The sequence below is a fragment of the Stegostoma tigrinum genome, chromosome 3 (assembly GCF_030684315.1).
Source record: "Stegostoma tigrinum isolate sSteTig4 chromosome 3, sSteTig4.hap1, whole genome shotgun sequence".
NCBI lineage: Eukaryota > Metazoa > Chordata > Chondrichthyes > Orectolobiformes > Stegostomatidae > Stegostoma > Stegostoma tigrinum.
In genome coordinates, this window is record NC_081356.1 from 79,752,114 (window position 1) to 80,040,471 (window position 288,358).

General features: G+C 40.9%; 3 protein-coding genes across 9 annotated transcripts; 1 reads left to right on the forward strand and 2 right to left on the reverse strand.

Moving 5' to 3' along the window:
- Positions 1-11,772: 11,772 nt before the first annotated feature.
- On the forward strand, positions 11,773-47,010 carry stard4 (StAR-related lipid transfer (START) domain containing 4). 4 transcript variants are annotated; one of them, XM_048525539.2, is made up of 7 exons: positions 11,773-11,885; positions 12,181-12,244; positions 18,331-18,445; positions 20,022-20,071; positions 29,238-29,364; positions 44,091-44,208; positions 46,501-47,010. In XM_048525539.2, exons 3-7 carry the CDS (start codon positions 18,341-18,343, stop codon positions 46,725-46,727), a joined length of 627 nt encoding a protein of 208 aa, XP_048381496.1. In that variant the 5' UTR covers positions 11,773-11,885; positions 12,181-12,244; positions 18,331-18,340; the 3' UTR covers positions 46,728-47,010. The 4 variants fall into 4 exon arrangements, with proteins under 4 accessions (XP_048381496.1, XP_048381513.1, XP_048381479.1 ...); XM_048525522.2 differs by lacking the exon at positions 11,773-11,885 and adding an exon at positions 11,892-12,092; XM_048525549.2 differs by lacking the exon at positions 11,773-11,885 and adding an exon at positions 11,892-12,079.
- A 12,618-nt stretch (positions 47,011-59,628) lies between these two features.
- LOC125451335 (calcium/calmodulin-dependent protein kinase type IV-like) lies at positions 59,629-165,042 on the reverse strand. Of its 3 annotated transcripts, none has more exons than XM_048528352.2 (11): positions 164,660-165,042; positions 125,347-125,425; positions 107,492-107,554; positions 104,449-104,531; positions 96,421-96,493; positions 85,037-85,127; positions 80,713-80,787; positions 75,871-75,946; positions 75,469-75,595; positions 64,361-64,513; positions 59,629-61,525 (listed from the first exon to the last, which is right to left on the reverse strand). In XM_048528352.2, the coding sequence occupies exons 1-11, from the start codon at positions 164,773-164,775 to the stop codon at positions 61,139-61,141; spliced, it is 1,323 nt and encodes a 440-aa protein (XP_048384309.1). In that variant the 5' UTR covers positions 164,776-165,042; the 3' UTR covers positions 59,629-61,138. The 3 variants fall into 3 exon arrangements, with proteins under 3 accessions (XP_048384309.1, XP_048384310.1, XP_048384311.1); XM_048528353.2 differs by lacking the exon at positions 164,660-165,042 and adding an exon at positions 136,417-136,511; XM_048528354.2 differs by lacking the exons at positions 96,421-96,493; positions 104,449-104,531; positions 107,492-107,554 and having other exon boundaries at positions 164,660-165,039.
- Positions 165,043-185,307: 20,265 nt separating this feature from the next.
- wdr36 (WD repeat domain 36) lies at positions 185,308-273,860 on the reverse strand. Of its 2 annotated transcripts, XM_048527856.2 has the most exons (23): positions 273,604-273,860; positions 265,717-265,744; positions 262,642-262,742; positions 258,807-258,924; positions 255,802-255,934; positions 254,076-254,130; positions 251,058-251,190; positions 250,446-250,621; positions 241,902-242,022; positions 236,779-236,844; positions 227,488-227,571; positions 226,056-226,210; positions 218,316-218,430; positions 216,291-216,456; positions 214,275-214,383; positions 208,783-208,862; positions 206,669-206,776; positions 204,892-204,989; positions 204,456-204,601; positions 203,878-203,997; positions 203,162-203,243; positions 197,859-198,046; positions 185,308-185,820 (listed from the first exon to the last, which is right to left on the reverse strand). In XM_048527856.2, the coding sequence occupies exons 1-23, from the start codon at positions 273,751-273,753 to the stop codon at positions 185,671-185,673; spliced, it is 2,682 nt and encodes an 893-aa protein (XP_048383813.2). In that variant the 5' UTR covers positions 273,754-273,860; the 3' UTR covers positions 185,308-185,670. The 2 variants fall into 2 exon arrangements, with proteins under 2 accessions (XP_048383813.2, XP_059500681.1); XM_059644698.1 differs by lacking the exons at positions 185,308-185,820; positions 197,859-198,046 and adding an exon at positions 200,836-200,938.
- Positions 273,861-288,358: the final 14,498 nt, after the last annotated feature.

A 288,358-nucleotide genomic window follows, 5' to 3' on the forward strand; every position in this document is an offset into this window, starting at 1 on the left:
ATATCAAAGCAAATGTTGTACAGTTATAAACTTGATTTTGTGTGTTTATTCTTGCACAGTCTTCACAGCAAAACATTTAACAAGTCTTACTTTGATCAACGAGTGAGCAAGACTAGAAAACTGTCATCACTTTCAACAAGATATATAACTGAATCAGTTTGAAATAATGCATGATAATGCTGCGTTCTTAACATAGATATTTAACAGTAATTTATTTTCCTGACTAGATTTATATAAAAAGAACATAAATGAAGTTATCACACCATGTCAATTCTTACAGTAACTGTATTCAATCTATTTTCCCTTTCTGATAAATTGGATTGGTCCAAGGTTATGAATCTGCAAAGATAAGAACAGTAGCATAGTGGTTCTATTGCTAGATTAGAATCAGAGTCATAGAGCATGGTTCAACTTGTACAAGCTGACTCAGTTTCCCCAAACTAAACTAGTCCCATTTGCCTGTGTTTGGTCCATATTCCTCTAAACCTTTCCTATTCATCTACACGTACAAATATCTTTTAAATGCTGTAACTGTACCTACATCTACTTCCTCTGGCAGTTCATTCCACATACAAACCACCCCATGTGCAAAATTTGCCTCTCAGATCCCTTTTAAAGTCTGTCTCCGCTCACCTTAAAATTATGCCCTCGAATTTTTAAGTCCCCAACCTCAAAGGAAAAGATCTTTGCAATTCACCTTATTTATGCCTCTCATGATTTTATAAACCTCTGTAAGGTCAGCCCTTAACTCTTACACTCCAGCGGGAAAAAACTTCCCTCTCCAATTTAACAATATCCTTCCTATAGCAGGGCGACCAGAAATGTACACAGTACTCTAGCCCCATGATATGATAGCAGTTGGGAAATTTAAATTCAACTAATCAAATAAAATAGGAATACAATGATATTACCAGAAATGGTGCCCATGAAACAAGTGGATCAAATTTTACTGGTCTATTTATCTGGTCTGGCCAATACGTAACAATAAAGTTGACACTTTAAATTCAAGTAAGCCATTCAGTTGTATCAAATTGCTATGCAAAAGTCCTTAAAAATAAAAATCGAACAGACTTCTCAGAAATGACCTATGCATTAAGCACAACAAAGGCATAACCCTTCCTGCTGACCTGTGAAATCCTTATCTCTAACATCTGGGGACTTATGGAAAAATAGGGAACAATAACAGTGATGTCATACTAATGGAATAGACACCGCCAACCATGTCCTAGATCCAATCTTTGTCACGATTCTTGAGTATGCCTTGTCCCGCTGGCTGGACAGATCCCACCGATATGATGGTACGATAATATACAGTTGTGTGCAATTGTTCTGAGAATACTCAACCGATCAATTTCCTTCATAGCAAGGATGTTACTTGGTAGGATTCAAAGCTGACTTCTCTTAGCCCCCCTGAAATTTGATTCCCACAAAGTCATTCAGCATGGGGACAATCATAGGTGAAGAAGTTTCCTGTTGAATATCGCCTACTGCCTTCCTTTGGCAGCAGAATTCAAATTTTTTGCTGATTATGCTTGGAAACGCACTAAGGGTAGCAGGGGCACAGACTGCTCTGACTGGGTGATTTGAATGTTCATCATCTAGAATGGCTTAGTAGTTACATTAACAGCTTAGTTGCCCTACAAAAGGACGTGCTACACCAGGGCTGCAATAGGTGGTGTAGTCCAGTAATGTCACTAGTCTCTCAAATCTAGAATCTCAGGTAATATTCTGGGAACATGGGTTTGAATCCCACCATGGCAGATAACGAAATTTGAATTCAATAAAAGAAACATCTGAAAGTTGAAAAATTGATTGCCTAATAATGACCATGTAACTACTGTTGATTGGCATCAAAAAGGTCTATTTGGTTCATTAATGTCCTTAAGAATGACAGATTTTCTTTCTAGCCTGGTCTGGCCGGCATGTGACTCCAGAAACACAAATATGTCTTACTCTTAACTGCCTGCTGGGCAATTAGGGATGGAAAATTCAAGTTGGCCCAGCCAGCAACACGCTTGTGGATACTGCAGATGCCTCTGACCATGACTGTATTGATAGGAGGGTTCACTTCAGAATTCTCATAGAGATAGTATCTGGAGTTCATATTGATGACATCTTTCATCATGTTGTACTACCCCTTCCCCGTGCTAGCTATTTGTTGCTGCAGGTTATTAGTAGCATCAGAATTATATTAAGCCACCCTCCGCATCGTTCATTCTATCATGTCCTCTTTATCTAGGAGGAAATCAATGCTGTTTCAATTATGAATTTAGAATAACATGCTACAAACACCATTAGATATGCATAAAATTTAGATGCCAATCTTGCAAAGCTGCAACACAGAACAATGTAAAGTTAAACAGAAGCAAAGTCAACCAAAATGTTGCAGTCATGAAATAGTGATGGAAGACTAAACAACCAACAAGAGTAGAAGATTCCAAAAACAATCCTAACTTCAAAGATGGGGGAAATCCAGGTAACTGAAAAACATGCAACTGAAGATTTAGCAATTACTTTCAACTAGAAGTGTCATGTGAGTGATCTATATTGGTTACCTTCTGATTACAGATGCTAGATTTCAGCCAATATGAGCAAATGAATGGGCCCCAATCAACACTCACCTGCATTTCTGTGGATACACTACTGAAGTAACCACTTTCCTACACAAATCATAATATTAGTTGTAGAGTTATACAGCACTGAAAACAGATCCTTTGGGCCTACTAGTCCATGCCGAGCATAATCCCAAACTAAACTAGTCCCACATGCCTGCTCCTGGCCCATACCTGTCCAAACCTTTCCTATTTGTTCCAGGTACAGTTAAGACAGCTGGCAGGAGATAATGTTGCAGCTGTTGCAGTTGGTGTTGGTGGGCACAGTCGTGATCTCTAGTAATCACATTAATAAAAAGTTTCCAGCTTGAGGATCATCTTCAAGATGATAAGCTGGATTCTGAGCTTTGGACACTGCAGCAGAGAGAAATGACCCGATACATTGTTCCAATAGATTGGGTACTTGCAATTCCAAGACAGACAAGATGAGGATCTGAACATGTCAGATAGACATGGGGACATCAAACTACAGCACTGGAGGAGCAAGTTTCCACTTTGTTGTGTAGCTGGATAAGTCTGTCACATGCCGCTTCTGCAGCTTTCCTGAACGTTTTCCTGTGTTGCAGCTATACTCCGTTAGTGCTTTATTTTAAGTGTGTCTGATGCTGCACCTGGCAAAACTCCCTCATATCTGAATTGAACCAGGTTGATTCCCTGGCCTAAAAACAGAAAATCCTGAAGCAACTGAGCAAGTCTTTAAGAATGTGTGGAGAGAGAAACAGAGTAAATATTGGGTCCGATATGACTCTTCTTCAGAACTACTGAATGGCTCCAAAGAATAGTAATTGGGCCCAAAGTATTAACATTATTTCTCTCTCCACAGATGCTGCCAGACTAAGATTCTCCAGCAATTTTTGTTTTTTGTAAAAAATTTCAGTTTTTCAGCATCTACAGTATTTTGCTTTTATTTGATTCCGTGGCTTGAGGTTAATGGCAGAGTGACATATATGGTAGGTCATGAATTAATAGGTGATAGTCGAATATAGTTCTGATACTGTTGATGGCCCACCATACCTCATGAGCTGCTAGATTTGTTCTGAGACTTCAGACACCTTGCATTGTGTCATAGGACACTGCCATCATGCTAAATGCGGTGAATCAAGAAAGAGATCTTATTGTATGGCACAGCAATCTTGATGACTTAGTCTTCTCCTGCTCCTGTTTTGTATGTCATTTTGTTCAGTTTGTGCCGCCAGAACTACTTAGCTTCAGGCCTCAATACAGTCTTGGTCCCAACATGGACAAAAAAAAATTCAAATCCAGATGTTAATTAAGAATAACTTCATCTTAACACAGGACTTCATTGACAATATTTCTCAAGGCAGAGTACTACTACAACTATCTTCAGCTGCTGAATCAATGACTTTTCATCCATCTTATATCAGAAGTGGAGATATTTGCTGATGACTGCACAATGTTCAGTTCCACTTACAATCCCACGGTTCAAGCAGTCCGTGGCCATATACAAGAGGGCCTTGTTTAGATTTAGGCTTTAGCTGCAATAGCAAGTGACATTCAGGCAAAACAAGTAGCAAGAAATGAACAACTGGAACAAGAGAAAAATCTAGTCATCTCTCCTTGACATTCAACAGCATTGCTACTGCTGAATGCCCCACTATCAATACCCCAAAGGTTGCTACTGACAAAAACCTATAACTGGACCAGCCATTTAAATGCCAATTTCTGCAGAATAATAAAAAAAAACATATTATCCAAATGGTGAGAAATTGTTAAGCTCCTAGATGCCTTCACATACAACACCAGTAGGTAGAGAGTTCCAGGATGTTGGCCTGTAATATTGAAGGAACAGCAATATATTTCCAAGTCAGGATGGTGAGTGACTGGAGTGAACTTTCAGGTTGCGGTGTTCACTTGGATTTGCTGTTCTTGTCCTTCTAAGCGGCAGTGGTCATGGGTTGATAGCTGTCATCTAATTTACATAGGGCACTGGTGCAACTACAACTGGAGTACAGCGACCTAAAATACACCTTCTCCCACCTACCCTCCTGCAAAAATTCCAACCGCTATTCCCAATTCCTCCGCCCCGCCGTATCTGCTCCCAGGATGAGGCATTCCACTCCCGCACATCCCAGATGTCCACGTTCTTTAACGACCGCAACTGCCCCCCAGCAGTGGTCGAGAACGCCCTTGACCACGTCTCCCACATTTCCCGTAACACATCCCTCACACCCCGCCCCGCCACAACTGCCCTAAGAGGATCCCCCTCATTCTCACACACCACCCCACCAACCTCCAGATACAACGCATCATCCTCCGACACTTCCGCCATTTACAATCCGACCCCACCACCCAAGACATTTTTCCATTCCCACCCTTGTCTGCCTTCCGGAGAGACCACTCTCTCCGTGACTCCCTTGTCCACTCCACACTCCCCTCCAACCCCACCACACCCGGCACCTTCCCCTGCAACCACAGGAAGTGCTACACTTGCCCCCACACCTCCTCTCTCACCCCCATCCTAGGCCCCAAGATGACTTTCCATATTAAGCAGATATTCACCTGCACATCTGCCAATGTGGTATAGTGTATCCACTGTACCCAGTGTGGCTTCCTCTACATTGGGGAAACCAAGCGGAGGCTTGGGGACTGCTTTGCAGAACACCTCTGCTCGGTTCGCAATAAACAACTGCACCTCCCAGTCGCGAACCGTTTTAATTCCCCCTCCCATTCCTTAGACGACATGTCCATCACGGGCCTCCTGCAGTGCCACAATGATGCCACCCAAAGGTTGCAGGAACAGCATCTCATATTCCGCTTGGGAACCCTGCAGCCCAATGGTAACAATGTGGGCTTCACAAGCTTCAAAATCTCCGCTTCCCCCACTGCATCCCAAAACCAGTCCAGCTTGTCCCCTCCCCCCACTGCATCCCAAAACCAGCCCAGCTTGTCCCCGCCTCCCTAACCTGTTCTTCCTCTCACCTATCCCCTCCTCCCACCTCAAGCCGCACCTCCATTTCCTACCTATTAACCTCATCCCGCTTCCTTGACCTGTCCGTCCTCCCTGGACTGACCTATCCCCTCCCTACCTCTCCACCTAGACTCTCCTCTTCTTTTCTCTCCATCTTCGGTCCACCTCCCCAAAAATAGCTCTGATGAAGGGTCAAGGCCCGAAACGTCAGCTTTTGTGCTCCTGAGATGCTGCTTGGCCTGCTGTGTTCATCCCGCTTCACACTTTGTTATCTTGGAGTTCTGTTATAGTTGGGTCTCATTATTTAAGGAAGGATGTAAATGTGTTGGAAGCAGTTTGGGGAAGGTCTCCCAGGCTAATACCTGAAATAGGTATGTTGCTTTATGAGGAAATGTGAGACAGGTTAGGCACATATTTGGTGGAATTCATAAGAGATAAAATTGTGTAAAATACCAAGGAGTTTTCACATGGCTGTTGGAGGAAAACTGTTTCCACTTGTGGGAGAACTTAGTATTTGAGCTCACTGTTCAAAAAGGGTTATCAATGTAGACAGAAATTAGGACAAATTTTTAGAAATAAGTCTTTAAATTTTTTATTCCCTCCACAATGTGGTGGAAGTAGGCCTAAGCATTTTCTTAAGGCAGATGTAGATAGATTTTGATAAGCAATGGTGTGAAAGGTCATCAGGGTAGAGTAAGGAATGTGAGATAATGAGATTTTGTTGAATGGCACAGCAGGCTTCAGGAGCTGACTGACCTACTGTTCATTCTAACTTGTAAGATCGTATGATCTCCACCACATGGATTACACCAATTTTTTGAGGGGAATTAGGAATGGGCAATAAATGCAGGCTTTCCTAATGGCAACCATTTCCATGAATGAATTTTAAAAAAGCAGTTCCATAACAACATCCTTGCTATTAATGTCTGGTGTAATACATGATTTGCTGATTTTCATCTACTGACATCCCTTAATTACACACCAGATTTCTCATTAACCAAAAGTGAGAACGCTATCTTTGCTAAAAATGTTATCTTAGAACTGCCAGTTCCAATAAGTAATTAGTTAGAAGTATTCATAGAAATGTAGAAAATGGGAGGAGTATGAGACCATTCAGCTCTTTGATTCCATTCTGCAATTCAATATGATCCTGAGCAAAGGACAGAGATTAGAAGCTGTAGGTTTAAGTTCCTAGGGCCTGATGCTCTGCATCCCAGAGTACTTCGTGAAGTGGCTTCAGAAACAGCAGACACATTAGTGATAATTTTCCAACATTCTATAGAATTTGGAAGAATTCCAATGGACTGAAGGATAGCTAATATAACTCCACTTTCTAAAAAAGGACAGAGAGAAAACAAAAAAAAAGAGAATTATAGGCTGGTTAGTCTGACATTGGCAGTGTGGAAAAGGCTGGAGTGAATTATTAAGGAAGTACTTGGATAGCAGTGATAGAATCAGTCCAAGTTAGCATGGATTCACTAAAGGGAATTCATGCTTGATAAATCTTCTGGAATTTTGTGAGGATGTGACCAGTAGAGTGGACAAGGAGTATCTTCCCAATTCAATAAAATGCTGGAAAATTATCACTAATGTGTCTGCTATTTCTAGGGCCACTTCACAAAATATTCTGGGATGCAGAGCATCAGGCCCTAGGAACCTAAACCTACAGCTTTTAAGCTCTGTCCTTCACTCAGGATCATATTGAATTGCAGAACGGAATAAAGAGCTGAATGGCCTCATATTTCTCCCCCACCTCCAACATTTTCTACATTTCTATGGTGGCATAGTGGCTCAATGGCGAGCACTGCAACCTTACAGTGCTAGGGGCCCAGGTTCGATTTCAGCCTCGGGTAACTGTCTGTGCGGAGTTTGCACATTCTCCCCGTGTCTGCGTGGATTTCCTCCGGGTGCTCCGGTTTCCTCCCACAGTCCAAAGATGTGCAGGCTAGGTGGATCGGCTGTGCCAAATTGCCCTTGGCATTCAGGGGTGTGAGAGTTCTAGGGGTATGGGTCTGGGTGGGATGCTTCAAGGGGCAGTGTGGACTTGTTGGGCCGAAGGGCCTGTTGCCACACTAGCACATCTAATCTAATCTAAATAACTACTTACTGGAACTGGCAGTTCTAAGATAGCATTCTCACTTTGGTTAATGAGAATTCTGGTGTGTAGTTAAAGGATGTCAGTAGATGAAAAAAAAAAATCAGCAAATCATGTGTATCTGGATTTTCAAAAGGCTTTTGACAAAGTTCAACAGATTAGGAAGGAAAATTAAAGCTCATGATATCAGAGGTAAATGTATTGACTCGGGTAGAGAATTGGTTGGCAGACAGGAAGCAGAGGGTTGGAATAAATGGGTCCTTTTCATGGTAGCACGCAGTGACAAGTGGGGTACTGCAGGATTTAGTGCTGGGACACCAGCGGTTCTCAATAAATGTTAACAATTTGGAAAAAGGAATTGAATGCAATATCTCCAAATTTGCAAATGACATTAAGCTGGGTAAGAGGAGGCTAAGGGGCTGGAAGGCGATTTGGACAGGATCTGAGTAAAGGAGTATGCGTGTTCTGCTACAGTCATACAGGACCTTGGTGAAGCCACAGTTTGAGTACTGTGTGCAGTTTTGATCTTTCAGTCTGAGGAAGAACATTTTCACTACAGGGACTTGAGCGAAGGTTCACCAGATTGATTCCCGGGATGGCAGGACTGACGTGTGAAGGAAGATTGCATTGATTGGGCTTGTACCCAAGAAGAATGAGGGGGTGGGGGAATCTCATAGAAAGACTAAATCGTGACGGAACTAGACAAGCTAGATGCAGGAAGATTTTTCCCAGATTTTGGGTAAGTCCAAAACTAGGGGCTACTGTCTAAGAACAAGGGGTAAGCCATTCAGGGCTGAGACGAGGAAGAATTTCTTCACTCAGTTGTGAACCTGTGGAATTCTCTCCCACAGAAAACCGATGGGTTTGTTAGATATATTAAAAGGAGCTGGACATGGTGGTACAAGGCTCGAAGGGCCAACTGGTCTACTCCTCTTGTTTTCTTTGCTTCTACAGTCACCCTTTAAAAAAACTCAATCAAATTTGAGAGATACAAATTTCCCATGCAAAAAGTCATGTCAACTATCCTAAGTGAATCCTTGCCTCTCCAAATGCCTGTTGATCCTGTCTCTCAGAATCCCCTCTAACAACCTAACCACCACAGACGTTAGGCTCACTGGTCTATAGCTCCCAAGCATTTCTCCTGCAGCATTTCCTAAATAATGGCACTCTAATCTTCAGGCTCTTCACCTGTGGCTGTCAATGATAAAAATATCTCCACTGGGTGCCCGGCCATTTCTTCTCTAACCTCCTACAAAGGGATACACTTCAGTTCTAGGTCACCTAGGTGCACCACAAACAAGGGACCCAGGCCCACACCTGTAGTACACTACTGGACACAGTCTTCCAGTCATATAAACAACCCTTGACCATTGGCCTCTGTTACCTGCAACTAAGCAATTTTGGATCTAATGTACCAAATCACTTGGCTTCTTACCTTCTGGACCAGTTTTTGGTATGAGGCCTTATCAAAAGCTTTACCAAAATCATGTAGGCTTCACCCACTACATTGCCCTGATTCATAGGGATGAGGCCTCAATTTTTTAAACAAACTGCATAAATGATTTGAATGAAGATATTGAAGGTAGGTAGCTAAATTTGCTGAGGCACAAATTTAGGTAGGAAAGTGAGTTGTGAAGAGGTCATAAGGATCTTACTAAATAATATAGATAAGTTGAGTGAATGAGCTTTATTTGGCAAATGAAGTACAATATGGGAGTGTGTAAAACTGTCAGTTATCAGAAAGAATAAAAAAGTATTATCTAAATGGTGACAGCTTGCAGAGCTCTGAGATGCAGAGACCTGGGTCGCCAAGCACCTGAATCAGAGAAGACTAATATGCAGGAGGAAATTACTGCAGATTCTGGAATCTGTACTGAAAACAACAAATGCTGGAGATCACAGCAAGTCAGACAGCATCCACAGAGAGAGAACAAGCTAATGTTTTGAGTGTGAATGACTCTTCAGAGCTCAAATGAAGAGCCATCTAGACTCAATGTTATTTTGCTGTCTCTGCATGGATGGTGTCTGACCCACTGATCTCCAGCATTTGTTTTCAGTCAAGACAAGCATGCAGTTACAACAAGTAGCCAAAACAAAAACTAATGGGATGTTACAGTTTATTGCAAGAGGACGTGAATGCAAGAATACAAGATTATGCTTCAGATATAGAGCACATTGACAGACTGTATCTGCATTATTGTATAGCAATAATCACCATACTTACTGAACTATATTTATGGGTTAGAAGCAGTTCAGAGAAGGTTTCTTAAACTAATGTCAGGAATGAGAAGACAAAAGGCTACACAAGCTAGCGCTTTGGAGTTCAGAAGAATGAGAGGCAACATAAAAGATCCTGAATTGACTTAACTTGAATGTTGAAAGGGTGTTTCCTCTCAGGAGAATCTAGAACTTGGGAGTAATAGTTTAAAAAAACTAAGGGGTCACTCATTCAAAACAGATTGAGGAAACATTTTCCTCAGAGAGTTGTGTCTCTTTGGAATTCCCTTCAAAAGGCAATGGATTTGGAAAATTAAAAAGTTTTAAAGCAGAAATAGGTAGACTATTAATTACCATGGGGATGAAAGATTATCAGGAATATGCAGGAATACCAAATTTCAGTTTGAACCAAAATCAGCCATGATCTACTTGGATAGCAGGCCTGAACAGTCAAGTGGCCTATTCCTGTTCTCATATATCTAGTCAACTCTTTGCAAAGCTCAAATCAAACCAGCCTGACACGATGTGCCTTTATAATAAAATGTGAGGCTGGATGAACACAGCAGGACAAGCAGCATCTCAGGAGCACAAAAGCTGACGTTTCGGGCCTAGACCCTTCATCAGAGAGGGGGATGGGGAGAGGGAACTGGAATAAATAGGGAGACAGGGGGAGGCGGACCGAAGATGGAGAGTAAAGAAGATAGGTGGAGAGAGTGTAGGTGGGGAGGTAGGGAGGGGATAGGTCAGTCCAGGGAAGACGGACAGGTCAAGGAGGTGGGATGAGGTTAGTAGGTAGCTGGGGGTGCGGCTTGGTGTGGGAGGAAGGGATGGGTGAGAGGAAGAACCGGTTAGGGAGGCAGAGACAGGTTGGACTGGTTTTGGGATGCAGTGGGTGGAGGGGAAGAGCTGGGCTGGTTGTGTGGTGCAGTGGGGGGAGGGGATGAACTGGGCTGGTTTAGGGATGCAGTAGGGGAAGGGGAGATGTGCCTTTATCTTGCGTTGAAGTAGTAATGCTCCCAAACCTGAGCCAAGATATCAGTGTTCAAGTCCAACCTGCTCCAGAAGCATATAACAACATTTCTGAGCAGGCTCATTACAAAATACGTGCAAGGCGTCTACAGAATGGGACAAGTGTACAGCTGGATGAACACAGCAGGCCAAGCAGCAGAGGCGCAGGAAAACTGAAGTTTCGGGTCTGGACCCTTCTTCAAAAATGGGGAACGGGAGGGGGATTCTGAAATAAAAAGAGAGAGAGAGCGAGAGAGAGACGGGTGGAGATGGATAAAGGAGCAGACAGGTGGACAGGAGACAGTCAGTCAAGGAGGCGGGGATGGAGCCAGTAAAGGTGTAGGTGGGGAGTTAGGGAGGAGATTGGTCAGTCCAGGGTTCTGTCTCTTCTACAGAATGGGACTTGGCTACGCAGGTAGGCTTTAAAAAAAAGAGCCGAAGGGCCCCGTTCCATGCTGTAAAACGAAATGAATTCTATGAAGAAATACTGAAAATATTGTCGATTATCAACGTTCAAAAAAAAACCCTCTTAAAAGGAGCATCGGGGCAAATAATACTCAAAAACCTGGTTGTTTCCCTCTACATGTCACCAGATCCTCGAAAGTCACTTTGAACTAGTAACAATACCTTTCTAAGAGTAGGCAAGAAGCAGTTAAGACCACCACCCTCTAAAAAATTAGCGTCCCTGACCTCAGCTGACACTGGACCAAACCATCCGACCGCCTCTTGGCCAATCAACACGCGCTAAGCCCGATTGTCATGACGCCAATTTTGTAGGCCGATCTTGTCCCCGCCTTATTCGCGTACGTCTCGTGGCGCAGGCGTCATGTGGTACCTCCCACAGGAGCTCCGGCCGACGGCAAGGTCAATCCCCGCCTCTGTCGCGTGTCCATTGGTGCATATCTGCATGACGTCACCGGAAGGCTGAACGCCGCCTCTGATTGAACATAGGAGCCGTCAATCCAACAGATACCGGGAACGGCTCGAGCAATGCGGTGAAAACATTGAGGGAAGTGAATAAACGGTGAGTGATGATGAACGGACGCTTGCTGTTTGGTCTCTAGTACCGAGAAGTGTGTGAATGATATTCACAAGAACAAGGCCATCTGAACTCGGTAATCGGTGATGGTGGCAGAATTGGTTGATGGTCGTGGTACCCAGTGCAGGTGCCCGGTGATTGGTTCCTGCATCCGGTGATCGTGTCTGCACACATTGATGGTATTTGTACCGGGTAGAGTTTCGTCTGGATTCTTATAAATTGTGTTATTTTGAGTGAGGCACTTTAGCGCTGACTGATATCAAATTGATTTGTTTTGTAGGTAAACGGCTCGTGAGATTCTCTCAACAGAGTTTTGTGACTGATTCTTGTCGACTATTAAAAAGGTATTGTTACTAGTTTAAAGTGACTTTGGAGGATCTGGTGATATGCAGAGTGAAGCAATGAGGTCGGTGCGCTCGAAAAGTAGAATACTGCATACGCAGGACATCTGAAATAAAAATAGAACAAAGTGGAAGTACCCAGGAGAGTACTGAATACAAAGCTGAACTGAGTTGACCATTCGGGTCGATGACATTTTATCAGAGCTGCAGTAGAGGTGTAATAGGTTTTGTGCTGGAGTGGGAGAGACAAAAGGAGAGTTTGTGATGGCGGTGGGGGCCGGGGAGATTGAGTGACAGACGGTCAGTCTTACAGGGCGATGAAAAATGTGATGGGACTGGAAAATAAAGAAATATACATCTCGTGCGGGCGTGCTGCTGTCTGTCAATGAAAATTAGATAAAAACTGAATCGTGCAAAGGAAGCAAAAACGTGTTTAAAGTACATGGTCAACTTGTTGGACAGTTTTCTGCCCAGATGGCGGAAAAGCTCTTGATCCAAAGATGACCTTCCTTTTTGATACAATGAGTTTCAGTGGATCAGTGCTACAGACTAATAACAGAAATGTGAGTTTTGAGAGCAAGGTGGAGAATTAAAATGACAGGCCATCGTAGAAGCTCGGGGTCATGCTTGAAAACTGAATAGAAGTTTTTGGCAAAGAGATCACCCGGAAAACCATAAAATGTAAGAGTAAGTAGGTCATTCAGCCCATCCAGTCTACTGTGACATTCTGTGAGATTATGCTTGATCTGATCAACCTCAACTCCATGATCATGCTTTTAACATATAACCCTTGATTTCCTTACTGATTAAAAAGCTATCTGCCTTGGCCTTGCATATACTTAATGATCCAGTCTCACTATCCACTGCATGCAGTAAAAAGTATTACAGATTCACTACCCTGTGAGAGATGAAATTCCTACTTAAATTCCTCCTGTTTTAAATATGTCACCCTTTATTCCAAAATTATGCCCTGTGATCCTAGACTCTCCCACAAAAGGAAACAAACTTTCTGCATCTACCCTGACCAGTCCACCAAGAGTATGATATGCTTCAATAAGGCCTCCTCTCATTCTTTGAAATTCTAATGAATACAAGCCTAACATACTCAACATTTCCTCGTAAGACAGTCCCTCCAACCTGGGATCAGCTGAGTGAAACTTCTCTTGACTGCCTGCAATGCCAGCATGTTGTTCCTTAGATATTAATACTTATTACAGTATTCCAGGCTGCAATATGACTAGTGTCCTGTATAATTTTCACAAAAGTACTTATTTTTGTACTCCATTCCCACTGAAATAAAGGCCAGTATTCCATTTGCTTTATCTATGCACTGAACTTGGATGTTAGCTTTTAATTGTTAGAAATTGACCTTGCCTTTGACTCTGCCCCAGCCATCCAGCTAAACCTTTATCCTTTACATCTCCTGAAATTTTAACCTCCGTTTCTCTCTCCACAATGACTGCCTTACCTAAGTATTTCCAGCATCTGTTTTCATTTTAGTTTGATGCAATACTTGTGCTTCAGTGGTTATTGGTGACAATTTGTCTGTAAGCATCAGAATCTCATCATGCACTTGCTCGTTATTCATTTCTCTGTTTGCTTCCATTTCGTCATTCAATTTTTCCAGTCCCAAGAGCTTAGTTTTTGCTTCCTTGTCGACTTTCCCCAGTAAGGACTCAATCCATGACTCTGTGTTTGCTGATCATCAAGACCTGACATAAGACCCAATAAAAACTGAAAGAACTGGGCATGCTGTAAATCAGGCACAAAAACAGAAGTTGCTGGAAAACCTCAGCAGATCCGGCACCATCTGTGAAGAAAATATCAGAGTTAACACTTCGGGTCCGGTGACCCTTCCTCAGGGTCAATAGGACACCTATGAGTTCACCTATCTCTGGACTAGTAGCAGAAGCAGTGATGCAGAGACTCGAAAGCGCGGCACGGCCCTTCCACAGAGCTAACCCAAACTATGGATCCGATACGTGGACAACACTCCTGTCATCATCAAATGGTCTAAACTAGGAGAAACACACCAACTTGTAAACAACATTTTCACCTACATCAGACTCATCAAAGAAGCAAAGAACAAACAGTTCCCATTCCTGGACGTGATCATAGAACGCAGGGCCGACGAGGACTTTCTGACCAAAGTACACAGAAAGGCCATGCGCACGGATCACATCCTAAATTTCAAATATTACCACCTCTCACCCAGAAACAAAGTTGCATAAATACACTGTTCAAAAGAGCCACAACACACTGCAGCAACCCTGACCTACGCCAAAATGAAGAAGAATACCTCCGCCAAGTATTTAGAGACTACGGATCCCCAAACATCTGGATCCAACAATGCATGTCACACAAACAACAACAGGAAGATACAGCATGCCCCGACACACTTGTCACATTGCCATACATCAACAGCGTATCTGAACTGACCATAAGACTCCTATGGCCATTGAGCATCAGAGTAGCACACAAACCTACATCAAACCTGTGCTAACTGCTAACAAGAGCCAAAGACCCCTTACCCACTATAGGCAGAACCAATGTAAGGTTCCATGCAAGCACTGTGACAAACATTACGTTGGACAGAAAGGAAGGAAACTGGCTGCGAGAATACGTGAACACCAACCAGCAACAAAAAGACACAACCAATGCTCACTTGTCTCCATACACACCGTCAAGGAGAACCACCAGTTCAATTGAGACAATGTCAGGATCCTAGGACAAGCCAAACAGAGACAAGCACAGGATTTTCTAGAGACCTGATTCTCCACCAAGAAGGCCATTGGTAAAAACGTAGAATTAGACTCTGTATACACACCACTGCAAAGAAAAACTGGAAGTGATCAACTCCAACTGACCCCAGAGATTGAATAACAAGCAGAAAAGCACAACAACATTTCATTGGAGGCTGCACTGATGTTACCCAGCGGGGTAATGAAATGCCTGCAAATAAATGAACCAGCTCAGTGAGCAAACCAATCACAGCATCCACAACCTGAGCTACAAATCTACTCGAGAACCTTTTGAAGGAACATATAATGGAACAAGTAAAGAAATAAAAGTTAAACTGAATACTGGAATTTGTCAGAGCTGTGTCTTTTACAGGCAGTTTTGGCATTGACTGCGCATGAAGCTGAAACGTAAGGATAAGAGGACACCAAGAAGTGGTAGTTTTTGGGATACATGGGTAATGTTGACATTTTTGCTGGAACCTTGACACATGCCGTCATGATGACTGAAAAGCTAATGGAAAGAAGTGAGGTTTTCACATCAATTTTCCAGACATAATGTAGTTTATGTATCTTCCCTTATTTTATGATTTTTTTTGCTTGAGCCATGTTAAAAGCTCCAAATTCAAGGAAACAACTGCTCCATAATTGTTGATATGTTCTTCCAATTCAAAATGATTACTAAACCTCAAATTGTTGCAAAACTTCGATGACTGGTGCCCTTTTACAGCTAATTAAATCTGCAAAACCAGGCTTACTACTATCTACGGAATTGTCCCTTCTGTCATTGTTTCTACTTTGATTAAGGGATTGGAGTTGGATAATGTCTTTGTAGCTAGTTACTGATCACAGTTACGGTCCATAATCAGCTTACCAAGAATGGGGCAAAAGCATCAATAGTGTGTGAGAGATTTCAACCTCCAGTTAAGCAAACAGGATTTGGTTGAACCTACCCTGGTGACCTGATCACTGGGGCTCAGGTGTAAAGGTAGAGTACTGCAAAAGTATGGTCCTTCATCCTGGTTCCTCAGAAGTTAACTGAAATTTACCTAATTATTTGGATTTAAACATCATCTCCAATTTAATTCTAATTGCTCCCCAATTGAAAATTATTTCCATCGGCTCAAGGGAGCTGATTTTCTGTAAATTGGTCTGAAAGATTTATTGTAATGGTACTATTTCAAAAAGAAGCTTGGGCTGAAGTTGTTTGTGGTATGTTTTCATTTGTACTCATGGTAAACTTACTCTATTTTGGAAAACCATAGATACTCCTGGGAGAAACCTTACGTGGATACTGAAATGATTACTTTAATAACAAACTCATAACTTAGGGACAATACATTCAAAGCCTGTAATACTCAGCTGCTTGTGATCTAGTCTTAGTTAAATATTAATTTAAAATATTTTTGCTTGTATATTTTACCTGTCTAGGGTAGGAGCATAAATTATAATTTCCAACTTTGAATAATAACAATTTGATGTACGAATTCTAATGTTAATGAGATCCTTTTAATTATTTAATTTTAAATTATATTTCAAGTATCTGTTCTGCTGAATAACAAGAAGGTCAAATTGATCAAAAGTCTTGCCAGATGGAATATAATGTGGGAAAATGTGAGGTTATACATTTTGGCAGGAAGAATAGAGGAGCTGAATATTACTCAAATGGAGCACGGGGATTTGGGATCATCATGTATGAAACACAAAAGGCTAACATCCAGATTCATCAGTTAATAAGGAAGGCAAATGGTCTTTATTTCAAAGAGAATAGACTATAAAAATAGGAAAGTCTTGCTAAAACTATATAAGGCAGTAGTCATAACATACCTGAAATATTATTGGGAAGGATAAAATTGCCCTGACATTTATTTTTACCAGCTCAAAGTAGCTGATTTTTCTGTAAAGTTGTCTGCAATATTAGTTATAATCATGTCAAGATTCTGAAAAGAAGCTTAGGCTGTGGTTGTTTGTGGTATGTTTCTTTTGTACTCATAGTAAACCTATTTTATTTTGGAAACTGTCATAAATTTCTGTAGTCAACAGGGAACCTTGTTGGTATGAATACGGAATATTCCATTGCTGCTGTGAGGAAACTTCTTAAAGGAGCAGTAGTGTCTCTCAGATTTCATCATGCCTTCCACTGAGCGCCATGACCGAGACCAAGACAATTGCAAGAAGGAGCTGCTATAATCCATGTTAATAGGGCACATAAAAACATTTAGCACTGCTTTCTGGGGCTCTCCACCGCTTTCTTCATAATAGAACCATTGGGAATTGCAGAAAAACTAGGCTGGCAGTATAAATACAATGGCTATAAGAGCAGATCAGAGGCTAAGAATCCGGCAATGCATTACTCATCTCCTGACTCCCCAGAGCCTATCCACTATTTACAAGTCACAAGTCTGGAATGTGAAGTTATGCTTCCCACTTCCCTTGATGAATGCAGTCCAGCAACAGTCCAGAAGCTTGGCACCATCCAGGACGCACCATCCTGCTTGATTAGCACCAAATCCATAAAAAATCAATCTCTCCACCACACTAATTAGGAACAATATGTATCATCTACAAGATGTACTGCAGAAGTTTACCAAAGCTCCTTAGGGAGCACTTTCCCACTCCCTATCATCTAGTAAAACAAAAGCTGCAGATTCATCGGACCACCATCACCTGCATGTTCTCCAAGCCACTCACCTTCCTGACTTGGAAATATATTGCTGTTCCTTCAGTGTTGCTGGATCAAAATCCTGGAATTCTCTCCCTACAGATATTGTCTGTCTACCTACAGCACATGGACTGCAGTGGTTAAAAAAGGCAGCTGATCACAACCTTTTCCCTTTCTTAAGGGAAACCAGGGACAAGCAAGCAGCGACACTCACATCCCACAAGTGGATTAAAAAAATTGCTGTAGGATAAGAGGAAGAGAACTCTTCTGGGAACTTGGGGTCTTTGACTCCCCTGGTTTTCAAATGGTGTGGAACAACCAGTGGCAGGCTTGATGGAGTGAGATTGGAATGAGATCTGGGGGGAAGGAAATTGCTCATCATAATACAGAAGCAATGATAATCTCCACTGCCAAAATTTTTCATAACCCACTACCCATTGAAATTGTTTAGGAAAATTCTCATTTTCCAGTCAAACTTTTTTTGTAGTTACATCCCTGTAATCAAGGCCAAAAGTTCTTCGGTATGCAGTAGTAATTAGTTAGTGTTCTGTAAGTAAGTTGAGAGTTTGGGCTGAGTTTGACACTTTGCAATAAACACATCTCACAAATATCATCAAAAAATTCAGCTAAAACAGTTCAACTTGTCCGTGGAAATTGCCTGATTTGTTTCCCATCTTTTAATCTTGCAGTTTACTAGAAATGGAAACTTTACTTGATGCACAAAAACTGGCTACAGAAGTTGAAAGCACTCTTATTAAATATTACTGCAGTGGTGACAGTGAATGGAGAGTTGGAAAGAAAACAGTAAGTATTTCATGCACTGATCAATAATAGTTATGCTAACATATACTATGTCCCAAATAATTTACTGCCTTTTCACTTTTGAGACCTTTGCAGTTTCTACTTTTTACCAATATGTTTCATTCTGCATTTACAAGGTTAGTATTTGCCTATGTGCCTGTGTGTGGATGATGGGAACATTTGTACGGTGTGATTTAATTTTCTAACTTTTATCTTTATTTTCCCTTAAGAGGGTCTCCATGATAGAACTTACTCTCGCCACGTACAATCATGCTGCAGCTACTGACACTGCCTTATCACAGCCATTCATTGACTTGACAGTAGACCTGATGGTTCCATTCATACCAGTAAAGTGGTGTTTTTTGATTCTCTTTCTAATCAATTTACTAAGGTTAGCAAAGATCATTGCCTGATGATTCAGTTTTGCTGTCAATGGAAATTATTTATCTATATACACTGTTTAGAATTTTAAATGTCTGTCAAATTTAATGTTCCACTTCTCAGTTTGAGAATAAAGTTTTCGTCCATCTAGCTATTCCTCACAACTGAGTTTCCATTAGAATCAGAGATAATGGGAACTGCAGATGCTGGAGAATCCGAGATAATAAAGTGTGGAGCTGGATGAACACAGCAGGCCAAGCAGCATCTTAGGAGCACAAAAGCTGACATTTCGGGCCTAGACCCTTCATCAGAAAAGGGCGATGGGGAGAGGGTTCTGAAATAAATAGGCATAGAGGGAGAGGTGGATCGAAGATGGATAGAGGAGTTGCAGTGGGAGAGAGCTCCCCTGAGGTTTGTCCGGAGGTAAGAGGGTAACTACTTCTGATTAGGCATCCCTGGATGAGGCTTTTTTTAGAACACTTTCACAAAGAATGTTATACACTTCTTATAATGGGAAATCCCAAATTTCATGCCCACTTCAGAAATGGCTTTGACAGCAAATTGTATAGTAACCTTTGATCTTTGCCTTTGTATTTAATCCTACTCTTTACATTTAACAAACCAAATTTACTTTAAAGCATTTTTCAGTCTTTAAGCACGAGCTGTTTACCTTTCAGAAAGCATGTCATCTAGTCATGGTCATGTTGCTGTTTGTGGGAATTTGCTGCATGTAAATTGCTGCAATTCCTACATTAACATGTTCATCAGACTTCAAAAGTACTTCATCGGGTGGAAAACACTTTGGGATATCTGGTGATTGTGAAAGAGAGATGTAAAAGCAAATCTTTCTACGAATTTGTATCTACCAGCCCTTTCAATTGCACAGTGCTGTAGGTTGAGGCCATTTTGGTGCTACTCCTCCTTGTTTGAGACCATTAACAACTTTGTCTCAGTTCAGGTTTCTTTTACTTATTCATGTGCACCTTTAGTTTGAATTCTCGGTGTGATGCCCAAAATAAATTGGAAAATGTGACCCTCCTTTGTTTTTCAGTATCGCCTTTTCATTTCCAGGTGATGGTTTGGCAACTCTGGAGCATTTTGAAAGCTGCTACATTACTACAAGCTTTAAATGATAATGAATAATGTATTTTTAATGCTTTATTTCACATTACGAATGATTCATTTCTTATCTTCACAGAAAGACGTAATTGTTTGGAGGAAACCTTCAGAAAAATTTGGAGGATTTCTGTAAGTATTTTTAAAAATACTGACAGCTAAAACGTAAAACAAAATATAAAGAAAGAGCAAGAAGGGATTTAGTAAGTATTAAATGAGTTTGGCAAACCAAATACAGAGAAATAGCAAGTTCAAGAGACACTTTCATTAACATTGCACCTTTCACAAATTTGGGATTTCCCTAATTTCATTGCAACCAGTGAAATACTTGTGAAATGTAGTAACTATTGGAATTGTGAATTAGGAAACAAAAGGATTCTGAAAAAGAGGTGGGATCATTTAGAGATGATGAGATGGGCAAAATGTGAGATGGCTAATGAATATTTTACATTAGTTTTTACGGATGAAAATGAAATTGGGCTTTTCAAAGAAATGGAAGATCTATTGCCAGAGATAAATATTCAAAGAATTTTTCTTTTAAAATGTACTCTGACTAAACTAGTAAAGCTACCAGATCCTAATGGTAAACATTCTAAAATATTGAAGGAAGTTACAGAGCAGATAAAGTGAGTGGAAATAGTAACATTGTAGTTATTTTGTGGCGAAGTGACACAAGCCTGGACTAATGCTTAGGATCATGAATTTGAATCCCACCATATCAGGTTGAGAACTTAAATATAATTGATTAAATATGTGTGGATTAAAAATTAGTGTCCATAATGGCGACTATACAACAAAGAGATTGTCCTAAAACTTTGAGATAACAAGGTGTAGAGCTGGATGAACACAGCAGGCCAAGCAGCATCAGAGGAGCAGGAAAGCTGACGTTTTGGGCCTAGACCCTTCTTCAGAAATGATGGAGGGGAAAGGGCTCTGAAATAAATAGGGAGAGGGGGAGGTGGATAGAAGGTGCGAAGGATAGTGCAAACTAAACAACTGCACGTCCCAGTGTGAACCATTTCAACTCCCCCTCCCATTCCTCAGACAACATGACCATCCTGGGCCTCCTACAGTGCCACAACGATGCCACCCGAAGGTTGCAAGAACAGCACTTCATATTTCACTTGGGAACCTTGCAGCCCAATGGTATCAATGTGGACTTCACAAACTTCAAAATCTCTCCTCCCACAACCGCATCCCAAAACCAACCCAGCTTGTCCCTGCCTCCCTAACCTGCCCTTCCTCCCACCTATCCCCTCATCCCACCCCCTTGACCTGTATGTCCTCTCTGGACTGACCTATCCCCTCCCTAACTCCCTACCTACACTCACCTTTACTGGCTCCATCCCTGCATCTTTGACCTGTCTGTCTCCTCTCCACCTATCTTTTCCTTTATCCATCTTCTATCTGCCTCCCCCTCTCTTCCTATTTATTTCAGAACCCCCTTCTCCTCCCCCATTTCTGAAGAAGGGTCTGGGCCCGAAAGGTCAGCTTTTTTGCTCCTCTGATGCTGCTTGGCCAGCTGTGTTCATCCGACTCCACACCTTGTTAACTCAGATTCTCCAGCATCTGCAATTCCTACTATCTCTATCCTAAAGCTTTGTCCGGTTCACCAATATACTTCAAGAAAAGAAATCTGTTCTTACCTGGCCCACATTACCCCAGGCCCATGGCAATATTATTGACTCTTAACTGCCCTATCTCCAAGATGCACTGCATAAATTTGGCAAAGATCCTTACACAGCACCTTCCAAACCTGTGCCCACTTCCATCTTGAAGGACAAGAACAGCAAATACATGGGAACACTACCATCACCTGTTTGCTCCCCTTCACACTACATGCCATTCTGACTTGGAAATATATCTCCAGTCCTTCATTGCAACTTTGTCAAAATATGGGAATTCCGTCACTGACAGCATTGTGAGTCTACCCATAGCATATGGCCTGTAGTAGTTCAAGACGTCAGCTGTCACCAGTTGATTAACTCCACAGGATGTCACGATAAAGCTGAAGTCTCTAGATACTACACAGGCAATGGACCCAGCCAACATTCTGGCAATTGTACTTAAGACTTGTGCTCATGACTAGCTGTGCCCCTAGACAAGCTGTTCCAGCACTGCCATAACGCTGGAATCTATTCACTGTGGAAAATTGCAAAGAACTGCACACAAACTTGCAAAAGACAGTGTAATTTCAACCTGGCCAATTACTGCTCTATCAATCTTTTCTTGATTATCAGCAGAGTGGTGGAAATGGTAGTCAATAGTGCTATCAAGTGGTACTTGCAAAGTAATAAACTGTTCACTGACACTTAGTTTAGGTTCTGCCAGGGTCACTCATTACTGACTTCATGACAGCTTTCAGACACATGGACAGAAGAGCTGAACTTCAGAGGTGAGGTGAGAGTGAATGACCTTGACATCAAGGCAGCATTTAACAAAGTGTGGCATCAAGAAGTCCTAGCAAAACTGGAATTGAGAAAATTATATGGTTGCAATCATAACATAGTACAAAGGATGTTGGCTGGGTTTGTTGGAGGTTGATTATTTCAGCCCAAGGACATCACTGCAGGTGTTCCTCAGAGTAGTATCCTAGACTCAGTCATCTTCACTTGTTTTGTCAATAATCTTTCCTCCATCATGAGGTCAAAAGTATAATTGAACAATGTTCAGCAACATTCATGACTCCTCAGTTACTGAAGCCATCTGTGTCCATATGCAGTAAACCCGAAAACATCCAGATTTGTACTGACAATTAACATTAAGTCACACAAGTGACAGAGTGACCATCTCCAGCAAGAGAGATTCAGGTTCCTAGGAGTAAATGTCATGAACGATGTATCCTGGTCCGTCCATGTCAAAGTTACAATCAAGAAAGCACACCAACAAATCTATTTTCTCAGAAGGCTAATAAAATTCGGCATGTCCACAGTGGCTGTTACTAATTCTTATAGATTCACCATAGAAAGTATCCTATCTGGAAGTACCAGAGTTTGGTATGGCAACTGCCTTGCCAAAAACCACAAAAAATTACAGAGAGTTATGTACTTAGCCCAGCCCATCACGAAAACCAGCCTTCCTTCTACTGATACCATCTACATTCCCTGCTGCCTCAGGAAAGCAGCCAACATTATCAAAGACCCTTCCCATCCTGGTTACACTCTGCTCCACCCTCTTCCATCAGGCAGAAGTTACAGAAGTTTGAAAACACGTGCCTACAAATTTAAGAACAGTTACTTCCCCTCTGTTATCAGACTTAAGAACTGACCTCTCATATTAGAGTTGATCTTTCTCTGCACCTTCTCTGTAGCTGTGACACCATATTCTGCGTTCTGTTCTATTCTGCATTCTGTTCTATTACCGTGAGGTACTTATGTAAGGTATGATTTGTCTGGTTAGCGTGCAAAACTGTACTTTTCACTGTATTTGGGTACACGTGACAGTAGTGAATCAAATCAGACGGAACACACTACAGACACTCTGCATAGGTGGTGAAGATTGTGAATTTTGAATGTGAAGAATACAGTGTTAATCAACCAAGCTGGATGGTGACAAGCTTCGAGTGTTTTTGGAGCTGCATACATCCAGAGAAATTGAAAGTGTTCCATCACACTTATGAATTTTGCCTTGTAGATGGATTATAGGCATTGGGGCGATAGGAGGCAAGTTAGTTGGTGCCGAATTCCTAGCTTCTGATCTATTCTTGGAGCTTCAGTGCTGACATAGTTGGCTCAGTTCAGTTCCTGGTCAATGGTAACCCTCATGATATTGATATTGAGGAATTCAGCGATGATAATGCCAGTGAGCATCAACGAGTGATGGTTAGATTCTCTCCTCCACCTGATTACCATTGATACAGAGAGGGGCATGTCCTCCATTCTGCTTACTGAACTCGACGACTAACTCTTTATTTTGTTGACATTGAGGGAGAGATTGTTGACTTTACACCATTCAACAAAGCTGTCTATTTCTTTCCTGTACTCTGACTAGTTTGAGATCTGCCTCGCTACAGTGGTTTCATCAGCAAATTTGTAAGTGAGGTTAGAGCTGAATTTGACAACACAGTTGTGAGTGTATAAGGAATATAGTAAAGGGCTGAGTACATAGGGGCACTGGTGTTGAGGATTATTGTGGAGGAGAGGAGAGGAGGTGTTTTCGCCTATCCTTACTGATTACAATCTGCAGGTCAGGAAGTTGAGGTTCCAGTTGCAGAGGTGGGAGCAGACCCCTAGGTCTCAGAGTTTGGAGGTGAGTTTTGTTAGATCTATGGTGTTGAAGATGGAGCTAAAGTCAAGAAATGGGAGCCTGACATAGGTGTCCTTATTATCCAGATGTTCCAGGGGTGAATGTAGGGCCAGGGAGATGGTGTCTACAATGGACCTATTGTGACAGCAGGTGAAATATAGTGGGTCAAGGCAATCTGGGAGGCTGGAGTTGATGTGTGCCATTACTACCCTGTCAATGCACCTCCTAATGATGGATGTCAGAGCCACCAGGCAGTAGTCATAAAGGCATGCTGCCTAATTTTTCTTTGGCACTGGGATGATAATGGCCTTCTTGAAGCAGGTGGGAAAATCACATCGTAGCATGGAGACATTAAGATGTCTGCAAATACTCCCATCATCTGGTCCGTGCAGAACCCGAGTACACTGTCGGGGACCCCATTTGGACCAGTCGCTTTCCATGGGTTCACCCTGAAGAAGGCCGATCTGACATCTGCAGTGGTAACTGTGGGTACAGGGGCACCCGAGGCTGTCGGGGCAAGTGACATCATTTCACTGACCTTCTGTTCTGAATGAGCACAGAATGCATCAAGCTCCTCAGGGAGGGATACATTGTTGTCAGCGGTTCTAATCAACTTTGCTTTGTAGCTTGTTATATTGTGTAAGCCTTGCCACAGTCAATATGTGATCCTGTGGTTAATCTGGGACTCTAGTTTGGACAGTACCAGACCAAGGTGTCCCTGATGGCTTTGCAAAGATCGTACCTTGATTTCCTGTATAGATTAGTGTCACCCGACTTAATCACCTCAGACCTGGACTTCAGTACTTCTGATTTATCCATGGTTTCTAGTTGGGGAACTAACTTCTTTGGCAGCAGTCCTCTACACATTTACTGATAAAGTCTGTGATGGTAGTGGCATAGTCACTTAGATTGGCTGTTGAGTTCTTGAATATGGACCAGTCCACTGACTTCAAGCAGTCATTGTACCCTGCAGTAATTCACTAGGTTCCTCTGACAAGACATTCCAAACCTGTGACATCAACCAGCCAGAAGGACATGGTCAGCAGATTCAAGGGAACACCATCACTTGCAGGTTACTGTCCAAGCCACACACCATCTTGACATAGAACTCCGTTACTGCTCCTTCACTGTGCCAATGTCCTGGAATTCCCTTCCTATTCAGTACTGTGGATATTCCTACACATCAAGAACTGCAGTGTTTTAAAAAGGCACCTTGACACCACTTTTGTCAGGACATTTAAGGATGTGCAATAAGTGCTGGCCTAGACAGTGAAATCACATCCCATGAATGAACATAAGGAATTGATAGATTCGGAGATGGTGGAAGCTGTGGATTGGGTAAAAATTGATGGAATGTACTGGAAAGGCTGGATGTTCTTAGAGTGACTTAGTTGTCTGATCTGGATCGTTTCCATCCCTGTTTGCTAAGGAAAGTAGATATGGAGAAAATAGAAGCACCGTTTCATCACCTGAGGAGTTGTGAAAACTATTGAATACTGTAGAGCCGTCTTCCAGCCTTCCCAAAGTATAGTTGAGGTATCAGGAAATTGGAAAATAGCAATACCTTTGTTCAAGAATGGATCTGAAGACATTCTAAATAACCATAGGCCAATCAGTTTAACATCATAGGTGATAAGATAGATAAGACTTTAGAAACAGCATTCAGTGGTAAAAAGAATCAATGGGAATTTGATGAGGTATGTGTTGAAACCACATTGCAGAGCAGCAGCCTGAGAGCTTCAAAATAACATGAAAGGAGATTGAGAGCTTTAAAACTATGCTAGAGAACAATGGACTGAGTCCTTGAATTCTGCATGAGAGGGCAGTGATCTCTGAGCTATAAAGACAGTGAGAGGGGAATGGTCCAAGAGATTCAAAACAGAATGAGAAGGGAATGGTCCTAGAGATTCAAAGCGGAACAAGAGGGGGTGATCAAGAGATTCAAAGCAGCAAGAGAAGGGAGAGGTTTCGAAACTGGGGTTGGGGCTCAGACAATGAGTTGACCACATTCAAAGAAATAAATGAAGTGATGTCTCAGGAACACAGATAAATAACTGGTGGTGACTGAGTTGCCCATTTATCAATTTAAAATTTTTTGGTTAATTTATCTGATATAGTGAAGTGTTATGAAGTTTTAGTGCAGTTTACAGCGAGTAATAAGCTTATTGGGAGTTGTAGGCTTTATTGTAAATTAACTAAATCAGAAATAATGTATCTATCACAAAATAAAGATGGCAGGGGATGGGGAATTATTGTAACTGAAAGATGTGGATGCTGGTATAATCCACCGCAATTATGTATCAGTTTGTCTCTGCAGCAAGTTGAGCTCAGTGCATGAACTGGAGGCCAAGCTGCAAACACTAGGACATATCAGGGAGGAGGAAAGTTATCTCAGTGTTTTGTACCAGGATGCAGTCCACATTAGAGGATGGTGTCTTCTGACTTGGTTGGTGATCAGGGCTTGGGGATTGTGGATACAGCTGAGGCAGTTAAGAGGACACAGTGTCCAGGAGCCTCAACCTCTATAATTGTCCATCAGGCTTGAGGTTCTTTTAGCTTGTCTGGATGAGAGTGTTAGCTGCACGTGAGTAAGCTTACTGACCACAGCACTGTGATTCAGGAAGTCAGTCAAGTGGGGACAGCAAAAAAAAAAGTTGTGTTGGTAGTGAACATTATAGTGAGAGAAATTTGTACTGTTTTCTGATGCAAAAGAGCCAGAGTCCAAATGGCTGTCATGCCTGTTGGTTTGGGACATGTGCCTGGGCTAGAAAGGAACTGACATAGGCTGGGGTGCATCCTGGCCCACATAGGTTTCAATGACAGAGGCAGAAGAAAGGATGTACTGCATAGTCAGTATGAGTCACAAATTTAAGAAGCAGAACCTCAAGGGTAACAATCTCTGGATTATTATTTGAGCTACATGAAAATTGGTATTGGAGAAATAAGATGATAAAAATGAATTCATGGCTCACTGGTTAAAAATTATGAGAGAGAAGAAGGTTCTAGTCTGTGATCTACTGACACCAGTACAGGACCAAATAAGGGCTATACCATTTAAACAGGCTGCACCTACAGTCTACTCTGGAACCGTGTTGACTAGTATTCCAACAAGACACAGAACTAGGGAGGTAGACAAGATTTTAAATTAAATCGTGGGGTCAGGGGCTCAAATCTGGACGAATGTGTTTCGATAAGAACTGACCTTGCAAAATAGAAAGTTATTAATATGGGAAATGATAAGGGAGAATAACGAAAGAAATCTAAGAGTAAATCAGCTAATAAGATTAGAAATTACAAAAGTAACAAATGGCCAAAATTAAAGGCTCTATACCTGAATTCCCATAGCTTTGAAAGCAATTTAACCAATAAAATAGGATTAATTATTGACCTCATAGTGAAAACACCCCTGGGTAGTAGCAACCATATAATTGAATTTTACAGACAGTTTAAATGTGGGCCCAAGACTAATATTCTGAATTTAATCAACGGCAATTATGAGGACACAAAAGCAGATGTTGTGAAAGTGGACTGTCAGTTTAAGAGACAGGTCAAAGAAATGCACTGGCAAACACTTAAGGGAATATTTCAGAAAGAAAAGAATAGATCCATTCATTCCCACAAATAATAGAAGTTCAAAGGAATGGATCTCCCATCTGTAGTTAACTAAAAAAAGTCAGTGATAGTAACAAACTCAAAGTGACATATAATTATGCAACGAAAGGTGGCAGATAATGCAGAATATAAAAACAGCAGACAATTACAAGAAGATGAAGGGGATTAAATTTAAAGTATGAGAGAATGTTAGCCAAATATATAAAATCAGGTCAAAATAATTTCTTCAGATACTTAAGAAAGAAAATAATCCCATAGAAAATGAATCTGTGAAATTACTAATGGAAGATGAAGAAATAGCAAGCAAACTGATCAGATAGTTTGTGTCAGTTTTCACTAGACAAGATTCAAATAGCATCCCAGTAATAGCTGTACTATTGTTTGTTTTAAATCTGAGATGGATAAATTTTTGTTATGTAAGGATATTAAAGGACAGGGGCCAAAGGCAGGTTATGAAGTGAAACTACAGATCAACCTTGATCTCACTGAATGGTGGAACAGGCTTAAGGGACTGAATGGTTTACTCTTCTTCCAAGATGAATTTTTGATAACCAAGGGAAAGAACGATTATCATGGGTTTACAGGAGTGTAGAGTTGAGGTTAAAATCAGATTATCCATGATCTTATTGAATGGCAGAGCAGGCTCGAAGAGCCAAGTGGTCTATTCAAGTTCCTTGTTTGTGTATTCGATTGTGCGAATAGAAATAAGCATGAGCTGACAGCCATTCCAGAAACTTGGCTGCAGGATGACATACATCAATACTCTTATCTGATGGGGATTCAGGGATGCAAGGTGCAAAATCAGCTTCAGGTAAAACTAGTCGGAAATTACCATTCACATATTAATTGCTTAGCTTCTCTAAAGTCCTATAAAAGTCACTTCCCCTTAGAGGACAATTGGGCAAATATTCTAGTGTTTGCTGCACAGGACGTCCAAAGCTTTGGATACATGCCCAGAAAGTATCCTGTATTTGATTTACAGATTTTTAGAGGTAGTTTGTTATGGATCACAAGAGATGTATTACCAAAAGTAAGGAACATGTTATTAACGGGAATGAAGCTGAGTGGTTAGACAGCTTTTGGCTTTCAGAACAAAAGTGAAATGGAGTAATAAGTGGAATATTTTCAGGATCGCAAGATGTGTGATTGGTCCTGGGACCTCTTGTTATTAATTTATACCAGTGATTTGAGCATCGGTATAAAATCAGTAAAATCAAAGTTTAACATTAATTTAGAAGGGGCCATGGTAAACTACGAGGAAGAATGCAGGAGATTACATGAGGTAGAAGTTTTATGAGGAGATAAGAATAATTATACTGGTTTAAAACATAATTCCTGTGGGAATAAGCATCATAATCCTTCCTTTTTGAGAAAGATTTGCATTTTCATATAAAAGAACATATGCATAGCTTCTAACAAGACAATTGAATTTAAATTCCAGGTACAAAACTCAAGGGATTGTAAAGGAACTTCCAAACAGGATAGTGGATTACATTCGCCCTGGCCAATATAGGTTACTTTGGGACAGTCTAATGACCTCGTTGGACATTATTGGTGAATTTGAACAGGTAAGTTGATTCACAGAATAGTGACAAGCATTCCTGTATTTTTTAACCCATTTGCCTACTGAATTCCTTACAAGATATTCCCCTGAAATCTTGCACAAAGTGGAAGTCGCACTTTATTAGATTATACTGTTCTTTTTGTTCTAAACAGTCTAGGTTTCATATATTCTTTTGTTCTCTCCCATGTTTCTGTTTGAAGTTGTTAGCTTTTCAGGCACATTTTCCTAACTTGAGGACAGGCTGTTCTCCTAATAAATGAAATTGCAGTTTTATTTAATAGACATTTTCAGGATACAGATAGAGGAGCTTTATCTCTGAGTAGAAGTCAGTTATCATGTAGTTAACAAGATTTTGTCCTTCAGTTCATTATTAATGGATTGCTAATTCATAAGCCAAAAGTTGTTTGACTGCATCTGATAGATGTTACAACTCATTGGGGTAGTGCGTGAGAAATCCAGCCCTACTTTCCCCATAGGCATCACCAAAAGTTAAAAATTTTATGAAATATGTGAAATTCCCCGACTTATCTGACTTTCAGAACCAACTGATAAGAAGCATGGACCAGGTAAACCCACCAGGTCAACCGACCAGATTTTTGAAATTTCCTTTAAATCTACCAGTGGTGTCTCTGCCACTTCATTTGCTATTTCCAGTGCCATTTCTTAAACGCAGTACAGAACCTCATGTTTTCCTTCACCTGTATTCCAATTTAATCCAACCCTGACCAAGAGCTGTAACAAACACTGTTATGCCTCACTGAAATTTAGCACTGAAAACTGAGCCCTGATTGTCTCAGAGTGGTCTACAAAAGTTAAAGGTTTTAAACAGCATGTAATATTTCACAATTTACCTGGATCCTGGAACTCCCTTCCTGACAAGATTGTGGATCCACCTACACCAAATGTGCTTCAAGAAGGCAGCTCAGCATCACTTTCTCAAGGGCATTTAGGAATGAGCAATGAATGTTGAGCCAATCAGGGATGCACACATCCTCTGATGAATAAAAAAAAAGCTTCCACCGCAAGTGTGTACTGACGTGGAAGTTTAGACTGAAATTTTGCAAGCCATAATGGCTACAGATTATATTCTACTCAAGAGCTTGCAGAAAATCACAGCAAATCAACAATCTGTTCTCCTAACAAATAACTGGGATTATTGTAGCACTGTCTAGGGTAGTGGCAGTGGCTTCACAGAACATAAACCTGTTATCCTGTCTCAGTGGACAGCATTTGACCTCCCAATCTGCCACTGCCTTTGCTATTTCTGTCAGCAAGTGCCAGGTAGAGAAATAATAGATCCTGATGCATCTCCTTTTTGCAAGTCTTTTATTTGTCCCCCTTTTATTGTCTGTCTCAATCATTCTTGTTGAGCTGCAAGGTTAAAAGAGGTGCCGGTTGAAGCCTTTTGCTTCAGAATGGCAGTGCTGGTGTTAGATCAGTGTTGTTCAGTGACTGATGTTATGGTCTGTCTACTTCGCATATTTCCAGGAAACATTACATGTATGCCACTAAGTTTTATCAACATGGTACCTGCAACACTTTGCATTAGAAGTACGTGCATGGGCTGTGAACTCAATTTTGGAATTTTAAAGAAACCTGTAATACCCAAAAAAAAGTCCAATCTCGTCCTCAGCATCCAGTCCTTCCTGTTTGTGAATTTTGTCAAATGCAACTTTGGTGTCAGAGTTTCCTGTTGCATTGACTACAAAAGCTGAATGTACTTTTGTGAAATTATGAAGGGCTTTCTGCAGATGCATGGTTTTTTCTGTTTAAAATATTAATAATACATAGTTGGACATGAAAGTAAGATATGTGTCTAACAGGTCATATAAATTCAGTATCATCTTCAAATCTGAAAACAAGCCATATTTAAGAAAAAAATGCCACTTTAACTCTGAACTTTTACTCATAATTGTTCAGATTATTTATATTGCTTCCTACAATTAGTGTCTTGTAGCACTGCCAAGAATTTTTTTATTTCATTCTTATGAACTGCTTTACCATGTCTTGTCTGCTGCATTTTTGTTTCTGTCAAGTGCCTCATAGGTCCCATAATTCTGTAATAGTCCAGCGCTTCTACAGGAGATGAGAGCATAACTTTGGTCAGACTACATTACCCAGAGTGAATAATTGATTAAGTGGATTTACATTCTTGCAGTAAGTCAATAAGATCTTGTATGCTGGATCTATGTCCTAGAGTAGAGCAGGCAGTGGGTGTCCCAAATTCAGAGGAGTCATTGTGATGATGTGCTTACACACAATCCGTGAGGCAGCAACTTGAAATGGAGGGAGGCAGTGCTTACAGTAAGAGCAAAGATTGAAGCTGCAAGTTGAGTCAAAGCTTCTTGAAGGCATATGACCTAGTATTTTGCATTTGTGAAACTCCGTCTCCTCAGAACTGCTTCTCCACCTGAGGTGCTGCAGAATGCAGCTAGGATTTCAGACTTAGAGCTGCTCGATGTTGCTCTCCGCTTCAACTCATAAACCTTCTACCACCTATAACCACTGTGATGAAATTGCATAGCAGCATGAGGGCAGGCAAGGGCACGAAGGGACTGCGCAGAAGTAACTAATTTAATGTTTGTATGTAATGTGGAATGATTTAATTTCTGAATTTGGTTAGGAATTGTTGTCATGGTGGCTTTTATTTTTGCATTGCAGGCAATTGAATGTTATGATAGGTTGTGGGACTGTTGGTACAGGGTAATTGGAGAACTGCTGTTACAGCTACTGGTCACCTGGTTAACCCTGCCTAGTAAAATCAAGGGGTTAGTTAAGTTCCCTCCTGTATTCTTTTTCCTTTTCCTCTTCCTTGTATACCTGCTTCTGAGGTACTTGTCTTACAGCTGGTGGCAAAGTCAGTAAAACTTGAGCAACTGCCATGGCACTTCCTGAAGACATTGGCAACATAGAAAACACGGAACGCTTGTAGAATTAAAGCAATTGCCATAAGTAATCAGCCAAGAACCAGCTGTTGATGATCTTTTTAAAGATTATCAATTGGAAGTGAACTTTCCTTTGGCTTCAGTTGAGCAAATTAAGAGAGAGTGTTGGCTCAGGTTTTGAGCTCTGAAATGGCACTGCTGACCTCATTTAATGTTGCACACTGAATCAAGAGTGAATACCTTGTCACCACTGTAGTATTTTGACCAAGTTCACCAGTAGGCTTTGGAATAATAAGTAGCAAGTGACAATTGTGCCATACTTGTGCCAACCTCTGACCATCGCCAGCAAAAATCAAAGCACTTCCAATTACATTCAGTGGAATTATATTTTCATATTTCTCACTATGCTTATCTAGGTGGCGTCCCTATTGACTAGAAATTCAATGAGACCTGCACATAGATAGTATGGTAATGAAAGCAGGTCAGAGGCTGGGTAGTCTACAATACAAAGGTCGCCTTCAGACTTCACAGTACTGTTTCGCTATCAATAAAGCATTCGCCAGGATTGTGATGGAATACCTTCCATTTCCCATGAAATTCAGTGCATTCTGGATAACTAATCCACCATTATAAAATATTCCTTTATCATTTTTGCACAGTAGCTCTCAGGCATACCAGCTACAAGATGCATTGCAGCAACTGCAAGGCTTCTTCTATCTCATCTCGCAAATCTTTAATCTCCTCCACCTAGTAGGAGCTAGGACACATGGGAGCACCATTACCTTCAGATCTTCTACCAAAATATGCTTTGCTGAGGCATTTATCACCATTTCTTTATCATTATTGGGTCAAATTCCTGGAAATTCCTCCTGAAGAGAACTGTAGGGAGCGTGTTTATCTCACAGACTTATATAGTTCAGGTTACTATCTGTCAATAAAAGCAGAGGGTGGACAATAAGTGTTGACCTCGCCTGAATGTCAAACCTGAATTCTTTAAAAATATGTTCTACATTGGCCTATCAACATGCATTATTCTTAATCTTCAGGTCAGTTTCCTGCACTGAATGAACTTGATCTTGCCCAAAGTTTTCCAGAAAATGTCCGAATTTTCAGCAAGTCCTGATTACTCATTGCCGTTGTACTGTTGAATCAGTAATGTTATTGTAGTGGTTGTAACAAATCAGCCAGGTGGACCTCATAGAATATGAGTTCCCTGATTGGGGAAGTTAATCTGGTCCAATCAGGGAGCCTTGGCTGACAGATAAGCACAGGAGTGTGGGACATACTGTTCACCATGAGAGTTTGGCTCTGACAGAGTTGGATCATTGTCAAGGACTCTTCACACGAAAATAAAGGGTGACTTGGTGACAGGATATCAGCCTTTATAGAGTTATTTCAGTAGCAAAGAGAGAAAAGCATGCTCCTGAAGAAATTTGCTCGCAACAGTCATCTTTGAGTTGGGGTCACCATATCTGGCATCATGCCACTATTCGAAAACAAGAGGAATCAGTATTGGAAGATAATAAAATGTGAGGCTGGATGAACACAGCAGGCCAAGCAGCATCTCAGGAGCACAAAAGCTGATGTATCGGGCCGAGACCCTTCATCAGAGAGGGGGATGGGGAGAGGGAACTGGAATAAATAGGGAGAGAGGGGGAGGCGGACCGAAGATGGAGAGTAAAGAAGATAGGTGGAGAGAGTATAGGTGGGGAGGTAGGGAGGGGATAGGTCAGTCCAGGGAAGACGGACAGGTCAAGGAGGTGGGATGAGGTTAGTAGGTAGCTGGGGGTGTGGCTTGGGGTGGGAGGAAGGGATGCGTGAGAGGAAGAACCGGTTAGGGAGGCAGAGACAGGTTAGACTGGTTTTGGGATGCAGTGGGTGGGGGGGAAGAGCTGGGCTGGTTGTGTGGTGCAGTGGGGGGAGGGGACGAACTGGGCTGGTTTAGGGATGCAGTAGGGGAAGGGGAGATTTTGAAACTGGTGAAGTCCACATTGATACCATATGGCTGCAGGGTTCCCAGGCGGAATATGAGTTGCTGTTCCTGCAACCTTCGGGTGGCATCATTGTGGCAGTGCAGGAGGCCCATGATGGACATGTCATCTAGAGAATGGGAGGGGGAGTGGAAATGGTTTGCGACTGGGAGGTGCAGTTGTTTGTTGCAAACTGAGCGGAGGTGTTCTGCAAAGCGGTCCCCAAGCCTCTGCTTGGTTTCCCCAATGTAGAGGAAGCCGCACCGGGTACAGTGGATGCCGTATACCACATTGGCAGATGTGCAGGTGAACCTCTGCTTAATGTGGAATGTCATCTTGGGGCCTGGGATAGGGGTGAGGGAGGAGGTGTGGGGACAAGTGTAGCATTTCCTGCGGTTGCAGGGGAAGGTGCCGGGTGTGGTGGGGTTGGAGGGCAGTGTGGAGCGAACAAGGGCGTCACGGAGAGAGTGGTCTCTCCGGAAAGCAGGCAGGGGAGGGGATGGAAAAATGTCTTGGGTGGTGGGGTCGGATTGTAAATGGCGGAAGTGTCGGAGGATGATGCGTTGTATCCGGAGGTTGGTAGGGTGGTGTGTGAGAACGAGGGGGATCCTCTTAGGGCGGTTGCGGCGGGGGCGGGGTGTGAGGGATGTGTTGCGGGAAATACGGGAGACGCGGTCAAGGGCGTTCTCGATCACTGTGGGGGGAAAGTTGCGGTCCTTAAAGAACTTGGACATCTGGGATGTGCGGGAGTGGAATGTCTTATCGTGGGAGCAGATGCAGCGGAGGCGGAGGAATTGGGAATAGGGGATGGAATTTTTGCAGGCGGGTGGGTGGGTGGAGGTGTATTCTAGGTAGCTGTGTGAGTCGGTGGGCTTGAAATGGACATCAGTTACAAGCTGGTTGCCTGAGATGGAGACTGAGAGGTCCAGGAAGGTGAGGGATGTGCTGGAGATGGCCCAGGTGAACTGAAGGTTGGGGTGGAAGGTGTTGGTGAAGTGGATGAACTGTTCGAGCTCCTCTGGGGAGCAAGAGGCGGCGCCGATACAGTCATCAATGTACCGGAGGAAGAGGTGGGGTTTGGGGCCTGTGTAGGTGCGGAAGAGGGACTGTTCCACGTAACCTACAAAGAGGCAGGCATAGCTGGGGCCCATGCGGGTGCCCATGGCCACCCCCTTAGTCTGTAGGAAGTAGGAGGAGTCAAAAGAGAAGTTGTTGAGTGTGAGGACGAGTTCAGCTGGGCGGATGAGAGTGTCGGTGGAGGGGGACTGGTCGGGCCTGCGGGACAGGAAGAAGCGGAGGGCCTTGAGGCCATCTCCATGCGGAATGCAGGTGTACAGGGACTGGATGTCCATGGTGAATATGAGGTGTTGGGGGCCAGGGAATTGGAAGTCCTGGAGGAGGTGGAGGGCGTGGGTGGTGTCACGGACGTAGGTGGGGAGTTCCTGGACCAAAGGGGAGAAAATGGAGTCCAGATAGGTGGAGATGAGTTCGGTGGGGCAGGAGCAGGCTGAGACGATGGGTTGACCAGGGCATGCAGGTTTGTGGATTTTGGGAAGGAGATAGAAACGGGCCATGCGGGGTTGGGGAACAATGAGGTTGGAGGCTGTGGGTGGGAGGTCCCCTGAGGTGATGAGGTCGTGAATGGTGTTGGAGATGATGGTTTGGTGTTCGGGTGTGGGGTCATGATCGAGGAGGCGGTAGGAGGTGGTGTCGGAGAGTTGGCGTCTGGCCTCGGCGATGTAGAGGTCAGTGCGCCATACTACCACTGCGCCACCCTTGTCTGCGGGTTTGATGGTGAGGTTGGGGTTGGAGCGGAGGGCTGCCCGTTCTGCGGGGGAGAGGTTGGAGTGGGTGAGAGGGGCGGAGAGGTTGAGGCGGTTAATGTCTCGACGGCAGTTGGAGATGAAGAGGTCGAGGGAGGGTAGAAGGCCTGGGGGTGGTGTCCAGGAGGAGGACTTGTGTTGGAAGCGGGTGAAGGGGTCAGTGGAAGGAGGGTTAGGTTCCCGGTTGAAGAAGTAGGCATGGAGGCGAAGACGGCAGAAAAACTGCTCTATGTCCAACCGTGACTGGTATTCGTTGATGTGTGGTTGTAGGGGGACAAAGGTGAGCCCCTTGCTAAGGACTGACCGTTCGTCCTCAGTCAGTGGGAGGTCTGGGGGGATGGTGAAGATTCGGCAGGGCTCAGTGTGGCTGTCTCCTCTGGGTTTGCTGGCTGTGGAGGTTGTGGGCGGAGCGATGAGGTCGTCGGCCGTGGGTGGGGTTCCATCGGCCGTGGGTGGGGTTCCATCGGCCGTGGGTGGGGTTCCGTCGGCCGTGGGCGGGGTTCCATCGGCGTCGGCCGTGGGCGGGGTTTCGCCAGCTTCGGCCGTGGGCGGATGTGTTGGCATTTTTTACTGGGTTAAAATGACTGGCAGAGGCTCATGACTTTGGTTTAACCCTTCATGAGATGCTGAGAGACCATTTGGTGTGTGATTAATGATGTAATCATTCAAAAGAGCCTACAGGTGAAGCCCAACTGGACTTCTAACAGACACTACAACTGTCTTTATCAATAGAACATGAGTCAAGTGGAGCATATGAGTTGCTAGGTATTTCGACAGAAATGGACATACTCACCAGTCCTACTGAGCTTGGGGAACATCATTTGAATGCAATTATGTAACCTCACATCCTGAACAGAGGGACTCTAGATCAGCCTACATCTAGACCACAAAACAAAGCCAAAAGGTTAAAATTTTCTTCAGGATCTGGGTTGACAAGCGATTGTGATTGCTGCAGGTGTGTAGACTCGAGACAGCAAAAGAGTCCCACTAGATCTAAATTCAAAAGAACCAATCAAAATAAATGTCTGGTTAAATGGTCACCATGTTCTAATGGAGATTGTTTCAGTGATCATGGAATCAGTCTTTAACAAAATTTACTCTGGACTCCAGACTCTTTGGTTGCACATGACTTCAACTAGACTGAGAAGCTACAGCATGAAACCTTTATCAATTAAGGGTACAACCTTGATTCTAGTCACATATGAGAAGCAGCTGGTTAAATTACCACGAATTTTAGTAAAAGGCTCGGCCCAAGCTTGATGGGACAAAATTGGTTGAGAAAGGTTGATTCAACATTTTTCATTTAGAAAATGGCTGCCTGAGTGAAGTCGTAATTAAATACTCGGACACTTTTCAGGAAGGTCTAGGAATTATCAAAGGAGCCAAAGCCAGCTTGCACATTAACCAGGAAGCAATTCTGAGATTCTGCAAAGGTTGCCCAGTACCATTTGCCTTATGGGCAAAAATTGAGGCAGAAATCAGAAGGCTGGAAAATGAAAGAATCATCAAACCAGTCCAGTTTGCAGAATGGACAGCACCTGTCACACCGTTTGTGAAGCCTGATGGATGGATTTACCTTTCTGGGGATTTTAAATAAATGGTAAACCACTTTCTGCAGCTGAACAAATGCCCAATCCCTCACATAGAGGATTTATATGAAAGCTGGAAGGGGGCCTGTCCTTCACAAAGTTGAAGAGGACCCCTGCATATTTGCAGTTGCGGTTAGACATATGCTACAATTAATACCCAGAAGGATTTGTACCAATATGAGACTGCCAATTGGAGTACCTTTAGCCTGCGCAATGTATTAGCAGACACTGGAGAATATTTTACAAGTTCCACCCAGGTCGCCATTAATGTAGGTGACGTGCTCATACCAGGGAAGGCCAATAAGGAGTACTTAGAGAACTTGAACATAGTCCTTAGATGTTTCTCTAAGGTGGGCAGGGTAAAATATGTGTTCCAGGCACCCCATGTGACCTACCTGGGCTACAGAGTTTAAAAGACCAGGTTACACCCGTTAGAAGAAGAAGTGAGGGTGATCAAAGGTGCTCTGGCTCCCACATCTTTATCAGAGCTTAGGTCTTTCCTTGGGCTGGTGAGCTTTAATGGGTAGTTTATACATAACCTGGACTCCATCCTGGCACCTTTGCATGAACTCTTAAAAAAGGTCAGCCTTGAAAATGGTCATGTAGCCAAGCCGTAGCTTTCAGGGAAGTAAAGAAACAGCTATCATCCTCTAAGGTGTTGGCACACTGTGATCCCAAGCGAGATCTTGTATTGACCTATGATGCTTCCCTGTACGGCATCAGGCTAGTATTAGCTCATAGGTGGTCCAATGGAGAGGAATGTCCAGTATTGCATACACCCAGGACTTTGGCTAATGCAGAGTGTAAATACACTCCGATAGAGAAGGAGGGTTTGGCAGTCATATTTGGAGTCAGCAAGTTCCACCAATACCTTTTATGGATGTAAATTTGTAACAGTAATGGACCCCTGCCATGTCTACTTCAAGAGGACAAGGCAGTGCTGCCCATAGCTTCAGGCTGAATTCAGAAGTGGATACTAGTACTAAGTGCATATAATTACAAGTTGGAACATTGCCTGGAGGCCAGGTAGTAAATGCAAATACACCATGCAGATACACCGCCGGTAGTACTGTCACTGAAGGAGTCCGTAATGGTATCAAATTTTCTGGACACACTTCCAGTCACAGTTGACAATACCAGACTTTGGATGCAGAAAGATCTGATCCTGCAAAACTGAAACAGCTGATGGTGATGGGGAAACCAAAGGCCATCAAAATGAGAAATGCAACTTTTTTGTACCTGTAAAGACAAGACCATAGTAGAGGATGGCAAATGTGGAGCAACAATGATTATCCCAAGCAAAGATTGCTGCCAGATACTGGCTGAACTCCACCAGGGTCATCCAGGCGTTTCCAAAATGAAAATGTTGGCGAGAAGTTATGCTTGATGGCCAGGATTGGATGCTAACATAGCCATGTTGGTGGGGCAATGGCCAGAGTGCTAACAAGGAAAAAAATTACTGCCAGCAGCTCCCTCACATTCTTGGGAATGACTTGGTAAACCCAGGGCTTGGTTACATGTTGACTATGCAGGCCCTTTTGTGGGTTCAATATTCTTAGTCATTGTGGACCCTTGCTGTAGGTGGCTGGATGTACATAAAATCATTTGTCAAATATGGAGGCAACAATAGGAAAACTGTATCAGAGATAATAGGAACTGCAGATGCTGGAGAATCCGAGATAACAAGGTGTAGAGCTGGATGAACACAGCAGGCCAAGCAGCATCTTAGGAGCAGGACCGCTTAGCCTGCTTTGCTCATCCAGCTCTACACCTTGTTATCTGTAATAGGAAAACTGCATGCATCTTTTGTGATTATTATAGCCTCGTAGAAGTGTTGGTCACAGATAATGGGCCATTGTTTACCAGCAAGAAATTTGAGTATTTCCTAAAGTCAAATGGTACTTGACATAAAAGAACAAGAAAAGCTCCATATCATCTGTCATCCAATGGTCTGGCAGAAAAAACAGTCCAAACTTTGAAAGCAGGTTTAAGGAAACATCCGGTGCGGCTTCCTCTACATTGGGGAAACCAAGCGGAGGCTTGGGGACCGCTTTGCAGAACACCTCCACTCAGTTCGCAACAAACAACTGCACCTCCCAGTCGCAAACCATTTCCACTCCCCCTCCCATTCTCTTGATGACATGTCCATCATGGGCCTCCTGCACTGCCACAATGATGCCACCCGAAGGTTGCAGGAACAGCAACTCATATTCCGCCTGGGAACCCTGCAGCCATATGGTATCAATGTGGACTTCACCAGTTTCAAAATCTCCCCTTCCCCTACTGCATCCCCAAACCAGCCCAGTGCATCCCCTCCCTCCACTGCACCACACAACCAGCCCAGCTCTTCCCCCCCACCCACTGCATCCCAAAACCAGTCCAACCTGTCTCTGCCTCCCTAACTGGTTCTTCCTCTCACCCATCCCTTCCTCCCACCCCAAGCCGCACCCCCAGCTACCTACTAACCTCATCCCACCTCCTTGACCTGTCCATCTTCCCTGGACTGACCTATCCCCTCCCTACCTCCCCACCTACACCCTCTCCACCTATCTTCTTTACTCTCCATCTTCGGTCCGCCTCCCCCTCTCTCCCTATTTATTCCAGTTCCCTCCCCCCATCCCCCTCTCTGATGAAGGGTCTAGGCCCGAAACGTCAGCTTTTGTGCTCCTGAGATGCTGCTTGGCCTGCTGTGTTCATCCAGCCTCACATTTTATTATCTTGGAATCTCCAGCATCTGCAGTTCCCATTATCTCTTAAGGAAACATCCTACAGCTTCACTAGATACCAAACTGTCCTGATTCCTATTGATTACAGGACGACTCCTCATGCAATTACAGACATAGCTCTAGAAGAGTTATTAATGGAGAGAGGACTTTGCACCAAGTTAAATCCGATCTTCATGGATCTTGGGGGGATGGTGAAATGGCATCTGGAATGTTGATGCCAGACACAAGACTGTGCTAGCTGAGAACGATAATTTACTTCAGGGAAAAAGTATGATGTAGGAACTACAGGAATGGCCCTTCATGGAGAATAGGCATGGTTAACATGAGGTCAGTTCCAGTGACGTATAAAGTTTGGGTGCTGCGATGATCTTGAACAAGCATGTGAACCATATGAAAGCTTCAAATTTGCAAATGCTGTGGGACTAAAACATGTGTAGCTCATTTACTGCCTATAGGTCTCACTCTCTGTCACACATTGAAGATACTTCTGTATATGAGATAGACACAACAGATGTTGCTGCCTCGACACCTTTTCCACCTGAAGAAGAGAATTAATTTCTTTCAAGACACACTGGGTGCAGTGGAGGAGCTACAGTGCATTACATGCTCCCCGTATCAGAGGCAGAGTTGGAGGAACCTAACCCAGTGCTAAAACATACCAGTAGTAGCTGAAAAAAAATCTGCCTATGTCTTTGGACTCAGAGAGGGAGGGATGTAGTAATTGTAACGAGATCAGTAGGTGGACCAAGTTCCCTGATTGGGGGTGTTAATATGGTCCAATCAGGGAGCCCTAGCTGACTGATAAAGAACAGGAATGCTAGAGGTTTGGCTCACTGAGAGCTGGATCAGTGTCAGGGACTTGTCATGTGTAAATAAAGGATGACTTGGTGACAGGATACTGGCCTCTGTGGAGTTATTTTAGTAATGATAAAAACATTTCACAGTTTAGAAAACAATGGAAGTGGTAAATATTGTAGTAAAGAAACAAAATATTTGGCTTGAGTGCATGTGAAAGGCAGAATAAAAACATTCAGAACACTTCACCCATGGAAGACTATACTTGTGTAAAGAGAGGACAACAAGGGTTCAGGATACTGATTTTTGAAATAGAAGGCTTGACCTGGAATGAAAGATTAAATTGACTGGGTGCTTATTTTCTGGAGTTTCAAAGAATGACAAATGATCTCATTCAAAAATACAAAATAGAGTGAAGAGCTGGATGAACAAAGCAGGCCAAGCAGCATCAGAGGAGCAGGAAAGCTGACATTTCGGATCTAGACCCATCTTCAGAAATGAAGATTTTCTGAAGAAGTGTCTAGGCCCAAAACATCAGCTTTCCTGCTCCTCTGATGCTGCTTGGCCATCTGTGTTCGTCCAGCTCTACACCTTGTTATCTCAAATTCTCCAGCATCTGCAGTTCTTACTATCTCCAAATATACAAAATGTTTAGTGTTTGAAGTATGGGCAGGATATTTCGCCTGGCTGAGAAGTATAGGATGAGGGTACACTGTCTCAGAATAAGGGGCAGGCCATTTAGGACTGAAATTTGGAGGCATTTCTTTACTTGGAGGCAGTGAATCTTTTGATTTTTTTTATGCCCTAGAGACTTGAGTAAGTTCAAGACGCAGATTATTTAAGATTCCTATATATTTAAAATATCAAAGGATGCAAAAATTTCTTATAAGATGGAAGATCAGCCATGGTCTCATTAATGGAGGATAAGATTCACTTGGGCCTTAAGGGCTGAATGCTCTTATTTCCCATATTTATCTTTCAATTAGGCAACTACAGCCTTCTGGACTCAACATTAAGTTTAGCAATTTCAGGCCTGTTTCCTCATTTATGTTTCTGTCGTTTTTGAGTGTCCAGGCCATCTTGTTTTTCAGGTTTTTGCTTCTTGACTGTATTTTGCAATCTGAAGTATCTTGCTTTTGTATTTGTACTGTGTCTCATCTGCACTTTACAGCCCACCTGAAATAACTGGAACAATCTTTATATGCTAAGCATACAGTCTTGTCCTCCATGGTAACCTATCAGAAATTAGTACATCTGTTCATGTTGTAAACAAAGCATTCCACAAAGTGTGTCTTGGGATCCAAAAGAAAGGACAAGCATAAGTGCTTCACTTAACTCTCCTATTATGGACTGTGACTCAAAAAAAAAGTTAATTTTTGTCGGTGGAAAGTGACACGGAGCAGCACTGATGGCAGAAATAACTGAATCAAAAATGATTAAATTCAGGTGTAAGAGAGGGGTGGTAGCAGCCATGGAAAGGAAGGTGAGAATCAGAAAAGGTTTCTTAATTCGATAAGTTAACTGTGAAGGAGCAAGAAGGAGATGAACAAAAAAACCAGAAAAAAAAACAAAAATAATACTGTCTGGTCTCCTTTCCCTGTTTTGAAGGCTAGGCTATGGGCTTCTGTTGAATTGGTCCATCTATCAGCAAAGCACTGTAGTAGTTTGCCAATGTCGTCTGCAGGATTGGTGACCAGGCAACTTGCCCACTTTAACGACCTGCCAGAAGATAGTGGAAGCATTTACAAACTGTTATAATCAGCCTGTTTGACACCTCACTAGCGTACCTTCTATGCCAGGTTTTGTTGACCATATGACTTGAACCTGGCCTGGACTACTTTACTGTTATGCACAGCACCTCTATCATAGAGAATGAATACTCCATAGAATTATTGTCAATGTCACAGTGATGTGGAAGACAGATTTACTTTATTTTGTAAGATTTTCTTGAATTATTATTTTTCATTTCTTGTGTGGTATGCCTTTGACACAGTTGTCTGCTCCATCCTCCTCCAGTGCCACTGCACTATCTGGTACTGGATGTCAGATAAACAGCCTGATAATTGAGAAATAGTGAAGGAGTCAACTAAGGTCAACATTAATGTGAGAGAGGAAACAGAAGATAGTATGGGTGATTCCTGATTAAGACTAGATAGAAAAGTATAGAACCAGGTGAGTGCATTACTACCTTGATAAAATTGCTTAGTTTTAGCCCTGCCTCAGCTCACTTGCTGCTAAAACTCCTACCCATGCTGTTGGTATGTCTAAGTTAATTATTCCAAAGTTATTCTGGCCAGGTATCCTTATTCCACCCTAAACAAATTTTAGTTCATCCCAAACTTTGCCTCCTAGCTTACACCAACTCCTTTTCATCCATCATCCTCAAGATCACAGACCTACACTGGTTCTTGGTCTAGCAATACTCAATTTTAAAATGTACATCCTTGTTTCCAGAACTCCTACATGGCCTTGCACCTCCCTCTCTGTGATTTTCAGCAGCCTTAAAATGAACTAGATCTTTGTGCTTCCCCAGTCTGGCCTCTGATATAACAGATTTGAAGTGCTCCACACTGCTGTTTTTCAACTGTCAAGATGCTAAGTTCTGTCATTCTCTCTTAATGTCTCCACCATTCGACCCAATGATTTTTTAAATGTCTACCTATTTGACCAAACCTTTGGCCATCTGTCCTAATGCCTCCTTCCATCTGTCAAATTTTCTGGGTAATATTTGTCAAATGCCTTTGAACATTTTACTATGTTAAACGTGCAACTTGCTGTTTGTACAGAATGGTGTAAAATGAAAAAAAAACTTATTAAATATGTTGTGAGGCTGGATGAACACAGCAGTTCATCCAGCCTCACATTTTATTATCTTGGAATTCTCCAGCATCTGCAGTTCCCATTATCTCTTATTAAATATGTTAACTTTTTCCCTTTTACAGCAGGGCTGCTGTTTGATGCATTACACTACAGCAGGACAGTTGTGGAATCTCATTGCACCAAGAGAGTTTATCGACTTCTCATATACCACAGATTACCAGAACGGACTACTGTCTTGTGGTAAGTATATGTAGCTGTGTTTACAACGTTCTCATTTCTGCTTTTCCTTCAAGGAACATGGGTCTTGTGCCTGATTTCAATTCATTCAGATTTGGATTCTGAAATGTGTGAAATTGTGGATGGAAAGCGATCATAAAGCAATCTAGAGCTTTACGAAGTCGATGGTAGTACAACTGAATCTGTTGGAGAGACTCCATAAGGCAAACAGCATCGAGATTCATTTTCACTAATATCAAATTAGTAGAAAACGCTGCTTACAGATGAATTTTCTCATGCGGGTGTTTAGTTTTTGATCCTCAGATGCTGATTCTCTATTTCACACATTCGTAGCTGAGTTGTTTCAAGTTTCTTGCCGGTAGATGGAAAAGAGAACATTTTGATTCTGGTACCTTGAACACTGAATGCTACAACTTCAAAGACCAGGAATAATTACTCAATAAGTTAATTCTACAAACTGCGCATTTCACATAGCACAATTGCTATTACCGATGTATGCTCCCTGTGATAAGGCTTTATGTAAAGCTGCACATTAGTAAAATTTTCTTTATGCAAACAGATGAGCGCACAAATTAGGAGCAGGGGTTGACCATTCAAACCTGTTCCACCATTCAATAAGATCAGAGTTGATCTGTTTGTGGCCTCAGCTTTACACTCCCACCTGTTTCTGAAAACCCTCTAACTCCTGTGTTTATCAAGAATGATCTACTTTACCTTTAAAATATTCAATGACCCAGCTATCACTGCTCTTTACGGAAAGTAGTTGAAAGTGTCACAATCCCTGCAAGAAATAAAAATCTCATTTTACGTTTTAAATGGAAGACCCCACATTTCTAAACTATATCCCCTAATTAAAGTCTCTCCCATAGAGGTGAGTGCTGAAAAGTGGGATCCCCTTGTCAGATTCTCTCAGGATCTTCTATGTCTCAATAAAATCACCATTTTATGCTTCTAAACTCCAATAAGTATAGACTCAGCTGGTCCAATCTTTTATCATAAGATAATAAATAACTCTGTTTCTCACTCCCCAAGTACTGTCAGACTTGCTGAGCTTCTCTCTCTCATATTTCCTGTTTTTCTTTCAGATTTCCAGTATCTGCAGTATTTTGCTTTGATAATCAGTCCAAGGGAAACTAGGGATGGGCACCAAACGCTGATTCAGCAAACAATGCCCACAGCCCACACAAGTATAAAAGATCACTTGTTATACTTGTATAATAACTTGTTGTGATTCGTATACCAGAATACCTATATCTCTTTGCATCTCAGATTTCTGCAATCTCTGTCACTCCATCTTTTCAAAACAAAAGCTGCTTTTCTATTTTTTTGCCAGTATGAGCAAGTTCATTTTCTATTATACTCCATCTTCCAAATGTTTGCCTGCTCACATAAGGTGTCTGCAAAGAATATAAAAACATCAAGAACTGTGGATGCTGTAAATCAGGAACAAAAATAGAAGTTGCTGGAAAAGCTAAGCAGGTCTGGCAGCATCTGTGAAGAGTAATCAGAGTTAACATTTCAGGTCCAGTGACCCTTCCTCAGAACTGTGCTGCCAGACCTGCTCAGCTTTTCCAGCAATTTCTGTTTTGTCTTGCTGCAAAGGATATAGATTATTACCTCTTCACAACTTACTTTCCTACAATCATTGTGTCTTCAGCAAATTTAGCAACCATACATCTGGTACCTTCAAGTCATTGATATAAATTGCAAGTAGTTGCAGTACTCCACTCATCATATCTTGCCAAACCAAAAATGACCCAATTATGCATAGTTTCTGCTTCCTGTTGGCTAAATGATCCTCTATCCACTCAACAACATGAGCTTGCTCTTGCACAGTGAACTTTGGAATGGAACTTTGTCAAATGCCTTTGGAAATTCTGAGTACAGTATGTCCAAAGGTCTTTCATCATCTTTCCTAACTTGTTTCTTCCGCAAAAAAAACTCTAGCCACTATTTCAACTTGATTTACTTTCCAGAGAACTGACACTAATTGACACTGTCTAATTACGTTAAGATTTTCAATGTCTCCTGCCATATCTTCCTCAATAAGATTCCAGAATTTTCCAACGCAGCTTATGTGGGCCTACCTGATACTTGTAACTGAAATAGTGTTTTTTTTAAAATATCATTAAAAGCAAAATTTTAGCATTATTTCCTAGCTGTGTGACTTTATGGTAAGCGGAATGTTTTCAGTACATTATGATAGTCTTGAAAAGGCATTTAATTATTTTGGAAAGTAATGTTCTGAAATGTCAAATTGTATTAATTGACAATCTTTTTGATAACTCAACACAGGAGTCAGTGTTGAATATGGGAAGGAACAAACTAATTTTGTTCGTGGATTTAATCACCCATGTGGATGGTTTTGCATTCCTTTGAAGAATGAACCTGACTGCAGCCTCTTGACTGGCTTTATTCAGACTGATTTACGAGGAATGCTGCCTCAGGCTGCAGTGGACTCTGCAATGTCAAATTCATTAGTCAACTTCTACAATGAACTCCGGAATGCTTTGAAAACTTAGATTTAAATGAAAATAATAATTATTTTTGTATATAATTTCTTGACATAAATTCCTTTGTACTGTGCTGCAGAGCTCAGTTGATAAGTGCAATATGTGGCCATACTTAGTATTTCAGCATTTAATGTACTTTTTTAATGTGTAAAAGCAATATTACAATATCAATTATAATGAGATTAGTAACTTTTTAGATATTCAATTTAAATTCTGATCATCATGATGTACTTAATATATTTCAACTTACATTATTTGAAATTCAAAGAGTAAAATATTGTAATTCAACAAATTAGGAAAATCTGTTTGAACTGAAGGCCAAAAATTTCAAATGCAAAAGCACCTATATTTTTGACATTGCAAGTGCCAGCTTGTCTTCAAAATATCCACAACACGAATACAAACTTCTAGTGCTGGTTGTAGCAGACATCCTTTTAACCAGGGTCTTACTGTGCACATGGAGAGAAGGTCCACAGAAATTAGGCAGGATTGGCAAATCATGATATCAGTCAGCATGTAACGCTGATTTACTGTCAGCAAAATAATTTTGAGCTCAACAGTCCAGCTAACATCCTATATTATCCTCACATACTAGAATACTTTCAGTAGCAGAAAAGACCTCCCCTCAGCATTATTTAAATCAATCAACAACTTTCAAATGGTTTGCTGATTAATTCCCACTAGCTCCTAATGTGATTATAAACATTTTTTGGTGGCTTACGGAGTTAAGAGAAACTGCCGAACATAAGGAATGTTGTGCTGTCTGTTGCAGAACTTTGTTCTACCATAAAGGAATTTGCACCATTTACTTTCACACATGAATGTAGATCTTGCAATGCCCTTGACCTATAGCATAATGGAAAATAAGCTGAAGCAGCACAAAACAGGGATGAAAAGTCTCTTGGTAAGATACTGTATTTGGGGCAAGTGTTCAGGGAAGGGGGCTGCGCAGGGGCTTGGTGGTTAGCCTTGCTGTCTCTCAGTGCCAGGGACCCAGGTTCAATCCCAACCTCAGGTGACTATCTGTGAGGAGTTTGCATGTTCTTCCCTACATCTGCATGGGTCTCACCCAGGTGCTGCAGTTTCCTCCCACAGACCAAAGGTTAGGTGGATTGGCTATGTTAAATTGTCTGTAATGTCCATGGATGTGCAGGCTAGGTGCAGATTTATGGGACAGGGCTAGTGGGCAAAGTTTAGGTGGGATGCTGTTTGGAAAGTCAGAGCAGACTCATTGGCTGAACAGCTGCTCTTCATACTGTAGGAGATGAAGTGAACTTGTGAAGTATTAGGTATGAATATCGGTTGATGGATAATATAGGTAGGTGAATGATTCAATTTTCGGCATTGAGAGGCTCATGAAGGCATTTGAAGATGTATTTATTAATCATAGTCATAGTAGTAAGATCACCAAACATCTTGAATCATTGTTTCTGGGTCCTAAGAGCTTGACTCTTGCTACAGTTTACCACAGTCACCTGCTTCCAATATTTTCTGTATGTGAGATAACAAGGTGTGGAGCTGGGTGAACACAGCAGGCCAAGCAGCATCTTAAGAGCAGGAAAGGGCCTAGACATTTCATCAGAAATGGGGGAGGGGAAGAGGGTTCTGAAATAAATAGGGAGAGAGGGTTGGCGGATTGAAGATAGAGAAGAAGATAGGTGAATAGGAGACAGACAAGTTAAAGAGGTGGGGATGGAGCCAGTAAAGGTGAGTGTGGGTGAGGAGGTAGGGAGGAGATAGGTCAGTCCAGGGAGGACGCACAGGACACGAGGGTGGGATGAGGTTAGTAGGTAGGAAATGGGAGTGAGGTGGGAGGAGGGGATAGGTGAGAGGAAGAACAGGTTAGGGAGGCAGGGACAAGCTGGGCTGGTTTTGGGATGCAGTGGTGGGGAGCATAGATTTTGAAGCTTGTGAAATCCATATTGATACCATTGGGCTGCAGGGTTCCTAAGCGGAATATGAGTTGCTGTTCCTGCAACTTCGGGTGGCATCGCTGTGGCACTGCAGGAGGCCCAGAATGGACATGCCGTCTGAGGAATGGGAGGGGGAGTTGAAATGGTTCGCGACTGGGAGGTGCAGCTGTTTATTGTGAACCGAGCGTAGGTGTTCTGCAAAGCGGTCCCCAAGCCTCTGCTTGGGGCCTGGGATGGGGGTGAGGGAGGAGGTGTGGGGGCAGCTTTAGCACTTCCTGTGGTTGCAGGGTAACGTGCCGGGTGTGGTGGGGCTGGAGGGGAGTGTGGAGTGGACAAGGGAGTCACGGAGAGAGTGGACCCTCTGGAAACCAGACAAGGGTGGGGAGGGAAAAATATCTCTGGCGGTGGGGTCAGATTGTGGATGGCGGAAGTGTCGGAGGATGATGTGTCGGATCCAGAAGTTGGTGGAGAGGTATATGAGGACGAGGGGAGTTTCTCTTGGTTGTTATTGCAGGGACGGGGTGTGAGGGATGAGTTGCGGGAAAATGCGGGAGACATGGTCGAGGGCATTCTTGACCACTGCAGGGGTGGGGGGCGGAAGTTGCAGTCCTTGGAAAATGAGGACATCTCAGTAAGGGGCTCACCTTTGACCCCCTACACCCACACATCAACGAATACCAGTCACGTTTGGACATCGAGCAGTTTTTCCGCCGCCTCCGTCTCCCCGCTTACTTCTTTAACCGTGAGCCTAACCCTCCCTATGCTGACCCCTTCTCCTGCCTCCAACACAAGCCCTCCTCCTGGACACCAGCCAAGGCCTCTCCGCTCCCTCAACCTCTTCATCTCCAACTGCTGTCGAGATAGCAATCACCTCAACGTCTCCACCCCTCTCACCCAGTCCAACCTCTCCCCTGCAGAACGTGCAGCCCTCCACTTCCTCCACTCCAATCCCAACCTCACCATAAAACCCACGGACAAGGGAGGCGCAATTGTAGTATGGCGCACTGACCTCTACATTGCTGAGACCAGACACCAACTCTCCGACACCACCTCCTACAGCCCCCTGGATCATGATTCTACCCCCCAAGCATCAAACCATCATCTCCCAAACCATCCACAACTTCATCACCTCAGATGACCTCCCACCCACAGCATCCAACCTCGTCATTCCCCAACCCCGCACCGCCTGCTTCTATCTCCTTCCCAAATCCACAAACTTGCCTGCTCTGGTCGACCCATCGTATCTGCCTGCTCCTGCCCCACCAAACTCATCTCCACTTATCTGGACTCCGTTTGCTCCCCCTTGGTCCAGGAACTCCCTACCTACATCCGTGACATGACCCACGCCCTCCACCGCCTCCAGAACTTCCAATTCCCTGGTCCCCACCACCTCATTTTTACTGTGAATGTCCAGTCCCTATACACTTGTATTCCTCATGCAGATGGCCTAAAGGTCCTCCACTTCCTCCTGTCCCAGAGACCTCACCAGTCCCCCTCCACTGACACCCTCGTCCACTTAGCCGAACTCGTCCTTGCCCTCAACAACTTCTCTTTCAATTCCTCCCACTTCCTTCAGACAAAGGGGGTGGCCATAGGCATGGGCTCAAGCTATGCCTGCCTCTTTGTAGGTTATGTGGGACAGTCCCTCTTTCGCACCTAAACTGGCCCTAAACCCCACCTCTTCCTCCGTTACATCGATGACTGTATTGCCGCTGCCTCGTGCTCCCAAGAGGAGCTCGAACAGTTCATCCACTTCACCAACACCTTCCACCCCAACCTTATGTTCACCTGGACCTCTTTGTCTCCATCTCGGGCAACGACCCCGAAACCAATTATCCATTTCAAGCCCACCGACTCCCACAGCTACCTAGAATACACCTCCTCCCACCCACCTTCCTACAAAAATGCTATTCCCTATTGCCAATTCCTTCGGCTCCGCCGCATCTGCTCCCAGGATGAGGCATTCCACTCCCGTACATCCCAGATGTCCTCATTTTACAAGGACCCCCACACCTCCTCCCTCACCCCCATCCCAGGCGCCAAGAAGACATTCCACATCAAGCAGAGGTTCACTTGCACATCCGCTAATGTGGTATACTGCATCTGCTGTACCCGTTGTGGCCTCCTGTACATCGGGGAAACCAAGCGGAGGCTTGGGGACCGATTTACAGAACACCCTATGCTCGGTTGACAATAAACAGCTGCACCTCCCAGTCGCGTTTCAACTCCCCCTCCCATCCCTTAGATGACATGTCCATCCTGGGCCTCCTGCAGTGCCAAAACGATGCCACCCGAAGGCTGCAGGAACAGCAACTGATATTCTGCTTGGGAACCCTGCAGCCCAATGGTATCAATGTGGACTTCACAAGCTTCAACACCTCCCCTCCCCCCACTGCATCCCAAAACCAGCCCAGCTCATCCCCACCTCCCTAACTTGTTCTTCCTCTCACCTATCCCATCCTCCCACCTCAAGCGGCACCCCCATTTCCTACCTACGAACCTCATCCCGACCCGTCCGTCCTCCCTGAACTGTCCTATCTCCTACCTACCTCCTCAATACACTCACATTTACTGGCTCCATCCCCGCCTCTTTAACTTGTCTGTCTCCTCTCCACCTATCTTCATCTCTATCCATCTTCAATCCGCCAACCCTCTCTCCCTATTTATTTCAGATCCCCCTTCCCCTCCCCCCTCTCTGATGAAGGGTCTAGGCTCAAAACGTCAGCTTTCCTGCTCCTAAGATGCTGCTTGGCCTGCTGTGTTCATCCAGCCTCACACTTTGTTGTCTCGGATTTTCCAGCATCTGCAGTTCCCATTATCTTCTGAATGTTGTCTGGAGGGTCTCCTGAGAGATGACATTACTGCTCCACTACACCTCCTTGACCAAGGCCTCCAGTGTACTATTCAAAAGTCTTGGAGCTGCTATCTACTGTTGTCCTTGTCTACCTACATCAAATGAACTGCAGTGGTTTAAGAAGGCAGCTCACCACCATCTGAAGGGCAACCAGGAATCGGCAATAAATGCTAGTGTCGACAGTGATGTCCACATCCACTTAATGAATAAAAAGAACTTGAGTCCAAATCAGAAAGAAAATTACAAGCCTGAAAGAATTTTCTACATACTTGATGCCCAAATATTAATGATAAAGAGCACTTTGTTAGATATCCAGACAGCTGTTATTACTGAAATGTTATTACATTGTCATCTTACAACAGTCCACAACAAAATACTTTTAATGAAAACCAGCAGAATAGTACATTTTCTCTCACTTTTCTATCAGATTTCATACATTATAATCAACCATTGTCATGCATAGCATTATAAAACACAATATATCTTTATGTGAAACTATTTCATCCTGATCCAATGGTATTAAGTAATTATGTACTGTAAGAAGAAAACTTTTCTTGAATTTTTACTCCATTTTAAGAAATGGTTAGCAGTGATGAATCTAATCAGACATTCTGGTAGATATACTGGAAAAAAAATTAATAGGGACCACTTGACATATCCTTCCCTCATCTCAACTTGTTAAGCATTCATTTGGAATTTGTTAATCAGTTATCAGTATAGGAGTGAATGATGGATAAATTTGGCCTGTTGAACTCTGATATTAGCATTTGCAGTGCGTCCACTAAAGCTATGCACAAGCTAATGAATTAATTAATTTGCATTTTCTTGCTTGACCTAAGATTAAACTCAAACATTAAAGCCACAACATATAAATTATTTATTAATTTTGTGGTCAAAATTTGCAGCACTTAAATTTAGACATTGAACATCCAGTTACTTAATAATTAGGGGCGAATGACAGACCAAATGAATAGTGGGGTTGATAAAGGCTTATCTGTTATTTTTCGGTCAACCAGTGTCAACAGGTTTGCTTGCAATTTACCCTAGGTACCAATACCTAATCAGAAGTTATGGGTTATGGTAATGGGTAGGAAAGTCAATCTGAGGAGTATTGGACCAGCCATGATCGTCATGAATGTTGGAGCAGGCTCGAGGCCGAATGGCCTACTTCTGTTTTTTTTTTGTTGTGATTTTATTGCTATAATTGGTGAGATTAATTTACAGTTAGACTAGAGGTAACTCTGTAAGTGATCTAATAAATAGGTTAAAGTCTAGGGCCTAGAAATCCAATCAGTATGGAGTCTACTGCCTCTTCTTGGAAAGCAATTGTTTGCTGGCCTTTTTCTGTGAGGTTTATGTGGCATTGCAGCAGAATTGGGATATGCAGCGGCTTTGAATCTATGATATTAGAAAGCAACTATTACACAAATATTACACAGCTGCTGTGATGTCAGGATTCTAGTTTAGGACCACACAGCTGCTGACCACAAATCCGTGCATTTCTCATCAAAGATTACGAATGGTGTTGAAAGATAAAATTGGGACTTGCGCCAAATCAAAGCCATTTCACAAATTATTGTTCAGTGCCTTGTGGTCTGCAATAGGACCAAGGTAATGAACAGAGAAGGTAAATGGGGGTGGGGGGGTACTGAAGTTCTGTGAGGAGGAAGCATATTTGGGGAGAGACAAAGAAGGATATATCCTGGATCCCATGTAAGTGGATGGAATATGCACGAGCAAATTAAGAGAGGTTTCTTTCCATTTCAACAACTCCATCTCAGCATGGACACAACACTGGCCAACATCGCATTCATTTCACAATTTCCGCTTGCGCAACATTCCACGATAAGAATCAATTAAAAAAAACCTTCACAAAATACCTTCAATCAGCAACTCATCAAATTATTCAAACTTCAATGGACAATTCATTTTCATGCGTTCATTCATTGCCTGTCTAATAGATGTCTTGCATGTCCATATACTCCTATGTAGACAATAAAATGTGGGGCTGGATGAACACAGCAGGCCCAGCAGCATCTCAGGAGCACAAAAGCTGACGTTTCGGGCCTAGACCCTTCATCATGAAGACTGATGCAAAATATCATGATGAAGGGTCTAGGCCCGAAACGTCAGCTTTTGTGCTCCTGAGATGCTGCTGGGCCTGCTGTGTTCATCCAGCCTCACATTTTATTATCTTGGATTCTCCAGCATCTGCAGTTCCCATTATCACTACTCCTATGTAGAGCTATCTCAATAATTGCAGAATAGCTGATGGAAGGGATGTTCACCGTGAATGAAGTTGCAAGAAAATACCATGTACTTTAGGTTATATCGTCCCAGAATTGGTAACCACAGTCTGAGCTGGCTGGTCAAGGAGAACTAGAAAGGATGTTGGCAAGAGTGGCAGCTGTGGAAAATGAATGCAGTATCCTTGAGAGATGACAGAGGGTTTGTTTCTCCAGGGTAACAATGCCAGTCTCATGAGGTGGCACATCAGCATCCCAATAATCTACTGGATGGACCGCATATATTTTTGTGCAATGAAATCAACATTCAAGTGGCATCAGTCTGAGTCTACATGGTAGTAACTATCTGAGTTTGCACTGCACCACTGAGACATTTGGCCAGATTTTAAATGGCTCTGCAGAGTGTGCTTTGGGCAAGGGAACATGTAAAATAAAAAAAGCCATCAATTTCTACCCACATCTTTAGCGACTATGGTGATAGTTGGGTGGATGCCAAAATAGGCAGATGCCTGCCAGAGTTGATTCTAAGGGAAGCCCAGCAAGGAAGATGGTGGAGCAACAATGGCAAGTGTTTCTGGGGGTAATTTGGGAGGCACAGCAGAAATCCAACCCAAGGAAGAAGAAACATACTAAGGGGAGGTTGAGGCATCCATGGCTGAGTCAGAGATAGCATTAAATTGAAAGCATATAACGTGGTGAAGATTATTAGGAAGCCTGAAGATTGGGAAACCTGTAAAAACGAGCAAAGGGCAAATTTTAAAAAAAGCAATAGGCAGGGTGAAAATGAAATATGAGGGTAAACGAGCTAGTAATATAAGAAAACGGAGTTTTTTTAGATATATATAAATAAAAGAGGCAACTGTTGAAATTGCACTGCTGGAAAATGAGAATAGAGTAGTAGAAGGGAACAAAGAAATGGTGGAGGAATTGAACAGATATTTTGCATCAGTCTTCATGGTCCAAGACAGAAAAGTATACCAGAACTTTCAAGAGAATTGTGGACAGAAGTGAATTTAGTGGCAGTCACTAAGAAGAAAATGCTAGGCAAATGAAGGTGGATAAATCACTTGGACCAGATGGACTGCACCGACAATTCTGAAGGGGAAAGCTGAGATGATTGTGGAGATATTGAATGTGGTCTTTCAGAAATCACTGGAGTCAGGGTGGGTCTTAGATGACTGGAAAATGGCTAATGTAACATTCCTGTTTAAGAAGGGAGGGAGGCAGTAGATGGGAAATTATAGGCATGTTAGTCTGACATTCATCGTTGGTAAGATTTTAGAGTCCCATCATTAAGGAAGAGATTGTGGAGTGCTTGGAAGTGCATGGTAAACCAGGGCTGAATCAGCATGGCTTCATCAAGGGGAGGTCATGCCTGACAAATCTGTTAGAATTCTTCGAGGAGGTAACAAGCAAGCTAGACAAAAGAGACCCAATGTACGTGATCTATTTAAGTTTCCACAAGGCTTTTGACAAGGTGACACACAGGACACTGCAAAATAGGATAAGAAATCATGGTATTAGGGGCAAGGTACTGGCATGGATAGATGATTGTTTGGCTGGCAGAAGGCACAGTGGAGACAATAGGAACTTTTTCAGGATGGTAGCTGGTTACTAGTGGAGTTTCACAGGGTCAGTGTTGGGACCACACCCATTCATGTTATACATTAACGATCTGGACAAAGGAACTGACAGCATTGTTGCTAAATTTGCAGGTGTCTCACTGATAGCTAGGGGGAAAGGTAATATTGAGAAAGCAGGGAGGCTGCAGAAAGACTTGGATAAAGGAGATTAGGCAAATAAGTGGCAGAGAGAAATTGTAAGAATATGCATTTCGATGCGAAGAATAGCGAGATAGACTATTTTGTAAGTGGGGATAGGATTTGGAAATCTGAGGCACAACGAGACATAGGAGTCCTACTTAAGGATTCTGTCAAGACTAACATGTGGGTACAGTTGTCAAATACAAAGGCAAATGCAATGTTATCATTCATTTCAAGAGGGCTAGAATACATGAGCAGAGATGTGCTGCTGAGTCTGTAAACAGCACTGGTCAGATTGCATTTGGAATATTATGAGCAATTTAGGGCCCTGCATCTAAGGAATGCTGGCATTGGACGGAGCCCAAAGGTTCACAAGAATGATCCTGGGGATGAAGGGTTTGTCATATGAGGAATGATTGAGCCTTCTGGATCTGTACTTGATGGCATTTAGAAGGATGGGGTCATGGGGAATCTCATTGAAACTTACAGAATGCTGAGGGACCTGGTTACAGTGGACATGGAGAGGATGTTTCCACTAGTAGGAGAGACTGGGTCTGTGGACACAGCCTCAGAGTCAAGGATTACCCTTTTGAAATGAGATGTGCATGAATTTCTTCAGCCGGAGTGTGGTTAATATGTGGAACTCGTTGCTGTAAAGGCTGGGGAGTGCAAGTCATTGAGTGTATTTAAGACAGGGACAAATGGGTTCTTGGTTAGCAAAAGGAGAAGACAGAAGAATGGGTTGAGAAACATTGCAGCCATGATCAAATGGTGGAGCAGACTCAATCGGCTCTATGGCCTAATTCTGCTCCTATATCTTATGGTCTAACATTATTGTACCTGCATGGTCAAGCCTTTTTTCAAATAAGATTTTTAAAAGATGGGCAGTACTAACTTTGGAGAGTATCTTTTGCACTTCAGACTCCTTCCTCCATAACTGAACTTTAAAACTCACTCCTTTGCTACCCCACCGACCCAATCCCCAACCCCAACTCCCAACCCTTTTCCTAGGATGTACAAGCACTCATGGCCTAATGCTCCAACATACCTTGGTTCTGGGATCCATTGGCACATGCATCCTGGGGCTGGATGCAATTCTGGCAGCATCCACTCCCAAGCTTTGGTGTCACCGGGATTGGGAATATTGGAGCTGTCGACCAGTGTGGGACTTCCTCCGAGTTAAGCATTTGTTAAGTGTGACTGCAGTGCATTTTCTTCAGATATCAAAGAAAACAAGTGAAACGCTCACTAGCCAGCCAATTAACCATTTCCCTGTGAAACCACACTTTTCCAGCAACAGTCCAGAAGAAATACAAGATAGCTCTCTCTGTTTTCTTGTGCTTTTTTGAAGCTTCTGAAGTTCTGAAACTCTCACCAGTTATTCACTTGTTACTTTTTATTACTAATCCATCAGTTACTCAGACTGGACCACCTCTCTGACAGCACTAATTAAATTCCAAAGCCTGTACTCTGTGCCTAGCCACACAAGATAAGCATCTCTTTGCTGCTGACTTCGTGTATTTTGCAAAACCACCCGAATTTTACTTGCTGAAATTCTACAGAGAATTTAACACTGCTGGCTAGAATAAAACTAGGTCAAACTAGCAAAAAACCAAAAGAACTGTAGATGCTATAAATCAGGAACAAAACAGAAGTTGCTGGAAAACCTCAGCGGGTTTGGCAGCATCTGTGAAGAGAAAATCAGAGTTAATGTTTTCTGGTCCGATGGCCTTTCCTCAGAACGGTTCTGAGGAAGGGTCACCAGACCCGAAAACATTAACTCTGATTTTCTCTTCACAGATGCTGCCAAACCTGCTGAGGTTTTCCAGCAACTTCTGTTTTTGTTAGGTCAGCCTAGCTCCTGATTAACAAATTGTAACTGCCTCTCCAGTTGGGAACTTATTCACCTCTAAGACTGAAATAAAGATTAACAGTAAATTGTAGTTAAATGTGAACTGCAAATTAGACTAATTGCCTTGCCAAATTTCCAAGCTAACACCCTGAATAGCTGCATGCAGTAACAGGCTGTTATTTGTGTCCTGTTGAATAGCTCCAGTGTTGACCATAGAGCTTGCACGTGTCTTCATCTTCTTTGCCCTTTTAAATACCATCAGTTAAAATTAAAAATGGAAAATCTTAATCGCACCAGAGATAAGAATGTTGTGCACCCATCTAGAGTAGCTCCTTTTTAAGAAAATAGTCTTTCTTCAGACCGACCATTGCTGGCAAGGCCAACATTTATTAGGGTCATAGACATGTACACCATGGAAACAGACCCTTTCCTCCAGCCTGTCCATGCCCCAAACAGATAGCCTAAATTAATCTAGTCCGATTTGCCAACATTTGACCCTTACCCCTCCAAACCCTTCCTATTCCTATTCCTATCAGATGCCTTTTAAATGATGTAAGTGTAACAGCCTCCACCACTTCCTCTGGTAGTTCATTCCATACACGTATAATCCTATGCATGAAAATGTTGCCCCGTAGGTCCCTTTTAAATCTTTCTCCTCTCACCTTAAACCTATGCCCTCTGGTTTTGGAAACCCCCTACCTTGCAGAAAAGACCTTGACTATTCACCCTATCTATGCCCTTCATGATTTTATAAACCTCTATAAGGTCACCCCTTAGCCTCTGACATTCCACAGAACATGATCCCAGCCTATTCGGCCTCTCCTTATGGCTCAAACTCTCCAAACCTGGAAATAGTTTTGTAAGTTTTTTCTGAACCCATTCAACTTTAACATCCTTCCTATAACAAGGAGGCCAGAACTGAACACAGTATTCTAAAAGTGGCCCAACCAATGTCCTGCACAGCCACAACATGACCTCCCAACTGCTTTATCAATGCACTGACCAATAAAAGCAAGCACACCAAATGCCTTCTTCACTATCCTGTCTATCTGCTACTCCGCTTTACCCAATATCAATTATGTTAGGGTGGCGGTCAGCTGCCTTTTTAACAATTGCAGTCCATCTGGTGCAGCACTTACAGTACTTTTTCGTAGAGTGTTCCAAGATTTTCATTTAGTTGCAATGAAGGACCTGGATATATTTCTAAATTAGACTGGTGTGTGCTTGGAGGGGCATCTTCAGGTGCTGTAGTTCCCATACACCTACTGCCCTTGTTCTTCCAGCTGATAGAGGTCACAGGTTTGAAAGGTGCTATCATGGGAGCCTTAGTGAATTTCTGCGTGTGTCATGTAAATGATTCACACCATTGTTATACTGCATCAATAGTTAAGATATATAAAATTGAAGGTGGTGGATTGGGTGCCAAGCCTAAGAACAATGTACTTGTTCCTACCCTACATAGTCTGCAGTAGTCCATGCCAATTCATTAGACCTTTAATGTCACTATGCAACCAGATACAGAGGTCTAGACTCTCCATTTTGGCCACATTCACGAGGGTAGTACCTGAGGATCTCCTGATCACTGCAATAATCTCTCACCTGCTCTCTTTGTCCCTATCTTTTTTGCCAAAGCGCACTACTAATACATCAAGCTTTTCATCCTCTCTGTCTGCCCTGGTGATTAGTCTGCAAGAATTTATACTATTGCAATAATTTTTTTTACCTTTAAAAGCTGTTTACAGTTAAGAAGAACAGACTGTGTGTACCACATGGTCCACAAACCCCACCGCTGGGCCTCCTGCTGTGCACAGACCTTGCTGTGCTGGAAACATTGACATGCAGCTAGTATTGAAGGCACATGAGCTCTTACTACAATCATGTAGATAAGGTGGTTTCATAAATTTTACTTCTTTGATACAAATGGACATGCACAAATTTCAATTTGCACCCAAAAATCAGGGAAACTTAATTTCTCTTCTTCTTCAATGGAATATCCAGCTTTCACAATGACTTTTTATTGTTAGGTGAAATAATTTTGAATTTTCCAACTTCTTCCAATGATCAAAAATATCCACCATAAAATATTGAAAAATATAATTCTATTAAGTGTCTCATTTAATGCTGGAATTGCTTTGGAAATGTTCTACAGGTAGAGGTTTTTGTAAAGGTCATTTTATCACAAAACCCTTGAGTTAAAACTATTATGTGATGTCACGAAGCTTTTAGTATGAACAGAAACAATTTTCCCAAATTGTGAAACAAAAATCAAATAACAGGCATGATCTCAGGCAGTACATTTAATCATTAACATAACTCTTGAATGCAACACTTTGACCACGAATAGAAATACAAATAAACTTTGTGATTGGAACTGGGTAGGAAAAACTGTTCTTGATTTTTTTAACCATGTATTATATAGTGTACCTATTCTGCATGCCAGTATGTTAAAAAATATTCTAGCATTTTATTCTGCGTAGCATGCATTACAAATACTGAACAAGACACTCAACAGATTTTGTATTCAGAAGAATATGACGAATATATTTCCAGTTTGATTCCATTCACATTAATAATTCTGAGAAAGTGAAAAAGCAAAATATCAATACGATCTGAAAACACAAAGATTATCACCCATTAAATAAATATAGAAAAATATCCCACACAACACTTACATTTGTGTGTGGCCTGTCGCAAGTGAGTTATGCTATTTTTATTAGTTTAATGTAATTTCCAGTATTAACATTAGGAAACCACTTTGTCCAATTAGCAGTTTGGTCTTTTGACAGCTATAGAACTCATAGAACCCCTACAGTGTGGAAACAGGACCTTTGGCCCAATAAGTCCACACTGACCCTCAAAGCATCCCACCCAGAGCCATCCCACTATAACCTACCTAATCTACACATCCCTGAACACTATGGACAATTTAGCATGGCCAATCCACCCAGCCTGCACATCTTTGGACTGTTGGAGGAAACTGGAACACCCAGAGGAAACCCATGCAAACTCCACACAGCCTGAGGGTGGAACCAAACCCCAGTCCCTGGCGTTGTGAAGCAGCAGTGCTAACCACTGAGCCACGATGCCACCAACTTTTTCCATTGTAAACCATCAGTAAACTACCAGTGCTTCTGTTCTTTTACATTATACGCATTGTTGATATGGAATGATGCACTGTATTATTCAAATTAAACAGTTTAAATAGCTCAAACGTCCTTAAAGTTTTCTCTTTAAATGTCTATGGATGAGAAAAGCTATAGCGCTAAACTATAACTAAAATGGTTTTAAACTATTTTAAATCTTAATAAGAAAAATAAATAGCGAATGCAACAGTGAAGAAATTAATTTAATGAATACTGTACTGATTGGCATCAGCACAACTTTATACGTAAATAGAAAATAGACAAATTTAAATGAAATCATCAAGCTAATAAGGGACTAAAATTCAGCTGCAAGTTTATGCAACTTAACTAACCTTTTGGACTATACAAGCCATTCAGGCTTCAGACTATATAAGCCATTCAAACTGCTGAAGCAAATTGCATACAAGAAAATATTGTGGAACTTCCATCATTACAAGCCTGTACACCAATTAACAGCCGTCATTAAATCAACACAAAAGCCACACCACTGGCATCTCATGCACAGCGTACAGTTTAAAGAACTGGAGCAGTAAAACTGCTTTTTTTAAAAACCTACACTCAAAGATAAATTGTAATGTTGGTTTTGCTTCTTTCTATGATAACATTTCTGTGAAGGACTGTACACAATTCCCAGTTCACGTACATCACCCTATTCATCAACCTTTTCTATATCATCAGGGAACTCCTGTTCTTGGAGTGTTTCTTTTGGCCTTTCCTGTGATTCTAACATGGTGACAGCATCAGGGCTGACATCACCAGTGTCAATATCAGCACTGACATCACTGCTGGCATCACCAGTGTTGGTATGAGCGATGACATCTTTACTGGCATCACCAGCATCAGCAGGACTATCATGACCAGTGTTTTGATTCACTTCATCTTCCACTGTTCTATGTAAGTCTTGAAAATTTTCATTTTCCATTCCTTCGTTCTGCTGGTAAGATGAGCCATTGGGATCAGCGCTGCTACTTTCAATGTTGTTCTGGCTATTTGTATTTCCAAGGCGACCAGATGCTACCACAGCTTTTACAGCAGCCTGTTGAGCAGAAAACATTCATTCCTTTTGAGGTACTGTAAAACTACACATTAAATATGTAATACAAGCTGACGCAGCAATCACTGGAATGTTCTTCCACCACATTTGACAAACTAATGTGTAAAAATGGGAAACTGATTTAGCATTTATGCTTGACACCTGAAATAAGAAAAAATATTCAGCTGGAAATACATGATCAGGCAGAATCTGTGCAGAGAGAAATCAAGTTGATGTCTGGGATTTTCACAGGCCTGTGGGCTCGGAAACTGGTGTGGCAAGCTTTGAAAGTTGTTACACCAGAAGACATCTCAAGATCCTGATGCCTTTGGAATGGTTTTGAATTTTGAAGGGCTGGTGGAAAGGGGAGAAGGGATATTAGGAACAAGCTTTAAAGAGAGTGCTAAGACGTTAGTCACTTATTTCTAAACATAATTTTAATAGTTTTATCCAGTAACTGAATTTAACTCCTTTATTCAAAAAGGGAGTCAGTACACAGGAAATTGCAGGCCAGTTAGCTTAACATCTGTCATAGAATATCTGTCAGAGGTTATTGTTAAAAATGTTGTAGACAGGTACCTGGATAACCTCAAGTTAAGGTCAACATGGTTTTGTTTGAACAAACACCTTTGTACAATCTAGTGGTGTTTACTGAGTAGGTAACAGCTGTTGAGGATAAAATATGAACATGAAAGTATTTCCAGAAGGCATCCAGTTAAATAACACATCAAAGGTTATGACTGAAAGTAAATGCTCAAGGTGTATGCCCTAGCATATTAGCATGGACAGGAGATTTGCTAGCTAACAGAAAGCAGAGAATCGGTAGAAATGGGTCTTTTTCATGTTGACAAGATGTATTGAATGGTGTGCTTCAGGGAGATTATGCTTCAATCATATAGGACACTGGTAAGACCACATCTGTAGTACTGTGCACAGTACTTGTCAGCTTAACAAAGGAAAGTTGTAACTGCCTTGTAGATGGTTCATTAAAAAATAACAAGACTAATACGTGGAATGAGCAGGTTGTCTTACGGGAAAACATTGAACAGATCAGACTTGTGTCTGCCGGAGTTTCGCACAGCAAGAGGCAACTTGACTGAAACACAAAAAATTGAGGGGTCTTGAAAGGATAGATTACGGGAGAATCTAGAACTAGGAGTCGTTGTTCAAAGATCAAGGTGTACTCATTTACAACAGAGATTAGTTTTTTATTCTCTTTGAAAGTTTTGAACTTTGGAATTCCCTTGCTGTAAAGGAAGTGGAGGCAGAGCATTTGCATGTTTTTAAGTCAGAGAAATACAGATTCTTTTTAAGTAAGGGGTGAGACATTACCAGGGTAGTCGGGCAGATGGATTTGAGATGACAATCAAATTAGCTATGACCTTATTAAATGGTGAAGTGGGCTTGAGGGGCTGAATGGCCTACAGACGACCTCATTCCACCTCTCAGTCGTTCCCTGGTGCTGCCTGCTTTAATAGGTAGGGCAGCAGCAGCCTCCAAGATAACTTTTGCCACCCTTTGTTGTTGGTTTCAGGTAGGTAGCACTTGCTGCTTGAAGCTGCTCAACAACTATGATTGGACTAGTCTCCTATCAATTAGATTATACAAATGATGAGAGTAATGCAGCTTCAGTGCAGGTTTGTGCTGGAGAAGTGGGTTTAACATCTCAGCTTAATAATTAAAAGGCCATTGAAAGTAATAATTACTTATTTTTTCTCTTTGTAAATATTATGAACTAACAAACCAGGAGTACAAGTAGGCCATTTGGCTTCTTGAACCTGCTCCACCATTTACTAAGATAATCGCTAATCTGATTACATTTCCATCTACCCCAGATTACATTTCATTCCATTGCTTATCAAAAATACATTTACCTCCACCTTTAAAATGTTTAAAAACTCTGCTTCCACAGTTTTTCCAGTAAGTGTTCCAAAAACTCACAACCCGCCGAGGAAAAAAAGGTTTCCTCACCTGTCTCTTAAATGGACTAACCATTGTTTTAAATAGTGGTAGATTCTCCTACATAGGTAAACATTCTTTCAACATGTACCATGTCAATCAATTCAGGATCTTAAAAGAATGACTACAGCTGACTACAGCTATTTCGGGCTGACGCTTAATTAGTATATGGGCTAATTTTGGTACAACTCCCTACATATTGATAAGGAGGTCTTTGCAGGGTCAATGGGACAGTTTTCTGTTGTCATATCTAGTGTCTTGGTTGATGTTAAATGATCCATCCAGTTTGCTTTCTTTCTTTAGACTTTATAGCAACTGATGCAACTAAGTGCGTTTCAGCCATTTCAGAGGGAGTTAAGAGTCGTCCATATCGCTGAGAGTCTGGAAATAGATGGTAGATCACACTATTTATCTTCTGAATCTTGTCAACAACTTATGCTTTGTACAATATCATTACAACATATTTGGTCATTTAACTTCTTGTTGTTTGTGTGTCCTTGTTGTATGCAAATTTTAATGCAATTTTTTGTACATTACAACAGTGCATGCAATTCAAAATGTATCATTGTTTGTGAGTCTTTTTTGGGAGATTCTAAGGACAATGCAAATGTGAGCTCTTTCATAAAAGCCAATTTGATTTTTTTACATTAGGTTTTGATATCAAGTTAATTAATATACATCAGAAATAGGATGGAAACAGCCACTTCAAGACCGCTCCAGATACCACTTCCACAAACTTTCTATTCCTAGGTTTCATCTCATGTTCCAATTGGATTCTTGAGATTTCCAGTTTCAGCAGACATTATTTCAAGGTTACAGATGATACAAAACTGAGAAATGTAGGATGAAATTTATCTTTTATGATATATTGATTCTTACTTTTAGTTTGCGACGAGCATTGAATTCCAGAAGTTTCTTTTGTGCATTATCCATGTGTATGAAATTTGCAGCTTTTCCTATTACCCAGGGGTGTTGCAGGGCCTGATAGGTAGTTAGACGTTTCTTAGGGTCCAAAAGAATCAATTTTCTAACCTGAAAACAAGTTTTGACGCAGAACACAAAACATTTTCAGTCATCAACCAACTGTTGCAATCAAAAACTAGAAAATGTCTCCAGTACTTCAACCCATACATTATGTAGTCTTCCTTTTCAGTCAGATGTTATATACCATCAGACCAAAAATGTTAAATGAAGGACAAAGGTAATGGCCAAGCATTAAAGTGGCAATTCCCAGGGGAATAACTTAATATTGAGTTTCATATAATTAATTATTTTCAGACAACCTTCCTGAAGATTTTGATGCCCCAATTTTGTTTTAAACATGCCTAGCTGAAAAGTCAATCCCCTTTGTACATACACCACCAGACTGAAAAGTGCATTACAGAAGGTGAGATAAATGAGAAAGTACTGATTAGGTAATATGTTTAAACAGCTTGAAGACTATAGGAAGAAAGAAATGTTGAGAAAAATTAAAACGTTTTGAGATCTTGGGAATTTGTGAGCTATCTTGAAATGCTGCAGTCCTTGGGTTATGAGGACACCCATAGTGTTGAAGAAAGGATTTTGACCCAGTGAAGGAATGACAATATAGTTCCAAGACAGTTTGATGGGTGAATCGGAGGGAATTTGCAGGTGATGGTATTCACATGCATCTCTTGCCCTTGCCCTTCTAAGATACAGGTCACAGATTTGGAAGGTGTTGCCGAAGGAGCATGCGTGAGTTGCTGCAGCAGATTTTGTAATCAATGTGTATTGCTGGTAAAGGAAGTATGCCAAGGATTCCAGAATTATTATGGTCCGCTGGATGCTTCACACCGCAGTGACTGCAGAGAGGACTGGAGGTAGTGCAAGAGGATGCTGGACTGCATCTGGCATCCTTGGTCAAACATCCTGATGAGCTTTCGGAGCCTGTAGACATTTTCTTCTCATAATGTTCTTCTGAAATTGACAATCTTTCCATCTCAATCCGTCCAACTACCTTCTTGTAGTCATCCAGTCAGCAATCATATTCAAGCCTTTCCACATTGAAGCTGACCCCTTCACCTGAAACTGGCCAGGATCACTTGGAGTTACAGCAAAACAAAGACGATTTCACTGAACAGTACACATAAGCAATTCTTTCATTTGACATAAAACATTTATGAAAATGTAATACTACAATAAGCACCCAAATGAATCCCTTCGTGGTATTAAACCTCTTTCCTTTTATGTTTTCTATTACTTCTATGTGATGCTACTCGTGTGAATTCAGGAAAGGTAGAGGCAGGCTGCTTGATTGCTTGCTGTGATCCATAACATGCCTCTGGTCAGCACCCTCTGTATTCTGGACTGCATGCTGGTCTGTTCAAGACTGCACCTATGGGTCAGAGGGTGGTGGGTGGGGAGTAGAAGCTGAGAAGTAGGGGCAGTAAGAGAAGAGTCTCCTTTCTTATTGTTTTCTATCACAGCCTATTTGCACTTCCTGCTAGCCAAGAGTAGAAGTGCACTTAGAGGCACAACAGTGTAGCATTCTGCTGTCAAGTTGTTCTGTAAACTTACCAGGGTGTGCAGGATACTGGTGTAAACCAGCACACTTTCAGTGACCTACTGTTTCTGATTCTCCAGGAGATTGACAAATCTTAAAACAGAGACGGTAATCAGTACAAATGCTTGAGACAACATGACACATATATTAGATTTGGATTCTTTCATAATTTCCACGTTAGTATGTATGGTCTCTGGGAATACTACAGAAGTACACACATCTCCTGTTGTTCCACAAGTACCCCTTTTTTGATGATGACTCAGGCATGGCATGTGTCCAGCTGAGCAGAACTTTGAATGTTCTCTGTCCTCCAACAGGCACTCTCCACTGCTTTATCTCTGTTCCAGCTTCTGCCCCTGCTCACATGTACTGTGCTCCTTAAGATGTGCTACCCTACTTATCTGTGTTGGTGTACCCACAGAGGTATCTGTACCTGCAGTGGTGGAGCTCACACAGGAGTCATGTGCTGATGGTTCCTCTGAGAACTCACTGGCCTCCCCCTCTGTCAGGATCATCATTGCACCTGTGGGAGAGCAGAAATGGGAATTAAAACTTAAAATAATAGTAGTAATAACATAACTTATTTTCCCACTTATCTTTTCAACATCAGCAATTTGTGCACAATTCAATTTGCACTTTCATTCAAGTTATTAAAACATATTGTAAATAGTCGAGACCTATGATCCCTATGGCACCCCACCAGTTACATTTTGCCAACCTGAAAATGACCTACTTGTCTCAATTCTGTAACATTTCATACTAGTGCTGACAGAAGGAGAATCAGGGTTCCAAGTTAGCATTGTACAAATCACAAGAATAAGGACAGTGTATTGGTCTTATAATTTAACATGAGTAACAATGAAGCTTCAAGCAGCAATGTATCATTTAGTGCCATTACCAGGTTTCTGATGGATATCCCATCTCCCTATCAGTATCATGCCACCCTGCTGATCACTAATCCTTCCTCCACTGCAGTCAGTGTGGCCATTGCTGCAGTCCACCACTCATTCGCGACATCTCCTTGGAATTGTAGGCTCTCTTTTACAGTGAGAAAGGACAGAGTTATGAGTGTGAGAAGTGAACTTCTCTCTACGAATTGAAGTTGAACATTTGAGGAGGGCATATGCGAGGAATGTGTATGAGAGGACAGTAGGACAAGAGTAAATTTTAATGTTGTCTGTTGAAATGAAGATTTGAGGATGAAGTTGGTGTGTATGCCTTGCATATGCTAAGAAAATAAATCAGTCAGAGGAATGCCATGCTGGATAAGGTTAGTGGAATGAGACAGTAGAAGCTTTCAACTGAATGGTCTACACTACTCACCCTGCTAGGTGTGGCACCAGGCCCTGAGCACGACACTCTTACTGGTCACCACCTCTGCCATTTTTCTGTTCAGGGAAGCTGTGTGCCCACCTGCTGCTGGCATCTTGGAAGTTGACTTCTTCTCTGGTACTGACTGTGTGCATCATGACCTCCAAGGATGAGTTTGAGGAATGAGGCGACATGTGGAAGGGGGAGGGCATTTTTCCACAGCTTGACATCGCATATCAATCCTGCAGCTGTTTTCTTCTTCCCATAATTCAGAGTTCAAACAGTGAAAGATATAGGAAGATCGTGTGGGCACAATAAGTCCATCAAGAGATGGCTAGACTATTTTGGGTATGTCAAGATCAAGGTATTGTAGAATTAGCAACCAGTGGAGGTCAGTGATGATATAGCTGATGAGTGAAAAGAATATACTGAAGGGCAAGTCCTAGATTACTGGAGTTTCTGTAGGATGATGTTAAAAAGGACAATGAGATCATTAAACGTTCTCATGTTGTCAAAGGTTATCAAGCATTTTAGAGGCGGTGGGGTGAGCGGAGGACAGGTATAAACATGATTGTCAAAGCGAAAATGGGCTATGGCAATGGTGGATTGGGCATGGGGTTTGAAGTTCAGATCAGCTCAGAATTAAATAGGCACTAATATTGCTCATTAGCGGGGCCTACCCTGAGCAAACAACTAAGCAGTGAGGTGTATTTAGGGTCTAAATGTCAATATTACTGACCAGAGTTGAATGGGATAGCAGTGTTCTTGTCAATGATAAGTCAGACAGCACAGTCACAGTTGCAGATTTGAGGGTGGTGGCAGAGAAGTAGAGTTTAATACAGTAAACATGTAAATAGACACTAAACAATACTTAGAAATAGTGTTTCCATGAGACAGTATGCATATAAAGTAGCGTGCTGAAGGATAAACTACAGGCCATACAAAACGAAGTGTATAAAGTACTTGTTCATAAAGATAAAGTTAGTGTATAATGATATTGTTTTTAATAATTTATCCTTGGGAATGTAGGCGTTGCTAGGTGGGCAACATTTATTGACCAACCTAATTGCCCAGAGAGTGATTAAAAGTAAATCACATTGCTGTAGGCCTGGAGTCACATGTAGGGCAGAGCAGGCATTAGTGAACCAAACTGGTTTTTACAGCAATCAACAGTGATTACACGGTTGCAATTAAACTAGCGTTTTTGATCATCCCAGATTTTGACTGAACTCAAATTTCACTAACAGCAATGATGGGATTTGAGCCTGTGCCCCAAAAATATTACTAGACCAATGGCATAATCAGCTCCCTTTGGATTGCTGGAGCTATAAAGCAATGGTATGAAAGGTGCAAATGGAACCAGGTAAAGAAGCACAGTGGAGAAAGATTTGACAGTCATCTATAAATATTCTTGCAAAGTTGTTGAGGACAGAGAAGACATTAAAGGTGAAATTATCGCTGGTGGCTCATCCTCGCTTTTGTGAGAGGAATGGAAGCCAGGCTGAAAAGAACTGAGAGGTGATGTTCGAACACAACATTTTCTCCCAGTCTCTTCCAAGATGAATGTTTTGAAATAACTCTTAGTGCTGGATTTTCAAAGTTTGAAATAATGTAATTGACATTTTGAAGAGACTATTAATGGAGCTTGTTCTTCTAAGATGCCCCTACCTCCCCAATACATTTTGGGATTTAAAAACTTTGCTAGTTTCACAAATGTGCTTTGTTTCACTACCAAATCTCTGAATTAGATTTTCTGAAGTTTTATTTTAAATCTACGCAAAGCTCTGGCAGCCACAGAGTCTACAGCATGGAAACGGACCATTTGTCCAACTTGCACATGCCGACTGGGTTTCTCAAACTAAACTAGTCCCACTTGCCTGTGTTTGGCCAATATCCCTCTAAAGCTTTCCTATTCACATACCTGTCTTTTAGACGATGTGACAGTACCTGCATCTACCACTTCCTCTGGCAGTTCATTCCACACATGAACTACTCTCTGTGTGAATGTGTTGCCACAGGTCCCTTTTAAATCTTTCACTTCCATCTTAAAATTATGCCATCTGGTTTTGAACACCCCTATCCTACGGAAAAAACCTTTGCTATTCACCTTATCTACGCCCCTCATGATTTTATAAGTCTCTAAGGTCACCCCTCAAACTCCTATACTCGAGGGATAAATGTTCAGCCTATACAACATCTCCTTATAACTCAAAATATCCAGTTCTGGTAATACCCTTTTGAATCTTTTCTGTACCCTTTCCAATTTAATAATATCCTTCCTATAACAGTGTGACCACCTGAACTGCCAGTTATCTCTGGTGCTAAATTACCATCTGTCAAAGCAGAAAATATCCTTAAATGGCAAATAAGCAGAATTATCACATTCTTACCATCAAAATATGTAAATAGTGACCTCCTTCTTGGTTTTCGTCAAACAGCACATCATCCTGTCCAACGCTACAGAGGATTGAATAGTTTTCTTTCTAAAACACATAATTTCTTGGCACAGTAGATGTGTGACAGTGTGACAAGTTCATCCTTAAAACAAGTTAAAATTGCACAATTCAGAATTCAACAAACATTGGTTCTTAAATAGTTCTTCCTCTTTCAAGTGGCTTGCAGGATATGTTTCATATGTACCTGAAAGATTGTGAAGAATACAGACTTGAAAAAGAGAGTTCTCTCTAACAAGCACCGTGATCGCACAAACAGATGTTCTCTACTTGAAAAGCATAGGTTTTTAGAAAAATCAATCTAGTTTTCCAGTTCAGAGATATTATTACACACCTATGAAGCAGGTAGAACATAGACTTGGGCCTCTTGGTCCAGAGGTAGGAGCACGACCGCAGTGCCACAAGAGAGCCTATTTTTACTTAAATGACTCCCAACTCCTTCTTCACAATTAGTTAATAGTCTCAACTGTGTCACAGAAGGCAAGAACAGATTAAAGACCATGGCACTTCTCCACGTCACCTCGATTGCTTAAATACAGGTGACTTTTGAACCTGGGAACAGGATGCTCACATGCTCAACAGAGATGGCACATGAGTCTCAAGGAAAATTTTAAAAGGGCATTGATACTCGAGGACAAAAAGTAATTAAGTAGCATTTGAGATTGCATTCAAATCTGCATGTATTAGTATTTAGGCCAGATATATTCCAAGCAAAACATATGGGTGTTACTACCTTACGTCTCACTTCCAGTCATTATTCGTTATACAGTCATAGAGTCATAGCGATGTACAGCATGGAAACAGACCCTTTGGTACAACTCGTCCATGCTGAGCAGATATCCTAAGTTAATCTAGTCCTATTTGCCAGCATTTGGCCCACATTCTCTTTAAACCATTCCTATTCATTTACCCATTCAATGACATTTAAAAAAGTTGCAATTGAACCAGACTCCACCACTTCCTCTGGTAGCTCATTCCAGACGTCGCACTGCAAAACATAACTTTACTTCTTTGAGATTCTTTAATTAAATAGAAACCCTCAAATCTATCAGGCATACCTAGTCCAAGATCCACAGCATAGACTGTTTGAAGTATCCAATAATCACTTGTGATTTGTGCCACAGAATTACATCAATGCCTGAAATTATTTGGTCTTAATTTCATTTCTTAAAACAATGGATTGTGGAATTAATGCACAACCATGGGCTTACAGTATTGCTGATCAGAATTTTCTTTGTTATTGTTAGATATGTGTCCTCAATTAAGCTAAACGTGGAATATTACTGTACAACGCTATGACTGTATTCTTTTGACCCACTTGTCAAACTGCTACTCATGCACGTACCAAAGGAGGAGTCTGTCTGTATTTCCAAAAGCTGTGCATTTTTATGTCTTTGTTCACTACAAACACAAGCTTACTCTATCCCCTTCCTAATCCAATGCCCACTCTACCCCTGGGAAAAGGGTACACCTCTGGAACAGGTAGGATTTGAATGCTAGCCTTCTAGCTCAGAGGCAGAAACACTAATGTGTCAGACAGACTTCGAGCACATGATCCTCCTTTTATACTTTCTAAGTAAGCTGTTCAAAGATGTAATTACATACCTCCCCAGCAAATGGGATTTAAACCCAGATCTCCTTGCTCAGAGGTAGGTGTAGGCAATGGCCTAGTAGCATTATCGCTAGATCACTAATCCAGAAATTTAGCTGATGTTTGGGGGACCCAAGCTGGAATTCCATCATGGCAGATGGTGGAATTTGAATTCATTTTTAAAAATCTGGAATTAAGAATCTACTGATGACCATGAAACCATTGTTGATCGTCGGCTAAACCCATCTGATTCACTAATGCCGTTCAGGTGAGGAAATTTGCTATCCTCGTCTGGTCTGGTCTATATGTGACTTCAGACCCACAGCAATGTGGCTGACTTTCAATTGCCTTTTGAAACAGCATTGCAAGCCATTCAATTGTACTGATTGCTACAAAGTCTCAAAGGAATTGGACCAGATAGATCACTTGGCAAAAACCTAGGCACCAAAACAGCCCTGTCAACCCTTCAAAGTCCTCCTTACTAATTCCTAGGGGCTACTGCCAAAATTGGGAGAGCTGTCTCACAGACAAGTCAAGGAACATACTCATGGTATCATACCTTATAGACAATATCCCAGACCCCACCATCACCATTTCTGGATATGTCCTGTCCCACAGGTAGGACAGACCCAGCACAGGGGGCAGGACAGTGGTATACAGTCAGGAGGGAGTTGCCCTGGGAGTCCTTGACATTGACTCCAGAACGCATTAAGTCTTGTGGCTTCAGGTTAAACATGGGCAAGGAAACTTCCTGCTGATTACCACATACCATCCTCCCTCAGTTGATGAATTGGTACATTGTGGATGGCAAGGGCACAGTACAAAATGTACTCTGGATGGGGGATTTCAATGCCCACAACCAAGCTCAGCAGCAGTGCTATAGGTCGAGTTGGTTTTATCCTAAAAGTCAGAGCTGCTAGGCTGGGTCTGTGGCTCGTGGTGAGGGAACCAACAAGAGGCAAAAACATACTTGACCTCATCCTTACCAATCTACCAGCTGCAGATCAATGTGTCCATGACAGTATCAGTAACAGTGACCACTGCACAGTCCTTACGGAGACAAAGTCCTGCCATTACACCGAGAATAACCTCCGTGTTGTGTGACAGTATCACCATACTAAACAGGACAGACTTTGAACAGATCTAGCAACTCACGACTGGGCATCCATGAGGCAATGTGGGCCATCAACAGCAGCAGAACTGCACTCCAGCATAATCTGTAACCTCATTGCCCACATTGCCCCCAGTCAACCACTACCATCAAGATAGGGGATCAACCCTGAATCAACTGAGTGCAGGAGGGCATGCCAGGAGCAGTACCAGACAAACCTGAAGATGAGGAGTCAACCTGGTGAAACCACTAAACAGGGTTACTGGCATGCCAAACAAGCAGCGAGTGATAGACAGAGCTAAACAATCCCATAATCAACAGATCAGATTTAAGCTCTGCAGTCCTGTCACATCCATTCATGAATGGTGGTGGTCAATGAAAGAGCACATTTTTTTTATTTTTCTAATCAATTTGTTCAGAAATGATATTACACACTTCTGGAGCGAGTGGGACTCCCAGTCCAGGGGTAGGGACACTACCACTGTTCCCCAAGAGGGCCCTGAAAGAGTGCCTATCACCATATCAACATCTTGACTGTAGTCACCTGCTGAGGAACGTGTGCTTGCTGTGAACAATCCAGCAAAAACATCTCGCCTGCAAACAGAAAGCATCTTACCCTCCCTTCTGTGTGTGCAGAAATAAGAGGAAATCTCTAGCAGCTAGCTATTCTCCCTCACCTTTCTCGCATGATGTGTTGTCTTTGCAAATCCCCTGTTCAAATGAAATGTGGTAATGCACTTTCAAAAACACTGACAGGGCGAATCCTTAACCAGTAAATCAAAGACTGAGAATCAGTGTACGTACAAGCTTGTGTCATTGACAAAGAGTCAGAAGGAATCACATGGAACCAAAGAGAACAACTCTTCAATCTCTAATCTGGACAGTATTTTCCAGACTGGCTTTTTTTCCCCCTCTTCTATATCCATAGTGTTTGTGTCGCATTTTGTCTCTTTATAGGTCTGTTTGAATGTGTATGGGTGTTTTAAAAGGGTGTAGAGTTTAAGTTATAGAGTTACAAACTGGCAATTGATATTTCTTTTTGGACTTTGGTTTATACAATTTCCTCGGATTAAGTAGTTACCTGTAAATGAAGACAGCTCAGGGATGCATATTATTTTAACCTGAACTAGACAGCTAGGAAGAATTGGACGATTTTGAGGAACTGTGTATTTGTTTGATAATGCACTATGCCCAGAGAGTTATGACACTATTATCAGGGGCCAGTTTAGCTCAGTTAGCTAGACGGTTAGGTTGTGAAGTAGTGTGATGCGAACAGGTGGGGTCAATTCCTGTATCAGGTGCGCAGGTACATAAAAGCAGGACAAATACAATCCAACCAATTATTGACACATCAGTCAACTTTCAATAATCAGTAAAGTGATGGAAGGTGTCACCAACAGTGTTATCAAGCAGCACCTGCTCAGCAATAACCTGCTCAGTGACACCCAGTTTGAGTTCCGCTTGGGCCACCCGTCTCCTGACCTCATTAAGGTTTTGGTTCAAACATGGACAAACAGCTGAATTCTAGAGGTGAGGCAAGAATGACGGCCCTCGATTTCAAGGCAGCATTCGACTGGGTGTGACATCAAGCAGCCCTAGCAAAAATGGAATAATGGGTCGAGGGGGCAAACTCTCCAGTAGATGAAGTCATACCTAGCATATAGGACGATGGTTGTGGTTGCTGGCTGTCAGTCATCTCAGTTCCACAACATGTCTGCAGGAGTTCCTCAGGGTAGTGTCCTAAGCACAACCGTCTTCAGCTGCTTCATCAATGACCTTCCTTCCTTCCCAAGGTCAGAAGTGGGGATGTTTGCTGATGATTACACAATGTTCAACACCATTCATGGCTCTTCAGATACTGAAGTAGTCCATGTTCAAATGCAACAAGATGTAAACAATGTCCAGGCTTGGGGTGACAAGTAACAAATAACATTCATAGCACACAAATGCCATGTTATGACCATCACCAGTAGGAGGCAATCTAACTACTGCCCCTTCAATGGTGTTACCATCACTGAATCCCCCACCATTAATATCCTAGGGGTTACTATTGACCAGGAACTCAACTGGACTCACTGCATAAACACAGTGGCTACAGCTGGTCAGAGGCTAGCAATACTGTGGCGAGTATCTCACTTCCTGCCTCCCCAAAACCTGTCCACCATCTACAATGCACAAGTCAGGAGTGTGATGGAACACTCCCCACTTGCCTGATTGGGAGCAGCTCCAACAACACTCAAGGAGCTTGATACCATTCAGGACAAAGCAGCCCACATGATTGGCAAAATATCCACAAGCAACCACTCCCTCCTTCACTGGCGCCAGAGCAGCAGTGTGTACAATCTAGAAGATGCACTGCAGAAATTTAAAGACCTTCAGACAGTACCTTTCAAATCCACAACCACTTCCATCTAGAGGACATGGGCCTCATATAGATGGGAACTCCTCTACCTGGAAGTTCCCCTCCAAGCCACTTATCCTGATTTGGAAATATATTGCCATTCCTTCACTGTTGTTGGGTCAAAATCCAGGAATTCCCTGCCTAATGACATTGTAGGTCAACTCACATGAAGTAAATTGTAGTGGCTCAAGAACGCAGCTCACCACCATCTTTTGAAGGGCAACTAGGGATGGGCAATAAATGCTGGCCCAGCCAGTGATGACAATATCCAACAAATGAATGAATAAAAAGTACCTCTGCACTCGACCTAGCCAATACTAGCTCTTGAATTAGAAGAAAATATGCTCATTTTTTAAAATAAACAACCTGTTCAAAGATGTTATCACACATTTGTAGAGCAGTTGGGACTTAAACCCAAGCATCTCAGTGGAGGGGTGAGGTCACTGCCACTTTACCACAAGACGGCCCCCAAACAAATGCTGAAATGGAAAGAAACTGTTTATTAAAACAGCCCATGTTCTAATGAGAATAAGCTGCTCCCTATCAACTCGAGAATGTCTCTGAGCAGAATCTTTTACAATATTGTCACCACTTACCAAATCCTTTGCATTAAGTGAGACCTCATCCCACCAGGGGGAGACAAAGTCATAGTCACAGTTCAGGATCCTCTTGTACATGTATTGATCTCCTCTCTCATCATAGAATGGTTCAAAGCCACACAGTCTGACAAGAAAACAAAAAATTGTCAAAGGACAGTTGTCCTGCGTGTTGCTAAGCTATTAGAATAAAAACAGCATAGAATCTTAGAATGTTTGCAGTTTCCTTTAATTTGCTGGTATTTTGCATCATGGCGTTTGCATCAGACGTTGCTACAGTACTAAATTCCTGCTGCTGAAGTACATAAATTAATCTTTCAATTAAATCGTTATATTCAACTAATAGAACAGATGATGTCATGGAATAATAAAATGTTCAATGTTACTTTTGCAGATTCTTACAATATGTAGGTGATGACTCCCACTGACCACATGTCAACTTCTGGTCCATAGGCACAGCCTCGTAAAATTTCAGGGGCTAGATGAAAATAACAAATTAAAGTGAGGCTTACAAAAGGCAAGCAAACACCCAGCGTAATACCAAAACAATCCTATTTAGCAAATTTTTGTATAAAAATGCAATGCAAAATTTTGGGAACAATAAGCAAATTCCCATCCAAATTATATACTTTCTAACATGGATGTATATAGCTGCTGTTTCTTTGTCACCGGTCAGAGTTCTGCAATTTTCCCAAAAATTTTCGACTCAAAGATTTTAGAGTAGATATGTAGCTCGGGTTGTGGATGTTGTGGTTGGTTGGCTCGCTGAGCTGGTTTGTGGTTTTTCCACAGATATTTCAATAGCCTGTTGGGTAACATCACAAGTGCAGCATCCAATGAAGCGTTGTTGTGTTTTCCCGCCTGTTATTTGAACTCTGGTGTCGGTCGGGCTGGATTGCCTCACTTCCGGTTTTCCTTCACCGTGGGGTGTTAATGGGGTTGAGCTCTATATGTTTGTTGATGGCTTTCTTAGCAGACTACCAGGCTTCTAGGAATTCCCGTGCTTGTCTCTGCTTTGTTTGTCCCAGGATCTTGGTGTTGTCCCAGTCGAATCGGTGGTTCTCCTTATCCATGTGGATAGAGATGAGTGAGTATTGATCGTGACATTTTGCAACCAAATGACATTCGTGTATCCTTGTGGTTAATTTCCTTCCCGTTTGTCACAGTCTCTGCAGGAAATCTTGTATATGACATTGATCTTGACCACTGTGGGCAGTGGGTCTTTGGTTCTGGTGAGCAGTTGTCGTCGGGTTGATGTGCACAATGTCATACATAAGGAAATTAACAACACGGGCACACAAACATCAGTGTTGGCCAGGATATTTCCCTTCCCTAGATGCCCTTGAGAAGATGGTGGTGAGCTGCGTTCTTGAACTGTTGCAATTCATGTGCTGAAGGTAGACTCACAATGCCCTCAGGTAGGGAATTTCAGGATTTTGACCCAGTGAAACTGAAGGACGGTGATATATTTCCAAGTCAGGATTTTGCGTGGCTTGGAGGGGAAATTGGAGGGTGGTATTCCCATGCATCTGGTGCCTTTGTCCTTTAGACGGTAGTCATTAAGTCACACAGCACAGAAACAGTGCCTTCAGTCCAACCTGTCCATACCAATCAGGTTTCCCAAACTCAATACTTCTGCATTCGGCCCATGTTCCTCTAAACTTTTCTCATTCATGTATCTGTCCAATTGTCTTTAAATGTTATGTCTGTACTCATCTCTACCGCTTCCTATGGCAGCTCGTTCCATGTATGCACCACTCCGTGTGTGAAAAAGCTGACCCTAGAGTCCTTTTTAAATCTTTCTACTCTCATCTTAAACCTAATTTAAACCCTCTAGATTTGGACACTGCCCCCTCAGGAAAAGAACTTGGCTTTTCACCTTATCTATGCTCCTCATAATGTTATAAACGTCTATAAGGTCACCCCCTAGCTTCCTATGCTCCAGGGAAAAAATACTCTCAGCCGATCCACCACTCCTTAGAACTCGAACCTGATAATATCCTTGTAAATCTTTTTTGCTCCCTGTTCCAGGACAACCAGAATTGTATGCAGTACTCGAAATGTGGCCTTACCAATGTCGTGTACAGCCATAACGCAATGTTCCAACTCCTGGACTCAATGTTCTGACCAGTGAAGGCAAGTGTACCGAACACCTTCTTCTCCAATGTCTACCTGTGGTGCCATTTTCAAAAAACTATTATCTGCATCCCTAGATCTCTCTGTTCAACATTCCCCAGGGCTCTACCATCAACTGTGTAAGTCCTGCCCTGGTTTGTCATACTGAAACACAATACCTCTCATTATCTAATTTAAATGCCAATGGCCATTCCTTGGCCGTGTTGATCAAGACCTTGTTGTACTCTTAGCTGACCTTCTTCACTGTCCACTATACCACCAATTTTGTGTCATCTGCAAACTTACTAACTATGCCTCCTATATTCTCATCCAAACCATTTATATAAATGGTAAACAAGTGGACCCACTGATCATAGGCCTCCAGACTGAACAACAACCCATTACCACCACCCTCTGCCTCCTACCATCAAGCCAATTTTGCATCCAATCTAGCTCTCCCTGTAAGCCATGTGATATAACCCTACTAACCAACCTACCATGTGGAACCTTGTCAAAGGCCTTGTTAAAGTCCATGTAGACAAAGTCTACTACTCTGCCTTCATCTATTGTCTTGGTCACATTGTCAGAAAACTAAATCAAGTTTGAGAGACTCAATTTCCCAAGCACAAAGCCTTGCTGACCACCCCTAATCAGTCCTTGCTTTTCCAAATGCATGTAGATCTGTCTCTCAGAATTCCCTCCAACAACCTACCCATGTTAAAGATTTTTTTGAGAAGATTTGCCGCTCAAGTTGTGGATGAGGTTGTTGACTTGCTCGCCGAGCCAGTGTGTTTGATTGCAGACCTTTCGTCACCATGCTGGGTAACATCATCAGTGAGGCTCCGCTGAAGAGGTAGTGTTCTGTCCCACTTGTTATTTATATGCTCAGTTTGCCAACCACCCCAAGCCAACCAAGGCATGTAAATATCAAGTAGGTCAGAACACCAACCTACCCACTAGGTTCCCTGGTCTCTAGTTCCCAGGCTTTTCCTTGCAGTCCTCCTTAAATAAGGACACAATATTAGCCACCCTCCAGTTTTCGGGCACTTTATTCTTGGCTGTTGATGATACAAATATCCCTGTTAGGACACCAAAATGTCCTGGTATACACTTGATCAGATCATGGAGATTTATCCACCTTTATATGTTTTAAGACCTCCAGGTCCTTCCTCTTCTGTAATGCGGTCTCTTTTCAAAAACACAATATTTATTTTCCTGGGTTCCCTAGTTCCATACGATTTTCTCTATGATAAAGCTGAAACAGAATATTCATTTAGATCCTCAGTCATGTCATGTGGGTCCACACTCGGATAGCTTCCTTGATCTTTAAGGGGCCCTATTCTCTCCCTAGTTACTCTTTGCCCTTAATATCCTCATAGAATCTCTTTGGATATCCTTAACATCATCTGCCAAAGCTCTCTCATGTCCTCTTTGTATTCTCTTGGTTGCCCTCTTAAGTGTACTCCTACACCCATTATACTCCTCAAGGGATTCACTTGATCCCAACTGTCTATATCACACATATGCCTCCTTCTTTTTCTTGACTACAGCCTCATTATCTCTAGTCATCCAGTGTTCCCTACTCCTGCCAGCCTTGCCCTTCACAGGAGCAGGAACATGCTGTACTTGAAATCTCACTTTTGAAAGCCTTCCACTTTACCTGTGAACAGCCTCCACCAGTCAACTTTTGAAAGTTCCTGTCTAATATCATCAAAATTGGCTTATTTCCCAAGAGGAGATTGAGCTATGCCCCTTCTCTAGTAGGGCTATCTATGTTGAGAAAGTTTTCTTGAATACACTTAACAAATTCCTGCCATCCAAGCCCTTAACATTATGGCAGCCCCAGTCTATGTTTGGAAAGATAAAATCTCCTACTATTACAACCTTATTATTCTTACAGCCATCTGAGATGTCTCTACATAATTGCTCCTCAATTTCCTGCTGACTAATGGGGGGGGGGGGGGGTGGTTCCATAATTAATCCTATCAAAGTGATCACACCTTTCTTATTTCTAATTTCCAACCATATCGCTTCACTAGATGATTCCCCCAGGAATATCCTCTCTAAGTACTACCGTGATGTTTTCCCTAATCCAAAACACTACTCCCCCTCCTCTCTTGCTCCCCTTCTACCCTTCCTATAGCACATACATCCCGGAACATTGAGCTACTCCTCCTGTCCTTCCTTAAGTCATATTTCTGTAATAGCTACAATATCACATTCCCACATTCCCACTATTGCACTCAGTTCATCTGCCTTACTTGTCAGGCTTCTTGCATTGAAATAAACGCATCTTATTTTATCAGTCTTCACTTGTCCTCTGTTGTGCTCTTGCCTGCCTTGTCCATTTATCTCACAGTCTTTAACTTCTGTACCAGCTTCAACCTTCTCTCTTGCCTCACTCTGTCTTAGAGTTCCAGCCCCTGGCCAGAGCAGTTCTCCACCAGGATTTAGGTTCCCCTCCAGTTCTGGTGCAACCTGTCCCTCTTGTAGAGGTCACTTCCGCCCCAGAAGAGATTCCAATGATGCAAAAATCCGCAGCCCTGCACACACCCCCCACCCCCTCAGCCACGCATTCCACTGTCCTATCCTCCTATTCATACTCACACTAGCAGATGGCATCAGGGGTAATTCAGAGATTACTATCCTCGAGGTGCTGCTTTTTATCGTTCTGCCTAACTCTCTACATTCACTCTGCAGGACCTCATCCCTTTTTCTATCAAAGTCATTGGTACCAATCTGTATAACAATCTCTGACCACTCATGCTCCCCTTTGCAAATCTGCTGCAAACACTCCAAAATGCCCTTGGCCCTAGTACCAGAGAGGCAACACATCATCCTGAAGTGTTTTTATGTTAAGAAATGCAGTGCATCTTACAGCTACTGCTACAGAGCATCAGCTGTGGAGGGAGTGGATGCTTGTGAATTTAGTGCCAATCATGCAGGCTATTTTGTCCTGGATGGCATCAAGCTTCTTGAATATTGTTAGAGCTGTACTCAGGCAAGTGGAAGAGTCAGGAGGGGAGTTACTTGAGACCGGATTCCTAGCCTCTGGCCTGCTCTTGTAGCCACAGTATTTATATGACTAGCTTCAGTTTCTGGGATACATAAACAGCTTTTGGAAGTTACCACAGTATCCTGGTGTTCCACATATAGTCTTCATGGTCACTTGATCTTCTGTAATTTTGGAAAGTCCAAAGTCAGCTGAAAAAAAGGGAAAAAGACTGACTATTTTATCTTCCTTATCAATTTTTTTTCCTCTGGAAAGATTAAAGATGAACTTTATGAAATTGTTTCCAAAAAGAGTTCTGAATGTTAAGTGTCTGGGGCATTCAATTATTAAGGCCTTTCCTTCCTATAGCTGCAGTAATGGGATGAGTTCAAGCATGGGTTGATACATACATCTGTCAAACAACTGTTCATTGAGATTTGTCAGTTTTCCTTAGAAATACATTTAAAAAAACTAACTCAGTTCAGCTCTTTTAATATATAAATAGCCTTTGTACAATGGCACAGTGTCTAGGATAAACTTGGAAATTAACATGTATGTGTTAAATTTAAACAAATAATGGACTTGAATAATTAAACATTAGTCTGTTTGAATTGCAAAGTCCAAAGTGGGCAGTAATTGGGATCTGGGTACAATTCAAATCAATAATGTAATCAAGGTGTTCAGCAGACACAACGAAGTTCCAGAGAACTGGGTGATTTTTTTACCTGTTACCTCAACCCAAGATTTTACAATACCAAAGTAATTGATAATAGGTTACCTGTAATCTTTTACTTTAAGTAATTTTATTTTAATCATAACATTTTATTTAGACTTGTTAAATCATGTTTAACAGCAGTCATCAATAAAGCTGCAGAGGGTTGAAACTGCAATAAATTACATTCAAAGCTAAATTCACATAATATTGGTGATCTGCCAGCATGTGTCATTCCTACACAGGTAGATTATCTGATTGATGAATTCAATTCCTCTACAATTGATAAAGAGCTAAGAGGAATAGGACTTATGAATCACCCTTCATGGAGAGCCTAGACCATACATTTGTGCTGGAATGTCTTTGGGAAGGGAATACACTTCAGAGGTGGGCACTGCAGGAGATCTGGAAAGCCTTATCTCCCCTTCCAACTCCAGTTTGACTTATCTCATGCTCTCTTTCTCTTTTCGTAACATAGATATTTCTATGATGCTGAGTACAAGAGTTGGCAGGTCAAGTTACAGTTGTATAAGACCTTGGTTTGGCCACATTTAGAGTACTGCGTACAGTTCTGGGTCACCACGTTACCAGAAGGATGTGGATTATTTGGAGAGGGTACAGCGGACGTTCACCAGGATGTTGCCTGGTATGGAGGGCGCTAGCTATGAAGAAAGGTTGAGTAGATTAGGATTATTTTCATTAGAAAGACGGATATTGAGGGGAGACCTGATTGAGGTCTACAAAATCATGACGGGCATAGACAAGGTGGATAGCAAGAAGCTTTTTCCGAGAGTGGGGGACTCAATTACTAGGGGTCATGATTTCAAAGTGAGAGGAGGAAAGTTTATGGGAGATATGTGTGGAAAGTTCTTTATGCAGAGGCTGGTGGGTGCCTGGAACGCATTGCCAGCGGAGGTGGTAGATGTAGACACGATAGTGTCTTTTAAGATGTATCTGGACAGGTACATGGATGGGCAGGGAGCAAAGGGATACAGGCCCTTAGAAAATAGATGACAGGTCTAGACAGAGGATCTTGATCAGCACAGGCTTGGAGGGCCGAAGGGCCTGCTCCTGTGCTGTAATTTTCTTTGTTCTTAAAAGTCCAAAACATCAAAGTCACATTTGATCGGATTAGATTCAGGCACGAATTAAACAATAAATGGTAGAACCCTTAGGAGCACTGACATACAGAGGGATATTGGCGTATAGGTCCACACATCTCTGAGAGTGGCAAAACAGGTGGATAAGGTGATCAAGAAGGCATACAGCATGCTTGCCTTCATTGGCTGGGACAATTTAAAAGTTGTCAAGTTAAGTTACAGCTGTATAAAACTTTAGTTAGGCCACATTTGGAATACTGCATGCAGTTATGGTCACCACACTACCAGAAGGACGTGAATGCTTTGAAGAGGTTGCAGTGAAAGTTTACCAGGATCTTGCCTGATCTGGAGGGTTTTAGTTATGAGGAGAGGCTAGATAAACTCGAATTGTTGTCACTAGAAAGATGGAGGCTGAGGGGCAACCTGATAAGAGGGGAGAAGTGTGGGGAAAATTTTTCACACAATAGGTAGTGGGTGCCTGGAATGTACTGGTAGTCAAAGTGAAGGAAGCAGGCACATTAGCAAAGTTTAAGGCATATCTTGATAAACTCACGAATAGGAGGTGAACAGAAGAATAAAAACCATGAATGGGCAATGAGTAGCGAGTCTAAATCAGGCTTGGTGGGCTGAAGAGCCTTTTCCTGTGCTGTATTTTATTTCTGTACAAACATCCTCATTCCTTAACAATAGCAGAGCCCAGCACATCAACGTAAAAAATGAGTTTCAGCCAATTCATATCATATAAAATAATGAAGACACTAGATGCAGTAAAGGCTCTGGGACTTGACAATAATCTGGTTATAGCACTGAAAACTTACGGAACTAGCTACATGCCTGGTGAGTTGTTCCTGCTCAATGACAATACCAGCATCTACCCACAAACCTGGGAAATTGCCTCAGTGTGTACTGTCCTCAAAAAGGACAAATTTGATCTGGTCAATTTTCAGCTCATTAGTCTATTCGCAGTCATCAACAGGGTTTTGTTGATGTCATTGATAGTGCTGTAATGTCGCACTTACTGAGCAATAACCTGCTCAACAAATGTTGGTTCAGTTCTGTCAGCTTCAGATTTCATTACAACCTTGGTCTAAATATAGAGAAAACAGCTGAATTCAAGAGGAGACGTGAGGATGAGTTCCATTGTCATCAAGGCAGTATTCATCCAACTGCGGCCTCAAAGAGCTAATGGGAATTACATAGGAGTCATATCTTGCAGAAAAGAAAGCTAATCATCTCCGTCTGATGCCACCGGTGAGGACTTCCTCAAAATAGTGTTCTGGATCCAACCATCTTCAGCTGGTTCAATGATTTTTACTCCATTATAAGGTCAGAAGTAGGGAATGGTTGCTGATGATTGCATTGTTTCAACATCAATCATGTCGTCTCGAATATTGAAGTTGTCCACAGCCACATGCAACAAGGCTTGGACAATGTTCATGTTGGACTGCAAAGTGCCAAATTCACGCCACTCAAGTGCTCGATCATGAACAATTACAACAAGACCTAATCTAACCATCTCCCACTGTTAACATTCTCGAGTTTGCCATTGACCAGAAAGTAAAGTGGGCCAGACTATAAACAAAAGGTCAGTCTTGCAATTCTGTGGGGCATAACTTACTTTTTGTTATCTTAATGGCTGTTCACCATTTACTAGCAATGTAATGAAATGCTTTTCTCCATTTGTCTGAATAGTTGCAGCTAATGGAATTTATCTGAAGAAGCAGACACACCTGCAAAAGTCCTGTGTGGGGTTCAGGAATAGCAGCAGCAAGGTTAAAAGAAGCAGTGAGAGGAGACAGATCCCAGAAACAGACAGACCAGTGCCAGAACTCTTGTGGAACTTAGAAAATGTGGCAGTGAAGTTAAGAAGAGAAGCAAGTGCAGAAGAGTCCCAAAAACAGACAGACAGGGTCGATGCTGTATGGCATTCAGGAGAAGTGGCAGTGAGGTCAAATGGAACATTGAGCATAGACAGATCCCAGAAAAAGGCAGTTAAAACAAGTCAACAAAATCCAAGCGTGAAACCACAAGACAGCAGGTAGGTAATTGGTGGGTATTTGTCTTGTTTTGTGTAACTGAATATTGATTTGAGACCCTGAGTTCAACTTGAAAACTTTATGCAGCTAGTTAACATTTTAAAACTTAAAACTAAATTTCTTCATTTGATAGTGTTAAGAGGTTCTGATGGCTTGTTTGACACAAACAAGGATGAGATTTTCCTAGTCTATACTTTCTGCTTTCTAATTGCTGGGTTAAATGTTGCACTTGAACCAGAATTGAGATACACTTGCCACACTTCTCCTATTTGGGTAAATACAAAAGAAATTTGTTGATCATTTCTGATACGATTGTAACAGACTCTACTAATTTATGTTTTTCTAAAGAAAATTCAACTAACACCCACTTTAAAACATTTGTTAAGTGATTAAATATTACACATTTTTCATATTTTTGAACTGAATGTGGAGTGTTCTTTCAATGTATTTAAATTGGCAACCACATTATACGATAGTACTTTTCTGTACTTAATAGCTTAGTAATTTTCGTTGCAAAAAGGAAAAGCAGCAAGACAATTTTTGACCAAAAATGTCATTTGGCTTTTAGGGTTTCATGCAATTGTAGAGTGTGATAACTATGTAAACAACTCACCTATTTTTAACAATGCATCTGGAGAGGGAGAAGCATAGAGAAGATTTTCAGGTTTGAGATCACGATGAACGATTCCATTTTCATGCAGATACTAAACAAGAAAGAAAGGAATACACAAGAAAATGAGTACAGTTACTAACAGCTTAGACATGACTCTCCATTACTACCATGAGGACTACAATGGTGTGGTTTCATATTTGATTGTAACTCCCGAGCAACTATTAAACTAACCTCATACTTCCTTTATATACTCCCAAGTATACCTCCCCAGACCACTTACACCCCCAAGCCCTATTTGACAACCTCACTCTTCCCCTGGAACGCAACACCCCTTCTCTGCTTTGGACCCCAGAGTCCTCTTCATCTACTCCAGACCTGTTGCTCCTTCATACATTCCATGCATACTCCCCTTACCCTGCTCTACACCTGTCCTCTTGACCCACTCCACACAGTCTTTCTGTGTTGCACAAAAAGAAATTGCAGCTTTTTAAAAAATTCTTGAATGGGACACAGGCATCATTGAAAAGGCCAGCATTTATTGCTGTTCCCAAACACCCTTGAACTGAATGGTCATTTTGGAGGTACATGCATGTAGGTGAGGATAGCAGATTTCCTTCCCTGAAGGGCATTAGTGAACCATATCAGTTTTCACAACAACTATAAGCTAAATGGTCACCATTAGGTTACCTTTTAATTACAGATTTTATTGAATTCAAATATTATCATCTACCATGTTAGGACTTGAGCCCATGTCCCGAGAACATTATCCTGAATAACTGGCCCAGTGACATTACCATTGCACTACAGTCTTCCCTAAAATAGAGGGGACTATCTTTGCCATGAAATAAACAGTGAACAGATGAAGAGAAGGAACATGAGGTGGAAGAGGAGGAACTGAAAACGGGGAGACAAGTAACTCTCTGTTTGGGCTGTATCTGAAGAAAATGTCCAAATATGAGACGAGTAACCTCCAGCTCAATTTCCTATTTGCTAATTGTTACATGCCTTACCTTCCCTCTGTCACTAGCCATCATATTGTCTGCTTGGCTACAATATAGAACTATAATCCACCGCAAAATAAGTATTCCAAAACACATTTATTAATGAAATCTTACTCTTTGTAAACATATGTCAACTTTGAATATTTCCTTAATGCTTGTCTTTGGCTGTCGTAGTGATCCTACTTAGTACTATGGCTATTCCATGGTTGGTAGAAGGTTTCTGGAGGTGATGGAGGATAAGCTTTGAAGGTTAAGCAGTTGTGTGGCAGGAAGGCCTGACAGCAGACTGCACCACTACAGCATGACAGACAACAGGGGCACTGGTGGAGAGGTGAAGGTGGGGGAATGAGTATCGTCTCTATGAAAGAGGACTGCAGCCTGGAACCAATGCCATTCACCCAAAGTGGTGCTTCATCAGTCCTGCAATTTGTAGGAAGACAACAGGCTACAGTACGAGTGGAAATTCTTGTCTGTCCAATGATTTGTTATTGACTACACTTTGGAGATACCTTAATAGTGTACCTTTTACAGAAGCATACAATCAGACAACAGCTTCCCAATTTTTATGTTTAACTGCAGACATTGGGGCTCCAGTTGTTGCTGTCAGTTTCATTTGACAGTTTTACCATCACTACCACCACAAAATGCTGATCATTACATGCATTAGTGTTTGACAGCTTTAACATCGTCACTATGATCATCACCATACTTTATTTTCCAATTAGACAAAAAATTCAATCTCTATGATTTTTGGTGTTTCAGATTCAGATTCAGCCTTTCACATCTGAGAATTTGACAAAGTACGAAACAATTCAAACTGAACATCTCGTGAGCTAACCAAGACAATGCAAAAGTAGAACTGACTATTTGACAAGCCGGTTTGTCTTTAAAGCAGAATTTTTGAGTTCAATCGTTTGAACATGTTGCTTCTTTAACCAGAAATCAATGGTCACATAGGAAGAAATGTGATGCCATTATTTCAGATGAAACTAATTTTTACATCAGTTGCACCTCCAGAGAGAGATCAATCAGATTGCACTCCATAATCTGTCAAGTTGTCCCCAGAAAATCAATACTCTTGAGATTGCAAGCCTAATTAATGCCAAGCATTCCACTAGTGTATTACATGGGTTGATTAGAAAACCAACTCATAAGTATTAGACTAGCACAGAGTCAAAAAGAAACATTTTGCAAAAATACACATTAAAATTATACATATTAATATAAAATACACAGGGATTTTCATTACCTCAGATATGTACAGGAATTAATGACTTTAACCAATAAACTAGCTATAAGACTGACACCGTCTACTTCCTAAAGTCTATTTCAATGTTACACGAGGCTGAAAGGCAAAGGTATGACTGGATGATCACCAATAGATCCTTCACCTATCAGGGCAACAGGCTATCACTGCAAAAACAGCAATCTGCCTGACCTTGACAGGAATGCTGTCAATCCTATAAAATTCTTCAACTGTCTACAGCAAGTTAATCATTTCTAGAGAACCGTGTTATCAACAGTGATAGTCCCAGTGATAATTAATATAAAGCAATAAGAAGTCAATGTGAAATAATTTAAGAAACAATTTGAAGGCTTGACAGAAGGTTTGAAAGTTTTTCATGGCTGCCAAATGGCCCGCAGTCCCCTGGCTGAGTTACATGTTTATTTGTGGCTTGCAATTCAGAAGAGAGTGTGAAAGGCAGAATTGAGTTATGCGAATGATGGGCTGAGTTTACCAGAAATCAGCTAAATTTCATTTTTGGTGCGTTTCCTGAAGCTTTTCTCTCTGCAAGCCAGAGATGTTTTTCTCACAGTATCATCCCAAATTCACCTCATTAACAATGCACCATGCCCCCGTGGCGTCCTGCTTATTCTATTCTCCCACTTGTTGAAGGTGCAAATTCTTGCTACAGCCAGCATATCTCGGAATTCCTGGAACCAGTGCCATCTTTGAACCCCAGCACTGACTGCCCAGAGGTGGTCTTCAGCACACACACAGTGCGACAGCAACCACAAACCAATACTTGTCAGGGCACAGAAGTAGCATGGCTGACAGGTTCTCACAGATCCCACTGCATATTTTGACATACATAACTGTTTAAGCATCAGTCCATTTAGCTTACCTGTCCTTAGCCACATCTCATCTTACATCCCTAAGTCAGCGCTATTTTTTTCTAACCAACTCCTAGTGTAACCCAGCAGTTTTTCTTTGATCAATGTGAAACCATCTCACACAGGAAAACCTTTAAAAAGTTTCAAAGCAGTCATTTTTATTCACCAACAGCAAAAACAAATGGAAAAAAAACAGAAGCTTCTCAGAACAGAAACAACTTGCTTGCCTTTCATACAGCAATAATTTTACAGTTGATGAATGATCACTCCTCAGAGCTCTCATCCGCTGGAAGTGGGTGACAACGAAGTCCTATCTGGCTTGTAAAACCTGACGTTGCTGCATCTATTATGCATAATATTATGTCCCTCCTACTTCAATCGCTGTTTGTCATCATTATTCCCCTCAGAACCTCTTTGCCCTGTCAATATAATGTATGTATAATATATTACATCCTGGGCCTGTAATAAATCAGCTATGTTGCAAAGCCTAGTGCCTAGGCTGCAGTACTAATCTCGTCATGAGATGGACCAATGTGATCTGGCATAAATGGCATCAGTAATAGTCTTGATACATTTGTGAGTGGATGACTGAAAGATGTCTGACAGGCTCCAATGGCTCCTTAGAAGAAGTCTGTTGCATATAGATATTTAATGCAGTTTTCAGCTTGACAGCCACTGGGATAGAATGGCCACTCCTTCACATCACAGTCCCATTCCAGCAGCTGGTACAGTTCTCTGTCAATGTTCCAGAAAATCTTCAGTGTGAGATAACCCTCTGCCTCACTTATCAGGTGGAAATGGCATTGATGAAAATAGACTCTGGCTCTTCTGCACCCCCTCAGAAAATCTTCAGTTGTGACCTCTTCATGTGGAGGCTGTTCAGCAGTCATTGGAAGATGCAGCTGCTCCTGGTCTTGGTAGCACATCTGTTCCACATCCATTTCCCTGTGTTTTGTTTCAGTGCAGCAACACCAATGATAAATCCATGCCACACATGGTTCATCAATAATCCATCAGACACACTTGTACTGAGTCTGTGGGGGAAGCATAAAAAGTACAGCAAGTGCTTAGTAATGTGAGCAGTCAGCTTTTGCATCACTCACAAATGAAGGTTTAACAAAGACCTCCATACAGAGGGACACACACAGGACTCTGATTCGGAGGGCCAGGGAATTCCTCTACATGGTGCTTTGACATAGAGACTTTAGTTTGATGAATGAAGCTCCAGTTAAGTCGCAAAGAAACAGCAGGAGTTTGTAAATGTTGCATGAATACTGATATCTTTTGTTCCTGGCTTCATGTTATCATGTTTTTTTTTCCCTTATTCGTTCATGGGATGAGGGCATTGCTGGCTAAGCGGCACTTACTTCCCATTCCTAATTGCCCAGTAGGTAGTTCAGAGTCAACCACGTCACTGTTGGATGGCAGTTTCCTTCCTTAAAGGACATTAATGAAGCAGGTGGGTTTTTCCAACAATTGACAATGGATTCACAGTCATCATTGAACTATTAATTCCAAATTTTTAAAAAAAATTTATTGAATTCCAATTCCACAATGTACCATGGTGGTATTCAAACCCAGGTCCCCAGAACACTATCTGATCTCTGGATTAACAATCCAGTGACAATACCACTAGGCCATCGCTTCCCCTGAAGAATACTTAACAATTGTTGAGAGGAATCATTTTTCAGCTCTTGTACAGCCTATCAGGTTTGCTAGCTTTGCACAAATGCCCCTTCAACTGGAAATGGTAAAAGACAAGATTAATTCTGAACAACATTTGCTCTCCACACAGTCGGACACTGCATACATTTCACAATCACATGCTCTGACCACAGATTATAACATGTTCTCTGCAAATGTATCATTAATGTAACTGCCCCTTGAAGAGGCTCCCATCACTCAGAAATAAATTGCGTTTGTTGGGACAGAAAAAAAAAACATTGATTTTGCCCACATGATGTCGTCCAGTCATTTTCCATTTGCAGTTTGCATTCAGGAGTCTAGTGAATTTGGCAATGTAGTATGCACTTGCCAGAGTGAGTCACAGGGTCAGCCTGGGAATCAAGGGGCCTCTGTGAACCTCCATATCCTTATCTTCCTGATACTCCTGCTCAGGTAGTGCTGAGCTGCTTATTAACAAGCCAAAATCTTTGGGGTGGTAAGGGCACCAATTGTAGGAAGGGAGTTCGAGGCTGCTGGCCCAATAAAAGGCTGGAAATGGAAATATCGTTCCAAATCACAATGGTGTGTGGCATGGAAATGAACTTATAGGTGTCAATATTCCCTCATTTCTGCTGCTCTTCTTCTTTGAAAAGTGGATTTGTAAGATATTGTCTAAGAAGCATCATTATTGAATTACTATCGTGTATCTTGTATATGATACGTACTGCTGCCACTGTGCACTGGTGATGGTGGAAGTGAGTGCTGAGGGCAGTGAATGGGGTGTCAATCAAATTAGCTGCTTTATGACTTGGATGAGGGGATTGAAGGATGGGTCAGCAAGTTTGCAGACGACACGAAGGTTGGAGGTGTCATTGACAGTATAGAGGGCTGTTGTAGGCTGCAGCGGGACATTGACAGGATGCAGAGATGGGCTGAGAGGTGGCAGATGGAGTTCAACCTGGATAAATGCGAGGTGATGCATTTTGGAAGGTTGAATTTGAAAGCTGAGTACAGGATTAAGGATAGGATTCTTGGCAGTGTGGAGGAACAGAGGGATCTTGGTGTGCAGATATATAGATCCCTTAAAATGGCCACCCAAGTGGACAGGGTTGTTAAGAAAGCGTATGGTGTTTTGGCTTTCATTAACAGGGGGATTGAGTTTAAGAGTAGTGAGATCTTGTTGCAGCTCTATAAAACTTTGGTTAGACCGCACTTGGAATACTGCGTCCAGTTCTGGTCGCCCTATTATAGGAAAGATGTGGATGCTTTGGAGAGGGTTCAGAGGAGGTTTACCAGGATGCTACCTGGACTGGGGGGCTTATCTTATGAAGAGAGGTTGACTGAGCTCGGACTCTTTTCATTGGAGAAAAGGAGGAAGAGAGGGGACCTAACTGAGGTATACAAGATAATGAGAGGCATAGATAGAGTTGATAGCCAGAGACTATTTCCCAGGGCAGAAAAGGCTAACACGAGGGGTCATAGTTTTAAGCTGGTTGGAGGAAAGTATAGAGGGGATGTCAGAGGCTGGTTCTTTACACAGAGAGTTGTGAGAGCATGGAATGCGTTGCCAGCAGTTGTGGAAGCAAGGTCATTGAGGACATTTAAGAGACTGCTGGACATGTATATGGTCACAGAAATTTGTGGGTGCATACATGAGGATCAATGGTCGGCACAACATCGTGGGCTGAAGGGCCTGTTCTGTGCTGTACTGTTCTATGTTCTACGTTCTGGACAGTGTTGAGTCACTTGAGTGTTGTTGGGACAGTCATACCCAGGGTGTTCACAGTGGGGAGAATTCAGTAATGGTAATATCATTGAAAGTCAAGAGATGATGGTTAGATACTCACCATTACCTGGTACTTGCATGGCATGTGTTACTTGCTATTTCTGAGTCCAAGCCCGTATGATGTCCAGGTCTTGTTGCAATATGGGCCTAGAGTGCTTCAATACCTGAATGGTTCTGAACACTGTGCAATTATCAGTGAAGATCCCTTCTCGTGACCTTATGAAGCAGCTGAAGTTAACTGGGCTTTGGACAGTATTCTGGGGAACTTTTCCAGTGAAGTCCTAGGATTGAGATGATTGACTTCCAGCAACAAACATCTATAGTCATTTGTACCATGTATGACTCTAACCAGCAGAATGTTTTCCTCCAAATTCCCACTGAATCCAGTTTTGCTAGGGTCCCCCAATGTTGCAATTGGTTGAATGCTGTCTTGATGTTGTGGACAGTCACTCACATTTCACTTCTTGAATTCAGCTTTTGTGGACCAAGACTATGTTGAGGTCAAGAGCCAAGTTGCACTACAGAGCATCCATGAGTAGGTTGTTCCGTCGCAAGTGCTGCTTGATAGCACTGTCAATATCACCTTCCATCACTTTCTGATGTTTAAAAATAGACTGACGGGACAGTGATTTGGCTGAGTTGGATTCATCTTGCTTTTTGTGACCTAGGAATACCTGAGCGACTTGCCACATCACTGGGGAGATACCAGTGTTGTTGTTTTTCTGGAACAACTCTGTCTTTATTTCAGATCCCCAAATTTGCAGTTGTTTGTTTTGATTTTGTCAGGTGCATTGGCTTACTACGTTTTTAGTTTTTAAAAATGACAGATGGGCTTCCTATTTCAGTGCTAGTGGTGTCCTGAAGGGATGAGTTAGTTAAGAGGTAAAACGTTAGCCACATAGTCAGTAATAAACAAACTAACAAAGTATGTGGGAACTAATAAAGGCACATCACCACACGGTCGAGGTTTGTATCTCGCAAAAACCTTGGCTGCGGAACAAACAATGCCTACAAGGAAACAAAGCTAATATGGGACATGTGAACATTGAAGTGTAGGAATTATAGCTCTAATTGTAATATGCTTGTTGTGATTTGTAAAAAGCTTAAAGGAGTTCTGTAATTCAGTACAATGAGCTTTGACCCAATGTTTACTCTTCTCTCCATGCATTCATGAAATAAATGTTCATTAAGTGCTCTCCTCAATTCCTCTATCAATGTTTGCAAACCACCATCAATATGCTGGCTTTTACACAAATGTGAGCTGGCAGCAGTCCTGCTTTCCAAATGTTAAATCCAATCCCTCAATTAATGTTGAGCAGAAAGACAGGAGCAGAAAATACAAATGTTTGAGTCCTTTCCATTATTCAATCAGGTCACAGATAATGTGTATATATTTGTTTTGATTCCACATCCTTTAAAACACTTACCTAACAAAAATGTATGAATTCAAAGGTTGAAGTTTTCAACTGACTTTATGCCAATAGGTTCTCTTTTTGTGAAAATGGTATCCTATCGTTATGCCTGAATGGCACAGCACTTTTAAGTTCAGTCCTTCCTCTTATGACTCGCCAAACAGAGAAGAGTTTATCTCTATGTATGTCAATTATATTACTGTTCAAACGTCTATATTTAAGAAACTACAAGTCTGCTTTACATCATCTGTTCTTACAACACAACCCTTTCAGTATTTCTAGAAGCTGAAGTAGATTACAATGCCTCTAATTCAAGAAAGTGAAATTAAAAGCAGGATTGTATGGATACTGAAGTGTTCTCAACTGAGCCTCAAATGGGGTTAGGGCAGATCAACTGGCTGGAGACCCACATTTCCTACATCTAATTGCAGACAATTTGGCAGTGAACAAGAGGGTAGCAGGAAGGTAGGTCAAGACTTTTTAGGGGTAACGTATGCAAACCCACCGGGGGAATCGTATGATTCCACCATTATTAAAAGCAAAGCTGATTTGACTATTATAACAAAGTGTGAAGCTGGATGAACACAGCAGGCCAAGCAGCATCTCAGGAGCACAAAAGCTGACGTTTCAGGCCTAGACCCTTCAGATGAATACACTGTGATACTCAATAAAAACTGAAAGAACTGTGGATACTGTAAATCAGGAGCAAAAACAGAAGTTGCTGGAAAAGCTCAGCAGGTCTGGCATCATCTATGAAGAAAAAAATCAGATTTAACGTTTCGGGTCTGAGGAAGGGTCAACAGACCTGAAACATTAACTCTGATCTTTTCTTCACAGATCCTGCTGTACTTGCTGAGCTTTTCCAGCAACTTCTGCTTTTTGTTCAATACAGTCTGAAGCTGGAGGAACTCAGCAGGTCAGGCAGTATCAGGAGTGAGAAAGTTGATATTTTGGGTTTATACGCTTTCTCAGGAAGGGTATAAACCCGAATCGTCGTCTTGCCTGCTCCTTTGATGCTGCCCAACCTGCTGTGTTCCTCCAACTCCACACTAGTAAAGGATAGTGAGTGTACTCCGTAGCTGGGATATTACTGGGGTACTTAAAGCTCTGGGAGGTTGACAGTGTATCATGGGACGGTAAAGGCTGGTATTGTAATTGGAAGAATGAGAAGTCAATTATCAATGGAGGCCTCCTGTAAAGACTGTTTAAAAGTTCAGAATTAAAACTTTGGCTACAACTGCCAGGCTATACTTATGAAAGGGGGAATCATATCACAAAAAGCCTGAAGCAGCAGCTGTGTTTCTCTAGCATTCACGGTAACATGTTGTGAGCCAGAATTGAAGGAGGTATTGTTGGCCCCATTGGTCTGTTAGGCCCAGAGATAGATGTAGAGAAAGCGAACAAACTGGCTGTGACTTTCCATTCTTCTGTAGATTCCAGGAGCCAGAGCAATGTATACAAGTTTGTTGATTATACAAAGCCAGATGGGAAAGTAAGCTGTGAGGGTGACATGAAGAACTGTATTTTCTTGACTCCAATTGGGCTGGAACAGAAGTCAGGTAGGATAGAAGAGGAAAGGAAAACAAAATGTCCTGCTGATGTCACAGCCAAATGTCCTGGCCCTGCTTTGACCCTACCCAACTTTCCCAAGGGAAAGCGGAGAACACAGACTTCCAAATTCACCTTTAGCTATTGTGAAACAAACGTGCATATTTGTGAGCTTCTAACAATTCCATCTCCTGAAACTTTTCTAATATTGCCAGAGGCTATATACCAGCTACAAGGAGGTGAAGACCATGTCTTTGGCATATCCTAGTAGCTGGTACAGTTTAAACAGCTAGGTAGAAGTGCCTTTCATAAGTTTAAGAGTTTATCTCTTTGAAGTTAAAGTTGCAGGACCCCATCGCTGATCTGGAGTGAAGGTAGGGTGAAGAATTTTGCCAGTTTAGAGAGTTGTCACTCATTTGGAATCTTATGACAACTGGAGCAGTGAGCAAGGCTGTTTGAAATCAGAATCCAGACTGCAGAAGAGGAGACTGAGAATAGGCAGGTACAGTAATAGCGTTTCTACCTCTGGGCCGGGAGACAAAGATTCAAATCCTACCTTGTCCAGAGGCTTGTAAAAACATCTCCAAACAGGTTGATTAAAAATATTTACAAACATGATTGATACATTGATGGGGAAAGGGAATGCAAGAGCCATAGCTAATTATTTGTTTTCTTTCCCTACTTAATGATATTACTGTAGGTATTTTCATTCATGACAGTTGGTGAAAGCAACTTGCAGCAAGCCTGACTTCTCACTATCTCTGGGGATAATGAAACACCATCACATCATTTTTACACACATTCCACAGCACAGATATTTACTTAGGCTTACACTTTCATGGTGAGGTTCAGGGTCACAACCTGGTGAGCACATCACAGACACAGCCCTGCAGCTGATGGGGAATATGACAACCAAGGCTCCTGATTGTTGGACACCAGCAACTTGCTTCTGGAAACTGTCATAAGAAACCTCATGGAAATGGGGTTGGGAACATCTGGCAGAGATACTAGAGACCACATGTGGCTTTCCCCATGGAGAAATCAGTGACTGCCATGAACAGCCAAGCATAGCAGAACTCTCAGGGGCCACCAAATGTGCATTCTGACCTGCATTCCATCAGTCTAACCTTGAGCTTTATATAGCAGTGGCTAGGTGAGAAGGAGATAAGGCACGTCAATCATCATTTAGGCAACCTTTCCCCTCCTAGAGTCAAAGAGGTACCATTGTGTACTAATGTGTGTCATATGCTGTCTAGGGGCATCAACTCAGGGTGTCCCAAGGATGTACAGCTGCTCCTCTTCCCCTTTGCTGGTGTCCACATTGCCTCAAGCAGGTTAAGCCAGGCACCAGTCGCTATGTGAAAAAAAACAGATCTGTGATATGCTTATGTTGTTCAGCAAAAACGTCCAACCTTAGACCGAGAGTTCGAGTCCATGCTGAGGCAGGGGACTTCAATCCATTCTGAGGCTGAGAGTTTGAGTCCATGCCAAGGCCATGAGTCTATGCTTTTACCCTAGATATTGCCAATTCTGCACGAGTATGGGTGGTAAAATGAAAAGAAACAAAATTGCAAAGAGAGAGAGAGAAAAAGAAAGAAAACAGACAGAGCAGACGAGCTTCAGCTGTGGAATCCTACTTTGCCACTATCTTAGAGAAGAGATAGTCAGAATCTATATAAATATATGACAGATATCATATATATGATCAATCAAACAGTAAAATGAGTTTCCAGCTTATCATTAAAGCAGGAAATCCAATGGATAAATTGGATAAGGGGATTAAGATCTTCATTGAGATTTTCACTTTGAAACTGTGTAATATTAAACATTAGCTTGAATGATTGCAATAATACTTACTGCAACAGCCTCCAGAATTTGGTTGACAGCATTTGCAGCATCTTTTTCACTGTAATATCCATTTTCAACAATCCTACAGTTTGAAAAGTAAAGTATGTTATTAAAGGCAAAGTAATGAGTGCTTTTATGTCAGTGTGATGTGGTATTCATGAAAAATTATTAGATTTTAATAATGCCAGGACTCTTAATGCTACTGCAATATGCACAATAGTGTTGAGGGAATTACCCGTTTAGAATGATCACATAACTTATTAATAATCTCAATGTTTCGCTTTAAGGCTTTACACAAGGATTTTTGATAAATATTTAATAATTAAATACGTAGAATGCCTTTTCATCTCAAGCGGTCCATGTCAATGTTTATGTCCCACAATAAGGTCCTCTCTTTGTCAAATGCAAACAGCACAATCTTTTATTCTTCTCTCCCAAATGTTTATTGAGACACCCTTATCATACATCAATGATAATTTCTTCAAGTAGTCCTGATGGTTGGTACAGTGACTTCATATTTAACAATTATCATGGACTTGAGTTTGAAGGCTTAGGGTCATTTGGGCAGTGGAAAATTGTTTTATAAGGTCTTTAGTCATATGTCTTGTGACAATTGAAATGTCTATGGATGTTGTTTATATCTTCCAGAAGGCATTTAATAAAATCCCACATGACAGACTGTTGGCTAAGATAGGAGCCCATGGAACTGAGAGTAAATTCCAGACATGACTAGGAAATTGGTTGAGTGGCAGGTGACAGAAAGTAGGAATTATGCGTGGGTACTCGAATTGGCGGAATGTGAGCAATGGCATCCCACAAGGATCTGCATTAAGATTGTAATTGTTCATTATTTATTAATGGCTTTGATAATAGCATAGAAAGTCTTATATTCAAATTTGCTGATGGCACGAAATTAGGCAGCATTGTAGACAGTGTAGATGATAAAATTACAAAGGGGTATTGACGGACTAGGCAAATGGGCAAAATTGTGGCAGATGGAGTTCAATGGAAGCTACTGTGAGGATATCCATTTTGAATGGAAAAAGGATAGATCAGGGTACTTTCTAGATGATACGAAGTTAAATATAGTGGATGTCCAAAGAGACTTGGGGTTCAAGTGCAAAGATCTTTAAAATGTTATGAACGGGTGTAGAAAATAATCATGAAATATAATTGCCAAAACTTTGAATGTATTCAACATGCAGCTAGTAATAGCACTTGGAAGAATGGGATCAAAGGTTATGGGGTGAAAACAGGATTAGTCCATTGAGTTGGACAATCAGCCATGATTGTGATGAATGGCGGAGCAGGCTCAAAGAACCAAACGGCCTCCTCCTGCTCCTATCTTCCATGTTTCTTCTATATCTTCTAATGGAATGCTGACCTTTACATCTAGAGGACAAGAGTCACCAGGTGCAGAAGTTATGCTACAGTTATATAAAATTCTGGTTGGACCCCATTTAGAGTACTGTGAGCAGATTTGGGCATTACACCTTTGGAAGAATAGATTAGCTTTGGAGGGAGCAAATTGTAGGGTTACAAGAATGATAACAGCCCCTGAAGTCCAGCTACGACAAACGATTATACAAATTAGATCTGCTTTCTCTACAATTTAGCAGGTTATGTAGCGACCTATCTTCAAGACATTAACCGGAAGATACAGGGTAGAAAACGATAAACTAAACTATTTCCACTGATTGGAGATTCTAGAACTAGGGAGTATAGTCTGAGAGTTAGGGCCAGAAAATTCAGGATTTCTAGAGCACAGAACTCTCCATCTATAGAAACAAAGCAGGATTTAAGCTCAATATGGGAGAAACAGTCTCAGTGACCGAGATGAAAGCTCTTCTAGCCCTCGAAAGTGTGACTGTACAGCCTGGGGATTCTCCACTGGGAGTCTGAGGCTGCAGGATTGCAACACTCCAATAGAAGGGTAAGTAATTCACACATTCTTCACATCCTTCTGAATCACCATTACTCTTGGTTGTGCAAGGAAGTGTTTACAGCTCCAGTGTTAGACAAAATTCCACTGGATCCAGATTGTTTTGACGCAGCTCTGATGAACAGCATTCCACATGAGTAGCCACCTGCTACCCTTCAAGGAACAGGAGTGCAGGCCAGATTACCACTAAACACAGCAAACAGTCATAACAGAGGATTCTGGAGTTTTCAATTCTCTTTGAGGTGACAGTGGAGAAGGTGGCTGCTAAGACAAAATGAATCATGGTAGCCAGTCAGATTAAGAAATTCTGTTGCTTACACAATTTTTCAAGGTGAGCTTCTGGTGGTCATTGCTAAGATGCAACATAAGTAGCACAATCCTGATGCAATGCAGGAATATTCAAGGAAAACAGGAACACTGAAAAAAAATCCCATTGCTCAGCAACCTGCCTATGCATCTACAACCAATGAGGAACCACCAGAAACAACATCCAACTCCACTCCAGGTGCGTCCAAATAAGTCAAGGTTTGAGATGCAAATAAGCTGACAAAAAATAGGAAAACAGGCTCTTTAGGAGTAGACAGATGGAGGTGACAGAGGCAGCCACAATTATACCAAAGGATCCCACAGAAGAGGTCATTCCACAGACCAATTTCACCTAGGAGTGATTATATATGCACCACTAAGTATGTTGGAGGAGGTCCCACAATTGTCTTTTGTCAAACAACTAATACCTCTGCCAGTGCATACTCAAGTCAGCCAAAAGAAGCCCAGCCATATTTGGCTGAGTAACAAGTGGGGGAACAGGACAAACAGTTTGTCCCACCAGCAAGATCAGCACCAAAACAGTCCACGATGGTACATCACCCCAAAGAAGAAAAAGCCAATGTACATTTCACTTTTAATAAGGAAGCACACACGCAGCACCAGTCCTACCCTTCCTCTAGGAGGACAGAAATCAATGTCGACTTTAAAGTCTCACCAAAAGAAACTTGGGGGAGAGGGATGTGAAAACATATCATTAATTGAAAAAGGTATGTAAACATGTTAATAACAGAAATAAAAGTGAAAATGTTAATGATGGGAAAGAGTAAACATTCGGGAACAGGATGAATGTTTAGGTGAGGAGGTTTGGGTAGTATATAGCAGCAGCTGACAGCCAAAGACATAACACGAAATTATGTCACATTACAGGACATTGACTGTAGAAGGAGAGATAATGGGAACTGCAGACGCTAGAGAATCCAAGATCTCAAAGTATGGAGCTGGGTGAACACAGCAGGCCAAGCAGCATCTTAGGAGCACAAAAGCTGATGTTTCGGGCCTGGACCCTTCATCAGAAAAGCGGGATGGCATCAGACAAACAATCAGTCCTCAGCAAGGGGCTCACCTTTGTCCCTCTCCACCCAGACAGCAACGAATACCAGTCACATTTGGACATCGAGCAGTTTTTCCACCACCTCCGCCTCCACGCTTATGTCTCTAACCGTGAGCCTAACCCTCCCTCCACAGACCCCTTTACCCGCCTCCAACACAAATCCTCCTCCTGGACACTACCCCCAGGCCTCCTACCCTCCCTCGACTTCTTCATCTCGATGTGCTGTCGAGATATCAACTGCCTCAACCTCTCCACCCCTCTCATCCAATCCAACCTCTCCCCTGCAGAAAATGTGCAGCCCTCCGCTCCAATCCCAACCTCACCATCAAACCCGCAGACAAGGGAGGCGCAGTTGTAGTATGGCACACTAACCTTTACATTGCTGAGGCCAGACGCCAACTCTCCGACACTCCTACTACCGCCCCCGGATCATGACCCCACCCCCGAGCACCAAACCATCATCTCCCAAACCATTCACAACCTCATCACCTCAGGTGACCTCCCACCCACAGCCTCCAACCTCATCGTTCCCCAACCCCGCACCGCCCGCTTCTATCTCGTTCTCAAAATCCACAAACCAGCCTGCCCTGGGCGACCCATTGTCTCCGCCCGCTCCTGCCCCACCGAACTCATCTCCACCTATATGGATTCTATTTTCTCCTCCTTCGTCCAGGAACTCCCTACCTACGTTTGCAACACCACCCATGCCTTCTACCTCTTCCAGAACTTCCAATTCACCGGTCCCCAACACCTCATTTTCACCATGGACATCCAGTCCCTATACACCTGCAATCTCCATGCAGATGGCCTAAAGGCCCTCCGGTTCTTCCTGTCCTGCAGATCCGACCATCATCCGCCTAACCGATCTTGTCCTCACCCTCAACAACTTCTCTTTTGATTCCTCCCACTTCCTACAGACAAAGGGGGTGGCCATAGGTATCCACATGGGCCCAAGCTATGCCTGCCTCTGTAGGTTATGTGGAACAGTCCCTCTTCCGCACCTACACTGGCCCTAAATCCCACCTCTTTCTCCGTTACATTGATGACTGTATCGGCGCCACCTGTGCTCCCAAGACAAGCTCGAACTGTTCATCCACTTCACCGACACCTTCCACCCCAACCTTAAGTTCACCTGGACCATCTCCAACACATCCTTCACCTTCCTGGACCTCTCTGTCTCTATCTCAGGCAACCACCTATAAACCGATGTCCATTTCAAGCCCACAGCTACCTGGAGTACACCTCCTCCCACCCACCTTCCTGCAAAAATTCCATCCCCTAGTCCCAATTCCTTCGCCTCTGTCGCATCTGCTCCCATGATGAGGCATTCCACTCCTGCACATCCCAGATGGCCCGTTTTTCAAGGACTGCAACATCCCTTCCACGGTGGTCAAAAACCCCCTCGACCGTGTCTCCCATATTTCCCGCAACTCATCCCTCGAACCCCGCCCCCGCAATAACCGCCAAAAGAGAATCCCCCTCGTCTTCACGTACGACCCTACCAACCTCCGGATACAACGCATCATCCTCCGACACTTCTGCCATCTACAATCCGAATCCACCACGAAAGACATTTTTCTACCCCACACTTGTCTGCCTTCCAGAGAGGCCACTCTCTCCACAACTCCCTTGTCCGCTCCACACTCCCCGCCAACCTCACCACTCCCGGCACTTACCCCTGCAACCACAGGAAATGCTACACTTGCCCCCACACCTCCTCCCTCACCCCTATCCCAGGCCCCAAGATGACTTTCCACATCAAGCAGATGTTCACCTGCACATCTGCCAATGTAGTATACTGCATCTGCTGTACCTACTGTGGCTTCCTCTAGATTGGGGAAACCAAGTGGTGGCTTGGGGACCGCTTCGCAGAACACCTATGCTTGGTTCGCAATAAACAACTGCACCTCCCAGTCACAGCCATTTTAACTCCCCCTCCCATTCTACAGACGACATGTCCATCCTGGGCCTCCTGAAGTGCCATAATGATGCCACCTGTAGGTTGCAGGAACAGCAACTCATATTCCGCTTGGGAACCCTGCAGCCCAATGGTATCACTGTGGATTTCACAAGCTTCAAAATCTCCGCTCCCCCCACTGCTTCCCAAAACCAGCCCAGCTCGTCCCCGCCTCCCTAATCTGTTCTTCCTCTCACCTATCCCCTCCTCCCACCTCAAGCCGCACCTCCTTTTCCTACCTACTAACCTCATCCTGCCCCCTTGACCTGTCCGTCCTTCCCAGACTGACCTATTCCCTCCCTACCTGCTCACCTACACTCTCCTCTCCACCTATCTTCTCCTCTATCCATCCTTGGTCCACCTCCCCCTCTCTCCCTATTTATTTCAGAATTGTCTCCCCATCCACCCTTTTCTGATGAAGGGTCTAGGCCCGAAATGTCAGCTTTTGTGCTCCTAAGATGCTGCTTGGCCTGCTATGTTCATCCAGCTCCACACTTTGTTATCTCTTGACTGTAGAATGAATTGTGCCAAGAGAGACAAGATATTTTCCTCTCTGTACATGATTCAATAAAAAAATCTGATCACTAAGACCTCCTGTAAACCTATTCTATGAACATTTACAGCACCCTCTCTAACAGGTTTTATGGTGAGGGTGAATTTAATCTGGTGGCTCATTAGCAGGTATCTGCTTCTTTTCTTCTTCTGGCTCCAATTAAGTTCAAGGTAGGAAGACCCACTGGGCATATCATTCATGATGCAGGAAACCTGAAAAGTAAATCTTGCTAGGATTATGATACTGAACTCTTTGATACTCTAACCTACCCTTGCTTCAATCCCCTTCTCCCTTGGAACCCTCACCCTCCGACACACCTTCACTCATCTGGGTAACTGCCTGTGTCTACTGGCATTTCTGGGCCTTGGACGATGTAGTACCAGCAGCAGCCCAATTTCCTTGTTGGTGGCAGTCAAAAAACTGTCAGCATTTGACTGGCTAATGGCTCTCCAAAGCCTTGGTCACAAGGTCCCACTTCTACCCAAAAGTTTCATTCAGTTTCTAAAACTCTCTGGACTTTGCCCCTGTTGCTATCTCTGAAATATTCTCCAAGATTTCAGATACCTGTGCTCATCCAATTGCGCTCTCTTTGGCACACTCAATTTTAAGTGCTCTGGCACAGGTGGGTATACCTTCAGCTGTCCGGGCTCCAAGTTCTAGAATTATTCCACGATATACTTTTGCCTCTCTCTCTTTCTTTCTTTTCTCCATGAAGACACTCCTTCCAACCTAGTTCTTTAACCAAGCTTTTGGCTGTCTTCTCTAATATTGCCTTCTGTAGCTTGATGTAAACATTTTGATTTTATAGTATTACTATGAGGCACCCTGGGTCATTTTATTGTGTTCAATGTAAGTTGTTGTTGTTGATAGTAGCATCTATATTCCACAACACAAAATTATTATATTTATCCACCAAGTTATTATCTATGACTTAATTACTTTGTCTGAGTTATAACTAAAAGGACTGAGTAGTGGCAGTGCTCCCAAAAGGGTTGTGAAGTCTAAAATGAAAAGACAAAAATTACTTATTTTGCATAAGCCACTTGTTAGGCCACAACAATGCTACAAGAACTGGAGCCAAATAACCCCCACTTCTGCTCTGCTCCCCACTAACTAACTTTACTCAGGGATCCTCAGCATCATCAGACTGTGAAGGAGGCCTAATATTTATTTAGGACATCCTTCCAGGTAGTCTCAAAATTGACTAAAACCAAAATGACTCCAGAAATACATACAGTGCCCTTGAGGTGAGGGATATAGCTGTGAAATAGATCAAATTTCCTCCAATCGATGTTTGGTAAACAGGTGCAATGAGGGTCAATTTCTATCCCATAATGCACTTCCTTTAAATTCTTTTCGTTAAAGCTTCCTATGTTCAATTCTCTAATGGAAATTTTTCTTTGTAATATTTCATATTGTTCTTACAGGTTCCGAGTGGAAATGGTTCAAAACCAGGAACAGCCAAACACTACAATTACCATGAGATTGACTTACACCAGTTGTCTCATTATTGCCATGCAAATGGGAATTTGCAATTAAAAAGTACACAATTTCCGATAGCCTATATGTTTTTAATGGGGTCTAAATTATAGCTATGTGCCTTTATTTAAATATCATGTTGTTTCTTGCTGTTTTCACCTGAGGGCCACGTGTGATCTTGACTTTCACAGGAAACCGTCCTGAATAGTTTAAAAGTTTTCTGTAGAACGCACATTTCTGCAAAGTTCTACATTAATTTCCTATAACACTTCACACATTTCCTTTTATTGCTATAACTTTTACATCCAAAATAAAACACCCTTGTGTTTAAGATCATAGCAGATTACAGATGTACCTGGATTTTAGTCACCCAGACCATGGGGCGGGGGGGATCCAAATTTTATTTACTTGAATATAAATATTCAATTCTCGTAAAATTCTCAAGCTATGACCTCAGGTAATCAAGTGCCTAATAGCTTCGATGGCCGGCAGGGATGAGCTTACTCCTGATATTTCAGCCAATGAACGGGGCCACCTCCATAAAATCCAGTCTTACATACATACACTCACATAAAAACACGTTATAAACTATTATTATTAGATACTACATACAAAGAAAACCAAATCATGAAAGATATGAAAATGCCTGACGCAGTTAAAAGCTGATTAAATATAGTAATACAGCCTTACAATTCTTTATTTTTCTAACTCTGAAATAAAGCAGACACCTGTCAAATAGTTCTCCTCCTGTGACCAGTTCCAGAACCAAATTGATCTCTGTTAGAGTCTCAAAGATTTCTTTCAGTCTAATCTGTAAAATAAATGAGTGAAGTACTTATAAAATTATACATGAAACGACAATTATTAAATATGATTTTCCTACCTATCTATTTGCAAAGATTTCAACAACTATGAATTATACTGATCATACAGGACTCAGTATTTGCCATGCTCAACTACTATCCGAGCAGAACCTAAATATCGTGGATCATGGTGTAAAAAATTTAATACTGATACAGTAAGGCTTGGATTGTGCTTGAGATCCTTTGCTTGCTAACTGTTTCTATTGGGATATGATAAACAGAGTTCAAATCCTTCACACATATGCAACAAATGGGCAAAAATGTCTCTTGTTCACTCTCAGGGTTGCATCAAAATCATAAAGGCACTGGATTACGAAAAAGCTTCAATGCCATTCCTTTTGGATATAGATAATGTCTAGCATGGTGTAGAACTAATGGGCAATATGCAAATTTAAACCACCGAGATTACTATTAACACCAAAGAAAAATCTGAGATCGTGACCAATGTAAATAACCCAAATTAATTTCTCACAAATCTCAAGAGGGTAAAACATAAATTATTAAAAGGCCCATTTTAACCTTGTCCATCAGGTGGCAAATAGGAAGGGTCGTCAAAGTCTGGCTCTACTCTTCTTGTATCTGACATATTTACAGCCACAACCATTTTAGCTGGGGGGCTTTTAACAACTTTGAGAAGGTCCATGGCAGGCAGACCTCATTATAATAAAATATTGGATTCCAATGACATAATTCATACTCTGACAGAAATTTTATTGCTAATCCCAATAGTAATCTGGCAGTGTCAGAACCACCACTGAAGGCTGGCATTAAGCCGAAATGTAGCCAGAAAAGGACCAGGTAAATTGAAAAGGAAAATTTTTAATTTTTCTTTTGCGAATCACAAGAATTGATGTGCTCCTCCACCCTCAAAAAGAAAATCTGAGCCTCCCACTACCTTGTGCTTTAGTCCCCTCCTCTGACAATGAGCATTTTGGACATACCTTTATGATTAATAGTTGGAACTGTCCCAGAAGTAATTTCCCAGCTGTCTTTTGATCATTCCTACTGGGGTCAGGCAGGAATCATGGTTATCGTATTGCTGAGCACCACACAGTAAGAGTGCTGAATGTTTGATAGCCACCTTGCACCCTACCAGCCCGCAATGGCCCACCAACATACAGGATCCATCCCCCACACATGGCTCAAGTTCAAATTAGGCCTTAAAAAAGTACATGTCAGATCATAAGATCATAAGACTAAAGATACAGGAGCTTAATTAGGCCATTCAGCCCATCAAGTTTGCTCTAACATTTAGTCATGGCTAATATGTTACTCAATCCCAATTTCCTGCCACCTCCCCATAACCCTTGATCTCCTTACTAATCAAGAAACTATCTTTCTCTGTCTTAAATGTATTCAATTACTTGGCCTCCACAACCTTCTATGGCAATGAGCTCTAGAGATTCACTACCTATTCTTTGAAGAAATTCCTCCTCATCTCAGTTCTAATGGGTCATCCCTTCACTCGGAGGCTGTGGTCTCGGACATTTCCATATTCCAAGTCAAAAGGCAATTAAAATATATGGGATATTTTCTATGGATTGTACAATTCATCATAATATACAGGAAACATCTTTGCAATTTTTCAGGTAAAAATGTTTTCACCTGCCAGCAATCAATCACATGAAATATACGTTGTACAACATTTTCAGGAAAGAGGAAGGATCTGATCACTTTCAAATCTGATACAATGAATTAAAAGCAGAACACATTCAGCAGCAGCTTCAAACCTATGGACAAAACATAAAACTGCCCCAGAGATAGTAGGAACTGCAGATGCTGCAGAATCTGAGATAACAAGGTGTGGAGCTGGATGAACACAGCAGGCCAAGCAGCATCATAGGAGCTGGAAGGCTGACGTTTCAGGCTTAGACCCTTTTTCAGAAACGGGGGAGGGGAAGGGAGTTCTGAAATAAATAGGGAGAGAGGGGGAGGTGGATTGAAGATGGATAGAGGGGAAGATTGGTGGACAGGAGACAGACTGGTCAAAGAGGCGGGGATGGAGCCATTAAAAGTGAGTGTTGGTGGGAAGGTAGGTCAGTCTAGGGAGGATGGACAGGTCAAGGGGTGGGATGAGGTTAGTAGGTAGGAGATGGGGGTGGAGCTTGAGGTGGGAGGAGGGGATAGGTAGGAGGAAGGACAGGATAGGGAGGTGTGGATGAGCTGGGCTGGTTTTGAGGTGCAGTAGAGGGAGGGGAGATTTTGAAGCTTGTGAAATCCACATTGATACCATTGGGCTGCAGGGTTCCCAAGTGGAATATGAGTTGCTGTTCCTGCAACCTTCGGGTGGCATCGTGTGGCACTGCAGGAGGCCCAGGATAGACATGTCATCTGCAGAATGGGAGGGGGAGTTGAAAAGGCTTGCGACTGGGAGGTGCAGTTGTTCAGTGCGAACAAAGCATAGATGTTCTGCAAAGCGGTCCCCAAACCTCTGCTTGGTTTCCCTGATGTAGAGGAGGCCACAACGGGAACAGCGGATGCAGTATACCACATTAGCAGATGTGCAGGTGAACACTGCTTGATGTGGAAAGTCTTATTGGGGCCTGGGAAGGGGCTCCTATGATGCTGCTTGGCCTGCTATGTTCATCCAGCTCGACACCTTATAAAACTGCCCCTCCCCAGTTATGTATTTTGAAATGCTATTGTGACATCTCAGTTTGAATATTAATATGCAAATAACAAATCTGGCATAAAAATAACTAAATATATTTGTGATATATAAGACATGAGCAATTAACATGAAAAATCAACAATCAACATTCAATCTATACTATATTAAGACTCAGCTTAAAAGCTATAAATTGTCCAGCTTCTAAACAGAAAGTCGTGAGAAAATTATTGAAGTTTCATAATATGTTAATAAATGGGCAATTTTGATATTGTGAAATTTATGATAATTCATACTTACAATATTGGGGTGGGAGAGTCTAAGTAGAACTCCAATTTCAGTTCGAACTATTTTTTTATCTATCTGTGAAACAATGGAAGATATAAATATATTTTGCTGGAGTATACATAAAATAAAATGTTTAAGTTTTGGTAGCCTACGTAATACCTCAAAACACATGCACACCTACTCTTGCCTCAGTATTCTTAAGTTTAGATTGGTAGTAAAATGAAATCAACTTAGAGTGTTTTTTGACTGTATAATTGTGAAATATGGTTAACATTATTTCAGTGCCCCAGTTGACATACTAAGACTCATCTTTGCTTTGGCTCTAACCATTCTGGTTATAGATTCCAAAAACGAAACATCATCTTTTGTGTCAAAAAATGTTTTCTAATTTCACTCTTGGTTGGTCCAGCTCTAACTTTATTACATTTCCTTGACTCTCTGTGTCTGCTCCCTTATTTAATCATCAACTGATCATGAAGTTACCAGAAAGCTGCAATTAAAAAAAAGGAAATTCTTCTTGATATTGAGTTTTCATAATAACTGAATATGAATCATTTATGAAAGCAATATCATTAGCAAAACTGAGGACAATAATTTGTTCTCCAGCTCTAATTGGTTTACTAAGAAATTTGAACAGTTCTTTAAGGATGCTTGGTAATACCAGCAAAAGGATGGTTCCCAATTTTGCAGCTTCCTTAATTTTACTTCTGCTTTTAAAGTTTTCTGTCTCAGTCACTGTTGCTGTATAAGACATCAGGACTGTAAACTTACTTGAAATTTGGCTTCTTATTAATAATTTATCAATGAACTTATGGTCCTGTGTGTCAAAAAACTTTTACTGATTTTCTTTTATATTAATATCATGAACAGTCAATTTAGTTAACAGTAATAGGCATAGTCCAGGTAAAAACAATGAGTAATAGAGTCATATAGCATGGAAACAGACCTTTGGTCCAACCAGTCCATGTCGAACATAATCCCAAACCAAACTAATCCCACCTGCCTGCTCTTGACCCACATCCCTCTAAATTTTTCCCATTCATTTACTTATCTAAACATTTTCAAATGTTGTAAGTGTACCCTCATCCACCACTTCCTCAGGAAGTTCATTCCGTACACCGTGTAAAAAAATTGCCCCTGATGTCTTTTTTAAATGTCTCTCCTCTCACCTTAAGAATGTGCCCCCTAGTCTTGAAATCTACTATCCTAGAGGAAAGGCAACTACCATTAACTCCTATCGATATCCCCTATTGATTTACAAGCTTCTATAAGGTCACCCTCAACCTCCAACGCTTTTTAACCACCCTGTCTATATGTGACACAAACTTCAAAGAATTATGTGCCTGAACCTATAGGTCACTCTGTTCTACAACACTACCCAAGGTACTACTATTAATTGTGTAAGCTCTGTCCTTGTCTGTTTTGCCAAAATGCAATAACTCGCATTTATCCAGATTGAACTCCATCTGCCAGTTTGCCGCCCATTGACCTATTTGATCAAGATCCCTTTGTAATCTCAGAAAAACTTTGTTACTGTTTACTACGAGTCCTTTAGGTAATGGAGAATTTTAGGGATATCTGTTTTCACACAACTTTAGCAACTTTTGCACCTTCCCCATCTACGAATTTGATTTCCATCTGTGAGGGAAACACCTACCTGTACTTTGGCAGTTATGCAGAAATAAGATCAGTATACAGCAAGTTGCAGAGGTAATTTTCATCTCAATTCATTATTTTAATAATCTTATCACATAAAATATAAATCTGCAAAGTATTGCAACTAGATTGGTGGGATTTCCAGCAACTTTATCATTGACTCAACTCCAGTAGCACTTCATCTTGTTCCTAATAGATTTTACAGCTACCTATGTGTTTTTTGTTGACAGGCTGCTGGTCACTTACACAGAACAAAATCGAGTGATGAAGGAGGTCATCATGTCAACATCAGGTCTCTAAACGACCAATTCATTTAGTGCTGTTCAAGTGCCTGCTCCCCTAACTCTGCTCATTTTTATTTTTCAGTTAATAATTTAATTCTTTTTTAATGCCTTGATTAAATGTGCTTCCATCACACTCTTGCGCAGTATATTCCATATCATGAACATTCACTGCATGGAAAAGATTTTCGTTATGTTGCTTTTGTTTCATTTGTCAATCATTTCATAACCCACTCTATACTTGATTCTTTTAGAAGGATCTTCTCCCCATCCACTCTACCTAGACTCCACGTGAATTTGATTACCTCTATGAGATCAGCCTTATGTTCTTTGAAGTAAACACTCCCAACTGCTCCAATCTATTTTCATGACAGAAGTTCCTCATTCCTGGAAAATGAATCTTTGCTGCACTCTTTCCTAGATATAGCGCCACAACTAGAGACAAAACTCCAAGTAAATCCAAAGTAACATCATATTCAAATTCAGTACCACCTCCTAGCTCTTGCACTCTCTGCCCCGATTAATGAGGTAATACTGTATGCTTTATTATTTGCTGTCTCAACCCGCCATGCTGCCTTCAATGACTCTTGATATGTACACCCAAGTCTCTGCTCCTGCACACCCAATATTTTATACTGTATCTCTTTATATTTCCAGAAAAATAAATATTTTATATAATACTAAAATGCACAATTGTAGAGATTGGAAATGCCTCTGAGGAAGAAGAACAATGGAGGGATTCCAAACTGAAGAGGGAGCAACTAGGACCAGTATACTGTAAAGATCACACTATACGAGGGTCACTGTTAAATCTGAAACCAGCTCTACACACTAATGGCCCACTTTCACAATCCTATTAGGGATCACTGATGTGCCAAGAAGTGCCAAACAAGTAGTGATTAACCAAAAGAAATATTCCACAAAATTTCATGTCTTTAAACTGAAACAAATTTCATTTCATATCAAGTTAATGCTTATTTCCCTGGAAGCTCCACTTTTAATGTATTTTAATGTGCCAGTACACTTCTACCCCAGAGAAAAAATCTCAGGTGTCTTCGTGGAGGTGATAGCTACTGTCTTCAGGTAATGACAATTGTGCATATTTAATATCAGTAGTATACTAATATCTATGTAGTGACCAGTCACGTTATTAAACAAACAATTGGAAAGTTGAAGACACATCTTGGGGTGCTTAGATTACTATTCAGGTTATAAAATATGTTTAAATGTCTAGCTTGTCAACGTATACTGTCTGTTGTGCAATTTTGCATTACTAAGTGAGGTTGGCACAGAGGAAATACAAATATACAAAATATGAGCAAAAGTAGGCTGCCGAGACTACTCCGCCATTCCAATTAATCCCATAACATATGATTCTCTCATTAAACAAGAATCTACCTCAGCCTTAAAAATATTTAACAATCACCTGTGAACTAATCTAAGCCCCTCCCCCTACACTATCCCATCATTATCCATATGTTTATCCAAGGACTGTTTAAATGTCCCCACAGTTAACTATGTTGGCAGGCAGGGCGTTCCACGCCCTTACCACTCTCTGAGGTTCTGCGCTGTATTGTTCTATGTTCTACGTTCTCCACTGCCTTTTGAGGCAGAGAGCTTCAAAGTCACACAACCCTCTTAAGGAAAAAAAATTCTCTTTCTGTCTGTCTTAAAATGGTGGCCCCAATTTTTTGAATGGTGTCTCATCATTTTGGATTGACTGACAAGAGAAAACAATCATTCCCCTTTGTCAAGACGATTTTGGGTCTTAAAATCATCCCTCGCTCTTCCGAACTCCAACGGAAACTGAGCCCAGCCAGCACAATGTATCCTCAGAACGTACTCATTCCAGGTATCTGAACTGCCTCCAATGCATTTACATCCTTCCTTAAACAACGAGATCTAAACTGCACACAGTATTTTAAAATGTCAACTGAAAGACACATTCACAGATCTTTCATTGCAGAGTTGTTATCTTGACTTCTATATCAGACTAGGGTGTTAACAGCTTCTCCTTATAGAACCGAGAGTTGCAGGAATGGTGCTGGCTGATTGTGTGTGACACTGACAGAAAAGGTCAATAATCATGGAACTGTGGGTAAGTAGTAACTATGGATAAATTGTGAAAGATTGTTTCTACTTGTGATAAAATGGGAGCAGAGGCTAAAGATGTGGTGCGCCGACAACATATGGTCTGTAGCAATTCAAAAAAACATCAAGTCCTTCACAAAGGGAATTAGTGATGGACAACAAATGCTGACTTTTCCAACAAAGCTCACATCCCACTGAGGCAGTGACTAAAATATAATTTGGAAAGGAACTGGACAAGTATTTGAAAGGAGGAATACAAGAGGATCTGTGGGAAATGGAATTACTATCTCAGGCATCGGGAGATGAACAGGTTTCTCACTTGCTGAACTTTTATCCTTCTATGATATGTGTTCATTAATTGAGTTCAGAAAGTGGCTTACAAATGTTAGTGCTGAGCTGAGTTTTTGAAGTGTAGGAGGGAGCTTGGCAGACTACCTTGCTGAAGCATTGGGTGGGACCCCCCATATTCATACATACATACCTACGCACACATGCACACACACATTTCTCAAGCAACTCAATCAATCTTATACTTTGTAATTGTAATCTTATAACTGGGGCTAGATAGAATAGCCATGCAAGTATGTTAATACAAAACCTTTTGTGGATCACTAACAGTCTTCGGGGAAGGAAACCTGGTTTTGCTGAAGGGCCACCGACCTGAAACATTGATGGGCGAGGTAAGTAAAAATTCAAGCAATTAACACCCACACTTAGGTAACAAAGTTTGGAGCTGGATGAACATAGCAGGCCAAGCAGCATCTTAGAAGCACAAAAGCTGATGTTTCGGGCCTAGACCCTTCACCAGAAAAAGCTTTTTTCTGATGAAGGGTCCAGGCCTGAAACGTCAGCTTTTATGCTCCTAAGATGCTGCTTGGCCTGATGTGTTCATCCACCTCCACACTTTGTCATCTCGGATTCTCCAGCATCTGCAGTTCCCATTATCTGTAACACCCACACTTGCTTGGTCTGACATATATGGGACACAAGGTCATACACAATGGGGTTGATTCATGGGAAACAAAAAACTCCTGATCAGCATTTTCCACAAGCCCCAGAACAAATGTTCAAAAATTTCTGGAAGATGGGCACCAATAACTGCTGATGTGGCTTGATGTCCTTCCACAATTTTTTCTCTTCTTCGTCCACAGTTGTAGCATATTCATGAAGTAGACCATTATGCTTGTCCCATGTCATACATTTCAAAAGATCCACTATTAATGCGCATCTGATAAAAAAAATAGTGCAACTTCTAATGCAGTATCTCAGTTTAACATAAGAAAAATGTTTTTCTTATTCCAATGCAACTATTTCTGATATATCATATTTTACTAAGAAAATATAGCACTTTTTGGCAGAGGTCAACAGTGATAAAACAATTCAATAATGGATTTAATAGGCTTTAGCAAGAAACAATGAAGTCCCTAAAAATAAGTGGTCTTAGCATTTACTATAGCACCATTTTATATAATTGTGCAAATACATTTTTTTTGCAGGTGGCAGGAAATGTGTAATGGTAGTGGAATTGTGTAAAAGAAAAAAACCTGGATTAAAACAAAGGCTTAATCATTAGCAATATTAGATGCCTCCACTTCTTTATTTTAATAAATTAATGAGAAATTTGATGGTAGAGGTACATTTTGCAAATAGTAACAAAATAACAGAATTTCATACTTCATAAAACAAAGAACTTGGGATGCTAGAAATCTGAAACAAAAACAGAAATTGCTGGAGAAACTCAACAGGTCTGGCAACGTCTGTGAAGGATAAACAGAATTAATGTTTCGATCACAGTGATCCTTCTTCAGAACAGAATTTTGAGTTATGCTTGCAAGCTAGAATGGAAATTTTCAAATAAAGATTTTCAATTTAAGTTGGAAAATTATAACGGCTTTGGAGATGAGGTTGCCACAGTAAAGTGGCTACCACAAACAGTGGGAAATACTCAAAGACAAACTCAGTACAATGCAAGATGAGTAGATACGCCCATAAGACAGAAGCCCCCATTGCACAAACAATCATGGCCAACAAATAAGACAAAAGACAGCATCAAGCTAAAAGGAAAAGCTTACTGCAAATGCAAGGCAAACTGGAAAATTATTTGACTGGAAGAGTTACAATGAGATATTAAAACAATACAATAACGGAGAGAGGAGGCATGATCAAAATAATAACATAAACTGTAAAAGTTGTTTTTCCTATATATTGGAAAGAAAATAGTAGAAGGCAATATGGTTCATTAAAGACTAATGCTTCCAAGTTTATATTAGGTAAAGAGAAAATGGTAGGCTTGTGTCAGAACATTAGTGGCCGGCTATAAATAAAATTTGAGTGTCACAAGGGAACTGAAAAGTAAGTCAAGGAAATGAATTAAATGAATTGACTACGGGTAAAAAAAATTATTAATATAATGGGAAATAAGTGGCATATCTCCAGGAGTTTGCAAGTTCACATCACTTAGGAACGCACAAAATAGACGAGGCTACGGCCTCGTGGTATTATCACTGGACTGATTAATACAGAGACACTGATAGTATTCTGGGACCTGGGTTTGAGTTCTGCCATGGCAAATGTGGAACTTGAATTCTATAAAAATTTGGAATTAAGAGGCTAATGATGATAATGAAACCATTATTAAATGTTGGAAAAAGCCATCCGGTTCACTAATGTCCTTTGGGGAAGGAAGTCTCTAACCATACTTGGTCTGGCCTACATATGACTCCAGACCCAATGCGGTTGACTCTTAACTGCCCTCTGGACAATGAGAGATGGGTAATAAATGTTTTAGCGTAGCTAGAAACACCCACATCTTGTGAAAGAATAAAAAGATGACAGGCCATTTGTTCTTTTAAAGGGTGTTCAACCATTCATGAAGTTCATTGCAAATGTCATTCCCCTGTTTAAGATCAGTATCAGTTCTATGGCATATGTGTTAGATTTTTGTTAGACAACGGAGTCAAGGTTAATGGAGTGCAGACACAGAAGTTAATCCAAGATCTTGACCGGCTTAGTTATGAGCAGAATTTTACCCCCATAATCAAGCTAGCCCACCATCTTGTAACTGAGGCCCTTAAGTGGGAAACCCTGGCATTTTACCTGATGGAGAGATGCTTTGTCATCTTGGGACACGACCAAAAGAAAGCTGGTGGCCTCCTCCTTACTTGGGGTAGGTAGGGAGATTCTCACAATGAGACGGTATGTGCCTTACAGAAGGTCCTGTCAGCAACATGGTCCAGCCCATGTGAAGGCTACTCTTCTACATTCACAATCAACTGCCATCTCCACTCCAAACCCATTTCGTGCAGGGAATCACTGGGGCAAATTTCACTAACTTGCACTCTGAGCCTGCTCCCTGGTCACTGGCATAGAACTGGTGCTGTTTCAGCAGGGTCCACTCTTGCTGGTGCTGCTAGAACACAGGATCCGTCAGTCATCTGATTCTTGGTAATGAGCTATTCTGATTTGGAGGGGCTACACCGTAAATTTTAGTCATGGCTTTGAGGGGCAAAGTTGTACTCACTTTGACTCTTCAGTGTGTGAGTGGAGACACTGCCTCTGCCAAAATCTTGGCCAAAATGATCAAGTAGTTGAGCTGGTCAATATTTATCTCCATGGTTGTCATTATCTAATTCCTTTACACAGGACAGAAATAAACCATGCAACCCATGGTCTATTCTATACATTCTGTACAATCCCAGTTGATAGTGTTAAGTGAAAAAGAGAAACTCTGACAGCAAGTCATTAAATGAAAGAAATTGCACCACAAGATTCCATAGTCAAATCAAAATGAATTTTACTTTACAAGAAACATATCAAGCAACATGTATTCATCAGCAATTGCAAGATCCAAGACACCATGATGACTTGGGACTAATCACTAATCATTCACTGTCACTGGGTCAAGATCCTGAAACAGCCTTCCTAATAATATTGTAGATGTACCTACACAACATGTCCTCAGAGCTTCAAGAAGACAGCTCACCACAACTTTTTCCAACGGCAGTTAGGGATGGGCAACAAATAATGGCCTAACCAGTGACGTCCACATCCTGTGAAAAGAAGTCTGAAACAGAAAAAAAATTTAGCTATTTAGCCATGGCCCACATCAACGCTAGCCTCCTAGCCTTCCTTGATCCCTTGCAATTTGCCTAGCGAAACAGGTCCACGGCGGATGCCACATCTCTAGCCCCACTCTCGTCCCTGGAATATCTGGACAATAAGGATACCTATGTCAGGCTCCTACTTATCGATTTCACCATCAACAGTATAACTCCAACAAAACTGACCTCAAAACTCTGAGACCTATGTCTCAGCTCTGCCCTCTGCAACTGGATCCTCAGCTCCCTGATCCACAATAATCCTAGACACCAGCACCCCACAAAGATGTGTACTCAGCCCCCTATTGTACTCCCTGAACATTCACGACTGTGTGGCCAAATTTTGTCAGAACACAATCTACAAGTTCATTGACACTACAGTTGTAGGCCAGACATCAAAAAATGATGAGTCAGAATACAGGAAGGAGATACAATGCTTGCTGTCATGGTGCAATGGTAACAAACGCTCTCTCAATGTCAGCAAAAGAAAAGAAGTGATCATTGACTTCAGGAAGAAATGAGGAGGATGCACCCCAATCTACATCAATAGAGCTTAGGCGCAGAAGGTTGAGAGCATCAAGTTCCTTGGAATGATGTTACCAACAATCTATCCTGGACTTCCCATTTGGATGCAATCATTAAGAAGGCACAACAATGTTTCTTCTTCCACAGGGGGCTTAGGAAATTCAGCAACTTTTACAGGCGCACCAAAAGAAAGCATTCTACTTGAGTGCATCACAGCGTGGTATCGCAACTGCTCCTCCCAGAACTGGAGAAACTACAGAAAGTTGCGTACATAGCCCAGACCCTACAAAAGCCAACCTCCATCTACACTTCCCATTGCCGCGGAAAGGCTGCCAACATCATCAAAGATCCCTCCCACCCCAGAAATACTCTCCTCTGACCTCATCCATTAGGCAGAAGACACAGAAGCCTGAACACGTATCAACAGGTTTACGGACAGCTTCTTCCCTCATGTTACTAGATTGCTGAATGGAGCTCTCTAGTTTCAAATCTAATGTTGATCTCGCTTTTGTGCACCTCCTGTGCAGCTATAATTCTGTATGCCTCGCTCTGTTTAAACACCCTATGATCTGACGTCCTTGTATGTTATGATTTGCCTATACCTCATGCAAAATAAAACTTTTCACTGGATTCAGGTGTATGTGACCACAAAAATCAATTCAAATTAACATGCCTTTGAAGTTCCTTCACTTCTTGGGATCAAACCAAAGTGCCACTAATCACAGAAATTCGCTTTGATTCTCCTCAGTGTTTCCACTATCCCCTGTGGTACTGTCTCTACTTTCTTTGGGTTCTTCCACCGGCTAAACAATCCTCTGTGTGTGGACATTCCGTTTCAAATGTGTTCCTCAACCTGAGATATACTCCTGATTCTGGTTATCCAGTTATTTCTGCTCTCCAGCTGTTTTTCAGCTGTCAATAGATCTCTTCTTCCGCTGCCCACTGAACTCAAGGATTACACTCAACAGGATGGGAGATAAAGGGGCCCAAGACAGCTTCCAAATTCCCAGAATTCCTACTTAGCCATCAGTATGAATTACACATTTTATAGCAACAGAATTTGGTTGAGATGCCTAAGAAATATTTTAGATTAATTCTAAGATTCAAAATCAAATCTTTTGATTCTGCCACCCAGCTTAATAAATTTTAACAAAGTCAGGGTAATTCTCAGACTTGCTCTCTGCAGTTTCCCAGCTAAATGTCACTTTTTTATGGCTTTTAAACCCCAACTTCCAACCTCATGTGTACTCAGCCCCCTATTGTACTCCCTGAACATTCACGACTGTGTGGCCAAATTTTGTCAGAACACAATCTACAGCTTAATAAATTTTAACAAAGTCAGGGTAATTCTCAGACTTGCTCTCTGCAGTTTCCCAGCTAAATGTCACTTTTTTATGGCTTTTAAACCCCAACTTCCAACCTCATAATTATGCATAGAAGCTTTTGAACTGCCATTATTTGTCTGAATAAATGATCATTAAATAATTTAGTGTCTTATAGCACTGTGTCTGCGTCACTCCGGGCCAGAATGTCCGTACCAAGTCTCACCTGCTCCAGAAGTGTCTCTGAATGCCTGAACAGATTGATTAAAAATAAATGTGACATGCTTCAGCAATTTGAAAAGTTCAACAATTCAATTACATTAGCTCTACAATTTCAATTTTCTTAAACTAAAAATTTCCTATAAAATCATGAATCATGAACTAGATGATTATGACAGACTCTATGCAGTCCCAAAACCAATGGATCAGATCTGAGCTCTGCAGTCCTGCCATACCCAGGCAAGAATGTGGTGGACAATTAAACATCTCTTTGGAGAAAGAGATTCCACTAATATCAATGAACCTAGCACATCAATAAAAAAAAATAGCAAACACCTTCAGGCAAAAGTGCTGAGTGGATAATTCATCGTGGCCACATCAGAAATACCAGTCCACAGTCAAATTTGATTCACTCCATGTTATATCAGAAAACAGAGGAAGGCATTGGATAACGCGGGAATATGCACCCTGAAATAGCTGCAACCCCTAGCCAACATGTTCCAGTATAGTGGCAACACTATCATCTACATAGCAATGTGGAAACTTGACTACAACAATCAGGAAAACTCCGACATCACTAACCGCTGCTCCATCTGCCTATTCTCATGTATCAGCAAAGTGATGGAAGGGATATATAGCAGTGTGATCAAGTGGCACTTACTCAGCAATAATTTGGCAGCATAATGATATTGTCACTGAACTGGGAATCCAAGTTTAAATTCTGGTCAGGGTTCATGGTTTCAAAACCCACCTGAATTTAATTTCAATTAATATGCTCTGCATTCAAAAGCTAGTCTCAATATTGGGTGACCATGAAACTATCCTTGATTGCTACAGAAACACAACTGGTCACTCAGGCTCTTTAAAGAAGCAAATCTGCCATCCTTGTCTGGACTGGCTTACATGTGACTCCAGATCCACGGTAATGGTCTAGCAAGCCATCCAATTCAAGAACAACTAAGAATGGGAACAAATGGCAACCTTGCTCTAGTGACACCCACATCACATCAAATAATACATTTTTAGAAACCTGCTCACTCACGTTCAGCTTGGGATCCTCAGAGGTATTCAAAAATTCTCAGATACCTAAGGGGCAACTTTTTCATGCAGAGGGTGATGTATGAAATGAGCTACCAGAAGAAGCGGTGGAGGCTGGTACAATTATAACATTTAAAAGGCATCTGGATGGGTTTATAAATAGGACAGGTTAGCGGGATATGGGCTAAATATGGGCTTTTTGTGCAGGAAAGGTCATGTCTTACCAACTTAATAGAATTCTTTGAGGACATGACAAAGTTGATTGATGAGGGAAAGGCTGTAGATGTCATATACATGGACTTCAGTAAGGCGTTTGATAAGGTTCCCCATGGCAGGCTGATGGAGAAAGTGAAGTCACATGGGGTGGGTGTGCTAGCTAGATAGATAAAAAACTGGCTAGGCAACAGGAGACAGAGGGTAGTAGTAGAAGGGAGTTTCTCAAATTGGAGACCTGTGACCAGTGGTGTTCCACAGGGATCTGTGCTGAGACCACAGTTGTTTGTGATATATGTAAATGATCTGGAGGAAGTGTAGGTGGTCTGATCAGCAAGTTTGCTGATGACACTAAGATTGGTGGAGTAGCTGATAGTGAAAGGGACTGTCAGAGATTACAGCAGAATATAGATAGACTGGAGAATTTGGCAGATAAATGGCAGATGGAGTTCAATCCGGGCAAATGCGACGTGATGCATTTTGGAAGATCAAATTCAAGGGCAAACTATACAGTAAATGGAAAAGTCCTAGGGAAAATTGATGAACAGAGAGATCTGGGTGTTCAGGAACATTGTTCCCTGAAGGTGACAACGCAGGTCAATAGGGTGGTCAAAAGGACATATGGCATGCTTTCCTTCACTGGGCGGGGTATTGAGTACAAGAGTTGGCAGGTCATGTTGCAGTTGTATAGGGCTTTGGTTCGGCCACATTTGGAGTACAGTGTGCAGTTCTGGTCGCCACATTACCAAAAGGATGTGGATTATTTGGAGAGGGTGCAGAGGAGGTTCACCAGGATGTTGCCTGGTATGTAGGGTGCTAGCTATGAAGAGAGGTTGAGTAGATTAGGATTATTTTCATTAGAAAGACGGAGATTGAGGGGGGACCTGATTGGGGTCTACAAAATCATGAGGGGTATAGACAGGGTGGATAGCAGAAAGCTTTTTCCCAGAGTGGGGGACTCAATTACTAGGGTCAGGAGTTCAAAGTGAGAGGAGGAAAGTTTAAGGGAGATATGTGTGGAAAGTTCTTTACACAGAGGGTGGTGGGTGCCTGGAACGCGTTGCCAGTGGAGGTGGTAGACGCAGACATGTTAGATTCTTTTAAGATATATTTGGACAGGGACATGGATGGGTAGGGAGCAAATGGACACAGACAGTTAGAAAATAGATGACTGGTTAGACAGAGGATCTTGATCGGTGCAGGCTTGGAGGGCCGAAGGGTCTGTTCCTGTGCTGTAGGTTTCTTTGTTCTAAATGCTGGCAAATGGAACTGGATTTATTTAGGATATCTGTACAGCATGGATGAGTTGGACCAAAGGGTCTGTTTCTGTGCTGTACATCTCTAAGGAAGCTAACGTCCACATGCAGTGAGACAGCTGGAGAACATTTAGGTTTGAGTTGATAAATAGGAACTAACTTCAGGTCCACACAAGAACTCGGCAATGATCATTTCTATCAAGAGAGAATCTAACCATCTTCCACTGACGCCACACTGTAGGGATTCTAAGATGATGATTTTATGATGATATTCAATGGCATTATTATTACTGAATCCTCCATACTCAACATCCTGGGGTTACCTTTGATCAGTGAATGCCATGCGTTAATACGTTAGAGTTATTACGACAGGGATGACATACAGGGAATAGGTGTACTTAGCAAAATGAAAGAAGTAGGGCAGGAAGTAGTAATTTCAGGACAATTAGAGAATAGATCAGGAATTGAAGTTTCAAAAGCTACTTTCCAGGAATCAGACTGGATAATAGAAAAGGTTCAGTTGCATCATGTTTTAGATTTCTGAGGAATATCAGAGAGACTTACAAAGGTAAATGCAAAATCATAAATTAACTTTGGCTATAAAAAAACTGTTTCACCAGTTCATGATGTTAATGTAGGGGGTGTGTTACCTAGAAATCACCAGCCTTTCAGGCTTAATACATATTAGAGATGTTAGCTCAAATGAGGGAAGAGATTAAGTTCATGACAGACAATAACATTGTTGAACTGTATCACTGTAGCTGAGGCTCACCTATCATAATAGCACTGAAATTGGATGAGGCAAAGTAATTCTGTATAAGTTCTTGCAAAGTCAAAGTGGTAATAATAGCAGACTCAGATCCTGTTACAAGACTGGAGGTCTGCATTAAATAAACTGCACATGCACAATTTTCAGTCAATTCAACTTGCTAAAAGGAACCTTGCAAATTCCACTGACCAGTAAAGACACAAAAAATTGGCTCTTGTATCAGTGGATAAACTTTATTAATGGAATGTCATGCCATTTAGAATTAAAAATTCAACATCAATGCTGCAAAGATTAACCAATAAATTAACTGAAGAATTTTGTAATTATGCAGTTTACATCAAAAATCTTGTTGCTTTCAACCAAACTAACAGAAACATTTACATCACTTGAATGAATTGTCTGAGTGGCCAGTTTGCTTATAAATCTGGCTAAGGAAATTTGCCCAAGCAGAAGTGAATCATGTGGACCAACACAATGGGACAAGGCCAAAAAGCACCTAGAGAACTGAAAATAAGGGCAATTTGGATTTTTGTGCCTACAACAAAATGTGAAATTTTGCGTTATCCTGACGTGCGAATTTTATTGTAAACTTCAGTGCAGTCACAGTACCTTTAAACAATTTGTTAAAGAAAGGCAGTACGTTTGAACAGAATATGAAAGACTTTTGAAAATGTGAAAGCTGCGCTGATAATGGTACCCATTTTTGCCATGCCAAATCATAAAAATCAAATTGAGTGGCATGGTGACTCAGTGGTTAGTAGTGCTGCCTTACAGCGCTGGGGACCCACATTCGATTCCACCCTCAGGCAACTGTCTGTGTGGAGTTTGCACATTCTCCCTGTGTCTGTGTGGGTTTGCTCCCATTTCCTCCCACAGTCCAAAGATGTGCAGGCTAGGTGGATTGGCCATGCTAAATTACCTTAGTGTTCACGGATGTGTAGAATAGGTGGGTTATAGGTGGACAGGTCTTGGTGGGATGTTCTGAGGGTCAGTGTGGACTTGTTGGGCTGAAGGGCCTGTTTCCACACTATAGGGATTCTATGATACAAATTCTCTGTTACTGCCAGCGACATCAGTGTGGATGCCATTTTATCACAAGAAGACAAAACAGGCATTGAGTGGCCTGTGACTTTTAAGCAAACTGGCTACGTGGCAACTGAAATACTCTGTGGTTAAGAGGGAGACATTGACTCCTCATCATTTAAACACAGAAAACAGGAACAGCGGGAACAGCAGTAGATTATTCAGTCCTTTGTGCCTGGTCCGCCAATCAATATGACCATCGCTGATCATCCAACTCAATACCCTGTTTCCACTTTCTTTCTGTACCCTTAATCCTTCTTGAAAATATTCAATGTTTTGCTTTCAATTGCATTTTGTGTTAGATAATTCCACAGCCTCACCACTGTCTGGGTGAAGAAATTTTTCATCATCTCAGTCCTAAATGACTTACCCTCTACATTCTGGTACTGGATTCCTTGGTCATTGGGAACATTCTTCCTGTGTTTACCCTGTCTAGTCTTTTTAGAATTTTAGAAATTTCTATAAGGTTCCCCCCTCATTCTTCTAAACACCAATGAATAAAGTCCCAACTGATCCCATCTTCTTTCATACATCAGTCCTGCTGTTCCAATATTCAATCTGGGAAATCTTCGTTGCAATCCCTGTATAGCCAGAACATCCTTCCTTGGGTAAGGAGGCCAAAACAGCACACAATACTCTAGGATGATCTCATCAAGGCTGTGTATAATTGCAAAACATCTCAGATTCTCTACTCGAATCTTCTTGCTATCAAAGCCGACATACCATTTGCCTTCTTCACCACCTGCTGCACCTGTATGCTTACTTTTATAATGGACGCAGCACTTTCTCCACTACCAATGGGGAAGGCTAACCAGCCAATAATTCCTGTGTTTTCTCTCTACCTCCTTTTTTAAATGGTGGGGTTACATTAGCAAACCTACAATCTATAGGAACTGTCTGATGAAGCTCTCTGATGTAGGGTCTAGGCCCGAAACGTCAGCTTTTGTGCTCCTGAGATGCTGCTGGGCCTGCTGTGTTCATCCAGCCTCACATTTTATTATCTTGGATTTTCCAGCATCTGCAGTTCCCATTATCACATCTATAGGAACTATTCCTGATTCTAAAAATTACAATTCTTTGTATGTTAATGTGTTACTACCGTTAATGTGACTTAGGAGTAGAGTTAAGAATAGTTTTTGATGCATCATGAAAATACCTCAAAGATACATTTTCATTCTTTATTGGGGATGACGAAATGTAACATGTTGATTTCTATAAATTTTGACACTATTTATTTTAGAATTTGAGTTTTGAACTGTTGGCATGTGGGTTTTTGTAGCAGATGAAAAAAAACCTTGGGCTGATAAGGAGAATTCTTTTTGCATTGGGATAGTTTCTCAAATAAACAGAGTAAGTAGTGAACAGCATTAACTTACTCCCAAGTAGAAGAATCAGAAATTTTTTTTGGCTTAGGGGCTTTTGTTTTCAGTTTGCAGGGATCTTGGTGGAAGTTAGATATATAAAACAGCTTCCGTTGAAGAAAAGTGATAGTTCAGGATTGTTAGGAAGTAGATTACCTCACTGTAAGGGTTTTAGTGTGAAAGTTCTGGACCAGATGTATTTGGTTAGAACCTGAAAGAGATATTTGAAGCTGAGAGAGTCTAAGTTCAGCTGTGTGACTATGTATGGAAGAAAATACCAAAACTCTCAAGACCAGGAAATAAAAGTAACAGTTAAGCCAAACCTATAGATGTAATAGAAAAGGAATACTTTGTGGTGTTGAGTGCTGTAAAATGATAGTGTTGCAACAGATGGGTGTGTATTTTTACTGTTTGTTTTAAAATCTTTTAAACTGTCTTATATGTAAATAGCTTGGTCCATTTATTTCTTTTTATTTGTGCAATAAACTTCAGTCTAACCATTAAATCCTGATCTGCAGCAATGCGTACTTGTATTTCAGTGAGGCCACCTCATTAAAAAAAACTAAAAATGATTTGTCAAGCCAGATTTCAGTCTGGGATCTGACTTGTTTAGTTATAACATCAGTTGAGATCAGAACATCCTGCTGATCTCTAGAATTGACTGTGCCCTTTCCTTGGCTGATGTGGAAGACAGTCCCAACTGATTATTGACCAGACCCCTGTCAAATCTCTGTACATTTCTCCAACTGATGAACTGCAAATTTGCTGACTGCTTTCACTGGCCATGTCCACTTCTTTGCACTGTAATGAGATGGGGTCCCTATCTCTGACAATCTCAAGCAGACAAGTGACCATGCCCAAGCCCTTTAATGATCATGGACCTTGCTCTTGACTGACTATATTGAGATCCTCTGACTAGCAACAGTCCCCCTTGATTTTTGCAGTGGGTAGGAGAATCAGAAATTGCATTTTAATGTGGTAAGATTATATAGTAATGAGGGTGATAATGAACAACAATTCATGCTAATAGACCTCTTGTTGTTCATTGCCAAGAAACTCAAGAAGCTGCCCAAAACCTAGCTAGAAATGGGACTTTTTGACCTCGATATTGGAAAGTTTCTTACTGGATATGTCACCTGATTTTCCCAAAGTTCTTGTCATAGCCCACCTCATTCAGGGGTTGGAAAGATTTTATCCATCTTCTATATTGATCATTCTGCCCTTGAAACCTACCTTTTTTTCAGTATTCCCTTCCTCTCTTAAGTCCTTTAATATGATCTGTCTAAGCATTTTGATTTTAACAATGGCCAGAGCATAGGCTTCCTGGGAAGCTCAAATCAACAGCATCCAGAAGAAGGAGGCCACAAGTGTTAAGCTCATCATCTCAGTGTACACTTCACCTGACAATGGTTTTTAAGTAGAAAAAAAAACCTTGAAAAATCTATTTTTGAAGCCTTCAGAAAGCAACTTCCCAAAAACTGAGTATGAAGAGCACAGAAGATTAGTAACCACATCATAACTCATAATTCGTGACAAATAAAACAGTTAAATCATAGAATTTATCCTCATAATATTTTATTCCATCAAAGTTTAATTCAGTGGAAATCTCAATTAATCATTAATTTCTACTATCTGCCTGGAGATTCTCTTTCATTATGGCAATTAAGATGGGGAAACTGCTGTAATCAGAAATTGAACTGTGAGCATTCAGCTAAAATGAAATACATGCACAGATTTGTAATTTGAACAAAGCAATCTGGCATTTTATCCATAATCGAATACCACAAATTAATACAGTTTGTCACTTAAAATAATTACAACGAAGGACATTTCCTTTTCTCATCCAGTTTCTTCCTGCTTTCCATTAAATCTACCCTCTTGTTTCCTACAAACAAAACCATTTGTGCTAACAAAAGATGTAATGGCATTTCTTGTCTAAGCAAAGTAAAAACTCACAGTTTTCTTCAGTACTTTCACAGCAAAAGGCTTCTCAGTTCCTTTTTGTCTACATTGATACACGACTGAAGTAGCACCACTAAAAAAAGGAATATAAAGTTTTTTAGTCATTATACTTTATATTGATTGTACATATGTATTCACATTTAAACAGATATCATATCATTACATAGAGCTATATTAAGAGCTTCTTTACATATCTGCCTAATTTAACAACACTTTTTGAGACCTTCCAGGTCTGCTTTCTTCCAGATATTTTGAGCTAAACTGTTCAAACATGTTAACAGATTCCTCTGGAGCAGGATGGCATTTGAATCCAGATGTCTTGGCCTGAATGTAGAGACACTATCACTGCATCACAAACGTCTTCAAATCTTGTGACTTGAAGCCCAAAGTGTTATTCACTGAGCCAGTGCTACACCAAGGCATTTCTTTTAGCATCGCTGTGAGCTGCAATGTGTTATTTGAGGCATTTTTCCAAAAATCAGTTCTGAGAAAATATGGAGCTCAGCCACATACATGTTACATTATAGTAGAACAAGTAAACTAATTATGCTGACATCGTTCAGTAAAATTTGTTCAAAATAAAGTCCATAATGATATTTTCTGCTGCACAGTAGAAGAAACAGCAAGAATGATGAAGATTTCATAATTAATTATGAAAATATATTATATGGATATAGTGCAGTATGCCATGACATGGGTTTATCATATTAAAAAAATTGATTGCGTGAGCAGAAGATTTAAATCCTACTCACACTGAAGTTGGTAGTATCTCTTTCTGTGGACTGGAAGGCTCTAGAGCTAATCGTGCAAAAGACGATATCTAAGCTTGTCAATGATACAAAATTTGTAAGCATTTCACCACCTTTTTTTCGTCTGCGTCAGTCTATTCACATGTGTGTAGAAAAGTTTTATAAAGGGGCTAGAGTTTTAACAGGTAGAGTCATATGTCTATGCTTCATAATTGTTTACCTTTGGCTAGAATCTATTTATTTCAAAAAAATAGCAATTCCTGCTAAGTACTGAAACATGGCTCAAGTTTCTGTCATCCTGGGTCAATAAAAATAGGTAACTTGGGAATGTGTGATCAGAGATAGTGGGAACTACAGATGCTGGAGAATCCGAGATAACAAAGTGTGGAGCTGGATGAACACAGCAGGCCAAGCAGCATCTTAGGAGCACAAAAGCTGACGTTTCAGGCCTAAACCCCAGGGTCTAGGCCCGAAATGTCAGTTTTTGTGCTCCTAAGATGCTGCTTGGCCTGCCATGTTCATCCAGCTCCACACTCTGTTAACTTGGGAATTTTGTGTGTTTGGTAAAAACTTTACCTTTTCTAACACCTTCAGGAATATTAAACTTGATGTGTAGCATGTAACCCAGGGAGGGGTAAAAATAATAGGTCAGAATTTTGTTGCCTCTGTTTCCTCTCACTGTTCTGGTGACATCTCAATGAACTCACAATATGCTGATTCTACGCAAATTCTTTGTTAACTAATTTTTCATAAACCCGAAAGAACTGCAGATGCTGGAAATCAAAAACAAAAATAGTAATTGCTGGAAAACCTAACTGGTCTAGCAACATCTGTAAACAGAAATCAGAGCTAACATTTTGGGTTCAGTGACCCTTCTTCACAGCTGATGGTGCCTAGGATTGGTATTTATGCAGAAGATGGGGTGGGGTAAGGGTGTAGTAAACTCTCGGTGGAGATAGAGTTCAAAGGGAGAGAAAAATAGCCAAATGTTTTTCTCTCTTTTTGAGCTCTGTCTCCACCTATAGTTTTCTGTCTCCCCTCTCCCCCCAACCCCATCTTCTGCATAAATACCAACCTAGCTACCATCAGCTCCAAAGGGGTCACTGGACTCAAAATATTAACTCTGACTTCTCTTCACAGATGCTGCCAAGCTATCCTAGTGTGTCAATTTGTCCACTTATGAGATTAGTAGGGTGACAAAAGCACTGAAGGGGTGTGATTCCTATATGTGCAGGGGATTATTAACTGCATCATAACAATCAAATCAGTCTCATATCAGCCCGAAGTATTCATCAATCAAAACTCATTTCACTAATTAAACTGGTATAGCTCATATGTGACCACAACTGGTTTTCACACGTCCATATAAGATATTCTGAAAGCTTCCATGATTCTTTCAGTCTGTGTCAGTCACAGATCCCATAGGTTTTGTCATGAAAACAAAGAGTGATTGGTTAGCTCCTTGAAGCTAGAAGACACATACCCACAAGGGTTATCAAAATACCAAGCCATTTGGTTGTTGAAGTTGGATTCAGGTGCTTCAGCATACTTGAAGCTCCTTTCTTTACATTCATCAAGGTTCTCCAGCATAACTGTGGTCTGCTAAGCCTTGAGTTCCAACTGATGCTGGGACAGCCAGGGGGATGGAGGCCTGAGTGGAGCGGGAATGGCTAGTGGGTTAAAGGCCCGAGCAATTCAGGGATGGCCAGTGGGCTGGAGGCTTCGGTGAAGCAGGAATAGCCAGCGGACTGGATCTCGATTGGAGCGGGTATAGCCAGTGGCCTGGAAGCTCAGGAGGAGCGGGATCCATTGTTGAATTGGAGACCGGTGTGACAGTCAGTGGCTTGCAAACCTAGTAGAAGCCCCCCGCACAGATCTATTGCAGGGCCTTTATAGAAAGACTGTAATGCTTATCTTAACTTTATTTATCATTTCTCCAACCTTTACTATGAATAACCATAAGTTTTGCTTTTTTTTCCCTTTATTTCTCTATTTTGCATCTAAGATTTGTACCTAGGTACTTTATACCTAAGATGGTGCCATTTGGGCAACACTGTAAACTTTTCACTGTACACTTGTACTTCTGTACTTGAATGCATGTGACAATAAAGGGTATTCGATTCTATTCCATTCCAATTGTAAGTGCACCATCTTACCAAAGCTCCTTTGCCAGAATCTTGCAAGACCACAACCTTTACCACCTACAATAATAAGATGCTAATTTTATTATCAAGCTTAAGGATACACAGGTAAAGGGAATTGATTGATTAAACACATAGCAATAAGCAGATAAGGCTGTTATGGTGCAGTGACAGTGTCCTAACCTCCCAGTTAGGAGGCACAGGATTCAAGTCCCAAGTGCTCCAGATGTGTGTCATAACATGCCTGATTAGGTTGATTAAAAATACCTACCTATTAATGAAAAAAGAGTTTTAACATTACAATTATCCAGACACCTATCTTTTGGGCTCCTCTGGTGCAGTAGTAATTTCCCTAGCTGTGGGCCAGGAGATCTGGGTTCAAATGCTATTTGCCCTAGAGGTGTGTCATCAATCTCTGGACAGGCTGATTAGAAAAATGTTGATGCAGGCAATCTGGCAATTGCTGTAATGTCAAATTTCAGGCCATCCCATCTATGATGGGTAAATCAGAATTCTGCCCCTGACATTAGTGTAAATTGGTCCAATCATCTGAAAAAATGTAAGCAAAGAAAGACTTAGGGCTCTTGTGGTGCAGTGGTCGTGCTCTATTTTTGTATCAGGAAAGACTGAGTTCAAAACCCACCTGCTCCAGAGGTATGTTGTAACATTTCTGCGCAGGTTGATTAAGAAATATCCAGAGTTTACAGAGCTCAGACCAGGGTGTCTGGGTTTAGGTCCCACCTGTTGTAGAGGTATAAAATAATGTGGATTCTCTAATTAACTTTTCAATGACCTGGATTTAAAGGGTAATTAAAGGTACTGAAATTTTGATTAATTAATTTCAGAGTTCAGTCCTCAACTCATCCCATTTGTTAATATTAATTTAATGACGTACTGTTGTCAAGAACACCAATTTCAGCCTTAATAAGTAGGCAATGTTAACAAATGTATTGCACAAGAAAGTAATTGTAAAGTTGAATACAGCCATCTACTGGTGATAGGTATGGTTGATACAAAAGGGAGAAATTGAAGGACCAAGTATATTAAACAATGGTTCCTAATTCAACATCACAATGTTGCAGGATTTGCAATCCACTCTTTGGCTCGATTAAATTGTGGCTAAACATTCAAGGTATACCTAGTCCAGTGATACATGGTATAAGACTTTATGATTCGATGTTAGACTATGTACAGTCAACATCCAAAACAAAATAATGTGCAGACATTTCTTCACGGTACAAAGGCACGACAAGTCTTTTTCAGAACGTCTTAAATGCTGTACTATCCTCTAACTTATTTTAACACATTTATCTTTTCTTAATAGCAGTAATAGCATCAAAGATTTATGTTCCAAAACTTGCCAAGTCCCTCACCAAGCTGTTCCAAAAATGCTGGCTTGGGAACTACATAACTGAAAGGGTATTAGAGAAGGTGCAGAATTATTCAAAGATTGCCCAGTTATATTCACTACTCAAAAAGCAGGAAAAATCCAACTTGGCAAATTACCATCCCAACACTCTGAGCTTGATCATCAGTAAAGTATTAGAAGGGGTCATCAACAGTGCTATCAAGCAGTACTAACTCAGCACTGACCTGTTCGCTGAAACTCAGTATGCATTTCAACAGGGCCTCTTAGTTCCTGACCTCACTGCAACTTTGATTCAAATATTGACAAAAGAGGTGAACTCCAGATGGAGGGTGAGAGTGACTGCCTTAGCATCAAGCCCACATTTGGCTGAGCGTGGCATTGATGAGCCCTAATTAAACTAGAGTCAATGGGAATCAGCAGAAAAATTATCACTGGTTGGAGTTATGCTTAGCACAAAGGAAGACAGTTATGGCTGTTGGAGGTTAGTCATCTCAGCTCCAAGGCACCTCTGTAGGAGTTCCTGTAGGGTAGTGTCCTAGGCCCAACTATCTTCAGCTGCTTCATCAATGACTTTCCTCAATCACAAGATCAAATGTGGAGATGTTTGCTGATGATTGCACTATGTTCAGCACTATTCGTGATTGCTCAGATACTGAAGCAGTCCATTTTCAAATGCAGCAAGACCTGGACAATATTCAGGTTTGGATAGACAAGTGCCAGGTAACATTTATGCCACCCATGTGCCAGGCAATGACCATCCCCAACAGAATCACCTATTCACACTCAATGGTTTTGCCATTACTGAATCCGTGACTATCAACATGCTGGGGGTTAATGTTGACCAGAAACTGAACTAGACTAATCATACAAATATTGTGATTATAACAGGCTTGGAATCCTGCAAGAAGTAACAGCCTTTCTGACTCCTGAAAGCCTGTTCACCTTTTACAACACACAAGCCAGGGGTGTGATAGAACACTCCTCACTTGCCTAAATGAGTGGAATTTGAACAACAATCAAGCAGCTGGACACCATCCAGGGGAAAGCCAGCTATTTGGCATCACATCCACAAACATTCATTCCCTCCACCACTGATGCACAGGAACAGCACTATGTACCATCTATAAAATGCACAATAAATTTTCACCAAGATTCCTTAGTCAGCACCTTCCAAACCCACATCCACTGTTATTGAGAATTACAAGGGCAGAAGATACTTTGGAATACCATCACCTCGAAGTTCCTTTCAAAACTACATGCCATGCTCTCTTGGAAATATATGGCTGTTCCTTCAGTGTTGTTGTGTCAAAATTCTGGAAATCCTTTTCTAACCACATTTTGGCTATACCAAATGGATGACAGCGTTTCAAGAAAGCATATCACCGCCATCTTCTCAAGGACAACTAGGGATGAGCAATAAATGCTGGCCCAGCAGCAAAGCCCACATCTGGAACAAACAAAAATAATGTACAGCATCCTTGTCGTCTTTTTCTATAGTAGTATAGAGTACAAAAGCAAGGAAGGTATGCTAAACCTATTTTAAAAAAGTGCTGGCTTGGGTACTACATAATTGAAAGGTATTAGAGAGGGTGTAGAATTATTCAAAAGAATAGTTCCAGGATGAGGAACCTGAGTTATGTAGAAAGATTGGAAAAGTTGGGGCTATCTGTGGAAGAGAAGGTTGGGAGGAGATTTTATGAATGTATTCAAAATCATAACAGATCAGAACAGGGAAGTTAGGGAGAAATAATTCCCATTGGCGGACTGATTGAGAGCTAGAGAGCACAAGTTTAAGCTAACTGGCAAAAGAAGCAATGGTGACATGAGGAAAAAACGGCAATAGGGTTAGGGTTAGTCCAAAAGGTTCACTACCACCCTTTACTGTCACTCAGTCAACTTTTTGTCCATGTTGTCTATGACTTCAAATTTGTTGACAAGCCTATCATCTGGCACTCTATTAACTTCTCTTTGGAAATATATTCACGTTACATCAACTATAATATTCTGTTGGCTCAGCCAAAAACTGAAGCAAGTAGTTAAATGTGGTTTGATTTTAAATCAGTGCTGGTTTTATGTAATAAATCCACTTTTGTCAAAGTGACTGAAATTTTGTCCCAGATTTTAATCGGGTTCAAGTTCCACTTGCTCCAGAGATGTGCTATAGCATATCTGAACAGGTTGATTAGAAATATCTATAATTTCCAAAAGTATTGCCACTAACAAAGTTAAAATGACTGGCTCATAGTTACTGGCTGTATCTTTACCTATTCTGTGACTAAGGATGTTACTCTGGAACCACCTCGTTATCCAAAGAGAACTGAAAGATTGTCAGTGCCTCTGCAATTTCATCTTATTTCCTATCAGAATCCTCAAATGCATCCCATTTAGTCCTGATGACCAATCAACTTTAAGTAAAGCCAGTCTTTCAAATGTCTCCAACTTAATCAAATTTTTAGTCCATCTAGCATCTCAACTATGTTGCACTTCATTAAAGTAGCACACTGGAAATCAAGCTTCACTATTCCCAGAATCATTATTAAAATTATAGATCTTTAAAAAAAGTAGACAAATTTCCTCAATGTACCTGTGTTTTAGACCCAGGTTGCAGAATGCAGAGGAATGGGATTATTGTATAAAATGCGGAGGAATGGAATTATTGTACAAAATGCGGAGGAATGGGATTGTGGGAGATATAGCAGTTTGGATCGGAAATTAGCTTGCTGAAAGAAGACAGAGGGTGGTAGTTGATGGGAAATGTTCATCCTGGAGACCAGTTATTAATGGTGTACCGTAAGGGTCGGTTTTGGGCCCACTGCTGTTTGTCATTTTTATAAATGACCTGGCTGAGGGTGTAGAAGGATGGGTTAGTAAATTTGAAGACGACACTAAGGTCGGTGGAGTTGTGGATAGTGAAGAAGGATGCTGTGGGTTGCAGAGAGGCATAGATAAGCTGCAGAACTGGGCTGAGAGGTGGCAAATGGAGTTTAATGCAGACAAGTGTGAGGTGACGCACTTTGGTAGGAGTAACCGGAATGCAAAGTACTGGGCTAATGGTAAGATTCTTGGTAGTGTAGATGAGCAGAGAGATCTCGGTGTCCATGTACACACATCCTTGAAAGCTGCCACCCAGGTTGACAGGGCTGTTAAGAAGGCATACAGTGTTTTAGCTTTTATTAATAGAGGAATCGAGTTCCGGAACCAAGAGGTTATGCTGCAGCTGTACAAAACTCTGGTGCGGCCGCACTTGGAGTATTGCGTACAGTTCTGGTCACCGCATTATAAGAAGGATGTGGTAGCTTTGGAAAGGGTGCAGAGGAGATTTACTAAGATGTTGCCTGGTATGGAGAGAAGGTCTTACGAGGAAAGGCTGACAGACTTGAGGCTGTTTTTGTTAGAGAAGAAGGTTGAGAGGTGACTTAATTGAGACATATAAAATAATCAGAGGGTTAGATAGGGTGGATAGGGAGAGCCTTTTTCCTAGGATGGTGACGGCGAGCACGAGGGGGCATCGCTTTAAATTGAGGAGTGAGAGATATAGGACAGATGTCAGAGGTAGTTTCTTTATTCAGAGAGTAGTAAGGGAATGGAATGCTTTGCCTGCAACGGTAGTAGATTCGCCAAATTTAGGTACATTTAAGTCACATTGGATGAGCATATGGACATACATGGAATAGTGTAGGTTAGATGGGCTTGAGATCGGTATGACAGGTCAGCACAACATCGAGGGCCGAAGGGCCTGTACTGTGCTGTAATGTTCTAGGTTCTATAGAAGGCACAGACCAGGTTTCTGTACTTAACAGAGATTACTATCTATTAACAATAAATATTTTTTAGCTACAGGTAAACAATTTAGGGCTATTGATATAAAGCACTTCCAGTTAAAACTCTGACCCCTTTATAAAACTCACCTGACAGACACATACAGACAGGCACAGCAAAAGTGTTATGAGCAGAAAGAAAGACTGGGAAGAAGTTCAATTACTCCTGTTCACAGAGTTTGCTGAGACAGTCCTTTTGGTTTGACAGGACTTGCTTTCCTCAACCTTTCTTCTCCAGGTGTGTTTACTTGCTTGCACGGAACAACTGGTTCCCACGGACTTATTCATTACAAGCCATAGCTTTCAGAAACTGATGATGGAAATAAGCTGGATTTCTCCAGGCTTAAGGACGGTCTTGAGGAAAGAACAGCAGAAGGCCTTTGTCATCAACAACTGATCATCATTCTGCAGAACCAATCAGCTACTTGTTGCAGGTTGAATCTCATTTTGTACACAGTCTCTTGCTCCAATTTGTCTCTAAACCTCCAACTGCTTGAACGAACAGCAGAGTAAACAGTACTTACAATGAATGTCATTAAGCTGATTTTAAGCAGTACAGTAATGCTCTCCACAATGTTTTGTTTTTAAAATGGTCTTTTCTTTTCCCATTTCAGGCCACAATTAAAAATATGGAATAATAAAACTAATGGTCTTTACGAATACTTCTTTGATTTTGACTTTGACAGCCGTTTCTTGAATGGTAATGGCAGAAGCAAAGTACTCACTTAGTATAACAGTAAGCCTTCTGTCTCCATGTCAAGGTTTCCTTGGCCTCACCACTCGTCTTATTACACTTTTAATATTTGCTATTATTATTGAAATTATTGTGTTATTGTAAGGTTCATTCATGTCTTAGTTACCTCCAGACTCAGCAAATCCAATTAACTCTCAATTGGTCTTCAGGGAGAATCTAACACTTCCCCCTTGACACTCAATGTCATCATAATTGGTGAATACCCTCACCACTAGATCCTGAGGATTATTATTAACTAGAAACTAACTGAGACCATGCACATAAATACTGCGGCTATAACAGCAAGTCAGATGCTAGGAAATCTGGAAGTAACTCATCTCCTAATTCCGCTAAGTATATGTGTCATCTACAAAACACAAAAGTATGATGCAATAGTCTCCGCTTTCCTGGATTAGTGAGGATCCAACTACATTCAGGAAGATCAACACCATAAATGACAGAGCCACCCCTTGGAACCCATGTCCCCAAAGTATTAGCCTTCGCTTCTGTAGTGACATTACCTCTACACCACCAACTTCTCAAAATACAGTGATAACTTTGTGTCACTGGTTGAGCAGTTGAGAATTATCCTCTGCTTAAGCAGGTTGATCAAAGCATTCATTAGTCCCTGTTGCTCTGTATTGTGTTCACAAGAGTGACATGCTGACATGTCCCAGAAATTACATTTTCCCTGTGCCTGAATAAATATGAAAAACCATCCCAAAAAAAAATTTCAGTCAACTTAGCAACAAGCTCAACAACCACTCAACTGGAGACAAGCAGGTTTCTGAATACTTCAGCTTTGAAAATTAAGATCAGTTTGCATTCCTCATGTGTGGTGTTCCAGTGGTCCCTTCCATGAATGTGATTTTCAATATGAGGATACCCATGCTCACCCCTACATGCTTCTATAAACTTAGCCCCTGAACTCTCAAATTACATGCAGACTCCATCCCCATGAAACTGTTGGGATGTGCTTTCCAGTCACTTCCTGAATAAGGGAGAAGTTTGAGGATTTGGGATTCCTTATCAGCACATTCTAGTCAGGCAGTTTGAATTATAGGGCACACTTAGCTCCCACTTGCACAGGAAGTGAAGAATCGCAAAAGAAGAATCACTGCTTCATTCAATTAAATTATGGCTGACTGTTATCTTAATTCCATTTTGCTTTGTTCCATATCACTTAATATCCTTATCCAGCAAAATTAAGAGATATGAAATCAAGACAGGTAAATTAAGTTAAAGTACACATTTGATCTAATTGCACAGCAGAACAAGGTCAGGGAGCCAAGGCCTACTCCTCTTCCTTTGATCAGGAACATCACTTGGAAGAGGACACAATGCATACTGAAGTATTCAGTTATACAAGATAGCCCTTTCCATAGGTTAAAATGCAAACATTTACGCGTGGTATCAATTATGCCAACAGTCAACTCTCCCATCTCTTTTTCCTGTTGAAATCTACTATCCTTCACCATCTAGCTTTGATTCGCTGGAACTAGAATTATTCATAGCACTCTCTGTGCATCAACACAGGACAGCAATTTGCACACACTGAATAATCAATCAACTATACACATTGCGCAAAAAATATTACTTTAAAGGCAACTTACTTGAAGTCATTAGTGGCCAAAAAAGACTTTGAATCTGGGAATATTTCAAAATTTTACAGTTGCAAAGTTTTAATTTATAATATGAAGCTATTTTGCAAGAATTTATCACTGCAGGTCACCTCCCTGGCTTGAAGTATGGAGGAGGACCCTGAGCAAGCAGTAGGGACTCCACAATAGAATGGAAAGTTTATGTAAGTTAGAACAGTTCTGAGCAATATTCTGAGGCACCATGCCAACTTCTCAAGCAATTCTGGATGGGAAATATACACTAGCCTTGAACAAAAACAAAAAAGAAGCAGTTTTTCACAGATTTTCCAATAAAATTGTAGCTATCCATACAGGTAATATTTTAAAAAGAACCATGTGGTGTTTTCAAACAAATCCAAGACAAATGCAAGATAATAAAATGTGAGGCTGGATGAACACAGCAGGCCACGCAGCATCTCAGGAGCACAATTGTGCTCCTGAGATGCTGCTTGGCCTGCTGTGTTCATCCAGCCTCACATTTTATTATCTTGGAATCTCCAGCATCTGCAGTTCCCATTATCTCCAAGACAAATGCAGTTGGTTTGTCAATACATAATATGTACCTACAAATACTTTTTCGAAAACACTTTAATTATATGCAACTTTATACGTACCTTTTCTTATTTAAGCAGTTGTACAAAAATAACACAAACATAAATGAAGACAAATAATATACAGCATCGTTTGTGCATTGCTGTTTATATCTCAGTATTTTGAGTTCTTCAACACTTGATCCTAACCAAACAACAGTTTCCAAAATGCACTGTATGTAGCTAGAGCAAAAACAGGAAATGTTACCCTATTGCCGCATTAATGCAGCAGGCAGCTGTTAATGGCTTCCTCACTGACCACAGCCTCAGCTGAAAGCAAGACTAATTACACTGTTACCCAGGAGAACTGGTGATGTGATGCATTTAGAAACAGAAACAATTTACAGTATTTACAATATAAAGCTGACTGCTGGATTCCAACAGAAATGTTTAAATTTATAAATTTACATGCATGCATATTCTTGAACAAACTATTAGCAGGAAAACTATGAATATTACTTGCTTATGTTTACCACTAGAAAGTTTATTTCCATTAGTAATTATTTTTCAAATTAGGTGAGGTAGATAATGCCACTTACTAACATAATTGTTTTAAGTTCATAATGTTTCATGTAACATTTCATTTGTATCAAAGACAATATTAACATAAACAAAGTCATGAGTGCCGAATTTAATAGCTAATAGCTGAAAACATTCTACATAAATTACAGTGGCTCAGTGGTTAGCACTGCTGCCTCACAACACCAGAGACTCAGGTTCATTCCACCCTTGTGTGGCTGTATGGGTTTTCCACATTCTCCTAGCGTCTGCGTAGGTTTCCTCTGGGTGCACTGATGTCCTTCAACAGTCCAAAAATATGTAGGTTAGGTAGACTGACCACTCTAAATTGGCCATAGCATCCAGGGATATGCAGGCTAGGTGGATTAGCCATGGGAAATGCAGGGTTACGTGGACAGGTTAGGGAGTGGGTCTGGCTGAGACACTCTTTGGAGAGTCGGTATAGACATGACGGGCTGAATGGCCTGCCTCCACACTGTAGGGATTCTAAAACAATTGCTAGAAGCATGTGATTGTTAATAGGAGAGTCTGTATTGAATCTTTTTGGGGAATATATACTACCTGTATATTGTCAGCCTGCATGTCTAACATCCAGTCCTGGATGAAATGCAACCTCCCCTGGCTAAACACTGGGAAAACCAAAGCCACTATTGTCACCAACACAATCAATTCGTCACCACCAAATCCTGTAAATATATCCCTGGCAAAGGCTCTTCCAGCCCCTATCTCAGGCTACAAGATACAGAGTGCTTACATTCTGTTTGTGTTTATGACCTGAAATATTGACTTTCTTTCTCTCCATAGATGATGTCTGACCTCCTAACTATTTTGAGTAGTTTCTGTTTTCTTTCAAATCTTCAGCTGTCCAATGCATTCTAGTATTTGCTCCTATTTCGACCCCCTCAACTCTAGCTCATCCAAAACTTTGCTGCGAATATCCTAACCCTGCTTCTGTCCAACTCACCTATCACTTCTGTCCTTAATGATGCACATCAGTGCCTGATTCTCCTAAACATTATAACTTAAATTTCTCATCCCTATGTTTAAATTTCTTTGTGGCTTCCCCTCCTGCCTGCTTTGTAACCTTTCCGTTTCTACTACCCTGAGAATTCTTCAATTCTAATATCCAATTCACGTATTTTGCCTTTGCCTTAGCACTCGACATCCTGACTTCAACTTTTGAGATTGTAAGCTTGACATTCTCTCCGCAAATTTTTCTTTTTTTTTCTCACCTTAAATAGCCTCATCGAAAGTACCTGTTTTGTTACTCTTCCTAATATCTCCTTCCATAGTTTGGTCGAATTTTTTGCATGATTACAATGAAAGACTTTGGCTCCAACATATCAGAAAACTTAAATAATTAGTACCCTCTAGCCAAATTAAAACAAATTTGTAATTAACCCAGTTCACAATTTCAACCGGACAAGGGTAATGAAGGTAATTTTTAATTTTGGTGTAGGTGAAAAATTGGAAGTATTGAAAGAAAATTCAGATTTATTTTACAACATGCAGCTGAATCGATAGCCCTGGCTTTCCGCCTACATTGAAGCTGATAGCTCCCCTCAAAATAATCAAATTAGCAATAAAAGCAGCATACCTAGCACAAAGGAAGATGGTTGTGGTTGTTGCATGTCAGACACCTCAGTTCCAGGACATCATTGCAGGAAATTCTCTGGGTAGTGCTCAGGCCCAGCCAACTTTAGCTGCTTCATTAATGGTTTTCCTTCCATCATAACGTCAAAAATGGGGATTTTCACTAGCATTACACAGTGTTCATAGTTATTTGTGATTCCTCAGGTACTGAGAAGTCCACATCCAAATGTAGCAAGACCTGGAAAATATCCAGGCTTGGATTGATAAATCACAAGTAACATTCACGTCATATAAGTGCAAGGCATTGTCCATTTCCAACAAGAGAGAATCTAGCCATGACACCAAGACATTTAATGACATTAACATCATTGAATGTCCCTTTATCAAAATCCTTGAGGATACCATTGACCAAAAATTGAACTGAACTTGCGATAGAAATACTATGGCTACAACAGTGGTTAGCAAGTCAGAGACATGGAATCCTGCAACAAGTAACTCATCTCAAGACTTCTCAATATAATAAAGTGTGAAGCTGGATGAACACAGCAGGCCCAGCAGCATCTCAGGAGCACAAAAGCTGACATTTCGGGCCTGGACCTCTCTCTGATGAAGGGTCTAGGCCCGAAGCATCAGCTTTTGTGCTCCTGAGATGCTACTTGGCCTGCTGTGTTCATCCAGTTCCACACTTTGTTATCTTGGATTCTCCAGCATCTGCAGTTCCCATTATTCCTGACTTCTCAATGTTAGTTCTGGGGAGGTGCACTGAGCAAGTGAGTTGGCAGCACAAGAGTGCATTTAGGGTTAATCATGTTAGGAGTTGGGGTTGGTGACAGCAAGTGAGGGAAAAAATTGCAGGCTAGAATGAGAGTAATGATCCTTGCTGGGAGAACTGTACAGCAGCAGAGATAGACTGAATGTGAGGCAGCAGAGAGAAAATTATGGCATTTACTTTGGTGGAGTGGAAAAGAATATTGACCTTCTTTCTACCGAGCTATGATTCCTCCAAATGGCAGGAACTGTTCTAACTTGGGTGGCAACCTCAGGCCAGACTGATCTGGCCTGATGCCATGCTACTACTACTGGTCCTGATGAAAACGAAGTCCCATAAATGCACCTGCCCATCCCAGCAGGACGTCCAGATCCCTGCTTGCAAAACTGTGTAACAATTTCCCCGTCCACCATGACCAGGGCAAATGTCAGGAACTGTTCAGGGCAGTTCCAAACTTACAATGCTTGCCTGAGTGCACGTAGGCTTTTAAACATGGCACAGACAGTGGGAATACCAGTGCTTTGACTGATATCCACTAAATAGCAAGTTGATCTATGAATGGAGTATGTCAAGGTGGGACTAGACTCGGACCTAAGGCCCATGGTGGAGCGAGGTAGATCATTAATGAGATGAGTTGATAAGGTACGGTGAGAAATCTCATTCAGTTTCAATGCAAGAATTACTCCAAAAAACTTGATGCACTCGCACTTAAAACAAAACATACTTAAGATTCTTCCCACAACATATGATGCAGATGTATTCAAGTGGAAAGATTCTGTTCAAATATTGTTGATACATAAGAACTGTTAGACCCAACAGTCGGTATTATGGACTAATATGGCGCCAAGGCCATGCAACCTATCAAAAGTGTGCCAACTCTTTCATTGACCATTTCAGGTAATCCCTAACAATTTTCTCCTTCAAGTATTTGAAAGATTACTATTGAATCTGTACCCCTCACTCTATTGTAAGTGCAATTCACATTTTAACCACTCACTGTGCGAGATATTCTCTCCCATGTTGCCTCTAGCTTTTTTCCAATTACTTTAAATCTGTATCCTGTGGAAATCACTCCTTCAGCCACTGGAAAGAGTGTCTCCTTATTTAAGCTAAATATTTCATGATTTTGAACATGATATTTCAAATGGTATCATAAGTGACATGAAACGACATGTTCTTTAAAGAATAAGAGCATTTCCTGAAAATACAATGAATCTCATGTGGCTGACCATCATTTGTCTCTCTAAAATAAGATGAACAGTGGAAGCTACAGTAGTAGTTAACTGGACTGTATTTAATGTAATATTCTTTGTTCTTTTATGGGTGGGTAACATAGGCAAGATCAGCATTTGTTGCCCATTCCTAACTGAGCTTGGCTGACTGGCTTGCTAGGCTAGTTAAGAGATCAGTTAAAAGTCAACCACATTCTTGTTGGTCTGAAAGTGAATGTAGGCTAGGCTAGGTAAAGATAAGAGATTTCCATCCCTAAAGGACATTACTGAACCAGGTATGTTGTCACAATACATTTGACAATGATTTCCTGGTAATCATTACTGAGGCTAACCTTTAGTTCCAGATATATTAATTGAATTTAAATTGAACCAGCTGCTACAGTACTATTTCAACCTATGTACCCAGGCCTCTGGGTTGTTAGGTTAGTGACATCATTACTACATCATCTGAATCTCTCATTATCAATCTGCTTAGAAATATTATAATGCTTCCAACATACGTGAGATTTGAAACCAGACCTTCTGTCTGAAAGACTGGCACATTGCCACAAGAGCCCTTAAGCCAATACTGAAATGAAATCAAGCCATGTATCCTTCTGAAACCCAGGACAGAACCATGTTATTGTTATAGGTAATTGCTTTGTATGCAATCATTCATGCTTTTTCTAAATTATTAACTTCTCCTCGAACAAAAACAATCAAAAAGGATAATTGACAGTATTGAAGTTATCATACACCCAAAAGATTTTAAAATGTTGTGGATTAGGATGGTTATTTACATTAATTAAACAATTAATCAGAAATTTCCCAGTACATACTGAGAAGTGTTCATTACAAGGATGATTTCAGAAATAAAAGCAAAGCACCACAAATACTGGAAATCTAAAATAAAAACAGAAAGTGTTTAAGAAACTTAGCAAGTCTGGTAGCATCTGCAGAGAAAGAAACAGAGTTAATAGTTCAAGTCCAAAATGACTCTTCTTCAAAATTGAAAAGGACTGGAAAATTGTGCTGTCGACATAGGGTGCAGAAGAGCAAGTAAAACAGATTGCAAGGGGGGCCACATCCGAAGATGAAGGTAATGCTAGTGATGGTAAAGAGTTATAAAATGGATGGAGAAGAAAGTGTCTAAAGAAGAAAATGGACCCACTCCGATAACAGCAAAGTCAAAAGGACACAAGTAAGATACATGATGTAGGAAAAGTGGAGTGCAGAGACCATGATATGAATTTGTACAAAAAGTTTAAGAGGAAAATGTGGTATTGGTCCTCAAGATTGCATTGCACTTTATTGCAGCATGGTAGCAGGCCCTGGATGGAGGTGGTAACATGACAGTAAGGTGGTTTATTAACAGACAAAAAAAAACTGCAGATGTTAGAATCCAAGGTAGATAAACAGGAGGCTAGAAGAAGACAGAGGGCCAGATAGCATCTGGAGAAAAGGAACAGTCAATGTTTCGGGTATTACCCTTCTTCAGGACTGGATGTGGGGCTGGGGGAACTGCTGATAAAGGGAGATGGTGGAAGGGGTAGAGGCAGAATGGTGGTGATAGGTGGACGCTGGTGGTAGGTATGCCCTGGTTGGTCAATGGGAGGGTTTACTGAAATGTCAAGGAACTGGAATGTCAGGTCATTCCAGGAAGATGTTCTGCAAAGCAGTCTCGCCAGTTTAAAGATAATAAAATGAGAGGCTGGATGAACACAGCAGGCCAAGCAGCATCTCAGGAGCACAAAAGCTGACGTTTCGGGCCTAGACCCTTCAGAAGGGTCTAGGCCCGAAACGTCAGCTTTTGTGCTCCTGAGATGCTGCTTGGCCTGCTGTGTTCATCCAGCCTCTCATTTTATTATCTTGGAATTCTCCAGCATCTGCAGTTCCCATTATCTCGCCAGTTTAAAGGAGGGTTCATTGTAAGCAACGAACACAGTACACCCAATTAAAAGAAATACAAGCAAAATACCAGTGTCTTTGGGATCTCAACTATTTGTTGACTTTGCTCTCAACATAGTGGGTTCAGTTTCTCCTTTTTACACCTCCACTTGCATCTCTATTTCCCCTTCACCATCATTAGCATGGCCTTTGTTTTTAACATTGGCCAGTCTCACAATCTGTTCCACTTGCTCCTCTACCACCTCTATCAACAAGATAAAAGCCATCATTTTCCAGCCACTTTCAGTTCTGAAGCAGTCTAATTAGACTACAATGGGTAACTCCCTTTCTCTCTCTGTCCACAAATGTTACCAGATCTGCTGAGTTTCTCCAGAACTTCCTACTTTGATTTGAGGAGCTATGGCCAAAGTAAAATCCAGGAGGAAAACTGTGCATTTGCAACCACTACCTTCCATACAGTGCAGATGTTCTCCACGTCAAGTAATTGGGAAAACTGCAACATGCTAGTGCACCAATAAAATGGATTTACGTGCAAGGAGATAGTAAGAACTGCCGATTCTGGAGTCAAAGATAATACAGCATGGAGCTGGAGGAACACAGCAGGTCAGGCAGTACCAGAGGAGCAGGAAAGCTGACGTTTTGGGTTGGGACCCTTCTTCTGAATTTCTGATTTCTGAAGAAGGTTCCCAACCCAAAACATCAGCTTTCCTGCTCCTCTGATGCTGCCTGACCTGTTGTGTTCCTCCAGCTCCACACTGTCTTATCTTTATGTGCAAGGATCTTCTCAACCATGGATAGATAGCTTATGCCATGAATCAAAACCATGCATGAATTGTTCTCCAGTGGTTTACAATCTTTTTTTTAAGAGAAGAAATTCTCAAAGATTTGAAATTGGCCCGTAAGCATGAAGGCTTTTCCAAAGAGATTTTTTTTTTTCAGAAAAGTGCCTATGTGTATATTATTTTGCTTTAGCTCCAAGTGAAACAGATTGACAATAAAACAGAGTCTATAGAAAGTAGGAAGTACCTGCCAAAGAGTTGGCTCAGCAATCTTTCTGAGGAGAGTTCTCAAGGGGTAGCTCCCCAAGTAATGTAGTAGTTCAAGTAAGGCATTTGAACAGATATGCATTTATGGACATACTACAAGCTGCTATGCTGCAAAGGCGGAACTGTTATGTACAACTTGAAAAATAGACCCAATAATGTTGGAGATAAAATCAAAAAGAGAACACGAAGCTTGTATTATTGGTGTCCATTGCAGTTAGTCTGAATACTCTCTGGATCCAATATTCCTTCAATCTAATTTAGACAACCAGTCTGGCCCACCATCAAGCCTATTCCAAATCCTAGGTATATAGTTAATTATATAACGTATGGGGTACGCAGTGAAATAACAATGGTTTTTTTTGCAAGTCGTTATCGCATTCAGCTTCAAATCTTCTTCATCAAATAAGCTGTTAACAAAGTACATTTCCAAGAAGCTTTCCTTTGCTTGTTTACTTGCAACGTCTCTAATTTATTACACTTGTATTGTTTCAATGTGGCAGTGTAGCGAATGTCACTGCTAATGGTAGAAGCCTGGGTTATATTTTGGTGACTGCACAATATCATGCAATCAGAACACCACGTTCCCCAGCACATATTGAAATGTCGTGACTGTAAATTTACGAATTCAGGACATTCATTAGATGGTAGAATACAATTAAACTGTTGCCATATTAGTCAGTCATTTGATTAGAAGCAACTTCTATTAAAATCAACTTTTGCACAATTAGATAGAGTTTAATAACTTGATATAATAATTTATGCAGTTAACACCATTCTTCTAGATGCTGAATGCTTTGTTAAATCTCTCTCTTTCATGAATTCCATTTTTTATGAGGTTGAAGCAATTGTCAGATGCTTCCAGTATTTCTTCGGAAGTAGCGTTGTTTCTTTTACACCTTGACAAATTAAAACATCGTCAGCTATACTAACCGTAGATCATAAGATACAGAGGCAGAATTGGGCCAGTCAGCCCATCGAGTCTGCTCCACCAATAGATCAAGGTTGAAACATTACTCAACTCCAATCTCCTGCCTTCTCCCTGTAATTTTTGATCCTCTTACATATCAAGAACCGATCTGTCTCTGTCTTGTATACACTCAATGATCTGGTCTCTACAGCCTTCTGCAGCAATGACCACAGATTCACCATCCTCTGGCTGAAGAAATTCCACTGAAGCGTCACCCCTTTACTCTGAATCTGCGCCCTCAGGTGCCTGTCTGTCCTACTAGTGGAAACATTTTCTCCATGTCCACTCTATCCAGGCCTCTCATTATTCTACAAGTTTCAATGAGGTCCGCCCTCAACCTTCTAAACACCACTGAGTTCAGATCCAAGCTCCTTAACCAACCGTCATAGGCTAAGCTCTTTAGCCTTGGGATCATTCTTGTAAACCTGCTCTCGTCCCCCTCCAAGGCCAGCACATCTTTAGAAATGGGACAAAAACTGTTCATAATATTCCAAATGCAGTCTGACCAGAGCTTTATACAACTTCAACAGCATATTTCTGTTCTTGAACAGTTCTGCTCCCAACATTGACCTCTGTGCAATTCCACTAGTCATGTTAGGGTACTGGGAGGATAGGATACCAGTTGGGCAGGGGAATAGGGTTCTAAGTGGATAAGAGGCCAGGATGCCAAATGAGTAGAGGGTGGCATGTAGGCTGCCTGCTGGGGACGGCGTAAGGATGCCAGATGGATAGAATACAAGGTGAATAGAATGTCAAGTAGGCATGGTACAAGATCCAAGGCAGCAAGAGAAGTGATGCATTGTTTACGGTAGGTTGAGTTGAGTAGAAGAAATCAGATACAGTGTGGTAGCAGGGAAGGTGGGTTTTGGGTCTGCTGTGCAGGGGAAGAGAAGAAAATCAGGTCCTGGGGCTTTGAGGGTGGGGATGGTGGGGTCAGTGGCAGGGAGGTAAGCTGAATGTGTTGAATCCCAAATAGGGATCTGTGGGATATAAATAGTCTGGCAGAGGTGTAATTGGGAGTGTGTGAACTAAGTGTCAGGCTAAGTTAATAATTACATAGGAGTAACACTGGGTATTTTCCTGAGGGACAAAAACTAAAACTGAAATTGCTGGTGAAACTCAGCAGGTCTGACAGCATCTCTGGGAAGAACACAGAGTTAACATTTCGAGTTTGGTGAATCTTATCAGAACTTCCTGAGTAACACTTCAATTAACTGACTCAAAGGTACAAGAGAGAGGGCGGTGGTGGAGGGTCATTTTTCAGACTGGAGTCCTATTACCAGTGGTATGTCACAAGGACTGGTGCTGGGTCCACTGCTTTTCGTCATTTATATAAATAATCTGGATGTGAACATAGGAGATATGGTTAATAGGTTTGCAGATGACACCAAAATGGGGAGGGGTAGTGGACAACAAAGAAAGCTACCTCAAAGTAATGGGATCTTAATCAGATGGGCCAATGGGCCAAGGAGTGGCAAATGGTAATTAATCTAGATAAATATGAGGTGCTACATTTTGGTTAGGCAAATCAGGACATGGCTTATACACTTAAATGGTAAGGTCCTAGGGAGTGTTGCTGAACAAAGAGACCTTGGAGTGCTCGTTCATAGTTCCTTGAAAATGGGGTCGGAGGTAATAGGGCAGTGAAGAAGGCTTTTGGTATGCTTGCTTTTATTGGACAGTGCATTGTGTATGGGAGTTGGGAAGTCATATTGCAGCTAAAAAGGTCACTAATTAACCCACTTTTGGAATACTGTGTGCAACTCTGGTCTCCCTTCCATAGAAGGATGTTGTAAATCTTGAAAGTGCTCAGAAAAGATTCACAAGGATGCTGCCGGGGCTAAAAAGTTAGAGCTATAGAGAGAGGCTGAATAGGCTGGGGCTATTTTCCCTAGAATATCAAAGGCTATAAGGTCACCCCTCAGAGGTTTATAAAATCATGACGGCATGGATAGAGTAAATAGATAATGTAGTTTCCCTGAGGGTGGGATGAGTCCAAAACTAGACAACACAGGTTTACGGTGAGAGGGGAAAGATTTAAAAGGGACCTAAGGGGCAACTTTTTCATGCAGAGGCTGGTGCGTGTATGGGAAGAGCTGCCAGAGGAGGTAGTGGAGGCTGGTACAATTACAACACTTAAAAGACATCTGGATGGGTATATCAAGAAGAAGGGTTGAGAGGGATATGGGCCAAAGGCTGGCATTTGGGACAAGCTTTATATATGATATCTGGTTGGTATGGATGAGTTGAACCGAAGGGTCTGTTTCCATGCTATAGATCTATATTACTGTAATTTTATCGGAACCTTCCAAAGTTCTCAATTTAAACTGAGACTTTCAGAAGCTTCCAGATACAGAGGATTTTTTAAATTGTAAAAATATACTTTTATTTTATTGGAAAAATCTTTATGTATACAGTTACTGGCGCATTTCTATACAGTCTTTGCACATGAATGACAAGCAAACATTGGAATTTGGTTTTCCCTATAATTGCAAAAGAAAAAACCCAAGGCATTTCTTACTTACATAAGATTATATTACATACACTTGCAGCACCAAGAGGCTCTGACAAAGGAAATGCCCAGTGGAAAATTCAATATTCAAGACAATTCCTTCAGATTATGCTTCAATGAAGACTCCACAAGGCTCTTATGCACCACTTCTATCTATGCTGGCAAAACGACTGACTGGCCAGTAAAAAATCTGGACAATTAAACAAAGTAATGTAAAAGAAATGTCTAACTGTTTAATTAGAGAGTATAGATATGGATGATAGAAAATAACTGACAATTATCCAGCTTATTTAGGAGATGATTATTTAAATAATTAAGAACTAAACCATTAGTCAAGACACAAAAACTTGCAATTATCTATTTAACAAATAGTATTGTGTCCCTACTCTGCATGGTTCCAACAAGCAAAAATAATAGAAATATAAAACTAAAAATAGCCATGCAATTTTCAATAATTAAATGAATTATTGATACGTTAAATAAGATCTGAAGTGAATACAATTCAGGCAATGAAACACAATGTACACCTTGTAGTTTCAAATGTGAAATATGTGACCAGATTCACAATGAATAACATAAACTGATTTTGCCCACAGGTGGATCAGCAGTACTCCAGGATTATTTCAATGATCATATGAATCTCCCATGAATCTATTGGAAGTTCATCCAAGGGTACTCATTTGCTGTAAGGTTATTCCTAATAGGTTTACTGCAATTTGGAAGGAAATACACATTTAATTTTATGGCAATTTTTAACATGCTACAGTGAGTTGAAATCATGTTCATTCATGAATAGTCATCTGAAGGCAGTATTTTCAGCCAAACACTAGCCATCATCTGAGCTAACTGGCCCTATGGTGAGTTAAAGATGAGCATTTTTTTTGATGTAGGGAGACAGTGAGATCTGAAGCAGAAAATCCCTTAAAAGTGTGACATATTCTCTGAATAGGGATGATAGAGATAGTCAGTGAAATATCGTCTATGACAAGAACTTCCATACAAAGCAGCAAAAGATTCACTCAATACACAAAGGTAGTAAAGGTAAGCCGTGGCACTCTTGGCAATACATTTTCCGCATCACTCATACAACCTTTACGCAACTCATCTGAGTCTCGTTCAGAAGTCAGAGCATCCACATTAGCAAAGGATCATGCCTTTGCAAATAGATCACTAAATGAAGTTGAATGATACTTTCAATAAGTTTCGAGAACAATGAATAGGTAAAATAAACTATCACTAATGTGATTCAGACAAATTCTTCAGAGGGATTTCATTTAAAACTTTGGACATTTTCCAGTTTTTGTTACAATGTTAGATGTATGTCACCTTGGCAGGTTCAACATTATTTCTTTATTGTACAGAATAGACTAGCACTGAAGTAGCGTAACGTGATTTTTATATTCTAAGTTTTAGGGATTGGTTGTTTAGCAACTTAATAAGCTATGGATAGAAAAGATTTGCTATGTATTGCTACCTGTCAGACCAGTTTGAGCCTCCTGGAGTTTCATTGGAAGATTGTTTGTATTATGAGGGTTTATGACAAGACAGCAAAAACACTGAAAGGCATTAGCTAGCTTTTGGAGTGAGACTAAGAAGGATTGATTTAAGCTTTAAAAAACTCAGAGGTTATAAAGTTTTTGAGCAGTTCGAAGATGGCCTGATGGGAGTGCGAGGCAAGTATAGTCTTTCCCAGAAAAACGAGAATATTCAGAGCAGTTAATGAATAAGTTACTTCAGAAACAGAGAAAGTCTAAGATCCCAGTTATGTAAGTCAGCTCAGATAGGTTAAACCTACAGATTTGACAGGAAAGAAAATTCCTCTGGTTTAAGATTAACTATAAAATGATGGTGTTAGGGTGTAAATGGGATTTTGTTTTGCTGGGAGTTTTTAAATAGCTTAAACTGAGTTATATTTACGTAGCTTGGATGTAGTTATTTTATTTTTATTTCTTTTGTGTAATAAACATTTATTGTTAAATCCAACTCTGTAGCCTTGTTTGTTTATGCTTTAAAGAAAGGCAGCCATGTTAAATTAAAACTAAACATATTTATCATGCCAGATTTTATTCTGGGCTCTGAATTGTGCAGTGATATCATCTGCCAGCATCACAACAATAGACATGCCAAACTCAGTGTCTCATAAATATACAAACTCTTAAAAAGCAGGAAAAGTGGTACAAGACCATAAGGAATAGGAACAGGAGTGGGTCAGTCATTCAGCCCCTTGTGCTTCCTCCACCATTTATAGAATCATAGAATCCCTACAGCGTGGAAATTCAACAGGATCATGACTGATTCGAAATTCTTCAGGCACAATTTCCTGTAGCCCTTGATTTCCCTCCTGATCAAGAATCTATCTATCTCTGCCTTAAATATCCACAGTGACTCTGGCCCCACAGTTCTCTGTGGCAAGGAGTTCCAAAAGCACACAACCATCTCAGAGAGAAATTCCTTCTCATCTTAATCTTAAATTGGCACTCCTTTATTCTGAGACTATTCTCTCAGCCCCCAGACTTTCTGTGAGGGGAAACATCCCCTCAGAATTTACCCTGTCAAGTCCCTTAAGAATCCTAATGTTGCAATAAGATCACTGTTCATTTTTCTAATTCCAATGAGTAGAGTACCAACCCATAAGAATCAGAATTTCTACATTTTACAATCATAAATCAAAATAGATTGCTGAGAATAAAACAAAGAACTGTGGATGCTGGAAATCTGGAACAAAAACAGAAATTTTGCAGAAACTTGGCAAGTCTAGCAGCATCTGTGGAGAGAAAGTAGAATTAATATTTCGAGTGCAGAGACCATTCTTCAGAACTGGCCTGTTGAATTTCTCCAGAAATTTCAGTGTATGTGTTGAAGATAGATTGCTTATTGGTTTATAAATCTCGTTACAGGCTTGTTAACTGTAAAAGGAGGAAACATAAATTTTACTGTAATATAGTTATCTGGCACTGTACCAATGGAAATTGTCTTATAACTGGACCTTCTGACAGTTTGACACCAGTTGCCGGTCATTTTCAATGCTACTTTCAGGCAGCTATCAGTGAAATTGACAGCTGAACATGTTTTAATTTAAAAGTCAGCAGTTCGATGTGTATTCTTCTCTTCCAATTACCGATCAATAGTTATTCTGTTAGAAATAACCAGAAGAGTAACACTGATCCTATTCAAATCCTCTTCTTATTTACCAACTTCCCACAATATTGGATTTTTGATTTTCTGGCATTAACCTTAAAGTACATGCCAGGTAATTGAAATTTTTCTGTACTGTGTTTGAAAATGCTATACCATTTTTTAAAAATCTCATGTTATTCTCACACATGTTAAAGAAAGATCCAGCCTTCCACCACAGTCGCTAATGGGTGAAGGAGGTGCTTCATGGCATAGAACTAAATCCTTGCTTAACAGATTAATGTTTCAACTATATTAATTTACAATGGTGTAACTATTATCACCTCCAAATGTTGAGTTATTCAATTATCATTATGATAGCTTAATGAATATACAAACAATAACTGTATATAAAGACTCTCCGGTCCATCTAGCCTATTCAATATAATTGTGATATCTTGGCAGAATATTATACTTGGATTACCACTACCCAACCTACTGAAAAGTTGGTGGTGTTTATCACAGCCACAGTGAGTTGCCCTGCATGCACTTGACGATCATGGGTGTATTCCTTCCATCCTTACCTGGGAGGATGTTCCATTTCTGAGAGTCGCCAGTTAATCAGATGCTCAACAGACATCTGGTCCCAGCATTGCTATTAGGGACAGTAGTCACTGGGGACTGGTTGCAGTCTGTGCGAAGATCATTTCTGCAATGGTTGGGGACTTTACCTGGGTTGAGATTGGACTGTGCCAATCTAGGAGGCATGGCAAAAGGAATGAGCAAGGTGCATGGAGCATTGGAGGAGGGGAAACCTGGGGAAAGACCTCTAATGAGTTCAATCTGCCCGTAGAGGAAGAATCCCACCTTCTCACCAATAACTGAAGAATAGGACCTGGCAAGTTTTGGCTCTCATCTTGGTTCCCCACTGGAACAATTGAGGTTGCAGGAAAAGACTCTTAAGTGACTAATTTGACTTCATTTGGCTCAAGGGTGGAGAGCTACACAATGCCTGCCATGCCATCTGCAGATCTGCAGCTGGGTCTGTCAGAGAAGAGTGGTGGAAGGAGGAACCTGTAAAGATGTCTAACGCCTTGTTGCCTGTCTGTCCATTTGCCTTAGAGGTGGTGGAGGGGAAACACGGGGGCAGATGTAAAACTCTTCCAATAAAATTAACATATGAAAGGCTGGATGAATAAAATAGATATTTAGTGAACAATATATTTGCACTGTCCTTACACCAATTGACAACAATCTGAGTTCTCTAATCATGTCTTGCAGGAATACATTACTATTGAAATTACATTGAAAGTCCAAAACCATGGTGACGAAGCCAAAGGGGAACATTTAAACATTAAGAGTTTGTTGGGAACTGAGAAGTATAATAAAAGAAATTTTCTTATTAAGGAACTGTTTGAAAGTAGAAAAGGTGAAGCAAACTTAACAAAGAGGGCAAGGCTATATGGCTAAATGAGGGGTCAGCGTTGTGGAAAAGTGAAAAAGCAGGAAACGTATGGTGTGAGTGGAATGAAGAAGCATACTGGAATTTGAAAATTTAGTCAATAATTTTAACTCAGTTTCCTAGGGCTTTTGTCCAAGGTGAATGAGCGCCACCAGAGAGAAGTCATAAAAAGAGATAGACAGTAGTTGTTTTCACTCTACTCACCAATCCCCACAATTGTCAGCGTCGCCTTCATAGGAAATCTTAACTCATTAAAAAGATCAACAGCCAGCATCAGGAGCTTGCAAAGTTGTTGTCTGGAACCAAGCCACAAATTACTAGGCTGAGGCAGGGTCGTCCCAGTCCTCTGGAGGCAGGATTGAAGAAGACGGTTGTGAGGGAGACGGCTATTTGATGTGCTGGTAAGTTCCAATCTCTGGCCTATCTTTCTAGAGGCAGCGTGAAAGTGGAAAATGGTGGAGCAGCTAATTTACATGATCTGGGTGGATTAGAGATACCACTGAGTTCTTCTTACATTAAGGTCAAAGCCCAGCATGTGTCAGGAGGCAGTTTACGGGAGGCCACTTTTGGATTTTCTTTCCTTCTCTTCCTCAGGAGCACAGAGGTTGTTGCAACCACTGTTGCAACCACAGATCATCACGTGAAAGAGTTTCCACTAAAATCCTTCAACCCCAACACCATTCTCATTTATTCACTCAACTCTTTAAGTACAACATATTTCCCTGCTTTAATTTAAATTCAATTGGCAAATCTTGAATTGAAAACTACTCTCAGTAATGATTACTATCAATTGCTGCAAAAAACCCATCAGGTTCATGAATGCCCTTTAGGGAGTGAACTCTGCTATTTTTACCCAGTCTGGTCTACATTGTGTCTCAAGGCACACAGTAATGTGGCTGATTCTTAAATGGCAAACAGCCCAGTTGTATCAAACTATGACAAAATCTACATAAATGGAATGAAACTAGACTGATCACACAGCGTCAGGCCAGAAAATGGAAAAATCAATGGCAAGCCCAGTCCTGTCAACTCTGAATCTCGGTTTTGTGCCAAAATTTGGAGAGCTGTACCACAGAATGGTTAAGGAACAGCCTGACATTGTCAGACTCTCAGAATTGTACCTTAAGGACAAAGTCCCAGATATCACCATCATTATTTTTATGCTCATCCTTCTAGGTTATAGGACCATGGACATAGAAGGTCCCGCTAAAGAATCCATGGCAAGTTGCTACAGTGCACCTTATAGATAGTACACACTACTACTGCTGTGCTGCGGTGGAGGAAATGAATGGCAAAGGTGGTAGTTGTAGTGCCAATCAAATGGGCCACTTGTTCTGAAAGGTGTCAGTCCTCTTCATAATTAGTGCCACACTCATCCAAGCAATTGGGGAATAGTCCATCACAACGATGTTTTGTGCTTTGTATATAGTGGACAGCTTTGAGGAGTTAGGAGGAAAGTTACTGCAGAATTTCTGGTCTTTGACCTATTCTTGTAGTCATAGTACTTATATGACTAGTCTATTTCTGTTTCTTGCCAATGGTAACCACCCGTCCTCAACCCGCCCAGGATGTTGATAATGCAGGATTCAACAAGGGTAATGCCACTGAATGTCAAGTGAGCTTGTTAGATCTTCTACTGTTGGAGATGGTCTTTGCCTGGCATTTGTGTAGCACAAATTTATTTGATATTGGTTGAAACTATCTGTGCTGTATCTCACTTACCACTCCACAATGAGGTCAACCTACCTAATGAAAGCCTTCCAACTCAATGCCCGAAATGTAGCAATCTTCTTAAGTAAGATTCACAAGCAGATATCCTTCAGATCAAGAAATGAGAAACATGGGATGTCACTAGCAAGTGAGAAATTCCATGTGTGCTTGTGGAGAGACTCCTCTACAAGATAAATGGCAGACTAATCACTTCAAACTCAGAAAATGAGGAGGCTCTCATTTGGTTTCAAAAATGAATTCAATAAATAATAAATTCCTTGAATTTACTGAAATTTAAATCCACCAGTAGCTGCCATCTAAGCCTCTGAATTACTATATAGGTTCAGTGGCAATACCACCATGTCAATACTTCACTTCACAGGTGTAATCTTCTTGATGGAATAAAGAGTCACAAACTGGCAAACCCATATATATCTCCAGGAAATGCCAGGGATGATCCCATGAAGCACAGGCATTCTTGGTGTCTAACCTCCCAAACAGTTCTGAGCTATCTACCCAGATAGTGAAAGGTTTAATTGTCCCAGCTTATTCTTTTTCCACCAGTCAGGGAAAACAGCCAAACAATATTTTTAACCCTCCTTTTGATTACCTTGAATGGACCAGTGATCTGTGCTTTCACCCTACAAAGGCAATTATACTAACACTTCAGCTCATAACTGAAATGTTTGGATATGTCATGCTTGTCTGCCTGTCTTCCCATCTTCTCATGACTGTGAAGCTCTAAGACGTTCCTGAGCACTTTGATGGAGTCAAGAAGTAAGCTACAGCAGAATTGAAGCAGGGATACATAATCCAACATGGAGAGTTCACCCTTTGTTCAACAAAAACTTTTGTTGATTACTTTCAGAAGACTGCTTATCTCATGTCCAGAAACTATTTCAAGAGACCTGAAACGACTGAAATTCATTTCACTGTTCTTAGGTAGCAAACAAAAGAAATTACAGCTCTTTTTTCCAATTATGAAGATATACTAATCATCATTTTCAGAATTTGATGGTACTACATCAAAGTCTCTTCTGTCTGTGGACACTATACTTAGGACTTTAACTATACACTTCTCACGACTTCATGAAAAACATTATGCATAAAATTCAAACCTTGATCTGACTGGATCTCAATCAATAATCCATATGAAGTAAAGAACTGGCTTAACATTTCTATTTTAGCAGGTTCTCAAGGAAATGGTTTCTGAGAACCACATAGCTGTATCCATAATAGACAGGACATATGGGTGACCTACATTTTGATGAGAATTCTCTGTAACTCTCAGATATCTTATTCATGTCCCATGCACTCACAGCAGTGTTTATATTCGGTCTCATAACTAAAGTCAGAGCTACACCTTGGTCTGTTGTACTCTCAGTCAGGGCTCTTTTCTTTCAATGAACTCGCACACCCCAATAGTTCCTATGAGTTTACCTTGCAACTTCCAGCAATCTACAGGAAGGTGGCCCCACTCTGTGGGGCACAGGGCTTGCTGAGGCTACATCTGGAGTACTGTGTACAATTCTGGTTCTCTTATCTGAAGAATGATGTTCTTATTATGGCAACAAAGGTTTACCAGACTGATTCCTTGAATGACAGGACTCGTATGCGGAGAGACTGAACCAATTAGGACTATATTTAATGGAATTTAGAAGACTAAGGGAGAGGATCTCATTAGAAACTTATAAATTTCTAACAATCTAGACAGGGAAAACACACGAAAGATGTTCCTAAAGATCAGGGAGCCCAGAACTAGGGGTCACAATCTAAGGAAATGCGGTAGGTTATTTAGGATAGAGATGAGGAGCATGTGAAATTCTTTGCCACAGAAAGCAAATGAGGCCAAAACACTGAATGTTTTCAAGAATGAGTTAGATATAGTTCTTAGGGCTAAAGGAATCAAAGGATATAGGGAGAAAGTGGGATCAGCACTGAATGATCAGCCACGATCATACTGAATGACAGAGCAGGCTCAAAGGGCCGAATGGCCTACTGTTGCTTCTATTTTCTATGTTTTAAAATTGTCGCCTTGGAAACATTTTGGCTTTTAGACATCATTTTTAACCTCAGCTCCTTCTTTTCTTGTGTGAAGAGATCACCGGGTATTCTCCTGTTAATCCCAATTTTATACTGAGATGGGAGAAGTAAACTCTCATTCCAGTCACACCATTCCACAGGTCACAAAATAGATTTACTTGTTTCATTCAGTTCTTGATATGGCCAATTATATACTTCTTCTGTATAATACTGAAAATAAAGAGATCTATCAACCAGGTTTCTTTAATAGACTCAAATGATTTATTTATTATAAAATAAAACTTATTCAACAAAAATACAAAACTGATAAACATACACACACACAATGCAACATGCAAATTTAATATTTACCCCTCGAAATAACTCGAAACACAAATACACATATCTTCACGCACGTACGCATGTGCACACACACCAGGTAAAGAGGTTGAGAAATTTCTCTGCAGAAATTCACTTGGGGCGGAGGGGGGGATACTTTTACGTTCACTAACGATTCTTGAAGGCAATGAAGTGTGGAATGTTTGGATGATTGGTGATTCTGGTCACTCCATTTGTGAGTCACCTCTGGAGTCTCAGCGGATACAGCTTGGTCTGGAAGCAAAGTATGCAGACATCTTCCTGACACATTTCACATGGCCAATGAAGATTCATAAGGGGTTTTTGGAAACAAGAAACAGATAAGTTGGGTAACTTTTCCTCAACAGGAGTTTGCTTCCCATCTGAAAACCAAGCAATCTCCAAACAAATACTGTGACAACAAGCAAGCCAAAAAAGCCAAGCAGCTGATTTCTAAGAATTGAGTCCATGCAATTAGCTTAATGGAATCTGTGAAATTCACTATACCATAGTGCAGTGGATGAGTACGTTTATGGAGGTGATAGATTTTTAATTTTTCACGGTTTAAAGGGTTATGGGAAGCATGCAGGAAAATGGAGTTGAGGTTAAATTGAGATCAGCCATAATCATCTTGAATGGTAGAGCAGGCTGGAGGGCTGAATTGCTTACTCCTGCTCCGAGCTCTTATGTTCTTGAATTAGAAGTCATGTGATTTGCCAGAAATGAATTGTTTTGGAAAAAAGGGTTCTTTTTATTGAATGGAACTTGAAATAAATTAATTTTCCACAATTGTTCAAAACTCAAGTCATCAAACAAAAATTTAAATATGAGGCTTCAAACATATATTTACTGTAAACTTGTAAATTCATATTTACAACTGGTTACCGAGAAGTAACTATCTAGATTACATACTGCTGTCACCTAAACCAGGGGACAAGGAGCTAGCAAGTCTTCAAAAGGTGGTGGCATCTGGATTACTCCCATATTAGAAGCTGGGGAATATAAAAGGTAATTGGATAAAACAGATGAATGCATGGCTAGGAAGTCAGTGCACATATGTGAGATTCAGATTGCTGAAACAATGAAGCTACTTCAATGTGGCTGCATGATGCTCTGGTCTTAAGAGAGAACTAGCCCAATAAAGGAAGGCCTGTATACTAAATATTCCTGAATGTAAGGTGTTCAGGCAAGTTACAGATTAGAAGAAAGGAGGTGGGCTAACAAAACTGATGGTAAAGAAAATACTTTGTTGCAAAGCTAGGTGTGCTAGAGGAGTCAATGAAAGAATCAATGAGGTTAGAACTAATAAATGGAAGTAATAATATATTATTGAAGAATTCTATTTGCCACCATCTAGTAGAAAATATGCAAAGGGACAAATTTGTGAGGAAATCTTGGAGATATGCAAGATCTATATAACAGTTTTAATGGGTAATCAATTATCCTAATATTGACTAGGATAGTAATAGTCTAAAGGGTAAAAGGGCAGAAGAGTTTATGAATTGTGCTCAGGAGAATTTTCCAGCTCAATATGTTTCTGGCCAAAGAGGGAGGAACTACTGATGGATCTGATTATGAGAAAAGCCATGTGTCAAGTGCCCTCAAATGCATGTAAAGGGCAAGGAGAAATCCAGAGCAAAAAATAATTAGTCAAATGTGGGTGAATTCAGTGGGAAGAATTAATTAGATTCAGGTGAGTTGGAATCATGGTTGACAAGCAAAATTTTAAAGGAATAATGGGCTGAGTTCAAGTCTGGGAGTTTAGGTGCACTCAAGGTATATTCCCATCAAAAAAACCAGGTAAGACTAATAAATCCAGATCTTCCTGAATGACGACAGATATAGCGAGAAAATGACAGAAAGCATCAATAAATGACATCAGGCTAATATAATTGAAAATCAGGCTGAATATAGAAAGTTCTGATGGCAATTGAATTAAAAAAAAGCATGAGAAGAAACTGGCTACAAACATAAAAAGGAAGCCTTTCTTAAGAACATAAATAATAAGTTGGAAAAAGGAAAACTGGGGATGATCTGGGAACAAAAGGGGAGTATATGTATGGAGACAGTGATGCAGGTGAGATAATAATACTTTGTACCTGTCTTTACCAAGGAAGAAGGTGCTGTCCAAGTCTTGGTGAAAAATGAGTTAGTTGAGGCATTGGATAGACTAAACAATGAATTCAACAAGTTCAGACCTTGAACTCTATCCTCCACTCTGAATACGTATTTTGTCATTTGCTACTCTTAATCATGCTTTTGCTTTTGGACACAGATATTCATTATTCTGTCTTTCACACTTATCTGAACAAATTTTTTGTTCCTTTACTATAACTATTACCGCTGCCTTTTCCTTTCATTCCATGTGTTTTTTTTGATATTTAATCCTTTCTGCTCTCAACCCCATCTCAAACCTAACCTTTCATTCTTTCTGACACCCACCCTAAACATTCAACAGCATGGAATCCATCACATTTCTATGTTCCTTCAGTTCTTAAGAAGAATCACATTTGGCTCAAAATTTCTTCTTCCACAAATGCTGCTAGATTTGCTGAATTTTTACAGCACTTTCTGTATTTTTGCAGATTTTCAGCATCTGTAATATTTCGCTTTTGCTTTATGCAACTATTTTTCAAACTTGATATAAAGGTCAATTGCCTGACAAACACTGTTGGCAAATTTTCTCATACAGTGGCTGAATCAACCTAGATAGTATGCTGATCTGGGTCAGAGATGATTCAGCTATATAAGAACTTCCAACCAATAGCCATGTTAGCATTAAACAGGTTTCTTTCCATCTCCAGAATGCACTACACTTGAGCATTCCTTTCACTGTTGTACATGTTCCACCCACCTTCAAATGATAAGAGTTTGAATAAAGCATCAATAAGTGAAACAGAGGACATGTATACTTGCACAACAGTTGTTTTGGTAAGCAACTGAAAATTTCCCACCACTTTAGATGAGTTTTGAGAGGCAGAACACCAGCACTTAAAAGCATACTACTATTTAAAATTAAAATGGCTTAAAACATTGAACAGTAGGATGATAATTGCAGTACTTGTCATGTCACACAGCACTGAGAAAAATCATTGCCCAAATGATGAGATATCATGCTTCAACTATCTTGCCAATATCGCTTTATGTAAGCCTTTTCTCTTTCACACTAATGAGAATTTATGTCAACTATTTATTATTCCATTTTGACTGCAATTTAGTCCAGCTACATTAAAGTAACATTATACCAGTGAAGAAAAATAATTCTTCAGCTGTTTAGGTGACAAATGAGCCTGGTTTACTCTGTTCATCATTGTGGAAATGGAGAATGGAAGCAAGGTGGTCATGACAATTAGGGTGGGTTGGAACAGGCTAGGTATTCAGGTTGAAGGATCAGAAGAATTTCAGCTTTCCCAGAGATTATGTATTCAGGAGGTCTATCTGGATACAAATTCTATCAGGATGATGGAACAGCTGGAGAGGCAATTCGAGGTAATAAGGAATTTATAAGAGCCAGTGACTGTGATAAATGGCAGTTTCAGGAATATAGAAAAACCATGGGCATGGTCAGGTCGATGGATTACCACTAGGAAAAGTAGGAAAGATAGGCAGAAAGTGCAGGGTGTGGCTATATCCATCTCAAACAAGCATGCTGTTTTGGATACTGTGGGGGATGATGGTCTCTCAGGGGAATACAGCACTGACGGCCAGGATTCTGGTACCAAGACTGGCTGTGCTGTAAAGGGGGGATGCCAGGTTCCACGTGATTGATTGTGATTAGGGACTCTCCAATCAGGGGTACAGACAGACATTCTGCGGCCAACAGCGAGACATCGGAATAGTGAGCTGCCTCCCTGGTGCCAGGGTCAAGGATGTCTCCGAGAGAGTGCAGAATATTCTCAAAGGGGGGAAGGATCAGCAGAAGGTTGTTGTACCATTGGTACCAATGGCAAAGGAAGAAAATGGGACAAGATGTTGCAGGGAGAATGTAGGAAATTAGGCAGAAGTCTGGATTACTCCTGGTATCATGTACTAGTAAGAGTATGAATAGGAGATAGGGCAGATGAATGTGTAGCTGAGAGCTGGTGTAGGGGGTAGGATTCACATTTTTAGATAATTGGAATCTCTTCTGGGTAGAAGAGTCCCGTATAAGAAGGATGGATTGCACCTGAATTGGAAGGGGGCCAATATCCTGATGAGGAGGTGTACGAGAGCTACTCTGGAAGCTTTAAACTAGAAAGTGGGGAGGGCCTCAAAGAGATAGTGAGAAAAGAGATAAGCCTGAGACTGGTATAGTTGAGAAGAGGAACATGTTAAACATTTAAATGCTGGCAAAATTGTCTCAATGGTAGGAGACAGAGGGTGATGATGGTGGAGGGTTGTTTCTTGGACCGGAGGCCTGTGACCCGTGATGTGCCACAAGGACTGGTGCTGGGTCCACTGCTTTGTCATTTATATAAATGACCTGAATGTGAGTATAGGATGTATGGTTAGCAAATTTGTAGATGACACCAAAATTGGCAATCTAGTGGACAGTGAAGAAGGTTATCTTAGAGTTCAACAGGACCAATGGGCTGAGGAGTGGCAGATGGAGTTTAATTTAGATAAATCTGATGTGTCACATTTTGGTAAGACAGATCAGAGCAGGATTTACACAGTTAATGTTACAGCCCTAGGTAGAGTTGCCAAACAGAGAGACCTAGGATTGCAGGTCAAAGTGGTGTCACAGAGACAGGGTGGCGAAGAAAGTGCTTGCCTTTATTGGTCAGTGAATTGAGTATAGGAGTTGGGATGTCATGTTGCAGCTGTACAGAATATTGATGAGGCCAATTTTAGAACACTGCATTCTGCTCTAGTCTCCCTGCTATAGGAATGATGTTGTCAAACATGAAAGGGCTCAGAAAAGATTTACAAGCATGTTACTGGGATTGGAGCTAAAGAGAAAGGCCGAATCGGCTGGGACTCTCCTCTGTGGAGTATTACAGACTGAGGAGTAGCCTAACAGAAGTTTATAAAATCATAAGGAGCATAGCGATGGTCTTTTCCCCACAGCAGGGGAGTCCAAAACCAGATGGCATAGGTTTAACATGAAAGGGGTAAGATTTAAAAGGGACCTGAGGGGTAATTTTTTCGCACAGAGGGTGGTGCACCTATGGAACGATTTGCTAGAGGAAGTGGGGGAGGCTAGTGCTATTATGTCACTTTAAAAAGCACCTGGATGTATACATGACTAGGAAGGGTTTAAGAGATATGGGTCGAATGTTGGTAAATGAGACTAGATCAGTTTAGGATATTTGACCAGCATGGATGAGTTGGAAGGGTCTGTTTCCATGCTGTGTAACTCTACTACTCTATAAAAGGGCTACCTAGTATATGCATAAGGCAAGATGGTGGAGTAGTGGTAATGTCATTAGATTAACTATCCAGATATCCAGGTTTTGGAGGCTTGAGTTCAAATTTTGATATGGCAGCTTTTGGGGCTGAAAACAAGCTTCAGAAACTGTGGCGATGAAATGTTACTGTAAAATATCTGGTTTACTGATTACTGGAAAAGGAAATCTGCTCTCCTTACCTGGTCTGTATCCAAAGTAATGAGATAGATCCTTAACTACCCTCTAAAATGGCCTAGCAAGTCACGTTGATCAAGGACAATTGTTTGGAAAACATTTGGCCTTGTTGATGACACCCAAATTTATTTAATATTTAAATACAACTAAGTAATAAAAGTGATGTTAGATGACTGATGGATTGAAAGCATGTGTGCTATTTTGCTCTAAATAACTCATTATAAATAAAACCATCTACATTTAAATTAGAACTGTAAAGTAAATGAGTCCCCAGCAATGGTCACATTAGAAGAGAATGTGGTCACAGCATTAGTGTTAACCTGTGGTAGTTGGCATCATTGCATGTTTCCTTTTAAAAAAATACCTATCCCAGGGCACAAGCACCCTATATAACCTTATACAAGCTCAATGGCCCATGTACTTTTACTGGAAGAAAATTATTTTGTGGGGTCTTTAAGAACTAGGTTTCTCTCAGAGTGAATTTCTGATCACGCACTTAGCTTCCAGCAATGATCAAGAAACAAAGTTGCTTAGGAGTTAAACAACAGAATAGCAAAGGATAAACAAATTAATTATAGGGATGGGTAGATTATGGCTGTGACTCCAGTCCCAAGATTTTTACTTTGCAGAACAATTTGACTGTAGGCCAAGGATCATCTCCTTCCTGCAGACATTATTTAAAATTTAATATTCTACCTAAAAGAGTTTAACCTCTTCTTGACTGAAGGATTCCTAACAAAGCGTTTGACTTCTGGGGTGGCCAAGCTGACAACAGAAAGAGTTTTGGTGCAAGACTCCACAGTAACTGCAGTACTAGAACCAGTTAAGTTTTGATCCAAGATATCACAGGCTTAAGGTGATCACATTGCATGTGTTGAGCTGGGAATCTACAACCGTGGGACTATTGGGAGAAATTTGAAGGAACAATCTTGATAGAAGTAGAAGGTTCAAGTAATCTCAACCAGTATGCAAGTCATTAGAACAGATTCAGACCAAGTACTTAATCTTCCAAATTTTGATAAATATCTGACTTAGGTTTTAGAGGGTATAAGATAAATGGGTGCAGAAGGAAATTTAAGAAGTTTAGTTTAGAACATAAATACTTATGTTCTATATATTTCTATTATAATTGATCATTTAAGATATTGTGTATTCTGGATATTTATGATCGTTGATGTTTGTTCAATTAACTCCTTTTGATGTATCCATCATGCTTTTATTGTTGTAGATTCCAAAAAAAAATTACAGAAAGACATTGGTGGTCGCAACTGAGATCAAAAGATCAATTGAGACATTGCTATTAAAAAATTTGTAATTAATCCTAAAAAAATTAAAAGGATAATGTTGCAGGAAAATTAGGTGGTGGTCCCCACAATTTAAGGGTTAATACCTAATGAATGAGTTATAGAAATGCAACAATTGAATATTTTAATGGGAAGATTTTTAAAGCCAACTATTGACCAAATTAATTTTGGAGCTTAAACACTAGCCTGAATTGAAATTAATTATATTGAAGAGAAAAATTGAGGATTTTTCTATGATATTGTGTTGCTCAAATCTACTTTACATATGATATAACTGTTATGACCCAATTCAACATACATTCTGTGCAATGGTAGTCTTCCAGGAACTAGAAAAATATGTGTGTGGGTAGGATTAGTGTAGGCATGTGGTTATAGTGTCAAGCTTGAATGTAAAGCTCTTCAAAGTTAATGAGATGTATTTTTATATCGTCAGACAAAACCACTGAATGTCACTGGCAGACTAGGGCTTGCATGGAAATGCACTTTTACAGTTTCCTGCTAATTGACAGATGTACAACAGCCTACAGTAAGTGATGTCAGAGAACAGTTGAACTAAACCTTTGCCCTTGAATTCTGCAGAAATGCTGAGGATTTTATAGATACTGGAACATTTAATCCTACACATTTAGCAGAAACCAGAAATGCAATTCAGGAACAAATTAACAAGCAACGTCAGTAGACAGCTGGAACAAATTTTGTAGAACTTTAATATTACTTTTGTTTTGTTGTATTTATTTCAATCTATAGACTTATTTCCCATAGATTTTCCATCAGACAAGTTCTTCAACTGTAGTCACCTTCCAGGAAACCCGGCCCACTAAATTGATAGAATTTGCAGAGATGGGATATCTGGCTGAAAGGTAACAATAATGATGGTATCTTATTCTTAACAGGGAATTAGTGAACAGAGGTCTAAGAACACAAACTCAGTACTCTCTCTTCAGTAACAGAATGCTCTGTGAATCGTCTCCCTTGATTTTCTTTCCTTCATTTCCCCCTTAAATTGTACTGTATTTGTGTACACCAACAGTGAATCAGCTGCTGATAGTGCAATTTCTCCACACATTTGAGCCATGGCAATGAGTTTCTGCATGCTATTCACTGTACGGACGCAATATCCACATTTACGTTTGCTGTCAAAAACGTGAGATAATGGTCGAAAAGTTGGAAACCCCACCAACATTTACTTTAGGTATCCCCCAAGACAGTCGTAATATATCAAAAGCTGCATACCTGCACGCCAAACCGGCATGAATCTGTACCACTTTTTTACCACTTGAATCAATTCTCTTCGTCAAAAATGGGCATCTAAGCATCTTGATCCCAAACTACCGGAATAAAGGGTTACTTCAGGAACCAACAGACTAAACTACAGAAAATGGGCAAACTGTTATCCATTTGAGCATAATTTGAGTACGCTTAATACCCACTTTAATGTCCTGCAATAGCAAGGGCCATGAATAACGGCCAACACGTTTGTTTTCTAAAAAAATGTAGAGACCATTATCCTGACTTGAAGTAATTTTTGCTTCAAGATGGATTCTTAAGTCTGCGAAAGTTTTAGTTAGGAAGACAATGTTATCGCAACAAAGAGAATAACAGAAAAAAAAGTCCACTAAGTGGTTTTCGCATCTTTACACAATACTGAGCCTTAATAAGCCTCCCGGGTTTCTTATTCTAAAACCTTGTCCGCATGTATGAAACGGAAGAACGATAACCCACAGGACTTGATGTCAAACAAGAAGTTATATTGCTTGAGAACTATACTTAGGGAAGCAACTCCGCTATGGTGTTAGGATGGTGAACAGTAATGAATGAAGAATTCAGTCATTGAGATTATCGAGGGCTCAGAGGCTCCATTGGCAAACATGTTCACGTCAAAAGCACTCTAAATATTAGTCTGTAACACTTCAATATAACTCTCGACTGTTTATTCATTTTGGCTTTCAAAACTGAAGATAGAGAAACCATCTGCTTGTGGAGATACCGATGCCAGAATGCATCACTCTGGAACCGTTTAGGTTTAAATTTTAATATAAATCCAAGGTTTAAATAAAAGTGCGGAAGGTTGATCATTTTCAAGCATAGCTAACGTCGTCTTGTACCAAACCTGCAAATAAAATAAAAACCCTGGGATTGCAAGTATCATTTTGAGCGAATGATCACATTGAAACGTGCCGATAGAAAGTGGAATTGGCTGCAGACATACCGTCCAAGTTCCGTTTCGATCTCGTAGTAATCTTCCAGGGCGCTTTCTTTGTTGGAGACGTCGATCCAGTAATCACAGTTCGTTGCCGATCTGGCAACTTGCAACATCGTGGCCATCTGCCGGAACACACTGATCAGTGAAGCCGAGGAGCAAGCAGCGCACGAAGGAGACCACACGCCGAGAAGGGGGTGGCACGCGTGAAGCTCTTTTCCTGTTCGTCAAGTTCCTTTGATTAAAAAAAACGCGAGCGCGACAAAATTGAAAGTAGAACAAGCGATAAGAAGAAGATCCCCAAACTTGGAGCTGCACCTCCGAGTGTGTGCGACTTCACTGGCGTTACTGAAGTACACAGACACCTGCCACTGGAATAACGGCCGTACCGTAATACACGGAGAAAACACGCCGCTGTCAGATGTTACCGTGTAGTTTGTCTATCTCAGTTCGACACTGGAAACAACAATTTGACAAGGGACATACTCTAGAAGGGTCATTGGACCCGAAATGTTAAATCTTGCTCTCTCTCTCTCTCTCCTCAGATGCTGCCCAGACCTGCTGAGTTTTTCCAGCAATTTCTGATTTTGTTTCTGGTTTCCAGTATCCGCAGTTATTTAGGTTTTATTTTGATCAGGGACGTGGCGGTTCAGTAACCCTGGCCCTCGCATGTGTGAGTCGGTTGGGCAGAGTCACGGAATCGGACTGTCTCGCGCTACAAGGTGGTCGCGGGTGCGCGTGGGTAATGGGCGCTGCAAGAACACCGAGAATGTTCGAGCCGTAACCGGCCGCTCAGCGCGGGGCGCGGGATGTGATCGATGCCTCCAGCTGTTCCTCCGGCATTGCCAGGCTCAAATCCCTGATTTCTAAGTAGATTTCCATCATGTGGAGCAGTGGTAGTATCCGTGCGTCTGAGCCAGTGTAATCACACCCGCTTCAGGGTGTGTAATAATATTTCTGAACAGGTTGATTATAAAACAAATCAATTCATATCGTTTACCTGCTAAGTTCTGCATTGTCATTTAATATAGGATTTTTTATGCTAGGTACCTGACATAAGTCCAAATAGTGGTTCGTAGCAAAAACAAAGGGGATTTTGGTAACTTTCTTGGTTAATCACAGAAATGTTGAGTCATGACATACTGTGTTATGCTAGAAGAGGCCTTTAACCCACTGTGTCTTGGCTGATTCTTTGAAAAGGTAATCCAATTAGTCAAATTCCCTTGCAGTCCACGGCTTCAAAACTTGGAAGTTTTTTGAGCTAGACCCTACTGGAAAGGGAAAGTGAAAAGTGAAAGTAATTTCACCCTCCCAATTGCTAAGATGTCAAAGAATGCTTTAGTTATGGCTCCATGACCCACTAACACTGGCAGTCAATACATTTGAACACTACAACCAGCCAATATCCGTCCAAGCCACTCACCATCCTGACTTAGAAATACGTCACTTTCTTCAGTGTCCTTGGATCAAAAAACATAGAATTTCCTCCCTAGCACCATTGTCGGTTTACTTACAGTATATGGTATGCAGCAGTTCAAGAGTCAGCTCATCACCACCTTCTCAAAGGCAACTAGGGTCAGAGAATAAATTCTGGCCCAACCAGCAATGTCATCATCCCATGGGTGAATAATACTTCAGTAGTTATTGATGTTTCCAGTGGTGCAGCACAGGTAGTTTGAAGAATACAGTAAAAATAAGCAAACATATCATTAGTGCAGCAGTTTCTGTCACTTGGAGATAATATTGATTCAGACCAAGTTGAGGAAGCTCTGTAGATGTGTGCCAGTTTTGGTGAGGACTATTCTCGCAGAATTTGGGTAGTTGAGTGCTCTTGTCAGTGTGAGGATTTAGTTAGTTCCAGATAGAGAAGCTGAAATCTTTTGTAAGGAAGAAAATGTTTTGAAAGACTGTGACTATGATTGGTGATATACAGACTGAGAATCTGCCATTTAATGTGTGGTTTTTATGGTTTATAATTGACTGTAACCTGCCTGTTAATTCATGTTCAACTTGCATTCATTCTGAGTTTTTAAGAAGATAGGGGTTACTTAAGATAATACTTAATGTTTACTTTGTTTCACTGGTTTCTAATACAACTGGAATGTGGGCAATGATTCCTGATTTATTATGATTCCAGGTGGGATATCCCCAACTAACCTATGGTCCAGGGTAGAGAGAGATGAAGGTGAATTTGTTAACTTAGCTCCACCCTCTGTTGGTTGCCACAGGGTTAATTTGAAAAGAGATATGTTCGTTGTGGACATCCTTTCCTACACCAAGTATAACAAATGTGAAAGCAATGGAATAGTGATCTTAGGTGACTTCAACTTCCTCAACATTAACTGGAGTAGTCATTATGTGAAAGATTTGGAGAGAGCAGAATTCTTAAAATGCATCCAGGAGTACTTTTTAAGCCAGTATAGAGAAGGGGTGGTCCTGGACTTAAGTTTAAGTAACAAAGATGGGCAAGTGGTTGAAGTATTAATGGGAGAGCGTTTTTCAGATGACGATCATAACTCAGTTAGATTCAAGATTGTAATGGAAATAGTCAAGGATAGGAAAATTGCTACCCTTGGATAGGAAAACTCAAACAGTACATGGAGTGGGAGGCGAAGGTCTCACTATTAAAACAACACGTCCAGTGTTCGTTAAATTGGGACCGCATGAATTAACAACTTCAGTTTGGGTAGGACCAATGGAACAAGATCTGTTGGGAATGAGCATCCCAACTCAGGTAAATTCCTCCTTGTGCTTTGAGGATAGTAAAGTGACCTGGTCTATAAGATGCACGAAAAATAGAGGTAAAAAAACCACCCAATTTGAACAAAGAATAAGAATAATTGAGGTTTGCTCAGGGAGGAACCAGCATCATTCACTGTGCTCACCCCTCCATGCAGCAAACAATACCCCATTAGCCCAGCCTCAATCACAGGAATCTTGCCATCATCCAACAACTGGAAGAACAAGACATACTGGTGAAAACACACAGCTCCTTCAAAAACATTGTATGGTCATTGTGAAAATACGATGCAAGTTAGCGCCTGACTGTTGACCGAAGAAAGGCATAGATCAGAAAGCTCCTTTGGCTGCAGATCTCGCCACCATTTTTAATGCCCTCACAGTGGAACATAAATACTTCTCAGTGATGGATATGGCCAATGGATTTTGGTCAGAACCCTTGGCACCTGAAATCCAACAGTGGTTTGTCTTCACCATCCAGCAACAATAGTACATCCGGTCCTGGCTACCACAGGGCTTCCACAGCAGTCTTACTGTACTTCACATGGCCCTGAAAAATCATGTGAGAATTACCTGCTATGTCTTCTGCAGTTATTCAGTACGTGGATAATATTCTGGTGGCTTCCAATGCAGAGGAACAGCACAAACAGGATCTGTGAATCCTGCTGGACCACTTGCACTCCCGAGGAAATGAAGCGAATTTTAACAAAGCTCAAGTGTTGCAGGAAGAGGTTGTGTATTTGGGGCAAAATATTTTAGAGGGAAAATGAGAACTTAGCCAGGACAGAACTGCAACAATTTGGAAGGGCCAAGAGCCCAGTACCATCCAGGAACTCAGATCCTTTTTAGGACTGTAATTTTAATCGGAACTGAATTGACTCCTACACACAATTAACTCAGCTACTGAACAACTTAAAGGTCAAGAGAACATCAAAAGAGGTTATCAACTTCACGGAAGAGTTGCAGGACTGGCTTTGGGAATTCCTGACAGTGGGAACCTGTTTACTTTTTTGAAAGTGAAAAGGAAGGATACATGACAGCAATACTGATGCAAGAACATGGAGATTTACAAAGACCTATTGGATACTTCTCAGCAAAATTGGATGCAGTAGCCCTGTGATGGATAGGCTACTTGAGAGCCATGGAAGCCACATGTCAGGCAGTAGTGGCCACTGCAGGTTTCTAACTTCAAGTGTCCCCACAGAGTACATGCCTTACTGTCAGTGAATAGAGTATCACAAGTAACGGCAGCCAGATGGACCCGCTGGACAGCAGTCTTAGAAGACCCAATCTCCTCCTAGCCCAGTTAACACGCAACTATGCTCCCAGGCAGACAACAAGAGGGAAGAGATGGGTATGAAGAACATGACTGTGGGGAAATTTTAAAACAAATAGCTGTAGCACGCTAGCAACAGAGGAGCCTCTGCAGCATCTGGACATCGTTCTTTTTACAGACGGATCCTCTTCCATTGAAAACAGGATCAGAAAAGCGGGAGGGGCATTCACCAATCTACATGAAGTTGTGGCAAAAGGTAGTCTACCCACCTGTACATCAGCCTAACAGGCAAGCTGCGTGCTCTATCGGAAGCATGCAAGATAGCAAAGGGACAGACAGCTAATATCTACACAGATTCCCCCTGTGCATTTGGAGTAGCCCACGATTTCAAGCCACAGCTGCAGATAGCCCCATCCGAGATGGGAATGAAGTCTGAAATATCCTTGAAGCCATACAATTACCCCAAGAGTCTCCATCCTGAAATGTAAGGCACATATCAAAGCACCACAGAAACTAGGAAACACTGGCCGACCGACAGGCGGCCTCACCAGAAGAGCGTTCAATGGAACGTGCCTTAATGTGTAAATTAAGGACGCTTTTCACAAGACCTAAAGGATATGCAGAGCCATCGCTCCTGCAAAGAAAACAAGATTGAGGCAGGAATTAAACTAAGACGATGGTATCTGGAGACAGAGAGAGCGACAAACCCGTGGCCCCGCAGGCATTAATGCCCTTTTTGGTGCAACAGATCCATTCATGGGGGCATTTGGCTCCGTAGCAAATGACGGCATGATGCCATAAGAGCTGGTGGGTTGGGGTTTTAAGAAGCATGCCCAGGTGGTAACAGATCATTGCATGACCTGCCAGAAGAACGATCCTGGATGCATCACAGCCATGACCCCCCATTGAGAAACCCTGTTCCTAGAGGACCGTTCGAACAAATACAAGTCGATTACATGTCCCTCCCCCCATGTCGAGGCTATGCTGAAGTCCTAGCTGTTGTGGACTTATTCTCCAGATGGGTAGAAACCTCTCCAGCCCAACAAGCCAAAGCCAATCATACGGTTAAAGTTTTGTGCAAGGATTACATTCCTCAGTGGTGAGTCCCAGCCAGCATAGACTCTGACCAAGGAATGCATTTCACAGGTGCTGTCTACTTGGAAGTTTGAAAGTTGCTAAACATTAAAAGGGACCTCCGCTGCTCTCATCACCCTCCATCATCAGGGCAAGTGGAATGAACCAACTGGATGATAAAACAAAGGCTCGCTGAGCACCACCAAAAGTGTTACTAGTTACTGGTGGTGTACCGCAAGGGTCGGTGTTGGGTCCACTGCTGTTTGTCATTTTTATAAATGAACTGGATGAGGGCGTAGAAGGATGGGTTAGTAAATTTGCAGACGACACTAAGGTCGGTGGAGTTGTGGATAGTGACAACGGATGCTGAAGGTTGCAGAGAGACATAGATAAGCTGCAGAGCTGGGCTGAGAGGTGGCCAATGGAGTTTAATGCAGACAAGTGTGAGGTGATGCACTTTGGTAGGAGTAACCGGAAGGCAAAGTACAGGGCTAATGGTAAGATTCTTAGCAGTGTAGATGAGCAGAGAGATCTCGGTGTCCATGTACACAGATCCTTGAAAGTTGCCACCCAGGTTGACAGGGCTGTTAAGAAGGCATACAGTGTTTTAGCTTTTATTAATAGAGGGATCGAGTTCCGGAATCAAGAGGTTATGCTGCAGCTGTACAAAACTCTGGTGCGTCTGCACTTGGAGTATTGTGTACAGTTCTGGTCACTGCATTATAAGAAGGATGTGGAAGCTTTGGAAAGGGTGCAGAGGTGATTTACTAGGATGTTGCCTGGTATGGAGGGAAGGTCTTACGAGGAAAGGCTGAGGGACTTGAGGCTGTTTTCATTAGAGAGAAGGTTGAGAGGTGACTTAATTGAAACATATAAAATAATCAGAGGGTTAGATAGGGTGGATAGGGAGAGCCTTTTTCTTAGGATGGTGACGGCGAGCACGAGGGGGCATCGCTTTAAATTGAGGGGTGAAAAATATAGGACAGATGTCAGAGGTAGTTTCTTTACTCAGAGAGTAGTAAGGGAATGGAACGCTTTGCCTGCAACGGTAGTAGATTCGCCAACTTTAGGTACATTTAAGTCATCATTGGACAAGCATATGGATGTACATGGAATAGTGTAGGTTAGATGGGCTTGAGATTGGTATGACAGGTTGGCACAACATCGAGGGCCGAAGGGCCTGTACTGTGCTGTAATGTTCTATGTTCTATGTATAAGCCCTGTCAATAGTACTGTGCAGCATCTAAGTGACCCCCAACTGAACAACAGGACTAAGCCCTTTTGAAGTCATCACCAGAAAGCCTATGTCACTGCCAGGAACAATTGATTTACAGAAAGCCAATTGCCACTTACTGAGCCATAGATAGGGAAACTAAATGTATTACTAACTGTGTGGATATTGAATGTTTGCCCAACTGTATACTTGTGTGCTTTGTGATTTGCTTCAGGAGGAATCAAAGTGGAGGAAATTGTTGGAGCTGCCTGTGACTGGGTGGCACAGAATGGCTAACGGCTGCCCATGGCTACAGTAGCTAGAAGTTGTTAGAAAATGCTTGCTTAATATAGTCTCTGCAAGTAGAACAATAGCAGATCTGTCTTAAATGGGACAGAACACACAGCTAGCAAATGTTATCCATTATGAGAAGCTTCAAGGAGAAAGATAAGCAAGCCTGTGAAAACATCATGACCGGGACTGGACCACCAGCCTGCTATCTCTTTAAGATACTGTACCAGAGAGCCAACCACAGAGGGATAATGCAGTGCCACTGACCGATAGTATCAAACAAGGTGGTGTATGCACACTCAGTCTTAACTGTATACAATTTGAAGTTTTTCTGTGTATTACAAAAAAGAAAATCTGAAGCGGTAACAAAATTGTACCAAAATAAAGTTGTGTCTGAATCTACCATCAGACTCGGACTCCCGTTGGAAAATATAAGATCTAACAGACACTTTGAGGTATATCAAGCCAAAAGCAAATATGAAAGGATGTTGGCAGGTAAAATAAAGGAAAATCCATGTCATTTTAAGGGATGTTAAGGACAGTGAGGGAGAATTAGCAGAATATTGCCTGAGCTGGAGAATTTCAGTTATGAGCAGAGATTGGACATTCTGGGGTTGTTTTCTTGGAGTAGAGGAAATTGAGACAGGACATGATTGAAATGTGTAAAATTATGACATAGACAGGTGAGACAGGAAGAAATTTTGCCCCTTGATAGAGGAGTCAATGAGAGGGGCATAGATTTAAGGTAAGGAGCAGAAGGTTTAGAGGAGATGTGAGGAAAGCTTTTTTACCCAGAGGGTGGTGGGAATCTGGAACTCACTGCCTGTGAGGATAGTAGAGGCAGAAACCCTCATAACATTTAAGAAGTATTTAGATATGTTTCTTGCGATGCCAAGGCATACTGGTTTAGATCAGGTACTGGAAAATGGGCTTGGAATAGTCTGGTGGTTATTTTGACTATTGTGGACTGAATGGACCTCTTCATGTGATGTAGATCTCTATGAATCTGTGACACTCGGGCTCATTATCAGTCAGACTCCACCAGAGAATGCATGATTTCTTTTGCATACTCTACTTTTAAAACTACAGTCCCAAAATATAGGAATCTTATAAATCAAAAGAATACTCCTAAAACATAATAATCCTATAAATCTCAAAAGCCTAAGAAAGAACCGGCACTCACGACACTGCTCACACTGTTTTCCCCCCGCCCACACTCCCAAAATACTCATATCTCTTGCAGCTCATACCTATAGAACCCACAAAAATTCTCAGCCCAAACACCCCTTTGACAATCCTAATCCCCACTCCCCTTCTCCCACACCCATACCCCAACAATGTTTGCTCACCTGCATTCTTGATAACACTCACCAACTGCTCCAAAAATTCTTATTCCCCACCTGCTACTGATAGTGCCCAGCTCTCACAACCTGACCATGCTTTCCCCGTGCCTCCTGACAATGCTCATCTCCTTTCCAACAAAGCTCACCTAGTCTGCATCCCAACAGTGCTCACCTACACACCTATACTAGTTACCCACTTCTAACAAAGCTTATCCTCACCCACAAAAAAATTCCAACAATGTTTGCTCCCTTCACAAGCCCAGCAGCACTCAAAGCCACTTTTTGACTGCTTCCATACTTCTGACAAAGCTTATTCCCATCCACAAACCAACAGTAGTCACTCCCTCACACTCTCAACTATACCCACCTGGATTCCTGACATTACTCATCCCTAGCCCCTAAATTCCCTACTATTGTAACTCTACTCCCACACCACAAACTTATGACAGTAATTAAAAAGTTTAAGCATTAAAAATAAAAACTTAGCAAAAGCACTTAAAGCATGCTGATCTGACCTGAGCAAGTGATTTCAGAAGGAGTTATGATCTCACTGCTTCTTCTCGTCAATCCCTCAGGTGGACCCCAATGGCAATGGCTCAATGCTTGATCCAAGATGGGAAGGTTCAGTTGAAAGGATGAAAAATGGTCATGTTGTACAGTTGTTCATGGTCAGCGGCAACTATAAAAACATTACTACTGACCAGAATTGTTTACAGATATGCCACCTCAGTAGAATTTAGACGATAAATTGGAGGAGGTAAAGGATAGATCTTTGGAGGACTCTAATATTAATGCAACAGGAGAAGGGAGAAAAGGAATCATTGGACAGTCTGTGACTATGATTTGGATAAATAATAGAATGAGACGGGGCAGTCTGACTCAGCTGTGTAACAGTGGAGAAGTTATGAAGGAGTATAGTGTGGTTAACTGTGTCAAAATCTGTGGATGGATCAAAAAGGTGATGAGGGATTCTGCACCACAGTCAGATAGGACATAATTTACAATTAATCCAGGGTATTTCAGTGCGGTGGAACGGGCAGCAGCTGGATTGGGGACAAACATGGGACTTTAAAGATGGGCTCAAATTTTGGAGAAAACACATTCAGGGAGGCTGGAAAACATTGGGAGTTGAAGATGGCATAGTAGTTTTCAAAGGGTTCAGCAGTGAAAGTTCATTTATTAAGCTAAAGCTGTTCCTTAAGTCTGAGGAAGAATGGCTTTTAAAAACAACATAATTAAAGATAAGCAGTGGAGGATGGATCAGCAGAGCAACAAGGACAAAGCCAAGCCAATGGAGGTAATTTGGAGGTAGTTCTGTTTTGTAAAATAATCTTGAAAGCTAGACAAAATTGTAAATGGAAGAAGTAACAGCTATACTTCAACTGCTCAAATCTAATCTTGTTCTTCCAGCTAGCACCATCTCAAATGGCATCCCCCCATGCTCATTATTTCACAGCTTCTTGCCAAAACAAACTTAGATACTGCTTATGAAGCAAAGTTATAATCTGAACACAAGAAAAACTCTTGTTATATTAAAACATTCCCCATCAAAATACTTGAAATATTCTGAAAAAAGCTTGAGACAACTGAGTTATATAAGTTCTGTCCAAGATAGAGATTGATTTTCAAGTAGGTATGCATTGTGGAATTCATAAGATATTTTTGTTTGGGCATTTCCAATTCATGCTTTTGTACTGTATTAATAATATAATTATTTTCATCGAAGGGCCAAGGTTTGTGTCTAAAGTTTTTAGGAACAAGTAACTCAATAAGTTATCATATAGAAATAAATCATATGGAGGTAGACTTGTTATTCCCCAAATTAAAGTTTAACATTACTTTTTAGCTCAAAAGTTAATCTTTTTAAGGAAGGTGATGATAATGATGGTAGATTAGATACCCCATCATTAAATGATACCCCAGAAAAAAGAGAGCTGTTACAATATCAGCATAATTTTCCTCTTATTTATACATGGGATGTGGGCATCACTGGCTGCGCCAGCAATTATTGACCATCCCTGATTGGGCAGTTAAGAGAATGCAGTCACATGTAGGCCAGACCAGGTAAGGAAAGCAGTTTCATCTTCTAAAGGACATCAGTGAACCGGACTTTTCTCCAACAATCACAAGATGTCTCATGGTCATCACTACACTCTTAATTCCAGATATTTTTTGTTGAATTTTAATTCCATCATCTGCAATGATTCAAAACCAGATTCCCAGAACATTACCTGGGTCCCTAGATTAACAGTCGAGCAATTATAACACTAGGCCATCGCTTCCCTTTAATAATATAGTGATAGTAAAAATGGTAGTGAATGCAAAAAAAATTAGTAGTGTCTATTTATCAAATAGATAGTCTGCACATTCGAGGTCAGAAAGAGTATTAACTGAATTATTTTGACACTGTTTCAAGTAAATATTGCAAATGGTCATAAAATATATTTTTTTATGAACCTGATTAACTTAGAATCTTTTTATTACATTATTTCATTCACAACTATTGCCTGTACATTATTTTCAAAAGTACTTGATTGAGTGTAAAGCGCTTTGAGACATCCACTGGTTGTGAAAGCAGCTATATAAATGCATTTCTGAAGAACAGTCCAGACCCAAAATGTCAGCTTTCCTACTCCTCTAATGCTGTTTGGCCTGCTGTGTTCATCCAGCTGTACACCTTGTTATCTTATATAAATACAAGTCTTTTTTATCCTTTTATTTGCATCAGGTGCAGTTTGTAAATTTAAAATTTCCATGTTGTCGTGTCTCGCTTGTGAGTTACTAAGTTGAAATTTCCACACATATCAAATGTGTACTGACAGATTTTAAAATGATGAGATGCTGCGGATGCGTCATTACTTCATCAATTGTATTCAACTTTTAGTTACTTTTCACCTCTTTTGTCAACTTCCCATTTTAGAATACAGAGAAGAGAGGCATGCCACTGTATAAGGAAACATTAAGCATAGCTTGAAAGCTGGAATAGCACCACTCCAGATTGTTCACTATGTGGAAAAAGAATTTAATCCTTTTTCAATTGTGATCCAGCTTGCTACCTGGAGAAACACCAGTATAAAACTGTTGCACTACTTTGTCTTCAGATTCATGTCCTCATGAGTGAGATTGTAACTTGAATCACTATTTGCTTAACCATGAGACTTCTTTGGAATAATACTACTTAGTGTTGCAAATATGTTGTTTATAAGATTGTTGTGTTTCGGTACTGTTGCTTGAATTTAAGATAAAATGAAGGAATGATGGGGTTCGTGTGACCTGTTCTGAATACTGTTCAACAGGGGAGGCCCAGGTTATCTTAATGGGAGGAAGATATGAAATTCACACCTGTAAACAGTGACCAGGGCAGCTGTGCAGATAGTGGATGGATGGTTTGTCCCCAAGTCATAGAGAGGTGTTGGGAATGTCTTGGTAAATGGTTATGCTTTAGACTGGCTATTTCAGTTCAAGCAGAGAGCAGTTCAAATGTAGAAACTGCTATTACACAAAGTAATTGTTGTTAAAAGTATGAATCCATTTAGAAGGAAACTAAGTAAGAATGAAAGTGTGAAAATGTGCTAGTCGGTGAAGTAGGATGGATGAGGCTCATATGGAACAAAAGCATAAACATCAGCATAAATCAATTGAACAAAATGGCCTATTTTTATGCTTTAAATTCTATATAATTATATCCCCTAGATAATATTAGCCTTTTATCCAGAACTTTGATAGCCCATGTTGATTTTGACCTATCCCTTTCAGAATATGCTGTTGAATTGATTCTTTCATGTAATATTATCCCAATCTGTGCATAATTCATGACTGCCTGTTTATACCATGTATATTTCATTTACACACACTTAATTTTAAAAATGGGCTTTAGAAATGTTTTCATCATCTCGTCCCCCCCTTTATCGCACTTAACAGGCATTTCTATTAGTTATATTCTTCTTTATACTTAAAAGTATATTACATTTTGTACGTCAGTAAAGCAGTTCAAATGTAGTAAAGCCATAGATTGAATTGAGACAAAGAAATTCAAAGTTTTCCAGGTTAAAAAAAAGTAAGATGCAGTTGTTTACTAGTCAGGATCGAACACTTTAGGTATTCCCTAAAGGTGTGGTATCTTTGTTAATTACACAAAATGCCAGTTTAAGTAGTTTTCTGTTACCCCTAATAATCTTCCACAGAATGATTCTGCACTGTTGAAGACTGCTCAGCCCATCCAATCTTAGCTAATTTCTTTTCTGTCCTTGCATGAAGTTCAAAACAATCTACCGAATGAATTTCTTTCATAAAAATGTAACGTTGCAAGGTAAATATTCGGTCTATTATTTTGGGTCATTGGAAAATCTCCAATTTACTTAGCAATGTTATTTAATGTCTATGATCGCAGTTTTATTGCTTAGCAGTTTAGAGTATTGTGAGTTCAAGCCCTGTTCTCCAGTACCCATACTCAAAACAATAGGAGATTAGAAAAACTGTTCAGTGAGGGAAGATTGCATTGTTGAAAAAAGTGGCTTTTAGGTAGGATAACTAATTGAAACCTATCTATCTATCTGTCTGTTCAGATAAAATATACAGGGACTAAAATCATAGTCCTTCTGGTTCCATGGGCAGCAAGACTCTGTCACCAGCCCTGTTGTATCATAACTTCTATTGTTCAAGCCCAATGGTACCCCTCTCTTAGAGATCCTCCTTAAATTTACTTCACCAAGTGGAATATAAGCATGCCAAAGAGTATTTCCCAAAAGTCAGTATTTCTTACTCAATTTGTTTGTCTTTCGCAAGACTGTCACAGGAAACACAGTACAACCCACTATGTAAATAATAGTAGAAGGAAAATATTCTGCCTGGAAGTCAGTGGTGAGTGGGGTTCCACAGGGCTCTGTCCTTGGGCCTCTACTGTTTGTAATTTTTATTAATGACTTGGATGAGGGGATTGAAGGATGGGTCAGCAAGTTTGCAGACAACACAAAGGTCGGAGGTGTCGTTGACAGCATAGAGGGCTGTTGTAGGCTGCAGCAGGACATTGACAGGATGCAGAGATGGGCTGAGAGGTGGCAGATGGAGTTCAACCTGGATAAATGCGAGGTGATGCATTTTGGAAGGTCGAATTTGAAAGCTGAGTACAGGATTAAGGATAGGATTCTTGGCAGTGTGGAGGAACAGAGGGATCTTGGTGTGCAGATACATAGATCCCTTAAAATGGCCACCCAAGTGGACAGGGTTGTTAAGAAAGCATATGGTGTTTTGGCTTTCATTAACAGGGGGATTGAGTTTAAGAGTCGTGAGATCTTGTTGCAGCTCTATAAAGCTTTGGTTAGACCGCACTTGGAATACTGCGTCCAGTTCTGGTCGCTGTATTATAGGAAAGATGTGGATGCTTTGGAGAGGGTTCAGAGGAGGTTTACCAGGATGCTGCCTGGACTGGAGGGCTTATCTTATCAAGACAGGTTGACTGAGCTTGGTCTCTTTTCATTGGAGAAAAGGAGGAGGAGAGGGGACCTAATTGAGGTATACAAGATAATGAGAGGCATAGATAGAGTTGATAGCCAGAGACTATTTCCCAGGGCAGAAATGGCTAGCACGAGGGGTCATAGTTTTAAGCTGGTTGGTGGAAAGTATAGAGGGGATGTCAGAGGCGGGTTCTTTACACAGAGAGTTGTGAGAGCATGGAATGCGCTGCCAGCAGCAGTTGTGGAAGCAAGGTCATTGGGGTCATTTAAGAGACTGCTGGACATGCATATGGTCACAGAAATTTGAGGGTGCATACATGAGGATCAATGGTCGGCACAACATTGTGGGCTGAAGGGCCTGTTCTGTGCTGTACTGTTCTATGTTCCATGTTCTATGTTCTAAAAGTCTTTCTTCGTTTCTGATGGAGAGACATCAGGTTTGAAACATTAGCTCTGTTATCTTCCTGCAGATGCCGCAAGACCTGATGAATTTCTCGAGCAATTTTTTTTTGTAGATCTGCAGCATCCATTGTTGTTTTATTCCTTCATTTTGTTTTAATGTTACTTTACTGAGTTACTGTTACTTTACACCATTAGTAAATGCTCAAATTAGTCCACAAACTTCTATTGTTCTACTTTTTAAAGGCAGATGGATATTCTAAAACAATACATTAATTTTCTAATGACCTTGCAGCAAGGAATGATCAGTCACCTTGGACTACTATTCATCTCCAGCCAAACAGATACTCAAATGACGGTTTAAATTAATAATTACCAAATCTGTGAATGCAACACTAAAACTTCATTTTAAAGTTGAGCGTGATCTAACAAAACATCAGCCAGATGGTTGTTCTGTGCAATTTGAAAGATTTGGTAGTTTCTAAAACTGTCAATTGGCTGCCTTAAACTGAACAGTTTTAGTAATTCATCTCAGCATTGTGCTTGCTTGAATTGCTGTTCCATAACAAAAAGTAACAGCGTACTATTTCTGCCCAATCTCTTTCCGTCTCCTCTTTAATGAACTTGATACCATTCATTAAATGTATCCTGTTTACTCCCACATATGTATGCCATTGCAGTAATCTGTATTGAATTCTAATTGCATATATTGCCAACGTCTTTCTGTTAGTTCTTAGCAAAATGATTAGAGTCCACTACTTTAAATCTTCTATGCAAATAAATAACTTAGGGCTCCTTGAATCTCTCATGTAAAATCTGGAATTAATTTTAGGTCAAGGTTAGAATTTTACATTCCTAAATAAACGCTATACCTTGAACAAATACTGCCTGTTCCTTTTTGGATACCTAGTAGCATCTGAGAGACATTTTCTGGGAAATTTCTGGCAGCATAGTGGCTCAGCGAATAGCACTACTTCTTCACAGGGACGCGGTTTCAATTCCACCCTAGGTAACTGTCTGTGTGGAGTTTGTACATTCTCCCCGTGTCTGCATGAGTTTCCTCTGGTGCTCCGGCTTCCTCCCACAGTCCAGAGATTGGAGGCTAGGTGGATTAGCCATGCTAAATTGCTCATAGTGTTCTGGCAAATGTAGATTACGTGGGTTATAGGGTGATGGGGCTGGATGAGATGCTCTGAGAGTCAGTGTGGACTTGCAGAATTCATAGAACTCATAGAATCCCTACATTATGGAAACAGGCCCTTCAGCTCAACAAGTCCACACTGACTCTGAGAATCCCAACCAGACCCATCTCCCAAAATCCCACTGAATCATCACATCCCTGAACACTATGGGTAATTGAAACTTGTTTGACTTGTTGGGCTGAAGGGCCTGTTCCCACACTGTAGGGATTCTATGAACAAGGCTTTAGTTACAAGAATAGATTACAGTAGAAGCAAGTTGTAAAGAATTGAAAGAGGCGATCACACTTATTATGGATCCAGGCAGAAATGTAAGATTTTGCCCATTGAGTTGAAAGGCTGAGAACCAGAAAACATCAATTTAATACAATTGGCAAATGAAAGATAGTATGAAGGGGAGATAGTGGCAAAGTGATAATATCAATGTGTTAAGAATTCAGAGATGGAGGGTTGTACACTGGGGACAATGGCTTCTGTAATGCAGATGGCGAAATTTAAATTCAATTAATAAGTTTGAAGTATAAAACTAGTCTCCATTATGGTGACCATGACAACTGTCTTGATTTTTTACACCATGAATGGTTAGGAACTGAAATGCAGTGCATACAGGTATTAGTGAAGGCGTAGTCAATCATGGCTTTTAAAAGAGAATTGGATAATTATCTGAAGAGGAAAGATTTGCAGGGCGATAAAGAAAAGAGAGTGGAAAACAATTAGTTGAGTTGCTCTTAAACAGACTTGGGAAAGACACAGTGGGCTGAGTGACCTCCCGAACCGTCATTTGAGTATCTGTTTGGCTGGAGATGAATAGTAGTCCAAGGTGACTGATCATTCCTTGCTGCAAGTAAGCAAAGTTTATTTCAATCTTATTTACTTGCAGCCACCCAGATACTCATATGTTGGCAAATTATCTTCGATTTAAAGGCACAACTTAAGAAGGATAATGGTTACGGTTCAGGAGGTCACTCAGCCCGTTGTGTCTTTGCCAAGTCTGTTCAAGAGCAACTCAACTAATCAACTTGTTTTCTACTGTCAAGAAGAAGGATACCTCTTCCAGGCATTCAAGGACAATGAATATCCAAAAAACTGGATCAGAGGAGGCCTATTACACGAACACACAAGGAAGATCTACACGCCCCGACACACTCATCATGCTACCTTACATCAGGAACACATCGGAACTAGCCACAATACTCATACGACCACTGGGCATCAGAGTAGCACACAAACCCACATCAACCCTACGACAACTGCTCAGCCAAACCAACAACCCACTATGGACAGGACCAAATGTCATATACAAGATTCCCTGCAGAGACTGTAACAAACACTACATTGGACTTCAACAAGGGTACATGAATATCAATTGGCTACAAAAAGACATGACCCATACTCACTCATCTCTATCCACATAGATAAGGAGAACCACCAAATTCGATAGGGACAACACCAAGATCCTGGGACAGCAAAGCAAAGACAGGCATGGGAGTTCCTAGAAGCCTGATAATCCACGAGAAAGCCATCAACAAACACATAGAACTTGAACCCATTATCACTCCATTATGAAGGAAAACCGGAAGTGAGGTATTCTAGTTCAACGGACTCCAGAGTTTAAAAACCAGATAGGAAAACACAACGGTGCTTCATCGGAGGCTGCACTAATGATGTCACCCAGCAGGGTAATGAAAAATCTGCACAACAATAATGAACCAGCTCGGCGAGCCAACCAACCACAAAATCCATCTTTATCACTTGGAAGAATAAGAGCAGCATGCACATAGGAACTCAGCCCATCAATATCCCACCAAGCCATATACCGTCTTGACTTGGAAATATATCAGTTCTTTCAGCGAGTGTCAAAATAAAGGAACTCTTACAATTTTGGTGTACCTACACTACATGGACTTTTCATAGAATACATTTAGGAGTGGGCCATCATTGATTGTCCATCCTCAATTGCCCTTGAAAAGGTGGTAGCGAGCTACCTTCTTAAACTGTTGCAGTCCATTTAGTCGCGATACACCCACAATGCTGCTGGGGAGGGAGCTCCAGAATTTTAAGCCAGTGACTGTGAAGAAACGGTAATATATTTTCAAGTCGTGATAGTGATTGGTTTGGATAGAATTTGCAGGTGGTAGTGTTCTCACGTATCTGCTGCCTTGTCTTTCGAGATAAAGGGTGTTCTGGGAGGTCTAAAACCCTGGTGGAACTTCTGCGGTGCAACTGGTAGATGGTATATATTACTGCAACTGTGCAACAGTGGTAGAATTCAGTGATTTTTCGTGAATGTGATACTAATCAAATGGGCTGCAGTCATAGATGGTGTCAAGGAATCTGGTGAGCTACTGCAGGATTCCTAGATAGCAAAGTGTGGGGCTGGATGAACACAGCAGGCCAAGCAGCATCTTAGGAGCACAAAAGCTGACGTTTTGGGTCTCAGCCCGAACCATCAGCTTTTGTGCTCCTAAGATGCTGCTTGGCCTGCTGTGTTCAGCCAGCCCCGCACTTTGTTATCTTGGATTCTCCAGCATCTGCGGTTCCCATTATCTCTGCAGGATTCCTAGCCTCTGATTTGTTTTTGAAGCCAGTATTTTTATGGCTAGGCCAATTCAGTTTCTGGTCAATGGTAGCCCAGAATGTTGACCATAACGGGTTCAGTGATGATAATACCATTGAATGCCAAGAGACAATGGTTAGATTCTTTCTAGTTAAAGTGGTCATTGCCTGATACTAGGTTGGTACAAATGTTATTTGTCACTTGTTATCCTAAACCTGGATGTAGTCCTGGTCTTGCTGCATTTGGACATTGATTGCTTCAGCATCTGAGGAGTCACAAATGATACTGAATGTTGTTTCATCATGAATAAACATCCCAGCTTCTGAAATTGTGGAGGGAAGATCATTGATGAAGCCGACGAAAATGGTTGGGCCGAGGACACTATTTCGAGGAACTCATGCAGAGTTGTCCTGGAGCTGAAGTGCCTGACCTCCAACAACCACAACCATGTTCCTTTGTCTAGATGTGATAACAACAGACAGAATTTTCCCCACTTCCCATATGGTTAGGGTTTTTGTTTGTATACTCAGTCAAATGCAGCCTTGGTGTTAGGATATCCTGTTTCGTCAGCAATGCACACATCCCATGAAAGCAATTTCTAAAAAAAAATAATGAATCAAAGATAATCATATTGATCAGTTGATGCAAAGTTGCAGTATTCCAAAATAATGAACTATTTACTGATGTTATTTGTGAAATTTATCAAATCTAACAATTTCTGTATTAAAGCTTTTACTTTCGAACAGGTGGAAAGCTAGTGTTAGGAATTTTTTTTAAAAATTAAGAGGTCAGTTGCTATTAATTCAGTGGAGGAAAGAATATTCTATGTTTTGAGATGACCCACTTGTGCACCAATTCACAAGCCTCATTATGCCCAGAGTCAACAAAAAAAATTAAGGATTTAATCAAATCACGCAAAGCCCCTACTTATTTGATATTTTGGAATCAAGTGAACAGAAAATACCAATCAGGCTAACGTACTTAAGTAAAACAAAGAACTGTGGATGCTGGAGATAAAAACATAACCAGAAATTGGAGGAGGAACTCAGCTCACCTGCGGACACAAAATGGAGTTAATGTTTCATGTCCAGTGAGTTCTGAAGAAAGGTTACTGGGGTCAAAATGTCAACTGTTTTCTTTCCTGCTGAGTTTCACCAGCAATCTCTGTTTTTGTTTGCAATATACATGCATTTATCACAGTTATGAACTATCAACATATGGTTCTACGAGTTAAAACTGTAACCCCTACACATACAAAAATAAGTTTAATGGGTAGAGGGAGGAAGACGACTGCAAGCATAGGTTCAATAGCACTAATTCACAGAATTAGTGCAAACGATCCATTTAGCTAGTCAGGGACTTCTGTTTTTCAACATTTTTCCCTCCAGGAACCTTCACTTCTCAGGAAGCATAGGGCAACTGTACATTAACAGCAAAGTCTCATAGTGCAGCAATTCCTTCCAGAATAATTTGTTTTAAGACACTTCTTTAAAACCATTTTAATCTACAATAAAAATTTCAGAAAATAATACCATAAAGTAAAAGTTGTAGGAAATTCAGTCCTTTGAGACTGCTCCAGTACTGAATTCAATTATTGCTCATCTGATAGTCAATTCCACATTTCCCCCTTATGCCCATAACCTTGATTAAAAATCTGAGCCACCTATGCGACGCTCTATAGCCGTCTGTAGTAAAAGATTTCACACATTGACTACCTTTAAATAAAAAAACTTCTTGTGTCTTAATTTAATGACCCCTAACCCTTGAGATTATGCTCTCTGGTCCTAGACTCTCCCGTAAAGAGAAACAAACTGTCCACATTTACCCTGTTAAGTCCTCTAAGAATCTCATGTGTTTCGATAAGGTCTCCTCTGATTCTTATCAACTCCAATGAGTACAAACCCACATATTCAACCTCTCCTCATTAAACAAAATCCCTTCAGATCCAAAACTGACAGCAAACATCCTCTCCACATCAATCCCATTATGCCTATTGAGAATTTTACCTATTTCAATAAATTTGCCCTCATTCTTCTAAATTCCATTGAGTACAAGTCCAAGGTTCTCAACCTCTCCTAAGACAATCCCTCCATTCCAGAGCACTAATTTGTGAACGCTCTCTATTTGTCACTAATACTGATAACTTTTCCTACACAAAGGGGAACCAAACAGTATTCCAGTTGTGGCCTGACTAGTGACTTGTATAGTTTTAGCAAAACTTCCCTAGTTTTATATTTAATTCCCTTTGAAATAAAGGAAAACATACCATTTGCCTTCCTGAATACCCACTGAACTTGCATGCTAGTTTTTTGTAATTCATGCATAAAGATCCCCAAATTCTTAAATGCTGCAACTGAGTGAAATCTTTCCCTATTTACACAATATTCAGCTCAGGAAATGGTAGATGCAAGTACAGTTACAACATTTAAGACATGTTTGAATAGGCAAAAAGTTTAGAAGGATATGGGCCAAGTGCGAACAAATGAGACAAATTTAGTTTGAGAAATTTGGCATAGAGTGGTTGGTCTGAAAAGTCTGTTTCTGTGCTGTATGACTCTATAACAAAGTTCTTCTAAATCTTGAATTTTAAAAAAGCACTACTTATTATACATGTATAAATCCAACTGTATTCCTTCACAAATAAATAGATATAGTTCCTCAACCTAAACAGCAATTCATCCTGGATGAAGTACCCTTTTGCAGTTTATTTCACATGTCCATTAGACCAGTGGAAAAACTTTGTGCTTTGCTGTCACCATGGATTCTTCCTGGTTTGCAAACTCATCAATTTACTTTGAAGTTTCCATCTGTATCTTGGATGTGCTTTTTTTTTTGCCCCCAGTACAGTTATGTGAAAATTATCATAAATTTTAAAGAATTGAGTAAGAAATCTCTTGATCATATATAGGTATAAAGTACACTTATGAGAAGTATGACCTCAAGTTTATGATGAGATTTGTACAAAATATGCAGTTACAATTGAAAACTATAAGGAAATAAAATGAACCAATTTGGTGAAATGACCTGAGATTATTGCAGCTATAAATAGTAATGAACAAGAGGACAACAAGGTGTATTTTCTACAAAAGTTTATTTTTACTATACAACTGGGATAGTGGCAAAAATAACATCACTTCTATTTATACAGCAATGTAAACAAAGACATTGAGTCAGCGTGGACAAAATATAAAGATATAGAAAAATGTTTTTGGTAGGTTTGAACCATTTTCTCTTCTGTATATAACCTATTGTAAATATACTTAAAAGAAATGTTGTATTTAAGAAATTAAGCTCAACAAGAAAATTTTGAAAACAAATAAATTAGCCTTAAAATGCAATTTCCATCCATGGCAATACGTACACTCAACCTATACCAAATCATAAAAACATGACTCAATTACTTCTATGGGTGAATTAAGTTATCTGCATTCTACTTAGAATGTGCACTGAATCATTTAGTGATATCAGGTTTCAAACTACAATAGAGCACTTTTTATGTATCCCAGCAGACACATGCTTTGGTTGAAAAGAGCTTGCATGTGTGTCCATGTTTCTTCTAGCAACACAGATACTTTAGACATTTCTTCAAGTAGCACTGGCTCAACAGCAATAACCTTGAGATGAAGCTGTAGAGGGTAGTAGAGGTGAAAAGAGAACACATTAACAAGATGTGTAAAACTGGACAGACTTTCTGATCCAGCACAATGAATGAATTATACCGTTCAGTAGCAAAGTGATTCTTGTCTCAATTCAATTTAATTTAATTAAACTAAAAAAAACTGCACTTTTAGTTCAGTATAAACAATTATGATAAGTACTTGCAACATAACAATGGAGCTTTACTGGTTTCACCGTGAACACCACTGTAGCAAAAAAACAAACATTACAATATACACAAAGTAACAAGTCAGTACAGTGAATGGTCTGGAGTGGAAAATTATAAGGGGACAATACTCCCAGGTACCTGGTACCTTTGTACTTTCAGTCAGTAGAGGTCACTTTGAAGATGTTGTCTAAGGATCTCTGAGCGGTTGCATTTTCTAGATTGCACACTCTGATGACACTGTCAGTCATGGAGGGAGTGAATTTTGAAGGTGCTAGATGGGATAGCAATCACATAAGCTTCTTTGACCTGGATGGGGTCAGGTTTCTTTCAATACTGTTGGAATTGCACACATCCAGGCAAGTGGAGCATTCCATCATACTCCTGACTTTGTTTTTTAGATATTGGACAGGCTCTGAGGAATCAAGGACTGCACTGCAGAATTCCCTGCCTCTGATTTGCTCGTGTGGCCACAATATTTTTATGCCTGGTCTCTGATGAATGATAATTTCTGGGATATAGACAATGGGACATGCTGTGATGGTAGCACCAAGGAGCAATCATTAGATTCTCCCTACAGGCCACTTGTCACTCAAGCCTGAATGCTGTCCAGATCTTGTCCAAATGCAACACGGATTTCTTCAGTATGTGAGGAGTCAACATTTCTACTTCTGATCCTATAAATGGAGAGAAGGTTACTGATGAAGGAGCTGATGATGATTTGTATAGGATGCTACCCTGAGCAACTCCTGCAGTACTGCAGTGGCTGAGATCACTGAACTCCAAGAACTACAACCGTTTTCTTTTATGTTCAGTCGTGCTCCAACTATCAGGGAACCCATCCCAGTCCCAAGTGACTCCAGTTATTCTAATGCTCCTGAATGTCACTGCTTTGCTGCTTCCACCAATGGAAACAGTTACACAGAGACAGATTTTTGAAGCAAAAGTAGGTGACTTGACAGGAAATAGACAAGAACTGCTGATTTTTTTTGAGCTGAGGAAAAATGTTGATATTGGAGTTCCCCAAGGTCAATGTTGCATCGCTGGTCTTTCCTGTATATTAATGATCGAGATGTAGGTGCACAGAACAACTTCAAACTTTGCAGATGATACAAAACATGGAGGTATAGCAAACTGAGGACAACAGTGTAGAACTTCATAAGGACTCAGACAAATTGGTGGAGCGAGTCAATAGTGGTGATGAAGTTCAATACTGAGAAGTGTGTAATGATACACTTTAGTAGGAAGTACAGGGAGAAACAATACAAAATGAAAGGTAGAAAGCCTGGTTCGGCCACATCTGGAGTAGTGTGTCCAGTTCTGGTAACCTCATATCAGTAAAAAATGTGGAAGCATTGGAAAAGGTGCAGAACAGATTTACCAGGATGTTGCCTGGAATGGAGGGAAGAAGGTCTTACGAGGAAAGGTTGAGAGCGCTAGGGTATTTCTCTTTAGAATGACGAAGGATGAGAGGTGACTTGATACAGGTGTACAAAACGATCAGAGGTATAGATAGAGTGGACAGCAAGAGACTTTTTCCTAGGGTGGAGGTAGCTATTACGAGGGGGCATAGTTTTAAAGTGAGTGGAGGTAGATATAAGGGAGACGTTCAGAAGTAGGTTCTTTACTCAGATCGATAGGGGCGTGGAATGCACTTTGGTATCACCATCACAGAATGTCTCATTGTCTATATCCCGGGAATTATCATTTCAAGACCAGGCATAAAAATATCGTGGCTACACGAGCAGATCAGAGGCAGGAAATTCTGCAGTGCAATCCTTGATTCCTCAGAGCCTGTCCAATATCTAAAATACAAAGTCAGGAGAGGGTAGCGGAGTCGGCCTCATTAGGGGCATTTAAGCAGCTATTAGATAGGCATATGGATGATGATATAAGGTAGGGGTGAAGGTTCACACTGCAGGGATTCTACGATTAGGGCAAAAGTTCAGGACAACATCGTGGGCCAAAGGGCCTGTACTGTGCTGTACTGTTCTAGGTTCTAAATGTAAAGAGTGTGTGAGAGCAGAGCGATCTGGGCATATTCATACACAGAAGTAATTAAAGGTCGCAGGACAGGTTACGACCTGTTATATGTGCATACAAAACTATAATTTTATTATTGAGGTAGTGCCATAGTGGTAGTGTCACTAGACTAGCAATCCAGAACCTCAGGGTAATGTACTGGGGGCATGTGTTCAAATCCCACTGTGCCAAATGGTAAAAACTTGAAACCAATTTGGAATCGAATCATAGGGCCATAGATATAACAGCAAAATGATGTCATGGATAATAGGAACTGCAGGTGCTGGAGAATCTGAGATAACAAGGTGTAGAGCTGGATGAACACAGCAGGTCAAGCAGCATCAGAGGGGCAGGAAGGCTGACGTTTTGGGCCTAGACCCTTCTTCAGAAATGGGGGGAGGGGAAGGGGGTTCTGAAATAAATAGGGAGAGAGGGGGAGGCAGATAGAAGATGGATAGAGGAGAAGATAGGTGGAGAGGAGACAGACAGGTCAAAGAAGCGGGTATGGAGCCAGTAAAGGTGAGTGTAGGTGGGGAGGGAGGGAGGAGATAGGTCAGTCCAGGGAGGATGGACAGGTCAAGGGGGCGGGATGAGGTTAGTAGGTAGGAGATGGGGGTGGGGCTTGAGGTGAGAGTAGGGGAGAGGTGAGAGGAAGGACAGGTTAGGGAGGGAGGGATGAGCTGGGCTGGTTTTGGGATGCGGCGGGGGGGACAGGAGATTTTGAAACTTGTGAAGTCCACATTGATCCATTAGGCTGCAGGGTTGCCAAGCGGAATACAGGTTGCTGATCCTGCAAACTTCGGGTAGCATTGTTGTGGCACTGCAGGAGGCCCAGGATGGACGTGTCATCTGAGGAATGGGAGGGGGAGTTGAAATGGTTTGTGAATGGGAGGTGCAGTTGTTTAGTGCGAACTGAACATAGGTATTCTGCAAAGTGGTCCCCAAGTCTCTGCTTGGTTTCCCCGACGAACAGAAGGCCACAACGGGAACAGCAGATGCAGTATATCACATTAGCAGATGTGCAGGTGAATATCTGCTTGATGTGGAAAGTCTTCTTGGGGCCTGGAATGGGGATGAGGGGGGAGGTGTACGGGCTGGTGTAGCACTTCCTGCAGTTGCAGGGAAAAATGCCGGGTGTGGTGGGGCTGGAGGGGAGTCTGGACGAGGGAGTCACAGAAAGACCGGTTCCTCTGAAAAGCAGATAAGGGTGGGGAGGGAAAAATGTCTTTGGTGGTGGGGTCGGATTGCAGATGGTGGAAGTGTTGGAGGCTGATGCATTGGATCTGGAGGTTGATGGGTGGTACGTGAGGACAAGGGGGATTCTGTTTTGGTTGTTATTGTGCGGAGGGGTATGAGGGATGAGTTGCGGGAAATGCGGGAGACACTGTCGAGGGTGTTCTCGACCACTGAGAGGGGCAAAGTTGCGGTCCTTGAAAAATGAGGACATCTGGGATGTACGGGAGTGGAATCCCTCATCCAGCTCTACACCTTGTTATCTCATATGATGTCAGTTTGGCCTCAGCTGGAATATTACATCCAGTTCTGAGCATCACACTTTAGAAAGGATATGAAGGCATCGGACGGCTTGTGAGAACAGGTGGCTGAGAAGTATTCAAGATTAGGAGGGGTCTGGACAGTATGAGATACTGATACCTCTGTCAAAGGATCAAGAACAAAAAAGGTACTGATTTAAAGTAATTAGTAATACAGAGCAAAAAAACTCTCATACAGGGAATGGTGAGGATCTGGACGGCACTGTTTGAATGTTTGATAGAAACAGGCTCAATCAAGGCAACAGACAATTTTGGTGGTAATTTGAAAAAGAATAAAGTACATGTTTGTGATGGAGAAGGACAGGATGAACACAATAACCCGTACCAGAACAAAAGTACAAGGTAAATTAAATGAGGCAAAAAGTCAATAAATCCTTTGGTCCTGATGAATTACATCCTAGGATTTTAAAAGACTTGCTAGAGATAATGGATGATCATAAGACTATAAAATATTAGGAGCAAAATTAGGCCATTGGGCCCATTGAGTGTTCTCCACCATTTTATCATGGCTGATATGTTTATCAACCTGATTCTTCTGCCTTATCCCCATAACCCTTAATACCCTTACTAATCAAGAACCTATCTATCCCTGCCTTAAATGACTTGGTTTTCACAGTCTTCTGTGGCAAGGAGTTCTACAGACTCACCACCCTCTGGCTGAAGAAACTCCCCCTCATCTCAGTTCTAAAGGATCAACCCTTCACTCCGTGACTGTCAGTTTCCAGTCGCTCCTACTTGTGGAAACATCTTTTTCATGTCCATTTTAGCCAGGTCTCCCTGTATTCTGAGAGTTTCAATGAAATCCGCCGCCCCCCCCCCCATATCCTTTTAAACTCCACTGGACACAGACCCGGAGTCTTCAACCACTCCTCATACGGCAAGCCCTTCATCTCTGGGATCATTCTCGTAAAGCACCTCTAGACCCGCTCCAACTCCAGCACACCCTTCCTTAGATATAGGGCCCAAAACTGCTCACAATATTCCAAATGTGGTCTGACCAGTATTTCATTCAGCATCAGCAGTACATCTCTGCTCTTCAATTCTCTTGAAAAGAATCCTAACATTGCATTTGCCTAACTGCCAAGTGAAACTGCATACTAACCTTAACAGAATTTTGAAGTAGGATTCTGGAGGCACTTTTGTGCAGATTTCTGAAGCCTTTTTCCATTTAGAAAATAGTCTGTGCCTGTATTCTCCTACAAAAGTGCATGACTTTGCACTTTCCCACAGTGTATTCTGCCTGTCACTTCTTTACCCAATTTCCTAACCTGCCCACTTCCTTCTGTAGCCTCCCATCTTCCTCAACACAACCTGTCCCTCCATCTGTCTTTGCATCATCTGCAAACTTAGCAACAATGTCCTGTTTCTTCATTAATGCATAACAAGGTGCAGAGGAGTTTTACTAGTATGTTGCCTGGTATGGAGGGAAGGTCTTACGAGGAAAGGCTGAGGGACTTGAGGCTGTTTTCATTGGAGAGAAGAAGGTTGAGAGGTGACTTAATAGAAACATATAAAATAATCAGAGGGTTAGACAGGGTGGATAGGGAGAGCCTTTTTCCTAGGATGGTGACGGCGAGCACAAGGGGGCATAGCTTTAAATTGAGGGGTGAAAGATATAGGACAGATGTCAGAGGTAGTTTCTTTACTCAGAGAGTAGTAAGGGAATGGAACGCTTTGCCTGCAACGGTAGTAGATTCGCCAACTTTAGGTACATTTAAGTCGTCGTTGGATAAGCATATGGACGTACATGGAATAGTGTAGGTTAGACGGGCTTGAGATCGGTATGACAGGTCGGCACAACATCGAGGGCCGAAGGGCCTGTACTGTGCTGTAATGTTCTATGTTCTATGAATACATCTGGTCCCAACAGTGACTCCTAAGGAATTCCACTAGTCATTAGCTGCCACCCTCAAAAAGACCCCTTTATTCTCACTCTCTGCCTTCTGCCAGTCAGCCAATCCTCTATCTATGCCAATACCTTGCCCAAACACCATGGGTTCTTATCTGCACTTTGTCAAGGTTTTTCTGGAAATCCAACCATCCACTGGCTCACCTGTCTCGGATTTGCTTGTTACTTTCTCAAAGAATTCTAACATATTTGTCAGCCATGACCTTCTCTTGTCAAAGCCATGCTCACCTAGCCCTGTTTTACCATGTACTTCCATGGGAGTGATATAACGAAAGGTTAGACAGGTGGGCAAATTCATTTGGGTTTTAAATGTTTTAAGAGATTATGGAAGAGACTAGAGCTAGTGAACTCAGTTTAAAAATAAGAGATCCTCCATTCAAGTCAGAGAAATTTTCTGTCAGAGTGTTGGGAATCTTTGGAATGGTCTTTCCCAGAAGACATTTGAGACAGTCATTGAATATTTTTAGGCAGAGGTAGTTTCTTGAATAAGGAAATCAAAGTTTATCAGGAGGCAGAAACACGGAATGAGAACACAATCAGAGCAGCTACGATCCTACTGAATGGCAGAAAAGGCTCAAGGGGCCAACGGGCATTTTCCAGCGAGAAAGATACTGCCATTGGTTAGGGAATTTGGGACTGGATATAGAAAGCTGCAACCAGACCTAACAGGTGCAAAGCTAGGAAGCATTTCTGCAGACCATTGAACGGTAGATATTGGGATGCTTTTCCAAAGATGGCAATTGATGCTAGGTCAGTTAATGATTTTATATCACAGATTGAACGATTTTTGCTATCCAAAGATATTAAATAAAATCAAGTAAACAGAATTAGGTCGCAGACCTGAGGCAATCAGGGCAGTGGTATATCAGAATATTCCTGGATTCTTATTTCAGAGGCCAAGATTGACGGCCTGGGGGCAAGGTTGCAAGTCCTACTGCAGCTGATGGAATTTAAATTAAAATAAAATCTGGAATATAGAGTTAGTTTCAGAATGGTAATACGAAATGCATTTTTGCATAAACTGTATCATTATTACTTCATTAATGTCCTTTGGGTAAGGAAAATTACCACCTTACGTGGCCTGGCCTGAATGTGGCTCCAGACTCTCAGTAGTGTGACTGACTCAGAGCTGTGCTCTGAAATGGCCTGGCAAGCCACTCAATTCAAAGCCAATTAAGGATGAGTAGCAAATAGTGACACTGCCCGTGATGCCCATAGTCTAATGTACATAGATTTATCACAACCGTTAATTAATAACTTTGTTGGAAAATTAAAAGTTTGACCAGGAACAAAAGTCAAAAGTGACAAAGAACAAAGCTGGAGAATAATTCTAAAATTACTCAACTCAATCCCAGAAATAGACTAGTTAATTTTCAGTATTTCCTGTCAAAAATTCACACAAGATTTTAGCAGGCATGCCTGCGAGATGATCCACTGCCAAAAAATAATTAATGTGTCATATCTATTGTAGGAGGCACACAGCTGAATTTTCATTCAATGTGTACTTTGTGTTTATAACAAAGTTTTGTTTCCACCTAGAAATTTATTATAATTTAATACTGTATATTTTTTAAGTTGAGGATGGATATTCCTACTACAAACCAAGAAAGAAAATAATTATTGCTGTAAGGAATATCCTAATTTAGGATGCCAGTTAAATCTTTTGAAGAGGAAAAGTTTGTTAAAACTATATTTACAGAAATATACACTGTTCAGTGGAGAGATTAAATGTATGTGGCACCGCACTGCTGATAGCAATGGAGAGAATTTGATTCAATGAGGGCTGGATTTTCTGCAAATCCAATGTATACATTGTACATTGACAATTTTTATGAACCAGTAAGAGCACTTCTGTTCCTTCCGATTCCACAAAAATGATGCTTCTAGCTGTATTGACCAATTAAATACACTTACAATTTTTAACATTTTTAGGGCATGCATTTGCAAGTTCAATCTGGAATTGACCAGATGCTTCAACATAATTGCAGAAACAGTATCAATTGTAAACATTTCTGCATTACAGCATGTAGCGCAGGTTGCTTTCAGTCTCTGATAAACAGTCAGCTGAGCCATGTTTACCTTCAAAATATCCATGGATAAAATAAACACTTCCTGGACCCATGCACCACTAATCCCTTGTTAGAGCTCACGCGGCTATGGCTACTCTATGTTGAAAATTTTCTTCTTCACTGCATTTTTCTCCATATCTCTAACTACAATGAAATATCCCAATGTGCTGCAGTGGAGCCATCTGTTGAAATGGAACAATTTCCAACATTTTTGATTATTCACTGGGTCAATATAAATCTTTAGTCTGTCAGGGTTTAATTAAAAAGTGCTATTGTTTTGATTATTATAAAACAAAAATTGAGGGCCGTCTAGGGCCAGCAAGCATGAGGAAACTAAGGTAATTAATACCAGGAGAGAAAATGAAGACAGGAAGAGACTGTTCTCCTGGATGGAGGAATCAACGACACAGGCATAGACATAAGCCCAGGAGCAAGAAGTTTAAAGGGGTAATGTGAGGCAAACATTTTTCAACCAGACAGTGTTAGGAATCTGGAACACACTGCTGAAAAGGCATTTTGTCAAAAGCTCTTCATGTCGCACTCAGGAGGACAATGCACAGGAATAGCAATGAAACAGAACATCAACATTTCTACTGCACAAGAGGAATGTTCTGAATGGCTGTCAAGTGAGCATTGGTAGAGGTATTGCCATGGAGAATGCACCAATTAACGATGATTTGACAGTTTACAGCCAAGCTTTGTCAGGTATACTCTTCCCGAGAAGGTTGTGGAGACAGTCTTGGAATATTTTTAAGGGAGAGGTAGCCAGATTCTTGATCAGCAAAGCAGTGAAAGGTTACTGGACTACAGGTGAATGAGGAGTAACCAGATGAGCCATGATCTTATTCAATTTCAGAACGGACTTGAGAAGCCAAATCAGCTGCTCCTGCTTGCAATTCATTTGTTCTTAACACAATAACCTGCACATTACTAGTTGGATATTAACTCAGGCCAGTGGTAAAGTGTATGCACCACAATGTGAATGATAATAACAAATACTTATAACCTGTACAAATGACAACAGAAACTCTTTGAATTCTTCTGGAATCATCTGCAGGTTATCTATTAGGATAGACCATAATTCTTCAAATGAAATGCATCTTATATGCAGCAAAATTCTGCCTATAAAATTTTACCTATTTCAATAATTGTTTTATTAATTAGTACCTGTGGGACCAGATGTTTGCTGATTCATCAAATAATCCACATAATCAGTGTAAAAACGTGGACCAAGTAATAGAAATGTAATACATGGGGTATACACATCACTGTTATACTTTACTTACAGCATAAACTGCAAATAATAATGCAACTTTGCATTAAATAAAACTTAACCTGCAGGGAGCCTTCTCATTCTCAACCTCAATTGACAGAGTCGTAGAGATGTACAACACGGAAACAGGCATTTTGGTCCAACTTGTCCATGCCGACCAGATATCCTAAATTAATCTAGTGCCATTTGCCAGCATTTTGCCCGTATCCCTCTAAACCTTTCCTATTCATATACCCATCCAGGTGCCTTTTAAATGATGCAATTGTACCAGCTCCACCATTTCCTCTGACAGTTCATTCCATTCACACACCATCCTCTGTATGAAAAAGTTGCCCTTCAGGTCTTTTAAATCTTCCCCCTCTCACCTTAAACCTATGCTCTCTAGTTTTGGATTCCCCTACCCTGAGGAAAAGGCCACAGCAATTCACCCTATCCATGCCCCTCCTTAACTTTTATAAGGTCACCCCCTCAGCTCCTGACTCTCCAGGGAAAATAGCCCCAGCCTATTCAGCTCTCCCTATAGCTCAAACCCTCCAAACACGGCAACATCCTTGTATATCTTTTCTGAACTCTTTCAAGTTTACCAACATTTTTCCTATAGCAGGGAGACCAGAATTGAAAGCAGTATTCCAAAACTGGCCTAAGTAATGTCCTGTACAGTTGCAACATGATCTCCCACCTCCTATGCTCAATGCACTGATCAATAAAGGCAAGCGTACCATTCGTTTTTTTCACTATCTTGTACACCTCCACTTTCAAGACACTGTGAACTGCACTCCAAGATCTCTTTTTTTGGCAGTACTCCTCAGGACCTTACAATTAAGTGCACAAGTCCTGTCCTGATTTGCTCGACTAAAACGTAGTACCTCACATTTATCTAGATTAAATGCCATCTGCCACTCCTCGGCCCAACTGATCAAGTCTGTAAAAATATAATGTGGGCCACCAGTGATTCACCACAATTCCCAGATCTTCATCTGGTCTCAAGTAGACAACTCCACCAGCTAGAGATATGACTGGAGTCACCATAACTCAAATACATCAAATTGCATTAGAACATAAAGCAGTGCAGCACAGTACAGGCCCTTCAGCCCATGATGCTGTGTCAAACTTTTACCCTAATCCTGAGGTCTATCTAACCTCCATCCCTACCTTATACTACCATCCATATGCCTATATAGTAGCAACTTAAATGCCCCTAATGAGACCGACTCCACTAACCTCTCCAGCAATGCATTCCACACTCCTACCACTCCGAGTTGAGAACCTACCTCTGGCACACCACCACCCCCACCCCCCCACCACCATATCTACCTCCACTTACTTTAAAACTATGTCCCCTTGTAAAAGCTACCTCCACCCTTGGAAAAAGTCTCTGGCTGTCCACTCTATCTACACCTTTGATCATTTGGTACACCTCTATCAAGTCACCTCTCATCCTTTGTCATTCTAAAGAGAAATGCCCTAGCTCTCTCAACCTTTCCTTGTAAGACCTTCCCTCCATTGCAGGCAACATCCTGGTAAATCTCCTCTGCACCTTTTCTAACGCTTCCACATCTTTCCTGTAATGAGGCAACCAGAACTGGACACAATACTCCCAATGTGGCCAAACCAGGCTTTTGAATAGCTGGAGCATAACTTCATGGCTCTTGAACTCAATCCCTCTATTAATGAAAGCTAACACACCTTATGCCTTCTTAACAACTCTATCCATCTGGTGGCAGCTTTCAGGGAACTGTGGACATGAACCCCAAGATCCCTCTGCTCCTCCATACTGCCAAGAATCTTTCCGTTAATCCTAACCACTGCCACAGCTTTGAAAATCACGAACAGGACCTCAGACATAATTGAATATTTCAGGTGAACTACCAGGGTACAGCAATGGAAGCCTGTATCAGATGACAGAATCATTATCAATATTCTTGTAGACACTGCTATTTATGGCCCAGTATAGGTACTCATAGCAGTAACTTTGGAAATGGGAATCATTCTCCATGTGTTTTGCACCTAAAACTGTCACTAGTTTGTAACTCTGTCAATTTTATTTACTGTGCCAACTTAAAGAAAAATGATGCTTTCATAAAGTAACTCGGTTACCAACATGAATACAACTGATATGGCAAAAGCTCTTAACAGATTAATGCCTTTACTGCAACCCTGAAAGCCAATATTTTTCCCACTACCAAATCTAAATCAGCATGTGCCCCCTCGTAAAAGCTACCTCCACCTGAGGAAAAAGTCTCTGGCTGTCCACCCTATCTATACCTATATCTATTATGCACCTTCTGCATGAATGCAGAATTTTCTGCTTCCACCTCCCTCTCCAGCATCAAAAGAGAAACATCATTTGCTCTGTTAACTTGCAGTGTCACTTTCTCAATCCTGCCCATGTGCGAGTCCATGATGCAACTGCAGCACAGTTGTAACCCTGAAGCCCGAGCCAAACACAGGCACAAAAAAAAATACACTGACAGCCACCTTCAAATAAAGGCGGCAGGTATGTACTCGTCCAAAAAAAAAACTAGACACATCGTTAACATGAATAAGAGAAGAGAGAACAAAGCAAAGTTTTTGAGCTTATTTGTTTCTCAGGTTTGATGAGGATCCCTCTCTCCCTGCCTGCATCTTACGTGCGTGGCACTATCCACTGTACTTGGACACCGATAATACAGTTAACCTCCGGTATTTGAGGTATAATTTTTGCTAGTTTATCAAGAGTGTTGGTTAAAACAATATTTGCTGTACTTTAAAAAGATGGGGACTTTCACTAGATTTTGACATTAAAGGCTTAATATGAAAGGCAAAGAACATTTCTGAAGGAAAATAACACCACAGGAACACAGCTTATGTACGTAAAGTAGGAGCCACAAACTAATTGCAACAAAACATGAATTCTACAATTTTACTCTGCATTCTTAGAAAGAGCACTTTCAAGAAATGGTTATATTCTTATAAGATATAGTGAATGTAAAATAAAGTAGTGATTTTCTGATAACAATCAAAACTCCGAATTACCTTCAAGTACAATGCCAGGTAGGCCTGAGCCAATTCAAAATCATGTTTGCTATAAAGCATGTTGCGAATCATTTGCAGAAAGCTCAGCATAACCTCCAAAGAACCACCTCCATCTGGGGCCAAGCCCCTCAACTCAATGTCAATACTTGATGGTCCCATTTCTTTCATAAGTTTAACTGCTTGGTCATCTGCAAGAAACCGCACAAAATATTTTGAAATCTTTTAGTTTGAAAATGCATTTGTTCAAAATAATTTTAATTCTAAAACACAGCTGGTACTGCAAAAAAATTATCTTCAATTAGATTTTTATATTCCTTATGCAAACAGTTGAATCAGTAGAATTACACACACAAAAAAAAGCAATATTGAGTAATACTGCAAAGACGACATTTTGTCAAAACTTCTTGCCTTGCCTGGAACACAAGAAACACTCAAGGAAAGGCAATATTTATACAGAATGAGGGGACAGTGCTGATTGGTCTGCAAGTTAGCTCTTCTACTTGGTAGAAGTATTGCTACTGAGAATTACTAGATTAACTAGTTACAAGTTAATGACAGTCAATTGTCAAGCATTATTTAAATTTTAAACTGAGATGTTTACTGTGATTGGTATAAATTTGACAATGTTTCAATTCAGCAAAAAAGGTGGCTACCAGAGTGTTCTTTCTGTCTGCAAAGAACAGGGTCTTGTGTAACGTGAAGCCGTCAGACACACAAATGAACCACCAGCTTGGCATCACAATCCAAAATTGGTTGTCAGCAGACCTCGTCAGGACAACGGGTTTCAGCCCGAAACATTGACTTCTCTGCTGTTTGGATGCTGTCTGACCTGCTGTGCTTTTCCTGCCTCACATCTACAGGCTCAGGCTTCCAGCGTCTGCAGTCCTTACTGTCTCCTTTATATCCCCTCTTATGGCAGCATCATTTTCCTCTTTATTTGCCGTCTCAACTTATTGCATTTAGCCTCACTTTCATTTAGAGAATTCACTTTTCATGTATTATATACCCGTTTTTATATTTCATCACATTGTCTTTCAATCTTAAAGGAGGCCTTGCTTTAGTACTCCTACTGCACTCTCTTATTGAAATGTACCTAGCCAATATCCAGATCATCTCAAAAGATCATTTGTTGTTCCATTGCCTTTTCTCAGGTCCATCAGCAGGATGCCCAACGCCAGCACTACATCCAATAGTGACCTTTTGATTTGTGAACACAAACTTTTTGCCTGTCCTTAGCTGCACTTCTGGAAGTAGAAGACTCTGTCAGCTGCTGCAGAAATCATGGCGAGTGGCAGAATTTTGAGTCAATGTTAAAGGGAAAACCTCTTGTTCTCAATTCTTCCACCACTGGGAACAATTTTCCTTTCTACGTTCTTTATCTAAACCCCTCATAACTTTGTTGCCTCTGTCAAATCTCCTTTCGATGTTCTCTTTTCCAAAGAGAAGTTTAAAACCAAAACGGATTCTTCCAGGGGAGGCACCTTCAGTGGAGTATCTACCAGTGGGAGGCAGCTCACGGCATCCATGTTAGCCACTTGGCTTCCTGGATGGTGCTCTAACTTGTACACTGAGAATAAAGGCCCAACATTGAAGTCTACCAGAAGCTATGGTGGCAATGCCTGGTCTTCCTTCAGTATCCTAACAGGGGTTTGTGATCTGGAGCTATGACAAATTCCCATACTTAAAGACAGTGGTGGAACTTCCTCACACCACAGTTGACCGACAAGCCTTCCCTCCCTATCTGGGCATAATTGTGTTTAGCATCAGCCAAAGTCAGGAAGCACACACTATTGGGCATTCCTCTCCATTGGGCCATCACTGATAAGCCAACACCACCTTGACACTGTACAGGGAGCATTGCATGACTGCACTACTTTTCGCTTCAATTCATGGTGTGCCAATACCTTAGATAATGACAGCTGCTTTTTCACTCCCCTAAAGGCTGCTTCTTAGCTTTGTGATCATTTCCAAGGCTGACCCTCTTTTAATAGCTGGTGTAAGGGTGCTGGGATGGAGGCCAGGTACGTATTCTGTAATAATTCACTAACCCAAGGAAAGACCCAAGCTCCAATGCAGATATGGGAGCTGGGATTTCTTAAATCATCCTCACTTTCTCTTTCATAGGGTGGAACGCTGTTTTGTCAACTCTGTAACCTAAGGAGGTCACTTGGGGTTTCTGGAACACCCATTTTTCCCCCCCCAGGGCATACACCTACTTGGGAGAAACATTTAAGCACTATAACCAAGCTATCCAAGTCTACCCTGTTATTAATTCATTATCCAGATAAATGGAAACCTGGGGTAGCCCTTGCAATACATTCTTCGTGGCCCAGTAGAAGAGAGGGCAGGCTGACTATATCCTAAATGGCTGTCTTGTATATTGATATAAACCCCCATGGGTATTAATTGTAGCTTGCATCTGGGACTCCTCATCCAGTCGCAATTGCAGGTAGGTGTAGCTTATGTCCAGCTTCGTTAAGGACACTCCCTTGCCAACTTTGAGTACAAGTCTACTACGTGAGGAGTTGGATATTTATCCAGCTGCGAGAAGCAGTTTACTGTTTGCTTGAAAACCTCACAAAAGTGAACTGAGCTTCACAATTGGTACAACTGGTGCTGCCCATTCTGCAAACTGCACTGGTTTGATGATTCCTTCACTCTCCAGCCTTCTGCTTTCCACTTCTACTTTTGCCCCAAAGTCTAATGGCACCAGGAGGGCCTTGCCAAATCTCAACTGCATCCTGGTCAACATGTAAAATGACTTTGGCCCCTTTGATAGTCCCAAACCCTTCTTGAAAATCTCCAGGGTATTAACTAAGACTTCGTCGAGGCAGCATTTTTCAACTGAAACATGTTGAGCCAATCAAGGTGAATCTTCCTCAACCAATTCTGCCCCAATAGGCTCGGCATGAACATTTTACCAGCATCAGTGGTAAGTGCACCAACTACTTCTCATCGACTGGAACCAAAGTCATACCCTTAATTTGCAACGGCTCCCCACTGTATGTTCTCCCCATCTGGCTGAGGTCTTGCGCAAGCTTAAAGGTTGGAGTCTCTGGCAAAAGTGTTAAAGACAGATCCTGCAACCACAGATACAGCTGTGTCAATACTGACCTCCATGGGAAGTGGGTGACCATTTAACCAAACACTGATTTTAATTGACTCTGATTTGAATGTCACTAAGGAAGTTAATTATTCCAACACACAAGCTCAGGTTAGTAACCACAATCAGGAACTTCCTTGGAGGGCAGAGATATGTTAGCGCTGTTGGTGAGTAGTTAAATAATTTGGCTTTTGGAACGGAGTGGGAACTTTCCAGGGTGTACACTCTCCTGCGTACGGGCCTCGGAGTTTTCTCTTGAGTTTTCTCTAGAATTTTACTCAAGTAAAGCCTTGTAGGACTCCTCTACTGTCTCAAGTCCGTATAGTGGCAGCAATTACAATGGCTCACCAGTCCAGATCCTGAAGAGCTGTTTAGCTACTTGGCCAAGGCTTGGCTTTGTTATGGGATTCTGCTATGAGTTCCCCTGGGGTGTCACTGCTCAGGCCAGTTGCAGTGCCTGTTTGAAGTCCAGTTAGGCTTCAGGTAGTAGGTGTTTCTGCAAGATTACATCATCAATCCCATGTACCAAACCCTGAATCAGATACCTCTCCCAGTCATTGTAATCTTGTCAAAAATCCCAATACGATTCCCCCGGTTCTCTAACAGCCGAATAAAACCATTAGCATCTCAGGATTAGAGGTGGTATGGGGCCGTAATATTCCTTAACCAACTCTGCCAACTCTGAGAAGATTTTAATGTCTGGTGTCTCTGGGAAAGTTAAGCCCCTTATAACCAAAAATGCTGCAGGTCCACATGCAGTCAGAAGGAATATTTGTTGCTTTTCATCTGCCTCAATGTCATTTGCCTGGAAAAAAAATTACATTCTTTCGACATACTGGGCCCAGTCTTTGACAGCAAGGTCAAACAAGTCAAGCTTCCCAAACAGAGACATGATACCGGAAATATTTACTCCAACTCCTAATGACAGTTGCAATCAAGTGTTCTTCAGTCAAATCCTGTTTACTCCCACTGCCACTAAAATAACTGCTCAGAGGCTGGTGACCCATCACCAAATCACCCCTTAATTGCGAATGCACAGTACACTGGCTGGGAACAGCCATTTCAGAGTCAGTCTACAGCTGAGCAGATTCTAATCTTTGGGTTTATTGGCCAGCCAGGGAAGGATCTTGTCCCGAAACATCAGCTTTCCTGCTCCTCTGATGCTGCTTGGCCTGCTGTGTTCATCCAGCTCTACACTGTTATTTCGCTTTCCTGATTATGGTTACTAACCTGAGCCAATCAAGAACCTCAGTTAACGAGGTTCACCTGGTTCCAATCAAACACCCCCCAATACATGTGTCTTACTGACAAGACTCCTTGCATTAAAATAAATGTCAGCTCTGCACCTTAACTTGACTATACGTACACTACCTTCCAGACTGACTTGGTTTTTCTTCTATATTTGTGCATCGCTTCCTATTATATCTCTACTCCGTGTTTACCCACTCTGTTCCAAAAGCCAAATTATTTAACTACTCACCAACAGCGCTAGCATATCTCTGCCCTCCAAGAATGTTGGTCCTGTTCGTTTTAGCTGCAACCTGTCAGATGTACACATGTCCCACCTTCTCCAGAAGGAGACCCAGTAACCTAGGAATCTAAATCCCTTGCTCCTGCACCAACTCTGCAGCCATGTGTGTTTCTGGGGATCATGGAGTGGATCTGTCATACTCTTAAGAAGAGCAGGCACAATACATATGCAGTGATGGTTTACTATGAAAAACATCTTTTAAGGCCTTATCTTGTTTAGTTAAAATCTTTTTTGAATATATAGAATGTAGGATCAGATATTGTGGCTTGTGCATCTCAACCTCATTCAAATCTTAGGTGGATATTCTAAATCACAAGAACGTAATTCCAGCTAGGCCTTTGCAATTAAAAAAAAGAAACAAAAGCAAGGAACATTTTGAGGTGGGAAATTAAGTAAAAATGGATTTTGTCACAACCAATGTTCCTTCCAAAATACTTTTCATGGATCATACAAGGCGAAGTAATGAAATAGATTACTTGTACATAATGTACAGAGAACGGAGTTGGCCAAAAATTAATGACATTAGATTTCTACCTCTGCTATTGTACCAAGATGTGGCACAGGCCAATGTTAGCAGAAAAGCAGAATATGTGTTCTTTTTAAAATAGTCGGTAGAAGGATATCAAGTACATTCAGGTGAAGAAAATAAATTGTGTTCAAGTTACTTACAACTGTTGGTGTTTAGAGCACTTTCCAGCTGCAAATACAATTCTGTCTTTTGAGTCAATACGCCCAGATTTACCACTTTGGACTAAAAACAGATAAAAAGATGTTGTAAAATTAAAGATTTTAGTATCAGTTACGGGTTTCAGCACTTATTTTGCACCACACACCTATATTTTGCAATATTATAGAAATTAATTCAAATGTAAAATGTCACCTAATTTCTTTTAAAAAGAAGCCTTGGAATCAAAAATAAAAACACACATTTCCTGCTCTGAAATATGTCATAATGGTCTTAATGCTTATTAGTTTCTCAATCCTTATAGTATGTTTCATCATCTGGATTAAATTAATTCTGAGCAATTCTCCATCATTTTGTATCGTGACTGTATTATTATCGAATTAAAATAAATTAAATCTTTCATGCAATTTCTAAAAGAAAACGTCTTAGTTTCCTTTTATGATGACGTAACTCAGATGGCTTTGTGGTGCCAGAACAAACTGGGCCCATGTTTTTAAACAAAAGGTTCTAAACGCCAGTTAATTGTTTTACTTCTGACGTCTCTACCACATCAGTAACGTTTACAATGAAAACATAACAAAAGAACCACAAAAAATTTTACGACCTGGCAAATTATTCAAACACAGGCTTATGGTCTGGCTGGAATAATGTCAGTATCACTGCAGGCATATATATCAGACACGATTGGCTTTGTACCTACCTGATCCTCAGTGGTTTGTTGTTGTTCAACAGCAAAATGAGTGACAAGGCCAGGAATAGTTGGAATAAAGAAAGGAACAGATTTGGGCACTTTAGGTGGTTCTTTAGGTTGATTTCTTTTCTGTAGGCCAGCCAAACAAGATGATTAAGAATCAGAACTCAAAATGAAAAAAGAGTTTTTAAAATAACAAGGTTTTATTAAAACATAGCAAACTAAAAATATTTATAACAACCTAACCAATTAAAAATTAAGTTCTCAAATAACTTGTGGATAGTGAAAGCATAGCTTTATCATAAAGTAAATAGTTAAACATTCAAAAAGAGTCAATATTTAACTGAAATTTGCACATAAGGAAACTTATAACACTTAAACCAAGAATTAGTGAACAAAACCTCATGCTAAGATCCAGTGAAAAGATGCTCACAAAGCAATCTATTGTACAGAAAGGAGAAAAATTAAAACTATTGTGATGTTATTCCTTTAAAAAAACCGTATTAGTTTCACACAACACTATAAACAATAGCATTAAAATACTCAACCCAGAAATTCAGAATTCAAGGTCACAAAGATTGTGCTACCTTGATAATGTCGAGGTTGAGGAGATTTTTCCAGCGTGATTCTGGAAGCAATGAGAGTGTAACCAACTGCTCGCCGAGCTGTTCAGCTGATTCATATTCTATCATCTGATCTTCTACTTCCTCTTCAATGTCTGAAGCCTCCAATTCTAGAGCAAAGTAAATAGTTTCAACATTATTCTTCTTAAACTTGCTTTTTAAAATGAAGTTGAATGGAAAAAAAAGGCACCAAGGTGCTATAAAACTTAACAGAAAGCATTTAAGTTCCAAAAAAAAAGGTTCTTGTAATTAAACTTTCACAAATTTTACATCTTCCAGACAGAACTCAAAAAAAATTAAAATTTTAACATAAATTTAATAATGAGAACAGAATCAGGTAATCAGCCTGAAAAAGTAAATGTTAAATGCAATTTACATAAAATTCACTCAAAATTAAAACCTTGTTGCTGGCATACTCCAGGCAGCATTACAAAAGAAGGTTGGTAATCAGCAGGCAGTGGTCGAAGGGAAATAACATTATACAGCGTCTTGTTGGACCTAAGTAAAACAGGGAGAAATAAGTTATGGTTTGCTATTCATCCCTATTACCATAGCTGTTGGCACACATTTCATGGTCATCCTATTCATTGATTTAAAAAAAAATGAAACATACATTTTCCTTATTTATAATTCTTGATGTTGCATTGATTTATGACACTGCTCCGGCTCACTTGAGGTAATGCGCACTTCTGGTTCAATAGGACAATAACTTTCATTTTCTGTATTGCCTTTCATGGGCTAAGGCGCTATATAGCCCAACAAAATCAATGAATTGCTTTTGTAGTGCACAGACTAATGTTCTGAATACAAATAGGGCAACTAACTTTAGAACATGTGTGACTTGAACCCATAACCTTCTGCTATCTATAACGTAAATAGATCTTTAGCAAACTATACCTAACATTTAAGAAACAAATATATTTTCAAATTTTTCACATGGTACAAAGCTTGGAAATGTAATAGATAGTAAAGGGGATAGTAGTAGGCTTCAAGAGAATGTAGACGTGTGAAAAGGTCAGATACATGACATTTGACAGAAGTGTGAAATATTTTGGACAGAAAAGAAAATTAGCTGGGTGCAGCAGCAGAGACACCTGATAGTTCAATACACAAATTTTTGATGATGGTAGAACAACTTGGAGTCCACCTATGCTCTCAATACCCAGCTCTATCTCACTACTACTTCCACTATCAATATTATTCACTGTATATTCCAAGATAGCTATTATGATGATAACTGAAGCCATTATCATTAGTCATTGTCACAAATTATAATTCTTAAACACCTACTCCATCTGTCTACCTGGCAACTGTCTGAGGGTTTACAATCTTGGGATTGTATTTGATCCCCAGAGGAGGTTCTGACCATACATCCACTCAATGACAAAGATGCTCTCTGCTACTTCAGCTTCTTGGTGATAAACCTTCATCAGTGCCTATCTTCATTGGAATTCACTATTCCAGAACCTTGCAGTCTTCCAGCCTCCATCAACTGGAGTTCTGCTGTTCAGATCTTAATTTGTACTTAGTCACATTCATCCATCAGGCCTATACTTGCTGACTACTCTGGTAACGGGCCAGCAATGTCTCAATTTTGAAATTTTCATCATCATCATCAAATTCATCTTTGGCCTTGCCAATCCTTTTCTTCCTATCCTTCTTCAGCCCCAGAACTCTAAAATCTCAGTGCTCATCCACATCGCCAATTTTAAATCTCTGCAACACAGAGTTACACCTTTAACTGCACTCGTAGTACACTGTCAATTTTGTCAATGCCCCTCAGAAACAGCTTGGGTCATTTACTACTTAGTTGGTGCTATCCAAATACAAATTGGCATTGAAAGCTCTGTACTTCATTCAAACCATCTAGCTCTTATTATTGCTTAAGAGTTGATCATATTATATTTGCTACCTTAGTACACCGGCAGCAGAAATTTCAATTTTGATTGCAATTGCTAATATCTTTATATAATGGCACTATCAAGAAGCTAACTAATCTTCGAAGGCAGAAACTGCATTACAACTTTCAAGACACTAATAGTATCCCAATAACCTTTGAACAAATGATTACATTGAACATAATCAACACAATCACGAGTAAAAGTAGAACATTTCACTTTTGTATCTGAAACTGCTGAAAAATAACAAAAAAAAAATTCTATAAACGTCACCCATACCAGAGGTAAATTCCCAAATCATCCACATGAGCAGAAGCCAAGAAGTCTCCAGTGGGGGACATGGTAATACTGACCGCTGCTGAATCAACCAAGAAGCAGTCTATTAGGCTGAAAGGGAGAGAGAAAAATAGTGAAATAATAACTGAACTTGGAATTCAAAAACTTTGAAAATGTAATAAAATTTGATTCTAAACATTCTCAGCTCCCTAAGGATCCTTACATGTCCAAACGAAAATAAAGAACCAACAGAATGGCCTGCAAGCACCTAAGTAGCTGTTACTGATGCGTGACTGTAGGATGGTCAAGATTGGAACTAGATATACTAGATAAAATGATCTTCAAGAAATGTACTGAAAACTGTAGAGTGGAGAAGAATTGTTAGGAATCAAGGATAAAACATTTCAATGCTAAGAGATGATATGAGTAGCTAGCAGATAATGGAGAGTGACTGAAGTAGAATAGTCATGAAATATGGGGTTTAGTATTCTGGAAATCAAGCTCCATTGTTCTAGTTATCCTGAATTGAAAAGGATTTAGTCAAACTTTCCAAACTTCCCTACTTGATGAACTCAAGTTAAAGAAAAACAAACAGACCAGGTTTCAGTACTTAACAAGAAAATAACTGTTTATGATGAACAAATTGTCTTTAACCAACGACAATTAGGAAATATGAACCACTAACTCATAACATTACAACTTAACCTCTAATTCGTTAACTCTCCCACACTGAGGTAAATGTTTTTGAAGTGTGTTGGGGGTGGTTTTCTAGAATACTATGTTGAAGAGTCACCTAGAGGGTATGTTATTTTAGATCCAATAGTATATAAGAAAACAGGCTAATTAACAAACTCGAGGAAAAGAACTTTAGAGATGCGTAACTACAATATGATAGAATTTTACAATACGATTGGAAGTGAAGTAGTTTAATCTGAAATCGTGACTTAAAAGTTAATGCTTGTATAAGCGAACGTGGGTCCATTACAAGCCGAGTCAGAACAATGTATAACGGGGGGAAAAAAAAGAGAAACAGCAGAGAAGCTAAGTGATTATTTCATATATTTTCACTGAGCAAGATATGAGAAATCTCCCAGTAGTACAGATCCAGGTAGCTAGGGAAAATGAGGAGTTGAAGGAAATTACTGTTAATAAAAAGATTGTACAGGAGAAATTAATAGCTGTGAAAGCTGATAAAACCTCTGGATATAAAATTCTACATCCCATAATATTGAAGTAAGTGTCGATTGAGAAAGTTATTGAATTGGTGGCTATCTTCCAAAATTCTATAGATTCTGGAATGACCCTTGTGGATTCGACGGCAGATTATCATATGCCATTATTTAAGACAGCAGTGTGACAGGAAACGAAGAACTATATCTGTTGAGGGGCAAAGTGACAAAATCTGTTTTAAATGATGTGATAAATAGACATTTGGACAAAAATAATCTAACTGGGCATAGTCAGTGTGGATTTGCAAATGGCAAATAGTGTTCGATGATCATTTGGAGTAATTTTGAAGGTGTAACCAACAAAACAGATAAAGAGGAGCTAATGGACATTGTATACTTACATTTTCAGAAGACTCTTGATAAATTGCTCATTTGGAAAATTTAACATTGGTTTATATACTGTTTCAGACTATAAAATGTTGGCATGTTTACATATTTTACAGCCGATAAATGTCCAAGACTTCAGGAAGGTCAATCTATCATAAAGACTCAGCCATTTTCAATTGTAAATTTTGACAAATATTAACAAAAATAGTATTAAAGCTATAAATTAAATTTTGTACATGCATACATGCCTACTGTGCTCCAACTTTACCTTTTGTGATCACTTGTGGCAACATGTATCTAGATTTGCACTCTATACCAATATTTAGCAAACTACCACAAATATTTGTAGTAGTTATCTGTCATTAACTGAAATTATTTAAATGATGCAAAGTTATTTTCTGAAAATCTGTCATTCTTGCTTAGTGATTGAACGTTGAACATTGATGTCCAATATTTGGAAATAATATTAAATAGTATAAATCATTTTCTGACTTATAATATTTAGTACAAGAGTATACGATAATCACAGAATTTTCTTTTATTTCTTTTATTTCAAATTACCATCCTGATGGGAGATCCCAGGTCCTAATGGTGCAGTCCATCGACGCAGAAATTAACCAACGACCATCTGGATTAAAAGTCTTCAAAAATATTGAGAGAACATATTACAAATTGTAGCAGATTATTTTGATGCACATTTATTAATATTAAATAATAGCTACAACTCATGAAATAAAAATAGCGCTGACAATCACTTTGATTAGCCTGTTATCTGTTCAGAGAGACAAAGCTAATCGCTGAAATTTTACACAGCATATAAGATTCCAACCATACTGAAAAGTCAGAGGAGAACCTACTTCTGCTCAAACACGCTGCCTACTGTCAGGAACTAAACTATTGCCGAGAAAATCTTGACTCCAAGTGCTACCGGTGATCAGACTGTTGACAGTTCTCCAGTTACAGCACCACTACAGGCTATGGCTTCAAAGGTTACAGGCAGTTCCGAAAAAAAGAGATGCCACAAATCTTTGTTTGAAGGGGAGTCCTCAACTAGGCAAGAAGGTCAGCCACACTGGATAAAATCCAGGTGGTACAAATCCAGTGGCACCTAGCAAATGCCTGCAAGTGGCCAAAGTCTTGGTTCTAACTTAGCCCTTCTCCACTTCACTCTCAGGGGAGACAAAATTCCTGCCAATGTTTCAGGTCAGTAAGTTTTCTTCAGAACTACAAGTTAGAGATTTAAGGAAGGTACGGATGCGGAGAAAGGGTGCAGGAAGAAAAGAACAAAAAGTTCTGAGATTAGGGAGAAACACAGGCAAAGATTAAATGGCAAAAGGGATAAAAATTAAACGGTAATGCAACAATTAAAGAGTCAGAAGATGGGTCATGAGATGTAAATAATTACAACTGAATACAAGTTGGGGTCTGGACTCAAGTCCCATCTGCTTCAGCAGTGTGTAAAAACATGACAAGAAAATATCTACAAGATATGGAGGGTGTCTGAACAAGTTGATTCAAAGCATCTAGAAGATGGGGAGGTAACCCAAGAAAACATGCCAATGAGAAGAATGCTTCTCTGGCCCAGTAATATAGATGAGAAAGGTAATTTTACCCAAAAGATATGGACCACACAAACAAAATGTGCATTGAGAAATAATTCTCAGCGAAAACATGAGTTGATATCTGCTTCACTCTAGCTCTGAAACAACCATTCTTCAACAGCAGCAACTGTTCACAGCAATGGCAGTGCTGGTTAAGTTCTAAAGCTACTGAAATCAATGTTAAATCTGGAAAGTTGTAAAACCCCCACAGAAAGATGAGATTATGTTTCACAAGTCTGTGGTGGACTTAACTGGAGAAGTGCAGATGACAGAAGTCAAAGTAGAAATATAAATGAAAAATTAAAGTGGCATGCAACTGGAAGCTCAGAATCATGCTTGTAGTCCAACAAAGATATTCACACAAGACCCCTCTCACAACACAGATATACTGTGGCAGCAAATAAACTATATCAAGTTGGAGAAAGTACATTACTGTTTCACCAGAAAGCACAGTTTGCATTGCATCTCCTGTGTTTGCAAGGAAATTTGTTTGAATAGTAGAGCAGTATCTCAGGGAGAATAGTACCCTCAGAATTCTGAAAGGGATCAGGAGAGACAGGTTGCCTTTAGTAGTTACCAAATACCAAATGTTACTAAAATAAAACCATCGTCTATGGGATGATGCGAGATGTAAGGGGATTCAATAATATTTCTTGGGAGTTTAATTCAAATCTTGAGATTATTGCTACAATGAGAAGGTGTTGTCATACTGCTTTGGTTCTATTCATTTTGAATATTGCGGGTTTTGACTTTTGGGCAACTAACTGACGCAATGTACTGGCATGTTGCTCTTTCGCGTGCAAAGAAATTTTATGGGTAAACAAGGTTGGAAACCAAGGAGGGTGGTTGTTTCACTGTGGCAACAGCCTCAGTATTTGTGCATTCTAGAAGTTCACTCTTAACAAAAAAGGTTTAGTATTTAAAACTTCACTTTGCCTTTTTAGTTTCATCAGCCTTCAGGAGTTGCACCCTTAAATGACAGCTGGGAGCCTACTACATTGCCAAACACTAACTTCCAAGTTCGAATTTGCTTAGTGCTAAAGCAGGCATTTTTAATCAATTAATTGATAATTACTGTTTTGAACATCCAGCCACAATACCATAAGATGATGGAGCAGGAAAAAACCCACTTAAACCATCAAGTCTGCCTATCCATACAGCGTGATCATGGATAATGTGACAATCCTCAACTCCACTCCTCTGCTTTTTCCTCAATAACCTTCGATTCCCTTACTGATCAAAACTTCGTACCTCAGCCTTGAACATACTCAATGACCCAGCCTCAATCGCCCTTTGTGACAAAGAATTCCACAAATTTATGACCAACAGAGAAGACATTCCTCCTAATCTCTGCGCTAACTGGGCAACCCCATACTCTGAGATTATGCCCACTAAGTCATAGATTCTCCCACAAGGTCAAACAACCTCTCTGCATTTCTCCAGTAAAGCCTTTTAAGAATTTTGTATGTTTCAATAAGGTTGCCTCTCATCCTTCTAAGTTACATTGAGTACAGGTCCAAACTATTCAACCTCTCCTAAGACAATAGCCAAGAACTACTTAGTGAACATTCCCCAGACTGCCTCCAATACCAGGTAGTTTGTTCTAAAAAAAGGGGACTGAAACTGATCATAGTTGTGCAGCTGTGATCTGACTTGTGCCTTGTGTAGTTTTAGCAAAACTTCCCCAATTTTACCCTGCCATATATCAAAAATGTATCAGAGATGACCAGACTACTATGACCACAAAGAATCATGGTAGCACAGAAACCCACAGCTACACTACGGCAACTTCTGATAAGAACAAAGGATCCCACACCCAAAATTAATAAGACCAATATGATATATAAAATCTCACGTAAGGACTATCACAAGCCCTACATCAGACAGACTGGGAGAAAACTAGCTATCATGGTATACGAGCACCAACTAGCTACCAAAAGACACGGCCGACTATCACTTTTGTTCCAAAGGCGGCCACCAATTCGATTGTGACCATGTAACCAACCTAGGACAAGCCAACCAAAGACATGCACAGGAATTCCTAGAGGCCTGGTACTCAACCCAGAACTCCATCAATAAACATGTGGAAATAGACCCCATATACCAAGCATCATGAAGCAGAACTGGAAAGGAGGCCAACCGCCACATAAGTAACAAGCGGGACAGACCAACAAGGCTTCATTGAAGGCACACCGATGATGTTACCTAGTATGGTGACAAATTATCTGCAAACCAAAGAAACAGCTCAACAAACAAATCAACATCCTCATCCACAAACCAAACTATAAGTCTTCTCCAAAACTTTAGTCACCCAGTGCTACAGATCTGGAGTCACATATAGGTTGGATCCCATAAGGGTGGCAATTCTATAAAGGACATTAAGAACCAGATGGGTTTTTCTGTTAATAGACAACAGATTCATGGTCATCATTAGTCTTAATTCCAGGGGTTTTTTTATTGAATTCAAATTCTACCAACTGCTACGGCAGGATGTGAACCTAGGTCCCTGGGAAACCCATTACCTTGGCCTCTAGATTAACAGTCCAGTGATAATACCATTAGACCATTGCCTCCGCTACCTCTGCGCTGCAGCTTTCTGCAAACTTTGTCCATTTACATAATATTAAGCTCCTCTATTCTGCTTTTTAAAGTGCATAACTCTCACTTTCTCAAATTATATTCTATCAGGCAAGATTTTTCCCCACTTGTTGATTGATTTATTGTTGTTGCATGTACCAAGATATAATGAAGAGAGTTGTTTTGCATGCTATACAGGCAGACCATACCATACATACTGCATCTAGATAGCAGGACAGAGTGCAGAAAACAGTTTTACAGCAGCAGAAAAGGTACACAAACAGAGATCAGAATTAACATTTGAGAGGTCTGTTCAATGGTCTGATAACAGCCCAGGAGCCATTCTTGAATGTACTTGTATGTGTATTCAAGTTTTTATTTCTTCTGCCCAAGAAAAGGGTAGAAGAGCTTATAGCCAAAGTGGGAGTGGTTTTTGATTGTGTTGGTTGCTTTCCTGAGGCAGTGGGAATCAAAAATAGAGTCAATGGGCAGAAGGCTGGTTTGGGTGATGGACTAAGCTGTCGTCACAACTCTAGTTTCTTGCGGTTTTGGGAAAAGCAATTGATATACCATGCTGTGAAGCATCCAAGCAGGATGCTTTCTATGGTGCATTTATAAAAGTTGTTAAAAGTTCCTGTAGATATGCTGAATTTCCTTAGCTTCCTGATTAAGTAAATGCATTGCTGTGCTTTCTTGACCATCACGTTAACGTGGGTGGACCAGGGATAGGTTGTTGGTGCTATTCACTTCTAGGAACTTTTTGCTATCAAACATCTCCACCTCAGCACCATTGATGCAGACTAGGGCATGCCCTCCACTCCAGTTCCTCAAGTCAATGACCAGCTCATTCGTTTTGCTAACGTTAATGGATAGATTTTTGTCTGTACGCCATGCCACTAAACATTCGATCTCCTGCCTAAATTTTGTCTTGTTGTTTAAGAGTCTGCTTACAATGATGGGTCAGGAAGTTGAGGATCCAGTTACAGAAGCAGGAGCTATCTATCTATCATTAATTCATTTATTTTGTTTCAAATACTATATGCATACAATTATTAAGAGCGATTAATTTTGCCTTTTTACTATTTTTTCCTCTTTTGACATTTTTGCAGCAGTCATTCTATGTCATGCTGCCATATCCTTTGCTTTGCAAGGCTAGATTTCCCCACTCCCAAACCTTTGTCCCTCTAATTGGTACACAATCCTCTGTGCTCTTTCAAATTAATGCTGGGTACATTGCCGGTGTTAACAAGAGGTAAAATGCTGTTTGCAGTCACTATGCCCACCAAGGTAGATAAAATTGAGCCAGCACCTGTGGTACAGTTCAAACACTTAATTGAGTGTCTGTTCCTTTCACTCAACCTCCGATGTCAGAAAACACAAGAATAGTCCAGTGTAATCCATTACCGCTTATGAGGAAACACTGTAGGCCCACTCCAACACAGACTTACAAGGAATGAGATCAAGTAGCAACCAAATGGAACAGTGACCATGCATCACTTTATTAATACTTTAAAGTATTATCCATTAATTTTAGGCATCCAACACTGGCTCAATTTTAAAAATGTAAAAGTAGGCATTTCTGTTACTAAACCTTGCTGCTGCTTTACTAAGAGCAATCCAGAAACAATAAATCATAAGGGTGTCTTTACACTGCACAAGCTTTGTCTGCAATAAGCTCCAGCTCCAGCATTCATCTACATCTACTCAATCATTAGTCTACCTACTGTCCACTGACACAGTATCATATTTAAATTCAGCATTTGCTGGGTAAATAAAACTGAAATATCTCAAGAAGTGAAAGAGGCTCCCAAAAGTGGTGGAAAATATTGTTTCATTATTGAAGAATCATAACATTTCTTGTACAAAATATCATACCATATCATTTATTTGATTCTGATGTCCAGTGAATCTTCTCACAAACTTTCTTGTTTCACTATCAAGAACCACTATCCTGAAATCGTCCAAAGCAACAGCCAACATGCCACTGGTGAAAAGGATACAGATATATTAATTTCTGAAGGACAATTTGTGAAAATAGTAAAACGTAGTGCCACACTGAAATCTAGACATCTTAAAATGCACAATACAAAGCATATTTGGAATGAGATGTTACGGCTTCACTCAAACATTATTTGTAAATTTTTGTCCACTAATATACATCTAAGGTCACCATGTGAAGCATCGAACAGCAAAATACCGTAATTAAATAGACTCATTATCCTGCAACTCCAAATTGAACCAAAAGATTGAAAAGTGCACTTTAAAAATACACAGTGTAAATTCAGGGTAATAAATGGCTTTTAAGGAGTCTTGAAGATGTTTTGTATCAAGACAAGATGAGGAAAATAAATTCCAAATTGTCTCTTTAGGTTTTGTCAATGACAGACCTTGACTTATAATTTAATTCTTTTAAAAATAATAATAACCTAATAATTAATTATGAAAATAAAATATTCAAAATATTTAGTTGGAAGACTTTTCTTTCAATGAAATATTGACCCAGTATTTATTCATAGAATAACACTAATTTTAATGAACAAAGTTATTAGTACATAAAAGAACATTGTAAGAAAGAAAGACACTCCATTGGCAGGATTTTTCAGATGGCCATAAATGCTCCTTAAACTATGAGCCCTGGTTCTAGACTCCTTGGTCACTGGGAACATCCTTCCTGCATTCAAACCATCTACTCCGGTTAGAATTTAAGCTCCTATGAGACTCTTTCCCTCATTCTTCTAAATTCCAGTTAAGCTAATCCAAAGTGATTCATTTCTTTGTGTGTGTCAAGCCTGCTATCCCAGAAATCAGTATGGCAAATTGTGAATCATGGCCAGAACATCATTCTTCAGATGAGATTACCTAAGGCTGAGTTAGACAGTAAAGAAATTAAAATAATCAGTAAGGAAATCAAGATGCATGGAGAAAAGGTAGGAAAATGGAATTCAGGATCATCAACTCAGATAAGATCTCACTAAATAAATGAGCAGATGATGGGCTGAATGGCTTGCATAGGCTCTACATTTAGCAATCAGTGTTTGCGTAATGGAAGTTGTGCTAATGCACATACAGCAACTATGCCGGTGGGATAAAGGATTTTAGAATTCATAGAATCATAGAATCCCTAGTGTGGAAACAGGCCCTTTGGCCCAACAAGCCCACACCAAACCTCAGTGCATCTCACCCAGATCCATTCCCCCATGCAGACATGGGGATAACGTGCAAATGCCACGCAGACTAACACCCAAGGCTAGGATCGAACCTGGGTCCCTGGTGCTGTGAGGCAGCAGTGCTAACCACCTGTGCCACCGTGCCAGCCTCAAAGGAACAATGACAAGTGAGACAACTGCCTCAGAGAATCAAAAAGATCTTTAAGTCTGAGCCTCAACCCACTTTTGTTTTCCCAGGTGGCTCTGTAATGACCTGAAACTGTCCAATACTGATGCACATAATGGCAACAGACTCTACTACTATCCTACTTGCTTAAACTATGCCATGGGTATTAATGCCTTTTATCATATTTTACACCAATCAGTGGGGTCTCTGGACTTTCCAGAACAGGTGGTCATTGCACACTACCATCAGGAACATGAATAGCAACAATTTATGATATGTGCATAACTGCTGTTCAGATAATAGATGCACATATAAGAAAAGTATAGGATCGATAATTCCAACAGAGATCAACCAAAAGTATTTTATTCTTCTTTTTGGGACATGCCCTTATAACAATTATAAATAATTGAAGGCTATGTTCAATATTACTTTTCCATTTTGAGATATTTCTGCCCACGGCACTTGGACAGGTAAGTTAAGATGACGTAAAAATCAGTTCCAAGCAGCATGGGTAAATAACTGGACTTCAAAACGAGAATACTTTAAAATATTTCTCACCTGTTTCTATGTAGCAAAATGCTAGTTGGCGATGCATCTAGTGTAGTTGTGTAAATCAATTCCTTTGATTTAAACTTCCAAAATTTGATCATTTTATCCCCACCAGCAGTAATTGTGAGCTGATTCAGTCCATCAACAGCAACCCCTCGGATCTGGCCTTCATGGGCTTAGGAAATTAAGTGAATAGTCATGTTAGCATTTGAATAAAACTAAAATACTCTGTATTCAATTACTTAAGTTGAAACAACTTTCAAGTGCAAATGGGTCTAATCTAGTTTGGGAAACCTGGTTAGTATGGACCGATGGGTCTGTTTCCATGCTGTATGACTATCATCTAAAATAGCCAAAGCAGCATGAGGGGCTACTACATTGCTGAACGTACAGTCCTCTGGATGAGAATTTAAACCAAGGCCACATGAGCCTATGCCATTTCTGGGTCGAAGTTCCTTCCTCAGTGAACACCACCAGAAATAAATCAGTTATCAAATTAATTGGAACAGGGAAGAGGAAGGGTTAGATCATCACAAAATAACCATAGCCAATACACCAGGTCATTTCAAATAAAGTACTGAAGCACTTTAGGACACTACAATAAAATGCAAGGTAAATGTAGGCTTAATTTTGCCTAGAATGTTCACCCTAGCTCAATAAATGAATGCTCCATGTGGTTGTATATTAACGCAGCTACATCAACAGGATCCCCAGGTTTACCCTGAAACAGCAATTAACTTACCTTTTTTACCAGTAGACCAGAGCAGTAAGTCTTGTGTATTAAAACTGATAGGGAAAAGATTTGTTTTATTGTGATGCTGAAAGTTGAACTATCCAGCAGTCTGGAAATACACAAGACGACTCATCTTGACAAAAAGAGTCTGCAGGATAAATATTAAATGAGTGGAAGAAAACTTGCCAGATGAGATATAGCGTGGGAAAATACAAGGTTTGTCAAAACAATACAAGAGCTAAATATTATGCAAATGAGACAGTCTATAGAAAGCTACAGACGGATTTAGGGATCCCTGTGCACAAATCCCAAAGCAAAAAATCCAAGTTCAGCGGATAATAGAGAAGGCAATTGGACATCAGCTATTATTTTCAAAGAGAAAAAATATGGAATTCTTGCTTAAACTATGCAAGGTCACATTAGTGCTAGCTATGAAGAGGTTGAATAGATGAGGATTATTTTCATTAGAAAGACGGAGATTGAGGGGGGACCTGACTGAGGTCTGCAAAATCATGAGGGGTATAGACAAGGTGGATAGCAAAAAGCCTTTTCCCAGAGTGGGGGACTCAATTACTAGGGGTCATGAGTTCAAAGTGAGAGGAGGAAAGTTTAAGGGGATATGCGTGGAAAGTTATTTACACAGAGGGTGGTGGGTGCCTGGAACGCGTTGCCAGCGGAGGTGATAGACGCAGACACGTTAGCGTCTTTTAAGATATATTTGGACAGGTACATGGATGGGCAGGGAGCAAATGGACAGAGATTGTTAGAAAATAGATGACAGGTTAGACAGAGGATCTTGATCAGCGCAGGCTTAGAGAGGTGAAGGGCCTGTTCCTGTGCTGCAGGTTTCTTTGGTTTGTTTGTTAGTAGGACTAGTCAGCTGATTACTATGAATAGTTTTGCCATCTTGTCTAAAGGAAGATTACTAGCATTGAAGCTAATCCAGAGAAGGTTCATTTTCTAATTCTGGTGTGAAGGTGCTTTGCTCTGATCATTTTCAAAATTTTAAGTGAACATAGATTACAAAAGATAGAGAGAAAACAAGCCGTTTATGTGGGCAGTGCTTTTGATTTGAATAAACTTCTATAGTAGCTCATGTCAAAAATGATCAGTTGTCAAATATTTTGCATTACGTGGTCATGTAATTTGATCTAACAACATGATGTTCCCACATTGAGGAGAATAAAAAGCATTTTGGGCGACACTTAACAATCCACTTCAATTTTTGCATCCATTTGTCTGTGCAAAAGACAATTAAAGCAAACAAATGTTTCCAATCATTATCTTCTCTTTATACTTACCCTTTTCTTTACCATACTGTCCTCTGTGGATGCCCGACTGCAAGTTATATACATCCACACGGCCTGAAGAAAGGCCAACAACAGCAAAATTTCCGCAAGATGTAATATCCACAGCCTAAGAATGCAACAAAATTAATATACAAGTACTGATAATTTTTTAAATGTTTCAATTCAACCATAAGATATACTGCATTTGCAAAAAGCAATAAAGAAATTAAAAGAATGACTTTCATCATTGCCTTTTGGGCATGAACCATGGAAGCATTTGACTTTGATTTCAGTTGTGTTATTATTATTTCTGTTTTCTTTATCTTCCTTCAATGTTATTATTTTTACTTTTGAACTTCCTTGAGCATCAATAAATTTCTTTCCTAAACAACATTACATACACCATCTCCTTCATTCTTTTTATGCCGTTTTTCTTCACTGTCTTCAGGTGAGTGGTTCGAAAAAAATGTAGTGGCAGACTATTAGTGATTAGTTATTCTAATTCCCTATATTAGATAGGGTGATGAAACATGTCCAGGGAATTACTGGTCGGTCTGCTTACCATTAGTGTAGGAAAACTAGTGCAATCCTTACTAAAGGAGAGAATAGAAGAACATCTGGTAATGTGAAACATAGGCTTTTGAGAGAAAAATCTTGCACAGAATTGCATGGCTACTCTGTTTGCCTTTTAAAGTTGACTTTCCCATGTACTTCAACAATCTTTGACTCCCTCATACAAAAAGTAATCTACCTCCATCTGAAATATATTCAATCACCTTGCTTCTGAGGCAGAGATTTCCAAAGTCACATAATCATTAAAAAATTTTTTTGATCTATGTCCTAAAAGGGCAACCCTTAATTTTAAAACTGTGCCCTTAGTTCTAGACTCAATGAAAAGAGGGGAAATCTTCCAAAGACTCTAGCTTAACAACTCAGGCAATCTGGAGGTTTCACAACTCAAATGAAATGTATTCTCTTTGAACTTGGAATTCAACACCTTCCTTCACAGTCTGGAGCTTGTAGGTCTCTTTAAACTGGAGGACCTTTAATCTCTTGGATTTCCTTCAGAGAGGATACTTTCCTTGCTGAAATAAGCAACTCTTACTTTGCAGAATCCTCAATCTCCAAAACAGGCAATTTATTCGTTTTAGTACCTTGAATTGTTGGGACATTAGAAGCCTTCTATAGAATTAAATGCACCATATCTTCATTCTGTGTCAGCAGATTTTTGTTTTCAGTCAGTCTGGAGATGTGCGCCAAACTATATACACTCTTTACTTCAACTTGTTGATGGGTTTGATATTCCTATTTGCCCTCAACAATTGTTTTATTGGTGAAACCAAAATATTACCTTCCCCAGATAACAAAGTATGTAGCTGGATGAACACAGCAGGCCAAGCAGCATCTCAGGAGCACAAAAGCTGACATTTCGGGCCTAGACTAGGCCCAAAACGTCAGCTTTTGTGCTCCTGAGATGCTGCTTGGCCTGCTGTGTTCATCCAGCTGCACACTTATCTTCCAGCATCTGCAGTTCCCATTATCTCTGATCACAACATTACTTTCCCCAATTCTATTACTTGAGATTTACTTCTTGCTGGGCATGATCTCTGTCACTATTAGAGAGGATTCTTCCCAGAAACATAAGTTGATAAAATATTCTGCTTCAAACCAACAGGCTCTGCCATGGCAGGTCAGCATCTAATATCAAACTTGAACCTATCGTGACTATTCATCAAGATGTGCTGCACTCTGAATGACTGATTAAATAAAGCCATATCAGTTTAACACAACTGGGATACATGACTCACTGGCTAGCTCCTGCTTCTGTGCCCTTGCAAACCTTGCTGATTCTTGTAGAATGAACTCTCTCCAGTATTATCGCCACAGAAAATATTCCTGCCAAACTAGTACAGTCACAGGTTTCCACCTTGTTGATAATATTGTTCAAATTTCTTACAATAACGTAGCTAATCTCAATGATTTCTATTTTCTGTCTGCATTCCGTCACATGTCTAGGGAGTCCCATGAGATCTTCTACTAGAAGTCAGTCAACCAACTGTTCCTTTACGTTAGCTAATTTAACTTTTTTTATATTGATTGAAATTACACATTCATTCCCACTTAAGAGTAAGAATCTTGACTGTGATACACATACAAGTTTTCCATTATCTGGCATTCCTCATATTAGACAGCTGCTTGGGATATACCTAGACTTACCCAATATTAATTGCTAAGCGTCAGATCACATACTTGTACTGCTGTCAGCTGCAGACAGTTTATTTAACCACGGCTCACAATCTGACAGTGATGATCATCCCAGTGTCCAACTTAAAATTCGCTAGTTTGCCAACAAGATGAACATCAACTTATCAAACCTAAGGGCCGAATCACCTATTTCCCCAAGAAAATTTAAGGTTTTCCTTCTACTGCAGACTGTTTTAACTCACAGGCCTCTCTGTGCAGATATTATTTCTTGCTTTTCTGAGACTGTGCCCCACTTTAGCATACTTTCTGAAAGTGACCAACTGTATAAAAAAAACGGTAGTTTTAATAGCAAGAAATTGTCTGTATCCAAGAGGCTTCTTTGAGCCACAGTGCTGACAGGGACTTTTAGTATCTGGTGCCTCCTACTCACCATACTAATTTCTCAGCATTTTTTTTAAAAACGGTTTTTCCACCTTAAGACACGAAAAGATTTGGCTGATATCCAATGCCAAGGTTGATCTTTTCCTCTTAGGATTGATGTGTGTACATTCCAGACTTTTGCTTTAATCACAATGTGAACAGTTTTCTTTACAGCCACATCATCTTTGGATAGTAAAATTTCTCTATTTCTTTAATGGTGTTTTCCTTGCGTGATTTCTGCTCCACATAATTTAACTAAATGCTTAGTTTAAATGAAAGATCTGCTGCCCATTTTTGCAAACATCTCCTAGTTTTCTTCCTCCATTAGATCTGTGTGGTTAAGCTTCTAATCTTCCAGTGCCACTTTAACTTTGGCTTTGACATATCAATTATCATTGTTTCTGGGGTCCTCAATTTCCCTTGCTGTAGTCATACCTTAATTTCTCCTCATCATTTTATCTGAGCTGCAAGTACTTCACAGCATATTTTTATAAAAACATTTGTGGGTTCAAGAAATTTCACATCTATTCTCTGAGATTCCAATAACCTGTCTGATGGAAGGGATTGGAAGAGACTATAACTGGGGTGAGAGGGATCTTCGATTATGTTGGCTGCTTTCCTGAGGCAGCAGGAAGTAAAGATATAGAGGCAATGGATGGAAGGCTGGTTTGCATGATGGACTGGGCTGCGTTCACAACAGTAATTTCTTCGTCAGATGAATGAAGGTGCAGAGTACATTTTTAAAATGATGAGAGATTGCAAAGTTTGTGTCCAATGAGACCTAGGTACTTTGGTTCATAAGACACAAAGTCAGCATATAGACGGCAGCAAGCAAATCAGAAGACAAATGGTATGAGTGAGGATTTGAGTACAGATTAAAGAAGAATGGCTTCGTTTGTATAGAATATGGTGAGACCATGGAGTGTGCAGTGCTGTTTCTTTGTTCGGTGCAGGATAAATTTACTAAAGAGGGAGGGCAGCAGAAGATCACCAGTTTGATACCTGGGATGGTGGGAGTGTCCCATGTGGCGAGATTGAGGAATCTGGATTCGTGATTTTTAAAGGTTAAGAGAATAAGAAGTGATCTCATAGAAGCTTAGAAAAATTCTTAAAGGGGCAGACAGAGTAGCAATCAGGGTAGCTATCATCTTGAAAAGTGGCTTTGATGTGCTCTATTTATCACAGGTTATGCTAAGAATTTCAATGACAATCAATTGATGAGCAGAAGATGAAAACTTCATTTAAAAAAGTGCCTATTTTCAGCAGTGCTCATTATAATTCATCATACAACTCTAATTCAGGTCCAGTGGAACCTGGACGTTCATGTACATAGACCTTTGAAAGTGACAGGACATATTGAAAGTAGTTAACAAAGCATGTGGGATCTTGGGCTTCGTAAGTCACCATAGTGAAAGAGGACTACTCTCGTAAGGGAGACGATTGGTGATGAGTTTAGCCTGAGAGTCACCTGGTCTCAGAAAAGGGACAAGGTCAAGAAGGTAAGACTTTCTTGGTGATCTCAGCTAGTAAAGAATTGAACCCATGCTGCTGGCATCAGTCTGCATTATAAAGCAGCCAGGGAGCTAACTGAGCTAACCAAGCTCAGCATGGGCTTCAGAAACAGGGGTAGAGTACAAAAGCAGGTCAGCTACATTGAATCATTACAAATCTCTAGTTAGGCCATGTTGAGGGAAATGTTTTAATTTCAGGTTACTAACTTTAAGAAGGGTGCAAAGATCTATGAGGATGTATTTAAGATTTACCAGTATGATTACAGACTAAGATGCTTGTAGTTCTTAGATCAAAGATAATTGAGGGAAATCTGAGAGAGATGCATACAATTATAACACGAGGTTTAGACAAGATAAAACAAAATATTGTTCCCATTGGTCAACAGTACAAGGACTAGGGGACACAGATTTAACAGTTCAGGCAAGGGGTACAGAGAAAACAAAAGGAAGAAAATTTTTATAAAGCAAATGGTAATAATCTGGAACGGTCTGTCTACAGCTTCCTAGTGGAAGTTATGGCAGTCAATGAATTCAGAAGGAAATTCAATGGACACGTGAGAACTACAGGGATTGGGGGGGGGGGGGCGCTGAAACTTACTGATTTGCTCATGAGAACTGGAATGGACTCAATGGGTGGGATGGTCTCCACCTGTATGATTACCTTGAATCTACAATTCTTGGCTTTGTTCTCAATGTATCACTGCTCCTCTCCTTTAATATCATATCATATTAGAATTGCAATCTTTTGGTTGCTTGGCTTCCTGCCTTAAAATTGCAGCCTTCCAGACAATATAATGACATGCTCAAATAATATTGTTCAAATTTCTTATAAGTAGTTCTTATAAGTACTCAAAAATAACTGAAGCTGTAATGTTCTAAAATGATGTAATTTAGAGAGGAAATTGCCAAATTAGATACACTTATACCACCCAAAATGATACATCCTTAATATCTGAAGATATTAATGATAATTGCAGTGTTATACAGTAGCAAATTGATATTTATTTCATGTAATGAAATTTTTATTCCTTAAATAAATTTGCAGATTGTATGTTAAGACGAGTAAAATAGGAAGAGCTGCGTGTTTCTAGCAGCTTTCCTTCAAAACAAAAAATCGTTCACAAATTGCTTTCAATGCATGATCAATACAGTGTAGGGAGATACAGTATGCAACCTATCAGCAAAAGGAGATAAATGATCAATTAAAACACTTTAGCGGTGTTGGCTGAGGACTAAATGTTGACTAGCTCGTCAGGTTCTGCCACAGAATGTGTTACAAAGCAGAGGTCAACGCCTCTCTGATAATTAAAACTGAAACCCCCAGGAGAAGTTTGCTTCACCATGTAATCTAGTAAAGGAAATGTGAAAAATGGTATAACCTACCTTCCATCTCCCAATCAGTTATAAAGGAGAGGCAAAATAAAATGAACTCCTGACAGTCACTCCACAACGAACAAGTAACAACTTATTTATCTAACTCTAATAGTTAAAGTAACAGAACTACTAACAAACTGAACAATTCCCCATTAACTACTAACTATTCTGAATAACACAATTCTAACGGTATGCTGTTCCAGTAGATACAAGATACTTTTGTGTAAATAAAATTAATAAGAATTAAGACATAATCTCTTGAAATTACAGTCAGAATGTGTCTTCTGGAATGTCCTTTGCCTTCTTTGCTGTCCTCCAGTCAGGAACGACTTTCTCCGTCAAATTCTTGTGTCATAAATATTAGCCAAGAGGTCTGTAGTACTTTTATTTAGATGGTACTTACTCCAAGGACTCAGATTTTTGAGAGAGCTCATGAGGTTCTCTTCAGATGGCAGTTCACTCTCACCCAAATTTTCAATTAACCTCTTCTTTTATACCCTTCACGACCTATCAATTTCTTATAACAGGATTGATCCTGGGTTGTCAAAACCATCAGATTTAAATTTAATTGGATTTTAGTATCTACGGCCTGATTTCAATTAATTGGTTAAATTTGAAAGCCTGTTGTCTAGGTAAAATGCCACTTGCCTACTAACAGTACGGGCAGCATGGTGGCTCAGTGGTTAGCACTGCTGCCTCACAGCGCTAGGGGGCCCGGGTTCAATTCCCCTTGTGCAACTGTGTGGAGTTTGCACATTCTCCCCGTGTCTGCATGGGTTTCTTCCAGGTGGTCTATTGCCTCCCAATGACCAAAGATGTGCAGGCTAGGTGGATTGGACATGCTAAATTTCCCACGGTGTTCAGGGATGTACAGATTAGATGGGTCTGGGTGGGATGCTCCGAGGGTTGATGTGGATTCGTTGGGCCGAAGGAACTGTTTCCACACTGGAGGGATTCTATGGAAAGTATAGCCTTTTGACACAATGTTTCAATTTAAAGAACTCTGTGCATCTGCTGCGGCCTGTGGGCTTTTTTTCCAACCAAGCTTAAAGAAACAGATCTTTTAAAGTGACCATACCGTCTACCTTCCCACCTACAACCCCCATCATTTTACAAACATCAAATTCTAATGACCTGTCTCCCAATCCACTAATACTCTCCCCAACTTCGCAATATACATTATATATGGCCTTTCAGACAGTTGTATCATTGAAAAAGACAACATTTCTGACAACGCAGCTACTCCTACTGCACTGAAAAGTCACTGAGATTACATGCTCAAGTTCTGAAGCATGGTTTGAACCCAGAACTTTATAAATTGAGGAGGGAGTGTACAACCAGAGCAAGGGCTGAAACATAACATCTAAAATTTGTTCACATTTTGAAAGTACATATTTGCACTCATTGAACATTCAAGTGGTAAGCATTTTAAAATTTTTTTTTAAGCTGACCATTAAACAATTGAGCAAAGAGTCCTCTTGAGCCGTCTTCACCATTCAGTCACATTTTGGTTAGAGATCTGAACAGTCCCAATAGAAATGCAGATCCTGCACAATGCTGGGTGATACCAGCAGTAAGACTGCCTTAAGTTCCTGTTAATGCTTACAAACCCTCATGGTGCCCACGAGTCTTTCTTGGAATACAGACTGCCAAAACAACAGCACGCAGTTCATTCAATTCCAAATTTTTTCATATTCTGGAAGTGAACATCCTTGCTATGACATCTTATCAGTCAGCTAGATGTTGGTTCTGGTCAATTGTTGAGATGTTCAACTACTACAGACCATATTCCAGCAAAATTAAAATGTATCCAGTTGTGTGAAAGAGGAATAAAACAAATTGTGCAGTCAAAAGTATTATTGCCTCAATCATTCGGGTCTCTTTAGTTCAGGGCTGGACAGCTTAAGCCTATTGTGCAGAGGAGAAATGCCTTATCAATAAATTCTGACTGTTTTCATATTTTCTACAGATAAACGCATAGAAACATATTGAGGTTGGTTGGCTCGCTGAGCTGGTTTGTTGTTCCACAGACATTTTGTTACCACATGCATACCTCAGTGCAGCACTAAAGATGTTACCCAGCATGGTAACAAAATGCCTGCGGAACAACAAACCAGCTCAACGAACCAACCAACCTCAACACCCGCAACCCCAGCTACCGATCTACTCCAAAACCGCATAGAAACATAATGCAGTAACTGTATAAGCTAACGAGCTGTTCCAACAGAGCATACGTACGTACCATGGAATATACATCCAGCGTACAATTGTTAAGAAATGGTCTAGGGTCAAATTTGTGTGCTCCCATAGAGGTTTTCTGGTAATTCCACGTTGTGCTAATTAGATACCCTTGATGGCAGGCTACAATTCCATCCCAATAACTCTGACGCGCTGTTTCTACCATAACAAATCAAAAGTAGATTCATCACCAACATGAAGAAACAGAAACATTCGCAGCAACAAATACATGGGGATAAATTAGAACATAAATCTATATTTAAGTTTAAACAAATATTAAAATATTCAAATATTTAAATTATGGTGAAAACGCAGGAGATTGGCACCAGATAATAGAACCAGTGCAGGCACAACTGTCTGATTGCACTCTTTCTGCACAGTAACAATTTTGTGATTCACAGTCAGCATGGCTTTGTGAGGGGGAAATAATGCTTGATAAGTTTACTAGAGTTCTTTAAAAGCAAGCTGGATAAAGAGGAAATAGTGGATCTAATATATTTGGATTTTCAGGAGGTGTTTACTAAGGTACCACACATTATCATTACTATCAGATTACTTAATAAGAGCCCACGGTCTTAGAGGCAGTATATACTCATGGCATTACATTGAAGACAGAGTGTTTAGATAAATGGGCATTTTCAGACGAGCAACCTTTAACGAGTGGAGTGCCACAGATGTGTTTTGGGGCCACTATTATTTACAATATATCACGTATGCCCAGGATGAGGACTGTAAATGTACTGTAGCCAAGTTTTCATAAGACAAAAAATAAGTGGGAGGGAAAGTACTGAAGAATGTTTAGAAAGCTTTTAGAAGAATGTACATAGGTTAAATGAGTGGGCAAAAAACTTGACAGATGGAAAATAATGTGGTAAATTGTGAACTTGCACACTTTGACATGAAAAGTAGAGGCGCTTAATCAGTAATGGAATCAAGGGTTATTGGTAAAAAAGGGAGGAAAAGTGGATTTTAGGGTTAAGACAAGCCATGATCTCACTGAATGGCAGAGGGAACTTGATGGGCTGAATGAATGGGCTCAAATAGAGTCAGCTGTCAAAGATACTGGTGCTCATATTTAAAATCAGAAAGTGGTGGAGAAATGTAGCAGATTCTGGTGGCAACTGAAGAGTCTACACGACACTTCTTCAGAACTGAGAGAGGCTATAAGATAATGATTACTGTAGTGAGTCTGAACTGTACAATCAGTGACACACAAGAGTGCTAGAGACATTCTACCAGCAATACTTGAGCTGCATTCTCTGGATTTAATGGGAAGCCACTGAATGTCACATCTTTGTTGAAGGTAATTTTCAAGCATTCAGGCAAAATTTCTGCAAAATCAACTACAATGGACAGAACTTACTTCAGCTCTGACACTATCATCTACAATCTAATTCTAAAGTGGAAAAGTAGAATTGGCGCAGATATACCATTACCTGAAGCAAATGTAGTAATAGGTGGTAGCTTCCTGGTGTCATATCGCAAACCTTTCTTTTTTGACTTCTTTTTATTAATTGAACCTTGAAACAAAAAATATACACACCTGATTACAGAAACACCACTTTTGTACATACTTCTAAAGAAAGGAGTAAGGAGTACAATTTTAGGTATTATATTTAATTAATCAAATAAGCATATGTATTTATTATTCTGCTGTAATAAGCCATTCTTCCTTCCATTATTTAACTTGTGTTTTTTGTGCCATTCTCTGATCAATGAGAGCGTTGTTGACTTCTGTGAAGGTCTTTGCCAATAAACCATGAGAGAACATAGATGAGGAAAGCCATAAAGTCCTTCCTGAAGGCACCATCTAGTTTTGTAAATAAAGGATTTTGCTTTTATTGGCTCACTGAATATCCATTCCACGTATTGACTCAGAGGTAGATTTCCAACATTAATGCCAAATTTACCTTTTCTGAGGTAAACTTTCTGCCCTCTTGCACTAATCACAATTCAATTCGAAATAAGATTTTCAGAATAAAGTTTTCTTCAATAAGTACAACTCTCTATCCTGCAGTGGAGATGCTTACATCCAATTTAGGTATCTTCGCACACCTAACACAATTTCAAAACAGTGGGATCAAATAGAGTCAGCTGTCACAGATACTGGTGCTCAGATTTAAAATCAGAAAGTGGTGGAGAAATGTAGCAGATTCTGGTGGCAACTGAAGAATCTACACGACACTTCTTCAGAACTGAAAGAGGCTATAAGATAATGGTTTACTGTAGTGAGTCTGAACTGTACAATCAGTGACACACAAGTGTGCTAGAGACATTCTACCAGCAATACTTGAACTGCATTCTCTGGATTTAATGGGAAACTACTGAATGTCACATTCTTCTTGAAAGTAATTTTCAAGCATTCAGGCAAAATTTCTGCAAAATCAACTACAGTGGACAGAACATCCTGTCCCAATACTAAAACGTTTCTCCTCCACCAGATCCTGTCCACCGAAGTCTCAAAGAGCAGACATTGCAAACGAGGAAAGAGAAGCATTACAAAGGCAGTCTAAAGGTCTCCCTGAAGCATGACAACACTGATACTAATAAAGATTATCTACCAATGGCCATTCATTATGCTGTCAAAACTATACCAATTTTGAAACCCTTTTCATACCCTGCCTGTTATCAGGCAGTATACAAAACAACTGCAGCAAAATGAAAATTGCAGAAGGTTATATCAGTTCACCTTTTACAAGGACTATAAAGCAGTCTTTGAAAGTTTTCTTTAGCCGGTCTCCACAAAGTCAGTTCATAGGCAAAGAAATTTGAAATCTCTTTAAATTCTGAGTACTAGTGGGATATACACATGACTTGCTGAATAGTTTTTTACCTCAAAAGGAACTCAACAAATTCATCCAGATTCTGACTTCAGTCATGTGAGCTCATTTGAACTTAAACATGAGATTGAAAGACGTCCATTCCTCACTGGATTCATACAAAATGGTGAACTGCTAGGTACACTGTTTGGTTTCAGTATTTGGTAAAAATGTACTCTTTTCTGTAATTTTACCTTCTAGGTGTTTGAAGTGTGTTGAAAAAGCAGCAACGGATGTTTCTGGTGTGTGTGTGTAAAGAGAATTAATAATCTTTGCCTATATCCACAGAAGATTACAGCTGGTGACTTTGACCATATACTAACTGTGGCTCGGGAACATATATTACCCTAATTAAAAAATAATATTACACCATTTACAGAGAAAAGGGAAGGGAATTGACAGTTTCAATATCTCTCTTCCCCTGCCTGTCACCTAAAGATGGCCCAACCTTTCACATTAACTTGGGTCTACCAATGCTAGTAAACAGACTCGCGACTGTTCCCTACCTCAAAAGGCCAAACATTTTTATAGTGCCACAGTTAACAGAACTGATAGTCATCTCAACATAGTCTAAAATACAATACAGTTTGAACACACTCCTCTAACTTCTATTTTATTGTGGTTTTGAATATATAATTAAGCATTTTTGCTTTACCATTTCAGCTTTCCAGTGATAGCACTCAAGGCATCCAATCTGTCAAAACTCTTGACTTCTTCATTCAAGAAGCATATGAGTATTGCCCTTGATACTGCACTATACAATGAACACAAGTCTCTTTAACATTGTTGCTCATTAACACTGTCAGCTCGTGAGGTCTGTATGCCCAGTCAGAAACATAAAAAATAAGAGGAGCAGGCAATTCAGCTCTGAGCCTCCTCTATTATTCAATACAATCATGGCTGATCCTACAACTTTGCATCCTGTTCCTGCTTTCCCTCACACCCTTTGGTCATTTAGCACCAAGAACTAAATCCATTTCATAGATCATAGAATCCCTACAGTGTGGAAGCAAGCCATTTGGCCCATCAAGTCCACACCACCCCTCCAAATAGCACCCCATCCAGACGCCCCATACCTGTATTTCCCACCTTAGACAGAATGGGCATTTTAGCATAGCCAATCTACCTAACCTGCACATCTTTGGACTAAGAGGGGAAACCACAGCACCCAGAAGAAACCCACTTCCTTCTTGAAAACATTCAATGCTTTGCTGAACAATCTTCTGTGACGGAGAAATCCACACACTCACCATTCTTTGGGTGAAGAAATTTAGCTTCACAACACTTACCTTAAAGTTGCTTCTCATTTGTCTGACAAAGGGTCACATGACTCAAGTGCATCATTTTGGAATGCCCCTTGTGAACCCTGACTCAACTTCTTGATCTACAAATTCTCTCAATCATCAATGCCCTCTCCTGAATCAGAGCTCCTACTAGAGTCCATACTCAATCCAAAGTTGGAGATCTGGGGTTGTGAAAGTGCAGACCATGATGGTGCACAACAGTCAATCAGGTGCTGTTTTAACTAATATCTTTAAATGCTTCAATTAGCTGCATCCCCGTCTGGAATCCTTCATCATGAGACAGCTCTAGAGATGAGTGATAGCAAGCAAAAGGGTCAGTGCTGCTGCCCATGGTTTGCATCAAACAGCCTTTGCTAACCAAGTTTAAGACAGCCTGTTGGAGCAGCCACTTTGATATCCCCCACAGTATCTTCTTGAAGGTTGACACTAAAGTTCATTCAAGAGCAAAGGTAAATAGACTGTTTGTAAGTAATCCACCACTCTCCCACATTCATCTAACTTTCACATAAGACGAAAATTAATAAATTGGATGGGGTCAGGGAGAACAAGTTCTTGAGACCAGTTTGAAACATAGCTCAAACTTTGAAAGCTGTGCACCCTGCCTTTTCACCATTCTTCTCCAGAGCACGCACTCACAGCACTGGTTCAGAAGAAACAGGCAGGTGGATACATTTTTAAAATTTATCGATTACAACCTTAACTTTTTTGCACCAATTAGACCTTTACTTTCACAACCTTACAGCTCCAGAATTGGATTTTGAACTGGAATGCCATGAGAGATAGGAGCATTGGAGAATAGGTGGTTTAGCAAAAGGGAAAATCAGTGACAGGGTGAGTCAGGGAGCAGCAGGGGCCAGGGGCTGGAGGGTCAGCGCAAGAGAATTGGTTAGAGAATAAGACAGGCCCCAATCCAGAGGGTCAGCATGAAGGAGGGCAGTCAGAAAACAGGATGTGAGATGAGCAGGTAATTTGGGAAGGAGGGATCAAAAGTGAGCAGGATATACCACAAGTAGAAACTGGTCATATTTCTTTAAAAATAGTTTTAAAAATAGAAGTTATTTCATTTACCAAATTGGAATTTAGTAATATAATGTAATTGAACTTGATGCACATTTTCCTCTGAATGGCCCTAGAGAATCTTAACTACTCCACCCACAATAGTTTCAATGGGAAAATATGATTTACTTAGAGTTATTTCACTTAAAGTTGTAATTTCCAGGAGCACAGTTTTAAGGGAGAGCCTAGTGACACATAAGTTACACTTTGATTTATTCACTTGGTCAAGATTTCATCAGCATTTAGGCATGCTTCCAAATTGTGTAGTATTTTACAGTTCATGCATCACCAGCTGTAATAGCATTAAATTTCACTCACTAACCTTTTAAAGATTTGTTCATGTAACGTGGACATCACTAGTTAGGGCAGCAGTTATTGTCAAGTTTTAGTTACCCTTAAGGAAGTTATATGAAATGCCTTTTTGAACTACTGCAATCCATATGGTGTAGTTACACCCACACTATTGTTCAGAATGCAATTACAGGAGTATGATCCAATGACAACGAAGGAGTGGCAACAGGTTCCACGTCAGGATGGTGAATGATTTAGAAAGGAAGTCACAGGGTAGTGGTGCTTCAATGAAAAACTGCTGCCCTGTCCTTTGTAACGTGCTGGTGAAGAAACTGTAGTGAATTACTGCAGGGCATATTACTGATAGTACACATTGCTGCCACTGTGTGATAGTGATGAAACGGGTGAATGATGAAGGTGGCAGATGGGAGCCAAATGAATAGGCTGCTTTATCTTGCTTAACATTAAAATTTGAATTTTGTTACAGCAGCACTCATTGGGCACGAGGGAAACATACTATCATATTATTGAATTCAGTCTGAGTGGATAAACTCTGGGGAGTCAGGAGAAAAATTCCAGCTCTGACCTTCTCTTCTAGCCACAGGATTTATCAGCTCGATCAGTTCAATGCCTAGTTAGTGGTAGCTCCCAGGTTGTTGACAACCAGAATCAGCAACGGTAATGCCTTAATGTCAGAGGGAGATGTTTAGATTCTGTCTCTTGTTGGAGACAGTCATTGCTTGGAACCCGTGTGGTGCAAGTGTCCAAGCCTGGATATGACCTACATCATCTTATACGTACATAAATTTCTTCAGTGCCTGAGGTGCTGCAAACTGAATGCTGTCAAATAACAGCAAATATCTCTACTTCTGCCCTTATTCTGGAAGAGAGGTCAGTGATAAAACACGTGGAAACTGTTGGTATGAATGTACTACCATGAACAAAACACCGTAATGTCCTGAGCCTGAGATGATTAACCTCCGACCACAAGCAGGTAGGTTGTTGTAAGTCAGTAAGTTGTAGGTTGCAGTGCTAGATATCAATCCCACCAGTGACAGCATTCACCGGATTTCAATTCTGCTGGGGGGTCGTCATCACTATTTCCACTCCAATGCTGTCTTGATGCTGTGGGCAGTCATACTCAACTTGCATTCAGCTCTTTCGTCCATGTTTGGACCAGGTATTGAGTGACCCTGGTGAAAGCCAAACTAAACGAAGATACATGGACAATTCATTGCTGAGCATGAGCTGATTCTCAGCATTGCTGGCTTCACCTTCAATTGTTTTACTGACAATCAAGAGTTGACAGATTGGAAGTTGATGAGATCAGGTTTGTCCTGCATTTTTGCACAGCACAAAGCTGGAAAATTTGCCATATTTCTAGGTAGATGCTAGTTTTGTGGCTATTTTGGGACAGGTTAGCTGGTGGCCCAGTTAATTCTAGAGCATACATCTTCAGTACTATTGGCAGAATGCTTTCAAGGCATAAGAGCTTTGTAGTGCCAGTGCATCAGTGTTTCTCGGTATTACATGAATGAATGGATATATCTGTGATCACGGGAAGCTCTGGAGGAGACACGTTCCTTGGCATATCAGGCTGAAAATGATTGGAAATGTTTCAGCCTCATCTTTTGCACTGACATGCTGTGCTATCCCATCTATGAAGATTTCACTAGACATCAAACACCACCATTCTGAGTCATACAAAAATTTAAAAATTTTAATAATAAAACAGAGATGCTTCAAATTACCTACATTTAAACCCAGTTATACAACCTTATCCAATCTGAGCATTTCTTAGAACTTTAAATTTATTCCAAAATTTTCACATAGTGTTAATTGCAAATGCATTGACCTATCTTTAGCAGCAATATGAATAACTTTTTACATTAAACAGTTGCAACAAAAAAGACTCTGAATAGTCTCACATTCCAGGTCTTCATTCTCAATCAAAGCTAATGGATTATGATCAGCTAAAATTAACATTTCCTTGTTACTATTTTGAGCATAGACTTCAAAGTGTTGAAGAGCTAACAAGAAAATCCCAAAGTCTTTTTCTCCCCCATGGTATTGTATTGCTTCTTCTGATACTGTTTAATTTCTTAGAGAACTACTTCACTGGCGCCTCTATTCCCAACTCATCATCCTGTAACAAGACTGTCCCATCCCCCAGCCATTGTCAATTCGATGTTCAGGGAAAAAAAAAATCGGGGGGGGGGCGCGGTGGTGAAAAACAGGGTAAGAGCATTGGTTCATTTTTTAAGATCGTCTTCAGTGTCTCAAAAGGTTACTTGACATTATGCTGTCTGTACTATGTTTGCATCGTTCTTTAACAAATTCTTTAAAGATACAACTATCTTACCGAAATGCGGACAAATTTGAAGTAAAATAATGATTTCTCGTTTAATTTTGGGAACTGAAGTTTCATTTCAGTCTTCATTTTCACTGCCCTTGGTAACACTTTTCAAACAATGTGTCCTAGGTAAGTTACTCTTGCTTTTCCAAATACCACTAAGCCAGCCATTGTAATTGCTTAAAACAGAGCATCTACTGTCTCATATGCTCTTCTCACGTGTTGCTATATGCTACGTTATGTAAATAAATTACATAGTTACAAATTTGAGCTACAACATTAATCATATCCTGGAGTGCTCCTTAACCCACATGGCATCATTCAATATAGATATGCCATTCACTGTAACAAAAACAAATTTCTTTAGTCCTTCATGTTAACAGACTTTCCAATCTTACATAGCAATGAGACACCGCTAACCCTATCAACACAGTCGTTGAATCGGGAACTGGTCTGAACCTGTCTTCACAACTGCATTTATCCAGTTTGGGAACTAACATTATTAATGACCTCCAGCTATTTTGTTTAAGTTCAGTCAAGTGATTTCCAGCAGGTACTGTGTCTGTTTCCATCTGCATTTGTATGTCTGGGCTCAATAAGTGTGCTGTTTCATTAGTCCTGGCTTTCCTATGTCCACATCATGACCAACTCATAATACCAGGGAGGCAATGGCCATTGGTATTATCACTAGATTATTAATTCAGAGACCCAGGTACTTTTGCTGGGGCCTGTTTCAAATCCCACCATGGAATTTGAATTCAATAAAGATCTGGAATTAAGAGTCCAATGATGACTGTGAATTATTGTCAACTGATGGAAAAAAACCCATCTGGTTCACTAACATCCTTTAGGGAAGGAAGGAACTGCCATCCTTACTTGGTCTAGCCACATTTGACTCCAGACATGGACTGATCGGACCAAAGGGTCTGCTTCCGTGCTCTATGACTCTGATTTTAGCAGTAAATTTTGCCTAACAACTCTGCCAAACAAAAACTCAAACAAATTTTAGGCATATTCCAAGGTACTTGATGTGTTAGTACATCAAATGTGGCACCAAGGCACACAGAAGAAGTTATGACAAGAGGTCAAAATGATTTGTAATAAAGCACATTGAGAAGAAACTGCTGGAGAGATTTAGAACAGAAATTTCAGCATTTAGGGTCTACACTCCCAGATTTGAGTCTTGTTTGTATCTGCCTTTTGAACTGAACTATATTCAGAAACTACTTGGTGAAAGTGCACCACCAATTCCTCTGGCCACCATAGAAGCTTAAGATTTAGTCAGAATATACAAAGTTTCCAATTTACCTGTCCAATGAAATCAGACCTATGATAAACACTGATGAGGTAGTTCCATATTTAATAAGAACTAGAATTTATTCCAAATAAATAACTACTAACTACAGGAAAAAGAAACCGATAGTTATTTATACATAGCTCTACTCATTGAAACTATACTCTCTTTTAAAACCACTTACGATCAGGGAAAAAACTAAGGAAGACATTTCAATAGCACATGTTCCTTTTGCTCAAGACTTTCTGTTCTGAGAACCTTCCTGGATTCTTTCACTTCCTTTCAAGCAGCACTGGCTACTGACACACTGATTACAAAGCTGATTAGTTATAGATTAAAAATAACATCTTATATCAGCTATCAGGAGAAAATACCTAGCTTTCTTCATCCTTTAGTTACTTTTACCCACACAGGTAAAAAGACAGTTTCTGCTTCTTCTATTCCAGAGACCTTCCACCTCTATTATTCACACACACCAGCTTTTTGATTACCCAGGAATCAGTCAAACAGTTGTCATCAGGCTGATGGCCTCTGGGACCCATCACTGATCAAAACTGTACAAAGCAATCAGCAATCTGTTGCTACACAGATCTTAATCTGCACACACCCTACTGAGGGCTGTTTTATCTCTCCTCCACCTCCACCACTTGAAGCAGCAGTGTAAACAAAACTCTCAAATCACAAACTTTTTTTCAAGGAAGTGCAGCAATTCCTTCCATGGCCCTAGTCCATAAAAATAAAGAAAAATTTAAAAATGCAGTCTTTTCGGAGAAGACATTTAAAAGAATGGCATTATATTTTCTTCTCTCCTTTGCAGACAGAATCTGCATGTCACAACTTCTCACCTTCACAACTTAAAAGTATTTTTCATTCTCCCACAAGAGGGAATATTATTTCCCACCCTGTCAAAATCCCGCAGGATCGTCTGTGTTTCAATCAAATTGTCCCAGAAGATCAAGCATGCCTAGACTGTTCAATCATTTCCTCATAAGACAACCCATCTTTGCAAGTGAGATAGCAAGAACTGCAGATGCTGGAGTGCGAGATAACGAATTGCGGAGCTAGAGGAACACAGCAAGCCAGGCAGCATCAGAGGAACAGGAAAGCGGACATTTTGGGTCAAGACCCTTCTTCTCTCACCACCTTTTCAAGTATTAGGAAACCTTCTCTGAATTGCTTCAAATACATTTACATTGTTCCTTAAATAATGAGACTAATACCGTACACAGTACTCCACGTGATCTCATCCATGTCCTCGATTGCAGTATAATCTCCCTTCCTTTGTATTCAATTCCCCTCACAATAAACTATAACATTCTCATAGCTTGCTGCACCAAATACTACCTGTTTGTAATTCATGTACAAGAACCCCAAGATTCCTCTGCACCTCATCTCTGGAATCTCTCACCATTTAGATAATATTACCTTTATCAAGCAATGTTTAAAGTAATTTCAGACAAATATTTTGAATGCATTATAAATAGAAATAAAAATAAAAAACTTTTGTTATTATCTGATTAATTGGCTGCACATTTCAAAAGATCGACTTCAATTATATTGAAGATAGATAACTGTAACATATTTATCATGCTTTTTAACTAAAAACTTACCATGTCCTAAACTCTTATTAAAACGTTCATGAATAGTGGAAAATGACTGCAAAGTTCCATCACGTCCTGCATGAAAAGAAGCAAATAAGAAGAAATGAGTGAAGCCCTCATAAAGAAACCTGAATATGGAAAAAAAGGAATAGCACAGAAGTACAGATTTGCAGCATATTTGAATTACACAATTCACAGACATGAAAATTACTAAGGTCGTAAACTGTGAAGACAATAACCATAAACTACAGGAAGACATCAACTGAAAAGTCGGATGTGCACTGCAGTAGCAAATGAAATTGAACCCAGAAAAGTGAGAGGTAATGTGCATGGAGAAGGCTAAGAAGGCAAGGAATTATACACTAAATGGTAGAAACCTGGAAAGTGATGAAGACTACAGGGGCATGGCACATCCAGAGATTACCAAAAGTAAAAGGACAGGTAGATAAGGGTGGGTAAGAAGGCATTTGGTTTACTTGTATTTATTGGCTAATATACAGAATACAAGAGCAGAATGTTATGCTATAGTTATATGAAGGGCTAGGCAGGCCAAACTGGAGCACTGCATACAGTTTCAGCCATTGCGTTATAGGAAGAAGTTGATTCGACCAGATAGGGTGCAGAGGAGACACATCAGGTGCCTGGGCTGGAGGGTCTGAGCATTGAGGAAATATTTTTCAAATAAATTGGGGCTGTTATACTTGAGGCAGAGAAATTTGACATGGTACCTAATAGAAGTACCTGATAAAATTATGAGGGGCATAACCAGGAACTTCTCCAGTTCTTGGAACGGAACATTAACTCTGGCTTCTGTTTATAGATGCTGCCAGACGGATGAGCTTTTCCAGCAATTTCTACTTTTGTTTTGTGGTTGTAACCCCAGAGCTGCTTTGATTTGTCTTTCTACATCACCTGGGGAAGGAAGTCAGACTCCAAAGTTGTGTAGAAAGGGCAACAGTAGGATGTCGAATCATAAAATCATTACAGTGCAGATACAGGCCATTTGGTCCATTAAGTCTGAACCAACCCTCCAAACAGCATCTCATCCAAACCCATTCCTCCACCCGATTCCCATAATCCCACCTAGGCTAATCTGCCTAGCCTGCACAGCCCTGAACACTATGGGGCAATTTAGCTTGGACAATCCACCAAATGTGCACATTGTTGAACTGTTGGGAAAAAACCTGAGCACTTGCCAGAAACCCATGCAGAAGGGGGAGGACACGCAAACTCCATACAGACAGTCATCCTAGGCTGGAATCGAACCCGGGTGCCCGGCACTGTGAGGCAGCTGTGTGGCTTCCCACTCACTGTGCCACCCGGACTCAAGGAGTTTGACGTTGAGCTTTAGTCACGCCTGGCAAGTAGATTTACAATCTTTTGACTGGATCGACAGACTCAACATGGTAGGAAACAGGGGCTGGTCTAACCAACATTCAGTTTTGTCAAGGAAAGGTCCAAGTTTAAATCATGTGTGTTGCCAGGTTGCCTTGTATTTTCCTTTCGGTGGAACATGCAGAGAGCTGAGAGTGGGCAAAAACAAAAAGGTCTGAAAACCAGCAACCAAAGACAATAATACATAAGCATTTTTTCGTAACATGGAATCAAGTAATTAAGGCACTAACGTTCTGTAGTGAAATGTAAATATTCCTAGGCCACTTCAAATGGGTGGAATTATTAGATTTCAAGTGGGTCATAACATTAGGTTTCCATTATTGTATTCTATTTCTGTCAAGACTGCGCCCAATACGTTTGCACCAAATCACTATGTGACCTCAGTATTTCAGATCCAATGTAGTTTGTGCTGTAATTAAGGATGAAGTCCAATTTTTTTTTTTAAATGACCTTGTTGGATTATACACAAGTACAACCAAGCACAAAAGTACACCAGTGCTTCTATTTTCCAGAATGATGGGCTTCAACTCCTCACTACTTTCTCACGGCTAATTAGGGACAGCCAACAAATACTAGCCTTGCCATCAACGCTCATATGTTAAGAAATATATTGCAAAAGCTCTCTTAAAATTGTGGCTGGTGGTGGGGGAACAAAAAGAGGGAAATACATACTTGGCCCCATCAACACCAATCTGCCAGCTGCAGACGCATTTGTCCATGACAGTATCGGTAAGAGTGAGCACTAACACAGCCTTTTAAGATACAAAGTCCTGTCTTCACACGGAGAATACCTTTTATCGTGTTGTTGGCACTATCATTCTAAATGGGACATATTTCAAACAGATCGAGCAAGTTAAGATAGGGCATCCGTGAAGCACAGTGGGCCAACAGCAACAAAATTCTACTCCATGCACAATGTGCAACCTAATGGCCGGGCATATCCCCCACTTTATCATTACTATCAAGCCAGGGGATCAATCCTGATTCAATGGAGAGAGTGTAGGAGCAGCACCAGGCGTATCTAAAAATTAGGTGTTAACCTGGTGAAGCAATCAAACAGGATTACATACATGCCAAACAGCATAAGCAGCAAATGACAGGCAGAGCCAAGCAAACCCAAAATCATTGGATCAGATCTAAGCTCTGCAGTCCTGCCACATCTAGTCATGAAGATTTCGCATCATTCTTTAGCCAGAAGTGCTGAGTAGATAATTCATCTCTAGCTTTTCCATTAGTCCCCCCAAGCATCACAGATACCAGTTTCCAGCCAATTCAATTCATTCTACATGAAATCTAGAAACGGTTGGAGGCAATGGAATCTGCAAAGACTATGGGCCCCAATAATATTTCAGCAATAGTACTGAAGACTTAAGTTCCAGAACGTTCTGCTCCCATAACCAAACTCTTCCAGTACAGCTACAACACCAGCATCTACACAAAGTGGAAAACTGCCCAGCGTTGCAGTGTCAAAATCCTGGCATTCCATCCCTAAAATTGTATAGAGATAATGGGAGCTGCAGATGCTGGAGAATCCAAGATAATAAAGTGTGAAGCTGGATGAACATAGCAGGCCAAGGAGCATCTTGCTTGGCCTGCTGCGTTCATCCAGCTTCACACTTTATTCCCTCCCTAAAAAAGTGGGTCAATCCCTACAGCATGTGGATTATAACATTTGAAGGCGGCAGTCCACCACCATTTTCTCAGGACAACTTGGGATGGCAATAAATGCTGGCAGTCAGCGACGCCCATGTCCCACAAGTCAATCCAAAAATAAACAAAACAATATGTAATGAAGCAGCCCTGTAACCTATTTAATCTATTCTTAAGTACATAAGTGAAGATTTGTGTTTTTGAAGTACGATGTAAGAATATTATTAATATGATCAAGTAGATTTCAGCCAAGTTCCCCATAGTTCCTAGAGACTGAAGACGCTCTCGTAAATACTGCATTCCCTCCCACCCCACAGTCCTCTTCTCCTACCTTATTGAAAAGTAACTCTAAAATTACCTAAAAAATGAGGTGGCAACCGGGTGAAGCCACCAAACAGGACTACTTGTGTGTCAAACTGCGTAAGCAGCAAGTGACAGAGCTAAGATATTCCACAACCAAAAAAATCAGATCTAAACTCTGTGGTCCTGCCACATCCAGTCATTTTTAGATTAGATTCCCTAGTGTGGAAACAGGCACTTCGGCCCAACAAGTCCACACCGTCCCTTGAAGCATCCCACCCAGGCCCATCTCCCCACAACCCACACACCCCTGAACAGTACAGGCAATTTAACAAGGCCAATCCACTTAGCCTGCACATATTTGGACTGTGGGAGGAAACCGGAACACACCCACGCAGACACGGGGAGAATGTGCAAACTCCACACAGTCACCCGAGGCTGGAATTGAACCAGGGTGTGGTGCTGTGAGGCTGCAGTGCTAACCACTGAGCCACCGTGCCGCCCTAAATGATTGTTGGAGGTGGCTCTACAAATATCCCCATTCTCAATGATGGAGGCCCAGGATGGACAGGTCGTCCAAGGAGTGGGAGGGTAGTTGAAATGGTTTGCAACTGGAAGGCGCAGTTGTTTGTTGCGAACCAAGCGTAGGTGTTCCGCAAAGCAGTCACCAAGCTCCCCAGAGGCTTTAAAAAGCTTCAAAATCTCCCCTCCCCAACTGCATTCCAAAACCAGCACAGCTCATCCCCACCTCCCTAACCATTTCTCCCATCTCAAGCCCCACCTCCATCTCCTACCCACTAACCTCATCCCTGCCTCCTTGACCTGTCTGTCCTTCCTGGGACGACCTGTCCCCTCCCAAACTCCCTACCTACATTCACTTTTACTGGCTCCAATCCCACCTCTTTGACCTGCCTGTTTCCTCTCCACCTATCTTCTCCTCTATCTGCCTTCCCCTCTCTATTTATTTCAGAATCCCCTTCCCCACCCCCATTTCTGAAGAAGGGTCTCAACCCAAAACTTCAGCTTTCCTGCTTGGCCTGTTATGTTCATCGAGCTCTAGACCTTGTTATCTCACATCCTTTTTAACACAGCTTTGGAGGAATCTTGAGGTCAAACCGTTCCTAGTAAGAGAAACATACTGCACTACTTTATAAATTTATTATAGTATGGCGATAGTCTGCTGTTCAGAATCTTTGCATATATATTTGGCCACTGACTACAGACAGCACAGTGAACTCTTAGACATTTCATGCTCATTTGTTGAATACTGCTGTCCATCTATTTGGAAAAATAAAGAATGCATTGGCAGAAGTGTGCCTAATTGTCCAATGGCGTGGAGTCAAAAGGCATTTTATAATAAAAGTGCAAGGCTGATGAAATGGAAGTGTGCAGAATGATGTTAAGGAACATGAATTTCACAGCTGTAAAACAGAAATTGTTGGAGAAACTCAGGAAATCTGGCATCATCTGTGGAGAAAATACAGTTAATGTTTTTGGTTCAGTGACCATTATTCATATCTCTGCTTTCTCTCCAGATGTTGCCACACCTGGTGAATTTTTCCAGCAATTTCTGCTTTTGCTTCAGATTTCCAGTGCCTGCAGTTTTGTTTTAATTAAGTTAACAGCATTTGCTTTCAGGGCATATTCAGCAGTTTCATTTTTTTTCACATTTCAGTGATGTTTAATCTAAACAAACCAAAGAACCTGTCTACAAAGTGAAAATTTATTACTATATAATCAAATAACTGAAGACTAAGCAATAACATGCAAGGAATATCTATTCTTACCAGAGCTAAGAATATTTTGTCCATCAGAGCCATGATATTTTAATTTAGTTGGAGGGGCACTGTGACCCATACGGTAACGTAAAAGTCGACCTCCACCTTCTGGAGCATCAAAAATCCAGACCTGGCCATGAAATGGAATACATTTATAGTCATTTCAAAACAGATGTAGGATTAGTCAGGAAATCAATATTCATGTTTCATTTAGTTTAGTTGTAATTAAAGCATATTCATTGATTTATCTAATATTATTCTGCTTAACTGTAACCAATGTTGAATTTAGTATTTTAAATGTCATGTAGCTCTGCTTTACCTCACTTGACAAAGAAGAGTTACAGGATTAATGCCGCGGGGCCAATATTCAGCTTATTTTGATTCCACGATTGTGACAACATGCAAACCCTAAGATCAAATAAGGTGAGGTAACATCCAACGAGCTCAATAACAGCTCAGGTAAGAAAGAATGTGGTGAGGGATTGAAAACGATCCATGATTATAGCTATGCTCGACACTGGCTTTACTTTGTTAGTTTTAGAAGAAAGGAAACTAAATTTAAATCTATTAGAGTTAACTTTGTAACAATGTTTATTTAATGCTTTAACTTGCAATTTATCCTTTACACTTACATCACTCAAGAGTGTATTATTACTGAGTGCCTAAGAATATTTCATTACATCACCATTTTTGTATGCTTTAACTACTTGTTTAAATAAGTACTTTATGATTTTGTGTATTAATTTTACATAGTTTCACATCAAAAGAACTTTGTAAACTGTATCACTGACAGCATGGTGGCTCAGTGGTTAGCACTGCTGCTTCACAGGACCAGGTTTGATTCCACCCTCAGGCCACCATCTGTATGGAATTTGCACCGTCTCCCGGTGTCCGCGGGAGTTTCCTCCCACAGTCCAAAAACGTGCAGGTTAGGTGGATTGTCCATGGCGTCCAGGGATATGTAGACTACGTAGATTACCACGGGAATTGCAGGGTTACAGCGATAGGGTAAGGGGGTGGGTTTGAGTAGGATGCTCTGAGGGTCGGTGTGGACTGCATGGGCCAAATGGCCTGTAGGAATTCTATGATTTTGTTCCAAAATAATAAGGAATTCTTTCCATCCACTCAATTACAAAAACAAAATTAAATTAGCAAATGGCTTTAAGAAAAAATGAATGGTCAGTGTGATTTGTCTGGTTTAATGGAAACCTCCAACAATTAAGCAAAAATTGAACCACTGAGCTCAAGAGATTCAATCATTGGGTCTTGACAGGACACAACACCTTTTTAAAGCAAATGGGTAAAGAAAGTACCACAACCATTTTATGCCACCAAAAAGAAAAATCAAAGCAGTAAATGGCGGAGTGGACTCGATGGGCTGAATGGCCTTACTTCCACTCCTATGTCTTACAATCTTAAGTAATCAGAACAAATCATAATGATAATGGATAATTGACAATTTAATGAATCAATCAGTAGATAATGGGAAGTTAAGTCAGTAGATGACAATTACTTTGAAAGGAAATCAATCAGAAATTGTGGACACACTACACTGCCAATCTAAGATTGACCATGAACTGTTCATGGATCAGCTTGGCAGCTACGAGTCTGATCATGCAAGACCTGGATAAATCTGGTTTCTGAGACCATGGTTTGTTAATAAGGCCTGATTTTCAGATGTTGCTTCTTCTATCTTTCTGCACGCAAGAGAGAACATCCCAGTTAACCAAGGATCAATACTGCATTGTGCAGCATCCAAGTCCACTGTGTCGTATAATTTCTGTTGTAACTGTTTAGATCTCTATATGTATTTGTTTATTCAAAACACTATCAATTGCAACAACTATTTTTATTGCAATATCCTATCCGGATGATCAATCTCAGAAACCACACTCCCACCTCTTTAATTACTTACTTCATCAATACTCTCTCATTTTCCTTGACTTCTTTTAAGTTCTGATGGCCGAAATCTGTTTCCACTTCCAACAATTTCAAAACGTTTTATTAACTCTCACAGCTCAGAAACTTGACAAACTAAAATCCTTCTGCTGGGGTGAAACTGTTCTCCTAAATTGAAAACTTGACACTCTGCTAGCATGAAACTTGAATCTAATTCTTCTAAACGGAACTCAAAGCTAACCTATCAGTCGCCTTTGACCATTTGTTTTTCTTGTGTGTCATAAACTCAGCGTAAACATGTTAAAAACCAAAAGAACTGCAAATGCTGTAAATCAGGAACAAAAAGTTGCTGGAAAAGCTCAGCAGGTCTGGCAGCATCTGTGAAAGAGAAAACAGTTAATGTTTCGGGTCTGGTGACCCTTCCTCAGAGTGTAAACATATTATCAATTAACACAAGTAGCTAGCTTACTAAGTCACTTACTAAGACCAATACTTTTGTGGTAATCAGATAATTAAGTCACTTTTCCAAATGACTGAATTTTTTTTTAAAACAAGTTACTTTTAGAGAACTGAAACCAAAACCCATATGCCTTAAAATTTCCATTATACTAATATATCTTACACATCTTTATTGCATCTAGGATCAGGTTGTCACATCCACTGCACACTTTTATAGATTTTGCCATTTCTCTGGTAAACTATGATCACCCTAACAATTCCATTTGCCCAGGCATGTTTCCTTTATTTGACTGCCACAGTTTTGGCTCTTGAATCAATTTTAATTGTTGGTGAAATGCAGTCTTTAGTCACAGGTATCTTTGCTTTAAAGTCAGACCAGATTGTTACTGAAATGCTTGCACTAATCAGAAGGCTAATAGAATGTTATGCTTTATTAGAAGGGCAATTGAAAGAAACAGTAGGGAGGTTATGCTTCAGTTTTGCACAGCATTGGTAAAACCACATCTGCAGTAATGCATGCAGTACTGGTCAGGGTACTTATGGAAGATGTTAACACATTGGCAGCTGTTCAGAGAATGTTTAATAAGTTAATATCTGTATTGTACTGCCTTATGAGGAAGCTTTAGAAGACTCAGAGGTGACTTAATCAAAACATACAAGACCCTGAGGGGGCTCGACTTGGTGGATGTCGAAAGGATGTTTCCTCTTCTGACAGAATCTAGAACTCGGGGTCATAGTTTAAAAATTAAGAGGTCACCCATTTAAGACAAGTACGAGGAAACGTTTTCTTCTCCGAGGGATGAATGTCTTTGGAATTCTCTTCCTCAAAAAGTTGTGGGTGCAGAATCTTTAAAAAAACTTAAGGTAGAGATAGATTCTTAATCTTTCATCCCCATGGTGATTATCAAGGGAATCCAGGAATATACAGCACAAGTTAAAAATCAGACCAACCATGATCTTATTGAATGCCAGGGCAGACTCGAATGACCAAGTGGCCTACTCTTGGTCCTTGTTCATTAAGTACACATTCAGTTGGACAGACAGACAGTCACCGGATTAATTCCTACTCCCGAGACTGCGCATGTAACCTAAACTGGTATTTAACACAGCACTGAAGGGCTACTTCACTATCAGTAATGCTGTCTTTCTGATGAGATGTTAACAAAGGCTATGTCCTTCTCTGAACATAAAACTTTCCCTATTGATATCCCAAACAACTGGCTCTCACCAATACCTGCTCAGCATTTTCAACCCAAAAACAGATCCAGTTCTGATGAAGGGTCACTGGACCCAAAATATTGACTCTGCTTTGTTTCTGAATAAGAAAGCTTGTGACTGTCCCAAGAACTTATACAAATGTTCAAGGAATCCGGAACTCTTCCTTTGAAACAATTGTTTTCTGGCGATGCACTGGCATATTTAAACAGTTCATACTTCCGGTTTTTGAAAAGTTTTGTAGCTCGGGTTGTAGATGATGTTGTAGACCTTGCAGCTAAGGGGATTAGAAAGAAAGCAGAAGTGAGATGCTGAAATTGCACAATCAGCCACGATCATATTGAACGGTACTGCTGACTCAAAAGGGTCAAATGGCCTTCTCCGGCACCGATTTTCTATGTTAAGCTAAACTTCTCTCTCAAAAGAGCCAGAGAGTAGAGTTCTGTTTCTTGAGTCATTGGCTCTTAACAGAGCAATTTTTCTTGGTTACAATTTTCTGGTAGTCAAATAACCATTAACCTATCTATATCCAAGAATCACAACAAACAACAGATGCTTCTAAGCACTTACAATTTGTGAAATCATTTTTTGGCAAGTTATTAATAAGTTCGGTGTGCAAACCTTATAAAGAAAGATAAAAGCAAAATGCTGCAATTGCCGAAAATCTGAAACAAACAGAATGCTGAAAGATCTCAGCAGACTTAGCAGCATCTGTGGACAGAAAAACAGTTAACATTTTGAGTCTGATATAATCGTTCTTCAGAGCACAAAAGTCATACCGAACTCAACACATGCTGTCAGACCTGCTCAGTTTCTCCTGCATTCTGCATTTGTTTAAAAAGATCTACATTTTCAAAAGACATCCTTGTTCCTGTACTCGAATCCTCTCACTATGAAGGCCTGCTCCACTGCACACATACATTTTAAGTGACCAGTATAGGAGTACACACAGGTCTCATTGAATATTCCCCTCTTAATTTACAGCTTTTAAATAATAATCTGCCTTCCTATTTTCGCTACCAAAGTGGGTAACTTCACATTATATTGCCTTTGCCATGCATTAGCCCACTCAGCTTTCCAAATCATGCTGTAACATCTCTACATCCTACTCACAGAGCACCATCCCACTCAGCTTTGTGTCATCGGCAAATTTTGAGTTTTATATTTAGTTAACTCATCCAAAATCATAAAACACTAACCTTTCATTACTCTATGAATCTTTGAAGAGTAAGAAAATTGATAAGGGGGAAATGCATGAGTAAATGTAAATTATAGTACCACCCACTAGCTAGCGTAAAGCCACACATACCACAGCAAAAGGCTTACTGAGCTACAGTAATTTGAATGTTAACATTTTAACAAGACAGCAAGGGAAGCAGTTGGAGATAAAGCAAGATCCAACGGTGGACCCAGACGCCGGGGGGGGGGGGTTAGTGTAGCAGATAGAGATAACATTGGCCCTAGGAGGTTGTACTTGCTACAGACCAAAAGTAAAGTTGGAGATAAAGCAAAGAGCAAGAGCACACCAAATGAGAATGCAAGGAGCAGGGTGATGATAAAGCAAGACACCAAAGCAGAGCTGCTCAAAAATGAGAGAGGCAGACAGATAAAACAGCATGAACACAGAGCTGCTAGAAATTGACAAGAACAGGTGGAGATAAAGCAAGGCCTGAGAGTGTAATTATGAGATGCGTCAAGGTCTAAAGCTCAATTTTCTGGGAAAAAAAAATGAAGGAATAATGCCATGAAACAGTAAGTAGACAACTGATTGATGAGAATTCCTATTTACAAAGACCTGGGCAGAACGAAGATCAAGTTCTCCAGAAGTTTGAAGAACTAGGCCGTAAAATAATCAGAACCTGAAGTGTAATAATATCTGGGGAACCATATGCCAATTATGATTGGATCAAGCAGATACAAGAATTACGTGGATGGCTCAAAGGGAATGAAGGGTTTCTGTTCATGAGTCAACAGAAGCAATCATAGGGAAGATGGGTATTTTCCCACAGGCACCGATTTCATGCAAACTGGGTTACAATTCATCAAAATGCTGCTTGTATCACCAGGACAACAAACTTGGGATTGGAGTGTCCTTACACATGAAAGACAAATTTGACATATTTTCAGAAAGCAGTTAGGAACCCAGAAGAAATGTTGAACTTTATAGCCTGGATGTTAAAATGCATAAATAGAGATACTTCCCTGCAATTGTGCAGAGGATTTTGATAAAACTTCATCTGAAGCACGTAATACAGTATTGGTGTCCATGTAATCAACCTGTTTGAATATGTTATAACACACCAGCAGTGCAGATGAGATTTGAACTCAGGCCTCCTGAACCAGAGGTGGGGACACTACAATCACACCACAAGATCCTCAGGCTAACCATAAGTAGATATCCTTATTAAGCACGGTACATTGAGAGTTGACTAGATTTCCTGGGAAGGCAGTGTGGCCCCACAAAGAGAGATTGTATCGAATAGGTCAATACACTGGATTTAAAGAGAATGAAAGGTGACCAAGTGCAATTTCTATCTCTGCAATATCGCAATCACTGTTACTCACCTGTAATTGAAATACTCATCCATGCATTTGTTACTTCCAGATTTTCGTATTGCAAAGGACACCTGGTTAGCCTCCCAAATTCATCTCTCTAAACTTGGATGTCATCCAAAGCTCTGTCTTACGACTCCACAATCGTATCAAATTCCATGCTGTGCTAGTTAATCTATGTTGGATCCCAGTTAAGCAACTGCCTCTATCTTAAAATTCTTTTTCAATCACCCATGATTTTAGCCCTCCTTATGTTCCTTCAAATTCGTAATCCTCTGCTTAACTAATTCTGCCTTATGGAATACTGAAAATTTGAACTGCTCCACCATTGGTAGTCATGCCTTCAATCACTTTAGCCCTAAGCTCAGAAATTCCCTCATTAAACCTCTGTCTCACTCCCTCATTTTCCTCCATTAAGGAACTTATTAAAACATAGTTCTTTGGCCATTCTTTTGTCTTCTAATTTACCCTTCATTAAGAGACAGGGTTCCAAATGCTGCTCTATTATGCTGTTTTGAAGCACTTTGGGATATTTTATTATGTTAAAGGTGCTTGATAAATATTGTTGGCTTAATTAAACTACAGGGCTCTGAGAGGATTTGAGAAGGGAGCTGCCAAGTGACTGCTTGCCCTATCTGAAGAGTCTAGAAGGAGGAACTGTGAACTCATAAAAGGTGTCAGCTATTTAGAACTGAAAGTGGAATCTCCACTCTGAGGGCTGTGAACCCTGGAAATTCTCTACCCAAAAAGGTGGTGGGTGGTCAGTATTTGAATATCTTCAATGCTGAAATAGGCAAGATTTCATGAACCCACTGTAATAAAGGAATATGGAAGTAGGCCGTAGAGCAGAAATCAAAGATCAGGCATGACTTTAATGATGTCTGCAGTCAGTTCAATGGCCACAGGGCCTACTTGTGCTTCTATTTCTCCTGTTCAGGCACCAAAGAAAAATAACAATCTTTGACTTACTGAGTGCATATATTACATCCAAGTTACCAACATCTTGTTTAAAACAAGTCTCGTAACTTACAAATTAGTTGACCTGGTTTCATCTGTTTCCAACATGCACCACATACGAGACTAACATGACATAACTCTAAGACATCTTTTAACGTGGTATTTGGCAACGAACTATTTAAAAACACAATAGTACAAGAAAAAAATCACATTATATTCACTTCATGAATCACTCCACTAGATCTAAAATCATGTTAAGATTTAAATCAGCCTCTTTGTTAGTTCCACTTAAACACTGGAATCAGTATAGCGGATCTATTTTTTTAAAAATCAATTAAGCACAGTATTTGCTGATATTTGGCGGAAAAGTAACACTACATAATAACTTGGAGTAACTGAAAGAAAGGAAACAGATCCTCTTCCTGCATAGAATGGAACGAAAACAGAAATTACTGGAAATGTTCAGCACGTCCGGCAGCATTGGTGAAGAAAAAAAAACAAGAAGTTAACATTTCAGGTCCAGTGACCCTTCGTCAGGGTTCTGAGGAAGGGTTACCGGACCTGAAGCATTAACTCTGATTTGATCTCCAAAGATGCCGCCAGACCCACTGAGCTTTTCCGGCACCTTCTGTTTCTGTTCCTGATTTACAGATCCGTAGTTCTTTCAGTTTTTAATCAAAGAACGGAGATAGCTTTGGGAAGCACAACAAAATTTCATTTTACCCCTAAGTGTTTTACTGCCCTGATCAAGTTCTCACAGTAGTACAACTTTCATATTATTTGCTGATGTGTATTACCTCCAAGAGAGAAAACAAACAGGCAGCTCTTACTAACAAGTAATGTGGCTATGAGAAAGTGGCACAGCAGCACACACTGTAAACATCACTGGTAATTAATGCACAGTACACAAATAACATCACATGCTATAAATCAAGTTATCTATTACAGATCTTTCACCCAGTTTTCTTCAGAAACGCATGGTCAGGATTTTGCGTGGAAGCTGTAGCTCTGCTGGTCAACTCCAGGTGATTTTAGTTCTAAGGCAATTAATTGTCTGTCATGGATTCTGACGCTCTGGGACGGCATACCCTATCTCCAACAGCTAGTGGCGATTTATACAGCTGGAAGCTACCTAGTCTTAACAGCCGTGGTAACGGCACTTTCGGCTGGGATAACAGCAAATTCCAGAGCGGCCACATCAGAAGAGGGGCAGGTTTGGAGTTGGGGACGGGCTTCAATGCAGGAAGAGCCCGTCATAGGACACAGCATACCTGAACAATAGGAGCATGCACCCCGCCCTCACCCCACCCGAAGATTTGGAATATATTAGGTTTCATTTTGTACCCCTCACCCACCCCTCATTGCAGAAATGCTGACGCCTTTGGTAAAATTGAGAAGTTCAAAATTCCACTCAATATTTTCTATTTTCTAAGCTTGCACCAGATTGTATTATCAGCGCTTGGATCATACCCGAATTGCGTTGTCTTCACCGGTGGTAATGAGAAGTGGTTCTCCATGAACAAATGTTACTCCTGTAACTGCTGTTGTATGGGTTTCCCTCATTTGAGCAATCAGTTTCTTCTCTTCCAAATCCCATAGTCCAATATGGCCAACAGGGCTCCCAGCTGCCATCACTGGATAACCATCTTAAAAAATTAAAAGGTAAAATAATATTCTATCCTTGTAAGGATTCCAACAACAATGCACAAAGTAATTTATAAAGGAGTGCAGTAAAGTGCAGCTTATAAATTAGACAAACAGAAAAAGTGAACTTTACAAGATCAATGCAAAAGTCCTGCTTTGTAATTTCTCAACATTTGTAAGATGAACGTACTGCACCTAATATTTTAAACTAACAGCAGCAAATGGTATAATGATTTAATTTTTACTTCATAAGACTAAATAATTCAATTCATTTATTAAAGAGGTATGAATTAACTGCAAAACCAATATCATAAAGTCTTACCCTTAAACAATGACAGTATAGCTATAATTCAAACATATTTAAAGATTCCTAAACCTTCACCTAATATATAATTGATCAGTCTCTTTTAAGTAACCAATACTGATACAATCAATTACCTGTACGAAATGAGATTGCCGTGATTGGTCCCCAATCTTGTTGGAATTTCATCAACATCTCATCATATTTCAAATTATGGATAATTATCTGACCAGATAGGAGGCCGATGGCAACTACATCCACAGCTGGTGCCTAAACAAAAAAAAAGCAGATGAAAACATGGAAATCAAAACCTTCGTACAACGACAATTGCGACTTTATCACTTAAAAAGTAAAATTTTCTAAAAGGACTATAAGTGTGCCTGACTTATGATAACAGAATGAATCAAATTCATTTATTACATGAGATAACACGATGTGAAGCTGGATGAACACAGCTGGCCAAGCAGCATCAGAGGAGGAAGGCTTGACGTTTCAGGTCGGGACCCTTCTTCAGAAAATGAAATTTATTCTGAAAAATGGTCCTGACACGAAACGTCAAGCTTTCCAGCTCGGCCCACTGTGTTCATCCAGCTTCACACCGTGCTATCTCAGATTCTCCAGCACCTGCAGCTCCTATCTCATTTATTACATGATTTTTGTTTTAAATTTTGAAAACCAAAAACCACAAATCTGAGCATTTGTTTTGAGAGCCACAAATTAGTGGCCTAAATTATAGAGTTATGCTCCTCAAGTATTAGAACAGTAATAGATGAAGAGGCAGTATGTTAGTAGGGAGTACTTTTCTTTTAGGTGTATCCTTTCTTTATTCTTTACTCTTTGCAAACTTACCCAAATGGAAGTCAATTCTTAAATTACACATTAAAATCAAGGAGCTAAAAATGTTACTACTGCTGAAAATATGCAGCATTCTGTTGAAGCTTGTCGTCACACTCTTAGCAGGATCAGCAATTTATACTGCAGCAGTTCAAGAAGGCGGCTCACCCCCACCTTCTCAAGGGCAATTATTGATGAGCAATAAGTGCAATCCATTTGTTGTACATAGACTCACAATATCATCAAGGTCGGTGTTCCAGGATTTTAACCCATGTTGAAGGAACAGTCATACATTTCAGAATCAGGATGCTGAGTAGCTTGGGGGTAGAACTTGCAGGTGGTGATGTTCCCATGTATCTGCCACCCTTGTCTTTCTGCATGGCATTGGTTTTGGAAGATGCTAAGGAGCCTTGGTAAGTATGTGCAGTACATACTGTAGCTGGAACACCCTGAAGCTACTGTTTGTCAGTGATGGAGCAGTGTTGGTGTGAAAATGGCATCAATCAAACCCTGGATGGTGTCAAGCTCGAGTGTTGTTAGAGCTTCACTCAATCAGACAAGTGGAGAGTATTCCATCAAACTCCAGTCTTATGCCTTAGCAAAGGTGGACAGGCTATTGGGATGCAGGAGGAGAGTTACTCACTGTAGGATTTCTAGCATTCACACTGCTCATGCAGCCAAAGCATTTAAATGGCTAGTTCAGTTTCTTGAGAATATGGGATTTATAAAACTTCACTTTCTGAAAGGGTCAGGGAAGCAGGTTCAATAGTACCTTTCACACAAATCGTGTTTGAAGAACTCAGGCAAGTTAGTCAAAAATGTTACAAGAGAATGGAGATCCTATGATGCAGTATATCTGGATCTCCATAAGGCATTAATAAGGTGTCACACAAAAGACTAATACACAAGCTAAGATCACGAAGTTAGGGATAATTTATTAGCTTGGATAGAGGATTGACTAACCATCAGAAAACAAAGTCAGGATAAATGCATCTTTTTATGGCTGGCAAGATACAAGTAGTGGGGTACCATGTGGTTTGATTCTCAGACCCCAACTATTTACAGTCTATATTAATGACTTGGATACAGGGACAGAAAGTACTATAGTCAAATTTGCCGATGGCATTAATACAGGTGGGAAGTGAGTTGCAATGAAGATTTAAGCAAGTTACAAACAAATGTGAATAGCTTAGGTGTAAGCCAAAGTTTGGCAGATGGATTTTAAGGTGGATAAGTTTAGGTTATCCATTTTTGTTGTAAGAATAGAAAGGCAACTTATTATCCAAATGGAAAGAATTTCAGAGTGCTTTGATGGAGTGGGATTTGGGTGACCTCGCGCATGAATCTCAGAAAACTAGTATGCAGGTACAGCAGGTAATAACGGAGGCAAATGGAATTTTGGCACATATAGAATAATAAAATCCCTACAGTGTAGAGATAGGCCATTTGACCCAAAGAGACCACTGACCCTTCGAAGAACTGCCCACCCAGACCTACCTCACTAGCCAATCCCTGTAATCCTGCAATTCCCATGGTTAATCCACATAACCTGCACAACCCTGGACACTACGGGCAATCTACCATGGCCAAACAACCTAACAGAGTGTGATTGATGAAATAACTTCAGAGAGGCTGGTATTCTGTCACCAAGTCACCCCTTACTGCCATTTGGACAGTCCTTGACAGTGATCCAGCTCCCACAGAGGGCAGCTCTCAGATTGAACAGGATGTCTGACACTCCCATTCTTGTCTGTCAGCCAGGGTTCCCTGATTGGACCAGATTGAAAGCTCCAGTCAGGGAACTCATTCTACGAGGTCCACCTGCCTGACCTTGTTACAGTGGACACCAAGACGCTGCGTAAATTTGAGGAGATGCAGATTTTTTAAATTAGCAACAGGTTGAGGGGTTATGGAAAGTGGAGTTGACACCAAAATATGATCATGACTGATCTCATTAAATGGGACAGCAGGCTCCTGGGGTTGAATTGCTGACTCCTGCCCCTGGTTCTTATGTTTCTTTCAAAATGAAACTGATTTAATACATGAAAGGAGAAAAATATGTGGTGTTAGAAGACTGTCCAAGCTTGGTCTAATTGACACAGCTATTCAAAGAGTTAAAGGAGACTTAATAGCTAAATTTCCTCTGTTTCTATAGCATTATTTGGAAAATAAGAAACAAATGATTCACTTGTATGCTAAAAAGCATTTATACAGATGCTCACTCGTGAAAAAAAAACTAGAAGTTGACATCATCATGCTTTCAACACATAAGCTATAATACTTAAAACAGTAGGCAGCACATTACAAAACACTGCACTGACCTGTTGAAGCGCTGATACTCCTGAGCCCCAACCTTGAAATGTATACAAAAGTTTGCTAGAATAGGGTCAAAAGGAAAGTCAATCACATTAAAACACTAATGTTCAGTAAAGGAAATCTCTCCTTTACATTTGTGAGCTGTCACCAGCTCAAATCAAATATATTATTAATAGTTCCCGTATGAATTGTTACCCATCTCTTCTATTTAATGAAAATGACAGAATAATTCCATATAAAGTCTCCTGTACTGGAAGGAGGTAAATCAAAAACATTTCTAGAAAAGAGGTCAATTTCAACTGAATACTACAAGTTATCCCAAGCTATTTGCAAAGTATAAGAATAGTCATGTTCTTTGAAAAATGTTGCATTCATAGAAGTAAAGATAAACCAGAGTAAAGTTCATTCAGTCAGATATAATTTTATAACATTTCAGAAAAAATGGCTTACTTTTCTTAGAAAAGGCTGCCCTACATAAAACTGACACAAAGACTCACTGAATGGTTACATGACAGGAAATATTTTTATAAATATTAGCTGCATCTTCTCTAGAGCCTTCAAATTCTTGTCAAAGTGGTGTCCAAAATTGAAAACAGTTTTTTTACAGGTGTGGCCCAAAAGAATTTTACATGAACATTATAACTTCCTGCATTTAACTCCATGCCTTTATGTATAACGGCCAGGATCTCATGTTTACTCACAAAGTTTTAAACAGAACGAATGGATAGTGGTTGATTATTTTGAACAACCACAGGGTGGTGGTGATTACTATCAATTGTAATCATCACCTGCCCCCAAACATGCAATCTCTCTCAAGGAAATGACATTCATAGAATCACCATAGAATCCCTTAGTGTGGAAGGAGGCTATTTGGACCAGGCTAGTCAGCCACACCAACCGTCCAAAAAGCAGCCCAATCAGAACCAATCCTCTACTCTATACCCTTGCACTTCCCATGACTAATCATCTTAGCCTGTACATCCCCGGACACAATGGGCAATTTACCATGGCCAATCCACCGAACTTGCAAATCTTTGAACTGTGAAAGAAAAGCAGAGCACATGGAGGAAACTCACACAGGTATGGTGAATATGTGGAAACTCGACACAAACGGTTGCCCAAGGCTGGCATCGAACCTGGGTCCCTGGCGCTGTGAGACAGCAGGGCTTCCCACAGCCACCAGACCACCCTGCTTTGCAACTGAAGAAGTGATATATAATACTGTCAGCTTTATGCTCAGGCCCTATCACATCAAAGCAGGGATAGAAAACTAACAAAAGCAGTAAGAGATACACAGCTCAAGATTTCCCTTCTATTTGAAAAACAGACTACATGTTATATCTTCTGTAAATGACGTAGCATGTAATGCCCAGGAAATTGGGCTACAGTTTTACATATAATGAACTATCATGCACATTAGAGTTGCCAAACTCCACAAAGAGCAACCAGCATAAGAGAGCTGAAGACAACACAATATACTACAAATCCCCTGCACAAGGAATACAGAATTGCACCTAGTGTTAAATAAAACAATGTCAAAAACCAGAGCTACAGCATGATTCTTTTGACAGTGAAATCCCAATCACTACCCTTAATAAATAATAAAGGTAAAATATTTGGATTAAACCTAGTTTTTGATCTTAAACTGTTTTTTATTTTAATTGAATTTTATGAAGCAAAATCCTTAATACTTAAATTATTTTGTAAAGAAACTATTAACGTTGAACTGACTTGGACTTGATATTCCATAGCTGAAGACTCCCTTGTTGGCTGCCAAGTAGAATTTTGTTGATATATGTACTTGGGTGCAAAAGAGCAGAAATTGCAAACATGATTTTGTCAAAATTCAATTGAAGATACTCCTCTGTAAATAAATAATCAAATATTAGGCAAAAGCAACATATACTTACTAAGCAAACATTTCTGTCATCAAATAATGGTATTTTTACAAAGGCAAGTGCTCCTTAAAGAGTATGGCGGTACCTGCATTTTCTCACCAAGCCTATCACATTGAATCCAGGACTGAAGCTACCATAAATATCATAAGACTTGTCAATTTCTTTTTAAAACATCTTTGTATTATACCTTTTCTGCATGACAATAGCTACACATTATCAGAGTACTTTTACAGAATTTTAATCTATGAACGTATCAGGGACAGGAATGGTTGTTGGAAGTGTCGGGATTTAGATGCTTTAAAAGAAATAGGGAGGGTGGTAAAAGAGGCAGGGGAGTGGCTTTGCTAGTCAGGGCCAGTATAGCAGCTACTGAAAGGCAGTTCGAGAATGATACATCTAGAGGCAGTTTGGGTTGAGGTCAGGAACAAGAAAGGGGCAGTCACTTTGTTGGGTGTTTTTTTTATTAAAATAGACGCCCAAATGGCAGCAAAGAAGAGCAGCAGCAGATTGGGAGGCGGACACTGGAAAGGTGCAGAAGTCATAGGGTTGTAGTCATGGGTGACTTCAACTTTCCAAATATTGATTGGAAATTTTTGAGTTGTAATAGTTTAAATGGAGCTGATTTTGTCCAGTGCATTCAGGAAGGACTCCTAACACAGTACGTCGATTGACCAACATGAGAAGAGACCACTTTAGGTTTGGTACTTGGCAAAGAACCAGGCCAAATGTTAGGCCTGTTGGTAGGAGAGCATTTTGGTGGTAGCGATCATTACTCTGTTACTTTTATAACAGTCACGGTAAAGGATAGGTACATACAGCAGGGTAAGTTTTATATTTGGGGGAACGGTAATTATAATTCTGTTAGGCAAGAACTGGGTAACATAAAATGGGAACAGATGCTGTCAAGGAAGAGCACTGTTGAAATGTGGAGATTGTTTAAGAAATGTATACTGCGTGTGATGGCTATGTTTGTCCCGAGCAGGCAGAGAAGATATGGTTGAGTGAGGGAGCCTTGGTTCTTGAGAGATGTCAAATGACTAGTTAGGAGGAAGAAGGATGCTTATAGAAGATCGGAAAAGGCTCAAGAGGGATACAAGTTATCCAGGAAGGAGCTGAAGAAAGGGCTTAGGAGAGCTATTAGAGGCATGAGAAAACCTTGGCAGATAGGATCAAGGAAAACTCCAAGGCATTTTACATGTATGTGAGGAGGAATAAGAGAATGACAAGAGAAAGGGTAGGGCCGATCAAGGATTGTAAAGGGAAATTGTGCACACAGCCTAAAGAGATAGGAAGGGTCCTTGAAGAATACTTTTCTTTGGTATTCAAGGGACCTGGTCGTAGTTCCCTGAAAGCTGCCACCCAGGTGGACAGAGTTGTTAAAGCGTATGGTGTGTTAGCTTTCATTAATAGAGGGACTGAGTTCAAGAGCTGTGAAGTTATGCCCCAACTAAACAAAACCCTGGTTCAGCCACATCTGGAGTACTGTGTCCAGTTTTGGTCGCTTCATTACTGGAAAGACATGGAAGTGCTGGAAAAGGTGCAGAGGAGATTTAACCAGGATGTTGCCTGGAATGGAGGGAAGGTCTTACGAGGAAAGGTTGAGAGAGCTAGGGCATTTCTCTTTAGAATGACGAAGGATGAGAGGTGAATTGAAAGAGGTGTAGAAAATGATCAAAGGTATAGATAGAGAAGACAGCCAGAGACTTTTTCCCAAGGGTGGAGGTAGCTATTACATGGGGGCACAGTTTTAAAGTGAGTGTAGGGGAGACGTCAGAGGTAGGTTCTTTACTCAGGGAGTGGTAGGGGCATGGAATGCATTGCCGGGGAGGGTAGTAGAGTTGGCCTCATTAGGGGCATTTAAGTGGCTATTAGATAGGCATATGGATAATAGTATAAGGTAGGGGTGGAGGTTAAATAGGCCTTAGGTTTAGGGCAAAAATTCAGCACATCATCATGGGCCGAAGGGCCTGTACCGTTCTATGTTCTATGAAATACTTTAAGGTGGCGCTTACACAATAAAGTCCACATCACCCAAAGCTCAAAAGCACCACATTCAACAACATTGAATCTTACAGAGCAGAAAAAGTATCAGGCTCAAGCATCCATTTAGCTTAGTTAGAGACAAAAAACACCTGCAGATGCTGGAATGAAGGTAGATAAACAGGAGGGTGGAAGAACACAGCAAGCCAAGTAGCAGCTGGAGGAAAGGAGAAATCAATGTTTCACGTATTATCTTTCTTCAAGCTGCCTGGCCTGCTGCGTTCTTCCATTCTATTGAGCTAAATCTAAATTTACACAAATTTATGCAATGATTGCTGATGCAGCTAAAGGGTACTACAATTATTGCCGGAGTCCTGGGGCGCAGACAAATCAGCTAATGCTCCTGCTTCCAACTGTTAAATGCTTAGGTTTGAGTAAAATACTCCATGGAAAAATTAAGTTCTATGTCCAGGCATAATTTGGACAAAGGAACAGAGGGCATTGTTGCTAAATTTGCATATGACACAAAGAAAGGTGACAGGACAGTTAGTGCTGAAAAAGCGGGGAAGACACAGGACTTAGACTAGACAGGAGTGTAGGCAAAGAAATAGTAAAGGGAATACAATATGAGAAAGTGAGAGTTATAGGGGCGTCACCAATTTCAGGCATACAAGGTTAAGAACCAAAAAGCATTGAAAACAAACTAGTAGTATAAATCTTAATGATGCAATGGTATGTTATCTTTTATCCCGTTAAATTGATAATCTCAACACTTTCTTATAATGTAGGAAAGTATTGTTTGAAGAGATTAAATTGTAGTTGTACAGGAACAAACATTACATCATCTTATAAACTTACCCTCTGATTGCACATCCCAAACTATGAGCTTGTCATCACGATCCACTGAAATCACATGATCACCAAATGGCAACAGGAGGTGGACCTCTGAATTATGTCCTTTATATGAGTGCACAATCTAAAATTAAGGATAAAACATGGTTGGTTAGAGAAAACAAATACTGCTGATAAACTGAAAAAAGCATTGCACCAACAAGTTAAATGAATGAATTACAATGACACTGAAGAATCGAAGGGAAATTTAGTATATACACATATCAGAACAAAAAGAGATCATGTCGCATCAAGAGCCTGTCCTGCTATTCATTTCTGACAGTCCTGAAAACTTGTTTTTTTTAAAATTTGCACCCTAATCTAAGACTCTTGATCTATCAGAAATATGCACATATGGAGAAAAAAAGTGTTCTTTGTCTCAAAGCCACTGATCTAATCACCTGTTAACTTTGTAAATTTCAAGGAATTTGACTCCAGTTTATGTAATCTCTTCTTGGATTCCATATTATGTACATTACCAATTTGTGCACTTATTTACTGACAGAATATAAACTTTATTAACCAAATATTAAAAAATCTTCGGCATCAGTTGAAAATTTAAGATTCATTGGATGAATCTATTTCTCTAATTCCTCACTTTCCATATTGCCATACAAAAAAAGAAACAGAATTTGGGAATACACGTTATGGATAGAGGTCTGATAAAAATGGTCTTATCTCTGGTTGCTACTGGATATTCACTCAGAACAACGTATCACAGGTACTACAAATGTGAAGTAAAAACAGTAAATGTTGGAACTACTCTGGTCTGACAGTATTTGGCCAAGAAAAGAAGATACGGTTTTCAGATGGGATAACTATTCAACTGAACTGGAAAAAGACAGAGCCATGACAAATTTTCAGTACAGACTTAGGAAAAGAACAGAAATATTCTGGGTGGAGGAATTCAATGTCCAAAGGTAGCTCAACAGCACCACAACTGACACAGCTGGTCAAGTCATAAAAGGACATTATTGATAAATTAGGTCTGCAGCAGGTGGTGAGGAAACTAACAAGATTAGCAAATCTGCTTGGCCTCATTCTCACCAATCTGTCGTTGACTCATTGACAACAGCAAAGGTAGGAGCGACCGATGGAAAGATCTTGTGGAGTAGATCCTGTCTTCAGTCTGCGCACACCCTCCTTTGTGCTACGTGGCACTACCACTGTTTTAAACAAGACAGACTTCGTACAGATCAAACAACTCATAACTGGGAATTCCTGGGGCACTGTCAGTCATCAGCAGCAGCAGAATGCCCAATTACTGTTGGACCAGACTAATTCCAACATTATGCTGTTTTTATTTCACATTTGTAGCATATGCGTTCATTTGTTCTTGAGCAAATACCAAGAAGCAACCCGAGACAAGGCCATTTATACTAGGCCTGTATCTGTAACATGTTTTCCCAAGTTAAATCCATTTAATTGTTCTGTATGGCAATACTGGAAGTGAGAAAATGGATAAAGGTATTTCTGTCATAACTCGTGTTTTGTTAATGCGGATTGACTGTAACGTGATTGATGAATAATGAATGCTATTTGGATAATGTGAACTTTCTACTGTACAGTATAGCAATTTTCTATAGAGATTTCCCTATAACGCGGTTTCTATAGCATGATTTTTGTTTAGCGTGAGGTCACACAAGGATGCAACTATCGCATTACAGGAGAAATACCTGTATTGATTTTTCATCCACTAAATCTTAAAATTTCAACTGTATTAAAAATATATATTTTGGCATCAATCTGTAACCTCAGTCACACATCCCCACTATCATGCCCAACAGTTCAATCCTGGCTAACAGAGTGCAGCACTGTATGTTAAGAGCAGCAAAAGTTTCAAAAAGTGACGTGTAAACCAGGTGAAATTACAACACAGAACTACTTGCAGGACAAACAACAGAAGTAGCGTGCAACCAAAACAGCAAAGCAATCCCACTACAAACAGATCAAAACTAAACTGCAGTTCTGTCACCATATCATGAATAGCTATGGACAATTAGAAGTTCCAAAAACATCCCCCTTCTCTACAACGAGGGAACCCAATATAGTGAAAGAGGTAAATTGTATCTGTCATCAGATTGAAGTGTCAAGTGGATAATCCATCTAGGTCCCCTCCTGAGGTCCCCTATTTCACAGATGTCTGTTTTCAAACAATTTGATTCACTTGCACAGTATCAAGAACAGGTAGAAGACTCCAAGTATGCAGTGGCTGCAGAACCTGACAACATTCTGGAAAAAGAGCTAAAGACTCGCACTCCAGCACTGTCCATAACCCTCAGCCAGCTGTTTCAGTACTGTTAAAACATCTAGCAATAAAAACTGCCCAGGTATGTCCTGTGCACACAGATCCAACATGACCAATTAGCATTCCATTAGTCACTCCTGATTATCAGCAAATGATGTTAGCAGGACTTTGACAGTGCTATCAAGGGGTACGTGCAGAGGAATAATCTGCTCACAAACACTCAGTTACTGATATCACCCTTGGTCCAAACATGAGCGAAAGAGTTGAATTTCAGGGCTGTGGTAGGAGTGACTGTACTTAACAACATATGGCATAAGGAACCTGAGCAAAACTGGAGTCAATGGGAATCCAGGGGAAAATTTCCCACTGTTTGATGGCACACCTAGCAGAAAGTTTAGTTGTTGGAGCTCAAACATCTCCACACCAGGTCTTCACTGCAACAGTTGCTCAGGATTGTGTGGTTGACTCAACCAATTTAGGCAACTTCAACAATGAACTTCCCTCCATCATATGGTAATACGTGGAGTTGCTTGCTGATGATTGTACAATATTCAGCACTATTAGCTACTTCTCAGATACTGAAATAATCTCTGTCCATATTTTGTGACTTATGAACATTATCCAGGTTTGGGTTGACAAATGCCAAGTAACTTTCACACAAGCGTGGGTAACAAGAGAGCGATTCTAACCCTTACCACATGACACTGAATTGCATCACCACCACTGAATCCCCCATTGTCAACATCCTGGGAGTTATAGCCAACCAGAAACTGAACTGAACCAGCCATACAAATATTGAAGTTATAAAAAGCCCAAGGCTAGGTATTTTGCAGCAAGTAATAATTTTGTCCTTCCTTTATCGACACACTGAAAGTTAGGGGTGCGATGAAATACTTTCCATTATTTGGATGACTGCAACTTCAACAACGTTCAAAAAGCTTAACACCAGCCAGAACAAAGCAGCCCACTTGACTAGCTCCCCATCCAATCATTCCATTCACCTCCAATGCACAATGGCAGCAGTGTATACCATCTACAAGACACACTACAGTGACTCACCAAAACTCTGCAGAGGCACTTTCCAAATCAGCTCATTCTACCACCCAGAAGGACAAGAGCTGCAGATTTCTGAATGGGGCAGCACAGTGGCTCAGTGGAGTTGTTGGGCCGAAGGGCCTGCTTCCACACTGTTGGGATTCTATGAATAGGAATTGCAGATTTATAGTTTCCCCCATTCCTCTCACTCTTTTATCCAAGGAAAATTGAAAATTTAGGGTAACTGCCTCTATCTCCAGCCTATCATTGCACAGCAAACTAGATTGCATTCCGGTACCAGGTGACTTTTTAAATTCTGAAGTCTGCCATCAAATTTGAGTATCTCCGTTCTATCTACTTTTATCCTTTATCACTGAAGATATTTGAATTGCAAGAATACCACCATGTGCACATAATTAGATAAAATTAGTAAATTAGAAAGTTAATTTCAAAGTTTAAAAAGTGTCAAAAAAAACTCAACATTTGATTATGTCAGCGAGTGAACAAAAACAAACTCACCTCTTTGTTTCTAGCAAATGCTTTGACTGAGTTGCCATGAGCTGCAAACACAAGCATTCGGTCTGCTGCCAAACAAGTGATGTCTTCAGGAAGTGCATTACCTACAGGGATAGCTTACAATATTAAAACTGGAAAGCCATCAGAATTGAGTTTTCTTTAATTAGGCAGTTTATTTTGTCACATGTGGCAATGCCAAACTTCCTTAGAGAAAATAGTTCAATGTATTATATGTAAAATATTATACAATTTCTACAAATAATGTTTCCTAAATACAAAAACAGATTGAGAAAAACAAACCATCAAAACAGTAGCCTGTATTTTTATAGCATCTACACAAAAATAAACATTTCATAATGCTTTGCAAGGTGATGGATAGGCATACAGAGCAGGCGTAGGAGGAGCAGTTGTTAGAGACTGAAAGCATTATCAAAAAATGTCTTAAGATGGTTCCTGTTGTGGAGTGGAGAAGGCATTAAGGAAGGAGTTTCGGAGTTTAGCACATAGTGGTTGAAGAGGGTTAAATAATTTATACTGGAACTTATTTTTCTACTATCAAATGCAAGTTTATCAAAAACCAAAACAAATACACGGTTACTCAATTGATTCCAAATAATTTGTTCTCACAATGCATTGTTAAATTTTTATCCTCCCATAATTTTAAATGTTGCTCATCTGAAATATTTGCTAATTTTGCTGCAAGGTCCATATCCAGAACATGGTAATTTATTCTTTTCATCAATGCTGCCTGACCTGCTGGCATTTCCAGCACCTTCTACTTTTACCTCAAGCTTTGACTGAAATGAAGTTCCTAACATGTAACAGAATCCAAACATCAACGGATTGAAAGTCCTTACATTTCTAATGCTATTATGCAGCTGTTGGAGATGTCAACGAAAAAATGACTGTCATTTGCAATACCTTGCACTCTTGGGTACATTGCCACCTGACAAAAGGTTTATGCCCTCTCAAACTAGAATATTCTTCAACAGGGAATGTGAGACATGATGGTTACCCATAAGGTTCCAGAGTCATCTGTATAATCACCAAATATACCACTTCTATGAAAACAATAAGTTTACCAAAAGATGACTCAACTTTGAAACACTTTTCCTTGGCACAAAATGACAGCACAACTAATTCCTCTCTGAAATGCCAGGGAAGGATCTATCTAGATTGTCGTAATTGAACTGGCATGTAATATCTAATCGGGATGCACTTGTCTCACTTAGCCCATTATGAAATGACTGTCTTCAAAAACTGAAGTACCTTTGGGATTCCAAAAGTGGACACACTGATTAACAAAGTAAAAAACAGCTGAAGCATGATTCCTTTAGGGAAAGGTGTGATAAATGCCTCAAGTTCACAGCAAGTACAATAATTAAAATGTAGAAAGCCTTCAGAGAAAAACAAAGACATAACTTACAGCTGACACTGAAAAGAATATAGGCAAAGTCGCAGGGCAGCTCAGTGGTTAGCTAGGCTGCCTCACAGTGCCGGAGACCCAGGTTGAATTCCAGTCTCATGCAACCACCTGTGTGGAGTTTGAACATTCTCCCCGTACCTGCGTGAGTTTCCTCCGGGTTCCCTGGTTTCCTCACACAGTCCAAAGATGTGCAGATTAGGTGGATTGACCATCCCAAATTGCCCATAGTATGCTGGCTAGGTGGATTAGTCATGGGAAATGTAGAGTTACAGGGATGGTGTGGGACTAGATGGGACACTCTTTGGCGAGTGGGTGTGGACTCAGTGGGCTGAATGGCCCGCTTCCACATGCTAGGAATTTTATGCTTTAGAGTGACTTTAATGGCACAATTCACGACAAAGTCCCAGGGGACCCAAGGCTGCTCTCTTATCAGGCTGAAGGTTACCGTATCTCAGGAGAAAAGGCAATACCATCACTGAGACCTCTGTGGTGCCTGAGTTGAACCTGCGCTATTTGAATCACTCTGCATCACAAACCAGTCGTCCAGTCAACTAAGCTAACCAACCCCCAATGAAAAGAACTGATACCTTTTCAGTTACAGTTCCCTAATGAGCTGTTGAAGACACATGTATAAACAACAGCTATGAGAGGAGGAGAGGAGAGAGAGAGAGGAGTGAGAAAGTGGGGGCGGAGGGGAAGGAGCAGAAGAGAGGAGGCGTGGCAAGCAATTAGCAGTCATGCTGTATTCTTTACAAATAACTTCAAAGATCTTCTAACAATTTGCAATCTTCCACTTCAGGGTATGAAAGATATACTAATTCAATACTAAACCATCAGCACGAAGGCTGCATAATCCTAAACTAAACGTGCAGAGTATAAGCAACCACAAAAACTGGTTAAACTGACAAATTTGGTGGTCTGTAATGTGAAGAAACCCACCAAATGCAAACAAGTTCCAGAAGACTATGACGATCATGATTTATTGTTTCCCCACATCCTGACCCACAGTCAAGTTACTGTTAACAAAGAGCAGTAAACTATATTTCTTAAAATAGTCTGCACTTATTTTTAAGCTGTTTCAAAACAATGTTTTGTAGGCTTCTTTTGTTTATTCATGGGTAAGAGCATTGCTGGCTGGGCCAGCATTTATTACCCACCCTAGTTGCCTTTGAGAAGGTGATGGTGAACTATTTTATTAAACCACTTCAGACCATGCGTTGTATGTACAGCCACAATGCCATCAGGGAGGGAGTTCCAGGATTTTGACCCAGCATTACTGAAGTAACAGTGATAGATTTCCAACTCAGGATAATGCATGGCTTAGCCAGGAATTTGCAGGTCGTGTTGCTTCCATATATTTGTTGCTCTTGTTCTTCGAGATGTTAATGGTCATGCATTTGGAAGGTGCTATATAAAGGAACTCTGGCAAATCTGCAATGCACCTTATAGATCATACACACTGCTTTTTCTGGGTGCTTGAAATGTTTCAACGTGCTCTTAAGCCTACAGGATACTTCTCATCTTGTATTTAAATACACATTATCATGAAAAATGAGCCTGAAATGTATTTCTCAAAATAAAAATGGAGACTTATTTTCTAAAGTACAAACAATTCAAATTTTCAGAATAGGAATAGATATTTGTATACTTACTAACTGCAACAATCCCAAGTTTTTTCACCTGTTGAACAACAAAATTTTACTTTAGTGGTTAGCTTATTCCTGATTTCTACATGCTAACATACAAGTTACATGATCAATGCTGATGATACGTGACAAAGAATTTCAAAATAAATTTATCCTGTACAAACAAAACTATACAGTTCATGCAGCAAATGGCCCCCTTAATGCTGTTCACAGGATGCTGCACAATTTTGATCAAACAACAAACGACAACACCGTCCAAGCCAATGACCAGAAGACAAATTTGGCAGTGATTGTGATTCTGTGTATCTGTTGCCTGTATCCTTCAAAGCGATGCAAGTTACAGGTTTGGAAGATGCTGCCAAAGAAGCTTTGTCAGATTGCTTTAGTGTATCCTGTGGCTATGCCGTGCTGATGAATGGAATGCAATTAAGCAGATTCCTTCATCCCAGATGGTATTGGTCTTCAAGTGTTGCTGGAGTTGAAATCACCCATCTAGTCAGGTAGAGTCCTCTATCACTGTTTTCACTTGTACTATGTAAGTGCTGGTAAAGTTTGACACATCATGAGGTGAACTACTGGTTACAAAATACCCAGGTGCTGATTCCTCAGTAGACACACTGGAATTGTGCTGGCGATTGTTTATAAACTCTCTCCTTTAACCAGTAATGTAGGTGGAATGCAGACCCTGTGGGTGTTAGATTATAATACTTTCCTTCTCTTCCTGTCTCTCACAATCCCAGCTACAGGCTGAAAGCTCTGGAATCTCTGGTGGATGCAGTACTGTGGTCAATCTCAGTGTTGGCTTGGGTGTGCAGAAGACAGTTTAGTATTTTGTGATAATTGGAGATCCTTCCCAGAATGTTTCGCTTGGTAGAAGCTGGTCTATCTCTATCAACGGGGAACCACATGCTCACAAAGACTGGGGTTAGTTTTTTTGGAGGAGAAGAGACAGAGACAGTCATGATTGAGATGAATAAAAGTATAAGCAGTATAGACTAGATCGACTGGAAAGAACTTTTCTGCTTGTTGGAGAGATCAATGACTGTGGGCATAGATTCAAGGTAAAGAGCAGGAGATTTATAGGGAATGTTGGGAATCTGGAAGTCACAGTTGTTGAGACAAAAACCCCCATTAACAGTTAATAAGTATTTAGGTGATTACTTACGATGCCAGAGCATATAGAAGGCTATGGTCCAGGTGCTGGGAAATGGGACTAGGATAGTTAGGTAGTTTATTTTTTTGACTGGCACAGACTCCATGGGCCAAAGGGCCTTTCTCTGTGCTGTGGCTCTATTTTTAGTAAATGGTGCCACCCAGGACATTATTGGTGTCAGACTTGTTCATGGTACAACCACTGGCTTTTCAGGGTCAGATTTTTTGAACTGAATTCATCTGGCCTACTTTTGATCCTATTAGTGTTGTTATGAATTCAAAATCTTAAAGTGCAGTAGTAAGAAATGAATTCTCATTCACTGTATTAGCAGTCCAGCAAGCTAGCCATAGCACAACTGTATATATTTAAAAAGTTCTGTTTAGAGTGCTCACCTTCCAAACACAAAGCTCATTTCCTGCAGTCATAATTTTTGTTAGCTAATTATTTCTGTTTCTGATATAAATTACCCATTGGAACATTCAACATTTTACAACTGAAAACACAAACATGGGCGAAGGTGATGATGCAGTGCTCTAATCATGATAAACAGGTAATACCGTAGGGACTTACACTCAAATTCCACCACAGTAGATTGAGATCAATTTTAAAAAGCTTCGAAATTTAACCACAAAACAGCTGTTAATTGTGTAAAGACTACATCAACATCCTTTACAGATAGTTAGGAGATCTGAAATCCTTTATTGACTATCCTCAACTATAAAATCCCATATACATTGTTTATAGTTGCCTTCGTGAAATCGCTGACAACACGGAACATGTCTGCCAATTCAACACACTCAGAATTACCAAAGCCGACTGGCATATTTCCTATCTTGATGATAGCCCATTTTCCTCTTCTGTAACTCGAGCATTATCATTTAAGCTGAACTCAGAGCAGCATCAATAAAAGGTAAAGTCACCAGTTTCCAGAGGTCTATAGATAACAAAGTGTGAAGCTGGATGAATACAGCAGGCCAAGCAGCATCTCAGGAGCACAAAAGCTGACGTTTCGGGCCTAGACCCTTCATCAGAGAGGGGGATGGGGAGAGGGATCTGAAATAAATAGGGAGAGAGGGGGAGGCGGACCGAAGATGGTTAGAGGAGAAGGTAGGTGGAGAGGAGAGTATAGGTGGGGAGGGGATAGATCAGTCCGGGGAGGACGGACAGGTCAAGGAGGCGGGGTGAGGTTGGTAGGTGGGAAATGGAGGTGCGGCTTGAGGTGGGAGGAGGGGACAGGTGAGAGGGAGAACAGGTTAGGGGGACGGGGACGAGCTGGGCTGGTTTCGTGATGCAGTGGGGGGAACGGAATGAGCTGGGCTGGTTTTGGGATGCAGTAGGGGAGGGCGAGCTTTTGTGCTCCTGAGATGCTGCCCGGCCTGCTGTGTTCATCCAGCTTCACACTTCGTTATCTTGGATTCTCCAGCATCTGCAGTTGCCATTATCTCCAGAGGTCTATAGGGCAGCTTTCGCATTAGAAAGACATGACTGGTGGTGAGTTTCAGCCTGAGGGCCACCATGCCTCAGGCAAAGGTGAGGTTGAGAAGGCAGGACTTTCATGGTAACCTCAGCCAGTGTGATAACCAAACTGCACTGTTAGGGTTAGCGTGCATCACAAACCAATCACAATCCAGCCAAGTGAGCAAACTAACCGCTCATAGTGCAGAATTGTCAGAGATGACAACACGGGGTCTTGATTTAATATTTCATTCACATCTTTTTAAGTAGAAAGCAAAAGATTGCACAGAATGATTCAAAGTCAAGTATTGAACTGCTTAACTTTTCTTGTTCGCAGGATTTCGTGGTTGTTTTTGTCTACATAACAGTAATTCATTGGTTGTGAAGTACCTCAAGATATTTTAAGGATGTTAAACGTGTCCTTAAATGGAAACTTCATTTTCTTTAACTCACTGTCATAGGCAGGCCATCTACCTGACGTGTCTATTATCGTCACCTCCAATACCATTTATGCATCATCCCCAAAAGCTGCAGTAGTCAACAAACAGAGTAAATGTGTTTCCATAATGGAATTCAAGATTTTGAGAGCCTCAAAATCTTGCATAAATTTCCCTCAAAATGTTGCATGATTCTAAGCTTCAGTTATTTCTTGGGCCTGCATCCCATAATGCACTTATCACTAAAATTTAACAAAACCAAACATGACAACTTTGTTTTAACTCCAGTATGATTTGAGGCCAAAAAGTATCTGACGGTTAAACTCCATGCCACTTGGCCTTTCAATGTCTCAATTTTAAAATTCTCATCCTGATTTTCAAATTTCTACCCCCAATACCTCTAATCTCCACTAGCACACTCCTCCAAGTTTTCTGCATTCCTTTAATTCTAGCTTATAGAAATCTTGATTTTAATTGCTCTAAAGACAAGTGCACATTAAGCTGCCAGAGTCCCAAGCTCTAAATTCAATCTCTCCCACACTGTTCCCTCATCCACCTCCTTTAAGATGCCCATTAAAAACCCTTCTTATTAATCAAAAACTTTTTTTCATTTGCTCTAATGTCTCCTTATATGTCACATTAACAATTTTTCCCCTAATATTCCTATGAAGCACTTGTTTACCCTAAAGGTACTTATGCATCCAAATTACTACTTACACTCACTTATGACTGCCTTCTTACTCAAATAAATCTATATTTTCTCAGCAACACACAAAACTGTCAAATTCTCTACTGTTCAACCTCTATGTTCATCACTTAATTATCAAGAAAAGGTTCTCCTTTTTAGTAACCACACAGCTCTGAGATTAATGAAGTGCATATCATTAAGGCACATGCCAGATGGTAGCATGTTCTATGTTCATTCTCAGCCAGTTTGTCAGAGCACTGCCAGATCAAATAACTATTTATTTAATTCTGCAAGCAAATTTCTTGCCATAATCCTCAGAATAGTGATGTTTTGACTGCCTTCTTTGTAACCTGAAGTTGTCAAAGGCACTGTCTGCACTTGCAAGTTTGCTTTTTCTTCATTACCAGTACAAGAATCAAAGGTAGCATCTCAGATCCATCATACAAACAGCTGGATCAACAGCAGGACTACTCCAACAGGCAATTATGATCATGGCTCATCAATAACTCCAATTAATCTGCACTTGTTCCATATCTCTAGATACCCATACATAAAAGAAACTAGCCTGGCCATGAACGTTCAAATTGGAGATATGGAAAGCGGTTCTTGACATACAAGGAGGAGCGATGTCATTCACATGATAGGTGTTCACTGAGCTTTTGTTCTCCCATTCACTTGTGGGACATGGGGCATCACCGGCTGGCCAGCTCTTTTTTTTTTAACTGCTTGTCCCTAGTTGTGCTTGAGCAAGTGGTAGCGAGTTGTATTCTCGAACCACTGTAGCCCATTTGTTGTAGCTAGATTCTCAATGCCATTAGGCAGGGATTTCCTTCAAGTGTCCAAATAAATTTGTTAAAATCCCATGACCACTTTATGCAGGTACAGTTTGGCCTGTTTTTACTAGTGGTGAGATATTTTAATCTTTATGGTGACCAGCATCATAAACTAAAAACGCATCATGACTTCTCAACGGAGGCTTGGAGACCGCTTTGCAGAACACCTCCGCTCAGTTCGCAACAAACAACTGCACCTCCCAGTCGCAAACCATTTCCACTCCCCCTCCCATTCTCTAGATGACATGTCCATCATGGGCCTCCTGCACTGCCACAATGATGCCACCCGAAGATTGCAGGAACAGCAACTCATATTCCGCTTGGGAACCCTGCAGCCATATGGTATCAATGTGGACTTCACCAGTTTCAAAATCTCCCCTTCCCCTACTGCATCCCTAAACCAGCCCAGTTCGTCCCCTCCCTCCACTGCACCACACAACCAGCCCAGCTCTTCCCCCCCCACCCACTGCATCCCAAAACCAGTCCAACCTGTCTCTGCCTCCCTAACCGGTTCTTCCTCTCACCCATCCCTTCCTCCCACCCCAAGCCGCACCCCCATCTACCTACTAACCTCATCCCACCTCCTTGACCTGTCCGTCTTCCCTGGACTGACCTATCCCCTCCCTACCTCCCCACCTATACTCTCTCCACCTATCTTCTTTACTCTCCATCTTCGGTCCACCTCCCCCCCTCTCCCTATTTATTCCAGTTCCCTCTCCCCATCCCCCTCTCTGATGAAGGGTCTAGGCCCGAAACGTCAGCTTTTGTGCTCCTGAGATGCTGCTTGGCCTGCTGTGTTCATCCAGCCTCACATTTTATTATCATGACTTCTCAACCTGTTCTCTGCACCAATGTTAAAAGGGAGCCACCAGAAATATGATACAGACATCAACTTTAGGTTCTGTTTGATAAAATCTTCAATTTCCACAGTGCCATTAAAGTCACAGAAGCAAAAATTGGAAAATTTCTACATGGAATCACTGTACCCTAGCTGCCCACAACAAGAAACGCATCTAGACCATGGAAAACTAATTCTTGAGCACTTTCAAAGACTTTAGAGCTCAAATCAGCATCTGCAAAATCATGGTTATTTCAGCCAGCAATAGGCACCTGTTCTGAAGCACAAACTGTTAAACGGCACAAGTTTGAAGACTTTAGAAACATGTTCATACCTTGGTGGCGTGCACTCTGGAATGCAATCATTGACGAAGCTGTCCATGCTTGCATTCAGAAAGCAAATTCTGCCTGTGTCTATCACCATTGTCTCTTGCATCCTGCTGCTGGATACAGAATTCTGGGAATGCCATTGGCAAGGTTCTGAAATGCTTCCAGCAAAGACTTCCAAAGTTCATCATCAAAATTCAAAGATAGCTGAAAATCATACACAAAGTCCTTCTTTGTCATGGGCTCAGCTGTATGAAGACCATCTTTGAGAAAATTCAACTTAATAGTAATCTACTAAAAGATCTTCCATGGGGAACTGTCTCAGGGCATCAAAGTATTCAGCATTGCAAAGCGAGGGCACCATGTTCAGTTAGTTGACGGCTGGCTTGCAACGTAGAGTGATGCCAACAATATCAGTTCCATTCACGCGCTCACTGAGGTTGCTGTGAAGGACTCTCCATCTCAACCTCTCCCCTCTCCTAAGGCATGATAACCCTCAGGTTAAACAACTGCCAGTCATCTCTTTCTAATTAGAGAGCATCCCTATGATTTGGTAGGGCTATGGCAGCATTAATGTTTTTGCAAAGATACCTCAAAAGGGCTTGGAAACTTCAACATTTCAGACCATTTGTCTTAAAAAACACACTGCAACTGACTGACCCATGTGATAGGAAACACTGAAATCTGGATCATCTAATGTTAAAGATCAGCTATGACTTCTGTGTACCAAGCATGACCAGAAGAAATGACAACTGGGAAACCTACCTCAAGCACTAAGAGAAATAACACAAACTGCCAGATATGTATAAGTTCACAATAACCCTGCATTGGACTCTTCAGTCATGAGAACTCTCCACCACAGAGAAATAAAAAGAGAGCTCGGACATCATGTGTAGGCTGTCATTTATGCATGCATGTTTGAAAGCTATTATTCAAACCCAAAAAGTGAGTTTATTTACAGGGTATATTCAAAAGCTGTTATTAACAGCAATGCTTGACTGATTTTCTTGAAGAAGTAATGAAAAGGACTGATGAGGGCAGAGCAGAGGATGTGATCTATATGGGCATCAGTAAGACACTGGACTAAGTTCATTATGGTAGACTGATAAGCGAGGTTAGATCACATGGAATACATAGCAAGAACTCGCTACTTGGATACAGATCTGGCTCAAAGGTAGAAGACAGAACAGGGTGATGGTGGAGGAGGAGGAGGATTGCTTTTTCAGACTGGAGGCACATGGTTTGGTGCTGGATCCAATATTTTTTGTCATTTATACACACTATTTGGATGTGAATATAGGAGGCATGGTTAGTAAGTTAGCAGATGACACTAAAATTGGAGGCGTAATGGACAACGAAGGAGGTTATCTCAGAGTACTCCAGGATCTCGATCAGATGGGTGGTCGACAGAAGTTTAGTTTAGATAACTATGAGGTGTTGCATTTTGGAAAAGCAAATCAGGACAGGGTTTATACACTTGATGGTAAGTTCTTAGGGAGTTTTGCTAAACAAAGATAGCTTGGAGTGCAGTTCATAGTTCCTTGAAAGTGAAGTCACAGGTAGATAGGATGGTGAAGAAGGCATTTGATATGCTTGCATTTATTGGTCACTGCATTGAACATAGGAGTTGGGAAGTCACGTTGCAGCTGTGCAGGTTCAGCCACTTTTGGAATACTGCATTCACTTCTGGTCTCCCTCCTATAAGAAGGATGTTGTGGAACCAGAAAGGGTTTGGAAAAGATTTAGGAGCATGTTGCCATGGTTGGAGGATTTAAGCCATATGAAAAGGCTGAAAAGGCTGGGGCTATTTTCTCTGGAGCATCAGAGGCTGAGAGAGGGGTTGACCATACACAGGTTTATAAAATCATGAGGGGCAAGGATAAGGTAAAAGGGAAGGTCTTTTCCCCAGGGTCAGGGAGTCCAAAACCAGAGGGCATGGGTTTAAGATGAGAGAGAAGAAAAGATATAAAAGATACCAAAGGGGTGACTTTATCACACACAGAGTGCCAAGTGAGACTAGATTTATTTTAGATATCTGGCTGGCCTGGACGAGTTAAACCGAATCGTTTGTTTTCAGGCTGTACATCTCTATGACTCTGAGTGAGTTTACTCATATTGTATGTTTGAAAGCTGTTATTAGCTGCAGGGAGTGAGTTTACTCACATTGTAAGTGTGAAAAGCAGCCCCCACGGCTGCGACCAGATAAAACTCTCGGTGTCGCTGGTGGAAACGGACCACGTGCGGGACCTGGTTACAGTACAGAGCCAGGGCCCGGTATCCGCTAAAAATGTTGCTTCCTTTCCGACGCGACATTCTCCTGGCTGACGGATGAACCTGAGAACGAGATTCTGGCCTTCCAACAGCTCCAGGCCACCAGCTGCACGCCGCCAATAACCGGCAGTTCCTAACCGCTGACCGGCTGCAAGTGTAGCGCTGTAAACCTTCCTACCAATTCCTATCTACAGCAACACAGTTCCGCTGAGTGTTACATTTTATAATTGTCCCCTTTACTCGCCACATTGACCGGCAAGTTGCCTGAGATACGGAGAACCGATTTGGACAATCCATCTCATTCACAAGAAATGTTAAGTGCCATGCACTGCACATACTAAATAAAAACTGATGATTGTTAATCCAACTTTTTATGACGTAAGGCAATAGAGTTGCACTTAAAAACATTCAAAAGGGCTGCAGATGCTGAAAATCAGAAAGAGAAGTTGCTGGAAAAACTCAGCAGGTCTGGCAACATCTGTGCAGTGAAATCAGAGTTAACGTTTCAGGTCCGGTGACCATTCCGCAGAACTGTTTTCGCCCCAGGTGCTGCCAAATCTGCTGAGTTTTTTCCAGATCTGCACATAATTTCTTCACGTACTCTAACTTAAATTCCACAGGTTGCCACCAGTTAGGGGACAGGTTTAAACTTTTGTAAGAATTGACCCAAATTGATAGTAGGTTGCCTGGTATTGCCAAAATCATATCAACACGGCGAGTGCAAAACACCATTAATACAATTTTTAAAAATCCAAGAGCAGAAATAAACAATTCTGGACACTTTTCTCCAAGACTGTTTGGAATATGTTAGTAGACGGTGCAATAGATGGCCAAATAATATTTGTTTCATCTACTTGCCTGGACTAGTCCAATCATCTGAAGGGTTGAAGGGAAAAAATGTCCAAAGTTTGTTTCCCTTTAGCTTTCAGTTTTTATTCCCTTTTCTAGCTGATTTCAGATCAGCTAATCATGATTTCCAGCGACCAAGAAGGGGCTGGTTTGATAACGATATTGTATTGTATTATCTTGTATTATCTTTCCTAGAAAAATACAAACATATGGGGATATGGTGGCATTGTGGTTATGTCAGTGCACAAGTAACATTGGTCTGAAGCCCTGGTGACAGATTCAAATCCTGGTTGTGAAAGATGATGAAAGTTCAACAGATACCTGGGTGAAACACTATCTTATATACCAACGTTCATTGAGGAAAGAAATTTTCCATTTGTACCTGGTCTGGGTTATACGTGAACATAGGAGGTATGGTTAGTAAGTTTGCAGATGACACCAAATTGGAGGTGTACTGGACAGCGAAGAAGGTTACCTTGGAGTACAATGGAATCCAATGGGCTGAGTAGTAGCAGTTGGAGTTTAATTTAGAAAAATGTGAGGTGCTGCATTTTGGAAAGGCAAATCAGGGCAGGACTTACACACTTAATGGTAAGGTCCAGAGGAGTGTTGCTGGAGGTCAAAAGTCACACAACACCAGCTTATACTTCAACAGATTCATTTGAAATCATTAGCTTTCTGAGTGTTTTCAAATGAACCTGTTGGACTGTAACCCGGTGCCATATGATTTTTGACCTTGTCCAACCCAGTCCAACACTGGCACCTCCACATCAGTGTTGATGAACAAAGAGACCTTGGAGTGCTGGTTCATAGTCCCTTGAAAGAGGAGTTGTAGGTAGATAGGATGGTGAAGAAGGTGTTTGGTACGCTTGCCTTTATGTGCTTTGAGTATAAGAGTTGGGAGGTCATGTTGCGGCTGTACAGGATATTGGTTTGGCCATTTTTGGCATACTGTGTGCAGTTCTGGTCTTCCTTCTATTGGAAGGATATTGTGAAACTAGAAAGGGCTCAGAAAAGATTTACGTTGATGTTACCATAGTTGGAGGTTTTGAGCTATAGGGAGAGACTGAATAGGCTGGGGTTATTTTCCCTGGAGCATTGGAGGCTGAAAGTGAACTTACAGAGGTTTATGAAATTATGAGGGACTTTGATAGGGCAAATAGGCAAGGACTTTTGCCCAGCGTGAGGAAGCCCAAAACTAGAGGGCACAGATTTAAGGTGAGATGGAAAATATATAAAAGGGACCCAAGGGGTAACATTTTCACACAGAGGGTGGTGTGTGTATGAAATGAGCTGCCATAGGAAGTGCAGGATGCTGGTAAGATTACAAAAGGCATCTGAATGGGTATATGAAATGGAAGGGTTTAGAGGAATATGGGCCAAATGCTGGCAAATGGGACTAGATTTATATAGGGTATTTGGTTGGCATGACAATTTGGACTGAATAGTCTATTTCCATAATGTATATCTCTATGAACCCAAAACCTACTCATTTCTGCCCCCTGAAATAACTCACCAAATCCTAAACAAAAGAATGAAGACACACAGAACTAGACATTGAAAACAACAAGGGCAAATGCAGCTCAGTTGACTCTGCAAATCCCTCCTTGCCAACACACGACAGCCTTGAATGAAAATTGAGTGAGGTATCCTGCAGCCTAATCTGGTAGAATCCTCAGGTATGTCCCGTCCCACAAACGGCAGTGGTACACAGCTAGAAAGAGGTGGCCTTTGGACTTGCTGTGAGTAAATTACCATGACATACCCTTAATTTGGATAAATAAAAACCAAAAGAACTGTGGATGCTGTAAATCAGGACAAAAGCCTGAAGTTTCTGGAAAATCTCAGCAGGTCTGGCAGTACCTGTTAAGAAAAATCAGAGTTAACATTTCGGGTCTGATGACCCGAATTTCTGAGGAAAAATCACCAGGCCTGAAAATTTATTATCAGGTTCAATCCTTGCGCAGAGTGGTTCTCTGGAGTTCTGCTTCTGAAGTATCCTGAAGTTTAATTCTTATACGATCTGTTGTGGACGAGACCTCGGAACACACCAAGGAGTTAGCCTAAACCCTAACTTTTGGCTTCTATAAAGGCAAGTGTAAGGTGCTGCTTTCCAGATGTGATTTGATTGGTTAATCTACTTGGCTTTAAGCAAAACAGACTTTATTCTTACACCACAGTTAAAATACAGACAGAAAGAAGAAGAACTGGCATAACTTTATCTCTGTTGAAATACTTAATGAAATAATATATATTTACCTATACTCATAAACTGTTCCAATATAGCTTCATCCCGTGAACAACCTTGAAAAAGGCAAATTGAGCAAAACAGATTTCCATCACTTGCTATCTTCTCCAGTCCTGGAGAAGGAACACAGACAGATTGAATCTAGCAGCAGAGGGGTTCTGTATCTAGCAGTTTCGACTCCTAAAATCCCAGTGTCAATAACTGAAAACAAAACAAAATCCCTAGCTCTGTGTAAACCTGACTCCAACAGCCCTCCGCTCCCTCCGCTCCAACCCCAACCTCACCATCAAACCCGCAGGCAAGGGTGGCGCAGTGGTAGCATGGCGCACTGACCTCTACATCGCCGAGGCCAAACGCCAACTCTCCGACACCATCTCCTACCGCCCCCTCGAACATGACTCCACACCCGAGCACCAAACCATCATTTCCAACACCATTCATAACCTCATCACCTCAGGGGACCTCCCACCACAGCCTCCAACCTCATTGTTGCCCAACCCCGCACGGCCCGTTTCTATCTCCTTCCCAAAATCCACAAACCTGCCTGCCGTGGTCGACCCATCGTCTCAGCCTGCTCCTGCCCCACCGAACTCATCTCCACCTATCTGGACTCCATTTTCTCCCCTTTGGTCCAGGAACTCCCTACCTACGTCCGTGACACCACCCACGCCCTCCACCTCCTCCAGGACTTCCAATTCCCTGGCCCCCAACACCTCATTTTCACAATGGATGTCCAGTCCCTATACACCTGTATTCCACATGCAGATGGCCTCAAGGCCCTCCGCTTCTTCCTGTCCCGCAGGCCCGACCAGTCCCCCTCCACAGACACCCTCATCCGCCTAGCCGAACTCGTCCTCACCCTCAACAACTTCTCTTTCGATTCCTCCCACTAGACCCGAAAATTATTGAATTCAGTATTGAGTCCAGAGGGCTGCAGTGTCTCCAAGTGGAAAATGATGAAGCATTGAGCTTCCCTGGAACACTGCAGCAAGCCAGAGACAGAGATGTTGGGTCAGGGAACAGGGCAGTGTGTTAATGTGGCAGGCAACATGTAGCTCAGGGTTTTTTTTGTGAGCAGAACGTAGGATTTTGTAAGCCTTTTGATTAAACAATACCTTGAACAATTCCTTATAAATGTTAACTAAAGGTTTGGGCACCATAATGGTAACGGAATACCTGCGAGATTTAGAATTGCTGGTACCAATTCATAAAGAACATTCCCATACAGTAATTGAACCGTGCTCCGTATAACCCTATAGGTTCTTGTTTACCTACAGGTGACTCTACAGGATTTTCTGTCATTTTTGATGAAAGTGCATGTGTGGCCTGTGGGAGCAATGTGGTGGAAGATCTGTGCAAATCATTAGTGCAAATGGACATGACGTCCATGTTTCCACTGCATGTAAAATTAACACGTAAAGTTGTGAGCACGGCTGTCTCCGAATGCCATCGGTCTGCAAATAGCAGTGCTTGGTTATTTGTGGAAATACACACAGTGGTCATATTAACCAGTACACAAATTGTAATGGGACCTGCTGCTGGACCAGTTGAATATGTACATTTTTACTTTCCCGACCGAGGAGGTGGAGTCTGAATTAATATCATGACCCTTTGGAGCCTTGGAGAGACTTGTTACATTGTACACACCATGCCCACTTGCACTGAGCAATGGGTCACACCTGCTGACTCTATATTTTATGTGAGAAAGCCAGCAACACAATTCCGATAATCAGCTGCAAAGCATAACTAAAGCACAGAAACAAAAGGTCAAGGTAACTTATGTGATAATGGGAACTGCAGATGCTGGAGAATCCGAGATAATAAAATGTGAGGCTGGATGAACACAGCAGGCCCAGCAGCATCTCAGGAGCACAAAAGCTGACATTTCGGGCCTAGAACCTTCATTAGAGAGGGGGATGGGGAGAGGGTTCTGGAATAAATAGGGAGAGAGGGGGAGGTGGACCGAGGATGGAGAGAAAAGGAACTCCCTACCTACGTCCGTGACACCACCCACGCCCTCCACCTCCTCCAGGACTTCCAATTCCCCGGTCCCCAACACCTCATTTTCACCATGGACGTCCAGTCCTATACACCTGCATTCCGCATGCAGATGGCCTCAAGGCCCTCCGCTTCTTCCTGTCCCGCAGGCCCGACCAGTCCCCCTCCACCGACACCCTCATCCGCCTAGCCGAACTCGTCCTCACCCTCAACAACTTCTCTTTCGATTCCACCCACTTCCTACAGACTAAGGGGGTGGCCATGGGCACCCGCATGGGCCCCAGCTATGCCTGTCTCTTTGTAGGTTACGTGGAACAGTCCCTCTTCCGCACCTACACAGGTCCCAAACCCCACCTCTTCCTCCATTACATTGATGACTGTATCGGCGCCGCCTCTTGCTCCCCAGAGGAGCTCGAACAGTTCATCCACTTCACCAACACCTTCCACTCCAACCTTCAGTTCACCTGGGCCATCTCCAGCACATCCCTCATCTTCCTGGACCTCTCAGTCTCCATCTCAGGCAACCAGCTTGTAACTGATGTCCATTTCAAGCCCACCGACTCCCACAACTACCTAGAATACACCTCCTCCCACCCACCCGCCTGCAAAAATTCCATCCCCTATTCCCAATTCCTCCGCCTCCGCCGCATCTGCTCCCAGGATGAGGCATTCCACTCCCGCACATCCCAGATGTCCAAGGTCTTCAAGACCGCAACTTTCCCCCCACAGTGGTCGAGAACGCCCTTGACCGCGTCTCCCGCATTTCCCGCAACACATCCCTCACACCCTGCCCCCGCCACAACTGCCCAAAGAGGATCCCCCTCGTCCTCACACACCAACCCACCAACCTCCGGATACAACGCATCATATTCTGACACTTCCGCCATCTACAATCCAACCCCACCACCCAAGACATTTTTCCATCCCCACCCTTGTCTGCTTTCCGGAGAGACCACTCTCTCCGTGACTCCCTTGTTCGCTCCACACTGCCCTCCAACCCCACCACACCTGGCACCTTCCCCTGCAACTGCAGGAAATGCTACACTTGCCCCCACACCTCCTCCCTCACGCCTATCCCAGGCCCCAAGATGACTTTCCATATTAAGCAGAGGTTCACCTGCACATCTGCCAATGTGGTATACTGCATCCACTGTACCCGGTGTGGCCTCAACTACATTGGGGAAACCAAGCGGAGGCTTGGGGACCGCTTTGCAGAACACCTTCGCTCAGTTCGCAATAAACAACTGCACCTCCCAGTCGCAAACCATTTCCACTCCCCCTCCCATTCTTTAGATGACATGTCCATCATGGGCCTCCTGCAGTGCCACAATGATGCCACCCGAAGGTTGCAGGAACAGCAACTCATATTCGGCTTGGGAACCCTGCAGCCCAATGGTATCAATGTGGACTTCACCAGCTTCAAAATCTCCCCTTCCCCCAACGCATCCCAAAACCACCACAGTTCGCCCCCTCCCCCCACCGCACCACACAACCAGCCCAGCTCTTCCCCTCTACCCACTGCATCCCAAAACCAGTCCAACCTGTCTCTGCCTCCTTAACCTGTTCTTCCTCTCACCCATCCCTTCCTCCCACCCCAAGCCGTACCTCCATCTCCTACCTACTAACCTCATCCCACCTCCTTGACCTGACCGTCTTCCCTGGACTGACCTATCCCCTCCCTACCTCCCCACCTATACTCTCCTCTCCACCTATCTTCTTTTCTCTCCATCTTCGGTCCGCCTCCCCCTCTCTCCCTATTTATTCCAGAACCCTCACCCCATCCCCCTCTCTGATGAAGGTTCTAGGCCCGAAACGTCAGCTTTTGAGCTCCTGAGATGCTGCTGGGCCTGCTGTGTTCATCCAGCCTCACATTTCATTATCTTGGATTCTCCAGCATCTGCAGTTCCCATTATCACTCCACACACGCGTGCTTCTTTTGTCTAATGTGAAAAAAACCCGATGGGTTTTTCTCAGAGATGACCCTTTGGTGCAAGATTTATAACACCCCCTCCTTCAAGAGATCAAGGACAGACAAATTCCTCTTAAGGGCGATTATCGTCATAGATCTGTCCTGCAAAGTTTCTGGTGTATTATTACTGATGATCCTTTCAATCTTTTCATCCTCAACATTGATAACATTTCTGGAGTCATCATGACTGCAGCTTGCCTTCCTACCGAGAGTAGCTTCTCTGTTCCTTATTACATTTGGTATTAGCTGTCTGTTCAAAACACCACTTGTCCTGTCATTAACGCCTTCGCCTCAGGTCATTCCTTATGCAGACAATCTGAATCGCCCATTTGTTATTTGGCAGTAAATTATCAAAGAGTTTGTTTGCATTGCTTCAACTCCTTCTTCTCAAACATGTTTAATTAGCATGTTGCTTTTACTTCCTCTAAAACAGTTTGTCCTTGTCTCTTTCGTCTCAGGAAAGAACGTGTTCCAGAAAGAGTTATTAAAGTTCCAAAATTTAGAGTATCACAGCAGAAAGAAGTTTATAAGATAATGAGAGGTATAGATAGAATTAAAGGTAGTTTTTGTTTCTCTAAGATTTGGAATTTCAAGATGAGGGGACACATTTTTAAGGTGAGAGGAGAGAGATTTAAAAACAACATAAGAGGCAAATTTTTTTACACAGCCGCTGGTTTGTGTGTGGAATGATCTTCCTGATGTAGTGGTGGATCCAGATATAATTACAATGTTTGAAAGACATTTGTATAGAAATATGAACCGGAAAGGTTTGAAGAGATATAGGCCAGGAGTAGGTGGGCTGGACCAGTTTAGTTTGGGATTATGTTTGTCGTGGACTGGTTGGACTGAAGGGTCTGTTTCCATGAAGAATGACTCTATGAGTCTTTGTCCATTGTTTTTAGTACGATAAACAAATACTAGTATGATTGACCATTTTCGACCACATAGGTTCACATCCAAGTTGAATTGCTACACCATGTACAACTTAAACAAAATGCACCATTTCATAATGCAATGTAGATATACGACAATAATCAATGAATGTATTACAAAATAATGCTTAGTAATAAATCATAAAACGAAATAGGGCAACAAGCACGCCAATAAAGACAATAAACTATTGTTGTGAAATAATGCAATGCTACATCTTTTGCAGTTTTGAGACCATCATGTCTTAGCTGAGCTAATTCCATTTTCATTTATTGCAGTTGCCAACAGCAAAACGTAATAATCGTAAAAGCAAATGCATCCAAGTACACAAAATAATATGAACAACAAGATGTGAATTAATAAGAAACCAGGTAGCCATGGGTGTATGACTTTCCCAATTCCAAATATCGTCCCACCAACTGTACCAAATGTTTTTATTATCTGTCTCTTTTTTCTCATAATTCCACTGAATTTTAAGAACAGCACCAGATTACATATTAAAGTCCTGTGATAATGGGAACTGCAGATGCTGGAGAATCCAAGATAATAAAGTGTGAAGCTGGATGAACACAGCATGCCAAGCAGCATCTCAGGAGCACAAAAGCTGACGTTTCGGGCCTAGAGCCTTATGAAGGCCCAAAATGTCAGCTTTTGTACTCCTGAGATGCTGCTTGGCCTGCTGTGTTCATCCAGCTTCACACTTTATTATCCTACATGTTAAAGTCCCTTTTGTTTCTTGCAGATGGACCTCACACGGACTTCATATTTTTGCCAATACTCTCTTGTATCCATCTTCGGTCCGCCTCTGCCTCCCTCCCTATTTATTTCAGAATCCTCTCCCCATCTCCCCATCCCCCTTTTTTGATGAAGGGTCTAGGCCTGAAACGTCAGCTTTTGTGCTCCTGAGATGTTGCTTGGCCTGCTGGGTTCATCCAGCTCCATACGTTCTTATCTTGGATTCTCCAGCATCTGCAGTTCCCATTATCTCTGATCACATTTCTCCAGCTGAAATGGTCACATCACGAGTCAAAAAGATTTTTCTTCCTGATGTTGATCAATTCAATTGTTCCTAAGCACATAGGCATTTGAGGGTAAATGCAAAACGTCAAATCAGTGATGGATCCAAAACACGTTATGAAAGTGATATTCATGAGGGATAAAACTAGAGTTGCTGGAAAAGCTCGGCAGGTTTGGCAGCATATGTGAAGAAAGAAACAGAGTTAACCTTTTGGGTCTGGTGACCCTTCCTCACAACTGATGGTGGTTGGGAAAATGTCAGTTTATATGCAGAAAAAGGGGGAGGGGGGTAGGATAGAGCCTAAAGAGAGAGAAGAGCAGTTGGATAGATAAAGAGTTGATAATGATCAGATTGGGAGGGTGAATAGTTGTTAATGGGGACTATTAGTGACTAACAACAAGGGGCGTGTAATGGCAGGCTATGTGATAACGAGGCCTGGTGTGTGGGGTTGGGGGCTGGGACATGGGAGAGTTTAGACCCTAAAATTATTGAATTCAGTATTGAGTCCAGAGGGCTGCAGTGTCCCCAAGTGGAAAATGATGAAGCATTGAGCTTCCTATGGAACACTGCAGCAAGCCAGAGACAGAGATGTTGGGTCAGGGAACAGGGCAGTGTGTTAATGTGGCAGGCAACATGTAGTTCAGGGGTTTTTTTGTGAGCAGAACGTAGGCCTTTTGTAAGCCTTTTGATTAAACAATACCTTGAACAATTCCTTATAAATGTTAACTAAAGGTTTGGGCACCATAATGGTAACGGAATACCTGCGAGATTTAGAATTGCTGGTACCAATTCATAAAGAACATTCCCATACAGTAATTGAACCGTGCTCCATATAACCCTATAGGTTCTTGTTTACCTACAGGTGACTCTACAGGATTTTCTGTCATTTTTGATGAAAGTGCATGTGTGGCCTGTGGGAGCAATGTGGTGGAAGATCTGTGCAAATCATTAGTGCAAATGGACATGACGTCCATGTTTCCACTGCATGTAAAATTAACACGTAAAGTTGTGAGCACGGCTGTCTCCGAATGCCATCGGTCTGCAAATAGCAGTGCTTGGTTATTTGTGGAAATACACACAGTGGTCATATTAACCAGTACACAAATTGTAATGGGACCTGCTGCTGGACCAGTTGAATATGTACATTTTTACTTTCCCGACCGAGGAGGTGGAGTCTGAATTAATATCATGACCCTTTGGAGCCTTGGAGAGACTTGTTACATTGTACACACCATGCCCACTTGCACTGAGCAATGGGTCACACCTGCTGACTCTATATTTTATGTGAGAAAGCCAGCAACACAATTCCGATAATCAGCTGCAAAGCATAACTAAAGCACAGAAACAAAAGGTCAAGGTAACTTATGTGATAATGGGAACTGCAGATGCTGGAGAATCCGAGATAATAAAATGTGAGGCTGGATGAACACAGCAGGCCCAGCAGCATCTCAGGAGCACAAAAGCTGACATTTCGGGCCTAGACCCTTCATCAGAGAGGGGGATGGGGAGAGGGTTCTGGAATAAATAGGGAGAGAGGGGGAGATGGACCGAGGATGGAGAGAAAAGGAACTCCCTACCTACGTCCGTGACACCACCCACGCCCTCCACCTCCTCCAGGACTTCCAATTCCCCGGCCCCCAACACCTCATTTTCACCATGGACGTCCAGTCCCTATACACCTGCATTCCGCATGCAGATGGCCTCGAGGCCCTCCGCTTCTTCCTGTCCCGCAGGCCCGACCAGTCCCCCTCCACCGACACCCTCATTCGCCTAGCCGAACTCGTCCTCACCCTCAACAACTTCTCTTTCGATTCCTCCCACTTCCTACAAAGGGGGTGGCCATGGGCACCCGCATGGGCCCCAGCTATGCCTGTCTCTTTGTAGGTTACGTGGAACAGTCCCTCTTCCGCGCCTACACAGGCCCCAAATCCCACCTCTTCCTCCGTTACATTTATGACTGTATCGGCGCCGCCTCTTGCTCCCCAGAGGAGCTCGAACAGTTCATCCACTTCACCAACACCTTCCACCCCAACCTTCAGTTCACCTGGGCCATCTCCAGCACATCCGTCACCTTCCTGGACCTCTCAGTCTCCATCTCAGGCAACCAGATTGTAACTGATGTCCATTTCAAGCCCACAGACTCCCACAACTGCCTAGAATACACCTCCTTCCACCCACCCGCCTGCAAAAATTCCATCCCCTATTCCCAATTCCTCCGCCTCCGCCGCATCTGCTCCCAGGATGAGGCATTCCACTCCCGCACATCCCAGATGTCCAAGTTCTTCAAGGACCGCAACTTTCCCCCCACAGTGGTCGAGAACGCCCTTGACCGCGTCTCCCGCATTTCCCGCAACACATCCCTCACACCCTGCCCCCGCCACAACCGCCCAAAGAGGATCCCCCTCGTTCTCACACGCCACCCCACCAACCTCCGGATACAACGCATCATCCTCCGACACTTCCGCCATCTACAATCCGACCCCACCACCCAAGACATTTTTCCATCCCCACCCTTGTCTGCTTTCCGGAGAGACCACTCTCTCTGTGACTCCCTTGTTCGCTCCACACTGCCCTCCAACCCCACCACACCCGGCACCTTCCCCTGCAACCGCAGGAAATGCTACACTTGCCCCCACACCTCCTCCCTCACGCCTATCCCAAGCTCCAAGATGACTTTCCATATTAAGCAGAGGTTCACCTGCACATCTGCCAATGTGGTATACTGCATCCACTGTCCCCGGTGTGGCTTCCTCTACATTGGGGAAACCAAGCGGAGGCTTGGGGACCGCTTTGCAGAACACCTCTGCTCGGTTCGCAATAAACAACTGCACCTCCCAGTCGCAAACCATTTCCACTCCCCCTCCCATTCTTTAGATGACATATCCATCATGGGCCTCCTGCAGTGCCACAATGATGCCACCCGAAGGTTGCAGGAACAGCAACTCATATTCGGCTTGGGAACCCTGCAGCCCAATGGTATCAATGTGGACTTCACCAGCTTCAAAATCTCCCCTTCCCCCAACGCATCCCTAAACCACCACAGTTCGTCCCCTCCCCCCACTGCACCACACAACCAGCCCAGCTCTTCCTCTCTACCCACTGCATCCCAAAACCAGTCCAACCTGTCTCTGCCTCCTTAACCTGTTCTTCCTCTCACCCATCCCTTCCTCCCACCCCAAGCCGTACCTCCATCTCCCACCTACTAACCTCATCCCACCTCCTTGACCTGTCCATCTTCCCTGGACTGACTTATCCCCTTCCTACCTCCCCACCTATACTCTCCTCTCCACCTATCTTCTTTTCTCTCCATCTTCGGTCCGCCTCTCCCTCTCTCCCTATTTATTCCAGAACCCTCACCCCGTCCCCCTCTCTGATGAAGGGTCTAGGCCCGAAACGTCAGCTTTTGTGCTCCTGAGATGCTGCTGGGCCTGCTGTGTTCATCCAGCCTCACATTTTATTGTCAAGGTAATTTATGCTCATTTTTTATGCTTTATAAGTTTAAACAAATTTCCAAACCCCCTGACAAAATACTACATTACATTTCCTCTAGCCAGGAAGTTGTTTGCTTCTTTCTCTTCCACTGAATGAAATCTTGATTTTACATTTTGATTTTCTCTTATTATATTTGGTTCCCTTAGGAGTAACCAACTGTTGTTATTGATGTTGACATGGTTGAGATAATGGTATTAGCTGTTTGGGTTGAACTCATTGTTGCTGTTGAGGTCGTGGTGTGGGGTCAACAGTATCATTCCTTCCATTGTTATTGGGAGTTTTCAATTTTGTAACAGTTGGAGTTCTGAGATTCGCTGAGGTACCCAGTCCCAAATAGTAGGCTCTTCCAGCAGCCCCGTTGCTGAGCAAATTTGCCACTTCATTTTCCATGCTGTCAAAGAACACATAGCGTTGTTGATATGCATTGGTTGAACCCCAAATGCTTTTAGCTGATTTACATGGTACCATTCCCAATTTGCCAGTGGCCAATAAAATTTTGTATGTCAATGGATAGTTTTGTCAATTCTCAAATAGGGTCCCAAATATTTGGTGACACACATGTGTTAGGTTGAAAGTCTTGTGGCATTATTTTCTCTCCCACTGCATATTCAAAGGTTTGGACTTTGATATCAAAAAATGCCTTACTTTATACCTGTTTCTTCCCCATTTTTACTGCTGCTGCTAGACCAGAGACCTGTACATTCTATATTAAGGTTTCCACAGCTTTCTTGTGGGTAAAGGTTTGAACTTCTGGCTGAAAGAAGTTAAGCCATAATAATCCCTTGATTCCCTTCATGGATCTCCCTGTCTTCAACACTTGTGGGGTAAAACCTATGAAGCTGGATGGTGTGCTTCTCACTATCATTAAGATATAAGGGAGGATGTCACTCTATTGACCACCATTCTGTTGAGCAGCTTTCCAAATCATTCCCTCTAAGGATGGTTTCATCCATTCTAAAATACCACTTGGTGAAATTTCTGATCTATTTCTAAAATGCCATACATGTTGCATAATCTGGGTGGTAAAATGTGTCCCTTGATCCAGGTCAATGCTTCTAGGGAGCACCACATAGTAACTACCTGTTGTACTAGTATGACTTTAGCCATGTTGGTTCTAATAGGGAATGCTTCTAATCATTTAAAAAAAGGTATCTATGATCACCAAAATATATGTAAACCCTCCCCTGCCCTTTGCATAGAGGCAATATAATCTTACGACAATTTGATCCATGAGCCTTCAACTAATCTAGAATGCCTTAATGCCGCTTTATTTGCATACTCATCTGGGTTATTAGGTGCTAAACAGTTATCCACACAGTCATTCACATTGTCCTCCAATTTTGGCCACCAGCACAATTCTTTAAGATGTTGCGAGATATTCTCTTTTCCTTGATGTCCATATATATCATATGCCATATAAATTGGTTCATTCCTATCACTCTAGCGTGCAACAAACTTCCCTTCCTTTATTACTATTCCATTCTTAAACTGAATTTTGTTCTTCTAAAACTAGTACCCATCAGGCCATTCATATTGTTGGATTTTCATTAAAGCTTTGTCTTTACTTTGGGCCTGTACCAGCTCTTCTATTTTAGATTAATTTCTTTTACTGCACTTGCAGTTTCAGTCACTACTATTAGTTGCCAAGTTTTGACCTTTTGGGCCCCCTCTTCACTAACTCATCCATTTCACAGGAGAGATCAATGACGTGCTATAACTTTAATGATCTCAAATTCTCTATTTCTTGGCTGGTCTACAATTTATTTCAGTATGGTGCCAAAGATAATGATTTCCCATCCGTTGCCGCAAGACATCCTGCTTCACAGAAAGGGAGAAAATCAATCAGGCCATTAAAAACATTCATGCTTTCAGAGTAAAGATCTGATGGGGTGAGGAATTCTTCAGGATCATAGAATCATAGAACTCCTACAGTGTGGAAACAGGCCATTTGGCCCAACAAGCCCACACCAACCCTCCAAAGAGCATCACAGCCTGACACATTCCCGTATCACTGCATTACCGCATGTCTAACCCGCCTAATTTAAACGTCCCTGAACACTAAGGGCAATTTAGCATCGCCAACCCACCTACCCTGCACATCTTTGAACTGCGGGAGGAAACCCACGCAGACATGGGGAGAATG

Coding starts and splice junctions, on each gene's coding strand:
- stard4 (XM_048525522.2), top strand. Junction 20,072..29,237: donor GAAAAATTTGGAGGATTTCT/GTAAGTATTTTT, acceptor TTTAAATTCCAG/GTACAAAACTCAAGGGATTG. Junction 44,209..46,500: donor GAACGGACTACTGTCTTGTG/GTAAGTATATGT, acceptor AACTCAACACAG/GAGTCAGTGTTGAATATGGG.
- LOC125451335 (XM_048528352.2), bottom strand. CDS start 164,775: ATGGCCACGATGTTGCAAGTTGCCAGATCGGCAACGAACTGTGATTAC. Junction 85,128..96,420: donor AAATTCTGGAGGCTGTTGCA/GTAAGTATTATT, acceptor TTTCTTGTTTAG/TATCTGCATGAAAATGGAAT. Junction 64,514..75,468: donor CACTTAATGCAAAGGATTTG/GTAAGTGGTGAC, acceptor ACTTGTTTTCAG/GTTAGAAAATTGATTCTTTT.
- wdr36 (XM_048527856.2), bottom strand. CDS start 273,753: ATGTCGCGTCGGAAAGGAAGCAACATTTTTAGCGGATACCGGGCCCTG. Junction 251,191..254,075: donor GAGTATCAGCGCTTCAACAG/GTCAGTGCAGTG, acceptor TTTTTTGTTTAG/GCACCAGCTGTGGATGTAGT. Junction 216,457..218,315: donor ACAGTATGGTAAAGAAAAGG/GTAAGTATAAAG, acceptor TAATTTCCTAAG/CCCATGAAGGCCAGATCCGA.